Below are 288,358 nucleotides of genomic sequence, written 5' to 3'. Positions count from 1 at the left end.
ATTACAATATAATATCTATAATTCCTTTTGCTATAAAATACATGCTTGTTGCTTATGTATTTTATACTTAGTATTGTCTATCTCTTTATCCTACACTCTTAGCTTTCCCCTCCCTCTTTCCTTTCCCCTCTGGTAGCCACTTGTGTTTTCCATATCTATGACTTTTTCTCCTCTGCATATACATTCATTTGTAATTTTTTTTTTTTAGATTCCACATATAAGTCTCATCATACAGTATTTATGTTTCTCTGTCTGACTTATTTTACTACATAATATTCTCTAGGTGTATCCACATTGCTATAAAATCACAAACAGCTCATCATTCACAAACCCAACCAAAAAAAAAAAAAATTAACAACCCAATCAAAAACAGGGCAGAAAACCTAAATAGACATTTTCCCAAAGAAAACATACAGATTGCTAATAGGTACATGAAAAGATGCTCAACATCACTAATTATTAGGAAAATACAAATCAAAACTGAAATGAGATATTACCTCACACATGTCAGAATGGCTGTCATTAAAATTTCTACAAGTTACAGATATTGAAGAGGATGTGGAGAAAAGAAAACCTGTACACTGGCAGAAATGTAAAATGGTGCAGCTACTATGTAAAACAGTATGGAGTTTCCACAAAAAAACTAAAAGTAGAAATATCATGTGACATAGGAATTCCACTACTGGGTATGTATCTGAAAAAAAGAAACAGTAATTCATCAAGATACAAAGACCCCGAATAGCCAAAGTAGTCTTGAGAAAGAAGAATGGAGCTGGAGGAGTCAACCTTCCTGACTTCAGATTATAATACAAATCTGCAGTCATTAAGACAGTATAGTACTGGCATAAACACAGAAATATATATGGAATTTAGAAAGATGGTAACGATAACCCTGTATTCAAGACAGAAAAAGAGAGACAGATGTATATAACATCATATATACATTTGGACTCTGTGGGAGAGGGCGAGGGTGGGATGATTTGGGAGAATGGCATTGAAACATGTATATTATCATATGTGGAATGAATCGTCAGTCCAGGTTCGATGCATGATACAAGATGCTCGGGGCTGGTGCACTGGGATGACCCAGAGGAATGATATGGGGAGGGAGGAGGAAGGGGGGTTCAAGATGGGGAACACCTGTACACCCAGGACTGATTCATATGAATGTATGTCAAAACCAATACAATAATGTAATTAGCCTCCAATTAAAATAAATACATTTTAAAAAATAAAGTGGAAAATAAAAACAAACAAACAAAAAGCCCAGAAATAAACCCATGCACCTATGGGTACCTTATTTTTGAAAAAGGAGGCAAGAATACACAATGAGACAAAGACAGACTCTTCAATAAGTGGTGCTGGGAAAACTGGACAGCTACATGTAAATGAATGAAAATTAGAACACTTCCTAACACCATACACAAAGATAAACTCAAAATGGGTTAAAGACCTGAATGTAAGACCAGAAACTATAAAACTCTTAGAGGAAAACATAGGCAGGACACTTGATGACATAAGTCAAAGCAAGATCCTCTATGACCTACATTTTAGAGCAATGGAAATAAAAACAAAAGTAAACAAGTGGAACCTGATTAAACTTAAAAGCTTTTATACAGCAAAGGAAACTATATAAGCAAGGTGAAAAGACAACCCTCAGAATGGGAGAAAATAATAGCAAATGAAATAACTGACAAAGGATTAATTCCCAAAATATACAAGCAACTCATACAACTCAATACCAGAAAAACAAACAACCCAATCAAAAGGTGGGAAAAAGACCTAATCAGTCATTTCTCCAAAGAAGACATACAGATGGCTAACAAACACATGAAAAGATGTTCAATACCTTTCATTAATAGAGAAATGCAAATCAAAACTACAATGAGATATCACCTCACACTGGTGAGAATGGCCCTCATCAAAAGTTTACAAAAACTGAATGCTGGAGAAGGTGTGGAGAAAAAGGAACACTCTTATACTGTTGGTGGGAATGTTCATTGATATAGCCACTATGGAAGATGGTATGGAGATTCATTAAAATAACCAGTACTAAACCCACCATATGACCCAACAATCCCACTCCTAGGCACATACCCTGAGGAGACCAAATTTGAAAAGACACGTGTACAAAAGCACATGTACCCCAGTGTTCATTGCAACCCTATTTATAATATCTAGAACATGGAAGCAACCTAGATGTCCAATGACAGATAAATGGATAAATTGTGGTACATATACACAATGGAATATCACTCAGCCATAAAAAGGAACACATTTGAGTCAGTTCTAATGAGGTGGATGAACCTAGAGCCTATTATACAAAGTGAAGTAAGTCAGAAGTTCAGTTCAGTTCAGTCACTGAGTCGTGTCTGACTCTTTGTGACTGCAGCACACCAGGCCTCCCTGTCCATCAGCAACTCTCGGAACTTACTCAAACTCATGTCCATTGAGTCAGAGATGCCATCCAACCATCTCATCCTCTGTCGTCCCCTTCTCCTCCCGTCTTCAATCTTTCCCAGCATGAGGGTCTTTTCTAGTGAGACAGTTCTTTGCATCAGGTGGCCAAAGTATTGGAGTTTCAGCTTCAGTCCTTCTAATGAATATTCAGGTCGGATTTCATTTAGGATGTACTGGTTGGATCTCTTGCAGTCCAAGTGACTCTCAAGAGTCTTCTTCAACACCACAGTTCAAAAGCCTCGATTCTTCTGTAAAGATGCTCAGCTTTCTTAATAGTGCAACTTTCACATTCATACATGACTACTGGAAAAACCACGGCTGTGACTAGATGGACTTTTGTCGGCAAGTAATATCTCTGCTTTTTAATATGCTATCCAAGGAGCAAGTATCTTTTAATTTCATGGCAGAAAGAAAAAAGCAAGTATTGTATTCTAACATATATATATGGAATCTAGAAAGATGGTACCGAAGAATTTATTTGCAGGGCAGCAATGGAGAAACAGACATAGAGAACAGAATTATGGACACAGAGATAGGGGAGAAGATGGTGAGATATATATAGAGAGTAACATGGAAACTTCCGTTACCATATGTAAAATAGATAGCCAATAGGAATTTGCTGTATGTCTCAGGAAACTCAAACAAGGGCTCTGTATCAACCTAGAGGAGTGGTATAGGGAGTAACGTGGGAGGGAGGTTCAAGAGGGAGGGGATATATGTATACTTGTGGATGATTCATGTTGAGGTTTGACAGAAAACAACAAAATTCTGTAAAGCAATTATCCTTCAAGAAAAAGAAAAATAAATTCAAATTTTAAAAAAAGAAAGGAAAGATACACACACCCTAGTGTTCATAGTAACATTATTTACATTAGCCAACATATGGAGACAACCTAAGTGTTCATCAACCGATGAATGGATGAAGATATTCTGATATATTATCCATAAAAAAGAATGAAATTCTGTCATCATTCCAATTTGGATCAACACTATTTAATATGTGCATTTCTATCTGAGTAGATGGATTCCTTCAACATTGGTAGTGAATATATGCTTATGTAAGAAAAAATATGATTTAAGGCTAATCATTAATAAATAAGTTATTTTATAAACTAAAATTTTTCTTTTATAATTCAAGGAGATGTAGTTATACAAAACCTTTCTGTATGAAGAGCAATGTTGGACATAATGAGATGAACGAGATAAAGCTCCTGTCCACAAGTTTACAAGGTAGCTAAAAAGAAATAGTGAAAGTCACTCAGTCATGTCCAACTCTTTGTGACACCATGGACTGTACAGTCCAAGGAATTATATAGGCCAGAATACTGGAGTGGGTAGCCTTTTACTTCCCCAGGGGATCTTCCCATCCCAGGGATCAGACCCAGGTTTCCTGCATTGTAGGCATATTCTTTACCAGCTGAGCCACAAGGGAAGCCCACACAAACTGTCATAATACAAACAGAGGGTGGCAAGTGCTGTAGTTAAGAATGCAAAAGTGCTCTAATATTGCTTTCTTTCTTAGGACCCACAATAAAATGTTTAAATATAGCTCTGCAAAAATGCTTATGAGGAATTTAACTATGTTTGTATGGTTAAGTAGATTTCTTAGTATAAGTATACAGCTCATAAATCCTAAATGACAACTTCAAATATGCCCTTACACTATCTAAAATATCAAAAGCCTCAAATAAGATTTGGGAGAAACTATAATGTTATTCATTTCATTCTGTTGATGATTGAAAGGAGCTTCTTAAACTGCCAAACACACTGTCAGAGGCACAACATGCTGTGACAGCATAAACAGGAAAGAAACAAAGCATAAGACAGAGATTTTTGTGGTTAAGGGTTTGAGTAAGCCTTCAGAATGGATGTGGTGTTATTTAAATTTGTTGCATAGTGTGAATAAACTTGAATGTAAGATATGTTGGAGTTCATTGAAAAGAATAGACAGAGGAAATTAGAAGGTAGGTTAGGAAAAGATTTTGGAGGACTTTCAATGCTGCTTAAAGGAGTTTGGGCTTTATGATATTGGTAATAAAGAAACTTGAGTATCAGCATAATAAAAATGTAGTCATATTTTTAGATTATTTTATTTTTCTGCATGGAACGTGAACACTATATTGAAGTGGAAAGAAATTGTTTCTGTTGTTCAGTCACTCAGTCTGATTCTTTGCGACCCTGTGGACTGCAGCAGGCCAGGCTTCCCTGTCCTTCACCATCTTCCAGAGCTTGCTCAAACTCATGTCCACTGAGTTGGTGATGCCATCTAACCATCTGGTCCTCTGCTGTCCCCTTCTCCTCCTGCCTTAAATCTTTCCTAGCATCAGGGGGAAAGAAATTAATGGTGTGGAAAACATTTGTGGACATTGTAATAGTTCAGGTAAGAAATTGTGAAGGCTGAAACTATAATAATGTTAGCACACATGTAAGGAAAGAGATACTAGAAAGATTACAAAGGCAAAATCAAAAGTGCTTAATTATTTAGATGTGAGGAGGACAATGAAGAGTATACAGTGACCCTATGGAAGATCTAAATATACATTTCTCCAGAGAAGACACATAGGTGGCCAAAATGCATGTAAAAAGATGCTCACATTATAAATTATTAGATAAATACAAATCAAAACTGCAGTGAGGTATCACCTCCCACAAGTCAGAATGGCCATCAGAAAGTCTACAAGCTATAAATGCTGGAGAAGGTGTGGAAAAAAGGGAATCCTCCTACAGTGTTAATAGCGTATTACAAAGCATAGACATCACTTTTCTGACAAAGGTCCGTATACTCAAAGCTAAGGTTTTTCCAGTAGTCATGAATAATGTGAGAGTTGGATCATAAAGAAAGCTGAGGACCAAAGAACTGATGATTTTGAATTACGGTGCTGGAGAAGACTCCTGAGAGTCCGTTGAGCTGCAAGGAGATCAAACCAGTTAATCCTAAAGGAAATCAACCCTGAATATTCATTGGAAGGACTGGTGCTGAAGCTGAAGCTCCAACACCCTAGCCTCCTGATGCAAAGGGCCAACTCATTGGAAAAGACCCTGAATCATGGAAAGAGTGAGGGCAGGAGAAGGGGCAGAAAAGGATGAGATAGTTAGATAGCACCATTTGTGGGCTATAGTTCATAGGGTAGCCAAGAGTCAGACACGACTGAAGTGACTTAGCATGTATACATGCATGCATTGACTCAATGAACATGAATTTGAGAAAACTATGGGAGATAGTGGAAGACAGATGAGGTTGCAAAGAGTTGAAAGCAACTGAATAACAACAGCAAAACTGTCACTATGGAGGATAGTACGGAGGTTTGTTAAAAAACTAAAAATAGAGCTAACCTATGATCCAGCAATGTCACTTCTGGGCATATATCTGGAGGAAACCGTAATTTGAAAATATACATGCACCCAAATATTCATTGCAAAACTATTTACAATAGCCAGGACATGGGAGCAACCTAAATGTTCATCAACAGAGGAATGGATAAAGAAGTGGTCCATGTATGCAATGGAATATTACTCAGCCATAAGAATGAAATAATGTCATTTACAGCAACATGGATCGCCCTGGAGATCGTCATACTGAGTGAAATAAATCAGAAAGAGAAAGACAAATATGATATCATACAATATCACTTATATGTGGAATCTAAAATGGATACAAATGAACTTACCTACAAAAGAGAAATAGAGTTACAGATATAGAAAAAAAACACCTTATGGTTATCAAGGGTAAGTGATGGAGGGACAAATTGGGAGACTGGAATTGACCTATACACAATTATATACAAAGTAGATAACTAATAAGGACCTAATGTGTGGCACAGAGAATGCTATTAAATACTCTACAATGGCCTAAACAGGAAAAAAAATATCTTTTTTAAAAAGTGTGCATAGGTATATGTGTAACTGATTTACTTTGCTGTGAATAATAAACTATATTCCAATACATTTATTAAAAACAGTATATGGTGACCCTAGATTCTTGTGAAGATGGTGATGCCATTAACAGAGTTGAAGAAACAAGAAGATTAATAAATATAAATTCCATTTCAAAAATTATTTAAAACTTTATTGGTTTACAGTGCTGTGTTCAGTTCAGTTCAGTTGCTCAGTCATATCTGAATCACTGCGACCCCATGAACCATGGCATGCCAGGCCTCCCTGTCCATCACCAACTCTCGGAGTTCACTCAAACTCATGTCCATTGAGTCAGTGATGCCATCCAGCCAACTCATTCTCTGTCGTCCCCTTTTCCTCCTGCCCCCAAACCGTCCCAGGATCAGAGTCTTTTCCAGTGAGTCAACTCGTCGCATGAGGTGGCCAAAGTATTGGAGCTTCAGCTTTAGCATCAGTCCTTCCAATGAACCCAGGACCGATCTCCTTTAGAATGGATTGGTTGGATCTCCTTGCAGTCCAAGGGACTCAAGAGTCTGCTACAACACCACAGTTCAAAAACATCAATTCGGGAAATTCGGAGTCCCCCCCCTTTTTTTTTTTTTTTCGCTATTGAGTTGTAGAAGTTACTTATATATTTTAGACGTTAACCCTCTATCAGATATATAGTATATAAATGTTTTCTCCAACTCTACAGATTGCCATTTTATTCTGAAGATTATTTCCTTGACAGTGCAAAAGTTTTTTTTTTTTTAGTTTGAGTTAGTCCCACTTGTCTATTTTTGCTTTTGCTTCTAGTACTTTTAGTGTCATATCCAAGAAATAATTGCCTAGGAAAATATCATGAAGCGTTTCCCTTATGTTTTCTTTCTAGGAGTTTTACAATTTCACATCTTAGTTTAAATCTTTAATTGATTTTTAGATTGATTTTAAGTTTGGCAAAGAGGCTCCAAATTCATTCTTTTGTATACAGATATCCAGTTTTCCCAAAATATGGTCCAGCAATTTCAATTCTGAGTATACATCTAAAAGTATTTAAGTCAGAATCTCAAGAGATAATTGCACTCTCATGTTCACTGCAGCATTATTCACAATAACAAAGCTATGGAAACAACTTAAATGTCCATTGGAGGAAGAATTAATAAAAAAATGTGGTGTATGCATACAATGGAATATAATTTAAAGGAAAGAAATACTACCATATGTGACATTGATGAACATGTGGAACAATATACTAAATAAAATAAACCAATCCACAAGACAAATACTTCATGACTCTATTATATAAGAAATATTAGAAGACTCTTGAGAGTCTCTTGGACTGCAAGGAGATTCAACCAGTCCATTCTAAAGGAGATCAATCCTGGGTGTTCACTGGAAGGACTGATGCTAAAGCTGAAACTCCAATACTTTGGCCACCTCATGCGACGAGTTGACTCACTGGAAAAGACTCTGATGCTGGGAGGGATTGGGGGCAGGAGGAGAAGGGGGCGACAGAGAATGCGATGGCTGGATGGCATCACTGACTCGATGGGCATGAGTTTGAGTGAACTCCGGGAGTTGGTGATGGACAGGGAGGCCTGGCGTGCTGTGATTCATGGGGTTGCAAAAAGTCGGACACGACTGAGAGACTGAACTGACTATAAAATTGTTCAGCTCAGAAACAGACAGTAAAATGGTAGTTTCCAGGCATTGCGGAGAGGGGGAAATGGGAGTTCCATTACTATGGATTAAAGATTCAGCTATACAGAACGAATAAATTATAGAGATATGCTGTACAACATTGTGCCTGTAGTTAGTATTACAATATTGTGTACTTCCAAATATAAGTATGTTGAGTGTAGATCTCATGTTAAGTGTTCTTACCAGAATAAAAAATTAGTTGTCTACAGCATTTTTATTTGGCAGGTTACTAATTGTAATCAAAGGACCTTTCAGATCTTATTCCCAAGGCTTTATCTCTTATTGTTACAGTTGGGATCTGAGTGGTTTATAAATGAGTTTAGAAATTCAAAGACCAGGAGAACTTAGCCAGAAATTAACAGATTAAAAGATAATTTGGGGGACTAAAATATCTGAATTTGGATGTATTACTAGCAAGGGATTAAACTTTCAGGACCTTCAGAATTGGTGAGTTGGATGTATTGTCTATACATCCCAAGGATTTAGAGCTCTAAAGGCAGAGGTGTATTTCTTGATTTCTTTAAATGAAGTTCATGACAGATACCTCCCATCACGTATAACATATTGTTAATGGGCCAGATGCTGGTATGAAACTGTCACGGAATTTTTTTTTTTGAAATAAGAAATCCTGAGATTTATATATATTTTCTTAATGTTTTCTATTCTCTCATTCTCTTTCTTTTAGTTCAAGGATTATTGCTTTGCCATGTTCTGTTGATTTCCGCCATACATCAACATGAATCAGCCATAGGTATATATATGAATCTCCCTCCCCTCTCCCATCCCATCTCACCCCTCTAGGTTGTCACAAAGCACCGAGTTGAGCTCCCTGTGTCATACAGCAAATTCCCACTGGCTATCTATTTTACATGTGGTTATATATATATATTACAGTGCTACTTTCTCAGTTCGTCCCACCCTCTCCTTCCCTTACTGTGTCCACGAGTCTGTTCTTTATGTTTGCCTCCATATTGTTGCCCTGCAAATAGGTGTGTTGGTATCATTTTTCTAGATTCCTTATATATGCATTAATATATGATACTTGCTTTTCTCTTTTTTACTTACTTCACACTGTACAATAGGCTCTAAGTTCATCTACCTCACTAGAACTGACTCAAATTCATTCCTTTTAATGGCTAAGTAATATTCCACTGTGTATATGTACCATAACTTCTTTATTCATTTATCTGTCGATGGACATCTAGGTTGCTTCAATGTTCTTGCTATTGGAAATAATGCTGCAATGAATATTGGGGTACATGTGTCTTTTTCAATTATGGTTTCCTTGGGGTATATGCCCAGTAGTGGGATTGTTAGGTCATATGGTAGTTTTATTCCTAGTATTTTAAGGACTCTCTATAGCATCTTCCATAGTGGCTGTATCAACTTACATTCCCACCAACACTGCAAGAGGATTCCCTTTTCTCCACATCCTCTCCAGCACTTGTTTGTAAATTTTTTGACAATGGCCATTCTGACCGGTGTGAAGTGATTTCTCATTGTAGTTTCGGTTTGCATTTCTCTAATAATAAGTGATGTTGAGCATTTTTCATGTGTTAGCCATTTGTATATCTTCTTCGAAGAAATGTTTGTTTGGGTCTTCTGCCCATTTTTTATTGGGTTTGTTTTTCTGATATCGAGCTGCATGTATATTTTGTAGATTACTCCTTTGTCAATTGCCTCATTTGCAATTATTTTCTCCCATTCTTAAGGTTGTCCTTTCATCTTGTTTATGGTTTTCTTTTCTGTGCAAAATCTTTCCAGTTTAATTAAACCTCATTTGTTTATTTTTGTTTTTATTTTATTTACTCTGGGAGATGGCTCATAGAGGATCTTGCACTGATTTATGCCAAAGAGTGTTCTATGTACTCCTCTAAAAGTTTTATAGTCTCTACACTTACATTGAGGTCTTTACCACATTTTGAGTTTACTTTGTGTATAGTGTTAAAAAGTGGTAACATCTATTATACTTTCTGTCTCTATGAATTTGCCTACTTTAGTAACCACATATAAAAATCATATAATATTTGTGAAGCATAAAATCATCAAGATTCATCCATGTTTTAGCATATGTCAGAACTTCCTTTTTAAGGCTAAATAATATTCGCTAGTATGTGTTATACACAAAAATATATGCACATGCATATATATAAATATATATAATTAATATTACATTTTTAATCATTCACATACCATTGTGGTTATCCAGTTCATTAAGACTTCTTTTGTGTAGTATTTCTGTGTGTTCTTGCCACCTCTTCTTAATCTCTTCTGCTTCTCTTAGGTCCTTACCGTTTCTGTGCTTTATTGTGCCCATCCTTGCATGAAATGTTCTCTTGATATCTACAACTTTCTTTTCCCATTCTATTGTTTTACTCTATTTCTTTGCATTGTTCATTTTAGAAGGCCTTATGTCCCATTTTTATTTTCTGGAACTTTTCATTCAGTTGGGTGTATCTTTCTCTTTCTCCCTTGCCTTTTGCTTCTTTTCTTTTCTCAGCTATTTATAAAGTCTCCTCAGACAAACACTTTGCCTTCTTACATTTCTTTTTCTTTGGAATGCTTTTGGTCGCTACTTCCTGTACATTGTTAGAAACCTCCATCCATAGTTCTTTAGGCACTCTGTCTATCAGATCTAATCCCTAGAACCTATTTGTCACCTCCACTGTATATAAGGGACTTGACTTCGGGCTTCCCTGGTGGCTCAGAGGTTAAAGCGTCTGCCTCCAATGCGGGAGACCTGGGTTCGATCCATGGGTCGGGAAGATCCCCTGGAGAAGGAAACGGCAACCCAGTCCAGTATTCTTGCCTGGAGAATCCCATGGACGGAGAAGCCTGGTAGGCTACAGTCCACGGGGTCGCAAAGAATCAGACACGACTGAGTGACGGAATGGAACGGTACCTGAATAGACTAGTGGTTTTTCCTACTATCTTCAATTTAAGCCTGAATTTTGCAATAAGGAGCTCATGATCTGGGCCACAGTCAGCTCCAAGTCTTGTTTTTGTTGACTGTGTAGAGTTTCTCTGTCTTTCAATGCAAAGAACATAATCAATCTGATTTCAGTATTGACCATCTGGTGATTTCCATGTGTAGAATCATCTCTTATGTTGTTGGAAAAGGGTGTTCTCGATGACCAGTGTGTTCTCTTGACAAAACTCGGTTAGCTTTTGCCCTGCTTCATTATGTACTTTAAGGTCAAGAAAGTGAAAGAAAGTGAAATCTCTCAGTCATATCCAACTCTTTGCTCCTCTGTCCATGGAATTCTCCAGGCAAGGGTACTGGAGTATGTTGCCATTTCCTTCTCCAGGGGATCTTCCCAACCCAGGAATTGAACCTGGATCTCCCACATTGCAGGCAGATGCTTTACCCTCTGAGCCACCAGGGAAACCCAAGGTCAAAGTTTAAGGTCAAACTTGCCTGTTATTCCAAGTATCTCTTGACTTCCTACTTTTGCAATCCAATCCCCTATGATGGAAAGGACATATTTCTTTGGTACTAGTTCTAGAGGATCTTGTAGGTCTTCATAGAACAGGTCAACTTCAGTTGCTTCAGCATCAGTTGCTAGGGCATAGACTTGGATTACTGTATAGACTCGGGTGTTGAATGGTTTGCCTTGGAAAGGAACTGAGATCATTCTGTCATTTTTGAGATTGCAGCCAAGCACTGTATTTCAGACCCTTTGTTGACCATGAGGACTTCTCCTTTCCTTCTAAGGGACTCTTGCCCACAGTAGTAGATATAATTGTTAGCTGAATTGAATTCCCCCAGTCCTGTCCATTTCAGTTCACTGATTCCTAAGATATCAATGTTCAACCTTGCCATCTTTTGCTTGACCATGTCTAATTTACCTTGATTCAAGTATCTAACATTCTAGGTTATCCTATGCAATATTGTTATTTGCAGCATTGAATTTTATTTTCACCACTAGATACATCCACAGCAGATTGTCATTTCCATTTTGGCCCAGCCACTTCATTCTTACTGGAGCTATTAGTAATTGCCCTCTACTCTTCCTCAGAAGCATACTGAGCACCTTCCTACCTGGGGGCTCATCTTCCAATGTGATATCCTTTTGCATTTTTTTTTTTTTACTATTCATGGGGTTCTCCAGGCAAGAATACTGAAGAGGGTTGCCATTTTTCCCTCCAGCAGATCACTTCTTGTCAGACTTCTTTACTATGACCCGTCTGTCTTGGGTGGCCCAGTGCAGCATGGCTCATAGGTTCATTGAGTTATGCAAGCCCCCTTGATTCAACAAGGCTGTGATCCATGATGAGGATTAAAAGTCATACTCTTTTTTCAAATTTTTTCTACTGTATTGTTTACTTTTGTAAATTGCATCAGATCTGTTTTATCGAAACTGTGTGCCAATTTTTCCCCTTTAATCATTATATTTTTCTTAATATATATATTTTATTGAAATATAGTTGACTTACTTTGTTTCACGTGCACAGCAAGGTGATTCAGTTATACATATATATCATTTTTGAAATTATTTTCTATTACATGTTATTATAAGATATTGGCTATAGTTCCCTGTACTATATAGTAAACATTTTTTACTGATTAAATATCTATTTTTTAAAAACTAGAAATCTAGCATTCTATTCATACTAAGTCAAACAAGTGGAATCAAAACATAAATTTTTTAGTTAGGCAAAATTTATGTTTTCCAGAAAATATATTATACATATTATTTATATAAATGTATACAAAAGCTTATTTACTATGCTTGATAAAAGCTTGAGAAAGACCATCAAAAAAAGAAAATATGGAGAAATTGAAAGACGTAAACTAAATGTAGTGTTGTAAACTAAATGTTGTTCCACTACTACATGTAGTGGAAGAACTGAATGTGAAATAGAAAAAGTGAAAAAAACTAGGTAAAAGATGATCATATTTTGTTGTTGTTCAGTCTCAGTCATGTCTGATTCTTTGTGACCCCATGGACTGCAGCATGCCAGACTTCCCTGTCCTTGACCACCACCGAGGGCTTACTCAAACTCATGTTCATAGAGTCAATGATTCCATCCAACCATCTCATCCTCTGTCATCCCCTTCTCTTCAATCTTTTAAATCTTCAGGGTCTTTTCCAATGAGTTGGCTCTTTGCTTCAGGTGGCCAAAGTATTGGAGTTTTAGCTTCAACATCAGCCCTTCCAGTGACTATTCAGGGTCGATTACCTGTAGGATTGACTGATTTAATATCCTTGGAGTCCAAAGGACTCTCAAGAGTCTTCTCCAACACCACAGTTTGAAAGCATAAATTATTCAGCATTCAATCTTCTTTATGGTCCAACTCTCATATCTGTACATGACTATTGAAAAAAACATAGCTTTGACTCTATGGACCTCTGTCAGCAAAGTAATGTCTTTGTTTTTTAATACACTGTCTAGTTTTGTCATAGCTTTTATTCCAAGGAGCAGGGGTCTTTAAATTTCATGGCTGCAGTCACCATTTGTGGTGATTTTGGAGCCCAAGAAAATAAAGTCTGTCACTGTTTCATCATATAGCTCAGTTGCTTTTAAACATGGATGCTCATTAGAAACATACCTGGAACTATGGTGAAAAAAAGCAATATCTGGGCATTTTCACTTTTCAAAAAATTCCAAGATAGTTCTCATATGCATCTGTAATTTATAAAGTGATTACAAGCCTTTCTATTTAATGATAGTTTTGGTGATAAAGAGTCCTATTATGTTCCTGTTGAGCAATCATGATAAATTCTATTAAGTGAGTAATATTTACATAATCACAATAGTAAAAGATGTTTATCAGTTTTCACAGTCAATAGCCAGAGAAAAAAATAAAAGATCATTACAATTGTAAGCCATAATGGGAATTGATTAACCTAAGGATATAAAATAATTACACACAATTTGGGCGGGGGTGGGTCAAGCAAAATGATGTGGTAAGTGAAAGTGCATACATGTACATGTTTTCATCCGCCCATCCAGTCTATGTCTTTTGGTTAGTGCATTTAATCCATTTATAATTAAGGTAATTATTGATATGTATGATTCTAACACTTTTTTCTTAAATGTTTTAGGTTTGTTTTCTGTAGGTCTTTCCATTCCCTTGCATTTCCTGCCTAGAGAAATTCATTCAGCATTTGTTTTAAAGCTAATTTTGTGGTGCTGAATTCTCTTAATTTTTGCTGGTCTATAAAACTTATGATTACTCTGTCAAATCTGAGTGAAAGTCTTTCTGGGTAGAGTATTCTTGACTGCAGTTTCTTCCTTTTCATCACTTTAAATATATCATGCCATTCCCTCTGGCTTGTGAAGTTTCTGTTGAGAAATCGCTGATAGCCTGATGAGAGTTCCCATGCATGTTAGTTGTCATTTTTCCCTTGTTGCTTTTAATATTTTATCTTTGTATTTAATTTTGACATTTTGATTACCATGTGTCTCAATGTGTTCTTCCTTGGGTTTGTCCTGCCTAGGACTCTGTGCTTCCTGGACTTGGTTGAATATTTCTTTTCCTATATTTGGGAAGTTTAAGCTATTATCTCTTTAAATACTTTTCTCAGGTCCCTTCTCTCTCTCTTCCTTTACTGGGATGCCTATAATGGAAATGTTGGTGTGTTTAATGTTGTTCCAGAGGTCTCTAAGGTTGTCTTCGTTTCTTTACATTCTTTTCCTATATTATGTTCTGTGGCAGTGATTTCCACCATTCTGTCCTCCAGGTCACTTATCTGTTTTCCTACCTCAGTTAGTCTGCTATTAATTTCTTCTACTGTATTATTCATCTCTTTTGTTTGTCCTTTAGTTCTTGTAGGTCTTTGGTAAATATTTCTTACATCTCCTCCATTGTTTCCCCAAGATCCTGCATCATCTTCACTACCATTATTCTGAATTCTTTTTCTGGTATGTTGTTGAACTTCATTTAGTTGTTTCTCTGGGGTTTTATCTTGTCGCTTCATCTGGGACCTAACTTTATGCTTTTTCATTCCTATTAACTTTCTAAAATGTGGTTTTGTTTTGGCCATTGTGGGACTGTGGTTCTTCTCATTTTTTCTGTCTACCCTCTGATGAAGGAGGCCAAGAGGCTTGTGTAAGCTTCGTGATGGAAGAGACTGGCACTGAGAATAACTGGGTCTTGCTCTTGTGGGCAGGGCCTTGCTCAGTAAAGCTTTAATACAATTATTTGCTGAAGGGTGTGGTTACAATTCCTCCCTGGTAGTTTGGCCTGAGGTGACCCAGCCCTTGTGTTGTTGGAAGAGGGTGTTTGCTATGACCAGTGCATTCTCTTCACAAAACTCTATTAGCCTTTGCCCTGCTTCATTCCGTTACCAAGACCAAATTTGCCTGTTACTCCAGGTGTGTTTTGACTTCCTGCTTTTGCATTCCAGTCCCCTATAATGAAAAGGACATCTTTTTTGGGTGTTAGTTCTAAAAGGTCTTGTGGGTCTTCATAGAACCTTTCAACTTTGGCTTCTTCAGCATTACCGGTTGGGTCATAGGCCTGGATTACTGTAATATTGAATGCTTTGCCTTGGAAACGAACAGAAATCATTCTGTCGTTTTTAAGATTGCATCCAAGTACTGCATTTCGGACTCTTTTGTTGACCATGATGGCTACTCCATTTCTTCTAAGGGATTCCTGCCCACAGTAGTAGATATAATGGTCATCTGAATTAAATTCACCCTTTCCAGTCCATTTTAATTCACTGATTCCTAGAATGTCTATGTTCACTCTTGCCATCTCCTGTTTGACCACTTCCAATTTGCCTTGATTCATGGAACTAACATTCCAGATTCCTATGCAATATTTTTCTTTACAGCAATGTACCTTGCTTCTATCACCGGTCACATCCACAACTGGGTATTAGTATTGCTATGGCTCCATCCCTTCATTTTTTCTGGAGTTATTTCTCCACTGATCTCCAGTAGCATGCTGGGCACCTACCGACCTGGGGGACTCCTCATTCAGTATCCTATGATTTTGCCTTTTGATACTGTTCATGGGGTTCTCAAGGCAAGTACACTGAACACCGAAATCAGATTGATTATATTCTTTGCAGCCAAAGATGGAGAAGCAATATACAGATAGCAAAAACAAGACCAGGAGCTGACTGTGGCTCAGATCATGAACTCCTTATTGCCAAATTCAGACTTAAATTGAAGAAAGTAGGGAAAACCACTAGACCATTCAGATATGACCTAAATAAAATCCCTTATGATTATACAGTGGAAGTGAGAAGTAGATTTAAGGGACTAGATCTGATAGATAGAGTGCCTGATGAACTCTGGACGGAGGTTCGTGACATTGTACAGGAGACAGGGACCAAGATCATCCCAATGGAAAAGAAATGCAAAAAAGCAAAATGGCTGTCTGAGGAGGCCTTACAAATAGCTGGGAAATGAAGAGAAGTGAAAAGCAAAGGAGAAAAGGAAAGATATAAGCATCTGAATGCAGAGTTCCAAAGAATAGCAAGGAGAGATAAGAAAGCCTTCCTCAGTGATCAATGCAAAGAAATAGAGGAAAACAACAGAATAGAAAAAACAAGAGATCTCTTCAAGAAAATTAGAGATTCCAAGGGAACATTTCATGCAAAGATGGGCTCGATAAAGGACAGAAATTGTATGGACCTAACAGAAGCAGAAGATATTAAGAAGAGGTGGCAAGAATACACAGAAGAACTGTACAAAAAAGATCTTCACGACCAAGATCGTCTCAATAACGTGATCACTAACCTAGAGCCAGACATCTTGGAATGTGAAGTCAAGTGGGCCTTAGAAAGCATCACTACGAACAAAGCTAGTGGACGTGATGGAATTCCAGTTGAGCTATTTTAAAACTTGAAAGATGATGCTGTGAAAGTGCTGCACTCAATATGCCAGCAAATTTGGAAAACTCAGCAGTGGCCACAGGACTGGAAGAGGTCAGTCTTCATTCCAATCCCAAAGAAAGGCAATGCCAAAGAATGCTCAAAATACCGCACAATTGCACTCATCTCACACGCTAGTAAAGTCATGTTCAAAATTCTCCAAGCCAGGCTTCAGCAGTACATGAACTGTGAACTCCCAGATGTTCAAGCTTGTTTTCGAAAAGGCAGATGCACCAGAGATCAAATTGCCAACATCCGCTGGATCATGGAGAAAGCAAGAGAGTTCCAGAAAAATATCTATTTCTGCTTCATTGACTATGTCAAAGCCTTTGACTGAGTGGATCACAACAAACTGTGGAACATTCTGAAAGAGATGGGAATACCAGACCACCTGACCTGCCTCTTGAGAAACCTGTATGCAGGTCAGGAAGCAACATTCAGATCTGGACATGGAACAACAGACTGGTTCCAAATACGAGAAGGAGTACGTCAAGGCTGTATATTGTCACCTTGCTTATTTAACTTATATGCAGAGTACATCATGAGGAACGCTCGGCTGGAAGAAGCACAAGCTGGAATCAAGATTGCTGGGAGAAATATCAATAACCTCAGATATGCAGATGACACCACCCTTATGGCAAAAATTGAAAAGGAACTAAAAAGCCTCTTGATGAAAGTGAAAGAGGAGAGTGAAAAGGTTGCCTTGAAGCTCAACATTCAGAAAACAAAGATCATGGCATCTGGTCCCATCACTTCATGGGAAATAGATGGAAAAACAGTGGAAACAGTGTCAGACTTTATTCTTTGGGGCTCCAAAATCACTGCGGATGCTGATTGCAGCCATGAAATTAAAAGACCATTATTCCTTGGAAGGAAAGTTATGATCAACCTAGATAGTATATTAAAAAGCAGAGACATTACTTTGCCAACCAAGGTCCATCTAGTCAAGGCTATGGTTTTTGCCGTGATCATGTATGGATGTGAGATCTAGACTGTGAAGAAAGCTGATCGCCAAAGAATTGATGCTTTTGAACTGTGGTGTTGGAGAAGACTCTTGAGAGTCCCTTGTACTGCAAGGAGATCCAACCAGTCCATTCTAAAGGAGATCAATCCTGGGTGTTCATTGGAAGGACTGATGCTAAAGCTGAAACTGCAATACTTTGGCCACCTCATGGGACGAGTTGACTCACTGGAAAAGACTCTGATGCTGGGAAAGGTTGGGGGCGGGAGGAGAAGGGGACGACAGAGAATGGGATGGTTGGATGGCATCACCGACTCTGTAGACATGAGTTTGAGTGAACTCTGGGAGTTTGTGATAGACAGGGAGGCCTAGCGTGCTGTGATTCATGGGATCGCAGAGAGTCGGACACGACTGAGAGACTGAACTGAATTGAACTGAGCTGACCCAGCCCTGGACCAGGAGACTTCCCTGGTGGCTCAGATGGTAAAAGCGTCTCCCTACAATGCAGGAGACCTGGGTTCGATTCCTGGGTTTGGAAGATCCCCTGGGGAAGGAAATGGGAACCTACTCTAGCATTCTTGCCTGGAAAATTCCATGGACAGAAGAGTCTGGTAGTCTACAGTTCATGGGTTTGGAAAGAGTCAAACACGACTGAGCCACTTCACTTTTTTCTTTCAGACCCAGCCCTGAGGTCTATAGGCTTTATGGTAAGGTTAATGGCGACCTCCAAGAGAGACCTCCAAGGGAGACCTTCCAGGACTTCTGCCAGTGACCCTGTCCCCATGGTGAGGCCCTGTTGAACCATGCCTCCACAAGAGACCCTCCAACACTGGCAAGTAGCTTTGGTTCAGTCTCCGTGTGTTCACTGCTTCTTTCTTCTGGTCTCGGTGCATACAAGATTTTCCTTGTGCCCTCCAAATTGGAGTCTCTGTTTGCCCCATTCCTGTTGAAATCCTATAATCAAATTCCCCTGGCTTTCAAGGTTACATTCCTTGGGGATACCCAGTCCCTTTGCTGTAAGCCTGATGTGGCACTCAAAACCTTCATAACAGTGGGAGTACATCTTTGGTATTATCTTTCTCCAGTTTGTGGGTCACCCACACGGTGGGCATGGGGCTTGATTTTAGCAAGATTGCACCCCTCTTACCATCTTGCTATGGCTTCTTACTTGTCTTTGGACATGGGATTTTTTTTGATGAGTTTCAACATCTTTCTGCTAATTGTTGTTCAATAGCTAGGTGCACTATTGGTTTATTAAAAAGCAGAGATATTACTCTGCCAACAAATGTCTGTCTAGTCAAGGCTATGGTTTTTCCAGTGGTCATGTATGGATGTGAGAGTTGGACTGTGAAGACAGCTGAGTGCCGAAGAATAGATGCTTTTGAACTGTGGTGTTGCAGAAGACTCTTGAGAGTTCCTTGGACTGCAAGGAGGTCCAACAAGTCCATCCTAAAGGAGATCAGTCCTGGGTGTTCATTGGAAGGACTGATGCTAAAGCTGAAACTCCAATACTTTGGCTACCTCATACGAAGAGTTGACTCATTGGAAAAGACCCTGATGCTGGAGGGATTGGAGGCAGAAGGAGAAGGGGATGACAGAGGATGAGTTGGCTGGATGGAATCACCGACTTGATGGACTTGAGTTTGAATGAACTCTGGAAGTTGGTGATGGATAGGGGGGCCTGGTGTGCTGCGATTCATGGGGTCGCAAAGAGTTGGACACGACTGAATGACTGAACTGAACTGAACTGAAATATTGGTTATCTCACAGGAGGAGATGAGCACACGTCCTTCTACTCTGCCATCTTGGACCAGAAGATGCTGAACCACTTTTATATAGTTTCTTATTCCCTCCAAAATAGTTAATATTCTCTCTTTAATTCTTTAATCCTAGTAACCACTTGTTTTAAAGGTATTTCCTCAAATATTATTATTTGAAGGGGTTTTTTTGTGCTATTTTTTTCCACTAGTTTTTCTTTTGGTATCTGGGTTCTTAATATATTTGATTATCATAGTGTGTGGCTTAGTGTGCCTTGAATAGTTAACTGTGGAAATAACTTGAGATCTAGAATGAAAGTGACTTTATCTAGCAAGAATTTGCCTCTGCTTTGAATGCCTACTGATCCTACAATTCTTTTCCATTATGGAACTAAATTCACAACTTGAGGTGTTCTGTATGATACAGGTGATGTGTATTTGTTCAGCAAAATAGTATACTTATGTTATACTTTTACCTTGAGTACCATGAGGGTCTATATTTTGAGGACTCAGCTTCCAAATTTAAAATTTTTCTAGTTTGCTAAATGTTATCAGGGTCAAAATAGCTTGGGTAATGACCTCTCTGGATTCTCACTTTTCCTTCAAATTTTATCTGTAACTACCAAACTATATTTTCATTTCTTTGTTGTTTACAAAGAGATTTTTTTTTTAACAAAACAGATATTTTATCCAGTACAATAAGTCCCCTATGTATAAATTTTCAAGCTGTGAACTCTCAAAGATGTGAACGTGTGTTTCCTTGTCCAATCACATGTAGTTCATGTATATAGTGTACATTGTCATGGGCGTTCATCCTCTACAAGTGACTGTGTTTTTGTGTACTTTACTGTTCAGTACTATATAGAGTGGGGCTTCAAAGGTGGCTCAGAGGGTAAAGCGTCCGTCTGCAATGCAGGAGACCTGGGTTCGATCCCTGGGTCGGGAAGATCCCCTGGAGAAGAAAATGGCAACCCACTCCAGTATTCTTGCCTGGAGAACCCCACAGACGGAGGAGCCTGGCAGGCTACAGTCCACTGGGTCACAAAGAGTCAGAGACGACTGAGCGACTACACTCACTCACTCATTATATAGAGTACAGTAGCACAATATCTATATTTCAAGCCCAGGTTGTCTGGAAGCAAGTAGAAAAGCAGTTTGATGTAGCTGGTACTGCTGAGAAGTGTCAAGTGATAACAATGGAAGCAGAAGTAAAAATAATTGAAAGAGTGGAGTAAGGTGAAAAGATGGCAGACATCGCTCATTCCTATAACATGAATCATTCAACCATTGGCAATATTCTAAGCAAGCTGTGAAGTCTACTGTGCCAATGATGTCAACAATAATGTTGAAGAAGTGTGGCAAAGTGATGTAGGATATGGAGAAACTTCTCAGTATGTGGATGCAGGATAAACATCAGCATCAAGTCTCTCCCAGCTTAATGCTGATTTAAGAGAAAACCAAAAGTCTTTGTGAAGACTTGAAGAATAAACATGGCAAAGAATCAGAGGGCACATCATTTAATGCCAGCCATGGCTGGTTTCATTGGTTCAAGGCTAGAGACAACCTCGACAATGTAAAAGTAAGTGACGAGGCAGTGAGGACAGATACAGTAGGTGCCTGGGAATTTCCTTAAATGATTCAAGACATTATTGATGAGGGTGCATATTTATCAGAATACTTTTTATTGTGGATGAGGCAGGACTGCACTGGTAGAGGATGCCAGACCAACGTTGTATCAGTAAGGAGGAAAAGATGATGACAGACTATAAAGCAGCAAAAGATAACCTAACTCTGTTGTTTGGTGGCAATGTTTCTGGCAGTATGAAGCTGGAGCCTCTCTTAATTTATCATTCAGAGAACCCAAGAGCCCTTAAATGGTAGCCAAAGGCTCTCTTCCCGTTGTGTGGAAGAGTAACTATAAAGCCTGTGTTACACAGGCTATTTTCCAGGACAGGTTTTTCCACTACTTTATCCCAGAGGCATGGGAATATTGCTTGGAGAAGGACATTCCATTCAACATTATTTTCCTGCTTGACAACGCTCTGGGCCACCGTCCATTCATAGATGACTTTCATCCGAATGTCAAAGTAGTGCATCTGCCACTGAATATTATGTTACTCATCTAACTTATGTACCAGGGAGTTATAGCGACTTTCAAGAAACTATTTACCTCACAATTTTTGTCAGGCAGTGAAGGCAAGTGACAATCCTGTGAGAATTTTGGAAGGACTATAACATCTACAAGCCCTTAAAATCGTTGACTTTGCTTGGTGTGAGGTTATAGCCTTCACTGTGAATAGGGTGTGGAAGAAACCTTGCCTGCCATTTGTTCATGATTTTCATGGATTTAAAGAAGGTTGATGAGGAGTTCAAAGAAGTCTTCAGCAACTTAGTGATCCTCAGCAAGAAACTGGAGCTAAATATGCAAGAGGATGACTTCGCTGAACTCTTTGCTGGGCAACATGGGGAGTGAACTAATGAAGTCCTGATGGAATTGGAGGCTCAGAGAAAGGATGAACAGAAACAAGAGGAAGAAGTAACTGAAGAGCCAAAGTGATTTACAATGCAGGAAATGACAAGAGGGTTTCTCTATTTGAGGAGGCACTGTTAGTTTTTGAAGCATAGGATCCTAAAATACAATGGAACACGAAGGTTGCAGCAGCCATTCCGAATGCAATCCAGTGTTACTGTGTCAACTATGATGGGAAAAAAGAAACTATTACCTAGACATCAATGGATTGTTTTTTTCGAGAGGACAGGTAGAATTTAATCCAGTTAGGAGCCAGAACCTGTGCCATCAACGTAAGGCATGAGCGAAATTGCAGCTTGCCCTCCTTCTCCTATTGCTGATGATCCTTCAGCTCTGCCATCCCTCAACCCCTCCCTCCTCCAGTCAGTAACTCTTCTTGCATGCTCACTTGATGCCAGCACCTGTATGCCAGATGTTGTACTGTACCACTGTACTTTTCAAGGTACTGTACGATTAAAAAAATTTTTTTGTTGTTTTTTGTGTCTGCTTGTTTTTTCATGAATTATTTGTGTGAAAAGTATTATAAATCTATTACAGTGCAGTACTATATAGCTGATTGTGTTACTTAATTACCTAGGCTAACTTTGTTGGACTTACAAACAGAACTGGGTTTACAAATGTGCTCTCAGAATGGAACTTGTTCGTATGTGGGGGATTTATTAATACCTTAATTTGTTTTCTCAGGAGCGTTTGGTGAGAATAAATTCATTTTTCATTATTAAAATGTAAGTCATTCCTTTACTTTTTTGCAAGTTCACCTATGCATTTAAAAAAAGATGTTGTTATTTTCCCAGCATTCTAAGTGTACAATAGTAAGAGACTTTTCATGTTTCTGACCATAATGCTGGAAATAGAAGTTTCCAGGTTCATATTAAGAATATACACATTAAGATGTTACAGCAAGATGAGCCAAAATATGTTTGAGCCTCTAGGCCACTCTTGCTCCTTTAGGCCAATGCTCAGATTAAAGAAGTCTGAGGTACCTATTCTTTGCCTCCCTTTAACTAAATCTTCTTCTGGAAGCAGAATTTTCTAAGCTGCCCACATTAGCTTTTCCCTGTGATTTACCAGGTCCAGTGTTTCCCAGTCCTATCTTACCACATCAAACACTTGGAGAGGAAAAGAGATACTGTACTAGTCTAATGGGCTAGTACACTAGAGGTAAAGAAGTATAGAGGCAAAGTCTAAGGTCTAGAGGTAAAGAAGTCTAGTACACTAGAGGTACACTATAGGTAAAGAGGTTAAGAATCGGCCTGAAATGCAGGAGATATGGGTTTGATCCCTGGGTCAAGAAGATTCCTTAGAGAAGAAAATGGCAACCCAGTCCAATATTCTTGCCTGGGAAATCCCACTGACAGAGGAGCCTGGTGGGCTATAGTCCATATGGTCGCAAAGAGGTGGACACAACTTAGCAACTAACCAATAACAACAAATTAGTCTAGAATTATTTATATTCTCTTTACTTGATTTAATAAAAGCTCCTCCTCATGAAACTGTACACCTAATTTTATGTCTTTGAGGACTCTATTTTGTCTTAATCATTATCATTATTTCTATTACTTGGGAGTATAATACAGAGGGTGAGTGGATGATAGAAATAATGGTAGTGGAAACTTATGCATATAATTACTCTAAGGATTGTGTGTAACCGATATTAATCTTGTCCTGTAGCTTGGAAATTTTACATTAGTAAGCTTAACTACAGTTCATGTGGTTAAATTCATGGTCTTTGGGACATTTTCAGTATTTCAGAAATCTACATGTGATAGGAGTTTCTAGTCCCCCACCCTGTCCCAGTTGTTCTTCCCTATGTAAGAACATTTTTCTGGATCTAAGAGTCATCTTTTTAAAAAATAGTATGGTAGGGTGGGCAAGGCATAATGAGCATATTATTACTACAGATAAATTGTTCTTATTTCTAGAAATTCCTTGACGACATATATAAGGTGCCTATAATATTCTTGCCTTTCATCTTTTGTCAAGGTATTGTGTTGCTTTTTATAAAGTTGTGGTTTGTAAGGAAGTGTTACTATTTAACATATGATGCAATTTAGATTAAACATGTCTTCATTGATAAAACATGGGTTTTGAAACTGAATAATTTCCATTTTATCACCTCAGCACTCACTAAATTTGTATATTGATTACTTAAAAAGAAGTACATGTAATCTTATTTGCACATGATCTAATAGTTTCTTCACATTTATAGGGAATTTCACAAGTGTTTTGCTAGTATATTCACTCCATTCTGATAAAATGTGTAATATATTCTATTACCATTTTAGTTTTTCAAATGACAGGAAACTTTCTTAAGGTATTTATAAATTATTAAAAATTTGATTCTTCCTTAAAATTTGATAACTCAAAATACTCACACTCCAAATTGAGAAGTAAGCAAAATCTGTCTTTGCTTCCATCTTTTCTCTATCGTATTTGCCCCTTTTAGTTTCTATCCCTTTCATGGTCTTACTGCCTATTTGTTCTCTCCCTCTACCCCTAATCCAATAAAGGGGTTAACCTGCTATTATTAAAATATGCTCAGCATTAAAACTTTCCAGAGCATAGGGTAGCAGTGTAAGAAATAATTTCTTTTTCTTTTCTCCTTACTCTAAGGAAAGATGAACAAAGCTGAAGCAAAGCATCAGTCCCACCCCAAACCTAGGTAGCAAATATACATCAATGAATACTGAGTACGGATCTTTATCTACCTGAGGAGCAAGATACATGGGGCCCTCTTACCAACTTTTTCAGTGACATGAAGTACCTCTGGAGACTTCAGACACTCTGAGATTCTAAAGCCTTTAATGGTCTGATTGAATGTCCTTAGCTTGGTCCATGTACTCCTCTATCCAAGACTGATGATGATTAGATATCCTTATTGTCTTAATCTTTCCTTAGATTGGGAATTGGTACTGATTATTCAAGCCATCTACAGACCCTGGACACCTGAACACATTGTACCACCATCATCTGGCCATCACAGAAAAGCTACCTCTTCCTGAGCTCCCAACTTATTTATACTTGAGCATACACTAATGAGGGCAGCCCAGGTGGCGTTAGTGGTAAAGAAACCGCTTGCCAATAGAGGAGACATGAGACAGAGGTTTGATCCCTGGGTAGGGAAGATCCTGCAGAGAAGTGCATGGCATCCAACTCCAGTTTTTTTGCCATGGACAGAGGAACCTGGTGGGCTACAAACCATAGGGTCCCAAGGAGTAGGACATGATTGAAGCAACTTAGCATGCACATACAATAATGGATTTCATGTATTGTTCTCCTTGCCTAGTGGCAGAAATTCACGAATGATTGAAGCTAGCCCTTTATTCATTTTTCATTCATTCAGAAACTGTTTCTTGAGTGCCTACTACTATTCTTGGAATGTAAATGTGAACAGGTCAGACAAGATCCTGTCCTTCATGGAAATTAGAATATAGTGGGGAAAGAAAAACACATTAACGATTAGCATGTAGTATATAATATAATATTATATAGTGATAAGTTGTATGTGGTAAATTAAGTCTGTCTTGATGAAAGTGAAAGAGGAGAATGAAAAAGTTGGCTTAAAGCTCAACATTCAGAAAACAAAGATCATGGCATCTGGTCCCATCACTTCATGGGAAATAGATGGAAAAACAGTGGAAACAGTGTCAGACTTTAATTTTTTGGGTTCCAAAATCACTGTGGATGCGGATTGCAGCCATGAAATTAAAAGACGCTTACTCCTTGGAAGGAAAGTTATGACCAACCTACATAGCATATTAAAAAGCATATTACTTTGCTAACCAAGGTCCGTCTAGTCAAGGCAATGGTTTTTCCCGTGGTCATGTATGGATGTGAGTTGGACTGTGAAGAAAGCTGATCGCCGAAGAATGGATGCTTTGGAACTGTGGTGCTGGAGAAGATTCTTGAGAGTCCCTTGGACTGCAAGGAGATCCAACCAGTCCATTCTAAAGGAGATCAATCCTGGGTGTTCATTGGAAGGACTGATGCTCAAGCTGAAAATCCAATACTTTGGCCACCTCATGCGACGAGTTGACTCACTGGAAAAGAGTCTGATGCTGGGCGGGATTCGGGGTGGTAGGACAGAGAATGAGATGGCTGGATGGCATCCCCGACTCGATGGACATGAGTTTGAGTGAACTCCGGGAGTTGGTGATGGACAGGGAGACCTGGCGTGCTGTGATTCATGGGGTCGTAAAGAGTCGGGCACGACTGAGCGACTGAAATGAACTGAACTGAAGGTAACCTTATAACATGATTTTCATGCATTTTCATACAGCCTGTATAATGGAAGGCATTCTTATAAAATAGTATAAATGTTTTAAAAAGGGTCATGAAAAATTTATTTACCAAGTTATTTTTCTATGTGTCATTTAAAAATTTTACTCTAATTGGAACAATGATACTCTTTTTTTAATATATTTATTTTAATTGGAGGCTAATTACTTTACATTATTTTATTGGTTTTGCCATACATTAACATGAATCTGCCCCGGGTGTACAGGTGTTCCCCATGTTGAACTCCCCTCCCACCTCCCTCCCCATCCCATCCCTTGGTTCAACCCAGTACACCAGCCCTGAGCATCATGTATCATGCATTGAACCTGGACTGGCGATTCGTTTCACATATGATAATATACAAGTCTCAGTGCCATTTTCCCAAATCATCCCACCCTCGCCCTCTCCCACAGAGACCAAAAGACTATTCTGTACATCTGTGTCTCTTTTGCTGTCTCATATACAGGGTTATTGTTCTCTTCTTTCTAAATTCAATATATATGCTTTAGTATACTATATTGGTGTTTTTCTTTCTGGCTTACTTCACTCTGTATAATAGGCTCCAGTTTCATCCACATCATTAGAACTGATTCAAATGTATTCTTTTTAATTGCTGAGTAATACTCCAATGTGTATATGTACCACCGTTTTCTTCTCATTTAATTTTGAAAGAAAGATATTATTAATATAAATTCTTATAAGACATCCAAAACACTTCATATTTTCCTTTGGATGTAATTGTCAGATTATGACTGCCAGAAGCTACTAATTTTATGGCTGTGATTTCTTGATTTGCCTTAACTCCAACCACTCACTTTCTTGATTGTTTATTAAAGCAAATTGACCAGGTTGAGTTTATCTTGTTTATAGTCTCTGGGCTTGTTTATTTGTTTTTTTTTTTTTAGCCTGACTTTTAAAAAAATAATTTATCTTAATTGGAGGATAATTACTTTACAATATGGTAGTTGTTTTGGCCATACATTGACATGAATGGGCCATGGGTGTATTTGAATCTGCTCAACTTTAGCCTGCAAATTTAGATCTTAATACTGTTTCCCAATATTTTGCCTGCTTTCTGATACTTATCATCTTTAACTGAGTTCTTGATCGCTGTAAACAAGTCTGGAAACTATGGATCAAAAATTTTGCTGCTGACTTTTGCTACATGTCTGATATGTTTTCTCTAAATGGCTACAACTTAGGCCTCAATGTCTGGTTCTGACTATTGGACACTTTATGTGAACTTAATTTGTTTTACTCACACGGTTTCAAATCATTGCTTCTAGATTGACTTAGACCCAACCCTTAACTTCAGTTCAGTTCAGTTGTTCAGTCGTGTCGGACACTTCGCGACCCCATGAATCACAGCACGCCAGGCCTCGCTGTCCATCACCATCTCTTGGAGTTAACTCAAACTCATGTCCATCGAGCTGGTGATGCCATCCAGCCATCTCATTCTCCGTCGTCCCCTTCTGCTCCCGCCCCCAATCACTCCCAGCATCAGAGTCTTCTTCAGTGAGTCAACTTGTCGCATGAGGTGGCCAAAGTACTGGAGTTTCAGCTTTAGCATCAGGCCTTCCAATGAACACCCAGGATTGATCTCCTCTAGAATGGACTGGTTGGATCTCCTTGCAGTCCAAGGGACTCTCAAGAGTCTTCTCCAACACTACAGTTCAAAAGGATCAATTCTTCGGCAATCAGCTTTCTCCACAGTCCAACTCGCACATCCATACATGACCGCTGGAAAAACCTTAGCCTTGACTAGATGGACCTTTCTTGGCAACGTAATATCTCTGCTTTTTCATATGCTATCTAGATTGGCCATAACTTTCCTTCCAAGGAGTAAGCTTCTTTTAATCTCATGGCTGCAATCGCAATCTGCAGTGATTTTGGAGCCCAAAAAAATAAAGTCTCACACTGCTTCCACTGTTTCCCCATCTATTTCCCATAAAGTGATGGGACCAGATATCATGATCTTTGGTTTCTGAATGTTGAGCTTCAAGCCAACCTTTTCACTCTCCTCTTTCACTTTCATCAAGAGGTTTTTGAGTTCGTCTTCACTTTCTACCATAAGGGTGGTGTCATCTGCATATCTGAAGTTATTGATATTTCTCCCAACAATCTTGATTCCAGCCTGTGCTTCTTCCAGCCCAGCATTGCTCATGATGTACTCTGCATATAAGTTAAATAAGCAGGGTGACAATATACAACCTTGACCCACTCCTTTTCCTATTTGGAACCAGTCTGTTGGTCCATGTCCAATTCTAACTGTTGCTTCCTGACCTGCATACAGGTTTCTCAAGAGGCAGGTCAGGTGGTCTGGTATTCCCATCTCTTTCAGAATGTTCCACAGTTGATTGTGATCCACACAATCAAAAGCTTTGGCATAATCAATGAAGCAGAAATATATGTTTTTCTGGAACTCTCTTTCTTTTTCCATGATCCAGCGGATGTTGGCAATTTGATCTCTGGTGCCTCTGCCTTTTCTAAAACAAGCTTGAACATCTGGAAGTTCATGGTTCACATATTGCTGAAGCCTGACTTGGAGAATTTTGAGCATGAGTTTACTAGCATGTGAGATGAGTGTAATTTTGTGGTAGTTTGAGCATTCTTTGGCATTGCCTTTCTTTGGGATTGAAATGAAGACTGACCTCTTCCAGTCCTGTGGCCACTGCTGTGTTTTCCAAATTTCCTGGCATATTGTGTGAAGCACTATCACAGCATAATCTTTCAGGATTTGAAATAGCTCAACTGGAATTCCATCACCTCTACTAGCTTTGTTCATAGTGATGCTTCGTAAGGTCCACTTGACTTCACATTGCAAGATGTCTGGCTCTAGGTCAGTAATCACGCCTTCGTGATTATCTTGGTTGTGAAGATCTTTTTTGTACAGTTCTTCTGTGTATTCTTGCCACCTATTCTTAATATCTTCTGCTTCTATTAGGTCCATACCATTCCTGTCCTTTATCAAGCCTATCTTTGCATGAAATATTCCCTTGGAATCTCTAATTTTCCTGAAGAGATCTCTTGTTTTTCCTATTCTGTTCTTTTCCTCTATTTCTTTGCATTGATCACTGAGGAAGGCTTTCTTATCTCTCCTTGCTATTCTTTGGAACTCTGCATTCAGATGCTTATATCTTTCCTTTTCTCCTTTGCTTTTTGCTTCTCTTCTTTTCACAGCTATTTGTAAGGTCTCCTCAGACAGCCATTTTGCTTTCTTGCATTTATTTTCCATGGGGATGGTCTTGGTCCCTGTCTCCTGTACAATGTCACGAACCTCCGTCCAGAGTTCATCAGGCACTCTATCTATCAGATCTAGTCCCTTAAATCTATTTCTCACTTCCATTGTATAATCATAAGGGATTTGATTGAGGTCATATCTGAATGGTCTAATGGTTTTCCCTACTTTCTTCAATTTCAGTCTGAATTTGGCAATAAGGAGTTCATGATCCAAGCCACAGTCAAGTCCTGGTCTTGTTTTGCTATCTGTATAGAGCTTCTCCATCTTTGGCTGCAAAGAATATAATCACCTTGCCAACCCTTAGCTCTTCAAGTTTCATCTACTACCTAGGCCTGGAAATGGCATGATTTTTAATAGTCACTTTCAATATATCATCATCTCTATTTGATAAAAAGTATATCATTTAGTAAATTATGGATCCATTGATCCATTGACCACTTTGCATTATTTTCCTTATCCAGAAAAAGTGATGGCAAGATGATGTGAAAAATGAAATAGATTTTTTCCCTTATTTAGTCTACCTGAAAAATAGCCATCTTGATCCTTTATATGTTTAGTGCAGAGTCATTTTTCAAAAGGTTGTCAAACGACTATGGATTTTTAAGAACTCTTCCTTTCCTTCTCTGATTTTTCCTGTACTACAAATGCTGGATTGGACTATTTAGATTTTTTAAAAATCTTCTTTTATAAAACAGATATCAACGAGTGTATTTGGGTGCTTCTTCACAGACATTTTGCTTGCTTGGGCAAAGGTATTTACAAAGTATTTCCCTTATTTTGACCTGAGGACTACTGGTCCATTCAGCTCCTCAGATCTTTTAGTTCCACTAAAAGATAAATTATTTCAGATCAAATTATGGGTGTCTGGTTGGATTAAAGGGTGAGAACAAGTAAAGGATACTGATTTGAGGTATTCTTGGATGGCCCACACTTCATAGTGCTAAATAAATAACTAATCCCTTCCCAGGTAATTTATCCAGGGTACTACTAGCACTCATTACCAAATAAATCACTTTATGGATCATGTCAAAGCACATACCACGAAAGTTATTTCCTTGAGTATAACTATTCCAGCAAGTTCACAGATGATCTATAGTAAATCCATGGTCTCCTCCCACAGCAAATATCATGCAAATTTGTATGTGTGTATATTTTTGGGTAAAGTATCCAAGGCTGTGTCATATTAGCAAAAGCATAGTCGATAAGTATAATTATGTAGGTGTCCTAGATATTCGACAAGAGGCAATGCAGGAGACCTGGTTCAATCCCTGGGTCAGGAAAATCCCCTGGAGAAGGGAATGGCAACCCACTCCAGTATTCTTGCCTCGAGAATCCCATGGACAGAGTAACCTGATGAGTTATAGCCCATAGGGTAACAGAGAGTCAGACATGATTGAGTGACTAACACTTTCACTTTCTTATTACAAGTAAATTTCAGTATGAAATTAACGAAATAAATGAATCAATTTCATAGTACCATCTAAAGAGACATATTTATAAGTGGACATTTTATGGATGTATGCACATTGTTGATTTTTTTTTGTTTTTTTTTTTCAGCAGTTTGTGTTGCATAACTGTTAAATTAGATAACTGAAGCTCAGGTCTCTCACATTTTCTGGCATTAATAGTATGACTAAAAGGAAAAACATTCAGAGAAATATCAGGAATACAGTTGTTGACATATCAGAAATAGAATTCCACTCTGCAAAAGATGATCACTCATATTCATAGTTCTAGTGTTCTTAGATCCTCTCACATTCTATCTCTATGTATCACTATTTTGGATTTTCTCTTTAAATATGTGACTGCTATATGAGACTATGAATATTTTGTGGACAAAATTCATGTTTTAGTAAATTCTCTGTAGCTGACATGTAATAAGAGGTAAATAAATGTTTGTGGAATAAAATTGCCTCCATTATTCCCCTTTATACTTAGATCTTGATATATTGAATCTCAACCTTTTTCATAAATAAGAATTTCTTGTATGGCTGGCTAAATGCTGGTTGTTGGGCCCGACTCTCAGAGTTTCTGAATCTGTACAAAGGGCCCCCCAAATTGCCTTTCTAAAAGTTCCCAGGTGATGATACAGGGAAAATATACTCAGTTTAAGTAGAAACAAACAAGAATATTAGTAATATATCACGTCTCAAAAACCACAGTGTAACTCAGAAATCAGTTTCATTTTGAAAATACGCTAAGTGAACAAGTTTCATTAATACTTTTTCTATAATATGAAGTACTTTAATATGCAAAATATAAGAGACAGACAAGATGGCAGAGGAGTAGGACGGAGAGACCACTTTCTCCTCCACAAATTCATCAAAAGGACATTTAAACGCTGAGTAAATTCCACAAAACGACTTCTAAATGCCAGCAGAGGATATCAGGCACCCAGGAAAGCAGCTCATTGTTTTTGAAAGGAGGTAGGAAAAAACATTAAAGATAAATAATAAGACAAAAGAGGTAGGGATGGAGCTCAGTCCTGGGAAGGGGGGCTTAAAAAAAGAGAGAAGTTTCCAAACAAAAGAGAGAAGTGTGGAAACAACAAGTTTCCAAAGAGAGGAAACACTCTCACTGGCGAGTCTGTGGCGAGCCTTGGAACCTCAGAGGGCCACATAACCAGGAGAAAAAAGAAATAAATGATTAAAACCCACAGATTGCCAAACGGTAACACCCAGCGGAGAAGCAGCACAGACGCCCACATCCACCATTAGCAAGCGGGGACTGGGCAGGTAGGAGTTGGCTGAACTGCTCAGAGTGAGGACTGGGCCTGAATGCCTCGAGGGCAATCTGAGAGAGCCAACTGGAGATAGCAAAGCAGACTGTGGGATAGCTACCCTGTGAAAAGGTGAAAAACCCTAACCTAAGACTCACCCAGTCCTGCTCACAGAACAAAAGACTGAGCAGAGTTAACCGCCTGCAGATGGCCCATCCCCCACCGAGACAGGCAGGAGCGGTCAGCCAGAGCTGGAAGGGGGCAATCGTGGCCCCAGAGAGGCATCTGATACCAAACTGCAAATAGGATTCATTGCTAACCAGGGCTTCTTGGGTTTCTGGCCGGTCGATATCCGCCTGAGAAGGTGCGCCAGTTGTACACCCAAAAAACCAAGCGGACCAGACAAGAGAGGCGATAAGTCGCAGCAACCACGCTCGCCAAACACCTGGTCACCTGAGCTGCTCAGACTGGGGAAGGGCACAAAACGCAAGCCCAACCAAGTCTGTGCCTTTGTGCAGTACCCGAGTGCCTGAACCTGAGTGGCTTAGACCTTGGATGTGCATACAACACAGAGCCGGGCTCAGACAGTTTTTGGCAGAGCAACCTAAAGCCTGTGCAGTGTAGACTGGGACAACACTTGTGCCGTGAGTGGGGGCAAACCCAGTGTAGCTGAGACACTGCAAGCACTCTAAGCAGATGCCAGAGATACTTGTCTGAAGTGCTGCGCTCCTACCTCCTCACAGCATGACTGAACAAGTGAGCCATAAAAAGTGTCCACCACTGCCCCCCTAGTGTCAGTTGGGAATTAGACACTGAAGAGACCAGCAAACAGAAGCTAAAACAGAGGGAACCACCTTGGAAGTGACAGATGGAGAAGTCTTGAGGCTACTGCAAGAATAAGACTGAATACCAGAGGCAGAAGGCTTAAGTCCAAGTCCTGAGAACCAGAGAACTCCTGACTCCAGGGAACATTAATTGATAGGAGCTCATCAAACGCCTCCATACCTACACTGAAACCAGGCATCACCCACCCAAGAGTCAATAAGTTCCAGAGCAATACATACCATGCAAATTCTCCAGCAACACAGGAAAATAGTCCTGAGCTTCAATATACAGGCTGTTCAAAGTCACTCCAAACCCATTGACATCTCATAACTCATTATGGGACTCTTCATTGCACTCCAGAGAGAAGAAATCCAGCTCCACCCACCAGAACACCAACACAAACTTCCCTAACCAGGGAACCTTGAAAAGCCACACATCCAACCTCACCCACAGCCAGGAAAGCCCACAATAAAGAGAACTCCACAAACTGCCAGAAGACGGAAAGGCCACCCCAAACACAGCAATATAAGCAAGATGAAGAAATAGAGAAATACCCAGCAAATAAAGGAACAGGATAAATGCCCACTGACCCAAACAAAAGAGGAAGAGATAGGGAACCTACCTGATAAAGAATTCCAAATATTGATAGTGAAAATGATCCATAATCCTCAAAACAAATTGGAGTTACAGATAAATAACCTGGAGACAAGGATTGAGAAGATTCAAGAAAAGTTTAACAAGGATTTAGAAGAAATAAAAAGTCAATATACAATGAATAATGCAATAGATGAGATCAAAAACATTCTGGAGGGAGCCAACAGTGAAATAATGGAGGCACAACATAGAATAAGTGAGTTAGAATATAGAATGGTAGAAATAAATGAAACAGAGAGGAAAAAAGAAAAACAAACTAAAAGAAATGAGGACAATCTCAGAGACATCAGGGTCAAGGTTAAAAGCCCCAACATCCGAATCATAGGAGACCCAGAAGAAGAAGACAAAAAGAAAGACCATGAGAAAATACTTGAGGAGATAGTAGCTTAAAATTTCCCTAATATCTGTAAGGAAATAATCACCCAAGTCCACGAATCCCAGAGAGTGACAAACAGGATAAACCCAAGGCGAAATACGTCAAGACACATATTAATCAAATTAACAAAGATAAAACACAAAGAAGAAATATTAAAAGCATCAAGGGAAAACCAACAAATAACACACAAGGGGATTCCCATAAGGACAAGAGCTGATTTTTCAATAGAAACTTTTCAGGCCAGGAGGGAATGGCAGGGCATACTTAAAATGATGAAAGAAAATAACCTACAGCCCAGATGATGTACCCAGCAAGGATCCCATTCAAATATGAAGGAGAAATCAAAAGCTTTACAGACAAGCAAAGGCTGAGAGAATTCAGCATCACCAAACCAACTCTCCAACAAATGCTAAAGGATCTTCTCTAGACAGGAAACACAGAAAGAGTGTATGAACACTAACCCAAAACAATAAAGTAAATGGCAACGGGTTCATACTTATCAACAATAACCTTAAATGTAAATGGGTTGAATGCCCCAACAAAAAGTCAAAGACTGGCTGAATGGATACAGAAACAAAACCCCAATATTGTCTACAAGACACCCACCTCAAAACGAGGGACACATACAGATTGAAAGTGAAGGGCTGGAAAAAGATATTCCACTCAAATAGAGACCCAAAGAAAGCAGGAATAGCAATATTCATAATAGATAAAATAGACTTTAAAGTAAAGGCTGTGAAAAGAGACAAAGAAGGATACTACATAATGATCAAACGATCAATCCAAGAAGAAGATATAATGATTATAAATGTATATGCATCCAACATAGGAGCACCGCAATATGTAAGACAAATGCTAACAAGTATGAAAGGGGAAATTAACAATAACACAATAAGACTGGGAGACCTTAATACCCCACTCACACCTATGGCTAGATGAACTAAACAGAAAATTAATAAGGAAACACAAACGTTAAATGATACAATAGAGCAGTTAGAACTAATTGATATCTATAGGTCACTTCACCCCAAAACAATTAATTTCAACTTCTTCCCAAGTGCACACGGAACCTTCTCCAGGATAGATCACATCCTGGGCCATAAATCTAGCCTTGATAAATTCAAAACAATTGAAATCATTCCAAGCATCTTTTCTGACTACAATGCAGTAAGACTAGATCTCAATTACAGGAGAAAATATATTAAAAATTCCAACATACGGAGTCTTAACAACACAGTGCTGAATAACCAACAAATCACATAAGAAATAAAAAAAGAAATCAAAATATGCATAGAAACCAATGAAAATGAATACACAACAACCCAAAAAACTGTGGGACAATGTAAAAGCAGTGCGAAAAGGAAGGTTCATAACAATACAGGCACACCTCAAGATAGAAGAAAAAAGTCAACTAAATAACCTAACTCTATACCTAAAGCAACTAGAAAAGGAAGAAATGAAGAGCCCCAGGGTTAGTAGAGGGAAAGAAATCATAAAAATTAAGCCAGAAATAACTGCAAAAGAAACAAAAGAGACCAGAGCAAAAATTAACAAAGCCAAAAGCTGGTTCTTTGAGAAGGTAAATAAAATTGACAAGCCACTAGCCAGACTCATCAAGAAACAAAGGGAGAAAAACCAAATCAATAAAACTTGAAATCAAAATGGAGAGATCACAAAAGACAACGCAGAAATACAAAGGATCATAAGAGATTACTATCAGTAATTATATACGAATAAAATGGATAACTTGGAGGAAATGGACAAATCCTTAGACAAGTACAACTTTCCAAAACTGAACCAAGAAAAATAGAAAATCTTAACAGACCCATCACAAGCACGGGAAATGAAACTGTAATCAGAAATATTCCAGCAAACAAAAGTCCAGGTCCAGACGGCTTCACAGTTGAATTCTACCAAAAATTTAGAGAAGAGCTAACACCTATGCTACTCAAACTCTTCCAGAAAATTACAGAGGAATGTAAACATCTAAACTCATTCTAGAAGGCCACCATCACCCTAATACCAAAACCTCACAAAGATGCCAGAAAAAAAGAGAACTACAGGTCAATATTACTGATGAACATAGATGCAAAAATCCTTAACAAAATTCTAGCAATCAGAATCCAATAACACATTAAAAAGATCATACATCATGACCAAGTGAGATTGATCCCAGGGATGCAAGGATTCTTCAGTACTGCAAATCAATCAATGTAATACACCACATTAACAAAATGAAAATAAAAACCATATAATTATCTAAATAGATGCAGAAAAAGCCTTTGACAAAACTCAACATCAATTTATGATAAAAACCCTCCAGAAGGCAGGAATAGAAGGAACATTCCTCAACATAATAAAAGCTATAGATGACAAAGCCACAGCAAACATCATCGTCAATGGTGAAAAATTGAAAGCATTTCCCCTAAAGTCAGGAACAAGAAAAGGGTGCCCACTACACCACTACTATTCGACATATTTTTTGAAGTTTTGGCCACAGCAATCAGAGCAGAAAAAGACATAAAAGGAATCCAAATTAGAAAAGAAGAAGTAAAACTCACTGTTTGCAGATGACATGATCCTCTACACTGAAAACCCTAAAGACTCCACCAGAAAATTACTAGAGCTAATCAATGAATATAGTAAAGTTGCAGGATATAAAATCAACACACAGACATTCCTTGCATTCCTATATACAAATAATGAGAAAATAGAGAAATTAAGGAAACAATTCCATTCACCATTGCAACAAAAAGAATAAAATACTTAGGAATATATCTATCTAAACAAACAAAAGACCTATATATAGAAAACTATGAAACACTGGTGAAAGAAATCAGAGAGGACATTAACTGATGGAGAAATATACTGTGTTCATGGATTGGAAGAATAAATATTATGAAAGTGAATGTATTACCCAAAGTAATTTACAAGTTCAATACAATCACTATCAATCTACCAACAGTTTTTTCAGAGCTAGAACAAATAATTTCACAAGTTATACGGAAATACAAAAAACCTCGAATAGCCAAAGCAAATCAACCTGCCAGACTTCAGGCTCTACTACAAAGCCACAGTCATCAAGACAGTATGGTACTGGCATAAAGACAGAAATATAGATCAATGGAACAAAATAGAAAGCCTAGAGATAAATCCATGCACCTATGGACACCTTATCTTTGAAAAAGGAGCCAAGAATATTCAATGGAAAAAAGACAATCTCTTTAACAAGTGTTGCTGGGAAAAGTGGTCAACCAGTTGTAAAAGAATGAAACAAGAAAACTCCCTAACACCATATATATAAATAAACTCAAAATGGATTAAAGATCTCAATGTAAGACCAGAAACTATAAAACTCCTAGAAGAGAACATTGGCAATACACTCTCCGACATTAATCACAATAGAATCCTCCATGACCCACATCCTAGAATATTGGAAATAACAGCAAAAATAAACAAATGGGACCTAATTAAAAGTAAAAGCTTCTGCACAACAAGGAAACTATAAGCAAGGTGAAAGACAGCCTTCAGAATGGGAGAAAATAATAGCAAATGAAGCAACTGGCAAAGAATTAATCTCAAAAATATACAAGCAACTCCTGCAGGTTAATTCCAGAAAAAATAAACGACCCAGTCAAAAAATGGGCCAAAGAACTAAACAGACATGTCTCCAAAGAAGACATAAAGATGGCTAACAAACACATGAAAAGATGCTCAACATCCCTCATAATCAGAGAAAAGAAAATCAAAACCACAATGAGGTACCATTTCACAACAGTCAGAATGGTTGCTATCCAAAAGTCTGCATGCAATAAATGTTGGAGAGGGTGTGGAGAAAAAGGAACCCTCTTACACTGTTGGTGGGAATGCAAACTAGTACAGCCACTATGGAAAACAGTGTGGAGATTCCTCAAAAAACTGGAAATAGAACTGACATATGATCCAGCAACCGCACTCCTGGGCATACACACCGAGGAAACCAGAATTGAAAGAGACCCATGTACTCCAATGTTCATCTCAGCACTGTTTATAATAGCCAGGACATGGAAGCAACCTAGATGTCCATCTGCAGACGAATGGATAAGAAAGCTTTGGTACATATACACAATGGAGTATTACTCAGCCGTTAAAAAGAATACATTTGAATCAGTTCTAATGAGGTGGATGAAACTGGAGCCTATTATACAGAGTGAAGTAAGCGAGAAAGAAAAACACCAATACAGTATACTAACGCGTATATATCGAATTTAGAATGATGGTAAACTTAACCCTGTATATGAGACAGCAAAAGAGACACAGATGTATAGAACAGTCTTTGGGACTCTGTGGGAGAGGGTGAGGGTGGGATGATTTGGGAGAATGGCATTGAAACATATATATTATCATATGGGAAGCGAATCACCAGTCCAGGTTCAATGCATGATACAGGATGCTCAGGGCTGGTGCACGGGGATGACCCAGAGGAAGGGTAAGGGGAGGAGGGAGGTGGGAAGGGGGTTCAAGAAGGGGAATACATGTACTCCCAGGGCGGATTCATGTCAATGTATGGCAAAACTAACCAATATAATATTGTAAATTAATTAGGCTCCAATAAAAAAATAAAATATAAATCAGTTCAGTCAGTTCAGTTGCTCAGTCGTGTCTAACTCTCGGCGACCCCATGAATCACAGCACGCCAGGTCTCCCTGTCCATCACCAACTCCAGGAGTTCACTCAAACTCATGTCCATCGAGTTGGTGATGCCATCCAGCCATCTCATTCTCGGTCGTCCCCTTCTCCTCCCGCCCCCAACCATTCCCAGAATCAGACTCTTTCCCAGTGAGTCAACTCGTCGCATGAGGTGGCCAAAGTATTAAAGTTTCAGCTTTAGCATCAGTCCTTACAATGAACACCCAGGATTGATCTCCTTCAGAATGGACTGGTGGGATCTCCTTGCAGTCCAAGGGACTCTCAAGAGTCTTCTACAACACCACAGTTCAAAAGCATCAGTTCTTCAGCGATCAGCTTTCTTCATAGTCCAACTCTCACATCCATACATGACCACGGGAAAAACCATTGCCTTGACTAGACGGACCTTGGTTGGCAAAGTAATGTCTCTGCTTTTTAATATACTATCAAGTTGGGTCATAACTTTCCTTCCAAGGAGTAAGCGTCTTTTAATTTCATGGCTGCAATCAGCATCTGCAGTGATTTTGGAGCCCCAAAAAATAAAGTCTGACACTGTTTCCACTGTTTTTCCATCTATTTCCCATGAAGTGATGGGACCAGATGCCATGATCTTTGTTTTCTGAATGTTGAGCTTCAAGCCAACCTTTTCACTCTCCTCTTTCACTTTCATCAAGAGGCTTTTGAGTTCCTCTTCACTTTCTGCCATAAGGGTAGTGTCATCTGCTTATCTGAGGTTATTGATATTTCTCCCGGCAATCTTGATTCCAGCTTGTGCTTCTTCCAGCCCAGTGTTCCTCATGATATACTCTGCATATAAGTTAAATAAGCAAGATGACAATATACAGCCTTGACGTACTCCTTTTTCTATTTGGAACCAGCCTATTGTTCCATGTACAGTTCTGACTGTTGTTTCCTGACCTGCATACAGGTTTCTCAAGAGGCAGTTCAGGTGGTCTGGTATTCCCATCTCTTTCAGAAAATATAAATAAAGGAGATCAATCCTGGGTGCTTATTGGAAGAACTGATGCTAAAGCTGAAACTCCAATACTTTGGCCACCTCATATGACGAGTTGACTCACTGGAAAAGACTCTGATGCTGGGAGGGATTGGGGGTGGGAGGTGAAGTGAATGATAGAGAAGGAGATGGCTGGATGGCATCACCACCTCGATGGACATGAGTTTGAGTGAACTCCGGGAGTTGCTTATGACAGGGAGGCCTGGCGTGCTGTGATTCATGGGGTCGCAAAGAGTCAGACACGACTGAGCGACTGAACTGACTGACTGACTGAACGCATATACATGGAATTCAGAAAGATGATAACGATAACCCTGTATATGAGACAGAAAAAGAGACACAGAAGTATAGAAGAGTCTTTTGGTCTCTGTGGGAGAGGGTGAGGGTGGGATGATTTGGGAGAATGGCATTGAAACATGAATATTATCATATGTGGAATGAATCACCAGTCCAGTTTCGATGCATGTTACAGGATGCTCGGGGCTGGTGCACTGGGATGAACCAGAAAGATGGGATGGGGAGGGAGGTGGGAGGGGGGTTCAAGATGGGAAACACATGTACAGCTGGGACAGATTCATGTCAATGTATGGCAAACCAATACAATAATGTAAGGTAATTAGCCTCCAACTAAAATCAATAAATTTTAAAAATATGTAAAATATAAAGTAGAAATTTAGTATTCTGCATAAGTCATTTACAGAATCATTTCAGCACAGTATATGCTAATGATTCTCCACGGTTTTCCACTAAATGTTTGCACCAGAGTATTCTTTCCTCTGAAATGTACTTTGACCTGGCCCCACAGTAAGGTGAGAGAAGTTCCTTCAAAGGGTGTGTCTTTAATAAAAATACTAAGAACAAGACTCATGCATCATTGAAATCCATTGCGAACATATAAATTTAATATTTCACTTTCATTTTTAAGTTATTTCCTTCATGCTTTGAATTAAGAAAGTTTAAAAGGACAACTCTTAATATTAATGTTCTCATCAGTTTTTGGTGTACAACTTTGATTGGAGATGCCCATGAGCTACAAAATGCTTAAAAGTTGAACAGCAAAAAGTGAGACAAAGAGCTTAAGTAATCTAGAAACAAAGCATTCAGCTTCAGATTAATGATAATCAGTTCGACCAGAAAAATTAACCTGATTTTAAATAGCTTAGATATTAGTTATTCTAACCTAGCAAGTCATATTGTTTAGAGCTGTCTTCTGGGATTCAATAGGTAGGTTTCACATGTATCAATAAATGGTTGCTTTTGTTAAGACAAATTGGCAGGTGAATTTTTTACTAGTAAGAAATATTGAAACACGAAAAATGTAAGTTAAAAGCATTTTCTTTGGTGTGTGCAACCCTACACTGACCAAAATGGACCAAGAAAATATTGTTTTTAATTAATTTGTTCTTTATTGAAGGATAATTACTTTACAGAATTTTGCTGTTTTCTGTCAAAAGATGCTACCTGTTGAAGAATAGTAGATTATTTACCTTTTATTAATGGTATTCCAATCTAGAAATTTCTTCCCATTCGATTCCACTAAACCAAATCCTAAAGGACCAAATCTACCTTTAAGGTATTTTCTTAATTCCTATATGATATGATCGAAAAGTCGGTAAAATCTATGTTGGAATGAACTTTAGAAGCCACTCATTACAGATTACTCTTCATTCCTGACTGATATTCATTATGCAAGAATATTCACAATGATTGAGACCTTTGTCTTTACAAAGCAATCCCTAATATTTTTAAATGCTTGAATGTTAAGCTGAAAGTTGTCTCTCTGTAAGTTGTAGAGACCGGCTTGACAAGTGGTGTTTCTGAAAGTGCGATATGGCGAGAGAATGAGAAACAAGAAACAAGAATACAAAGAAAAGCGGGGGCCAACACCACTCCAAGGTGAAGGTGCCAAAACTGAATCCAAGCCAGCTCTATTATACTTTCAGCCATGAATGAAAGAATATGCGGGGAGTTAAACTATGACTCATGTGGCTTTCAGGGCCAAAGAAAAAAATGATCATTAAACATTGCGTAATTAAGAAACAGTAATCAACAACAAATCAGTAACTAAGACTAATATTCTTATCTATAGATTTTCCACCAGATATGTAAAACATGTGACAGTGAGATGCCAGTTGAGAAACAGTCTGGGGTCTATTTTCAGACCCCAGGATCATATCTTGTTTTCAAGATTATGAACTGTTCCCTCTGGACTTGTTCCAAGAGCCTCATGCCTTATAGCATTTAGTTTATCAAGAATTATAAATTTCTTTGTGGTTTTGATTTGCATTTCTCTGATTATGAATGATGTTGAGCATTTTTTTCATGTTTCTTAGCCATCTGTATTTCTTCTATGGAGAAATGTCTGTTTAGTTCTTTGGCCCATTTTTTATTGGGTCATTTATTTTTCTGGAATTGAGCTGCAGGAGGTGCTTGCATATTTTTGAGATTAATTATTTGTCAGATGCTTAATTTGTTATTGTTTTCTCCCATTCTGAAGGCTGTCTTTTCACCTTGCTTATATCATATGTGAAACGAATTGCCAGTCCAGGTTCAATGCATGATATAGGATGCTTGGGACTGGTGCACTGGGATGAACCAGAGGGATGATATGGGGAGGGAGGTGGGAGGGGGGTTCAAGATGGGGAACACCTGTACACTGAGGGCAGATTCATGTCAGTGTATGGCAAAACCAATACAATAATGTAAAGTAATTAGTCTCCAATTAAAATAAATAAATTTTTAAAAATTTTAAATAAATATTTAACAAAAAAAAAAAGAATTATAAATTTCTTTTGCTGCCCTTGCCAGGGTCTGATTTTCTTATATTCTTCCTGTCTCCTACAGTTAGTTATCATTTTGGTCCTGATTTTGCATTCTGGAGAACCACACAGTAAGTCACATGTGTTTTTTCCCCAGTGTAGTTCAATTAAGTTCAGTCACTTAATCGTATTTGACTTTTTGCAACCCCATAGACAGGGATTAAGACCATCCTCATGGAAAAGAAATGCAAAAAAACAAAATGGCTGTCTGAGGAGAACTTACAAATAGCTCTGAAAAGAAGAGAAGCAAAAAGTAAAGGAGAAAATGAAAGATATAAGCATCTGAATGCAGAGTTCCAAAGAACAGCAAGGAGAGATAAGAAAGCCTTCCTCAGTGATCAATGCAAAGAAATAGAGGAAAACAACAGAATAGGAAAAACAAGAGATCTCTTCAAGAAAATTAGAGATTCCAAGGGAACATTTCATGCAAAGATGGGCTCAATAAAGGACAGAAATGGTATGGACCTAACAGAAGCAGAAGATATTAAGAAGAGGTGGCAAGAATACACAGAAGTACTGTACAAAAAAGATCTTCACGACGAAGATAATCATGATAACGTGATCACTGACCTAGAGCCAGACATCTTGGAATGTGAAGTCAAGTGGGCCTTAGAAAGCATCACGATGAACAAAGCTAGTGGAGGTGATGGAATTCCAGCTGAGCTATTTCAAAACTTGAAAGATGATGCTGTGAAAGTGCTGCACTCAATATGCCAGCAAATTTGGAATACTCAGCAGTGGCCACAGGACTGGAAAAGGTCAGTCTTCATTCCAATCCGAAAGAAAGGCAAAGCCAAAGAATGCTCAAACTATCGCACAATTGCACCCATCTCACTCGCTAGTAAAGTCATGCTCAAAATTCTCCAAGCCAGGCTTCAGCAATATGTGAACGGTGAACTTCCAGATGTTCAAGCAAGTTTTAGAAAAGGCAGAGGCACCAGAAATCAAATTGTCAACATCCACTGCATCATGGAGAAAGCAAGAGAGTTCCAGAAAAACATCTATTTCTGCTTCATTGACTATGTCAAAGCCTTTGACTGTGTGGATCACTATAAACTGTGTAAAATTCTGAAACAGATGGGAATACCAGACCACCTGATCTGCCTCTTGAGAAACCTGTATCCAGGTCAGGAAGTAATAGTTAGAACTGTAAATGGAACAACAGACTGGTTCCAAATAGGAAAAGGAGTACGTCAAGGTTGTATATTGTCACCCTGCTTATTTAACTTATATGCAGAGTACATCATGAGGAACACTGGCCTGGAAGAAGCACAAGCTGGAATCAAGATTGCTGGGAGAAATATCAATAACCTCAGATATACACATGACACTACCCTTATGGCAGAAAGTGAAGACGAACTCAAAATCCTCTTGATGAAAGTGAAAGAGGAGAGTGAAAAGGTTGGCTTGAAGCTCAACAGTCAGAAAACCAAGATCATGGCATCTGGTCCCATCACTTCATGGGAAATAGATGGGGAAACAGTGGAAACAGTGTTAGACTTTAATTTTTTTTTTGGGGGGGGGCTCCAAAATCACTGCAGATGCTGATTGCAGCCAGGAAATTAAAAGACGCTTACTCCTTGGAAGGAAAGTTATGACCAGCCTAGACAGCATATTAAAAAGCAGAGATATTACTTTGCCAAAAAAGGTCCGTCTATTCAAGGCAATGGTTTTTCCCGTGGTCATGTATGGATGTGAGAGTTGGACTGTGAAGAGAGCTGATCTCCGAAGAATTGATGCTTTTGAACTGTGGTGTTGGAGAAGACTCTTGAGAGTCCCTTGTACTGCAAGTAGATCCAACCAGTCCATTCTAAAGGAGATCAGTCCTGGGTGTTCATTGGAAGGACTGATGTTGAAGCTGAAACTCCAATACTTTGGCCACCTCATGCGACGAGTTGACTCACTGGAAAAGACTCTGATGCTGGGTGGGATTGGTGGTGGGATGAGACGGGGACGACAGAGAATGAGATGGCTGGATGGCATCACCAACTCGATGGACATGAGTTTGAGTGAACTCCGGGAGTTGTTGATGGACAGGGAGGCCTGGCGTGCTGTGATTCATGGGGTCGCAAAGAGTCGGACAAGACTGAGCGACTGAACTGAACTGAACTGATGGACTGCAGTACGCCAGACTTCCCTCCCTGACTCTCACCAACTTCCAGAGCTCGCTCAAACTTATGTCCATCGAGTCAGTTATGCCATCCAAACATGCCACCCTCTGTCGTCCCCTTCTCCTCCCACCTTCAATCTTTCCAAGAATCAGGGTCTTTTCCAATGATTCTGTTCTTTGCATCAGGTGGCCAAAGTACTGGAGTTTCAGCTTCAGCAACAGTCCTTCTGATGAATATTCAGGACTCATTTCCTTTAGGGTTGACTGGATGGATCTCCTTTCAGTCCAAGGGACTCTCAAGAGTCTTCTCCAACACCACAGTTCAAAAGCATCAATTCTTCGGTGCTCAGCTTTCTTCATATTCCAACTCTCACATCCATACATGACTACTGGAAAAACAATAGCTTTGACTAGACAGATATTTGTTGGCAAAGTAATGGCTCTGCTTTTTAATATGCTGTCTAGGTTGGTCATAGCTTTTCTTCTAAGGAGCAAATATGTTTTAATTTCATGGTTGTAGTCACCGTCTGCAGTGATTTTTGGAGCCCAAGAAAGTAGTTTCCAATCTTTCCCCATCTATTTGACATGAAGTGATGGGACTAGATGCCATGATCTTAGTTTTCTGAATGTTGAGTTTTAAACCAACCTTTTCACTCTCCTCTTTCACTTTCATCAAGAGGCTTTTTATTCCTCTTCACTTTCTGCCATAAGGGTGTTGTCATCTGCGTATCTGAGGTTATTGATATTTTTACAGGCAGTCTTGTTTCCAGCTTGTGCTTCAGCCAGTCCAGCATTTTGCATGATGTACTCTGCATGTAAGTTAAATAAGCAGGCTGACAAAATATAGCCTTGACATTCTACTTTCTTGATTTGGAACCAGTCTGTTGTTCCATGTCCAGTTCGAACTGTTGCTTCTTGACCTGCATACAGATTTTTCAGGAGGCAGGTCAGGTGGTGTGGTATTCCCATTTCTTTAAGAATTTTCCACAGTTTCCTGTTATCCACCTGTAAGCCTGTTATAGTCAAAGGCTTTTGTGTAGTCTTTATAGCAGAAGTAGATGTCTTTCTGGAATTCTTTTGCTTTTCAATGATCCAACAGATATTGGCAATTTGATCTCTGGTTCCTGAGACTTTTCTAAATCCAACTTCAACATCTAGAAGTTCATAGTTCACCTACTGTTGAAGCCTAGCTTGGAGAAATTTGAGCATTACTTTGCTAGTGTGTGATATGAGTACAATTATGTGGTAGTTTAAACATTCTTTGGCATTGCCTTTCTTTGGTGTTGGAATGAAAGCTGACCATTTCCAGTCCTGTGGCTGAGTTTTCCAAACTTGCTGGCATAGTGAGTGCAACACTTTCACAGCATCATCTTTTAGGATTTGAAATAGCTTATCTGGAATTCCATCACCTCCACTAGCTTTGTTTATAATGATGCTTCCTAAGGACCGCTTGACTTCACATTCCAGGATGTCTGGCTCTAGGTGAGTGATCATACCATTGTGGTTATCTGGGTCATGCAGATCTTTTTTATATAATTCTTCTGTGTATTCTAGCCACTTCTTCTTAATATCTTCTGTTTCTTTTAGGCCCATGCCATTTCTATCCTTTATTGAGCCCATCTTTGCATGAAATGTTCCCTTGGTATCGCTACATTTCTTGAAGAGACCTCTAGTGTTTTGCATTCTATTGTTTTCCTTTATTTCTTTGCATTGATTGATGAAGAAGACTTTCTTATCTCTCCTTGCTATTCTTAGGATCTCTTCATTCAAATGTGTATATTTTTTCTTTTTTTCCTTTTCCTTTATCTTCTCTTCTTTTGTCAACTATTTGTAATGCCTCCTGAAACAACCATTTTGCTTTTTGCATTTCTTTTTCTTGGGAGTTGTCTTGATCTCTGCCTCCTGTACAATGTCATAAACCTCCATCAATAGTTCTTCATGTATTCTGTCTATCTTCAAATATTTGAAGATATGTTCTCTACAGATCTTGCTCTCTTTAAATTAAGCAACTTTAACTTCTTGAGCCTTGCCTCATATCATATTTTTTTAGGTACCTCATCATTCTTGATTTCTCTTATCTAGATATGGGCATTTGTGAATATTTCCTTTAAAATAAGAATCAGTCAACTGAACAGAGTAAATGTGGTCTGATCAAGGTACAGGATACCTCAGTACTTTTCTTGCTTGATATGTTTTTTCATAATTCAGTTTGTCTCAATTATCTTGCTTAAGATCTATGGTATACTAGAAAATATTAGATTTATAAACTTTTGAAATAAAGCATTTCCCACCTTAAGTGTTTATTGCCCATCATTTACTTCTGTAATTGATTTTCGCAAACATAAATGAAATACTAACTGTTGATCCCTGTCACACTTTATCTTGTTCCATTTGTTTGTTGAGTCTTTTGAGATCTTTGAAATCTTGGTTAATATACATGCTTTAAATATTCCTCCTAGATTGCTTTCACATACAAATTCAATAAACATTTAATTAACATATTTTGAACAGAGTAGGTACAGATGCATAAGTCATGATACTAGAAACATCTCTGATTTCTGAATGTTTATTACTTTAGCCTAGATTGCATCACACAATCTATACTTTCCTGTATCTACTCATTCAAAAAGGCTCATTGAATGCTTACTACATGCCAGGTGTAATTCTAGGTACTGGGGCTATAACAGTAAATAAAAAAGATAAAATCCCTACCCCCTTGTGGAAGAGCAGAATAAGCATGTAAGCAAATTACATGATTTCTTATAGTGATGTTAAAAAAGAAATAAAGCACAACAGGAGCATAGAGGAGAGAGACTGATTTGGGGATACTATTTTAAGTATATTGGTCCCTGAAGATACATCTGAGGAGGCAAATTTTAGCAGACAATCTGGGTGAAGAAATGTGCTATGTGGAGATCTGAGGAAAAAGTTTTCCAAGAAGGCACAGATATAACATATATAAAGACAGAACAGACTTCCCAGAAAGAGGTGTGATGGAGGCAAAGGCTTAGTTACAACATAGTGAACTAAGGCAGAAAAAAGTGGTGACAGTTAAGTAGTAACAATGATTTAGAACTTTATTTTTACTCTAATGGGAAACATTTGGAGGGTTTTAAACTGGCAAATGATATGATTTGATTCAATTTTGTAAAGAATGTTTTAACTGATGTTAAGTGAAAGTATTAAAGAAGGACAATAGAAGATTATAGGAAATCATGTAAGATGCTTTTGTATTGTATCTATTCAAGCTAGAAGTGATAGTGTATTTGGTATAGTAGGAAAAGAGGAAGTAAAAAAGTGCTCATATTTGGAGCATATTTTGAAGGTACAGCATACAGAATTTACTGATGTCTTGGATATGAAGTACGAGGGGAAAAGAAGAATGATCAACTAAAAAACATTACCTCTTTTTGTACTCTGGTTTATAAATTTTTCATGGGTAAGGAAGCTGCCACTTTTCTCTCAAGTCACTTCAGTTCAAGGTATGTGGTAGGTACTTAATGAATATGTTAACTCGTCATAGGCAGCTCATCTCTAATTTCTCCACTTCCACTCTTATTATTCCTTCTTTGAAATATCTCAACTTCAATTATTTCTCTTCATTTATGTTCTTAACATCCTGATCTAGACTCAAGTCATCCATAACCTGGATCACCACTACAACTCCCTAACTGATCTCTGTCACAACAGCCTACCACCAATCTGATTCAAACAGCAAATTGATGAGTGACAGATCACTTGAAAAATCTTCTTTCAGTCATTCTTTCAAAAATTGCTTACTGATTTGTCTACTTTGTGTCCAGGACTCTTCCAGATGCCAAGGATATAAAAATAAAACAGACAAAGAGGCTCACCCTTGTGAAGCCTATATTTTCAATAACTAAAATATATAGAGTATGTTAGCCATAAGTGCTATAAGGAAACATTTAAAAAGGAAGGGATATAGGTAGGTATAGGGAGTGTGGAAAATATAACAATTTGAAATATGGCTATATGTAACTTCTTCAAAATCTTAAGAGTTTACACATAATTAATGCATTTTAAAGAGGTTACATTTGAGCAGAGATGTGAATCAAGTAAGGGACTAAGTCCTAAAAAGATCAGAGGGAACAATAGTACAAGGGCCCTGATGAGGTCAGGAGCTTAATTTGCTTGAGAAATGGAGAAAAGGATGTGTGACTGGAAAGTGAGTTAATGGTAGAGTGGCAGGAAAGGAGGCCAGAGAGATGTGAAAAGCCAGATCATTTAAGAACTTGGGGTTAATTTGTATTTTGTAGCATATGTGAATGGAAGCCATTGGATAATCTGGAACCAGTCATGATCTGACTTTTGTTTTAAAAAACACTTAAACTGCTCTATAGATTGACTGTAAAAGTTTGAGGTACCTTGCCCTAAGGCCCTTGGTAGCTTTTAATAAGATCAAAGTTCTCTGCCTACATTCAAAGGCTTTAGTATCAATCTACCTTATCTCCCACTGTTCCCAAACTATGCCCTCTGTTTGTTAGGCTGATTTCATCATTGACCTTGATGGAAGACAATGTTTTCCATCCTTTCTTATCTGCCATTCAACAGTCAGCTCACTTTGCAATACAACACAGAATGCTTCCACAACTATCCTCACCTCACTGATGCTTTCAGTCATTAAATGATGTAACTCTTGTCTGTCCTTTATGACTGAACACATCGTCATGTACTTTATTGTATTGTTGTGAAAGCTTAATGTGTGCTAGTCATACTTTATCTATGAATGGTAAGTTCTATAATGGCAGAAGATCAATGAATTCTGTATCTCTAGTGGCAATATAGCTCAACATATTTTGGGAGTGTATCAAGTGAGTTAACAAAGGTAACATATAGCTTGAGGGGCTTTGTTTTTTTTTTTTTTTTTTCTGTTAATGGTGATTGCTCAAATTGCCAACAAAGCAGATATTAAGGTTAGGTGAACAGAAACGATAATTTTAATTTCTTCAGTTGCCAGAATCAACTGGAGACATTAACCAATACACTCACTCTTAAGCTTGTTTTAACAATACACAAACTCTAAAGGACACCTTGATTTCAGTAACATTTGTCTGAATGGTCAATACATTTGTCAATTAAACACTGACCACAAATATATATATATTATATATATATATATATATATAATATAAATATATATATATATTTCTGTATGTGATCACTTGATTTTGACAGCGTGCAACAATTCTGCTGCAAGCGAATCTCAACTTGGAAGACCAGGCAGGACCTGCTCAAATGGCTGGCATATAACTACTATAGTCACAGGGATGCTGGGCGTTCACTTCTACTCAGGAAGCGAGAGGTACTGAGAGACCTGGCTTAGGATGTAGCTGATATGTGAAGGGAGAGTCAGCCCCACTGCAGGCAGCTATCTCTCCTCCCTCCTACCCACTCTTGGGTTCTGGGCTGCGACCAGGGACTGTCCGGAGCTGATCTCGGGCTCCTATTGGCCGCTGTCTTTTGTGACGTCACGATCATGATGAGAATTGATGATCGGACCCGCTGATTTCATTGTCTGAGGAGGCAGTGAAGACCCAGGAAAAATCTCGCTGAATACGCCTGCCCCAGAACTGCCTTGATCTGGGATCTTCTTTCCTTCCTGTGACCGCACCACGCCCGAGGTAAGCACCCTGCATGTGTGAGTGTGAAAGGTGAAGGAGGGCGAACAAGGCGCCGAGCTACTGCTCTGCCCAGTGCCAGGCACGGAGGTTCAGCGGCCTAAAAAGGCTGCCAACACACTTGTGCGGCTTTTGGGGAACCAACTGCTTCTGCCCTCCAAGTGAAGCATGGAGGCAGCATGAGGTTAAAAACGAGCGGATGAAAGGGACACAGTAGACACTGGCAGAAAGCGAAGGATCTTGCTCCGACAGAGGGCGACGTTTGGGACGCGCTTCTGGCCCCAGAGTAAGAGAAAGTGGCGCCTCTGTCTCGGAAGAAAGAAAGGAAAGAGGAGAATTCTACCACTTCTAGATTTCACTGGACTGTAGATTTCGCACAGCCCTACTCAAACGCGCAGAATGTGCTGCGCCTGCGCAATAACAACCTTTGTGGGGCGGGAGCAGGGGTGTGGGTGGGTGAGGAGTTCCTGGCTAGGAGAATAGGCTTAGAATTTGCGCATGCGCTTTTTTCTTTATCTGGAGGGGGTGGGGCTGAGGTTTGTCTGAGCAGAATTTGGTAAGGGTTGGTAAATTGGCCTTGTAATGTTTCAAGCGCTAATTGGTGGAAAGAATCTACCAGTTACTTTGAAAGAGCATATCCAGCCCCAGTTGGGCCTGAGAATTTTAGGAAGGCAAATTCTTAATCTTCACTTATCGGATTTAGAATAATGGAAAGAACTCGGAGAGGAGTTTGGAATAGAAATTACTGAGATGAGAAACCATTTGGAGAAAACACTAATTATTCAAGTGAATCCAACTTTTAGTCTTCAAGGAACTCTGATTAGGTGTGCCACTCAGTGATGTTTGATACTTAAACTGTTTGGAGAGACTCAAAGTGAAAAAAAAAAAAATCCTTACCTGTCTCCTTTTTCCTTCTTGAAAATGTCTCTTATAAAGCTTTGTTCTCTGTTTCAGGCTTGGTGCTAAGTCCTTTTCCCTTCTTCCAATGTGACACTTTTTAGAATCAAGGTCAAATCTTATTTTGAGAGACCCCTGTCCAACTTCCCTTCATTGGGAGGGACTATATAACTCAACAAACATGAAGAACAATCCTGCTTATCTGCCCTTGTTCTGTCCTTGGTGGATAAATTGTATAGTAGTGTTAATACTTCTGCTCCACGTTCTGATCATGAACTAACCATTTTATTAAGAAATCTGGATTTTTCCCCATTTTTCATAGTTAAGGGGTTATCAAGTCCTGGTGAGTTTTCCTTTGAAAGCCTCTTCTACCATTTTCCCCTTATTTTGCAGTCTAAACTCTCATCACTATCCATCCAGTCATTCCAGGAGCCTCCCAGCCAGCCTTCTAATTCATTCTGACAGGCTAATGGCTTAAGCACTTCCTTCAACAAATTATTTTTCTTCACCAAAATATTATTGGCTCCTTATTTTCTGTTGTTCAAAGCCCAGATAGACTTGGATTGCAAAGAGCTTCCTAATTTGACTTAATTGTACCACAGGAATGTTATCTTTATTTCTCAGTGCACAACTCTCCCTAATGACCCTTAACAATCCTCCTATAGTACTTCGCTCCTTGTATCACTACCACTCCCTTCACCTATGATGCTCTCTCTTTGTCTAATCAAATCTTACCCACTTTGAAAGCTCAACTTAAGTTACACCTCTCATAAGTACCTCCTAAGTATAATCCAACTCTTATTAAGCTCATTTTTTCTAGAACTCCTGTCAGTTCTTACATTTGCCACTTTTCATATATCCTGCTTTAATATTGTGTGTGTGTGTGTGTTAGACCGGATTCCTCAACTGGATTTTAAATCTGTTCTTAAGAGGTGGTACTGTGCTATCTACCATGTATTAATTTATCAAAGCACCTGGATGACTATTTTAAATATCTATTGCTATATGGTCTTTGTTTTCCAGTTTCTTGGGAAATGAAGTAATATAAAGAACTGTGTATACGTGGGAACTTATTCATCATTAGTCAAGCAAGGGACCCTCCAGTGACTGAATAAACCTGAATATGAGTCAAAGAAAATGCAATACAGACATCTCTATATATTGGGTGGCCTGTGAATATATTTTGTCCTCATAAACAAGACCAAAGGAACATTGTCCCAGAAGTGGTTCTGTCTGTAATTTTCTCAGTTTGTAGAATACTAAGACATTTTCCTATTTGTGTTTTTCTCTTTGATAACATTGCTTTATGCATTTCTCTTAAATATACCAATTATTCACTCTTTCTATTGGAAGATGTCTTGCATTTCCTGCTTTACATTGACTGTCACTGATAGTTTTCATCTTGAATCAGAGCTAATCATTGTGATGGTTTCCATAATTGCTATTTTATAACATTTCAACTGTCACTTTCCTACTCCTTGGGCTTCAAATTGCATTGTTTCATGGACCTCGATTTTGTTTGAAAGAAAGTGATTGTGGTGGTTTAATACAGAGGTTTTCTATAGATTTTACTTTGCTGCTTCACTTTGAGGCACCATCCCAATATCATATCAAGGTTTGAGGTTGAGGAACATACATGAAAAGCAGTCCAAAGGGTATTATTATAACTTGTATACTTGAAAACTATTGTCAAGTAAACTACTAATATTAACAAAAAAATATTTAATTAATTCTGCTTTTTAAAAATTGTACTCCCAGAGGGAATTATGTTTTTTTTGTAGTAATGTATTTTTTATGTTTTTATGTATTCTTGTGATCCCCAACAGGATAAAAATATTTGAACTGTTGATTTTGATTTTACTATAGAGTCTGATAAACATGAAACTATTGGTGTCTGAATGCACTATATCTAGCATAGTGATTTGGAAATAAACTGTGAAATTCTATAGAGATATGTTCTGCATACAAAGGGAACTGGAGAGGTTAGTATATTCAGAAACTGTCACCGACACCTGGGACCTTTCTAGCCTGCATAAAATTTCAAGACAATAAACTGAAACCTGTCTATGTAAATGGAATTATTTTTCTGCCAACAAGTAGCTAAATTGCCTGGATTAACCAGAGATCCAGGTACATAGCAGCTGAACAATTAGCATTATACTGTATCAGTCAAATGCTATTTTGTGCCAATCAGATGCTATAATTTACATTTGACATCTGTAAAGAAATTTACAACAGCAGCTGTCTTACCTTCTTGATATCCTATCATTTTTCGTGAGATTTATCTCCAATTAGGTTGATCCTTAGAATCTTTAAATGTGTTATATTTTAGAGAGGAAAAAATTGAGGAAAATATTGTCTTAGCTTCTCTTCCCTTGGAATTGGGGGAAATTTACTTTAAGGTTCTTAAAACATCCATGGAAACATGTAACTTACATGCCCTGTGTAGGCACTTTTCTCAAGCAGACAAGTGTTTGTATATGGTGCTTGTCCAAAATCATACAAGTAGTAAGTGGCAGAGCCAGTATTTCAAAGCAAGTGTCATTGTAGAGGCTTCACTCTCAACTACTAGGTTCTAGATTGGAGAGCTAGAGTGAGGCCAATCTTCATTTATTGTTTTCAAAACATTGTGGGTGTGTACAATTTCTCCAGATTTATCTCTCTCTATGATTCTGTAATGCCTGTGACATATTTCTTTCTCTCTCAGTGGAAATAAAACTTTTTTAGCAGATAGGCCGAGTTTTGGGAGAAGGGATCTTTGTTTTGACTCCAGTGGCTTCAATGGCAGAAGGCATATAGACCCATACATTATTTTTCCTACTGTCAAGTATCAAGCAGTGGTGAAAGTATTTCTTCACTGAGTTTTGTGAAGGAACAGGTTGAGGTGTTTTCTCCTACAATAATACATTGCTTTATATATTATACTTTCTTATTATACTTTCCTATTGTGTCTTTTATGGATGAAATTTGTTGTTGTTTAGTCGTTAAGTCACGTCAGACTCTGCAATCCCATGGAGTGCAGCACACGAGACTTCCCTGTCCTTCACTATCTCCTGGAGTTTGCTTAAATTCATGTTCATTGAGTCAGTGATGCCATCTAACCATCTCATCCTCTGTCACCCACTTCTCCTCTTGCCCTCAGTCCTTCCCAGGAGCAGGGTATTTTTCAGTGAGTCAGCTCTTCACAACAGGTGGCCAAGATATTGGAGCTTCAGTTTCAGCACCATTCTTTCCAATGAATATTCAGGATTGATTTCCTTTAGGATTGATTGGTCTGAACTCCTTGTTGTCCAAGGGACTCTCAAGAGTCTTATACAGCACCACAGTTTGAAAGCATTAATTCTTTGGTGCTCAGCCTTCTTTGTAGTCTAACTCTCACATCCATACATGACTACTGGAAAAACCATAGTTTTGATATACAGACCTTTGTTGGCAAAGTGATGTCTCTGATTTTTGATAGCGTCTAGAATTGTCATAGTTATTTTTCCAAGGAGCAAGCGTCTTTTAATTCGGTGGTTGCAGTCACCAGTCGCATTGATTTTGGAGCCCAAGAAAATTAAATCTGACAGTGTTTCCACATTTTCCCCATCTATTTGCCATGAAGTGATGGGGCCAGGTGAGTTGAGTTTTAAGCCAGCTTTTTCACTCTTCTCTTTCACCTTCATCAAGAGGCTTTTTAGTTCTTTTTCACTTTATACCATTAAAGTGGTATCATCTGCATATCTGAGGTTGTTGATATTTCTCCCCACAATCTCAATCCCAGCTTGTTCTTTATCCAGCCTCGTGTTTCGCATGATGTATCCTGCACATCAGTTAAATAAGCAGGATGACAGTATACACCCTGGATGTACTCCTTTCCCAATTTTGAACCACTTCATTTTTTCATGCCCAGTTCTAACTGTTGCTTCCTGACCTGCATACTGGTTTCTCAAGGAGGCAGGTAATGTGGTTTCGTATTCTCATCTCATTAAGAATATTCTACAGTTTGTTGTGATCCACACAGTCAAAGGCTCTAGTGTAGTCAGTGAAGCAGAAGTAGATTTTTTTGTTGTTGTTGGAATTCCCTTGCTTTTTCTGTGATCCAGTGTATGTTAGCAATTTGATCTCTGATTCCTCTGCCTTTTCTAAATCCAGTTTGTACATCTGGAATTTCACAGTTCACGTACTGCTGAAACCTAGCTTGAAGGATTTTGACTATTACCATGCTAACATGTGAAATGAGTCCAATTATATGGTAATTTGAATACTCTTTGGCATTTGCCTTTCTTTGGGATTGGAATGAAAACTGAGCTTTTCCAGGCCTGTGGCCACTGAAAGCTTTCCAAATTTGCTGGCATAATGAGTGCAGCACTATAATAGCATCGTCTTTTATGATTTGAAATAGCTCAGCTGGAATTCCATCACCTCCACTGGCTGTGTTTGTAGTAAAGTTTCCCAAGTTCCCCTGACGTCACACTCCAGCATGTCTGGCTCTTGGTGAGTGATCACACCATTGTGGTTATCTGGGTTATGCAGATCTTTTTTGTACAGATCTTCTGTGTGTTCTTGCCACCTTTACTTAATCTCTTCTGTTTCTTTTAGGTCCTTGCATTTTTGTCCTTTATTGTGCCTATCTTTGCATGAAATATTTCCTTGGTATCTCCGGTTTTCTTAAAGAGATCTCTAGTCTTTCCTATTTTATTGTATTATTCTCTTTCTTGCATTGTTCACTTAAGAAGGCTGTCTAATCTCTCCTTGTTATTCTCTGGAACTCTGCATTCAGTTGGGAATATATTTCCCTTTCTCCACAGTATGAAATGGATGAAATAGCTATGCCAATTAAGAAAGTAATTATCTGAGACTCATTCTCTGAGTAATTTTTCCCATTCATAAACCAATTGTTTGTTGTGTTGAAATCCCCTCAACAGAGAAACAATTGGAAAAGATCTAAGTAATTTTAAAATGTGGTAGAAGAAATATATTCTACATTAACGGGCAGTATTACATTAGGTATAGAATGTTCAGCCCTGACTCATCCTCACTATTCTAAGACAACATGAATTTATTAAATTTTTAATATGCTTGTGTTATGAAAATAATCAGTTCAGTCGCTCAGTCGTGTCCGACTCTCCGTGACCCCATGAATCACAGCACGCCAGGCCCCCCTATCCATCACCAACTCCTGGAGTTCACTCAAACTCATGTCCACAGAGTTGGTGATGCCATCCAGCCATCTCACTCTCTTGAAAATAATCAGTCAAACATTTTAATTAGAACTTAGAGGCTCACTCTTATCACCAGTGAATTCTTAAGAGATGCTAAAGATCAGTTTGAGTTTTTTTTTTTCTTTTTTTTTCTTTTCCCAACTAGGAGTTCTTAATGTAGAGAGAATTCAATGTTCATTGTCATTTGGAACCAGTTTACATTTCTGGTAGGGTTTGGTGCTTCTGTGTCTATTAAATCCTTGCTATTCAAAGTGTGTTCCATGGAGTAGTAGCATGGGCATCACTTGGAAATTTCTTATAATATTGTTGAATCTCTGGCTCCACCCAAGACCTACCTGGGAATCACGCAGGTAAAACCTGCATTTTAATAAGATCCCTGAGTGATTCCCATGCATATCAAAGTCTAAAAAATACTGTTATAAGGTGAAATATGAATTCCTGTACAACCTAAACTTTTAAGATCTGATAATCATAGAAAAAAGTGAACTTCCTTTTGTCCATTTTCACATGTGTAAAATAATATATAATTAAAGTATTATCTGTTTAATATGCATCAGTTTTGCTCCATTCCATTGTCTCATTGAGAAGATAGCTACACCTACGTGATGGCTAAAATTGTTAAAAGTCTGATAGAATCCATTTACTTTGTTGATAGTAATGACTTTACTATTGAAATGTTATTTACCCTAATTACTTGACTTGTCAACAGTGTTACAGAAGAGTGTAGCTTTATTGGGGTCACTGTCACTATATCTTCAAGAGGAAGAGTATTAGTTTCCCATTTGCTCCTGTAATAAATTACCACAAACACAATGACTTTAAACTAGACATGTATTATCTTAATGGTCTGAAACAGGTCTCAGTGGGTGAAAATCATGATGTCAACAGGGTTTTCTTTTCTGGAAGTTCTAAAGAAGAATATATTTCCTTATATTTTCTAGTTTCTAGGAGCTATCCAGATTTCTTAGCATGTGACCCTCTTTCATCTTCAAAGTCAGCAATGACTGACCACATCTTTCACATTGCATCACTCTGACATTCTTCTGCCTCCATCTTTCAGATTTAAAGAAGATAACTGTGATTACACTAGACCCACTAAAATAATCTAGGATAATCTCTTCACTTTAAGGTCAACTGATTATCAGCCTTAATTCCTTCTGCAACTTTAATTCACTTTTCCCATGGAGCAAAAATTATTCACAGATTCCAGGAACTGGGATACAGAGGGGTAAGGGTCTGAACAAGAACTGATGGCCTTTTGGGCTGATAAAGGAAACCAGAGTCTAATCTTATTATTGGGAGAAGCAATTAGTCAATACTAAGGGAGAATGCCATGTAAACAGGAAGATGGCCATTTACAAGCCAAAGAGAGAGGCCTACAACCCATCATTCCCTCACTGTCCTCAAAAGCAACCAACACTACCAGCACCTTGATTTTAGATATCTAGACTCTAGAACTGGGAAAAAATAAATTTCTTTTTAAGCCACCCAGTTTTTGATACTTTGTTATAGCAGCCCTAGCAAACTGATATAGTCAAAATAGTCCTTTATTTGATATCTAAGCTGATATCATCCTCAAAATCACTTATTTAGTAATTTTATGTTTTATAACGTGCTAAGTATTGGATAAAGTGGATTAGACATCAAAGTGTTTATAATATACATTAGGCATTTTTTGTAAAACAAAGTAAAATATCACATGTCTGACCCTCAGTTTATTCAACTGTGAAATGAGGGCACAATCTTCATAATATCAAGCTTTAAAATCTATGATTCTATTTATTAATTAAAGTTTAATGTTATTAAATTAATATATTAATAAAAAGTATTTAGTTCAGTTCAGTTCAGGTGCTCAGTTGTGTCCGACTCTTTGCGACCCCATGAATCACAGCACGCCAGGCCTCCCTGTCCATCACCATCTGCCGGAGTTCACTTAAACTCATGTCCATTGAGTCCGTGATGCCATCCAGCCATCTCATTCTCTGTCATCCCCTTCTCCTCCCGCCCCCAATCCTTCCCAGCATCAGGCAGTTTCAGTTACGCCAAATGAATAAATTATAGAGATCTGTTTTAGAATATCATACCTATTGTTTACAATACAGTATTGTACACCATGAACATGAATTTGAGCAAACTTCAGAAGATAGTAGAGGATAGAGGAGCCTGATGTGCTACAGTCCATGGGGTTTCAAAGAGTCAGACATGACTTAGTGACTGAACAACAACAATGTTGTGCACTTAAAAATTTGTTAACAGGATAGGTCTCATGTTAAGTATTCTTGTTACAGAACAAATAAACAATGAAACACAAGGAAACTCTGGGGGGTGTTGGAAATGTTGACAACTTTGATTATGGTAATGGTATCACTGGTTAATGTTTAAGGCTAAGCTTATCAATTTGTAGACACTGAATATTTTGCAGCTTTTGTACATCAGATATACCACAGAAAGGCTGTTAAAAAATACAGCCTATCAAAATTTGTAGAATGCAGCCAAAGTAGTACTTATAAGTAAATTTATAGCGTTAATTGTTTATAATTAGAAAAAGAGAAAGGTCAAAGATCAATAATCTAAGTTCCCATCTTAAGAAACTAAAAAAAATAAATAAATAAGAAAATCAAATTAATTCCCAATAAAACAGAAAGAAAGTAATAGTAAGAGCAGAAATCAATGTAAATGAAGACAGAAAAACAATAGACAAAAGTCAGTGAAACGGAAAGCAAATTATTTCAGAAGATCAATAAAGGTGATAAACCTCTTGTCAAACTGACCAAGACAAAAGAAACAAATTTCCAATATCAAGACGAGTACATCACAATATACCCTACAAACACTAAATGGATCATAAAGAAATAGTCTATAAGAAACTTTGCACTTTTAAATTCAGCAACTTAGATAAAACGATCAATTTTTTGAAAGACACAAACTACCCAAACTCAATCAAGAAGAGCTAGAGAATCTGAATAATATAGAAATGTAATGCATAATTTAAAACTTTCCAACAAAGAAAGTTCCATGCTCAGATTGCTTCATTGGTAATATCTAACAAAGATTTAAATGCAAATAATTCTATGAAAACTCTTCTAGAACATGTAAGTAGAGAAAGAACTTTATTGCTTCTGCTAAGTCAATTCAGTCGTGTCTGACTCTGTGCGAACCCATAGACATCAGCCCACCAGGCACCCCCGTCCCTGTGATTTTCCAGGCAAGAACACTGGAGTGGGTTGCCATTTCCTTCTCCAATGCATGAAAATGAAAAGTGAAAGTGAAGTAGCTCAGTCGTGTCCGACCCTCAGAGACCCCGTGGACTGCAGCCTTCCAGGTTCCTCCATCCATGGGATTTTCCAGGCAAGAGTACTGGAGTGGGATGCCACTGCCTTCTCCGTCCTAACTTATTACTCTGTACCAAACCTAATACAATTGAAGAAAATCACAAACATCCCTCATGAATGTAAACTCTTTGAGTTTTAACAAAATATTTATAAATCAAATAAATATATAAAAGAAAATATCACCACCAAATGGGGTTTATTCCAGGAACAGAAGACTGGTTCAACATTTGAAATCAATTAGAATAACTTACCATATCAAGAATGTAAAGAATAGAACAATATCTATACAATTATCTCAATAGATGCAGGAAAAAGTATTTAACAAAATGCAACATCCATCGATTATAATGATGATAGTAACGTTGCTGTTGTTCAGTCACACAGTCGTGTCCGACACTTTGTGACCCCATGAACCACAGCACCCCAGGACTCCCTGTCCATCACCAAATCCTGGAGTTCAATCAAACCAATGTCCATTGAGTCGGTGATGCCATCCAACCATCTCATCCTCTGTTGTCGCTTTCTCCTCCTGCCTTCAATCTTTCCCAGCATCAGGGTCTTTTCCAATGAGTCAGTTCTTCGCATCAGGTGGCCAAAGTATTGGAGTTTCAGCTTCAGCACCAAATCTTCCAATGAATATTCAGGATTGATTTCCTTTGGGATGGACTCGTTAGATATCCTTGCAGTCCAAGGGGCTCTCAAGAGTCTTCTCCAACACCACACTTCAAAAGCATCAATTATTCAGCACTATGCTTTCTTTGATGTTCAAGCAGGTTTTAGAAAAGTCAGAGGCACCAGAGATCAAATTGCCAACATCCGCTGGATCATGGAGAAAGCAAGAGAGTTTCAGAAAAACATTTATTTCTGCTTCATTGACTATGCCAAAGCCTTTGACTGTGTCGATCACAATAAACTGTGGAACATTCTGAAAGAGATGGGAATCCCAGACCACCTGACCTGCCTCTTGAAAAACCTGTATGCAGGTCAGGAAGCAACTGTTAGAACTGGACATGGAACAACAGACTGGTTCCAAATAGGAAAAGGTGTACGTCAAGGTTGTATATTGTCACCTTGCTTATTTAACTTATATGCAGAGTACATCATGAGGAACGCTGGGCTGGAAGAAGCACAAGCTGGAATCAAGATTGCTGGGAGAAATATCAATAACCTCAGATATGCAGATGACACTACCCTTATGGCAGAAAGTGAAGAGGAACTCAAAATCCTCTTGATGAAAGTGAAAGAGGAGAGTGAAAAGGTTGGCTTGAAGCTCAACATTCAGAAAACAAAGATCATGGCATCTGGTCCCATCACTTCATGGGAAATAGATGGAAAAACAGTGGAAACAGTGTCAGACTTTGTTTTTTTGGGCTCCAAAATCACTGCAGATGCTGATTGCAGCCATGAAATTAAAAGACGCTTGATCCTTGGAAGGAAAGTTATGACCAACATTGATAGTATATTAAAAAGCAGAGACATTACTTTGCCAACCAAGGTCCGTCTAGTCAAGGCAATGGTTTTTCCCGTGGTCATGTATGGATGTGAGAGTTGGACTGTGAAGAAGGCTGATCGCCTAAGAATCGATGCTTTTGAACTGTGGTGTTGGAGAAGACTCTTGAGAGTCCCTTATACTGCAAGGAGATCCAACCAGTCCATTCTAAAGGAGATCAATCCTGGATGTTCATTGGAGGGACTGATGCTAAAGCTGAAACTTTAATACTTTGGCCACCTCATGCGACGAGTTGACTCACTGGAAAAGACTCTGATGCTGGGAAAGGTTGGGGGCGGGAGGAGAAGGGGACGACGGAGAATGAGATGGCTGGATGGCATCACCGACTCTGTGGACATGAGTTTGAGTGTACTCCGGGAGTTGGTGATGGACAGGGAGGCCTGGCGTGCTGTGATTCATGGGGTCGCGGAGAGTCGGACACGACTTAGCGACTGAACTGAACTGAACTGAACTGATGCTTTCTTTGTGGTCCAACTCTCATATCCATACATGACTACTGGAAGAATCATAGTTGGCAAAGTAATACCTCTGCTTTGTAATATGCTGTCTAGGTTGCTCATAGATTTTCTTCCAAAGAGCAAGCGTCTTTTAATTCCATTAATGCAATCTGCAGTGATTTGGAACCCAAGAAAATAAAGTCTCTCACTGTTTCCATTGTTTCCCTCTCTGTTTGCCAAGAAGTGATGGGACCGGATGCCCTGATCTTTTTTTTTTTTTTTTACATTATTTTATTCGTTTTGCCATACATTGACATGAATCTGCCCCTGGTGTACATGTGTTCCCCATCTTGAAACCCCTCCCACCTCCCTCCAAATCCAATCCCTCTGGTTCATCCCAGTACATCAGCCCCGGGCATCCTGTATCATGCATCGAACCTGGACTGGTGATTCGTTTTACGCATGATAATATACATGTTTCAATGCCATTCTCCCAATCATCCCACCCTCGCCCTCTCCCACAGAGTCCAAAAGACTGTTCTATACATCTGTGTCTCTTTTTCTGTCTCGTTTACAGGGTTATCATTATCATATTTCTAAATTCCATATATATGAGTTAGTATACTGTATTGTTGTTTTTCTTTCTGGCTTACTTTACTCTGTATAATAGGCTCCAGTTTCATCCACCTCATTAGAATATATTCAAATGTATTCTTTTTAATTGCTGAATAATACTCCATTGTGTATATGTACCAAAGCTTTCTTATCCATTCGTCTGCAGATGGACATCTAGGTTGCTTCCATGTCCTGGCGATTATAAACAGTGCTGCGATGAACATTGGAGTACATGAGTCTCTTTCAATTCTGGTTTCCTCGGTGTGTATGTCCAGGAGTGCAATTGCTGGGTCGTATGGCAGTTCTATTTGCAGTTTTTTGAGGAATCTCCACACTGTTCTCCATAGTGGTTGCACTAGCTTGCATTCCCACCAACAGTGTAAGAGGGTTCCCTTCTCTCCACACCCTCTCCAGCATTTATTGCTTGTAGACATTTGGATAGCAGCCATTCTGACTGGTGTGAAATGGTACCTAATTGTGGTTTTGATTTGCATTTCTCTGATTATGAGTGATGTTGAGCATCTTTTCACGTGTTTGTTAGCCATCTGAATGTCTACTTTGGAGAAATGTCTGTTTAGTACTTTGGCCCATTTTTTGATTGGGTCGTTTATTTTTCTGGAATTGAGCTGCAGGAGTTGCTGTTATATTTTGGAGATTAATCCTTTGTCAGTTGCTTCATTTGCTATTATTTTCTCCCATTCTGAAGGCTGTCTTTTCACCTTGCTTATAGTTTCCTTTGTTGTGCAGAAGCTTTTAATTTTAATTAGGTCCCATTTGTTTATTTTTTGCTTTTATTTGCAATATTCTTGGAGGTGGGTCATGGAGGGTCCTGCTGTGATTTATGTCGGAGAGTGTTTTGCCTATGTTTCCCTCTAGGAGTTTTATGGTTTCTGGTGTTACATTTAGATCTTTAATCCATTTTGAGTTTATTTTGCTGAATGGTGTTAGGGAGTGTTCTAGTTTCATTCTTTTACAAGTGGTTGACCAGTTTTCCTAGCACTACTTGTTAAAGAGATTTTCTTTTCTCCATTGAAAATTCTTGCCTCCCTTGTCAAAGATAGGGTGTCCATAGTTGCATGGATTTATCTCTGGGCTTTCTATTTTGTTCCATTGATCTATATTTCTGTCTTTATGCCAGTACCATACTGTCTTGATGACTGTGGCTTTGTAGTAGAGCCTGAAGTCTGTCAGGTCGATTCCCCCAGTTCCATTCTTCTTTCTCGCGATCGCTTTGGCTATTCGACATTTTTTGTATTTCCATACAAATTGTGAAATTATTTGTTCTAGCTCTGTGAAAAATACTGTTGGTAGCTTGATAGGGACTGCATTGAACTTATAAATTCCTTTGGGATATATATTCATTTTCACAATATTTATTCTTCCTATCCATGAACACGGTATATTTCTCCATCTATTAATGTCCTCTGTGATTTCTTTCACTAGTGTTTTATAGTTTTCTATATATAGGTCTTTTGTTTGTTTAGGTAGATATATTCCTAAGTATTTTATTCTTTTTGTTGCAGTGGTAGATGGAATAGTTTCCTTAATTTCTCTTTCTATTTTCTCATTATTAGTGTATAGGAATGCAAGGGATTTCTGTGTGTTGATTTTATATACCACAACCTTACTATATTAATTGATTAGCTCTAGTAATTTTCTGGTAGAGTCTTTAGGGTTTTCTGTGTAGAAGATCATGTCATTGGTGAGCAGTGAGAGTTTTACTTCTTCTTTTCCAATTTGGATTCCTTTTATGTCTTTTTCTGCTCTGATTGCTGTGGCCAACACTTCCAAAACTATGTTGAATAGTAGTAGTGAGAGTGGGCACCCTTGTCTTGTTCTGACTTTAGGCGAAACGCTTTTAATTTTTCACCATTGAGGATAATGTTTTCTGTGGGTTTGTCATATATGGATTTTATTATGTTGAGGAATGTTCCTTCTATTCCTCCCTTCCAAACTCATTCTATGAGGCCACTATCATCTAATACCAAAACCTGACAAAGATGCCACAGAAAAAGAGAACTACAGGCCAATATCACTGATGAACATAGATGCAAAAATCCTTAACAAAATTCTAGCAATCAGAATCCAACAACACATGAAAAAGATCATACATCATGACCTAGTGGACTTTATCCCAGGGATTCAGGGATTCTTCAATATCCACTAAGCAATCAATGTAACACACTACGTAAACAAATTGAAAAATAAAAACCATATCATTATCTCAATAGATGCAGAGAAAGTCTTTGACAAAATTCAACATCCATTCATGATCTTCGTTTTTTCAATGTTGAGTTTAAGCCAGCTTTTTCACTCTAATCTTTTATTTTCATCAAGAGGCTTTTTAGTTCCTCCTCACTTTCTGCCATAAGGATGGTGTCATCTGCATATCTTAGGTTATTGATATATCTCCAGGCAACCTTGATTCCAATTTGTGCTTCATCCAGCCTGGATTTCGCATAATGTACTGTGCATATTATTTAAATAAGCAGGTTGACAATATACAACCTTGACATACTCCTTTCCCAATTTGACATCAGTCTGCTCTTCCATGTCTGGTTCTAACTGTTGCTTCTTGACCTGCATGCAGATTTCTCAGGAGGCAGGTAAGGTGGTCTGGTATTGATATCTCTTTAAGAATTTTCCTGTTTGTTGGGATACACACAAAGGCTTTAACATAGTCAGTGAAGCTGAAATAGATGTTTGTTTGTTTTTTCTCCTGGAATTCTCATGCTTTTTCTATGACCAAATGGATGTTGGCAATTTGATGTTTGATTCCTCTGCCTTTTCTAAATCCAACTTGAACATCTGGAAGTTCACAGTTCACCTACTGTTGAATCCTAGCTTGGAGAATTTTGAGTATTACTTTGCCAGCTTGTGAGATGAGTGCAACTGTACAGTAGTTTGAGCATTTTTTAGCATTGCATTTATTTGGGGTTGAAATGAAAACTGATCTTTTCTAGTCCTGTGGACACTGCTGAGTTTTTCACATTTGCTGGTGTACTTGGTGCAACACTATAACAGCATCATCTTTTAGGACTTGAATAGCTCAACTGGAATTCAATCACCTCCACTAGCTTTGTTCGTAGTGATGCTTCCTAAGGCCCACTTTACTTCACACTGCAGGATGTCTGGTTCTTGGTGAGTGATCACACCATCATGGTTATCTGGGTCATTAAGATCTTTTTTGTATAGTTCTTCTGTGTATTCTTGCCACCTCTCTTAACATCTTCTGCTTCTGTTACATCGATAACATTTCTGTCCTTCATTGTGCCCATCTTTGCCTGAAATGTTCACTTGGTATCTCTAAGTTTCTTGTAGAGACCTTTATTTTTTCCCATTCTATTTTCCCCCTGTATTTCTTTGCATTGATCACTTAGGAAGGCTTTCTTATCTCTCCTTGTTCTTCGTTGGAGCTCTGCATTCAGATGGATATATCTTTCCTTTTCTCCTTTGGCATTTGCTTCTCTTCTTTTTTTATTTGCAAGGGCTGTTCATACAACCAGTTTTCCTTTTTGCATTTCTTTTTCTTGGGAATTGTTTGAAGCCTGTATTCAGGACAAAAACAGACAGTTAGAACCAAATATGGACCTGCCTGGTTCAACATTGTGAAAGGTGTATGACAAGGATATAAGTTGTCACCTTGCTTATTTAACTTATATGCAAAATGCTGAATCACAAGCTGGAATCAAGATTGCTGATAGAAATATAAAAAAATAGCAGATATGCATATGATACCTCTCCACTGACAGAAAGTGAAGAGGGAGTTAAGATCATCCTGATGAGAATGAAAAAGGAGTGTGAACGAGCTATCCTGAAACTCTACATTAAAAAACTTAAGACCATGGCATCTAGTCCCATCACTTCATGACAAATAAAAGGGGGAAAATTTGAAGCAGTGACAGATTTTAATTTCTTGGGCTCCAAAATCACTGAGGACTGTGACTGTAGCCATGAAATTAAAGATGGTTTCTCTTTGTAAGGAAAGCTATGACAAACCAAGACAGCATATTAATAAGTAGAAACATCACTTTGCTGACAAAGGTCTGTATAATCAGTGCTATCATTTTTCCAGTAGTCATGTATTAATGTGATTGCTGGACCACAAAGAAGGCTGAGTGTTGAAAAAATTATGCTTTGGAATTGTGCTACTAGAATAAAACTCTTGAGAGTCCTTTTGATAGCAGGAAATCAAACCAGTCAATCCTAAAGGAAATCAACCCTGAATATTCATTGGAAGGACTGTTGCTGAAGCTGAAGCTCCAATTCTTTGGCCACCTGATGCGTAGAGCTGACTCATTGGAAAATACTCTGTTGTTGGAAAAGATTGAGGGCAAGAGGAGAAGGGAGCAGCAGAGGATGAGACAGCATCACCAACTCAATAGATATAAATTTGAGCAAACTCCAGGAAATAGTAGTGGACACAGGAGCTTAGTGTGCCACAGTTCATGGGGTCTCAACGAGTTGGACACAACTTTGTGACTGAACAAGAAATTTCAAAGTGAATAATAATAGTGGATTAAAAGGACAATGTTAATAGATTTCTACTGGCCAAGATACAGATATTCAAGTTATTATATTAACCTAAAGCTCAATCCTTTGTAAAGAAATAAAGAAAAAATTAAAAAGTTTTGATGTTGGAAATAATGTCTTCTATTTGAGTTGTTGATGATTTTATGGATTCACTCCATTTTCAAAATTAGGTTTTTGAAGAATGAGCACTTGTGAATAAAAAAATTTTTTTTGTGTTTTTCAAATGGTTTAGCTCCTTAATATATTGTAAGTGCATGTTATTCACTCAGTTTTGTCCGACTCTGTGTAATATCCTGGACTGTAGCCTGCCAGTCTCCTCTGTTCACGAAATTCTCCAGACAAGAATACTGTAGTTGGTACCCATTCCTTTCTCCAGGGAACCTTCCTGACTCTGGGATTGAACTGGGGCCCCCTGCATTTCAGGTAGATTCTTTACAGTCTGAGTCACCAGGGAAGCCCACTTAATACAATTTTAAGGCATTATTAAAACTGGTTTTAAGTATGATATCTGAGACATAAAAACAGTGTTTCATAGGAATTTATCTGAAATATTCCAATGTGAAAATACAGCCTTAGCTATCTGGAACTCCTAAGGAGACAGTCATTCCTCAAAGTTGTATTTTTCAAGTACTTCCAAGGCAGTATATCTATACTATTTCACTCATTGCTCCGCTTGGTTGATTGAACATGCTGAACATAATTTAATCATTTCCCAGTGGCCCAGGGTCTTCATTAAAAAGCCAAAGTCTAAAGCAGAGAGCAACCTAAGAAATTCCATATGAATACGATAGATAAACTGAAAGGTCTCATTATCCTAAAAATATATAAATATGTTACAACTGTAACATGCTTTAGAATTTAAGAAAAATAGGAGTCCCCTCACAGTCCAGTGGTTAAGACTTCACACTTCCACTGCAGGGTGTTTGGGTTCAATCCCTGGTCAAGAAACTAAGATCCTGGAAGCTGCAGGTCACAGACCCCCCCAGAAAAAAATAACTAAGAAAAATGAGCTCACATATCTTAAATTATTTGTAACAGTCCAAACTGGTAAATAAAACAAGTCATATAATCCAGAATTTTACTGAGTAGGATATGGATGCTCATAGAAATTAAGTGATTTACCAAATAGTCTCCAGAGAAACTAAAAAATAAGGCACAGGGGCACAGGTTGTCTTATTACTTGTGGGCTGGCATATGTTCAGTTGTTGCTACAATGCAAAAAGTATTTATTAGACTCATGAGGTAAAGCTAAATGACTTGTTATTTTGATATTTAATCCCTTAATTCAGTTACTTTCCCTCACTCAACCCAGTGGGTCTCAATTTTCATGAATCCAATGGGTTGCCATTTTATCTTCCACATAAATAACAACCCAACTTTTAGAATGAAAAACTTTTCAACTTTTCCTGATGTTTGTACAGATAATTAAGAACTTAATGCATTCAATAATTTGCCTCTTCATAGGCCAAGATAATGAGGGCAGCTGGAGATAATAAGTTATCTTGATTATAAGGTATATCTAGTTGACCAGATAAAGATGAACTTATTGAGAAAAAATTCATAAAAAAATTCTAAAATATATATTATACACACTATGTGTGTGTGTGTGTATAAAAGCTTAGCTAAAAAATTATAACATTTTGATTTCATTTGTTGGCTAAGGTATGAATAGAAAACTAGATTTCTAATTTACATTCACTCAAAACTTTGATATAGTTCCATTTATTCTGGCATCTAGTATTACTGTTAAAACCTAGAAAGCTTATTATTTTAGTAATTTAAAACATATTTTAATGATGTTTGAAGCATCTAATCCAATTCTGAGAATATAAAGAAATACTATGTTTTTAAAAAAGTCAAAATTTACATGTAAAACAGTATTATTAACTAGAGATTTTGTTCAAATTTCACAAAATCTTATGCTGCTGCTGCTGCTGCTGCTAAGTCACTTCAGTCGTGTCTGACTCTGTGTGACCCCATAGACAGAAGCCCACCAGGCTCCCCCGTCCCTGGGATTCTCCAGGCAAGAACACTGGAGTGGGTTGCCGTTTCCTTCTCCAATGTGTGAAAGTGAAAAGTGAAAGTGAAGTCGCTCAGTCATGTCCGACCCTCAGCGACCCCATGGACTGCAGCCTACCAGGCTCCTCCATCCATGGGATTTTCTAGGCAATAGGACTGGAGTGGCTTGCCATTGCCTTCTCCGAAATCTTATGCTACTGCTGCTGCTAAGTCACTTCAGTCGTGTCCTACTCTGTGTGACCGCATAGATGGAAGCCCACTAGGCTCCCCCATCCCTGGGATTCTCCAGGCAAGAACACTGAAGTGGGTTGCCATTTCCTTCTCCAATGTGTGAAAGTATTCATTATTTGTTTTCACACCTTATTCAAGATTCCTCATTGCATTTAGTTTTACTGAACAGTTTCAGCTGTATGGAACAAATTTTGATAAATGTTTTCTTTCTGGAATTGAGCTGCAGAAGCTGCTTGTATATTTTTGAGATTAAATAAGTCAGAGAAAAAAAACACGAATACATATTAACACATATATATGGAATTTAGAAAGATGGTAACGATAACACTATATACGAGACAGCAAAAGAGACACAGATGTAAAGAACAGACTTCTGGACTCTGTGGGAGAAGGCGAGGGTGGGATGATTTGAGAGACTAGCATTGAAACATGTATATCATCATCTGTGAAATACATTGCCAGTCCAGGTTCAATGCAGGAGACAGGGTGCTCAGGGCCGGTGCACTGGGATGACCCTGAGGGGTGAGATGGGGAGGGAGGTGGGAGGGGGTTTCAGAATGGGGAGCACGTGTACATCTATGGCTGATTCACGTCAATGTATGGTGAAAACCACTACAATATTGTAAAGTAATTAGCCTTGAATTAAAATAAATACATTAATTTTAAAAAATAAATTAAAAAATTATTTTTCTTTCCATTTTTGCACAGTTATGGATATTTTCTAATTTTCTTTTTTTTTTAATTTATTTATTTCAATTGGAGGCTAATTACATTACATTACTGTATTGGTTTTGCCATACATTGACATGAATCTGCCCCGGGGGTACATGTGTTCCCCATCTTGAACCCCTCTCCCACCTCCTTCCCCATCCCATCCCTCTGGTTCATCCCAGTACACCAGCCTTGATCATCCTGTATCATGCATCGAACATGGACTGGTGACTCATTTCACATATGATAATATACATGTTTCAATGTCATTCTCCCAAATCATCCGACCCTCACCCTCTCCCACAGAGTCCAAAAGACTGTTCTATACATCTGTGTCTCTTTTGCTGTTTCGCATATAGGGTTATCGTAACCATCTATCTAAATTCCATATATATGCGTTAGTATAATGTATTGGCATCTTTCTTTCTGGCTTACTTCACTCTGTATAGTAGGCCACAGTTTCATCCACCTCATTAGAACTGATTCAAATGTATTCTGTTTAATTGCTGAGTAATACTCCATTGTGTATATGTACCACAGCTTTCTTATCCTTTCATCTGCTGATAGACATCTAAGTTGCTTCCATGTCCTTCCTAATATAAACGGTGCTGCAATGAACAATGGGGTACACTTGTCTCTTTCAATTCTGGTTTCCTTGGTGTGTGTGCCCAGGAGTGTGATTGCTGGGTCGTATGGCAGTTCTATTTTCAGTTTTTTAAGGACTCTCCACACTCTTCTCCATAGTGGCTGTACTAGTTTGCATTCCCACCAACAGTGTAAGAGGGTTCCCTTTTCTCCACACCCTCTCCAGTATTTATTGCATGTAGACTTTTGGATAGCAGCCATTCTGACTGGTGTGAAGTGGTACTTCATTGTGGTTTTGCTTTGCATTTCTCTGATAATGAGTGATGCTGAGCATCTTTTCATGTATTTGTTAGCCATCTGTATGTTTTCTTTGGAGAAATGTCTGTTTAGTACTTTGGCCCATTTTTTGACTGGGTCGTTTATTTTTCTGGAATTGAGCTGCAGGAGTTGCTTGTATATATTTGAGATTAATTATTTGTCAGTTCCTTCATTTATTATTATTTTCTCCCATTCTGAAGGCTGTCTTTTCACCTTGCTTATAGTTTCCTTTGTTGTGCAGAAGCTTTTAAGTTTAATTAGGTCCCATTCCTTTATTTTCGCTTTTATTTCCAATATTCTGGGAGGTGGGTCATAGAGGATCCTGCTGTGATTTATGCCGGAGAATGTTTTGCCTATGTTTTCCTCTAGGAGTTTTATAGTTTCTGGTTGTATGTTTAGATCTTTAATACATTTTGAGTTGATTTTTGTGTATGGTGTTAGGGAGTGTTCTAGTTTCATTCTTTTACAAGTGGTTGACCAGTTTTCCTAGCACCACTTGTTAAAGAGATTGTCTTTTCTCCATTGTATTTTCTTGCCTCCTTTGTCAAAGATAAGGTGTCCATAGTTGTGTGGATTTATCTCTGGGCTTTCTATTTTGTTCCATTGACCTATATTCCTGTCTTTGTGCCAGTACCATACTGTCTTGATGACTGTGGCTTTGTAGTAGAGTTTGATGTCAGGCAGGTTGATTCCTTCAGATCCAATCTTCTTTCTCAAGATTGCTTTGGCTATTCGATGTTTTTTGTATTTCCATACAAATTGTGAAATTATTTGTTCTAGCTCTGTGAAAAATGCTGCTGGTAGCTTGATAGGGATTGCATTGAATCTATAGATTGCTTGGGGTAGTATACTCATTTTCACTATATTGATTCTTCCAATCCATGAACATGGTATATTTTTCCATCTATTAGTGTTATTTCTATTTCTTTCACCAGTGTTTTATAGTTTTCTAAATATAGGTCTTTTGTTTCTTTAGGTAGATATATTCCTAAATATTTTATTCTTTTTGTTGCAATGGTGAATAGAATTGTTTCCTTAATTTTTCTATTTTCTCTATTAATGTATAGGAATGCAAGTGATTTCTGTGTGTTGATTTTATATCCTGCAACCTTACTATATTCATTAATTAGCCATAGTAATTTTCTGGTGGCATGTTTAGGGTTTTCTATGTAGAGGAACATGACATCTGCGAACAGTGAGAGTTTTAGTTCTTCTTTTCCTATTTGGATTCCTTTCTTTTCTTTCCTTCTCTGATTGTTGTGGCCCGAACTTCCAAAACTATGTTGAATAGTAGTGATGAGAGTGGGCACGCTTGTCTTGTTCCTCACTTTAGGACAAACGCTTTCAATTTTTCAGCATTGAGGGTAATGTTTGCTGTGGGTTTTTCATATATGGCCTTTATTATGTTGAGGTATGTTCCTTCTATTCCCGCCTTCTGGAGGGTTTTTTAATCATACATGGATGTTGAGTTTTGTTAAAGGCTTTCTCTTAATCTATTGAGATAATCATATGGCTTTTATTTTTCAATTTGTTAATACGGTATATTACATTGATTGATTTGCAGATATTGAAGAATTCTTGCATCCCTGGGATAAAGCCCAGTTGGTCATGATGTGTGATCTTTTTAATGTGTTGTTGGATTCTTATTGCTAGAATTTTGTTAAGGATTTTGAATCTATGTTTATCACTGATATTGGCCTGTAGTTTTCTTTTTGTGACTTCTTTTTCTGGTTTTGGTATTAGTGTGATGGTGGCAACATAGAGTGAGTCGGGAAGTTTACCTTCCTCTGCAATTTTCTGCAAAAGTTTGAGTAGGATAGGTATTACATTTTCTCTAAATTTTTGGTAGTATTCAGCTGTGAAGCCATCTGTACCTGGGCTTTTGTTTGCTGGAATATTTCTGATTACAGTTTCAATTTTCGTGCTTGTGATGGGTCTGTTAAGATTTTCCATTTCTTCCTGGTTCAGTTTTGGAAAGTTGTACTTTTCTAAGAATTTGTCCATTTCTTCCAAGTTGTCCATTTTATTGGTATATAATTATCGATAGTGGTCTCTTATGATCCTTTTTATTTCTGTACTGTCTTTTGTGATATCTCCATTTTCATTTCTAATTTTATTGATTTGGTTTTTCTCCACTTTTTTCTTGATGAGTCTTGCTAATGGTTTGTCAATTTTATTTATAGTCTCATAAAACCAGCTTTTGGCTTTGTTGATTTTTGCTGTGGTCTTTTTTCTATCTTTTGCATTTATTTCTGCCCTAATTTTTAATATTTCTTTCCTTCTACTAACATTGGAGTTCTTAATTTCTTCCTTTTCTAGTTGCTTTAGGTGTAGATTTAGGTTATTTATTTGACTTTTTTCTTGTTTCTGGAGGTATGCCTGTATTGCTATGAACCTTCCCCTTAGCACTGATTTTACAGTGTCCCATGGGTTTTGGGTTGCTGTGTTTTCATTTTCATTTGTTTCTATGCTTATTTTCTTTTTGATTTCTTCTGTGGTTTGATTTTTATTCAGAAACATGTTGTTCAGCCTCTATATGTTGGAATTTTTAATAGTTTTTCTCCTGTAATTACATCTAATCTCACTGTGTTGTGGTCAGAACAGATGCTTGGAATGATTGCAGGTTTTGAATTTACCAAGGGTAGATTTATGGCCCAGTATGTGATCTATCCTGGAGAAGGTTCCATGTGCACTTGAGAAATGAAACTCATTATTTTGGGGTGATTTGTCCTATGCTGCTGCTGCTAAGTCGCTTCAGTCGTGTCCGACCCTGTGTGACCCCATAGACGGCAGCTCACCAGGATCCCCCATCCCTGGAATATAGATATCAATTAGGTCTAACTGGTCTATTGTATCATTTAATGTTTGTGTTTCCTTTTTAATTTTCTGTTTAGTTGATCTATACATAGTTGTGAATGGGGTATTAAAGTCTCCCACTATAACTGTGTTATTGTTAATTTCCCCTTTCACGCTTGTTAGCATTTGTCTTACATATTGCGGTGCTCCTACATTGGGTGCATATATATTTATAATTGCTATATATTCTTCTGGGACTGATCCTTTGATCATTATATAGTGTCCTTTGTCTCTTTTCACAGCTTTTGTTTTAAAGTCTATTTTATCTGATATGAGTATTGCTACTCCTGCTTTCTTTGGGTCTCTATTTGTGTGGAATATCTTTTTCTAGTCCTTCACTTTCAGTCTGTATGTGTCCCTTGTTTCGTGGTGGGTCTCTTGTAAACAACATATATAGGGGTTTTGTTTTTGTATCCATTCAGCCAGTCTTTGTCTTTTCGTTGGGGCACTCAACCCATTTACATTTAAGTTAATTATTCATAAGGATGATCCCGTTGCCATTTACTTTATTGTTTTGGGTTAGAGTTTATACACGCTTTCTGTGTTTCCTGTCTAGAGAAGATCCTTTAGCATTTGTTGGAGAGCTGTTTGGTGGTGCTGAATTCTCTCAGCTTTTGCTTGTCTGTAAAGCTTTTGATGACTTCTTCATATTTGAATGAGATCCTTGCAGGGCACAGTCATCTGGGCTGTAGGTTATTTTCTTTCATCCCTTTAAGTATGTCCTGCCATTTCCTCCTTGCCTGAAGAGTTTCTATTGAAAGATCATCTGTTATCCTGATGGGAATCCCCTTGTATATTAATTTGTTGCTTTTCCCTTGCTGCTTTTAATATTAGTTCTTTGTGTTTGATCTTTGTTAATTTGATTAATATGTGTCTTTTGTGTTTTGCCTTGGGTTTATCTTGTTTGGGACTCTCTGGGTTTCTTGGACTTGGGTGATTATTTCCTTCCCCATTTTAGGGAAGTCTTCAACTATTATCTACTCAAGTATTTTCTCATGGTCTTTCTTTTTGTCTTCTTCTTCTGGGACTCCTATGATTCTAATGTTGGGGCGTTTGACATTTTCCCAGAGGTCTCTGAGATTATCCTCATTTCTTTTAATTCGTTTTTCTTTTTTTCTCTCTGTTTTATTTATTTCTACCATTCTATCTTCTATCTCACTTATCCTATCTTCTTCCTCCATTATTCTACTGTTGGTTCCCTCCAGAGTGTATTTTGATCTAATATATTGCATTATTCATTTTATATTGACTCTTCTTTATTTCTTCTATGTCCTTGTTAAACCTTTCTTTCATCTTCTCAATCCTTGGCTCCAGGCTATTTATCTGTAACTCCATTTTGTTTTCAAGTTTTGAATCATTTTCTCTATCATTACTCGGAATTCTTTATCAGGTAGATTCCCTATCTCTTCCTCTTTTCTTTGGTTTGGTGGGCATTTATCCTGTTCCTTTACCTGCTAGGTGTTTCTCTGCCTCTTCGTCTTGTTTATATTGCTGTGTTTGGGGTGGCCTTTCCGGATTCTGGAAGTTTGTAGAGTTCTCATTATTGTGGTGTTTCCTCACTGTGGGTGGGGTTGGACAGGTGGCTTGTCCAGGTTTCCTGGTTAGGGAAGCTTGTGTTGGTGTTCTGGTGGGTGGATCTGAATTTCTTCTCTCTGCTTTGCAATGAAGTGTTCAGTAATGACTTATGAGATGTCAGTGGGTTTGGAATGACTTTGGGCAGCCTGTATACTGAAGCTCAGGGCTATTTTCCTGTGTTGCTGGAGAATTTGGTTGGTATGTCTTGCCCTGGAAATTGTTGGCCCTTGGGTGGTGCTTGGTTTCAGTGTAGGTATGGAGGCATTTGATGAGCTCCTATTGATTAATGTTCCCTGGAGTCAGAAATTCTCTGGTGTTCTCAGGATTTGGACTTAAGCCTCCTGCCTCTGGTTTTCAATGTTATTATTACAGTAGCCTCAAGACATCTCCATCTATGCAGCACTGATGATAAAATATCTAGGTTAAAGATGAAAAGTTTCTCCACAGGGAGGGACACCCACAGTGGTTCAGAGAGATACATGGAGAAGAGAAGAGGGAGGAGGGTGATAGAGATGACCCGGAGAAGAGGGGGAATCAAAAATGAGAGAGCAAGCTAGCCAGTAATCACTTGCCTATGTGTTCTCCACAGTCTGGATCCCTCAGACATGTTCACGGATTTACACAGAAAAGAGAAGAGGGAAGGAGACAGAGTTGGCCAGGAGGAGAGAAGGGGGATTCACAAGGAGAGAGACTGATCCAGCCAGTATTCAGTTCCTTAAGTATTCTCCACAGCCCAGAACACACAAAGAGATTCACTGAGTTGGGTAGAGAAGAAAAGGGGGAGAGGGGCGATAGAGGTGACCTGGTGGAGAATTGGAGAAAGAGGAGAGTCTAAAGGGTGAGAGAGCAGTCGAGCCAGTAATCTCGCTCCCAAGGAAAAATGGATTCTGAAGATTGAGTTCTTAAAGGTACAAAATTAATAACAAATACGAAAAAACAAAGATTAAAAATCTAGGGTAGACAGTGGATTCTCAAAAATGCAATATTAAAGAAAAAAAAGCAAAGTCACAAAAATTATAAAATATATATATATATATATATGAAGTTTGCTTTAAAAAAATAGGATCTTTTTTTTGCAAAGTAATAGTAGCTTATAAAAATGAATATTAAAGGAGTAATAGAGGACTTAAAAGTTTTTTTTTTTATTTTTTAAATTTAAAGAATGATAATAGTAAAAATATATCTAGGACTTTCTCTGGTGGTGTTGTGGACAGTGTGCAGTCAGTTCATTTTCAGATAGTTCCTTGATCCGGCTTATATTTCTCAAGATCTATAGGCCCCTTCCTATGTAGTCGGTGCTAACTACAGGGTTTTAATCTATTGCACCTGTCACTTCCAGGGTGATTCCCTCTGTTGTAGCTTCTTCTGTTTACTGTTCTCTTCAGTGTCTAATTTCCGCCCTGACCCAAGGGTCGGTGGTGAACACTTTTTTAAGCTCACTTTTCAGTCTTGATGTGGGGAGGGAGGAAAGCTGCTAACAAATATCACTGGTTTCTGTGGGGAGTGCTCCCAGTGTCTCGGCCACACTGGGTTTGCCACTGCTCATGGCATGTGTGCTTTCCCAGTCTACATTGCTCAGCCTCTAGGTTGCTCTGCGGGGAACTGTCTGATGCAGGCCCTGGGTTGCGTGCCCTTCCCAGTTCCAACACGCTCAGGTGACATGCATCACTGCGACTTATCTCCTCCCCCGTCCCTGTCACTCGGTTTTCTGGGTATACAATCATCACACCTTCTCAGGCGGATGTCGACCGCCCTGAATCCCAAGAAATCTTTCAGTTTTTCACCATTGAGGATAATGTTTGCTGTGAGTTTGTCATATATAGCTTTTATTATGTTGAGATATGTCCCTTCTATTCCCACTTTCTGGAGGGTTTTTATCATAAATGGATGTTGAAGTTTCTCGAAGGCTTTCTCTGCATCTACTGAGATAATCATATGATTTTTATTTTTCCGTTTTTTAATGTGGTGTATTATGATGATTGGTTTGTGGATATTGAAGAATCCTTGCATTCCTGGGATAAAGCCCACTTGGTCATGATGTATGATCTTCTTAATGTGTTGTTGGATTCTGATTGCTAGAATTTTGTTAAGGATTTTTGCATCTATGTTCATCAGTGATATTGGCCTGTAGTTTTCTTTTTTTTGTGGGATCTTTACCAGGTTTTGGGATTAGGGTGCTGGTAACCTCATAGAATGAGTTTGGAAGTTTCCCTTCCTCAGCAATTTTCTGGAAGAGTTGAGTAGAATAGGTATTAGCTCTTCTCTAAATTTTTGGTAGAATTCAGCTGTGAAGCCGTCTGGACCTGGGCTTTTGTTTGCTGGAAGATTTCTGATTACAGCCTCTATTTCCGTGCTTGTGATGGGTCTATTCAGATTTTCTATTCTTCCTGGTTCAGTTTTGGAAAGTTGTATTTTCTAGGAATTGGTCCATTTCTTCCAGGTTATTCATTTTATTGACATATAATTGCTGATCAGTTCAGTTCAGTTCAGTCGCTCAGTCGTGTCTGACTCTCTGCAAACCCATGAATCACAGCACGCCAGGCCTCCCTGTCCATCAACAACTCCCGGAATTCACTCAAACTCATGTCCACAGAGTCGGTGATGCCATCCAGCCATCTCACTCTCGGTCGTCCCCTTCTCATCCCGCCCCCAACCTTTCCCAGCATCAGAGTCTTTTCCAGTGAGTCAACTCGTCGCATGAGGTGGCCAAAGTATTAAAGTTTCAGCTTTAGCATCAGTCCTTCCAATGAACACCCAGGATTGATCTCCTTTAGAAAGGACTAGTTGGATCTCCTGGCAGTACAAGGGACTCTCAAGAGTCTTCTCCAACACCACAGTTCAAAAGCATCAATTCTTCGGCGATCAGCTTTCTTCACAGTCCAACTCTCACATCCATACATGACCACAGGAAAAACCATAGCCTTGACTAGACGGACCTTTGTTGACAAAGTAATGTCTCTGCTTTTCAATATATTATCAAGGTTGGTCATAACTTTCCTTCCAAGGAGTAAGCGTCTTTTAATTTCATGGCTGCAATCAGCATCTGCAGTGATTTTGGAGCCCAAGAAAATAAAGTCTGACACGGTTTCCACTGTTTTTCCATCTATTTCCCATAAAGTGATGGGACCAGATGCCATGATCTTTGTTTTCTGAATGTTGAGCTTCAAGCCAACGTTTTCACTCTCCTCTTTCACTTTCAACAAGAGGCTTTTGAGTCCCTCTTCACTTTCTGCCATAAGGGTAGTGTCATTTGCATATCTGAGGTTATTGATATTTCTCCCAGCACTCTTGATTCCAGCTTGTGCTTCTTCCAGCCCAGCGTTCCTCATGATGTACTCTGCATATAAGTTAAATAAGCAAGGTGACAATATACAGCCTTGACTCACTCCTTTTCCTATTTGGAACCAGTCTGTTGTTCCATGTCCAGGTCTGAATGTTGCTTCCTGACCTGCATACAGGTTTCTCAAGAGGCAGGTCAGGTGGTCTGGGATGTCCATCTCTTTCAGAATGTTCCACAGTTTATTGTGATCCACACAGTCAAAGGCTTTGTCATAGTCAATTAAGCAGAAATAGATGTTTTTCTGGAATTCTCTTGCTTTCTCCATGATCCAGCGGATGTTGGCAATTTGATCTCTGGTTCCTCTGCCTTTTCTAAAACCTGCTTGAACATCTGGGAGTTCACTGTTCACATATTGCTGAAGCCTGGCTTGGAGAATTTTGAGCATGACTTTACTAGCGTGTGAGATGAGTGCAATTGTGCAGTAGTTTGAGCATTCTTTGGCATTGCCTTTTTTGGGAATGGAATGAAGACTGACCTTTTCCAGTCCTGTGTCCACTGCTGAGTTTTCCAAATTGGCTTCTTATTGTCAAATTCAGACTTAAATTGAAGAATGTAGGGAAAACCACTAGCCCATTCAGATATGACCTAAATAAAATCCCTTATGATTATACAGTGGAAGTGAGGAATATATTTAAGGGGCTAGATATGATAGATAGAGTGCCTGATGAACTCTGGACGGAGATTCGTGACATTGTAAAGGAGACAGGGACCAAGACCATCCCCATGGAACAGAAATGCACAAAAGCAAAATGGCTGTCTGAGGAGGCCATACAAATAGCTGTGAAAAGAAGAGAAGGGAAAAGCAAAGGAGAAAAATGAAAGATATAAGCATCTTAATGCAGAGTTCCAAAGAATAGCAAGGAGAGATAAGAAAGCCTTCCTCAGTGAACCATGGAAAGAAATAGAGGAAAACAACAGAATAGGAAAAACAAGAGATCTCTTCAAGAAAATTAGAGATTCCAAGGGAACATTTCATGCAAAGATGAGCTCAATAAAGGACAGAAATGGTATGGACCTAACAGAAGCAGAAGATATTAAGAAGAGGTGGCAAGAATACACAGAAGAACTGTACAAAAAAGATCTTCACGACCAAGATAGTCACGAAAACGTGATCATTGACCTAAAGCCAGACATCTTGGAATGTGAAGTCAAGTGGGCCTTAGAAAGTATCACTACGAACAAAGCTAGTGGAGGTGATGGAATTCCAGTTGAGCTGTTTCAAATCTTGAAAGATGATGCTGTGAAAGTGCTGCACTCAATATGCCAACAAATTTGAAAATAATTGCTGATAGTATTCTCTAATAATCCTTTGTATTTCTGTGGTGTCGTTTGTAATCTCTCCATTTTCATTTCTAATTTTATTGATTTGGTTCTTCTCCCTTTGTTTATTGGTGAGTCTGGCTAGTGGTTTTTCAATTTTATTTACCTTCACAAAGAACCAGCTTTTGGCTTTGTTGATTTTTGCTGTGGTCTCTTTTGTTTCTTTTGCATTTATCTCTGCCCTAATTTTTACGATTTCTTTCCTTCTACTGACCCCGGGGTTCTTCATTTCTTCCTTTTCCAGTTTCTTTAGATGTAGAGTTAGGTTATTTAGTTGACTTTTTTCTTGTTTCTTGAGGTGTGCCGGTATTGCTATGAACTTCCCCCTTAACACTGCTTTTACAGTGTCCCAGAGGTTTTGGGTTGTTGTGTTTTCATTTTCATTCATTTCTATGCATATTTCAATTTCTCTTTTGATTTCTTCTCTGATTTGTTCATTATTCATCAGCATGATGTTCAGCCTCCATAGGTAGGCATTTTTAATAGTTTTTCTCCCAAAGTTGAGATCTAATCTTACTACATAGTGGTCAGAAAAGATGCTTGGAATGATTTCATTTTTTTTTAATTTACCAATTCTAGATTTATGGCCCAGGATGTGATCTATCCTGGAAAACGTTCCGTGTGCACTCGAGGAAAAGGTGAAATTCATTGTTTTGGGGTGAAATGTCCTATAGATATCTATTAGGTCTAACTGGTCTATTTTATCATTTAAAGTTTGTATTTCCTTGTTAATTTTCTATTTAGTTGGTCTATCCATAGATTTAAGTGGCATATTAAAATCTCCCACTATTATTGTATTGTTGTTAATTTACCCTTTCATACTTGTTAGTAATTGTCTTACATATTGCGTTGCTCCTATGTTGCATGCATAAATATTTACAATTGTTATATCTTCTTCTTGGATTGATTCTTTGATCATTATGTAGTTTCCTTCTTTGTCTCTTTTCACAGCCTTTGTTTTAAAGTCTATTTTATCTGATATGAGTATTGCTACTCCTGCTTTTTTTGGTCTCTATTTGCATGGAATATCTTTTTCCAGCCCTTCACTTTCAGTCTGTATGTGTCTCTTCTTTTGAGGTGGGTCTCTTGTAGACAGCATATATGGGTTTTGTTTTTGTATCCATTCAGCCAGCCTTTGTCTTTTGGTTGGGGCATTCAACCCATTTACGTTTAAGGTAATTATTGATAAGTATGATCCCATTGCCATTTTCTTTATTGTTTTGGGTTCGAATTTACACACCTTTCTGTGTTTCCTGTCTAGAGGAGATCCTTTAGCATTTGTTGGAAAGCTGGTTTGGTGATGCTGAATTCTCTCAGCTTTTGCTTCTCTGTAAAGCTTTTGATTTCTCCTTCATATTTGAATGGCATCCTTGTTGGGTACAGTAATCTGGGCTGTAGGCTATTTTCTTTCATCACTTTAAGTATGTCTTGCCATTCCCTCCTGGCCTGAAGGGTTTATGTTGAAAGATCAGCTGTTATCTTTATGGGAATCCTCTTGTGTGTTATTTGTTGCTTTTCTCTTGCTTCGTTTAATATTTGTTCTTTGTGTTTGATCTTTGTAAATTTGATTAATATGTGTCTTGGAGTATTTCACCTTGGGTTTATCCTGTTGGGGACTCTCTGGGTTTCTTGGACTTGGGTGATTATTTCTTTCCCCATTTTAGGGAAGATTTCAACTATTATCTCCTCAAGTATTCTCTCATGGTCTTTCTTTTTGTCTTCTTCTTCTAGGACTCCTATGATTCGAATTTTGGAGCGTTTAACATTGTCCCAGAGGTCTCTAATATTGTCCTCATTTCTTTTAATTCGTTTTTCTTTTTTCCTCTCTGTTTCATTTATTTCTACAATTCTATCTTCTAGCTCGCTTATCCTGTCTTCTGCCTCTGTTATTCTACTGTTTGTTCCCTCCAGAGTGTTTCTGATCTCAATTATTGCATTATTCATTGTATATTGACTCTTTTTTATTTCCTTTAAATCCTTATTAAACCTTTCTTCCATCTTCTCAATCCTTTTCTTCAGGTTATTTATTTGTAACTACATTTAGCTTTCAAGATTTTGAATCATTTTCACCACCAAAATTCGAAATTCTTTATCGGGTAGATTCCCTATATCTTCCTCTTTTGTTTGTGTTGGTGGGCATTTCTCTTGTTCCTTTACTTGTTGAGTATTTCTCTGCCTCTTCATCTTGCTTATATTTCTTTGCTTGGGGTGGCCTTTCCCTCTTCTGGCAATTTGTGGAGTTCTCTTTATTATGTAGTTTCCTCACTGTGTTTGGGGTTGGACGGGTGACTTGTCAAGTTTCCCTGTTTAGGGAAGCTTGTGTCGGTGTTCTTGTAGGTGGAGCTGGATTTCTTCTCTCTGGAGTGCAATGAAGTGTCAAGTAATGAGTTATGAGATGTCAGTGTGTTTGGAGTGACTTTGGGCAACCTGTGTATTGAAGCTCAGGGCCATTTTCCTGTGTTGCTGGAGAATTTGCGTGGTATATCTTGCTCTGGAACTTGTTGACCCTTGGGTGGTGCTTGGTTTTAGTGTAGGTATGGAGTCGTTTTATGAGCTCCTATTGATTAATGTTCCCTGGAGTTAGGAGTTCTCTGGTATTCTCAGGATTCGGGCTTAAGCCTCTTGCCTCTGGTTTTTGGTCTTATTCTTGGAGTAGCCTCTAGGCTTCTCTATCTGTCATTTCCAAGTTGGTTCCCTCTGTTTTAGCTTCTGTTTGCTGGTCTCTTCAGTGTCTAATTTCCGCCATGATACTAGGGGGCGGGTGGACACTTTTTAAGGCTCAGTTGTTCAGTCCTGTTCTGGGAAGGGAGGAACACTGCAGACAAAAATCCCTGGCCTCTGTGGGGAGTGCTCGCAGCATCTCGGCCACACTGGGTTTGCCCCCACTCAAAGTGCATGTGCTGTCCCAGTCTACACTTCACAGGCTCTAGGTTGCTCTGCCAGGAACTGTCCGAGGCCGGCACTGGGTTGTATGCACTTCCCAGGTCTGAGCAGCTCAAGTTCAGGTTCTCGGGTACTCCACAAAGGCGCAGACTTGGTTGGGCCTGCGTTTTGTGACTTCCCCTGTCCCAGCAGCTCAGGTGACCAGGTGTTTGGCGAGCATGATCGCTGCGACTTATCACCTCCCCAGTCCCTGCCACTTGGTTTTCTGGGTGTACAACCGGAGCACCTTCTCAGGCGGATATCGACCAGCCTGAGCCCCAGAAGTCTTGATTAGCAACGGAGCCTGACTGCAGTTTGGTATCAGATGCCTTTCTGGGACCGCCTCCAGCACTGGCTGCCCTCCCTTGCCTCTATCAGTGGGGGATGGGGGATGGGCCGACCGCAGCCTGCTCTCTCTGCTCAGTCCTTTGTTCTGTGAGAGGGGCTGGCGGAGTCTTAGGTTAGAGCTTTCCTCTTTTTCATGGGGAAGCTGTCCCAGTCTGCTTTGCTATCTCCAGTCAGCTCCCCCAGACTGCCCTCGCAGCATTTAGGCCCAGTCCTCCCTCTAAGCAGTTCAACTGGCTCCTTCCTGCCCAGCCCCAGCTTGCTAATGGCGTATGCAGGCATCTGCGCTGCTTCTCCGCTGGGAGTTACCATTTGGTCGGTAATCTGTGTGTTTTAATTATTTCTTTCTTTTTCCTCCCAGTTATGTGGCCCTCTGAGGTTCCAAAGCTAGCCACAGACTAGCCAGTGAGAGTGTTTCCTGGTGTTTGGAAACTTCTCTCTTTTTAAAGCCTCCATTCCTGGGATGGAGCTCTGTCCTTACCTCTTTTGTCTCTCTCTTTTTATTTTTTATGTTTTTTCCTACCTCCTTTCGAAGACAATGGCCTGCTTTTCTGGGCGCCTGATGTCCCCTGCCAGCATTCAGAAGTTGTTTTGTGGACTTTACTCCGCGTTCAAATGTTCTTTTGATGAATTTGTAGGGGAGAGAGTGGTCTCGCCATCCTATTCCTCCGCCATCTTGTTCCTTCTCCCCATTTCTGGTTATTTTTAAGCTTTAAAGAGAGATTTTGACTTCTGTATAAAATGAACCCCTTTATCCCAGAAAAATAAATAAATAAATAAAAGCACCTTTTTGTTCCAGAGCACAGCTTCTATCTGTAAGACATATGCCAGATGTTTTGCTTGACAAAGAACAGTGAGTTTCCCTGTTGATAATTGACCATGTATGACTACCTATCTCTGGTTTTACTAGCCATAAATACTTGTTTTGGTGAAAGCACTTTTCTTTTTCCCTTATGCACTGACACTATCCAGATAAAGGCTTTTTTCTTTTTTGTCTTTAAAGTTTATAATTTTTTTCGGAACAAGTTCAATAAGTGTTCACATTATGCATAATTTTCAGTGAGAACCTGTCTCCCTTTGGCACACAAATTATTGCCCATTACTTAAAATATTTCACTTTAAAAAATTCTCACAGCTTGAAAGCACTGAAGTTATTTTAAAAAGAAAAACATGCAAATTCTACACATACCCATTTTTTATTCCAATTTTCAGAGTATCTTCTTTTATTTTTAGATGAATCTACGTTCTGTATTTACTGTAGAGCAACAAAGGATTTTACAACGTTATTATGAAAATGGAATGACAAATCAAAGTAAAAATTGCTTTCAGCTCATATTACAGTGTGCACAGGAGACTAAGCTGGACTTCAGTGTAGTCAGGGTAAGTATTCAGGTCTTAAACTCTTGAATTTAATACTTTTTATTGCAAGGAATAATTGCTTAATATGAGAAAAACTATCAGGATATGAAGTCTCTAACTTTATAAACAGCTTAATTTCCTTTGTATAAAAATATTATTTTTAATGAAGACAATTATTTAGTATGTATTTTTTCTACAAATAGCTAGAAAGCACTAAAATTTTTCATTTTAAATATATCTAAAAAAAAAAAATCCCAGTCCTTTGAACTAATAGGTACCTTTAGGATTAGTTGTTGATCTCATGCTTTGTTTATACCCAGAATTAATATAGATATAACCCTTCAAATTGATATCAGTAAAACATACATTTACCAAGGGACTTCACATATTTTCTTGATGCGTTTAAATTTTTTCATCTGGTACTTATATCTTTAGTGTTTAAGTCTTTTCAGGTAAACCTAGACTTTTATAAATGCCACATCGCCTTCTAAGTAAAATGTATACATTTTAATGGGTTACATGGTAAGGGACAGAAAATCCCTAGGGGAAAAAAATTTCCTTTTTTTACAATCATAGTTATTCAGCTATTAAAAATCAGAGCTGCTACACATTTGGAAAAGGCAGTTAGAATGTGACAGAGAGGAGGCAAGAGATAAATGTAACAGAACTAGTCACAGATTTTATAGTGAGAATATAGGTCCTTTTATGATTGTTTGAAAATGTTATAAATCCTGCTAGTTTGAAAATTTAGGGATTCAAGTATTAGCAAAGTCCCAATTTGGTAACAGAAAGGACTCTAAGTATATTTTTCTTTTGAAGGAACATTCAAAGACCCCCAAAGATAAAATATCTTGACAAGAATTATTTGGAAAATCTATTTTTTTTTTGACTGAAGGATATATTTACCTTCATATAGGGAATTATGTCACCAATTCTAGTTGGGGGGGGGGGTGGATATCCAGGTTATCTGTGCTGAGATCATACTCAGATTTGTGTAAGAACTAGAAATGTCTCCTACTGATAGCTCTAAATTATCTAAATTTGCAATCCCTTTGGTAAATTTGAGAAAAAAAAAAAAAAACTAATTGCCTTAGGAAAATTTTTAAATGTGTAATATTTCAAGTTGATGAGATTTCTATTTTATAAGTAAAAACTTGTTTTTTTTTTCTTTCTTCCTGCAGTAACTTCTTCTTTTCTTATCTCTTATTTTACCATTATTTGAAAGGGAAAAGTCTTCTTAAGCAGCTACTTTGTGGACTGTGACCTTTCATATGTCAAATTTTCTATTGCAACCTTCCCGCTAATGACTTATTTGACTGTACTTGAATACTGAGAGTGTTGAAATACAAAGGGTTATTTTTATGCTCCAAATGGTGTGAAATCTATGATAAATAATGAAAATGAAAGAAAGGAACTTTCTAGAATGCGAATTTGCAAGTAAAATATTACGTAAGTTATAGGGAATGGTGTAAAATGGATTCATTCTCTCAGTTCTAGGAGAGTGTAAATTCTCCAAAAATTCCGTCTTCCTAATCTAAATCTCAGCACAATTTTGGTGGCTTTTAGCCAGAGGAGAATTGAATTGTTTATAGACTCACTATTCCACAACCTCCCCTGCCTCTGATATTTTGCTAGGTCTTCATATTTTACTTGAAAGAGATCTTCCCTTATTATTTTAATATAGTACTTATTGTGCTTTTTCTCAAAAGAACTGAAATCTCACTGTACTAAGAACTTGATCCCAATGTGTAAAGAACTTAAAAGATTAAAACACCTAGGCTACAAATATATATATATACACATACATACATATGTATATATGCATATATATACATACATATATATATATGTATGTATATATATGTATATATATGCTTTCCTGGTAGCTCAGCTGGTGAATAATTCACCTGCAGTGCAGGAAACCCCAGTTCAATCCCTGGGTTGGGAAGATTCCCTGAAGAAGGGATATGCTACCCACTAAAGTATTCTTGGGCTTCTCTGGTAGCACAGATGGTAAAGAATCTGCCTGCAGTGTGGGAGACCTGGGTTTGATCCCTGAGTTGGGAAGATCCCTGGAGGAGGGCATGGCAATTCACTCCAGTATTCTTGCCTGGAGAATCCCATGAACAGAGAAGCCTGGTGGGCCTACAGTTCATGGGGATCACAAAGAGTCAGACATGACTGAGTGACTAAGCACAGCATAACTATATCTATATATAGATATATATTGTGGGGTAAAAGAACAGGAAAACAAAGAAGGAAGTATAGAAAAAGGAAAAGCTTGGAGACATTGAATTTCTAAAAAGTTGACTGAAAAATAATTTTACGGACACCAAGGATAGGTTACCCAAGGTCATTACCTTTATTTTTTTCTATGTAGTATCACTTTATTAGTTCCAAACCTCAAATGCTCATCATATCAGTTTTGATTGACCCATATTTTCCCCTCTCACCAATGAAACTTTTGGAATGAGAATCATTTATACTCTATATGCATTGGTCAATTTTGGATCCTGTTGTTGAATGACTTTTATTAAAATTTAATTCAGTTATTGGGAACCCTTAGGTAATTAAATCTCTTTATTTTCAACATTTTAATATAAAGTATTTCTTAACTATATACTTTCCTACTTTATTTGAATAGAGACTATTGAAAATAACTGAATGTTTACTTTTTGACTCAGGGTTTTACTGTGGAAATCAATTACTATACTGTTCTATAATCAATTACTGTTCTATAAAATAATAATGCTTATAAAATGGTAAGGTATACAAGGTGATTTTCTCCTTTACTAAAGAACCCCAGACATTTAATGATTTCTCACATCAGTTCTCTTATGATTTTCCTTTCTTCTTTTTTAGCGAGTAATATGTAATGAAAATTCTTAGGTTTAGTGCTATCAAGGTGCTTCCAACAACAATCACTATTACCAATGCCCCACTTGTTCTGTTATTTCTAATTTACTGTACATTAGGATACCAAGTTTGGTAAAAGATACATGTAAAATAAGATTAAGTGTTTTAAGATCAAGGATTTTTCTTTCAGTAAAGTACGTTTATCTTGTGACATCTATATTGGCTGCATTCTGAACAAGTGAGATTGTTAGATAGTTGAGTTTCATATTCATTTGATATTATATTACATTTTGCTTTTCATGGGTATATGATATAAATATTAGTAATTACATATGTGAACTATAAAACTATTAAAGTAAGCCATAAATTTACAATGTGATAATATCACTCTTAAAATTCTTGTGTTAAGATAGATACTATGATGGGAAAATGATAGGTTGTTTATTTTCTTAGAAATCTTGCCCAGAGCTGCCCTCCAGATGTAGTAGATCTTGAGTTCAAATTTTATCAATTCACTATGCTTTCCAATTTAAATTACAAGGCATCATGTTTCTGTGCATATTCTTCTTACTTGAAAAGTCATAAAACAGTGACTTATTTTGAGTATTTGTAATATTCACCTTTTTGAACCATAAATTGAAATTATACTTATTCACAAACATTTCTTTTTAAATATTACTCTTGAGTATATACTTTAAAATCTTGTAATTTTTCCCCTTACCTCCTTCTCTTGTGACATTTATATTCATTTGTCTCTCTGCTTGTAATCCTCACTTCTACTCTTTAGCAAACTACATAAGAGTTAGTTTTAAATTCCCACAGCCTCATCTGAAGCAGAATGGAGTGAGTACCTCTGTTTCTGGAACGTTTTATTAGATAAGTACTAATTATAAAATTAAAATGACCCATAGAAATGGCCAGCTCCATTTCAGGAATTTCTCACCATAGTAAAAGTATAATGTTCACTGAGGTCAAAATTAAATTGATTTTGATTCCTTGCTCTACCAGTAACTGGTCAGGAGATTCTTCTACAAGCTACTTAATATTTCTGAATCTCAGATTCTTCATTTATAAAGTTAGAAAAAGTATGCCTAACAAAGTAACTTATATATATATATATATATACACAAAATGGAATTCAGTGTTAGCTTTTATTTATAGTTTTACAACATCCGATGTTGTATACAATATAAATATACATTGAAAATTGGATGATTTGTGCAGTTTTCAAAAGTACATCCCATTAAATTAACCAAATATACCTAGCACCATGTTTGTGCAAGGCTAGGTTATTTAATGTTTTCACTTATTTATTTTTTGAAGTTCTTAAATAGATTAATGTATTTTAGTAGTTTATAAGATGATATGCATTTTAAAATAATTATAAATTTTACTGATTGTTTTATGTAGCATCATATTTATTGTACATTTTAAAAGGAATAATGATTCAGTGTAATAATACTAAGATTGTTATAATACTTACATAAAAGTACATATTTTGTAATCAAATCCTAAATGCCAACCACTGGTATTATTTTTATTGATTTTTTTGTTTATACCCATGGCTGATTCTTGTTGACGTTTGACAGAAAACGACAAAATTGTGTAAAGCAATTATCCTTCAATTAAAAAATAAATAAGGTGGCCAAAAAAAAAGAAAGAATAAAGAAAGGCTAAAAGAAACCAAAAGTAACATATATTCAGTGTATAAAATTCAGTAAATAGATAAAAGCATAAAGAAGAAAATAGCTACCAAAATTAATGACAAACTGGAAAAGTTTTTGCAACTTGTGACAAAATGCTGCCAACTCTGTATGGGCTAATAGATACTACAAAAGGATAATGCAAAGTATTGTTGAGGTGTGGGGAAACCAGTACTTTTACACCGGAGGGTGATTTGAAAATGTCAAAAAGTCAAGCAATATTCCTTCTAAGATGGCATTCTAATGGACCAATAGAACAACAATGCATGTACAATGGTGTATTTCAATATGTCTTACAATAGTGACTATTTCTAAAAATAATCTAAATTCCTAGAAATATTAAATTAACCAAGTTATGATATATTCACAGAACAGAAGTTCTTGCTACAGAGTAATTGGCTGGATTTTGAGAAGAAGAAGAAGAAGAATACTATTCTATCAAAGTTTCTGGGGCTTCCCTGATAACTCAGTTGGTAAAGAATCTGCCTGCAGTGCAGGAAACCCTGGTTCAAATCCTGGGTTGGAAAGACCCACTGGAGGAGGGATAGACTGCCCACTCCAGTATTCTTGGGCTTCCCTTGTGGCTCAGCTGGTGAAGAAGCCACTTGCAATGCAGGACACTTGGGCTCAATCCCTAGGTTGGGAAGATCCCCTGGAGAAGAGAAAGGCTACCCACTCCAGTATTCTGGCCTGGAGAATTCCATGGAATGTATAGTCCATGGGATCGCAAAGAGTTGGACACAACAGAGCAGCTTTCACAAACAAGTCACATCAAAATTTCTAGATATTTATTATGTGCTGGTTCCTGATGGTCTCTGACCTTATATTTTGCTTTTTTTTTTCTGTATATTTTTTTCTTTTAAATTTGTATAGGCTTTGATTTTATGACAAATGAGAATATAATCTATCACATAGAAATTTATTTTCTTGGTTTTTTACTAAGAACTTTTCCATAATATTTTCTTTTTATCCTTCCAGACGTGGGTTGGCAATAAGAGAAGAAAAATGAGTAGTAAGAATTGTGAATCAGGAGCAACAAAAACAGGAACTGTTTCTGGTACTTCTTTGGCAACTCCAGACGTTGCAGTCAGAAATGTGGTTAATATTGCTTCACCCTCAAGTCAACAGTCTTCTTGGACATCGCCCAATAATGATGTCATCATAACTGGTATATACAGTCCAGCCAGTTCATCAAGTAGACTAGAGACAACCAAGCATTCAAATACACAAATTACAGAAGCACATAAAATCCCTATTCAGAAAACAGCCAGTAAAAATGATACTGAGTTTCAGTTGCACATTCCTGTTCAAAGACAAGTAGCACACTGCAAAAATGCCTCTTTACTCTTAGGTGAAAAAACAATTATTTTGTCAAGACAGACAAGTGTGCTAAATGCTGGAAATTCTGTATACAATCACACAAAGAAAAACTATGGAAACTCTTCAATGCAAGCCTCTGAGATGACGGTACCTCAAAAGCCATCTGTGTGCCACAGACCTTGCAAAATTGAACCAGTTGGAATTCAAAGATCATATAAGCCTGAACACACAGGTCTATCATCACATAACTTATGTGGGCAAAAACCATCTGTTAGAGACCCTTACTGCAGAACACAAAATTTGGAAATCCGTGAAGTATTTTCACTGGCAGTTAGTGATTACCCACAGAGAATTCTGGGAGGAAATGCCCCACAGAAGCCTCCTAATTCAACAGAAGGAACTTGTTTGTCCATTGCAATGGAGACTGGAGATGCTGATGATGAGTATGCCAGAGAGGAAGAATTGGCACTGATGGGAGCACAGATACCAAGCTACTCAAGATTTTATGAAAGTGGCAGTTCCCTTCGAGCTGAGAACCAAAGTACAACTTTGCCTGGACAAGGAAGAAATATGCCAAATTCACAAATGGTGAATATTAGAGACTTGTCAGACAACGTACTATATCAAAACAGAGAATACCATTTGACACCACGGACCTCATTACATACAGCATCTACTGCAATGTACAGTAATACAAATCCATCACGAAGTAATTTTTCTTCACATTTCGCATCATCAAACCAATTGAGGTTATCACAAAACCAAAACAATTACCAGGTAATGTGTAAGCTTGTTTTAAAAGGTTTTATAAAATTTCTTGGTATAAAAATTGTGTTGGTAATCAATTAGACTTGAGACCTGGGTCATTTAACTCATATTTTGAAGTAATTTGAATATTTTTTCTTCTAAATGGCTGTTTGGGGTCAACTCTTTAAAGAATTTTATGCTTTCTTTGTAATGTCTAAAAATGGTGAGTCTTTTTTTTCACGGAAGTTAGTAATTGTTATAGCATAGCAACCTTCTCCTGACATTTAAAATTATTTGGTCCAGGCAATAATAGCCTTATGGGAAGCATGGCATTTCTCATCACTAAAATAGTACTAGATTGGCTAGATGCATCCTTTTGAACATAGATAATTCTTGCTATGATTTTTACTTGCGGTCTGGTAAGATGTCACTAGATGAGTGGTGCCTTCCCTGGGTACATAGCCAGGCAAGTCAATCATTGCTCTAGGTGACAATGGTTGAGAAGTCAGAGCCTGGAATAACTCAGCCAATTTTTTTTTTTTAGTTTTTTTTTTTTTTTTTTGAGTAAGTGCTTTACTAAAACATTAAGTGCAGCATTAATCAAACTGTCTTTTGTTAAACATTTACTTTTTATTGTTTTAAATTTATTTATTTTTAATTGGAGGATAATTACTTTACAATACTGTGTTGTTTTATAAGGAAGAGATAAGTTCAGAGTGAGAATTAAAACAATTTTAGACTTGTGCAAAAATAGGCATTATTTCTTTACTGTTTCACATATTCAGTTGTTTATATATTCTTCAAATAATCTCAATAGTGAGGTATAAACCTACCTCAGAATATCTCTTAAGGTCATAAATCTTCTGTTTGAAAAATCTGCTTCAGAGAATTTGAATAGCAGGACAGGAATGTTTGCTATTTTTTCTCGCTACTAGCTAGACCCTTTAGTTTTCAAACACAGTATTTTGTATCTGTACTTAAAATGCTTCCAGGTTATTCTCAACCAATATAAGAAACCAACTTCTCTTGACTCCTTTTATCTTATAGCTCCTTACTACAAAATGAAAAGCAATAAAAGAGTATAGGAAGTATCACTCTGGCACCTACCTCTAACAGAAGAGTACTCCACCATCATCATTAGTACACATTTCTTATTAAGGATCTTTTCATTTTTCTATGTTTGTTCTTTCCTAAGGCATGATTAAAGTAACATTGAACCTTACTTGTATGATCCTCCACAATGCCCTCTTTCATTCACCTAACTCTTTTGCACTTCTTTATCCCCTTAGTGTTGCTCCTAACAATCATAACATTTACAATTTGTTGAGGACCTTGCATGTACTAGGCACCATCAGTAAATTTATGTACTTCATCTCATTTAATCTTCATGGCAGTCTGATCATATAAGCATTTTATCCATATTTTAATAGCATGCCTAGAATCATACAGCCAATACATGACAGAACCAAGATTTCAACTCAGAAATGCATCATGTGGGATTTCTTTTTTTCTACTTTACCATACAGCCTAACAATATAGAATATTTGGAGGCTTGAGAGTGCAGAGTTTAAGTTTCAGTTTTTCTTAAGCTGATTGCTCCTATGGTTTTACATTTTTATAGTCTATATCTTTTTTCCTGACTGAAAGTTGAAAGAAATTAAGTTTATTTTATATGAAAGAAACTTTTAAATGGAATAAAACTTAGCTACATTTTTTTTTGAAAACTAGTCTCTTTAAAGAAAGACAATCTGACATAAATTAGGACATGGATTTAGAACCAGACAGACCTGGATTCAAATCTAGGCTCTGCTACTTTCTACTTGTGTGCCCTCAGACAAGTGTCATAAACTCTCTGTGTAACAGTTTCTTCATTTGTACAATGCATTTAATAATACCTGTTTCACAGGAATGCTGTACATGAAATGACAATCTGTGCAAGGCTCCTTGTACATTCCTGGCAAATAAACTTTCTTATACTTGTTACATCATGGTTGGAAAGTTAATGAACCTCTGCTAGTCCAGGTCTTCTTTACATTCCATTTCAAGTAGAATATTGCACAGCCCATAGTTATCACAAGGTGGTTGAGAAATAAATAACTGAAAGAAGACTGGAGATCAGCTCTCAGCTTCACCATAATCTATGTATCAAAAGCTCATATATTTCTATTATAACAGACCTCCTCCAACTTGACCTGAGGCAGTATGGTAGACAGTGTTTGCAAAATTGAAGTATAATCGACACATTAGTTTTATGTCCAGCCTTTATTTTAATTAGTGGAGATCTTAAGGAACCAAGGCAGCCTGGGGAAGTGTAGTCCATGAAGATTAATGGCAATCCATTTGTGTTCCTAGTACAAAAATATGATAGGTGACTTAAAACCCAACAAACATTTATATCTCATAGATCTGGAGTCTGGGAATCTCCAGATCAAGGTGCTGGCTGATTTAGTGTCTGGTGAGTGCCTGCTTCCTAATTCATGGGTGGCTATCTTTTCACTGACTTCTCATGTGTTAGAAGTGCCAAGGGAACTCTCTGGTTTCTCTTTTGTAAGGAAAAGAGTCCCATTCTTAAGGGATCCATTCTCATGACCTAATCATCTCCCAAATGCCCCACTTTGAAATGCCAGCACCTTGGGGATTAGATTTCAACATGTGAATTCAGCTGGGATACAAACATTCAGTTCAGTTCAGTCGCTCAGTCGTGTCTGACTCTCCGCGACCCCATGAATCACAGCACGCCCAGCCCATGGTAATTATCCTTCAAGATTTTGATGATGTTGTATTACCTACCTGTATTATTAGTAGATCAGGGCTTAGAAAGAAAAAACCTATGACCATCTTGCCAACTTTCTAGCTATGAAAATATAAGCAAGAAAGCAATTTTCTAAGTTTCTGACCTTGGGACTCTATCATAGAGATATCTGTCTCTTTTCTCTGTTGTGTCAAGTATCTTCAAGCTGAGGTTCTATTCCTGGAGTATAGTCTAGTTCCAGGCTGTATAGGTGGCTGAATACAAATTGAGGAATACATGAGGAAGCTAGGAAGTTGAAATCAGCTCTGCTTTAGAGTCACTGAGGAATACCATATTAAGGGTTGAAGTGATGATATGGAAACTGTCAGGAGGTAGCTATACCAGGATACTATAGCCCAGTTCTATTTCAGGCTTACCCCATTCCTTGGGGGCTAGATTGCAACCATATTGGGCTCCAAGCGGCCATTCATTTTCCATATTATGTTCATGCCAGTACACCTATTTTTCTTGAGTGCTATGTTTATAACAGATTAATAATTGATGATAACCTATGTGAAGATACTGGAAGACAAATGCTATAAATTCAGGTTTGTTGCAGTTATTATTGTTACTTCATAATTAACTGTCTTCTCAACTCTCATGGACATCATAGGAACTTAGAAATTAATAGAGTTAGAGCATTTTGAGCTTTCTTTAAAAGGTACTAAATAAGTACAGTGTATCCCTAACAGTAGAAGTACTTTGATAGTATCCTCCAAATTTATTCAATGTTTGTAAGTTTAAGTGCATTTTTAAAATAAGCATGGAAATTTAATGGCTGTAAAAACTTTAAACATCATTTCTAAACCAATACAAATGGTATTTTGAAGTGAGGAAAGGGAGTGTCAGTAAGACTGAATGACTTTGCTAAAATAACTCTCAGGCAATATTCAGCTTTTAAAAAGTAATAATAACCTGTGTTGAAAAGATATAGTTAGCATATTTAATTTCTAAGTTCTGTCTGACTCTTTTCAAACCTCATGGACTGTAGCCCACCAGGCTCCTCTGTCCAGGGGTTTTCCAAGCAAGAATACTGGAGTGGGTTGCCATCTCCTTCTTCTGGTGATCTTCCCGACCCAGGAATGGAATTCATGTCTCCTGCATTGCAGGCAGATTCTTTATTGACTGAGCCACTAAGGAAGCCCTTGTAGTTAGCATGGATAATTTTAAATGACTTTATTGAGATATAATTCACATAGTACAGTGGTCACACATCAAAAGTATACAATTAAATAGTTTTTAATATATTCACAGATGTGTTCAAGCAGTATCAATCTAATTTTAGAACATTTCATTACTTCAAAAATAAACTACATACTCATTAGCACACCAAATCTCCCATCCCAGCACTAGATAATCATCAATCTTTCTCTCTCTATGGATGTACCTATTCTAAATATTATTATAAATGGAATAATGCAATATGATGGATTTTTGTAACTGGCTTCTTTCAGGTAACATAATGCTTTCAAGTTCCATTTTATAGTATGTATCAATAATTCATTCTTTTACATTGCTCTATGATATTCCATTGTGTATATATAGCATTGATTGCTTATCCATTCATTAGTTGATGAACATTTGGGTTGTTTCCACATTGTCTGTTATGAATAGTGCTGCTATGAACATTTATATACAAACTTTTGTGTGGAAATATTTTTTCATATCTCTTGGCTATATATCCCGGAGTACATTTCTAGTTCATACTGTGATTCTATGCTCAAAGTTTTGAGGAAATATCTTTTTTTTTTTCCTGAAGTGGTTGTATCACTTTGCATTCCAACCATCAGTGTAAAAGTATTCCAATTTCTCCACATCCTGACAAACACTTGTCACATCAGTGATTTTGATTATAGCCACTGTAATGGAAGTCTTGATCTGCATTTCTCTAACAACTAACAATTTTAACTCTTTTTTTCATGTGCTTATTGGCCATACAAGTATCTTATTTGGAGAAATGCCTATTCAGAAAATTTAGCAATTTTGTAAATGTTTGTTTGTTCTTTGAGTTGTAAGTGTTCAGTTCATATTCTCTATACTAATCCTTATCAGATAAATGACTTACAAATATTTTCTCCCACTTCATACACTATCTTTTCACTTTCGTGGGGATATTGTTTAAACAAAGTGTTTTTAATTTTGATCAAGTCCAAAGTATCTTTTTTTTTTCTGTTGTTTCTTGTGCTTTTGGAATTGTATCTAAGAAGCTATTACCTAAGCTGAAGTAACAAACATTGACTCATATATTTTCTTCTAAGAATTTCATACTTGTATCCCTCACATATAGATGGTTCGTTTTGAGTTTGTTTTTGTGTATATTATGAGGTAGAAGTTTTCCTTGATTATATAGCATATGAATATCCAACTGTACCATCACCATTTATTTAAAAGATTATACTTTCCCCATTGAATAGTCTTGATATCCTTCTTGAAATCATTTGATTATATGGAAGGCTTTATTTCTGGACTCTCAGTTCTATTGTATTGAGATTATGTGTATATATATATTTCTTCTTATGCTGATACAACACTATTTGAATTGCTATACCTTTGTAGGAAGTTTTCAAATTGGCACATGTGAGTCCTCCAAATGTCTTCTACTTTATCTAAATTACTTTAGCTATTCTATGTCCCTTAAGTTTGCACATGAATTTTAAGATTAACTTGTCACTTTATGAAAAAACAGATGGAATTTTGATAGTCATCATGCTGACCCATGGATAAATTTAGGGAATATTCCTGTATTAATAATACTGTGTCTTCTGATTCGTGAACATGGTATGCCTTTATACTTGTTAGATCTTCTTTAATTTCTTTTAACAGTGTGTTGTACACTTCAGTCAAGTCTTGTGCTTATTGTTTTAAATTTATATATAAGCATATAACTTTTTATGTTATTTTAAATGGAATTTCTTAATTTAATTGTTGGATTTGAATGATTGAATTTTGTATTTTGATATTGTATCCTGAAAAAGTACTGAACTAAGCTATTAGTTAAATACTAGTGTATGTCTTTGACTGTGTGGATCACAATAAACTGTGGAACATTCTGAAAGAGATGGGAATTCCAGACTACATTACCTGCCTCTTGATAAACCTGTATGCATGTCAGGAAGGAACAGTTAGAACGGGTCATGGAACAACAGACTGGTTCCAAATAGGAAAAGGAGTACGTCAAGGTTGTATATTGTCACCCTGCTTATTTAACTTATATGCAGAGTACATCATGAGGAACGCTGGGCGGGAAGAAGCACCAGTTGAAATCAAGATTGCTGGGAGAAATATCAATAAACTCAGTTATGCAGATGACGCCACCCTTATGGCAGAAAGTGAAGAGGAACTCAAAAGCCTCTTGATGAAAGTGAAAGAGGAGAGTGAAAAGGTTGGCTTGCAGCTCAACATTCAGAAAACGAAGATCATGGCCTCTGGTCCCATCACTTCATGGGAAATAGATGGGGAAACAGTGATAACAGCGTCAGACTTTATTTTTTTGGGGTTCCCAAATCACTTACTCCTTGGAAGGAAAGTTATGACCAATCTAGATAGCATATTAAAAAACAGACACATTACTTTGCCAACCAAGGTCCGTCAAATCAAGGCTATGGTTTTTCCCGTGGTTATGTATGGATGTGAGAGTTGGACTGTGAAGAAAGCTGATCGCCGAAGAATTGATGCTTTTGAACTGTGGTGCTGGAGAAGACTCTTGAGAGTCCCTTGGACTGCAAGGAGATCCAACCCGTCCATTCTAAAGGAGATCAATCCTGGGTGTTCATTGGAAGGACTGATGCTAAAGCTGAAACTCCAGTGCTTTGGCCACCTCATGTGACAAGTTGACTCACTGGAAAAGAGTCTGATGCTAGGAGGGATTGGGGGTGGGAGGAGATGGGGACGACAGAGAATGAGATGGCTGGATGGCATCACTGACTCGATGGACATGAGTTTGAGTGAACTCCGGGAGTTGGTGATGGACATGGGGGCCTGGCGTGCTGTGATTCATGGGGTCGCAAAGAGTCGGACACGACTAAGCGACTGATCCAAATTGAGTGTATTTCTTACTATTTTTATTTACATGATATCATGCACGGATAGTTTTACTTGTGTAAAACCTTACTGCATTTTATTTCTTTTTATTAGCTAGTTGCTAGAACCTTCAATACAATGCTGAATAGAAGCAGTAAGACATATTTATCATCTTGATATTAAACGGAAGGCGATCAATGTCTAACAAATATGGTGTTATATGCGGGGATTTTGTAGATGGTCTTTATCAGGATGATAAAGAATAAATGACCCCTTTTATTTCTGGTTTGTTGAGTATTTTTATCATGAATATGGGTTGGACTTTTGTCAAATGCTATTTCTGTATCTAATGAGATATGTTCATGTGTGTTTTTCTGTTTATTTTGTTAGCATGGTATACTGCATTTTTTTCTTTTCATTTTATTTTTTGGTATTTATTTTGTATATCTTTTCTCATTTATACTAAGATATAAATAACATTCAGTACTGATGCTAAAGCTGAAACTGCAATACTTTGGCCACCTCATGCGATGAGTTGACTCACTGGAAAAGACTCTGATGCTGGGAAAGGTTGGGGGCGGGAGGAGAAGGGGACGACGGAGAACGAGATGGCTGGATGGCATCACCGACTCTGTGGACATGAGTTTGAGTGTACTCTGGGGGTTGGTGATGGACAGGGAGGCCTGGCGTGCTGTGATTCATGGGGTCGCGGAGTGTCGGACATGACTGAGCGACTGAACTGAACTGAACTGTGCAAATTTAAGGTGTTCAGCATAATGATTTTATTCACATGAAATGACTACTAAGCAATTCAGTATTTATTACTAAGCAATAAGCATAGTTAATATCCATTATCTAATGTGTATTTTTTTAAAAAAGAAAAAAGATCTTTCTTTACTTGTGACAAGGATACTTGGGAACTACTCTCTTAACAATTTTCAAATATTCAACGCAACAGCACTGTTAACTATAGTCATTATGTTGTACATTACATTCCTAGCACTTTTTTATCTTGTAAGTGGAAATTTATGCCTTTGATCACCTTCATCCAATTCCCACTCCTCAGTTCCGTGTCTCTCAGTTCAGTTCAGTCAGTTCAGTCGCTCAGTCGTGTCCGACTCTTTGCAACCCCCTGAATCACAGCACGCCAGGCCGCCCTGTCCATCACCAATTCCCGGAGTTCACTCAAACTCATGTCCATCGAGATGGTTATGCAATCCAGCCATCTCATTCTCTGTCGTCCCCGTCTCCTCCCAACCCCAATCCTTCCCAGCATCAGAGTCTTTTCCAGTGAGTCAACTTGTCGCATGAGGTGGCCAAAGCATTGGAGTTTCAGCTTTAGCATCAGTCCTTCCAATGAACACCCTGGATTGATCTGCTTTAGGATGGACTGGTTGGATCTCCTTGTAGTCCAAGGGACTCTCAAGAGTCTTCTCCAAAAACACAGTTCAAAAACATCAATTCTTCGGCACTCAGATTTCTTCAGTCCAACTCTCACATCCATACATGACCATGGGAAAAACCATTGCCTTGACTAGACAGACATTGGTTGGCAAAGTAATGTCTCTGCTTTTTAACATACTATCTAGGTCGGTCATAACCTTCCTTCCAAGGAGTAAGCATCTTTTAATTTCATGGCTGCAATCAGAATCTGCAGTGATTTTGGAACCCAAAAAAATAAAGTCTGACACTGTTTCCACTGTTACCCTATCTATTTCCCATGAAATGATGGGACCAGAGGCCATTATCTTTGTTTTCTGAATGTTGAGCTTCAAGTCAACTTTTTCACTCTCCTCTTTTACCAAGAGGTTTTTTAGTTCCTCTTCACTTTCTGCCATAAGGGTGATGTCATCTGCATATCTGAGGTTGTTGATATTTTTGCCAGCAACCTTGATTCCAGCTTGTGCTTCTTTCAGCCCAGCGTTCCTCATGATGTACTCTGCATATAAGTTAAAAAGCAGGGTGACAATATACAACCTTGGAGTACTCCTTTTCCTATTTGGAACCAGTCTGTTGTTCCATGTACACTTCTGACTGTTGCTTCCTGACCTGCATACAGGTTTCTCAAGAGGCAGGTCAGGTGGTCTGGGATTTCCATCTCTTTCAGAATGTTCCACAGTTTATTGTGATCCACACAGTCAAAGGCTTTGGCATAGTCAATGAAGCAGAAATAGATGTTTTTCTGGAACTCTCTTGCTTTCTCCATGATCCAGTGTATGTTGGCAATTTGATCTCTGGTGCCTCTGCCTTTTCTAAAACCTGCTTGAACATCTGGGAGTTCATGGTTCACATATTGGGGAAGCCTGCCTTGGATTATTTTGAGCACGACTTTACTAGCATGTGAGATGAGTGCAATTGTGCAGTAGTTTGAGCATTCTTTGGCATTGCCTTTCTTTGGGAATGGAATGAAGACTGATCTTTTCCAGTCCTGTGGCCACTGCTGAGTTTTCCAAATTTGCTGGCATATTGAGTGCAGCACTTTCACAGCATCACCTTTCAGGATTTGAAATAGCTCAACTGGAATTCCATCACCTCCACTAGCTTTGTTCATAGTGATGCTCTCTAACGCCCACTTGACTTCACATTCCAAGATGTCTGGCTCCAGGTGAGTGATCATGCCATCGTGATTATCTTCATCATGAAGATCTTTTTTGTACAGTTCTTCTGTGTATTCTTGCCACCTCTTCTTAATATCTTCTGCTTCTGTTAGGTCCATACAATTTCTGTCCTTTATCAAGCCCATTTTTGTATGAAAAGTTCCCTTGGAATCTCGAATTTTCTTGATGAAATCTCTTGTTTTTCCTATTCTGTTGTTTTCCTCTATTCCTTTGCACTGATCGCTGAAGAAGGCTTTCTTATCTCTCCTTGCTCTTCTTGGAACTCTGCCTTCAGATGCTTATGTCTTTCCTTTTCTCCTTTGCTTTTCGCTTCTCTTCTTATCACAGCTATTTGTAAGGCCTCCTCAGACAGCCATTTTGCTTTCTTGCATTTATTTTCCATGGGGATGGTCTTGGTCCCTGTCTCCTGTACAGTGTCACAAACCTCCGTCCAGAGTTCATCAGGCACTCTGTCTATCAGATCTAGCCCCTTAAATCTATTTCTCTCTTCCACTGTATAATCATAAGGGATTTGATTTAGGTCATATCTGAATGGTCTAGTGGTTTTCCCTACTTTCTTCAATTTCAGTCTGAATTTGACAATAAGGAGTTCATGATCTGAGCCACAGTCAGCTACCGGTCTTGTTTTTGCTAACTGTGTAGAGCTTCTCCATCTTTGGCTGCAAAGAATACAATAAATCTGATTTCGGTGTTGACCATCTGGTGATGTCCAGGTGTAGAGTCTTCTCTTGTGTTGTTGGAAGAGGGTGTTTGCTATGACTAGTGCGTTCTTTTGGCAAAACTCTCTTAGCCTTTGCCCTGCTTCATTCCGTGCTCCAAGGCCAAATTTGCCTGTTACTCCAGGTGTTTCTTGACTTCCTACTTTTGCATTCCAGTCCCCTATAATAAAAGGACATCTTTTTTGGGTGTTAGTTCTAAAAGGTCTTGTAGGTCTTAATAGAACCGTTCAACTTCAGCTTCTTCAGCATTACTGGTTGGGGCACAGGCTTGGATTACTGTAATATTGAATGGTTTGCCTTGGAAAAGCCTACCTCTGGTAAGCACAAATCAGATATCCTTTTCTATGAGGTTGTTTTTTTTTTTTTAATCTATTTGTTTTAGATTCCACATATAAGTGAAATCACTTATCAGTTGTCTCTCTTCGATTTATTTCATGTAGCATAATGCCCTTGAGGTCCACTCATGTTATTGTGAACGGCTGAATTTCATTCTGTTTGTGGCTGAATCATATTCCATTCTCTCTATATTTTACAGCCTCTTTATCCGTTAATCTGTTGATGGGTCACTTAGGTTGTTTCCATGTCTTGCCTATTTTAAATAATGTTGCTATGAATATCAGGGTGCATATCTCTTTTCTTTAAAAAAAAAATAACATCTTGGTGTTATTAATTTGCCCTTACATTCTGATTAGCAATATTGAGCACATTTCATATACCTGCTGGCTATTCATCTATCTTCTTTGAAAAATGTCTATTGAGGTTCTTTGCCCGTTTTTAACTGGATTATTGTTTTTTGCTATTAAGTTTATGAGTTTTTAAAGTCTATTTTGGATATTAACCCCTAACCAAGCACACGGTTTGAAAATATTTTTTCTAATTCCATAGGTTGTCCTTATATTTTGTCAGCCATTTCTTTTTTCTGTGCAGAAGCTTTTTAGTTAATGTAGTTCTGTTTGTTTATTTTTTATTTTGTGCTTTAGGTTCATATACAAAAACTCATTTCAAAGATCCATGTTGAGGAGATTTTTTTTCCTATTTTCTTCTAAGAGTTTTACAGTTGCTAGTCTTTAATTCATTCTGACTTAATTTTGTGAGTAATGTAAAATAGGGGTTTACTTTCATTCTTTTGCCTGTGAATATCCAATTTTCCCAACAACATTTATTAGAGAGGTTGTTTTTTCTTCATTGAGTAACCTTTGTCTTGTAGTTAAATATTGTTTGAACTTATATGGATTAATTCATTTCTGAGCTCTTGATTCTGCTCCATTGAGCTATGTGTCAGTATTTTATGCCACTGCCATACTGTTTTGATTAATGTGGCTTTTTTCCTTCCAGTTTTATATAGATATAATTGACATACAGATTTATTTAAGTTTTAAGGTTCACCACTTAAGTTTTGGCTTACATACATCATGAAATGATTACCATTATATTATATATACATAAGATTTTTGTAAAAGAATATTTTTCCTTGTGATGAGAATTTTTAGGATTTACTCTCTTAACGACTTTCATATATAGCATACAACAGTGTTAGTAATATTAATCATATTGTACAATATATCCCTAGTTCTTCCTTATCTTATAATTGAAAGTTTGCACATCTGACCACCTTTATCCATTTTTCCTTCTCCCTTCCTGCCTCTGGTAACCACAAATCTGATCTTTTAATGAGCTTGTTTGCTCATAATTGACCTATAACACAATGTGAGTTTCTGGTGTATAACATAGTGATTCTATATTTCTATATATTACAAAATGACTACCATGATAAGTCTAGCTAGCATGTCACCATGTAAAGATATCACATTATTATTGATTACATTTCTCCACTTTGAACATTTCTTCCCCATGACTCATTTGTTTTACAACTGAAAGTTGTGCCTCTTAATTTCTTTCACTTATTTCACTCATACACCCATTCCCACAGCAACCACCTGTTTGTTCTCTGTCTCTATGACTCTGTTTCTGTTTTGTTATGTTTGTTCATTTGTTTTGTGTTTTAGATTCCACATATAAGTGAAATCATATGATATTTGTTTTTCTCTGACTTATTTCATGTATCATAATATCTTCTAGGTCTATCCATGACACAAATGGCAAAATTTCATTTTTAATGACTGAGTAACTGTCTGCGTGTATCAGATTTTTCTTTATCCAGTCACCTATTTACGAACACTTTAGGTAGCTTCCATACCTTGGCTATTGCAAATATCACTGCAGTGAACATAAAGATGCATACATTTTTGAAAAAAAGCTTTGTTTTCCACAGTAAATTACCCAGAAGTAGAAGTAATGGATCATATGATAGTTCTATTTTTAATTTTTAAGGCTCCTCCATACTGTTTTCTGTAGTGATTACTATAGATTTTTAATATAGCTTGAATTCAGGGAATGTGATACCACCTACCCAGCTCTTTCTCAGAATTGTTTTGGATATCTGGAGTCTTTTGTGCTTCTACAAAAATTTTAGGATTATTTTCTACTTCTACCCCCCCCCAAAAAAAAAAAACACCATTGAAATCTTGCTAGGAATTGCATTGGATCTATAGATAGCTTTAGGTAGTACTGACTTTTTAACAACATTAATTTTTCCAATCCAGGAACACAAGATACCATTTTGCTTATTTGTGTCTTGTTATATTTTTTTCCATTAATATCCTATAGTTCAGAAAGTAGACACTTTTCACCTCCCAGTTTAATATATTCCTTCTTCTTCTGCTGCTGCTAAGTCGCTTCAGTTGTGTCCGACTCTGTACAACCCCATAGATGGCAGTCAACAGGCTCCGCCGTCCCTGGGATTCTCCAGGCAAGAACAGTGGAGTGGGTTGCCATTTCCTTCTCCAATCCATGAAAGTGAAAAGTGAAAGTGAAGTCACTCAGTCATGTCCGACTAGTCGCGACACCATGGACTGCAGCCTACCAGGTTCCTCCATCCATGAGATTTTCCAGGCAAGAGTACTGGAGTGGGTTGCCATTGCCTTCTCTGAATATATTCCTAAGTATTTTATTATTTTGATGCTATCATAAATGGGATTATTTTCTCTATTTCTTTTTTTTTGGATAATTCAGTGTTTAATATGCAGAAATGTTACTGATTTTTGTGTGTTAGTATCATGCTACTTTACTGAATTCTTGGATTAGCTCAAACAGTTTTTTGGTGGACTTTTTAGTATTCTATATATAAAATTTTGCCATATGAAAATAGAGCTAACTGTATTTCTTCCTTTCCAATTATTACGCCTTTTATTTCTTTTTCTTGCCTTAATGCTCTGGCTAGGACTTTCAGTACTAGCTTGAATAGGAATGATGAGAGTTGTCACATTTGTCTTATTCCTGATCTTAACATTGAAAGCTGTGAGCTTTTCATATATGTTTTTTTTTTTTTTTACGTTGAGGAATATTCCTTCTATATATGATTTGTTAAGAGTTTTTATCATGGGGATTCTGATGCCACTTATATGGCAACATGAAAGTGAAAGTTGCTCAGTTGTGTCTGACTCTTTGCGACCCCATGGACTATATAGTCTATGGAATTCTCCAGGCCAGAATGTTGGAGTGGGTAGCCTTTCCCTTCTCCAGGGGATCTTCCAAACCCAAGGATCGAACCCAGGTCTCCCACATTTCAGGCCAATTTTTTGCCAGCTAAGCCACCAGGGAAGTCCAAGAATATTGGAGTGAGTAGCCTATCCCTTCTCCAGTGGATCTTCCTAACCCAGAAATCGAACCGCGATCTCCTTCATTGCAGGCAAATTCTTTAACATCTGAGCTATGGGGGAAGCCCCTATAGGTTGTTCTTAATTTCATTTCCCCTCACAACAAAAATACTAACAAGTATTAACAACTAATAGCAATTAACAACTCAAGAATAAGACACTACTGAGAGAATAGTAGAACATGGGGATGAGACTGAAGCATCCTCTTGCACCACAGTGAATAAGATAGACTGCATTAGAAGGGTAAGAAAATTAGCTACATGTTGACTGCGTTGTCTCTCACCAAGGCCAGCACAGCACCATGTGTACAGGTCTCCACTGAGCCTTTGTTCCTCCAGTGGGAAGAGAGAACCAGGGGACAACTGAAGGACAACAAACCCACCCCCAGCATTTTGCAGCACTTTGCAGGAGCACCTAGTCTGCAATATGGACATTTTCATGATAATATGTGAGGCTTGACCACTGCAAATCTGATTGTGATGAAGAAAGGGGGAGAGGCTTGCAACAACCAGCACATGAATCTTGACAAACTGCATTCATATTTGCAAATGTGATAATGTATTTGCTGTATAGTAATCCCAACCAACAGCTTTGTTCATCTGTAGAACCAAGTTAAGGCTGCATTTTGACCATGATGGGGGTACAGATCTATCTTATTTCAATTCTCAGAGAGGAGCTTTGTTGACCAACCTACTGTGGAAAGTGTCTTCTGGCCCCATCTGACCAAAAGAACTGCTAACTACTCCTGGAAGTTCTGGGGGACCAACAGCACTTGAGCTAAGAGGTGGACAGGAGAGCCAATAGTTTTTAGAACATCAGTGGTCCTGTTCAGCAAGGGAACTTGGGGTGTGGGTTGGCTTGGGTTAAAACAACAAACAAAGAGTCTTTCTGACCTTGGAGATGGTTCTTTTGCTTAGTCTAGACAGGGAAAATAATTTGTAGTCCAACCCATTTCTGAGTATAACCTTCAGTCCGACTGAAGAGGGAACCTAATCAAAGCATATGAGAAGGTATATAACCCATCCAACAGCCATGCTTACATTGGAACTTAAAAAGAGAGCACAGCCATGACTTATTCCATCTGCAGAACAAAATCTGGAGCCCTGAATGGCCACAGAATTTAGAACATAGTCTTGCCTGATTTGGGTCCACAAACAAAGTGATATGAAAGTCATAGAGCCTTTTCTGCTGCCCTGACAAGGCAGGTAATCAAATTCATAGCCATGCCTACTCTTGAGTATAGTTCCCAGTCCTAAATACCTAGTTATCTTGAACAAAGAAAGCAAACAACTGCAGAGTACATTCTATAGCCTCACATAAGCAGGATACAAAGCCAGCAGTTCTATCCAACTATTCTGAGCCAGTGGCACACACCCTTATCCCTGTCTTTAGAGTTCTTGGACAGTGACCTTGCCCCAAAATAGACCCTGATAAAAGTCCCACTTGTCCGAGGACATTGCCAGCAGATATGCCCAGAAATCTAGCCTGAGTTTATGGTTGAAGAACTATCTCTACCAAAGAGAATTTTTAAAGTCTGAGAGAGGAGACCACTTACTAAAACGCATAGATGCCAACTTAAGGGATCAAGGATCACTAAAGATCAGGTGGATGTGACATCACCAAAGGAAAATAATTTAGCTCCAGTTCAGTTCAGTTCAGTTCAGTCACTCAGTTGTGTCTGACTCTTTGAGACCCCATGGGCTGCAGCATGCCAGGCTTCTGTGTCTATCACCATCTCCTGGAGCTTGCTCAAACTCTTGCCCATCGAGTTGGTGATGCCATCCACTCATCCATCCAACTGACCTTAAAGAAATAAAGACCTCTGAACTTTCAGAAAAAAATCAGTGGTAATGTTACGGACATTTTGTGAACTATGTGAAACTACAGAGAATAATTTAATGAAATAAAGGAAACCATGTATAAATAAAACAGTTCAAAGAGGAAATAACAACAATATTAAAAAAAAAAAAACAGAAATCTTAGAGTTGAAAAATACAATAACTGAAAAATTCAGTATATTTTAAAAAGATAGGTTTGAACATACATAAGAAGCATTCAATGACCTGAAAGACAGGACAATGAAAATTACACTGTCAGAGTGGCAAAAATAAAAAAGAGTGAAATCGAGTGAGGAAAGCAGATGGGAATTATGGGACATGATGAAAAGCAAACTATGCACATTATGAGAATTCCAGAAGGTAAGAGAAAGGAGAGAACGGATATTTAAAACAGTAATGGTAAAAGTTTTCCTGAACCAGAGGAGAGAAAAGGACATGCAGATACATGTGACCCAAGGAATAGTTTGAACCTGAATAGGGCCTCAGTGAAAGACACTATGATTCAATTCATGAAAGTAAAAAACAACGATCAAACTTTAGAGTGCAAAAGAGAGTAATTATATAGAAAAGAACACCTACACAACTATTGGTGGATCTTTTAACACAAAAATTTTCAGGCCTGGAGACAATAGAACGACTTATTCAAAATATTGAAAGAAAATATCAACCAAAAATTCTATACCCAGAAAAGCATCCCATCTGAAACAAAAGGGAGAGAAAAGCTAAATACAACAGAGTTCCTTATCATCACACCTCCTCACAAGAAATGCTAAATAGAGTTCTTTTTAAGTCAGAAAATACAGTTAAGAACATACAAACAGAATGGTAGCTAGTAATGTTAAATAGTCATAATTATAGTCTGCAATATGGTACTGGCAGTGCGTAATATATTTAAAACTAGCTTATAAGTTAAAAGGACTTCCCTGGTGGCTCAGACGGTAATGTGTCTGTCTACAATGAGGGAGACCTGGGTTCAATCCCTGGGTCGGGAAGATTCCCTGGAGAAGGAAATGGCAACCCACTCCAGTACTCTTGCCTAGAAAATCCCATGGACGAAGGAGTCTGGTGCAGGCTACTGTCCACGGGGTTGCAAAGAGTAGGACATGACTGAGCGACTTCACTCACTTATAAGTTAAAAAGTTAGCCAAAATAAACATAGTCACTGTGAATGGAAAAAGAATTAAAACTAAAATTAAGGAATCCTATTGAAGTTAAGTTGATCAATTTAAAATAAGGCATTATATATTTAAGATATTTTATGTAAGCTTCATGTTCAACACAAGGGAAAATCCTATAGCAGTTGCATAAATGAACATGATAAAGAATTCAAAGAATAATGATCTCAAAAGAGACAATAACACAAAAAGGACAGTAGGTTAAAAAAAAAAAGGAACAATGGATCTACAAAATACTCATAAAACAGCCTTGAAAATGACAATAGTAAGTACTTATTTATTAATAAACAGGATAAATCTTCAAATAAAAGACGTGTATGTAGTATGGTTGAATGAATGAAAGTGAATGAAAGAGCAAGATCCAATGATATGCTGCCTACAAGAGACTCACATTAGCCTTAAAGACCCACATAGATTGACAGCAAAGGAATGGAGAAAAGATATTTCAAGCAAATAGTAACCAAAAGAAAGAATGGGTAACGATATCAGAAAAAAAAAAAGGGGGGGGGACTTTAAAATGAAAATGGTAAAGGAGACAGAGAAGTTCATATAATGAAAAGGAGGGCAATTCATTAAGAAGATATAATAGTTGTAAATATGTATGAAGCCAATGTTAGAGCATGTAAATACATAAAGCAAAACTAACAGAGCTAACAAAGAGATAAACAGTAATAAAATAATAGGAACTTTGTAATCCACTCTCAGCAACGGAGATAGCATCCAGAGAAAGAAACAATAAGAAAACAGTGATCATAAACAATGCTATACCAAATAAACCTAACAGACATATATAGAACATTCTAATAACAGCAGAATACATACTTTTCTCAAGCACACATAATCCATTTTCTAGGATAGACTGTATGTTAGAAGACAAAACAAGTCTTAGCACATTCAAGAAGATTTAACTATATCAAGTATCTTCTCTGACCACAGTGGCATGAAAAAAGAAATAATGAGGAAAGCTGAAAAATTTAAGAGCAAAATGAAATTAACACTCTCCCAAATAACCAAAGAATCAGAGAAGTAATTAAAAGGGAAAAAGTTTCTCAAAACAAACTAAAATGGAAACACAATATACTATCATTTGTGGGAGTCAGCAAAAGCAATTCTAAGAGGGAATTTCATAGCAATAAATGTCTAAATATTAAGATACAAGAAAGATTGCAAGTTAAATAATCTAACTCTGTGCCTCAAAGAACTAGAAAAAAAAAAAACTGAGCCAAAAACTTTGGAAGGCAATAATGAAGATAAGATCAGAAATAAATGAAATAGAGAAAATGAAAGCATAGGAAAGAATAAAATAATTAAGAGGTTCTTTTTAGAAAATGCAAACAAATTTGTGAAAACTTTAGCTAGACTATACAAGGATGAAAGAGAGAGGATCCAAGTCAACAAAATTATAAATGAAAAAGGAAACATTACTACTGATACCACAGAAATACAAAGGATTGTCAGAGGCTACTATGAACAACTGTACACAAGCAAATTGGACAACCTAGAAGAAATAGAAAAATTCCTACTAACATGCAATTTGCCAAGATTGAATCAAGAAAAATTTGAAATGTGAAAGGACCAATTACTAATAAAATGATTGAATTAGTAATCACCAATTTATTAGTGAATAAAATCCCAGGAACATTTTGCTTCTCCAGTGAATTTTACCTAATATTAAAAGGAGCATTAACTCCAATATATGTCAAATTCTTCCAAAAAATCAGAGTAGAAATGTTTCCTAAAATTGTAAAATAAGAAGCCAGTGTTATCCTAAAACTAACACCAGAAAAGGATACTGTTAGGAAAGAAAACTGCAGGCCAATATCCCTGATGAATATAAATACAAGAATCATCAATTAAATTCTTGAACACTGAATTCAGCAGTATTTTTAAAGTATTATTGACTATGATTAAGTGGGAATTATCCCTGAGATGCAAGGATGCTTGAATATATCCTCATTTAACATTTTCAACAGATCCTATGTTTAACATATTCAACATATTTAACATCAACATATTGATGTCAATTGACATTTTAATATATTCCGTTCCGTTCCGTTCCGTCGCTCAGTCGTGTCCGACTCTATGCGACCCCGTGGACTGTAGCCTACCAGGCTTCTCCGTCCATGGGATTCTCCAGGCAAGAATACTGGAGTGGGTTACCGTTTCCTTCTCCATTTAATATATTACAGCACATTAATAAAATGGAAAAAGAATCATGTGACCATCTCAATAGACACAGAAAAAAGACTTTTAACAAAATTCAACACCCATTCATGATAAAAACTTTTTAAAATTTGAGATGAAGCAAGTTTAATTATTTAACTTTTTAATGGGCATTCATTACTGTATAAGGCTTATAGCATGAAGGTTTGATTAACATATATTGTGAAGTGATTATCATAATAGGTTCAGCTAGCATCCATATTCTCATATAGATACAATTTTTAAACTTTCCTTACGATGACAACTCTTAGGATTAATTTTTAAGAACTTACTTTTATATCATACATCAATGTTATCATCATGATATTGTACATTATATTCCTAATATGTATTTACCTTATAATGGGAAGTTTGTACAATTTTGACCACTTTCCTCCAATTCTCATGCCCTCTATATCCAACTTTGGTAACCACAAGTCTGATCTCTTTTTCTGTGATTTTTGTTATTTTTTAAGATTCCCCATATAAGTTAAACTGTTCAGTATTTTATTCTTTAGCTTATTTTACTTAGCAAAATGCTTTCAAAGTCCATCCATGGTGTCACAAATTGTATGACTTCCTTGTTTTTAATGACTGAATAATATTCCATTTAACATATATGCCACAACTGCTTTATCCATTCCTCCACCAATGGACAACTAGGTTATTTTCATACTGTAAATACTACTGCTATGGCATGGAGTACAGGTGTTTTTCACTTTAGTATTTTAATTTCCTTTGGATATATTCCTATAAGTGGAATCTCTGGATCATATGGTAGTTCTAATTTTAATATTTTGAGGAATCTCTACCATTTTCCATACAGGTTGTACCAATTTATAACCTCGCCAGAAACTCCAATAATTTGCCCACCTGATGTGAAGAGCTGGGTCATTGGAAAAGACCTTGATGCTGGGAAGACTGAGGGCATGAGAAGGGGGTGACATAGGATGATATGGCTGGATGGCATCATTGACTCAATGCACATGAGTTTGAATAAACTCCAGGAGACATTAAAGGACAGGGAAGACTGGGGTGCTGCAATCCATAGGGTCTCAAAGAGTCAGACAAGACTTAGTGATGAACGACAAAGCCCTGTACAAGGGTTCGCTTTTTCCCACGTCCACTTCAGCATTTGGTTGCTCCTACTGCTGCTGCTAAGTCGCTCCAGTCGTGTCTGACTCCATGCGACCCCACAGATGGAAGCCCACCAGGCTCCCTCATCCCTGGGATTCTCCAGGCAAGAACACCGAAGTGGGTTGCCATTTCCTTCTCCAATGTGTGAAAGTGAAGTCGCTCAGTCGTGTCCAACTCAGCAACTCCATGGACTGCAGCCTACCAGGCTCCTTCATCCATGGGATTTTCCAGGCAAGAGTACTGGAGTGGGGTGCCATTGCCTTCTCCGCAGCATTTGGTTAGCTCTTGTCTTTTTGATAATGGTCATTCTAATAGGCTTGTGGTGATCTCTCATTGTGTTTTTAATTTGCACTTCCCTAACTTTGGCCACCTCATGAAACGAGTTGACTCACTGGAAAAGTCTGATCCTGGGAGGGATTGGGGGTGGGAGGAGACGGGGACGACAGAGAATGAGATGGATGGATGACATCACCGACTCGATGGACATGAGTTTGAGTGAACTCTGGGAGTTGGTGATTGACAGGGAGGCCTGGCGTGCTGTGGTTCATGGGGTCGCAAAGAGTCGGACACTACTGAGCGACTGAACTGAATTTTGCCCACCTGACACGAAGAGCTGATTCATTTGAAAAGACCCTGGTGATGGGAAAGATTGAAGGAAATGGGAGAAGGGGACGACAGAGGATGAGATAGTTAGATGGCATCACTGACTCAGTGGACATCAGTTTGGGTAAACTCCAGGAGTTGGTGATGGACAGGGAGGCCTGGCGTGCTGGGGTTCATGCGGTCACAAAGAGTCGGACACGACTGAGCAACTGAACTCAACTGAACTGAGTGACTAGTGATGGTGAGCATATTTTTATGTATCTGTTGGCCTTTTGTATATCGTCTAGGAGAAAAGTCTATTCAGGTCCTTTTCTCACTTTGTGGGGGAGGCTTCTTCAATGGCTCAGCTTCCTTTTGTATATTTTCTTTGGAGAAATGTCTGTTCAGGCCCTTTGCCCATTTTGGTATGTGTGGGAGCTTCCTCGATGGCTCAGTGGGAAAGAATCAGACAGCAATGCAAGAGACACAGGAGATGCAGGTTCGATCCCTAGGTTGGGAAGATGTCCTGGAGGAGGACGATGGCAACCCACTCCAGTATTCTTGCCTGAAAAATCCCATGAACAGAGGAGTCTGGTGGGCTACAGTCCATGGGGTCACAAAGAATTAGACACTTTTTTAATTGAGTTATTTAGTTTTTGGCTATTAAGTTTCATGTGTTCTTTATATGTTTTGGATGAAAGCTCTTATCAGCTACATTGTTTGCAAATGTTTTTCCTATTCCATATTTTATCATTTTTGGATCATTCTTTTGCTATGCAGAAGTTTTTTAGTGATGTAGTCTCATTTATTTTTTATTCTGTTTCTTATGGTTTAGTTACCATATATAAAAAAATTACTGCCATGATATATGTCAGATTTTTTCCTATTTTCTTGAAGGGCTCTTATGGCTTCTGGTTTTACACTTAAGACCATTTTCAGTTAATTTTTGTCAGTGTTAGATTCATCACCTTTTTGCATATGAAATCCAATTTTCTCAGAACCATGTAATAAACTATCTTTTCTCCTTTGAGTAGTTTTGGCTCCCTTGTAAAATATTAGTTGACCATAAATGCTCTTTCTTATTTCTGTTGTCAAATAGAATATACTGCATATGTCTGTTACAGCCATTTTTTCTACAGTATCAGTTAAATGCTTTGTTTCTTTATTGATATTCTGCCAGAATGATCTATCCTTCTCTAAAAGTGGGGTATTAAAGTTCAACTATTCTTGTACTGTTGTTTATCTCTTCTTTCACTCATGTTAGTGTTTGCTTTATATATTTTATGCATTTCGGTATGCTTTATATATTTATATATATAGAGAGAGAGATTTAGGTATTCCAATGTTGGGTGCATACATATTTATCATCATTATTGCTTCTTGATGGACTCACACCTTTGTCATTATATAATGACTTTCATTGTCCCTTTTACCAATTTCATTTTGAAGACTATATTTTCTATTATAAGTATAGCTAACCATGCTTTTTTTAGGTTGCCAATTGCTTGAAATTTTTTTTTGTTCCATCCCTTCATTCTAAGTCTATGTGTATATTAGGCTAAAATGAGGCTCTCACAAGTTTTCAGTGGATCTTGTTCTTTCATCCTTTCAGCCATTCTGGTTCATTTGATTGGAAATTTAATCAGTTTGCATTTAATTTTGTTATTTATAAGTAAGGACTTACTATTCAGTTCAGTTTCTCAGTCGTGTCTGACTCTTTGCGACCTCATGGACTGCAGCATGCCTGGACTCCCTGCCCATCACCAACTCACAGAGATTTCTCAAACTCATGTCCATCGAGTTGATGATGCCATCCAACCATCTCATCCTATGTCGTCCCCTTCTCCTCCTGCCTTCAATCTTTCCTGGTATCAGGGTCTTTTCCAATGAGTCAGTTCTTCGCATCAGGTAGCCAAAGTATTGGAGTTTCAGCTTCAGGATCAGTCCTTCAAATGAATATTCAGGATTGATTTTCTTTAGGATTGACTGATTTGATCTCCTTGCAGTTCAAGGGACCCTCAATAGTCTTCTCCAACACCACACTTCAAAAGCCTCAGTTCTTCGACACTCAGCTTTCTTTATAGGCCAACTCTCACATCTATATATGACTACTGAAAAAACCATAGCTTTGACTAGATGGACCTTTGTCGGCAAAGTAATATCTCTGCTTTTTAGTATGCTGTCTAGGTTGGTCATAGCTTTTCTTCCAAGGAGCAAGTGACTTTTGATTTGATGGTTTCACTCGCCATCTGTATAAAATTCTATGAAGTTTCAGTAGACTGTAAACTAGGAGACACTGGAATATATCCAGGGACATAAAACAAGGATCAAAATTTTCATGGTCTAAATGTATAGAAATTATATAGAATCTATTTACTTATCACTGTGAAACTATGTTAGAAATCAATATCAAGATATATTTGTAAATAACCCACATATTTTCAAGTGCAGTGTGACATTTACTGAGAGAGATCTTTGACTTTGCCATTGAAAGCCTCAATAAAGTTAGACTGGAAAAAGCACAGAGGGTGATCACAGAGAAGAAAGCATTTAAATGAAAAAATTAGTATCAAAATGATAAATTAATATTAAAGATACATTAAACAAAATCCAATGTCTTTGGAAGTTAAATGTCCACATTAAATGATGAGAGTATCTAGGAAGTCATAACAAGGAAAATTAGAAAACTTTTGTAATAGAATAAGAATGAAAAGATAATTTGTCAGATTTTGTTGCATGCAGCTGAAGCTGCTCAATGTATTTAAATACAATTTGGAGTCTTCAATGAGGTATGAAAACATTAATGGACATTACCATAAAATTTTGTGAAATTTGAATAAATCTGTAGTTTTTAATACTGCAATATTGTTAATTCCCTTTTTTTATAACATAGTATATTTTTCTATTCTCTAGAAGTTTCCAGCTTCATTAAAACTTTTTTAAGTCACCAAGATAATACATTTTCTAGATTTTTAGTCGTAATACTAGATGCCGAAATACATTGAATTATATCAAAGTTTAGTGAATATAAATTAGAAATCTAGTATTTTATTCATACTAAGCTAAACAAGTGGAACCAAAATATAATTTTTTGACTAGGCAAAAATTCATAAATTAAATATATATATATATATATTATCATTGTTGTTGTTTAGTCACTCAGTCGTATCTTACTCTTGGACTGTAGCCACATGGACTGTAGCCCACCAGGATCCCCTCTCCATGGGATCTCCCAGGCAAGAACACTGGAGGCGTTGCCACTTCCTTCTCCAAGGGATCTTCCCCACCCAGGGATCAAACCCATTTCTGCTGTATTTGAAGACAGATCCTTAACAACTGAGCCACCATGGATTGCTTTTTTCCACAAAGCTCCAGATTTGTTTCTAATCCGCAGCCATGTTTTTAAAAAATGGATTATATGACCATCTTTTACTTTAAGCAAGGTCGGATGCTGTAAAGAGCAATATTGCATAGGAACCTGGAATGTTACGTCCATGAATCAAGGCAAATTGGAAGTGGTCAAACGGGAGATGGCAAGAGTGAACGTCAACATTCTAGGAATCAGTGAATTAAAATGGACTGGAATGGGTGAATTTAACTCAGATGACCATTATATCTACTACTGTGGGCAGGAATCCCTTAGAAGAAATGGAGTAACCATCATGGTCAACAAAAGAATCCGAAATGCAGTACTTGGATGCAATGTCAAAAACGACAGAATGATTTCTGTTCGTTTCCAAGGCAAACCACTCAATATTACAGCAATCAAAGTCTATGCCCCAACCCGTAACGCTGAAGAAGCCGAAGTTGAACGGTTCTATGAAGACCTACAAGACCTTTTAGAACTAACACCCAAAAAAGATGTCCTTTTCATTATAGGGGACTGGAATGCAAAAGTAGGAAGTCAAAACACACCTGGAGTAACAGGCAAAATTGGGCTTGGAGCACCGAATGAAGCAGGGAAAAGGCTAATATAGTTTTGCCAAGAAAACGCAATGGTCATAGCAAACACCCTCTTCCCACAACACGAGAGAATACTCTACACATGGGCATCACCAGATGGTCAACACCGAAATCAGATTGATTGTATTCTTTGCAGCCAAAGATGCAGAAGCTCTCTCTATACAGTTAGCAAAAAAAAGACCGGGAGCTGACTATGGCTCAGATCATGAACTCCTTATTGCCAAATTCAGACTGAAATTGAAGAAAGTAGGGAAAACCACTAGACCATTCAGATATGACCTCAATCAAATCCCTTATGATTATACAGTGGAAGTGAGAAATAGATTTAAGGGACTAGATCTGATAGATAGAGTGCCTGATGAACTCTGGACGGAGGTTCGTGACATTGTACAGGAGACAGGGACCAAGACCATCCCCATGGAAAAGAAATGCATAGAAGCAAAATGGCTGTCTGAGGAGGCCTTACAAATAGCTGTGAAAAGAAGAGAAACGAAAAGCAAAGGAGAAAAGGAAAGATATAAGCATCTGAATGCAGAGTTCCAAAGAATAGCAAGGAGAGATAAGAAAGCCTTCTTCAGCGATCAATGCAAAGAAATAGAGGAAAACAACAGAATAGGAAAAACAAGAGATCGCTTCAAGAAAATTCGAGATTCCAAGGGAAATTTTCATACAAAGATGGGCTCGATAAAGGACATAAATGCTATGGACCTAACAGTAGCAGAAGATATTAAGAAGAGGTGGCAAGAATACACAGAAGAACGATACAAAAAAGATCTTCACGAAGAAGATAATCACTATGGCCTGATCACTCACCTCGAGCCAGACATCTTGGAATGTGAAGTCAAGTGGGCCTTAGAGAGCATCACTATGAACAAAGCTAGTGGAGGTGATGGGATTCCAGTTGAGCTATTTCAAATCCTGAAAGGTGATGCTGTGAAAGTGCTTCACTCAATATGCCAGCAAATTTGGAAAACTCAGCAGTGGCCACAGGACTGGAAAATGTCAGTCTTCATTCCAATCCTAAAGAAAGGCAATGCCAAAGAATGCTCAAACTACTGCACAATTGCACTCATCTCACACGCTAGTAAAGTCATGCTCAAAATTCTCCAAGCCTGGCTTCTGCAATATGTGAACCGTGAACTTCCAGATGTTCAAGCAGGTTTTAGAAAAGGCAGAGGAACCAGAGATCAAATTGCCAACATCCGCTGGATCATGGAGAAAGCAAGAGAGTTCCAGAAGAGCATCTATTTCTGCTTCATTGACTATGCCAAAGCCTTTGACTGTGTGGATCACAGTAAACTGTGGAACATTCTGAAAATGATGGGAATACCAGACCACCTGACCTGCCTCTTGAGAAACCTGTATGCAGGTCAGGAAGCAACAGTCAGAACTGTACATGGATCAACAGACTGGTTCCAAATAGGAAAAGGAGTGTGTCAAGGTTGTATATTGTCACCCTGCTTATTTAACTTATATGCAGAGTACATCATGAGGAATGCTGGGCTGGAAGAAGCACAAGCTGGAATCAAGATTGCTGGGAGAAATACCAATAACTTGAGATTTGCAGATGACACCACCCTAATGGCAGAAAGTGAAGACGAACTCAAAAGCCTCTTGATGAAATTGAAAGAGGAGAGTGAAAAGGTTGGCTTGAAGCTCAACATTCAGAAAACGAAGATCATGGCCTCTGGTCCCATCACTTCATGGGAAATAGATGGGGAAACAGTGGAAACTGTGCCAGACTTTATTTTGGGGGGCTCCAAAATCACTGCAGATGCTGATTGCAGCCAGGAAATTAAAAGACGCTTATTCCTTGGAAGGAAAGTTATGACCAACCTAGATAGCATATTAAAAAGCAGAGACATTACTTTGCCAATCAAGATCCGTCTAGTCAAGGCTATGGTTTTTCCCGTGGTCACGTATGGATGTGAGAGTTGGACCGTGAAGAAAGCTTATCGCCGAAGAATTGATGCCAGTCCATCCTAAAGGAGCTCTATCCTAGATGTTCATTGGAAGGACTGATGCTAAAACTGAAACTCCAATACTTTGGCCACCTCATGCGACGAGTTGACTCACTGGAAAAGGGTCTAATGCTTGGAGGGATTGGGTGTGGGAGGAGAAGGGGACGACAGAGAATGATATGGCTTGATGGCATCACTGACTCAATGGACATGAGTTTGAGTGAACTCCGGGAGTTGGTGATGGACGGGGGGCCTGGCATGCTGTGATTCATGCGGTCACAAAGAGTCAGACATGAATGAGAGACTAAGCTGAACTGAACTGAAATATTCTGGTATGATCACATCTCAAGATCCTTAACATACATCTTCATATGCCCTTATTCCAAATAAAATCACTTTCACAGATTTCAGTTGTTTGGATATGGACATATCTCTTTGACAGCCATCAGTCAACACATTATAGTCAATCTACCTAAAATTTCTTTTTAATGTATTGCTCTCGAAAAAATTTTTTTTCATTGATTTTTCTATTGTTTTTCTTGCAGTCTCTTTTGTAATTTTTCTCCTTTAATACTTTTCATTCCCTTCATACTCCCTCTTTTCCTTTAGTTTGATCGTTCTTAGACATTTTTAATCAGATTGTTTTTGTATTGTTTAAGATTGTAAGAGCTCTTTATACATTGTAATATTAATTTTTTTATCAAATATATGACTTACAATTATTTTCTGTCATTATACAGGTTGCCTTTTTGTTTAATGATATTATCCTGTTGATGAACAAAATTTTTAATTTTAATCTAGTTAAACACATCTAGTTTTTGTTTTGTTCTTATATTTTTGGTGTCATATCTAAGAAATCATTGCCAAATTCATTATCATGAAGCTATTCTGCTATATTGTCTTCTAAAATGTTAATAATTTTAACTTTTATGTTTAGGCCTTTGCCCCATTTAAGCTTGTATTGTATATGGAGTAAGATAACGTTCCTTAGATCTATAGTGAATCTGTTGTAGATAGCTTATAGTTGTATCTTGCTTTTTGTCCATTATTTTAACCTGTCTTTTATTAATAATTTTGGAAGTCAATCCATTTACATGTAATTACTGAGAGTGAAAGACTTACTAGTGTCTCTTGTGTTACTTACTTTCTGAAAGCCTTATATATTTTTGTCCTTTATTTCATCAATTACTACCTTCTCTTCTGTTTAACTGTCTTTTTAATAGTAACTCTTTTTGCTTCCTTCCTGATTCCCTTAGATATATATTTATGTATTCTATACATATTTTCCTTGTGTTTACCATGGGGGTTACATATATAATGTCTGAAAATTATAGCAATCCATTTTAAATTACTAATAGTTTAACTTCAGTTGCATACAAATATTTTAATCCTTTACAGCTCTGTCATACCATTTTAATGACATCACAAATTACATTTTTATATATTGAGTACCAATTAATGTGGATTTATAGTCATTTTACTCCTTCATCTATAAATTCATTTAGAAAAATGAAAAGTCGAATTACAACCCAAACATTACAGCAATGCTGGTTTTTATATTTGTCCGTGTGTTTACCTTTACTGGAGAAAGTTATAATTTTATATGTCTTCAATTTAATGTCTAGTATTTTTTATCTTAACTTGAAGGACTTCCTTTAGCATTTCTTGCAGAGCAAATTTAGTGGTAATAAATTGACTCAGTTTATATTTATCTAGAAATGTTTTAATTTCTCCTTCATTATTGAAGGACAGTTTTCTAGATATATAATTGTCACTTGGTAGTTTTTTATTTTATTTTATCACTTTAAATATATTATCCAACTTCCTTCTTACCTACAAACTTTCTGCCATGAAATCCTCTGATAATTTTATTAAGAATCCCCTTTGTGTGATGAGTCACTTTCACTGTTTCCAATAATCTTTCCTTGTCCTTATCTTTTGACAGTTTGATTATAATGTGTTTCTGTGTGGAATTCTTTATATTATCCTACTTGGAGTTTTGTTTTGTTTTTTTAAGTTCTTGAATTTGTATAACAATGACATTTCTCACATTTGAAAAGTTTGATTCAAATCATTTCTCTGATTCTTTGTCTTTATCTTTTCCTTCCGAGACTTCTATAATGTATATATTATCTGCTTATTGATGTCCCATTAGTCTAGCAGGCCTTTTTCACCTTTTCAAGAATTCTTTTACCTTCTTTGTTCCTAAATCTTCATAACATCAAATGACTTCTTTTCAAGTTCAGTGATCTTCTCTTTTATCTTCTTTTGAAAACTTTCAATGAATTTTTCAGTTAATTTATTTTCAACTTCAAAATTTCTGTTTGGTTCCTTTTGTAATTTCTGTCTCTTTGTTGATATACTCATTTTGTACATATATTGTCACTCTGATTGTTTTCATCTCTTTGTATTTTTTTCTTTAGTTCATTGAATATATTTAAGATAATTCTTTTAAAGTATTTGCCTAGTAATTCCAATGTTCATGTTTCTTCAGGGACATTTTTCTGGACTTTTATTTTATTATTTTGAATGACTGATATATTCTTATTTCTTTGCATATTTTGTGACTTTTTAAATTGGGCACTTGAACAAATAATCACCTCCCCAAGTCTTTGCCGTCTGTCTTCACATTTGAAGACCTTCACTAATTAGACTGGTGTATAGGCTTAAGGTCTTTGTAGGCTTTTCTTGGGCATGTGTCGCCTCTGGTTCTGTGTGCATGCTTTGTGCTGATTTCCCTCTGTACATGGCTACATTTAAATAGTTTTATTTCCCAAAGAGTCTCGTTTTTGTTTCTCTTAGACCCTTGGAAGCTCTAGTGTATGCATCAGTAATCTCTTTCTTGCTAATTTCTTGAGTCTTGCCTGCTGCTTCCTGCCACTTTCCCTAGCCTGAGATATGAGCTATGCCACTCTTGGCTGTGTGAACTCCAGCTTAGGAGCTAAAGAGATGAATCTCTCAGGCAGCCCAAAGTCGAGATAGAATGTTGTAAATTCACTCTATTCTGCTCTCTTTGGTTCACATAAGGGGACTAGTGACCAAATCAACAGTTTCTGCAATCCATGTCATGCCACACAAGGAAGAGAGTATAACATTTTTTAAATGCCATGAAATGTCCTACATTTTTGTGTGCTCCTGCAGGTCATGTTTGACTCTTTGCAACACGATGGGCTGTAGCTCACCAGAGTCCTCTGTCCATGAGATTTTCCTGGCAAAAATACTGGAGTGAGTTGCCATTTCCTCCTCCAGGTGATCTTCCCAACCCAGGGACTGAACCCGTGTCTCTTGCATCTCCTGCATTGCAGGCGGATTCTTTATGTGGCTTTTTCTTGATTTTTTTCTTTGTTTGATTGCTGTAACATCTTGAACTAATTTCTAGAGCTACAGTGATGTTGTTCTTTTCCATTTCTATCTGTTAATTTAATGTTTCCGGGGTAAGGGAATGTGACTGTAAGTCTGCTTAATCCATCTTGTTGTTGTCTTTGCTGTTTGTCTTTTAAGTTACATAGTAAATGTATCAGTGCATAAACTACTATCAGCAATGAACTACCAGGGTGTTTGATGTCTTTTAAAGTGCTGATCATTTGGCTCAGCAAGGACCCATGTGCAAAGCAAAGACAGGAAACCATGATTCATGTTAAGAATACTAGTCCAAAGCAGAGAATATTGTAGTTTGATAAAAGCTATAAATGTTTTGCTGTTTTTTTTTTAAAGAAGTGTATCTCTGAATATGCATGTAATAAAACTTTTAATTTCAGTTGTGTGTGTGTTTATATATATATATATAAAACTTAAATATACATCTGACAATTTATTTTCTAAAGTTAGTAAAGAATGCTTATATTTTCTCAATATTTTTTTACACAAGAAACATTAAGACAAAATTTTAAAATATTTTAAAAGGCATAATTTCAAGGGATAGAGATATGTATTTCTATATTCCCCAGGTCCTTGGCATTAAAACACATATTAATGTATATTGTTTACTATATTCCTCCATTATTTTTAATAGGCAATATCTCTAAAATCAGTATGGTAAAACCAGATTTGTTATGTCATCTGTGAATACTTTTATAATTCCAGTGAAGTGTCTTGGAATTCAAGTTTCCCTGGAAATACCATTTTGGTTGTCAACTACAAGAATTTTTCAGGCTAGTAAACATCTCCAAACACTAATTTCGTATGACTTAATAGAGAAAAAATACATATGCTTAAAAAATGTGTTAGTTACCTGGCCAAAAGTTGTAATTAAAATTTCAAATGTAAAGATTATTTACTTCCTGATAGCTTTTCTACACTTGGTAGAGAGAAAAGAGGGAAATATTTTTTCTTTTCTTCTTCACTCCAGGACACATTATTCTCAACCAGAAACAACTTATTCCCTTCCTCTCAACTGCCTATTCTATATTTCCACTCTTGGCCTTTGTTGAATTTTGGCAAGTGAAGCTAGTGAACAATAAAGGAACAAGTTAATTTGACCCATCAATTAGTATATATTTATTGATTGCATAATTGAAAAAAGTCTAGGAAGCCTTGCTGATTATAGCAGAATGCTAGACAGGTTTTAATGCTCAACTGATACCAAAGCAATTGATGGAAAGCTACAGCATCAATTTGTGAATTGCTTACTGCTGAAGTTTACTGAGAGGTATGGCTATTATCTGAATGTTTCAGATAATCAAATTCTGTATAAACACATGTTAACTAATAATATACTTAATTTTCTGGCTTATCTAAAATATAGTATATTTCAGATAGGAGCTTTGTTACACCAATGAATTCTGGATTCTTTACCAGCTGAGCCGCCAGCAGAAGGATATGTAAGGTTTAAATGGTATATAATTAAATATAATGAGATTTCCTTTAAAAATTCCTTAAGTCACCCATAAAAGGAACTATGTGCATGCTTTCTTGTGAACATATAACTATGTATGTTAATGTATATATAATTTATAACTAATATTATGATATATGGTGTCTGTTTTAAGTATGAGAAAGGTTATTGTTGTTCCAGTTGCTAAGTGGTGTCTGACTCTTTGAAATCTCATGGTCTGCAGCACAACAGGCTTCCCTGCTTTCTCCCAAAGTTTGCTCAAACTTATGTCCATTGAGTTGGTGGTGATGCTGTCCAACCATCTCATCCTCTGTCATCCCCTCCTCCTCTTGCCCTCAATCTTTCTCAGCATCAGGGTCTTTTCCAATGAGTTGGCTCTTCAGATCAGATGGCCAAAGTACTAAAGCTTCAGCTTCAGCATCATTTCTTCCATTAAGATTGACTGGTTTGATCTCCTTTCTGTCCAAGGGACTTTCAAGGGTCTTCTCCAGCACCACAATTTGAAAGCATAATTTCTTTGTCACTCAGCTTTCTTTATGGTTATACTGCTGAAGCCTAGCTTAAGGGATTTTGAGCATAATCTTACTATCATGCAAAATGAGTGCAATCGTATGGTAGTTTGGACATTCTTTGGCATTACCTTTTTTTGAAATTGGAATGAAAACTGACTTTTTCCTCAGTCTTGTGGCCACTGCTAAGTTTTCCAAATCTGCTGACTCATTGAGGGCAGAACTTTAACAGCATCATCATTTAGGATTTAAATAGCTCAGAGAAAGATGAGTGTTTTATAGTTGAATTTATACATCTTAATTATCTGTATGATGTGACTCCATTTTACATCCAAATTAGTGTGTTATATATATACTTTAGTGTATCCACTCTTAGCCAAGAGAAGCAGCTTTCCAACATTAGGCACTTTCTTAATTCATATTCAAAGTTGTGACTTTCCAATTCTCCATTAGTTTGAGCAGGTAACCATTTGTGGAGAGAGTTTTATGATGACCATTAAAAGACTATTTCAGTAATCTCCAGATTGTTTAGTTTTCTTGTATCCCACGCACAAGACCTTTTTTAGAAATATGTTTTATATTTCTCTTCTCAATTCCCACCTCTTCTCACCTTGTTCCAAGCCTAGGTTATCTCTTGCCTAAATTATTGTAAAAGTTCCCATACTTAATTCAGTATACTTAACTATATACATTTAATCACATTAATCATCCTTATGTATAAAACTACAATTCTGAACATATAATTCATCTGCTTAAAAACTTTCAATGACTCCTTATTTTCTACAAAATTAGATATACATATACCTTGGCATTCATGCACTCAACCAAGTGACCCTAACTCCTTTTCTGGATCTATCTGAATTGATCATCCCCAAACTATCCCTATCTTTTTATAATGGCAGTGTTCATGCCATTCTTTACCCCATGGAATGCTTTTCTATTTCTATCAAAGTTTTGCTCATCTTTTAACATTTAGCTGAGATATAAATCCACAAGTGATGCAATTTTCCATGTCTTGAACTCCTGCTGCTAAGTCACTTCAGTCGTGTCCGACTCTGTGTGACCCCATAGACGGCAGCCCACCAGGCTCCCCTGTCCCTGGGATTCTCCAGGCAAGAACACTGGAGTGGGTTGCCATTTCCTTCTCCAATGTGTGAAAGTGAAAAGTGAAAGTGAAGTCGCTCAGTCGTGTCCGACCCTTAGTGACCCCACGGACTGTATCCTACCAGGCTCCTCCATCTATGGGATTTTCTAGGCAAGAGTACTGGAGTGGCTTGCCATTGCCTTCTCCTGCTGCACTTCATTTATTGTACCTCCCTTGTGTCATTTATCATAGTTTACTTTGTATTACAGTCATTCATGCACATGTCTTATCTTTTCCTCTAAGATCATAATTCTTCTCACCCAAGAAATTATGTTTTACCCATCTTTTTGTTTCTTGTAACACCTATAACAGCACCTAGTACAGAGATGTTTGATAAATATTTGAACAGAATTAAAATTAGTTACCTTGGAAAGTTTTATTTATTTACATCAATTTCAATAATGTCCAAATTGTGAAGAGTTTTTGAAGTTCTTTTACAATTGCTTTAAGTTCCTGTGGGGTTCTTTTCAGTGCTTTCAGTGGTGACAAACCTTCATCATTTGAGGGAAAACTTGATTTTGGAAAACAGAATTCATTCTGAACCATATTTATTGAATAATATGGATGTTCAAATTGAGCTGTTATATTTTTAGTTAAACAAAAGGAATATGATTAAGACAGAATATCTGGATGAGTCATGAACTAACAACTCCCCCCAAAAAGAAATCCCAAGTTGCTTTCAATAATGTGGCATCATTGTAATGACTTTATAACTTCCTAAATTTTTTACTTTGAAACACACAGTACTCATTTGGATATGTAAGTTTTAATATGTTTGTTAAATCAGTCTTGTCGTCTTGTGGATTCATTTTGCAATTTTCAAAGCCAAAGTGTTGAAAACTGTTTTTGGAACTTCAGTATCACTTGAGTGATATTACCCGACTCATTTGAAATACTGTATTTTATAGCTTCTTATGAGAGGGAAACCTTGTCATCACTAATGCACCAAAGAAAACTTTGCAAATTTGAGAGAAACATTTATATGGTACTATGATTATTAAAAAAGCTGCAAATTAGCTACTATGCTTGACCATTCCTGAGTTCTAGCATAAACATAAGGAACTGAAGAATTTATTTGAAATAAGAGTACAGGGTAGTTTAACACAGAATTTTAGTATCACATAATTGGTGTCACAGAGTTATAAAGCAAAAAATGATTTTTCCTGAATCACATGTAATATATAATATTTGAATGCTAAGGTGCATATTGGAGTTTTCCATTTTCTGGGTTACATTCAAGTGATTTAATCAAGAAACCACATTTTATATTCTTTTTTATTTAATTTTTAGTTTTCAAAGTTTTTATTTTGTATTGGTGTATAGCCAATTAGCAGTCTTATAATAGTTTCAGATGAATAGTGAAGGGATTCAGCATTACATACCTATATATACTTTCTCCCCCAAGCCCCCTTCTATCCAGGCTGCCACATAACATTGAGCAGAGTTCCATGAACTACGTAGTAGGTTCTTGTTGGTTATCCTTTTTAAATATAGCAGTGTGCATATATCCATCCCAAACTCCCTAACTATCCTTTCCCTCCATCTTTCTCCCAGCAACCATGAGCCTGTGACTCTCTTTCTGTTTTGTAAGTTCATTTGTATTACTTCTTTTTTTCTTTTTCTTTTTAAAATTTATTTATTTTAATTGGAAGCTAACTACTTTACATTATTGTATTGGTTTTGCCATACATTGACATGAATCTGCCCGGGGTGTACATGTACATGTGTTCCCCCTCCCTCCCACCTCCCTCCCCAACCCATCCCTCTTATCCATCCCAGTACACCAGCCCCAAGCATCCTGTAGCATGCATTGAACCTGGACTGGCGATTCATTTCACATATGATAATATATATGTTTCAATGCCATTCTCCCAAATCATCCCACCCTCGTCTTCTCCCACAGAGCCCAAAAGAATGTTCTGTACATCTGTGTCTCTTTTGCTGTCTCGTATACAGGGTTATCATTATCATCTTTATAAATTACATATATATGCATTAGTATACTGTATTGGTGTTTTTCTTTCTGACTTACATCACTCTGTATAATAGGCTCCAGTTTCATCCACCTCATTAGAACTGATTCAAATGTATTCTTTTTAATTGATGAGTAATACTCCATTGTGTATATGTATTACCGGTTCCTTATCCATTCGTCTGCAGATGGACATCTAGGTTGCTTCCATGTCCTGGCTATTGTAAACAGTGCTGTGATGAACACTGGGGTACATGTGTCTCTTTCAATTCTGGTTTCCTTGGTGTATATGCCTAGCAGTGGGATTGCTGGGTCGAATGGCAGTTCTATTTCCAGTTTTTTAAGGAATCTCCACACTATTCTCCATGGTGGCTGTACTAGTTTGCATTCCCATCAACAGTGTAAGAGGGTTCCCTTTTCTCCACACCCTCTGCAGCATTTATTGTTTGTAGACTTTTGGATAGCATCCATTCTGACTGGCATGAAATGGTACCTCATTGTGGTTTTGCTTTGTATTTCTCTGATAATGAGTGATGTTGAGCATCTTTTCATGTGCTTGTTAGCTATCTGAATGTCTTCTTTGGAGAAATGTCTGTGAGTTCTTTGGCTCATTTTTTGATTGGGTCGTTTATTTTTCTGGAATTGAACTGCAGGAGTTGCTTGTATATTTTTTAGATTAATTATTTGCTTCGTTTGCTATTACTTTCTCCCATTCTGAAGGCTGACTTTTCATCTTGCTTATAGCTTCCTTCGTTGTGTGAAAGCTTTTAAGTTTAATTAGGTCCGATTTGTTTATTTTTGCTTTTATTTCCATTACTCTGGGAGGTGAGTCATAGAGGATCCTGCTGTGATTTATGCCAGAGAGTGTTTTGCCTATGTTTTCCTCTTTGAGTTTTATAGTTTCTGGTGTTACGTTTAGATCTTTAATCCATTTTGAGTTGATTTTTGTGTATGGTATTAGAAAGTGTTCTAGCTTCATTCTTTTACAAGTGGTTGACCAGTTTTCCCAGCACCACTTGTTAAAGAGATTGTCTTTTCTCCATTGTATATTCTTGCCTCCTTTGTAAAACATAAGTTGTCCATAGGTTTGTAGATTTACCTCTGGGCTTTCTATTTTTTTCCATTGATCTGTATTTCTCTCTTTGTGCCAGTACCATACTGTCTTGGTGACTGTGGCTTTGTAGTACTGCCTGGAGTCAGGCAGGTTGATTCCTCCAGATCAATTCTTCTTGAATAGTTGCATTGACTATTCGAGGTTTTTGTATTTCCATACAAATTGTGAAATTCTTTCTTCTAGTTCTCTGAAAAATACCATTGATAGCTTGCTATGGATTGCATTGAATGTCTAGTTTGCTTTGGGTATTATACTCATTTTCACTATATTGATTCTTCTGATCCATGAACATGGTATATTTCTCCATCTATTTGTGTCCTCTTTGATTTCTTTCATCAGTGTTTTATAGTTTTCTGTATGTCGGTCTTTTGATTCTTTAGGTCAATTTATTCCTAAGTATTTTATTCTTTTCATTGCGATGGTGAATGGAATTATATCCTTAATTTCTCTTTGTTTTCTCGTTATTAGTGTATGTGAATGCAAGGGATTTCTGTGTGTTGATTTTATATCCTGAAAAGTTACCATAATCATTAGCTCCAGTAATTTTCTGGTGGAGTCTTTAGGATTTTCTATGTAGAGGATCATGTCATCTGCAAACAGTGAGCGTTTTACTTCTTTTCCAGTCTGGATTCCTTTTATTCCTTTTACTTCTCTGTTTGCTGTGGCTAAACCTTCCAAAACTACGTTGAATCATAGTGGTCAGAGTGGACACCCTTGTCTTTTTCCTGACTTTAGGGGAAGTACTTTCAATTTTTCACCATTGAGGACAATGTTTGCTGTGGGTTTGTCATATATAGCTTTCATTATATTGAGGTATGTTCCTTATGTTCCTGCTTTCTGGCGGGATTTTATCATACATGGATGTTGAATTTTGTCAAAGGCTTTCTCTGCATCTATTGAGATAATCATATGGTATTTATCTTCCCGTTAATTAATGTGGTTGATTGATTCACAGATATTAAAGAATCCTTGCATCACTGGGTAAAACCCACTTGGTCATGATGTACGATCTTTTTAATATTCTGTTGGATTCTGTTTGCTAGAATTTTGTTAAGGATTTTTGCATCTATGTTCATAAGTGATATTGGCCTATAGTTTTCTTTTTTTCTGGCATATTTGTCTGGATTTGGTATTAGGGTGACGGTGGCCTCATAGAATGAGTTTGGAAGTTTAGCTTCCTCAGCAATTTTCTAGAAGAGTTAGAATAGAATGAGTTCAGTTCAGTCGCTCAGTCGTGTCTGACTCTTTGCGACCCCATGAACGACAGCACGCCAGGCCTCCCTGTCCATCACCAACTCCTGGAGTTCACTGAAACTCACGTCCATCGAGTCGGTGATGCCATCCAGCCATCTCATTCTCTAGGTGTTAGCTTTTCTCTAAATTTTCGGTACAATTAAGCTTTGAAGCTGACTGGTCCTGGGCTTTTGTTTGCTGGTATATTTCTTATTATAGTTTTGATTTCTGTGCTTGTGATGGGTCTGTTAAAAATTTTTATTTCTTCTTGGTTCAGTTTTGGAAAGTTATGCTTTTCTAAGAATTTGTCCATTTTTTCCAAGTTGTCCATTTTATTGGCATATAGTTGCTGATAGTAGTCTCTTGTGATCCTTTGTATTTCTTTGTTGTCCGTTGTGATTTCTCTATTTTCGTTACTAATTAGGTTGATTTGATTCTTCTCCCTTTGTTTCTTGATGAATCTGGCTAATGGTTTGTCTATTTTATTCATCTTCTAAAAGAACCAGCTTTTAGCTTTGTTGATTTTTGCTATGGTTTCTTTTGTTTCTTTTGCATTTATTTCTGCCCTAATTTTTATGATTTTTTTTTTCCTTCTACTAACCTAAGGGTTCTTCATTTCTTCCTTTTGTAGTTCCTTTAGGTGTAGAGTTAGATTATTTATTTGACTTTTTTCTTATTTCTTGAGGTAAGCTTTTATTGCTATGAACCTTCCCCTTACCACTCTCATTAGTTTGGGGTTATTTTGTTTTCATTTTCATTCGTTTCTATGTGTATTTTAATTTCTTTTTTGATTTTTTGGTTATTCAGAATTGTGTTGCTTAGCCTCTATATGTTGGAATTTTTAATAGTTTTTTTTTTTTTTTTTTACTTTAGTTGGCATCTTATCCTACTGCATTGTGATCAGAAAAGATGCTTGGAATGATTTCAATTTTTTTGAATTTAGCAAGACTGTATTTATGGCCCAGGACGTGATCTATCTTGGAGAAGGTTCCGTGTGCACTTGAGGAAAAAGATGAAATTCATTGTTTTGGGGTGAAATGTCCTATAGATTTCAATTAGGTCTAACTGGTCCATTGTATCTTTTAAAGTTTGTGCTTCCTTGTTAATTTCCTGTTTCATTGATCCATCCATATGTGTGAGTGTGACGCTAAAGTCTCCCACTATTGTGGGATTTTACTAATAATTTTAATATTACTGTTAATTTCCCCTTTCATAATTTTTAGCATTTGCCTTACATATTGTGGTGCTCCTATGTTGGGTGCATATATATTTATAATTTTATAGCTTCTTGGATTGATTCTTTGATCATTATGAAGTGTCGTTCTTTGTCTCTTTTCACAGCCTTTGTTTTAAAATCTATTTTATCTGATTTGAGTATTGCTACTCCTGCTTTTTTTTGGTCTCCATTTGCGTGAAATATCTTTTTCCAGCCCTTCACTTTCAATCTGTATGTATCCCTTGTTTCAAAGTGGGTCTTTTGTAGACAGCATATATATGGCTCTTGTTTTTGTATCCATTCAGCCAGTCTTTGTCTTTTGGTTGGAACATTCAACCAATTTACATTTAAGGTAATTATTGATAAGGATGATCCTGTTGCCATTTACTTTTTAGGGGTTCGAGTTTATACACCTTTTCTGTTTTCCGGTCTAGGGAAGATCCTTTAGCATTTGTTGAAGAGCTGGTTTGGTGGTGCTAAATTTTCTCAGCTTTTTCTTGTCTGTAAAGCTTTTGATTTCTCCTTCATATTTGAATGAGATCCTTGCTGGATACAGTAATCTGGGTTGTAGGTTTTTCTCTGTCATCACTTTAAGTATGTCCTACCATTCCCTTCTGGCCTGGAGAGTTTCTATTGAAAGAACAGCGGTTATCCTTATGGGAATTCCCTTGTATTTTATTTGTTGTTTTTCCCTTGCTTCTTTTAATATTTGTTCTTTGTGTTTGATCTTCATGATTAATACGTTTCTTGCAGGGTTTCACCTTGGGTTTATTCTGTTTGGGACTCTCTTGGTTTCTTGGACTTGGGTGGCTATTTCCTTCCTCATTTTAGGGAAGTTTTCAACTATTATCTCCTCAAGTATTTTCTCATGGTCTTTTTGTCTTCTTCTGGGACTCCTATGATTTGAATGTTGGGGCGTTTGACATTGTTCCAGAGGTCTCAGAGACTGTCCTCATTTCTTTTTATTCTTTTTTCTCTTTTCCTCTCTGCTTCATTTATTTCCCCCGTTCTACCTTGCACCTCACTTAGCCTATTTTCTGCCTCATTTATTCTACTGTCGGTTCCCTCCAGAGTGTTTTTGATCTCATTTATTGCATTATTCATTATTGATTGACTCTTTTCTTTCTTCTAGTTCCTTGTTAAACATTTCTTGCATCTTCTCAATCCTTGTATCCAGGCTATTTATTTGTAACTCCATTTTGTTTTCAAGATTTTGGATCATTTTTCCTATCATTATATTGAATTATTTTTCAGGTAGACTCTCTATCTCCTCTTTTGTTTGGATTGGTGGGCATTTATCATGTTCCTTTACCTGCTGAATATTTCTCTGCCTTTTCTTCTTGTTTAGATTGCTGTGTTTGGGGTGGCCTTTCTGTATTCTGGCAGTTTGGTGCGAATTTGGGCAGCCTGTATATTAAAGTTCAGGGCTATATTCCTGTGTTGTTGGAGATTTTGTGTGGTATGTCTTGCTCTGGAACTTTCTGGCCCTTGGGTGGAGCTTGGTTTCAGTGTAGGTATGGAGGTTTTTGGATGAGCTTTTATCAATTAATGTTCCCTGGAGTCAGGAGTTTTCTGATGTTCTCAGGTTTTGTATTTAAGCCTCCTGCCTCTGGTTTTCAGTCTTAATCTTACAGTAGCCTCAAGATGTCTCCATCCCTACAGCACTGATGATAAAACATCTCCTTTCAAAGACAATGGGCTGTCTTTCTGGGTGTCTGGTGTCCTCTGCCAGCATTCAGAAGTTGTTTTGTGGAATTTGCTCAGCATTCAAATAATCTTTCGATGAATTTGTGGGGGAGAAAGTGGTCTCCCCATCCTATTCCTTCACCATTTAGGTCCGTCATCTTGTAGTTGTTTTTTTTTTTCTAATTTCATAACACTGTAGTGAGAATACATGCTTGATATGTTTTCAATTTTCTTTACTTTGCCAAAGTTTTCCTTGTGGTCCGGCATGTGCTCATTCCTGGAGAATGTTCTGAGAAGAATGCATAGTCTGCTGCTTTTGGGTGGAATGCTCTAAAATTATCAATTAAGTCCATCCAGTCTAAAGTGTCATTTAGGCCTGTGTTTCCTTATTAGTTTTCTGTGTGGATGATCAGTCCTTTGATAAAAGTGGGGAGTTGAAATCTCCCACTATTATTGTATTACTGTTGATTTCTCTCTTTATTCTTGTTTGTGTTTGCCTTATATTATGTGGTGCTCCTATGTTGGGTGTATATATATATATATATTTGTAATTTTTATTCTTGAGTTGAATACTTGATCATCATGTACTGTCCTTCTTTGTCTCTGTAAGTCTTTTTTTTTTTAAATCTATTTTGTCTGATATGAGTATTGCTACTCCAGCTTTCCTTTGATTTTCATTTGCATGGAATACCTTCTCCTATCCCCTTACTTTCAGTCTGTAAGTGTCCCTAGGTCTGAGGTGGGTCACTTGTAGACAGGATATACATGTGTCTTGTTTTTGCATCCACCCAACCAGTTTATGTCTTTTGGTTTGTTGGTGCATTTAATCCGTTTACATTTAAGGTAATTATTGACATGCATGACCTTATTACCATTTTCTTAAGTGTTTTGGGTTTATTTTTTGTAGGTTTTTGCCTTCTCTTGTGTTTCCTGCCTAAATAGGTTCCTTTGGTATTTGTTGTATATCTGACTTGCTGGTGCTGAATTCTCTTAACTTTTGCTTGTCTGGAAAGCTTTTGATTTCTCCATCAAATCTGAATGTGAGTCTTGCTGTCTAGAGTATTTTTGATTGTAGGCTTTCCCCTTTCATCATTTTAAATATATCATGTCATTCCCTTCTGGCTTGTAGAATTTCTGTTCAGAAATTCCCTGATAACCTTATAGCAGTTCCCTTGTATATTATTTGTTGTTTTTCCCTTGTTACTTTTAATATTTTATCTTTGTCTTTAATTTTTGTCAGTTTGATTATTATATGTCCTGATGTGTTCCTCCTTTGGTTTATCCTGTCTAGGACTCTGCATTTCCTGGACTTGGTTGATGTTTTTCTTTCCCATGTTGGGGAAATTTTCAGCTATTATTTCATCAAATATTTTCTCTGTCCTTTCTCTCTCTTTTCTCCTTCGGGGATCCTTGATATGCAAATGCTGATGTGTTTAATGTGGTTCTAGAGGTCTCTTAGTCTGTTTCCATTTCTTTCCATTATTTTCTTCTATATTCTATTTTGCAGCAGTGATTTCCACCATTCTGTCTTCCAAGTCACTTATCTGTTTTTCTGTCTTTAATTGATTCATTATAGTGTATTATTTTTTTCTGTGTGTTTGCTCTTTAGGTCTTCTAGGTCTAGGTAACCATTTCTTGCATCCTCTCTGTTATTTTTCCAAGATCCTGGATCATATTCACTATCATCATTCTGAACTATTTTTCTGGAAGTTTGCCAATTTCCAGTTCCTTTAGTTGTTTTTCTGGTGTTTTATCTTGTTCCTGCATCTGGGATATAATCTTCTGCCTTCTCATTCTGATTAACTTTGTGTGATTGTGATTTTCATTATGGAGGATGTGAGACTGTAGTTCTAACTTCTTTTGTCTGCCCTCTAGTGAATCTACATTTTATATTCTTAAATGTATAGGTCCATTTTTCCAGAAATCCAATTACCTTGTTTATTGTATACATCATTTGTTTCACATTAATTTTTGAGTTCAGCTCAGTTCAGTCGCTCAGTCATGTCCGACTCTTTGTGACTCCATGAACTGCAGCACACCAGGCCTCCCTGTCCATCACCAACTCCCGGAGTCCACCGAAACTCATGTACATTGTGTCGGTGATGCCATCTAACAATCTCATCCTCTGTCATCCACTTCTCCTCCTGCCTTCAATATTTCCCAACATCAGGATCTTTTCAAATGTATCAAATCTTCAGATCAGGTGGCCAAAGTATTGGAGTTTCAGCTTTGGCATCAGTCTTTCCCATGAACACCCAGGACTGATCTCCTTTAGAATGGGCTAGTTGGATCTCCTTGCAGGCCAAGGGACTCTCAAGAGTCTTCTCCAACACCACAGTTCAAAGGCATCAATTCTTCGGCACTCAGTTTTCTTTATAGTCCAACTCTCACCTCCATATATGACTACTGGAAAAACCATAGCCTTGATTAGACGGACCTTTGTTGGCAAAGTAACTTCTCTGCTTTTTAATATGCTGTCTAGGTTTGTCATAACTTTCCTTCCTTTTGAGTAGTTACTAGTTTATGGAGGTGTAACTCATTTGGTTTAACATATTTTCTCCAGCAACTTAACATAATGAGTTTTAAAATATCCTCAGTTATAGGTAAAATTCAGTTCAGTTCAGTTCAGTTCAATTCAGTTGCTTAGTCATGTCCGACTCTTTGCAACCCCATGAATCACAGGCCTCCCTGTCCATCACCAACTCCCGGAGTTCACTCAAACTCATGTCCATCGAGTCGGTGATGCCATCCAGCCATCTCATTCTCTGTCGTCCCCTTCTCCTCCCACCCCCAATTCCTCCTAGCATCAGACTCTTTTCCAGTGAGTCAACTCGTCGCATGAGGTGGCCAAAGTATTGGAGTTTCAGCTTTAACATCAGTCCTTCAATATACATATATCCAGTTGGATATCTCTGTTTTTTCAAGAGTATATTATATGACTATTTTAGCAGATTTACCTCCTTCATTGAGACTAACAATCAATTTAAATTGCAAACATTGTATCTTATACCAAGTATTAATGATAGGATAAGAAGATATAACTTTTGAAGTATTTTTCTGTAGAAATTTTTAATTCTCTATTCACCATTAAAAATCAATTATTCAAACCTTCTTATGTCCTCAAGCATTTGAGTTAATTGCTATTATACCTTAATATGGGATTTTAATTTGAGTAAAATATTCCTTACAAGTATTATTTGGAGTTTGTGTAATTTTTAACCGGTTCTTAGCATATTGATGTATTTAAATTAAAGTAAAATGGCAAGTCTGATAGTCAGGGACAGTAATTATTTACCTGGAATTTCAATAAAATATTACTTTACAACTTACCTTGACTTTTTGAGCATCACTTCTTATAAATAAGCATAATACAGATGCTGAATATAGTTTATCAAAACCAAAAAATGCTTTATTGAATCTTTTATTGAATACCACATTCCTTCACCACTACCACTGAGAAAAGCTGATTTGTCAGTCTCTTGAGAGCTATATGTTTAGTAGGGAAGGAGTGGACAAGTGGAGAGTTTTGAGTACTCTCCAATCTTTGCATGTCTTAGGAAAAGGTGTGGTAACATAGGCTAACCAAAATCATTGGTCCCAGAAACACTTTGGTCTCTGGAATCACTCCCTGGAACCCTATGAGAGTAGCGTCTATCTCCTTATGTGGCAATGCTGATGTAATATGATGTTACTATCTATTCAACCTTAGTAGTTTCTACTTAAAAAGTGCCTTGTAGTTATGTAAGATGAATAAAGGTAGATAGCCAATATACAGTACAATGACTGTAGGTAATCTTTTGATGATTGTACCTCATTTATTCCACAGAGCAATGAAGTTTTATTATAATAATATTTTATTTTCCATAGATTTCCAAATCATATTTCCAGGCCCATAAAACGTCCTCAAAATTTTCTTGAATTTTCAGAGGAACTACAGTACTTTTTGAATTTTGCAATGAAGGAAGGCCTTTTAAATCTCTTTCCTTCAATAAGGTAACAGCATTTGTCCACATAGGGGATATGCTCTGAATGCAGACCTATCTTGACATCTTGTGTGAATTCTTTGGTGTTGATCAGCATTCCAAATAGTATCAATGCATACCTTACTGAGATTCCATTTGTTGTTTCCACAGATTTCAGGAAACCTTACTGTGCCTTGGATTACAGGGTGTTCTAGAAAAAGAGCAGTAAGTAATCTTTCATTTAAAGCAGCAAATGGGTATCTCCCGTCTGAGAAAATTGTCATGATATTTGTAAAGTTGGCAATACTGAGCCTCAATAAGTTAATTAATCCTAATCTCAAAGGACATATTTTGAGATCATAATATTTATATAAACTAAAAAGGTAACCTTAAATAAAAGACAGTAATTAGCACATTACATAAAATTTGAGCAGTTTTTTCAGTTAAAAAAATAGATATTTCATAAAATATTGTAATTTTTATACACCTAATAAGCCCAGTTAATTTGATCATAGAATTGAATCATGATTGATGTAAACATCTAGATCAAAGTTAAATTACATTACTATATATTTGTGTATTTCAGTATTTAGAAGTGGTAAGTAACTATTTTAACAATATTGTTCTCTGGCTTTCTGCTAAAACTGTTATGATTCTTATTATATTAATCTAACACAATTTCATTAAAATTGTGTTTTCCTAAAGAATCTCATTCAATTAGTCTGTGTAGCACCTATAAATTTAGCATGCAGGAGATTTTGATGTAACTTTTCCTTAAAAGGGAAACTATTAAAGGATTTCAATAGTAAAAAAAAAAATGTGAGTAGACTTTTAGAAAAATATCTTAAGTTATTGCATGGTAAATAGTTTTGAAACAATGGAAAAGAATTGAGAGTGCAGAAATAGTTGTTATATTTATAGGGAACAGATTTTATAAAAAAATGTTAAAACAATTCATTGTGGAAGGGAAAGATGTCTGTTTAATAAATGGTACTTGGACAGTTGGGCATGCACACACAAAAAAATTGCTTCAAAATATTATAGACCTAAATGCGAGAGCTATTCCAATAACATTTTATGAAAAAAAAAATAAGAGAAAGTATTTGAGACTAAGAGTTAGGCAAAGATTTCTTAGATACTAAGTCAACAGTGCAATCCATAAAACTTAAAAATGAATAAATTGGGTCTCAACAAAATTCAAAACCTTAACACTTTGAAAGAGACCATGAAAAAAATGAAAAGACAAGCAGCAGCCTAAAAGGAAATAGTTGCAAATCATTTATCCATTAATGGACTTTTATCCAGCATATACAAAACATTTAAAAGACAAATGATTTGATCACAAAATGAACAAAAGATGTGAGCCTGATATTTCAACAAAACTCATACATGAACATTCAATATATATGTGAACAGCTGCTCAAAATCATACATCATTCAGGAAATGCATATTAAAACCAAAATGAGGTATTTCACACTCTGTAGAATAAGAATTATTGGCAAAGATATGGAGATAAAGGAACAATCATACATTGATGGTAGGACTGTAAAATAGTACAGCCACTTTGGAAAACACTTTGGCAGCTTTTTTAAACATACACCTGCCCTATTATCCAACTATTCTGATAAGTCTTTGCCCAAGAGGAGTGATAGCACTTATCCTTACAAAAATTTTACATGCATGTTTATAGCAGCCTAAAAGGAGAAACAAACTAAATGTTCATTAACAGGTGAATGGATAAAAAGTTTTTGTTCATATAGGGGAATAATAATCAACAATTAAAGAGTGAACTAATGATGCACACACCACATGATTGAATCTTAAAATAATCAGCTTGGGTGAAAGAAACCAGATTTAAAAAAAGAATACATGTTGTATTCTTCCATCTATATAAAATTATTGAAAATGCAAACTAATGACAGGAAGCAGGTCAGTGGTTGCATGGCCATGTAGGTGGACAAAAGGTGGGGCAAATTGATTGAAAGAGAGAATTAGGAAACATTTAAGGATGATGGGTATGTTCACCCAAGATTGTTTCTTGACATATACACAAGTGAGAACATCAAATTGTACAATTTAAATATGTGTAATTTAGTTTTCATTAGTTATGCCTCAATAAAGCTTTTAAAAAGCTAACAATTCAGCTACTAGAAAACTTGGGTATTTGAATCTACTTTTTCAACTGCAAACCTTGTGAAACTTATGTGTATGTCAAATTTATAAGATGAAAATTTAGCATTCAAACTGACATATGCTACAAATATAAAACAGGTGATTTCAAAGACTTTGTAAAAAGAATATATAAATGTCTAAATTTTTATGTTAATTGAAAGTTTAAATGATAAATTTTTGAATATACTGAGGTAAAGTATGTTATTAAAATTAATTTTACCAGGAGTTTTTCACTCTTTTAATGGAAGCATATGTATTTATCTCATATTCTATTTCTTTTGTACTCCATAAGTCTACAATATGCCAGACATTGTGCTTGATCTTAGGGATACAATGGTGAGAAAAGCCAGATATTTTCACTGCTCTTATGGAACTGAAGATCTAGATTTAATAGGAAGAGAAGTATTCATTAAATAATTACATAAATATAAAATGCCACTGTGGCAAACACCCATGTTGATCACTTTCTAGCTTCTCCTGGAAGCACATTTTATCCACACAATGAAATATAACCATCATCTGAAAATTCTTTGGCTTACTTCCAAGGAAAATTTAGCACTGTCAGTGTCCCTCAATCAAACCCGTAAGAATAAATCAGTAGTGAAATAAGCTGTGTTTATTACTTGTTGCACCAAATAAGAACACATAGCATAGAAAACCATGATATATCTTAGTAAAAGGATGCTAGAAATACCTAACTGGAGGATTTGGATTTTGGCTGGGTAAGTTAGGGGAGGGTATGATGAAGTGAGCATTTGCTCTAAATTGGATGTTTTGAGAGTGCTAAGTCGCTTCAGTAGTGTCTGATTCTTTGTGACCCTATGGATTATCACCTGCCAGCCTCCTCTCTCCATGGGGTTTTCCAGGCAACAACACTGGAGTGGGTTGCATTTTCTTCTCCAGGTGATCTTCTCAACCCAGGGATCGAGCCTGTGTCTCTTACATCTCCTACATTGGCAAGCAAGTTCTTTACCACTATTGCCACCTGGAAAGCCCCAGCAGGGGCAATTCAGTGATAGGGTATTTAGAATGTGGCATTGCAGCCTTGTTTTTGTCTGTTGAGATAAAATTATGAAGTGACCTTTTTTTATTTCATTTTATCATGCTCTCTGTTGACTGTGATGGCTACTCCATTTCTTCTAAGGGATTCTTGTCCACAGTAGTAAATATAATGGTCATCTGAGTTAAATTCACCCATTACATTCCATTTTAGTTCACTGATTCCTAAAATGTTAATGTTCACTCTTGCCATCTCCTGTTTGATCACTTCCAATTTGCCTTGATTCATGGACCTAACATTCCAGGTTCCTATGCAATATTGCTCTTTAGAACATCAGACTTTACTTCTATCACCAGTCACATCCACAATTTGGTGTTGTTTTTGCTTTGGCTCTGTCACTTCAAAAAGGACAGAAATGGTATGGACCTAACAGAAGGAGAAGGTATTAAGAAGAGGTGGAAAGAATACATAGAAGAACTATAGAGAAAAGATCTCCTTGACCCAGATAACCACGATGGTTTTATCACTCACCTAGAGCCAGACATCCTGGAATGCGAAGTCAAGTGGGCCTTAGGAAACATCACTACAAACAAAGCTAGTGAGGGTGATGAAATTCCAGTTGAGCTATTTCAAATCCTAAAAGATGATTCTGTGAAAGTGCTGCACTCAATATGCCAGCAAATTTGGAAAACTCAGCAGTGGCCACATGACTGGAAAAGGTCAATTTCCATTCCAATCCCAAGGAAAGACAATGCCAAAGAATGTTCAAACTACTGCACAATTGCACTCATTTCACACACTAGTAAAGCAATGCTCAAAATTCTCCAAGGGAGGCTTCAACAGTACATGAACTGTGAACTTCCAGATGCTCAAGCTGGATTTACAAAAGGTAGAGGAACCAGAGATCAAATTGCCAACATCCGTTGGATCTTCGAAAAAGGATGAGAGTTCCAGATAAACATCTACTTCTGCTTTATTGACTATGCCAAAGCCTGTGACTGTGTGGATCACCACAAACTGGAAAGTTCTGAAAGAGATGGGAATACCAGACAACCTGACCTGCCTCATGAGAAACCTGTATGCAGGTCAGGAAGCAACAGTTAGAACTGGACATGGAACAACAGACTGGTTAAAATAGGAAAAGGAGTACGTCAAAGGTGTATATTGTCACCCTGCTTATTTAACTTATATGCAGAGTGCATCACGAGAAATGCTGGGCTGGATGAAGCACAAGTTGGAATCAAGATTGCCAGGAGAAATATCAATAACATCAGATACTCAGATGACAACATCCTTATGGCAGAAAGTGAAGAGGAGCTAAAGAGCCTCTTGCTGAAAGTGAAAGAGGAGACTGAAAAAAATGGCTTCAAACTCAACATTCAGAAAACTAAGATCATGGCATCCAGTCCCATCACTTCATGGCAAATAGATGGGGAAACAGTGGAACCAGTGATGGACTTTATCTCTTTGGGTTCCAAAATAACTGCAGATAGTGACTGCAGCCATGAAATTAAAAGAGACTTTCTCCTTGGAAGAACAGTTCTGACCACACTAGACAGCATATTAAAAAGTAGAGACATTACTTTGCCAACAAAGGTCCGTCTAGTCAAAGCTATTATTTTTCCAGTAGTCATGTATGGATGTGATTGTTGGATTATAAAGAAAGCTGAGAGCCGAAAAATTTATTCTTTTGAACTGTGGTGTTGGAGAAGACTCTTGAGAGTGCCTTGGATTGCAAGGAGATCCAACCAGTCCATACTAAAGGAAATCAGTCCTGAATATTCATTGGAAGGACTGATGCTGAAGCTGAAGCTCTAATACTTTGGACTTCTGATGTGAAGAACTGATTCACTCAAAATACCCTGATGCTTGGAAAGATTGAAGGCAGGAGGAGAAGGGGATGACAGAAGATGAGATGGTTGGATGGCATCACTGACTCAAAGGACATAAGTAAACTCCAGGAGTTCGTGATGGATATGGAGGCCTGGTGTGCTGCAGTCCATGGGATTGCAAAGATTCAGACGTGACTGAGCAACTAAACTGACCGTGGTCTCTGAGTAATCCTGGTTTAGTTTGTAGTCTGTGAAATTAAACAGTGTGTTCAACAAGAGAACAAAATGGCCCAACCCTGAGTGTCAGGCCAGCATATGTTGTAGTCTAGCTAAACATCAGTTCAGTTTTGAATGACACGGTTTTCTCTATCTTACTAGTATATATCTTGACATTTATGCACACTGTGCTTGACGTTCTATTCATATTACAGTTACTGTCCATGCACACAGTCTTAAAAAGTCATCTTAGTGAACCTGACTGTTAAATGGATGATTTGTATCAATAAGTGTCCAAGAAGGTAAACAGAAAGCTTACCAAAATAATTTAATTTTATAAGCTGTTTAAACAGGTTTTAGTGTATTTAAAAAAGCAAAAATGAAACTTTGAAGCAACAAGAGTGTTAATTCAGGAGGTAAGTATCACCCCTTGTGCTAGGAAAACAAAGAGCAGTTTATATTTTCATAAACTAGAAAATTACAGAAAAGGTTTGCTGAGATGGGACTGATTTCTAATTTTGGTACACTGCCAGCTAGTGCTGGTACCTTTTGTGGTACAATGAGGTTGGTTCTGATAGTGTAAAAAAGAGGAACCAACTGCTACTATTACTAACAACCAATGCCGAGATGGAGAGTTGTTCTTTGGGTGATACTGATAGGAACAGAAAACAGAAACAAAACAGAAAGGACCATCTTCCTTCTTCAGTTATCTAGCCTCCCTGTACTGTTCTCTATTGGCAGAATCTCATTCAAAGACATTTTGTTGTTGTTCAGTCACTGTCATGTCCGACTCTGTGACCCAACGACTGCAGTACACGAGGCTTCCCTGTCCTTCACTATCTCCTGAAGTTTGCTGAAATTCATAGCCATTGAGTCAGTCAATTTCATCTGTTCAAAGACATTTAGTAAAGCAGAAATGTGGTTTGCAGAGATTCATCAAAAATGCTCAACATCACTCATAATCAGAGAAATGCAAATCAAAACAACAATGAGTTACCATTTCACGCCAGTCAGAATGGCTGCTTTCCAAAAGTCTACAAGCAATAAGTTCTGGAGAGGGTGTGGAGAAAAAGGAACCATCTTACACTGTTGGTGGGAATGCAAACTAGTACAGCCACTATGGAGAACAGTGTGGAGATTCCTTAAAAAACTGGAAATAAAACTGCCATATGACCCAGCAATCCCACTCCTGGGCATACACATCGAGGAAAACAGAATTGAAAGAGACACCTGTACTCCAATGTTAATCACAGTACTGTTTGTAATAGCCAGGACATGGAAGCAACTGAGATGTCCATCTGCAGACGAATGGATAAGAAAGCTTTGGTACATATACACAATGGAGTGTTACTCAGCCATTAAAAAGAATACACTTGAGTCAGTTCTAATGAGGTGGATTAAACTGAAGTCTATTATACAGAGTGAAGTCAGTCAGAAAGAAAAACACCAATACAGTATGATAAAGCATATATATGGAACTTAGAAAGATGACAACGATAACCCTGTATGCGAGACAGCAAAAGAGACACAGATATATAGAACAGTCTTTTGGACTCTGTGGGAGAGGGTGAGGGTGAGATGATTTGGGAGAATGGCATTGAAGCATGTATATTTTCATATGTGAAACAAATCACCAGTTCAGGTTTGATGCATGATACAGGATTCTCGGGGCTGGTGCACTGGGATGACCCAGAGGGATGATATGAGGAGGGAGATGGGAGGGGGGTTTCAAGATGGGGAACCACATGTAAACCCAGGGCGAATTCATGTCAATGTATGGCAAAACCAATACAATATTGTAAAGTAATTAGCCTCCAATTAAAATAAATGCAAAAAAAATAAAATAAAATAAAGGGAAACGAAACTGTCATGAAAAAAAAAAAAACATTGTATAGAAGAGTGTGTTTGGAACTGAGAAAATGTTGCTTAATTACAAATACAGAAGAAACTAGGAATTTTTGGTTGCTTTAGTTTTTTGTAAAACCAAACTGTATGAGTATATGCTGCTACATGTGGAATGAAAGTTGTTCTATATAAATTATGGAGTTGTTAGTGATTTTTTGAAATCTCAATACTGTCTCTTTGACTTTTGAGAACTACAAATTTTGCTGGTTGTTCTTATTGTAACAAACTATGTATGTTCTGTTCAGTCACTCATTCCTGTCCAACACTTTGCGACCCCATGAATCACAGCACGCCAGGCCTCCCTGTCCATCACCAACTCCCGGAGTCACTCAAACTCCTGCCCATTGAGTTGGTGATGCCATCCAGCCATCTCATTCTCTGTCGTCCCCTTCTCTTCCTGCCCTCAATCCCTACCAGCATCAGAGTCTTTTCCAATGAGTCAACACTTTACATGAGGTGGCCAAAATATTGGATTTTCAGTTTCAGCATCAGTCTTTCCAATGAACACCCAGGACTGATCTCCTTTAGGATAGACTGGTTGGATCTCCTTGCAGTCCAAGGGACTCTCAAGAGTCTTCTCCAACACCACAGTTAAAAAGCATCAATTCTTCGGCGATCAGCTTTCTTCATAGTCCAACTCTCACATCCATACATGACCACTGGAAAAACTATAGCCTTGACTAGATGGACCTTTGTTGGCAAAGTAATATCTCTGCTTTTCAATATGCTATCTAGGTTGGTCATAACTTTCCTTCCAATGAGTAAGCGTTTTTAACTTCATGGCTGCAATCACCATCTGCAGTGATTTTGGAGCCCCCCAAAAATAAAGTCAGCCACTGTTTCCCCATCTATTTCCCATGAAGTGATGGGACTAGATGCCATAATCTTAGTTTTCTGAATGTTGAGTTTTAAGCCAACTTTTTCATTCTTCTCTTTCACTTTCATCAAGAGGCTCTTTAGTTCCTCTTCACTTTCTGCCATAAGGGTGGTGTCATCTGCATATCTGAGGTTATTGATATTTCTCCCACTATATGAGTATACTAGGTTGTGGCTCTTCAATAGTAAAAATAATGCTATCACATGTATAGTATAGGGCTTCCTTGATCGCTCAGATGGTAAATAATCTGCCTGCAATGCAGAAGACCCAGGTTCAATCCCTGGGTTGGGAAGATTCTCCTGGAGGAGGAAATAGCAAACCACTCCAGTATTCTTGCCTGGAAAATTCCATAGACAGATTAGCCTGGTGGGATATAGTCCAAGGGATCACAAAGAGCCAGAATCGACTGAGTGAGTAACACACACATGTATCTTATTTTATTGTTTTAAGGAGAGGGTCTCCATCCCCTGGGCCACAGACCACTGGTTCATGTCCTCTTAGAAACCAGACTGCACAGCAGGAGGTGAGCAGCAGACAAAACTGAAACCATTCCCCCTCATCCCCAAACTGTGGGAAAGTTGTCTTCTATGACACAGGTCCCTGGTGCCTAAAAGATTGGGGATTGTTGGTTTAAAGGCATTTTACTTTGATTATCTCATTCTAATCCTCCCCAAAATGCAGAGGCAGATAGGACAGGCATTTCTATTTAGACTTTATAGATGAAAATTAATTCAGGATGGTTAAGTTACTTGACTGCTGTCTCTGTGGCGCAATGTGTTAGCGCGTATGGCTGTTAACCAAAAGGTTTGGTTCGAGCCCACCCGGGGGCTCTTTTCAAGTTGCTTGAAAAGACTACTTATATATCTAGAAGAAGTTTGAATTTGGATTAGAATTCAAGTCTTTTTTGACTTGTAGTCCCACTATGTTTAGTATTTTGCCTCATAGTAGCATCAGGAAAGGGGGAAAGCTATTGCTTATTTTAAGCAGAAGCCCTTAGCTTTTTGTTTCTTGTTTTGTTTTTTAGTAAGAACACTTTTTTAGTTTTCTTTCTTTGTAGTCTCAGTATGCCTGGAACAAAACAAGGTCTGAGTTAAAAGGAAAGTGGAAGGATGAATGTCGTTAATTATCTGTTTCAGTCAATTTTGGAAATATATGGAAATATAACCTTTTAAGTAAGTTGTTGCAAATGGGTTCTAAGGCATATCTATTCTCTTCAGCCCCTGCAATGAAGGGCAAACCAGGAGAAAGCAGTCAGTAATGTGAAGACCCATCCAGTCAATATGTGTTTCTCAGCCTTGACTGACCATAAGAATCATTGGAACTCGTATGTTGGGGGTAATGGCTTGTTGAAAATAAATGTCTAGATAGTACCCAGTATATTCTGAATCAGAAACTCTAGAGGAAGACCTGGAAGTAGTATTAATAAATGGACCAGTTATTCTTATGATGAGTCAATTTTGTTAAACAATGTCCTGATTCTAGTGGTTGGGGTACACTGATCAGACTCCATTGTGGGTGAGGGTGGCATGATTTGGGAGAATGGCATTGAAACATGTCTATTATCACATGTGAAATGAATCACCAGTCCAGGTTCGATTCATGATACAGGATGATCGGGGCTGGTTCACTGGGATGAACCAGAGGGATGGGATGGGGAGGGAGGTGGGAGGGGGGTTCAAGATGGCGAACACATGTACACCCGGGGCAAATTCATGTCAATGTATGGCAAAACCAATACAATAATGTAAAGTAATTAGCCTCCAATTAAAATAAATAAATTTTAAAAAATAAAAAAAAATTGAAACATATTATGAAAATTAATTCCATGAAACTTATTTTTAAATTTTATACATAAAATTTATTTTTTAAAGCATCATAAATTTATGATACTAATTAAAATTCAGGACTAGAGGGGTTTTTTACTTCTTGCATATTACATCCTTATATATACACTTTCTTCTACAAAGCAAATATTGATTTTCTAGGACACAGGGACTGTAAGAACATCCCATTTACTTTATCATACTTTAAGCACACAGTAGCATCAGAATAATGATATTATCATAAATAATGGTGTCAATAACTGTCAATGCCAATATAATTAATGAAAAAGTTATTTTTTTTCACATGCCCTTCTCATTTCCCCTATATTTTCTATATATTTATTTTTACTTGATTAATGATTGCTTTACAATATTGGTTTGATTTCTGTAACAATATATCAATGCAAATTAACCATAGGTGAATCTCCCTTCCATGTCCTGCCCTTTCTCACCCCTCTAGGTTATTACAAAGCCCCAGTTTGAGTTCCCTGAGTCATACAGCAAATTTCCATTGGCTATCTATTTACATATATTAGTGTTTATGCTTCCATGCTACACTCTCCATTCATCTCACCATCTACCTCTTCTCCCATACCCTTGTCCATAGTCTGTTCTGTATGTCTGTGTATCCATTGCTGCTCTGTGAATAGGTTCCTCAGTATCATCTTTCTAGATTCCACATACATGGATTAATATTTGATATTTGCTTTTCCCTCTTTGACTGACTTTGCTCTGTATAATAGGCTCTAGGTTCATCCACCTCATTAGAACTGACTCAAATGCATTTCTTTTTATGACTGAGCAATGTTCCATTGTAAATATGTACCACAGCTTCTTTATCCATTCATCTGTTGATGGACGTTTAGGTTGCTTCCATGTACTAGATATTGTAAACAGTGCTGCAGTGAACATTGGGGTACATGTGTTTTTTCAGTTTTTGTTTCCTCAGGGTATATGCTGGGTTATATGGTGGTTTTATCCCTAGATTTTAATGGAATCTCCATACTGTCTTCCATAGTGGCTGTATCAACTTACATCCCACCAGCAGTGCAGGAGGGTTCTCATTTTTGCACACACTCTCCAGCACTTGTTGTTTGTGGATTTTTAAAATGATGGCCATTCTGACCAGCATGAGATGATATCTCATTGTAATTTTGATTTTCATTCTCTAATAATGAGAGATGTTGAGCATCTCTTCATGTGTGTCTTAGCCATTTGCATGTTTTCTCTGGAGAAATGTCTGCTTGGGTCTTTTGCCCATTTTTTTTATTGAATTGTTTGTTTTTCAGGTATTGAGTTGTTTGAACTGTTTGTATATTTTTGAGATTAATTCTTTGTCAGTTGATTCATTTGCTATTATTTTCTCCCATTTTGAGGGTTGTTTTTTTACCTTGCTTATAGTTTCATTTGCTGTGCAAAGACTTTTAAGTTTAATTAGATCTCACTTCTTGTTTTTATTTGTTTTTATTTCCATTATTCTAGGAGATGGGTCATAATGGATCTTGCTATGATTTTTGCCATATAGTGTTCTGCGTACCTTTTCTTCTAAGAGTTTTATAGTTTTTGGTCTTATATCTAGGTCTTTAATCCATTTTGAATTTATCTTTGTGTATGATATTAAGAAGTGCTCTAATATCATTCTTTTACCGATAGTTCTTCCAGCATCACTTATTGAAGAGACTATCTTCTTCCCATTGTATATTCTTGCCTCCTTTGTAAAATACAAGGTACCCATACATGTGTGGGGTTATCTCTGGCTTTCTTTCTGTTCCATTGGTCTATACTTCTGTCTTTGTGTCAGTACTATACTTTCTTGATGACTGTAGCTTTGTAGTTTTGTCTGAAATCTGGTAAGTTGATTTCTCCAGCTCCATTCTTCTTTCTCAAGATTGCTTTGATTTGGGGTCTTTCGTGTTTCCATATGGATTGTGAAATTTTTTTGTTCTAGTTCCATGAAAAAAAATGCCATTGGAAACTTGATAGGGATTACCTTGAACCTGTAAATTGTGTTCAGTAGTACAGTCATTTTCACAATATTGATTATTTCAACCCAGGAACATGGAATTTCCTTGCCACTGTTTATGTCATCTTTGATTTCTTTCATCAGTGTCTTATAGTTTTCTGTATAGAACTCTTTTGTCTCCTTAGTTAAGTTTATTCCTAGGTATTTTATTCTTTTTGCTGCAGTGGTAAATGGGATTGATTACTTAAATTCTCTTTCTGATTTTTCATTGTTATTATTTTCATTAGAATGCAAGTGATTTCTGTGGATTGATGTTTTTTATCCTGTGACATTACTAAATTCATTGATTAGTTCTGGTAACTTTCTGATAGTATCTTCAGAATTTTCATTCTTTTTTCTTTTTTACGGATATTTTCTGTTTTATTCAATCATGTACCCAAGAAACTAGGAGTTAAAAAATATCAGTTCAGTTCAGTCGCTCAGTCGTGTCTGACTATTTGCGACCCCATGAATCACAGCACGCCAGGCCTCCCTGTCCACCACCAACTCCCGGAGTTAACTCAAACTCATGTCCACAGACTCGGTGATGCCATCCAGCCATCTCATTCTCTGTCGTCCCTTTCTCCTCCTGCCCCCAATCCCTCCCAGCATCAGAGTCTTTTCCAGTGAGTCAACTCGTCGCATGAGGTGGCCAAAGTATTGGAGTTTCAGCTTCAGCATCAGTCCTTCAAATGAACACCCAGGACTGATCTCATTTAGGATGGACTGGATGGATCTCCTTGCAGTCCAAGGGACTAAAAAACATATAGTTGCTCATAAATATTTTTGAGTGAATGACTATATTACTAACACTTTATTATGCAAATAACTAATTCTAAAAAAATTAGGAAAACATACAAAGCATAATAAAAACATAAAATAATCATAATCTCACCAATGATAAATATTAACATTATTATTATACCTTTATGCATTAATATATATTTTTTATTTTGTAAATTTATTAAAAAACTGAAATTTACAATGTGTTTATATCACTCACTGAGTACATGGCATTTAAAAACAACATCATTACAGAAAGGTACAAAGTCTTAGTACCTATGGGATATGGAAAAAATCCACTGAGGCCTTAAATATAATAAACTTTACATAAAAAGGAAAAGCAATGAGTATACAGGTATACGGAGAAGGCAATGGCAAGCCACTCCAGTACTCTTGCCTAGAAAATCCCATGGATGGAGGAGCCTGGTAGGCTGCAGTCCGTGGGGTCGCTAGGGGTCGGACACGACTGAGCGACTTTACTTTCACTTTTCCCTTTCACACATTGGAGAAGGAAATGACAACCCACTCCAGTGTTCTTGCCTGGAGAATCCCAGGGACGGGGGAGCCTGGTGGGCTTCCGTCTATGGGGTCACACAGAGTCGAACACGACTGAAGTGACTCAGCAGCAGCAGCAGCAGCATACAGGTATATAGCCAGTATAAGAAGTTAGCAAGATAAACAGAATAATCGTAAAGAAAAGAAAGCACTTAATACTTACCAGGTATTAATGCAATAAAAAGAAAATAAAATTGAGAGGGTCAGCAGAGTCAAAGCTGCCTTAAAAAGCTTCTCTAAAAAGGGAAACATCAGGTAACAATAATCAACAAGAAAAATCTTGCAAATAAACAATATTCAAAATGGGAATTACAGAAGCATTAAGAATATAAATGATAGAAACAATTTTGTGCCTATACATTCGAAGATTAGTTGTCTCATATACAGAGTTATCGTTACCGTCTTTCTAAATTCCATATATATGCATTAGTATACTGTACTGGAGTTTTTCTTTCTGGCTTATTTCCCTCTGTATAATGGGCTACAGTTTCACTCACCTCATTAGCACTGATTCAAATGTATTCTTTTTAATTGCTAAGTAACACTCCATTGTGTATATGTACCAAAGCTTTCTTATCCATTGGTCTGCAGATGGACATCTAGGTTGCTTCCATGTCCTGGCTATTATAAACAGTGATGCGATGAACATTAGAGTACATGTGTCTCTTTCAATTCTGGTTTCCAGGGGTGTATGCCAAGGAGTGCGATTGCTGGGTCATATGGCAATTCTATTTCCATTTTTTAAGGAATCTCCACACTGTTCTCCATAGTAGCTGTACTAGTTTGCATTCCCACCAACAATGTAAGAGGGTTTCCTTTTCTCCACACCCTCTCCAGCATTTATTGCTTGTAGACGTTTGGATAGCAGCCATTCTGGCTGGTGTGAAATGGTACCTCATTGTGGTTTTGATTTGCATTTCTCTGATTATGAGTGATGTTGAGTATCCTTTCATGTGTTTGTTAGCAATCTGTATGTCTTCTTTGAAGACATGTCTGTTTAGTTCTTTGGCCCATTTTTTGATTGGATCGTTTATTTTTCTGGAATTGAGCTGCAGGAGCTGCTGGTATATTTTTGAGATTAATCCTTTGTCAGTTACTTCATTTGCTATTATTTTCTCGCATTCTGAAGGCTGTCTTTTCACCTTGCTTATAGTTTCCTTTGCTGTGCAGAAGCTTTTAATTTTAATTAGGTCCCATTTGTTTATTTTCGCTTTTATTTCCAATATTCTGGGAGGTGGATCATGGAGTATCCTGCTGTGATTTATGTCGGAGAGTGTTTTGCCTATGTTCTCCTCTAGGAGGTTTATAGTTTCTGGTCTTACATTTAGATCTTTAATCCATTTTGAGTTTACTTTTGTGTTTGGTGTTAAGGATTATTCTAATTTCATTCTTTTACCAGTTTTCCCAGCACCACTTGTTAAAGAGATTGTCTTTTCTCCATTGAATATTCTTGCCTCCTTTGTCAAAGATAAGGTGTCCATAGGTGCATGGATTTATTTCTGGGCTTTCTACTTTGTTCCATTGATCTATATTTCTGTCTTTATGCCAGTACCATACTGTCTTGATGGCGGTTTGTAGTAGAGCCTGAAGTCCAGCAGGTTAATTCCCCCAGTTCCATTCTTCTTTCTCAAGATTGCTTTGGCTTTTCGAGGGTTTTTTTTTTTTTTTATTTCCTTAGAAATTGTGAAATTATTTGTTCTTACTCTGTGAAAAATACTATTGGTAGATTGATAGGGATTGCATTGAATCTAAGTACAGTATTATGTCATCTGCAAATTGTGAGAGTTTTACTTCTTCCTTTCCAATCTGGATTCCTTTTATATCTTTCTCTTTGATTGTCATAGCTAAGCCTTCCACAATTATGTTGAATGATAGTGGTGAGAGCGGGCACTCTTTTCTTATTCTGGAGAGGAAATGCTTTCAGTTTCTCACCATTGAAAATAATGTTTACTGTGGGTTTGTTGTATATGTTCTTTACTATGTTAAGGTAAGTTCCTTCTCTGCCCATTTTTTAAAGAGTTTTTATGATAAATGTGTGCTAATTTTGTTGCAACTTTTTTCTGCACCTATTGAAATTATACGGCTTTTATCTTTTAATTTGTTAATATGTTGTATCACATTAGTTGATACATATATATTGAAGAATCCATGCATCCCTGGGAAAAAGATGACTTGATCATGCTTTATGATCTTTTTAATGTGTTGTTGAATTTTGTTTGCTACAATTTTGTTGAGGATTTTTGCATCTATGTTCATCTATATTGGCCTGTAGTTTTCTTTTTCTGTGATATCTTTTTTGGTTTTGGTATCAGGGTGATTGTGGCCTTGTAGAACTAGCTTGGAAGTATTCTCTTCTCTGCAATTTTTTGAAAGAGTTTCAGGAGGATAGACGTTCAGTTCAGTTCAATTCAGTTCAGTCGCTCAGTCATGTTCGACTCTTTGCAACCCCATGAACCGCAGCACGCCAGGCCTCCCTGTCCTTCACTAACTCCCGGAGTTTACCCAAACTCATGTCCATCGAATAGGTGATGCCATCCAGCCATCTCATCCTCTGTCGTCCCCTTCTCCTCCTGCCTCCAATCCCTTCCAGCATTAGGGCCTTTTCCAATGAGTCAACTCTTCGCATGAGGTGGCCAAAGTATTGGAGTTTCAGCTTCAGCATCAGTTCTTCCACCCAGGACTGATCTCCTTTAGGATGGACTGGTTGGATCTCCTTGCAGTTCAAGGGACTCTCAAGAGTCTTCTCCAACACCACAGTTCAAAAGCATCAATTCTTCGGCGATCAGCTTTCTTCACAGTCCAACTCTCACATCCATACATGACCACTGGAAAAGCCATAGCTTTGACTAGACAGACCTTTGTTGGCAAAGTAATGTCTCTGCTTTTTAATACGCTATCTAGGTTGGTCATAACTTTCCTTCCTGAGGAGTAAGTGTCTTTTAATTTTATGGCTGCAATCACCATCTGCAGTGATTTTGGAGCCCAAAAGAATAAAGTCTGGCCTGTCTTCTCTAAATGTTTGATAGAATTCACCTGTGAAGCCATGCCATTTGGCCCTGGGCTTTTTTTTTTTTTTTCAGATTTATTTTTGTTTATCAAAATTTCTATTTCAGTATTTGTAATAGACTTGTTCATAATTTCTATTTCTTCATGGTTCAGTCTGGAAGGCTCAACTCTTCTAAGAATCTAAATTTCCTCTATGTTGTCCATTTTATGAACATATAGTTGCTTGTACTAGTCTGTTATGATCCTTTGTATTTCTGCATTGTCTGTTATAACCTCTCCTTTTTAATTCCTAATTTTGTTGATTGATTTGATTTTTCTCTCTTTTTTTCTTGATGAATCAGGCTAATGGTTTGTCAATTTTGTCTATCTTCTCAAAGGGCCAGCTTTTAGTTTTATTAATATTTACTCTTATTTCTTTCATTCTTTCTGCTCTGATCTTTATGATTTCTATCCTTCTATTAAGGTTGGTTTTGTTGTCGTTGTTCTTTTTCCAGCTAATATTAAGTGTCGAATTAGGTTGTCTGTTTGATTTTTTTTTTTTCCCTTGAGGTAGGATTGTATTGCTATATACTTCCCTCGTAGAACCGCTTTTGCTGAATCCCATAAGTTTTGGGTCGTCAGGTTTTCATTGTCATTTTTTTTTTTTAGGCATCTTTTGATTTCCTTTTTTATTTCTTCAGTAACTTCTTTGTTACTTAGAAATTTATTGTTTAATGTCCATGTGCTTTTTTTTTTCTTTAATTGATATCTAGTCTCATATCATTGTGGTCAGAGAAAATGTTTAATATGATTTCAATTTTTAAATTTGCTGAGGCGATTTGTGATCCAAGAAGTGGTCTATCCTGGAGAATGGCCCATGTGCATATGAGGAAAAAGTTTATTCTTTTGCATTTTAGTGGAAAGTCCTGAAGATATCAACTAGGTCCATTTGGTCTAATGTTTCATTTAAGGTTTGTGTTTCCTTCTTGATTTTGTGTTTTGATGATCTGTAAATTGGTGCAAGTTGAGTGTTTAAGCCCCCTACTATTATTTTGTTACTGTCATTTACTCTTTTTTTATGTCTGTTAGTGTTTGTCTTATGTATTGAGGTGATCCTATGTTGGATGCATAGATATTTACAATTGTTATGTCTTTTTCTTGGATTTATACTCTGATCACTACATAGTGTCCTTTATCTCTTAAACTTTAAAGTTTTTTTTTTTTGTCTAAAATGACAATTGCCACTCCAGATTTCTTTTGATTTCCATTTGCATGGAATATGTTAGTCCATCCTTTTACTTTCAGTCTGTATGTATCTCTAGTTCCAAAGTGTTTATCTTGTAGACAGCATATATATGGGTCTTGTTTTTGTATCCATTCAGCCAGTCTGTGTCCTTTGGTTGGAGGGTTTAACAAATTTACATTTAAAATAATTATTGAAATATATGTTCCTATTGGCATTTTCTTAATTGTTTTGGCTTTATTTTTGTAGGCCTTTCCTTTCACTTGTGTTTACTCTCCATATATACCCGTTTAATATTTGTTGTAAGCTGGTTTATTGGTGCTAAATTTTCTTAAGTTTGGCTTGTCTGTAAAGTTTTTGATTTCTCCATCAATATGAATGTGATCCTTGTTGGATAGAGTAATCTTGGTTGTAGCTTTTTTCATTTAGTACTTTAAATATATCCTGCCATTCCCTTCTGGCCTGCAGAGTTTCTGCTGAAAGATCAGCTCTTAATCTTATGGGTTTTCCCTTAAACGTTACTTGTTGCTTTTCCCTTGATGCTTTTAATATTGTTTCTTTTCCTTTACTTCTGTTAACTTGATTAGTATGTGTGTCTTGACATGTTTCTCCTTTGGTTTATCCTGTATTGTCCTCTCTGCCCTTCTTGGACTTGATTGGTTATTTCTGTTCCCATGTTAGGCAAGTTTTCAACTATAATATCTTCAATAACTTTCTCAGTGTTTTTCTTTTTCTCTTCTTCTTCTGGGATTCCTATAACTTAAATATTGGTGTGTTTAATATTGTCCCAGAGGTCTCTGGGTCTATTCTCAGTTCTTTTTGTTCTTTTTCTTTTATTCTGCTCTTGAGCAGTTATTTCAACCATTCTGTCTTCCAACTCACTTATCTGTTCTTCTGCCTCAGTTATTCTACTGTTGGTTCCTTCTAGAGTATTTTTAATATCTGTAATTGGGTTATTCATTTCTATATGTTTATTCTTTGTTTTCTCTATGTCTTTTTTGATTGTATTAATTGTGCTAATTGCTTCTTCCATTTTGTCCATTCTATTTTAAAGGCTCTGGAACATCTTTACTGTCATTATTCTGAATGCTTTTTTAGGTAGTTTACCTATTCCTTCTTTGTTTACATGTCCTTATGTGTTTCTACCTTGATTCTTCATTTGTGCTGTATTTCTCTGTCTTTTCATTTCCCCCCCCAACTTATTCTGTTTGAGGTCTCCTTTACCCAGGCTTCAGGGTTGTATTTCTTTTTCCTTTTGGTTTTTAACCTCTGTGGGAAAGGTTGGTTCAGTGGTTTGTGCTGACTTCTTATTAAGGGTGCCTTGTACCTGTGGTCTAGTGGGAGGACGTGAGATTTTTTTTCTTTTTCCTCTGATGGGTAGGGCTGTGTGAGGTGGTATATTTTGCAGTGTCTATGGAATCCTGTCTGCTGATGATTGTTTATGTGTTTTGGTCTTACTTACTGTTTTGTTGAGGTGCACTGCAGTGGATGCTGTCGGCAGCTGTGGGATACCAGGATTCGTGTACAGGTGTAGGCCAACATCTTTTGGATCATAGAAAAAACAAGAGAATTCCAGAAAAACATCCACTTCTGCTTCATTGACTATGCTAGAGCTTTTAACTGTGTGGATCACAACAAACTATGGAAAATTCTTGAAAAGATGGAAATACCAGACCACCTTATATGTAGTCACCCTGCTTATTTAACTTCACACACCTCATCTTTCAAATTCTCACTCAAATAAAAATAATCATGAAACTTGAAAGATAATGGCAGTTAAATATAAAAATATTTGCATAATACCCCTTGTTTTTCCTTTTCACCTATTTTAAATAATTTCATAACTTGTTTCTTTAAATAGATAATATAATAGATTATAATTTATTTTAATGTAATTCCTATGTTCATGCATGCTTTCAATTATTCATTTATCAAATATTTTAATTTGAAGTTCTCACTATGTTCCAGGCATTGATGTAAGCATTTGGCATATGTTAGGAACCACACAGTAAAAGATCCCTTCCTTTGTGGAGCTCACTTTGTAGTCAAGAGACATATATAATGAACAAATAAAATAAGCAAATAAATTATATGTCAGAAGATTTTAAGTACTATGGAGAAAAAAATAACTGTTTAGGGATGAAAGGGGCAGCATGTAGTAGTATATAGGCCTAACTTCAGTGAAAGAATATTTACTGAAGTTTGCATGTTGATACTTGGCTGTTCCACTACTCAAAAGGTTATTTGCTTTTGCAAGTTCAGGAACACTACTGTGGAATTTCTCTAGAGTTATGAAATCTAAGGATTTAAAAAAATACAGTGCATTACATATATATGAATTATTTGTCCATTGTTTGATAATTATATCTCAGTCTTTGATTTGGAATTCATAGTTATGTTCCTGTCTCTTGTGATATATGAAATAAAAGTTTCCCCAGTTTGATTTCTGTAATTCTGTTTAGCATTTATATAGTTTCTTTCATATCCATCTTCTGTTGATGCAGCCACTGTGCCTCCTCATTGCCTGTGGAATCTAATAAAACTTATTCTAGCATTCAGTTCAGTTCACTCGCTCAGTCGTGTCCAACTCTTTGCGACCCCATGAATCACAGCATGCCAGGCCTCCCTGTCCATCACCAACTCCAGGAGTTCACTCAGACTCATGTCCATCGAGTCGGTGATGCCATCCAGCCATCTCATTCTCCATCGTCCCCATCTCCTCCTGCCTGAAATCCCTCCCAGCATCAGAGTCTTTTCCAGTGAGTCAACTCGTCGCATGAGGTGGCCAAAATACTGGAGCTTCAGCTTTAGCATCAGTCCTTCCAATGAACACCCAGGATTGATCTCCTTTAGAATGGACTGTTTGGATCTCCTTGCAGTCCAAGGGACTCCCAAGAGTCTGCTTCAGCACCACAGTGCAAAAGCATCAATTCTTCAGCTATCTGCCTTCTTCACAGTCCAACTCTCACATCCATACATTACCACGGGAAAAACCATAGAGTTCGCTATTTTCTGGTTCCACCCTGACTGTTTAAGTGTATTTTTCAGTGGAGGTTGTTGCCTCCATTTTCCATTTGGAAAATCTATTATATTCTCTGGTATCCTTACCTGCACTTCCACTATTTCCACTTCCTCTCATCTTTCCCAATAAAATCTTACTCGTGCCTCAAGCCTCAACTCACAGTCCTCCCCAGTGACCACCTACATAGCTCTCTTTCATCTGAAATTTCATAATATTTACTTTTTGCATCACATTTCAGTCTTTAATTCTATTTAGCCTTCAATTTATGTTTGTTTATCCAATCTTCTCAGCAAACCTCTCTTTCATCACCTATAATATTTAACAAAGTTCTGAGCCTTTACTTGTAAGTATATTGAAATGAATTGATAATGTATTATATTACAGTATTCTCCATCTGAGGACCTTAGATCTGCTGTTTTGACTTAAAATTGATCAGTCAATTACTGGACAATAATCAATTTGATGATTTTTCAGAAACTCTGCTGATTGTTTCTAAATTTGTTGAGTCATACCACTGCTTAAATATACTACAGATGTGACACACTTGTGGTATTTGTAAAATAGCAAAAACTGTATGTAATAAGAATTAAATGAGATATGCATACTTTAATGATACAAAGGTGTGTAATACCAGAAAAACAAATAAACCAGTCAAAAAGTGGGAGGAAGACCGAAACAGACATTTCTCAAAAAAACAAAACAAAACAATACAAAAAAACACAGTACAGATGGCCAGCAAATACACGGAAAGAAATGCAAACCAAAATTACTATGAGGTAACAGTTCACACTGGTCATAATGGCCACTACAAAACATAAATGCTAGAGAGGGTGTGAAGAAAAGAGAACTCTCTTGCACTGCTGTGAATGTATATTGCTACAGCCACTAGGGAGAACATATGGAAATTCCTTACAAAACTAGAAATAAAGCTATGACCCAGCAATCCCACTACTGGGTATATACCTTGAGAAAATCATTATTGAAAAAGACACACGCACCCCAATGTTCATAGTGCACTATTTACAATAGCGAAGACATGGAAACAACCTAGATGTCCATCAATAGATGAATGGATAAAGAAGATGTGGTATCTATATGCAATGGAATATTTCTCAGTCATAAAAACTAACACATTTGAGTCAGTAGTAGTGAGGTGGATGAATCTAGAACCAGTTACACAGAGTGAAGTAACTCAGAGAGAGAAAAGCAAATTTTGTAAATTAATGCATATATATGGAATCTAGAAAAATGGTATTGATAATCCAATTTGTAGGGTAGACAGAGAACAGACTTTGGACACAGCGGGAGGAAGGAGAGGGAGGGACAAATTGAGAGTATATCATTGAAATATATATTACCATGTGTAAAATGGATAGCTAGTGACAAGTTGCTGTATAACACAGGGAGCTCAACTCAGTGCCTGTGACAACCTGGAAGGTTGAGATGGGGTGGGAGTTGGGGGGAGGTTCAGGAGGGAGAGGATTTATGTATACTTGTTGCTGATTCATGTTATTTTCTGGCAGAAGTCAGCACAATATTGTAAAGCAATTATCTTCCAAATAAAAATAAATTTAAGAAATATTTCAAACACACACACACACACAATATAGGTATCTCCTTTGAGTAACAAAGATGGACCTAGAGTTTGTCATACTGAGTGAAGTAAATCAGAGAGAGAAAGAGAAATATCATATGACATCTCTTAAATACAAAATCTAAACATAAATGATACAAATGAACAGAAACAAACTCACAGACTTAGAAAATGAATGCAGGGAGCAGGAGTGTGAGGAAAGGATATTTAGGGAGTTTGGGATGGACATGTGCACTTTACTATATTTAAAATGAATAACCAATAAGCTCGTACTGTATAGCACCAGGAACTTGGCTCAATGTTATGTGGCAGCCTGGATGGGAGGAGAGTCTGGAGGAGAATGAATACATTTCAATAATTTCAGATAAACAGATGACACCACCTTTATGGCAGCAAGTGAAGAGGAACTAAACAGCCTCTTGATGAAAGTGAAAGAGGAGAGTGAAAAAGTTGGCTTAAAGCTCAGTATTCAACAAATTAGTATAGCCACTATGGAGAACAGTGTGGAGATTCCTTAAAAAATGGAAATAGAACAGCCATATGACCCACCAATCCCACTCCTGGGCATACACACAGAGAAAACCAGAATTGAAAGAAGGACATGTACCCCAATGTTCATCGCAGCACCATTTATAATAGCCAGGACATGGGAGCAACCTAGATGTCCATCAGCAGACGAATGGATAAGAAAGCTGTGGTACATATACACAATGGAGTATTACTCAGCCATTAAAAAGAATGCATTTGAATCAGTTCTAATGAGGTGGATGAAACTGGAGCCTATTATACAGAGTGAAATAAGCCAGAAAGAAAAACACCAATACAGTATACTAACGCATATATATGGAATTTAGAAAGATGCAAATGATAACCCTGTATACGAGACAGCAAAAGAGACACAGATGTATAGAACAGTCTTTGGGACTCTGTGGGAGAGAGTGAGGGTGGGATGATTTGGGAGAATGGCATTGAAACACGTATGTTGTCATATGTGAAACGAATCACTAGTTCAGGGTCGATACATGTTATAGGATGCTCGGGGCTGGCATGCGGGGATGACCCAGAGGGAGGATAAAGGGAGGAGGGTGGTGGGAGGGGGGTTCAGGAGGGGGAACGTATGTAAACCTGGGGCGAATTCATGTCAATGTATGGCAAAACCAACCAATATAATATTGTAAAATAATTTGCCTCCAATAAAAAATAAATTAATTACCAAGAAAACAAATAAAATAAAAATAAAAAAATTAAAAAAAAATTTAACTCCTATGTGAAAAAACCACCAATGGAACCTAATAACAAACTGGCAAAAATATCTGTACTTCATATGAAAATATATATGTAAATATTAATTAACAAACAGATTGTACAAATCAACAACAATAAAAAGACAAACAATCCCATAGAAAAATGGCAAATAAAAATGAACAGGCATTTCAGAGAAAAGTGAAAGTGAAAGTCACTCAGTCGTGTCTGACTCCAGGCCACAATACTGAAGTGGTTAGCCTTTCCCTTCTCCAGGGAAAAAAAAAAGAAAAACACTAATACGGTATACTAATGCATATATATGGAATTTAGAAAGATGGTAATGATGACCCTATATGCTAGACACCAAAAGGGACACAGATGTATAGAACAGTCCTTTGGACTCTGTAAAAGAAGACGAGGGTGGAATGATTTGAGAGAATAGCACTGAAACATGTATATTATCATATGTGAAACAGGATGGCCAGTCCAAGTTCGATGCATGAGACAGGATGCTCAGGGCTTGTGCACTGTGATGATCTTGAGGGATGGGATGGGGAGGGAGGTGGGAGGAGGGTTCAGGATGAGGAACAGATGTACACCCATGGCTGATTCATGTCAATGTATGGCAAAAACCAAAACAATATTGCAACGCAATTAGCTTCCAATTAAAATAAATTTAAAAATACCTAAGCATTCAAAAAAATAATATCTTGGCATCCAGCCCCATCACTCCATGTTTGCAAATAGATGGAGAAATACTCGAAACAGTGATAAGCTTTATTTTCTTAGGCTCCAAAATCACTGCAGATGGTGACTGCGGCCATAAAATTAAAAGACACTTGCTCCTTGGAAGAAAAGCTATGACCAACCTAGACAGCATATTACAAAGCAGAGACATTACTTTGCTGACAAAGGTCTGTCTAGTCAAAGCTATGGTTTTTCCATTAGTCATATATGCATGTGAGAGTTGGACTATAAAGAATGCTGAGTGCCAAAGAATTGATGCTTTTGAACTGTGGTGTTGGAGAAGACTCTTGAACGTTACTTGGACTGCAAGGAGATCAAAACAGTCAATCTTAAAGGAAATCAGTCCTGAACATTGACTGGAAGGACTGATGCTGAATTTGAAGTTCCAATACTTTGGCCACCTGATGCGAAGAACTGACTCATTGGAAAAGACCTGATGCTGGGGAAGATTGAAGGCAGGAGGAGAATGGGAGGACAGAGGATGAGATTGTTGGATGGCATCACCGACTTGATGGACATAAGTTTGAGCAAACTCTGGGAGTTGGTGACAGACAGGGAAGCCTGACATGCTGCAGTCCATGGGGTTGTAAAGAGTCAGAAAAGACTGTGTGACTGAACTGAACTGAACTGAAATCATGTCTATATGGCTGAGTCCCTTCTCTGTTCACCTGAAACTATCACAACATTGCTAGTTGGCTATACTGCAATATAAAAAAAAAAAAAAAAAAAAACCAAATTTAACGTTTCTCTGCTCCCAAAATCCTCCTGTAAAAATCTATACTATTGCCACAGTTCACTACAGATCTGTTAATCAATTACTCATAGGATTTCATCCACCATGGAATGTGTATACACCAGTTGGCCTATGCAATGCCATGTAATTAAAATCAATGCTCTAAATCTAAAAAGGTATAAAATGAAAGCATCTGCTTTTAAAAATAGGTAAATAAAAATATTTTTATAATTCAGATACTTTTTATAAAAATTTTAATTGGAGGTGCAGCCATGAAATTAAAAGACGCTTGCTCCTTGGAAGGAAAGTTATGACCAACATTGATAGTATATTAAAAAGCAGAGACATTACTTTGCCAACCAAGGTCCGTCTAGTCAAGGCTATGGTTTTTCCCGTGGTCATATACGGATGTGAGAGTTGGACTGTGAAGAAGGCTGATCGCCGAAGAATCGATGCTTTTGAACTGTGGTGCTGGAGAAGACTCTTGAGAGTCCCTTATACTGCAAGGAGATCCAACCAGTCCATTCTAAAGGAGATCAATCCTGGATGTTCATTGGAGGGACTGATGCTAAAGCTGAAACTGCAATATTTTGGCCACCTCATGCAACGAGTTGACTCACTGGAAAAGACTCTGATGCTGGGAAAGGTTGGGAGCGGGAGGAGAAGGGGACAACGGAGAATGAGATGGCTGGCATCACTGACTCTGTGGACATGAGTTTGAGTGTACTCCGGAAGTTGGTGATGGACAGGGAGGCCTGGCGTGCTGTGATTCATGGGGTCGCGGAGAGTCGGACACGACTGAGTAACTGAACTGAACTGAACTGAATTATTTTACATTATTGTATTGGTTTTGTCATACATTGACATGAATCTGCCCCGGGTGTACACGTGTTCCCCATCTTGAACTTCCCTCCCCATCCCATCCCTCTGGTGTTCATCCCAGTACACTAGCCCCGAGCATCCTGTACCATGCATCGAACCTAGACTAACGTTTCTTTTGACATATGATAATATACATGTTTCAGTTTCATTCTCTCAAATCATCCCACCCTTGCCCTTTCCCACAGAGTCCAAAAGACTGTTCTATAAATCTGTCTCTTTTGCTGTCTCGTATACAGGGCTATTGTTATCATCTTTATAAATTCCATATATATGCGTTAGTATATTGTATTGGTGTTTTTCTTTCTGGCTTACTTCACTCTGTAAAATAGGCTCTGGTTTCATCTACCTCATTAGAGCTGATTCAAATGTATTATTTTTAATTGCTAAGTAACACTCCATTGTGTATATGTACCACAGCTTTCTTATCCATGCGTCTGCAGATGGACATCTAGCTTGCTTCCATGTCCTGGCTATTATAAACAGTGCCGCGATGAACATTGGGGTACACGTGTCTCTTTCAATTCTGTTTTCCTCGGTGTGTATGCCCAGGAGTGTGATTGCTGGGTTGTATGGCAGTTCTATTTCCAGTTTCTTAAGGAATCTCCACACTGTTCTCCATAGTGGTTGTACTAGTTTGCATTCCCACCAACAATGTAAGAGGGTTTCCTTTTCTCCACACCCTCTCCAGCATTTATTGCTTGTAGAAGTTTGGATAGCAGCTATTCTGGCTGGCGTGAAATGGTACCTCATTGTGGTTTTGATTTGTATTTATCTGATTATGAGTGATGTTGAGCATCTGTTCATGTGTTTGGTAGCCATCTGTATATCTACTTTGAATATATATCTGTTTAGTTCTTTGGCCCATTTTTTGACTGGGTCATTTATTTTTCTGGAATTGAGCTGCAGGAGATGCTTGTATATTTTTGAGATTAATCCTTTTTCAGTTGCTTCATTTGCTATTATTTTCTCCCATTCTGAAGGCTGTCTTTTCACCTTGCTTATAGTTTCCTTTGCTGTGCAGAAGCTTTTAATTTCAATTAGGCCCCATTTGTTTATTTTCGCTTTTATTTCCAATATCCTGGGGGGTGGGTCATGGAGGATCCTGCTGTGATTTATGTCGGAGTGTGTTTTGCCTATATTCTCCTCTAGGAGTTTTATAGTTTCTCGTCTTATATTTAGATCTTTAATCCTTTTAGAGCTTATTTTTGTGTGTGGTGTTAGGGGGTGTTCTTGTTTCATTCTTTTACAAATGGTTGACCAGTTTTCCTAACACCACTTGTTAAAGAGATTGTCTTTTCTCCATTGAATATTCTTGCCTCCCTTATCAAAAATAAGGTGTCCATAGGTTCATGGATTTATCTCTGGGCTTTCTATTTTGTAGCAATACTCATATTAGATAAAATAGACTTTAAGACAAAGGCTGTTACAAAAGACAAAGAAGGACACTACATAATGATTAAAGGATCATTCCAAGAAGAAGATATAACAATTATAAATTTATATGCACCCAACATAGGAGCACCACAATATGTAAGACAAATGCTAACAAGTATGAAAGGGGAAAATAACAATAACACAATAATAGTGGGAGAATTTAATACCCCAAACACACCTATGGATAGATCAACTAAACAGAAAATTAACAAGAAAACACAAATGGTAAATGATACAATAGACCAGTTAGACCTAATTGATATCTATAGGACATTTCACCCTAAAAACAATGAATTTCACCTTCTTCTCAAGGGCACACGGAACCTTCTCCAGGATAGATCACATCCTGGGCCATAAATCTAGCCTTGGTAAATTCAAAAAACTTGAAATCATTCCAAACATCTTTTCTGACCACAATGTAGTAAGATTAGATCTCAATTACAGGAGAAAAAGTATTAAAAATTCCAACATATGGAGGCTGAACAACACGCTGCTGAATAGCCAACAAATTATAGAAATTTAAAAAGAAATCAAAATACACATAGAAATGAATGAAAATGAAAACACAGCAACCCAAAACCTGTGGGACACTGTAAAAGCAGTGCTAAGCGGAAGGTTCATAGCAATACAAGCATACCTCAAGAATCAAGAAAAAAGTGAACTAAATAACCTAACTCTAAACATTAACAAGTAGAAAAAGAAGAAATGAAGAACTCCAGGGTTAGTAGAAGGAAAGAAATCTTAAAAATTAGGGCAGAAATAAATGCAAAAGAAACAAAAGAGACCATAGCAAAAATCAACAAAGCCAAAAGCTGGTTCTTTGAGACGGTAAATAAAATTGACAAACCACTAGCCAGACATATCAAGAAACAAAGGGAGAAAAACCAAATCAATAAAATTAGAAATGAAAGTGGAGAGATCACAACAGGAAACAGAGAAATACAAAGGATCATAAGAGACTACTATCAGCAATTATATGCTAAAAAAATGGACAACTTGGAAGAAATGGACAAATTTTTAGAAAAGTACAGTTTTCCAAAACTGAACCAGGAAGAAATAGAAAATCTTAATAAATCCATCACAAGCACGGAAATAGATCTTAATAGATCCATCACAAGCTGTAATCAGAAATCTTCCAGCAAACAAGAGCCCAGGTCCAGACGGCTTAACAACTGAATTCTACCAAAAATTTAGAGAAGATCTAACCCCTATCCTACTCAAACTCTTCCAGAAAATTGCAGAGGAAGGTAAACTTCCAAACTCATTCTATGAGTCCAGCATCACCCTAATACAAAAACTTGACAAAGATGCCACAAAAAAAGAGAACTACAGGCCAATATCACTGATGAACACAGATGAAAAAATCCTTAACAACATTCTAGCAATCAGAATCCAACAACACATTAAAAAGATCATACATCATGACCAAGTGGGCTTTATCCCAGGGATGCAAGGATTCTTCAATATCAGGAAATCAATCAATGTAATACACCACATTAAAAAAATGAAATGTAAAAACCATGTGATTATCTCAATAGATTCAGAGACAGCCTGTGACAAAATTCAACATCCATTTATGATAAAAACCCTCCAGCAGAAGGGAATAGAAGGAACATTCTTCAACATAATAAAAGCTATATATGACAAACCCACAGCAAAAATTATCCTCAGTGGTGAAAAATTGAAAGTGTTTCCCTTAAAGTCAGGAACAAGACAAAGGTGCCCACTCTCACCACTACTATTCAACATAGTTTTGCAAGTTTTGGCCACAGCAATCAGAGGAGAAACAGACATGGATTCCAAATTGGAAAAGAAGTAAAACTCTCACTGTTTTCAGATGACATGAACCTCTATACACAAAATCCTAAATACTCTACCAGAAAATTACTTCACCCTGCTTATTTAACTTCTATGCAGAGTACATCATGAGGAACCCTGGACTGGAAGAAGCACAAGCTGGAATCAAGATTGCTGGGAGAAATATCAATAAGGTCAGATATGCAGATGACACCACCCTTATGGCAGAAAGTGAAGAGGAACTCAAAAGCCTCTTGAAGAAAGTGAAAGAGGAGAGTGAAAAGTTTGGCTTGAAGCTCAACATTCAGAAAACAAAGATCATGGCATCTGGTCCCATCACTTCATTGGAAATAGATGGGGAAACTGTGGAAACAGTGTCAGACTTTATTTGTTTTGTGGCTCCAAAATCACTGTGGATGCTGATTTCAGCCAGAAATTAAAAGACACTTACTCCTTGGAAGGAAAGTTATGACCAACCTAGATAGCATATTTAGAAGCAGAGACATTACTTTGCCAACAAAAGTCCGTCTAGTCAAGGCTATGGTTTTTCCTGTGGTCATGTATGGATGTGAGAGTTGGACTGTGAAGAAAGCTGATCACCGAAGAATTTATGCTTTTGAACTGTGGTGCTGGAGAAGACTCTTGAGAGTCCCTTGGACTGCAAAAAGATCCAACCAGTCCGTTCTAAAGGAGATCAATCCTGGGTGTTCATGGGAAGGACTGATGCTAAAGCTGAAACTGCAATACTTTGGCCACCTCATGCGACGAGTTGACTCACTGGAAAAGAGTCTGATGCTAGGAAGAATTGGGGGTGGGAGGAGACGGGGACCACAGAGAATGAGATGGCTGGATGGCATCACCGACTCGATGGACATGAGTTTGAGTGAACTCCGGGAGTTGGTGACGGACAGGGAGGCCTGGCGTGCTGTGATTCATGGCGTCGCAAAGAGTCGGACACGACTGAGCGACTGAACTGAACTGAACTGAACTGAATCAATGAATATAGTAAATTTCCAGGATATAAAATCAACACACAGAAATCCATTGCTTTCCTATACACTAATAATGAAAAATAGAAAGAGAAATTAAGGAAACAATTCTATTCACTGTTGCAATGAAAAGAATAAAATACTTAGGAATATATCTACCTAAATAAATAAAAGACCTATATATATATATATAACTTTAAAACGCTAGTGAAATAAATCAGAGAGGACACTAATTAATGGAGAAATATACCGTGTTCGTGGATTGGAAGAGAGTTGTTTCCGACTCTTTGTGTCCCCATGGACTGTAGCCTACCAGGCCCCTCTGTCCTTGGGATTTTCCAGGCAAGAGTACTGGAGTGGCTTGCCATTTTGTTCTCCAGGAGATCTTCCCAACCCAAGGATCGAACCTGGGTCTACCACATTGGAGGCAGATGCTTTACCATCTGGGCCACCAGGGAAGCTCGAATATATTACCCAAAGTAATTTATAAGTTCAATGTAATCCGTATCAAGCTACCAATGGTGTTTTTCACAGAGCTAGAATAATTAATTTCACAATTTGTATGGAAATACAAAAAACCTCGAATAACCAAAGCAATCTTAAGAAAGAAGAATGGAACTGGGGGAATCAACCTGCCGGACTTCAGGCTTTACTACCAAGCCACAGTCATCAAGACAGTATAGTACTGGCATAAAGACAGAAATATAGATCAATGGAACAAAATAATTCAGATACTTTTTATGGTCTGAGAAACTAACTAGATTATTCTTTTTGTTCAGGAGTTAGATGATTAAAACAGTTACATGTCAATTAATATAGACTTTCTTTGTAAAGGGTTAACCAAAAAATAAGAGTTAGGAATTGTTTAAAATGAGATTTCCAGTTCAGTTTTTTCAGAAACATTCTAAAAATCCACAGTGTCTTTTCCTTTTTGTCTTTCCTCTATCCTAAATCAATGTACTCTCTCTTATTTTTTCCTGATTTAATATTAGGTGTGTAAGTATTAGTATTGGGCTTTCCTTTTGGCTCGGCTGTTAAAGAATCTACCTGCAATGCAGGAGACCTGGGTTCAATCTCTGGGTTGGGAAGATCTCCTGGAGAAGGGAAAAGCTACCAACTTTAGTATTCTGGCCTGGAGAATTCCATGGACTGTATAGTCCATGGTGTCACAAAGAGTTGGACACGACTTTCAGTTCACTTCACTTCATTAAGTGTGTACCTGGTAAAACACATCCATTACCTTTATAAAGTATACAGTTTGGTTTGACTTACACATATTGTTAAAACGATTACGAGAATAATTTTAGTCAACATCCATCATCTTATACAAATAGAAAAAGAAAAGAAAAATTTTGTTCTTGTTTTGAAAACTCTTAAGATCTACTCTCCTAACAATTTTCAAATATATTGTATGGTGGTGTTAACCATAGTCATCATGTTGTACATTACTTTTCAATGCTTATTTATCTTACATCTGGAAGTTTGTACCTTTTGACCAGACCACCTTCATCCAAGTACCCTTACTATTTTTTAATGTTTCATAAAGCATAAAGAACATTCTATTTAACGCTTATTTTTTCTAATGGTGCTTGTAAATTTATTCATTTATATTACAATTGCTTGATGTTTCAAAGCTACTGGAAAGTTTAACCAGAGTCTTATTTTCTGTATGCAGGTAACAAATACTTTATTCTAAGGTGATTGATAGATTTAAGTAGTTGCTGTGATGTTCCCTAAAGTCATACTGGAACAAATAATTTCAAACTTTTTAGAATATTTTCTAAACAAGCATAAATTTTAGCATAAGCACAAGTTTAAGCTCAAATATAAAATTATAGTTTTAAAAATTATTTTGGGAAAAATTCACACAAAGATGACTTTGCAAAGTACCATTGTCTTTAGTATGAAAATGACATGTGATTTTAAAGAATTTTTTTATTTATTTATTATTTTAGAGTTAATTTATTTATTTTTAATTAGAGGATAATTGCTTTACATTATTGTGATGATTTTTCCATACATCAGCATGAATCAGCCATGTATACCCATGTGATTTTTTGATTGTATATATTCTAGGTCAAAACGTTATAGACCCACTAAAATGGCTAAATCCAAAATGCTAACATAGCATTTTCTGATGAGGAGCAACAGGAAATCTCATTTATTGGTGATGGGTATATAAAATAGTACAACCAGTTTGGAATACATTCTGTCTGTTTCTTTCAAATCTAAACATAGTCTTACCACATGATCCAGCAGTCACACTCTTAATCATATTCCTAACTGATTTGAAATTTTATTTCTACCCAAATCCTGCATGAAAATGTTGATATAAGCTTTATTCATAATCATCAAAAACTGGAAGCTACAAAGATGTCCTTCATTAAGCAAATGAATCAGCAAATTGGCATAATGAATACAAATAGAATGCTATTCAATGATAATAAGGAATGAGCTATGAAGATATTGATTAATCTTAAACATATATTGCTAAGATAAACAGCCAGTTTGAAAAGGCTTTATACTGTAGGATTCCATTTTCCATTCCTCCGAACGCTGTAGAGATACACAAAATGCCTGAAATGCATTGCACAATATTTTACCCTTTCAAGTTAAATTGATTGAAGAGTAGTTCTCAATTTCTACATTAACCTGCTTTCATCAGTAGCACATCCACATTATAGATTTTAGTCTTGTTATGAGACAAGTCTTCATTTGAATACTTTATTGTTAAACATGCTAAAGTTATCTGAAATTTATAACTCTCTAAGCTATTTTCCCATGCAAGAGAATTTTTGTATGAAAAGTAATTAAGCCAGTTCTTTTACTTTTAATTTAATTACAGTGGGTTGCAAACGTTTTCACAATTTAAAACCTTCTGGTTACTTGAATAGATGCTCCTTCCTTTTTTTATATACTCTGGATAACCATACATGAGTACTTACACATATTTGTCTTGGATAATTTTGAAATTGTCCAGCCTGGACTGGGAAATTGTTAGTGATCTACTTTCTCTGTGGTTCTATTAGTCACATGACCCCCCCAAAAAATATGCCCTTAAATCTATGCTAAGTGTTATTCAAAGAAAAATTCTTTCAGTCTCTACCTTCTAGTAGCTTCTAGTTAAAAGCTAAGCAAATTTTTGGAATATGATAAAAAATATTTATACCATAACAAGTGCAGGAAAGCAAAGGTTACTTAACTACAACATTGGAAATAGGAATTAACGTTTTTCTTTCTGGCTATGTTGGGTCTTTGTTGCTGCATGCAGGCTTTCTCTAGCTGCAGCTGCTGCTGCTGCTGCTATGTCACTTCAGTCGTGTCCAACTCGGTGCCACCCCATAGACGGCAGCCCACCAGGCTCCCCGGTCCCTGGGATTCTTCAGGCAAGAACACTGGAGTGGGTTGCCATTTCCTTCTCCAATGCATGAAAGTGAAAAGTGAAAGTGAAGTCGCTTCCAACTCTGTGCAACCCCGTGGACTGCACCCTACCAGGCTCCTCCACCCATGGGATTTTCCAGGCAAGAGTACTGGAGTGGGGTGCCATCGCCTTCTTTGCCAGCTGCAGCAAGTAAGGGCTAACCTCTAGTTATGGTTCATGGGCCTCTCAGCACAATTTCAGTAGTTGCAGCACATGGACTTTGTTGCACTGTGGCATGTGGATCTTCCTGTACCAGGAGTTGAACACATGTCCCCTGAATTGGCAGGAAGACTCTTAACCAGTGGATCACTAGGCAAGTCCAAGAATTAACATTTTTAAATTTTTCTATAAAAGATTATTTAACATAGGACAGAGTAAAACTGGATATTATTGCCTTGATGGCATTTATCCTCTATTTTATTCTTTTTAGCTTTTGCTGTTGTTCAGTCGATCAGTTGTGTCCGACTCTTTGCAACCCCATGAACTGCAGGACACCATGCTTCCCTGTCCTTGACCATCTCCTGAAGCTTGCTAAAATTCATGTCCATTGAGTCAGTGATGTCATCCAACCATCTCATCCTCTGTCGTCCCCTTCTCCTCCTGCCTTCAATCTTTCCAGCATCAGGGGCTTTTCTAATGAGTCGGGCCTTCGCATTTGCTGGGCAAAATATTGGAGCTTCAGCTTCAGCATCAATCTTTCTAATGAATATACATGACTGATTTCCTTTAGGTTTGACAGCTTGATCTCCTTGCAGTCCAAGGGACTCTTGAAAGTCTTCTCCAACACCACAGTTCAAAATCATCAATTCTTCGGTGCTCAGCCTTCTTTATGGTCCAACTCTCACATCTATATATGACTACCAGAAAAGCCATAGTTTTGACTATAAGGACGATTTTCAGCAAAATAATGTCTCTGCTTTTTAATATGATGTCCAGATTTGTCATAGTGTTTGTTTCAAGGAGCAAGCGTCTTTTGATTTCATGGCTGCAATCACCATCTTCAGTGATTTTGGAGCCCAAGAATGTAAAATTTGAAACTTTCAATTGTGTCCCCATCTATATGCCATGAAATGATGGGACCAGGTGCCATGGTGTTTGTTTTCTGAATGTTGAATTTTAAACCAGCTTTTTCACTCTCTTTCACTTTCATCAATAGGCTCTTTAGTTCCTTTTCACTTTCTGCCATAAGGGTCGTTTCTTCTTCATATCTGAGGTTACTGATATTTATCCCAGCAATCTTTGTTTACAGCTTGGAATTCATGAAGGCCAGGGTTTCACATGAGGTATTCTACATATAAGTTAAATAAGCAGGGTGACAATATGCAGCCTTGACGTACTCCTTTCCCAATTTGGAATGAGTCCATTGTTCAATGTCCTGTTCTAAATGTTTTTTCTTGATCTGTTTACAGATATCTCAGGAGGCATGTAAGATGGTCTGGTATTTCCATCTCTTTAAGAATTTTCCATAGTTTGTTGTGATCCACACAGTCAAAGATTTTAGCATAGCAATGAAGCAGAAATAAATATTTTCACTGGAATTCTCTTGCTTTTTCTAGGATCCAGTGGATGTTGGCAATTTGATCTCTCATTCCTCTGCCTTTCCTAAATCCAGCATGAATATATGGAAGTTCTCGGTTCACATAATGTTGAATCCTGGCTTGGAGAATTTTGAGCATTATTTGATAGCATGTGAAATGAGTGCAGATGTGTGGTAGTTTGCAAATTCTTTGGCATTGCCTTTCTTTGGGGCTGGAATGAAAACTGACCTTTTCCAGTCCTGTAGCCACTGCTGGGTTTTCCATATTTGCTGGCATATTTAATGCAACATTATAACAGTGTCATCTTTTAGGATTTGAAATAGCTCAGCTAGAATTCCATCACCTCCTCTAGCTTTGTTCGTAGTGATGCTTCCTAAGGCCCACTTGACTTCATACTCTAGGATGTCTGGCTCTAGGTGAGTGATCACATTGTCATGGTTATCTGGGTCATTAAGAACTTTTTCTTACAGTTCTTCTGTGTATTGTTGCCACCTCTTCTTAACATTTTCTGCTTCTGTTAAGTCCATACCATTTCTGTCCTTTAGTGCACCCATCTTTGCATGAAATGTTCCCTTGATATCTCTAATTTTCTTGAAGAGATCTCTAGCCTTTCCCATTCCATTGTTTTTCTCCATCTCTTTGCACTGTTCACTTAGGAAGGCTTTCTTATATCTCCTTACATTTTTTGGAACGTTGCCTTCAGATGGGTCTACCTTTTCTTTTCTCATTTGGGTTTCATTTCTCTTCTTTTTTCTCAACTATTTGTAAGGCCTTTTCAGACAGCCATTTTGCCCTTTTGCATTTCTTTTTCTTGTGGATGGTTTAGATCACTGCCTCCTGTACAATGTCACAAACTTCCATCCATAGCTTTTCAGGCACTCTATCAGATCTAATCCCTTGAATCTATTTGTTACTTCTACTGTATGATCATAAGGGATTTGATTTAGGTCATACCTTGATGGCCTAGTGGTTTTCCCTACTTTCTTCAATTTAAGTCTGAATTTTGCAATAAGGAGTTCATGATGTGAGCCACAGTCAGCTCCCAGGCCTTTTTTTCTTGTGTTTGTGTCTGTGCTGTCCCTATAGAGCTTCTCCATATTTGACTGCAGAGAATATCATCAATCTGAATTTGGTATTGACCATCTGGTGATGTCCATGAGTAGAGTCATCTCTTCTGTTGTTGAAAGAGGGTGTTTGTTATGACTAGTGCATTTTATTCACAAAACTCTGTTAAGTTTTGGCCCTCTTCATTTTTTACTCCAAGGCCAGACTTTCCTGTTGCTCCAGGTATCTCTTGACTTCTTACTTTTGCATTCCAGCCCCCTATGATGAAAAGCACATGTTTTTTGGCATTAGTCTTGTATGTCTTCATAGAACCATTCAACTTCAGCTTCTTCAGCATTACTTGTTTTGGCATAGACTTGGATTACTGTGACATTGAATGGTTTTCCCTGGAAACAAGTAGAGACCATCTTGTCATTTTTGAGACTTTACCCAAGTACTACATTTCAGGCTTTTGTTGATTATGAGGGCTATTCCATTTCTTCTAAGGGATTCTTGCTCACAGTAGTAGATATAATGGTCATCTGAATTAAAATCACCCATTGCAGTCCATTTTAGTTCACTGATCCCTAAAATGTTGATGCTCACTCTTGCCAACTCCTGCTTGAAATGAAGTCGCTCAGTCGTGTCCGACTCTTTGCGACCCAGTAGTCTATAGCCCACCAGGTTCCTCCGTCTATGGGATTCTCCAGGCAAGTATACTGGAGTGGGTTTCCATTTCCTTCTCCAGGGGATCTTCCCCACACAGGGATCAAACCCGGGTCTCCTGCATTGCAGGCAGACACTTTAACTTCTGAGCCATCAGGGAAGCCCTAACTCCTGCTTACTCATGTCCAATTTACCTTGATTCATGGACCTAATATTCCAGGTTTTTATGCAATACTGTTCTTTACAGCATTGGACTTTACTTTCACCACAAGTCACATTCACAACTGGTCGTTGTTTCTGCTTTGGCTCAGCATCCGCATTCCTTCTGGAACTATTTTTTCGTTCTTCTCCAGAAACATATTTGGCACCTACGAACCAGGGGAGTTCATCTTTCAGTGTCATATCTTTTTGCTTTTGCATACTGTTCATAGACTTCTAAAGGCAAGAATGCTGAAGTGGTTTCCTTTTTCGTTCTCCAGTGGACAGTGTTTTGTCAGAACTCTCCACCATGATCCATCCATCTTGGGTGGCCATGCATGACAAGGCTAATGGTTTTCAGCTTCATGGAGACAGAAGTGACATATAACATTGCATTTATCCAAACATAATATGTACATAATTGACAGCATATATACAACATAATGATTTGATATATACATAGCATGAAATTATATCAACAATAAGTTTAATTAACATAAATCACAGGTTAACAGTTTAGTAGAAAAATGAAATTTGTTATTACACTTATCAAAGTCTATAGGACTGTATGTTTTCGAACTAGACGCATGTGTGAATAGACATTGAGATTGTTGTTGCTTCTAGCTATGCAATGCAAAATTAAGAAAATATCAACAGTAACAGGTAAATGTAGTCAGACTTATGGTCTTGATGACTTTCAACATTTTTAGTACTTATTACTGAAGTTAACAGTGAAAACTGCATGTGATACACATAGTAGACTTGGATCTTCCCATGTGGCTCAGTGGTAAAGAATCCACCTGCCAATTCAGGAGACGCAGGAAATGCATTTTCAATCTCTATATCGGAGAAGACAATGGCAAGCCACTCCAGTACTCTTGCCTGGAAAATCTCATTGGGATACAGTCCATGGGGTCGCTACTAGTCGGACACGATTGAGTGACTTCACTTTCACTTTTCACTTTCACTCATTGGAGAAGGAAATGGCAACCCACTCCGGTGTTCTTGCCTGGAGAATCCCAGGAATGGTGGAGCCTGGTGGGCTGCCGTCTGTGAGGTCGCACAGAGTCGGACACGACTGAAGGGATTTAGCATATCAGGAAAATCCCCTGGCGTAGGAAATGGCAACCTACTGTAGTATGCTTTCCAGGAAAATTCCACGGGCAGAGGGGCCTGGTGGGTACAGTCCATAGGGTTGCAAAAAATCAGACACGACTAAGTGACTGAGCATGCATACATGCATAGTAGACTTGAAAAGAGTTGGGTTTTTTTTTTCCAGTTTTATGTGCAGAATCTAATAAACTAATGTACATTCTTTGGGAAGCTGTTTTTAGATTTGGATTGGGTGCAGATTTCTCTGTGGTTTGCTATCAGGTATGAAATCATATTTCAAAATTCATGTGTGATATTATAAACTTAACTAAGAACAGTCTCTTCTCCTTTTGGTTAACTCAATTTCAGTTATCTGTATACACTCAGGCTAATTCTAAACATTTATTAGTGTAAATCTCTGTTCCCAAAAGATATTATTCCTGTATTGACGATGGCATCATTCTACAGATAGTGTAGGAAAGGCCAGAATTGAGAAATAAGCTTTCTATTTTATACATACCACTTAAAAATGCATATAATTGTTCATATTTTCAGAATGGTCACAATTATCAAAACTATTTTAAGAATTACTTTTTGCTTTTTTATGATAATCTTTCTAAGTGATTCAAATGCACTTTGTAATTTGGATTTTTAATATACATGTTATTTAGGTATCACATACAAATTTGAAGATTCAGAAAGTAAATCTTTTTGTTTATTTGCATTTCCTACTAGATTCTGGTGTTTCTAAACATGGATTGAAGCCCATATAAAAGCAAGGTTTTCCAAACACATAGTTACAAAAGGGGATATTGGGGAGTGGGGGAGGACACAGGGAGAGAAATAAATTAGGAGTTTAGGATTAACACATACACACTACTATATATAAAAGAGACAACTAACAAGGATCTACTGTATAGCACAGGGAATGCTACTTGATTGTCTGTAATAACATAAATATTGGTTTAGTTTCTCAGTCATGTCTAACTCTTTGCAACCCCATGGATTGCAGCATGCCAGGCTTCCCTGTCCATCACCAACTCCTGGAGTTTACTCAAACTCATGTTTATAGAATTGGTGATGTCATCCAACCATCTCATCCTCTCTCGCCCCCTTCTCCTCCTGCTTTCAATCTTTCCCAGCATCAGAATCTTTTCCAGTGAGTCAGTTCTTTGCATCAGGTGGCCAAAGTATTGGAGTTTCAGTTTCAGTATCAGTCCTTCCAATGAATATTCAGGACTGATTTCCTTTAGAATGGACTGGTTGGACCTTCTTGCTGTCCAAGGCACTCTCAAGAGAATTGAATCACTTGACTGTATACTTGAAACTAACACACCACTGTAAATGAACTATACTCCAATATAAAATAAAAGTTAAAAATAATAAAAGATAGTAAAAATAGATAAATAGCAGTGACTTACTGTATAACACAGGGAACTATAGTAACCTTTAATGGAAAAGAATCTGAAAAAAATGCATATATGTATGTATAACCAAATTGCTTGGTTGTACACCTGAAACATAACATTGCACATTAACCATACTTCAGTTTTTTAAATGGTTAAATTATATATATATATATATATATATATATATAATTAAACATGATATTAGTTGATTTCAACTCCGTGTAAAAAGTAAATAAATAAATTTTAAAAAACAATGTTTTCAGGAAAGGTACTTTGATTTTTAATCTATTGGGCTACTCTTCAAAAAAGCTCTATTCTTCATTCCTTCACACTTGGGTATGTGACGGGCATCCTGGATGGTAAGGAATGGTTTTCCCCTAAACTGGTTCTTATTCTTTAGAAAATGTTAATGGATTTCTTTGGTTTGGTTTGGTGTTAATCTGTTTCAAAACACCAGCCTTTATGAATAAGTTATTTTTGTATGGCATATTTTAATGCAAGGGTAGTAGGCCTAAGTTATTACAACTTAATGATATTAACTATATTCAGTTCAGTTCAGTTCAGTTCAGTCGCTCAGTCGTGTCCGACTCTCCCCGACCCCATGAATCACAGCACACCAGGCCTCCCTGTCCATCACCAACTCCCGGAATTCACTCAAAATCATGTCCACAGAGTCGGTGATGCCATCATCAAGCCATCTCATTCTCTTTTGCCCCCTTCTCCTCCCGTCCCCAACCTTTCCCAGAATCAGAGATTTTTCCATGGAGTCAATTCGTCGCATGAGGTGGCCAAAGTATTGCAGTTTCAGCTTTAGCATCAGTCTTTCCAATGAACACCCAGGATTGATCTCCTTCAGAATAGACTGGTTGGATCTCCTTGCAGTCCAAGGGACTCTCAAGAGTCTTCTCCAGCACCAAAGTTCAAAAGCATCAATTCTTAGGCGATCAGCTTTCTTCACAGTCCAACTCTCACATCCATACATGACCACGGGAAAAACCATAGCCTTGACTAGACGGACTTTTGTTGGCAAAGTAATGTCTCTGCTTTTTAATATACTATCAAGGTTGCTCATAACCTCCCTTCCAAGGAGTAAGTGTCTTTTAATTTCATGGCTGCAATCAGCATCAGCAGTGATTTTGAAGCCCAAGAAAATAAAATCTGACACTGTTTTCACTGTTTTTCTATCTATTTCCCATGAAGTGATGGGACCAGATGCCATGATCTTTGTTTTCTGAATTTTGAGCTTCAAGCCAATCTTTTCACTCTACTCTTTCACTTTCATCAAGAGGCTTTTGAATTCCTCTTCACTTTCTGCCATAAGGGTAGTGTCATCTGCATATCTGAGGTTATTGATATTTCTCCCGGCAATCTTGATTCCATCTTGTGCTTCTTCCAGCCTAGCGTTCCTCATGATGTGCTCTGTATATAAGTTAAATAAGCAAGGTGACAATATACAGCCTTGACGTACTCCTTTTCCTATTTGGAACCAGTCTGTTGTTCCATGTACACTTCTGACTGTTGCTTCCTGACCTGCATACAGGTTTCTCAAGAGGCAGGTCAGGTGGTCTGGTATTCCAATCACTTTCAGAATGTTCCACGCTTATTGTGATCCACACAGTCAAAGGCTTTGGCATTGTCAATGAAGCAGAAATTGATGTTTTTCTGGAACTCTCTTGCTTTCTCCATGATCCAGCGGATGTTGGCAATTTGATCTCTGGTGCCTCTGCCTTTTCTAAAACCTGCTTGAACATCTGGGAGTTCACGGTTCACATATTGCTGAAGCCTGGCTTGGAGAATTTTGAGCATGATTTTACTAATGTGTGAGATGAGTGCAATTGTGCGGTTGTTTGAGCATTCTTTGGCATTGCCTTTCTTTAGTATTGGAATGAAGACTGACTTTTTCCAGTCCTGTGGGCACTGCTGAGTTTTCCAAATTTGCTGGCATATTGAGTGCAGCACTTTCACACATCATCTTTCAGAATTTGAAATAGCTCAACTGGAATTCCATCACCTCCACTAGCTCTGTTCGCAGTGATGCTTTCTAAGGTCCACTTGACTTCACATTCCAAGATGTCTGCCTTTAGGTCAGTGATCACTTTATCGTGACTATCTTGGTTGTGAAGATCTCTTTTCTACAGTTCTTCTGTGTATTCTTGCCATCTCTTCTTAATATCTTCTGCTTATGTTAGGTCCATACCATTTCTGTCCTTTATTGAGCCCATCTTTGCATGAAATGTTCCCTTGGAATCCTCTATTTCTTTGCATTGATCACTGAGGAAGGCTTTCTTAGCTCTCGTTGCTCTTCTTTGGAACTCTGCATTCAGATGCTTATATCTTTCCTTTTCTCCTTTACTTTTTGCTTCTCTTCTTTTCACAGCTATTTGTAAGGCCTCCTCAGACAGCCATTTTGCTTTTTTCCATTTTTTTTCAATGGGGATGGTCTTGGTCCCTGTCTCCTCTACAATGTCACGAACCTCCATCCAGAGTTCATCAGGCATTCTATCAGATCGAGTCCCTTAAATCTATTTCTCACTTCCACTGTATAATCCTAAGGGATTTGATTTAGGTCATATCTGAATGGTCTAGTGGTTTTCCCTACTTTCTTCAATTTCAGTCTGAATTTGGCAATAAGGAGTTCATGATCTGAGCCACAGTCAGCTCCTGGTCTTGTTTTTGCTGACTGTGTAGAGCGTCTCCATCTTTGGCTGCAAAGAATATAATCAATCTGATTTCGGTGTTGACCTTCTGCTGATGTCCATGTGTAGAGTCTTCTCTTGTGTTGTTAAAAGAAGAGGGTGTTTGCTATGACCAGTGCGTTCTCTTGACAAATCTCTATTAGCCTTTTCCCTGCTTCATTCCGTGCTCCAAGGCCAAATTTGCCTGTTACTCCAGGTGTTTCTTGACTTCCTACTTTTGCATTCCAGTCCCCTATAATGAAAAGGACATCTTTTTTGAGTGTTAGTTTTAAAGTTCTTGTAGGTCTTCATAGAACCTTTCCACTTGGGCTTCTTCAACATTACTGGTTGGGGCATAGGCCTGGATTACTGTAATATTGAATAGTTTGCCTTGGAAATGAACAGAAATCATTCTGTCATTTTTAAGATTGTATCCAAGTACTGCATTTCGGACTCTGTTGTTGACCATGATGGCTACTTCACTTCTTCTAAGGGATTCCTGCCCACAGTAGTAGATATAATGGTCATCTGAGTTAAATTCACCCATTCCAGTCCATTTTAATTCACTGATTCCTAGAATGTCTATGTTCACTCTTGCCATCTCCTGTTTGACCACTTCCAATTTGCCTTGATTCATGGACCTAACATTCCAGGTTCCTATGTAATATTGCTCTTTACAGCACCAGACCTTGCTTCTATCACCGGTCACATCCACAGCTGGGTATTGGTTTTGCTTTTGCTCCATCCCTTTATTCCTTCTAGAGTTATTTCTCCACTGATCTCCAGTAGCATACTGGGCAACTACCGACCTGGGGAATTTCTCATTCAGTATCTTATCATTTTGCCCTTTGATACTGTTCATGGGGTTCTCAAGGCAAGTATACTGAAGTGGTTTGCCATTCCCTTCTCCAGTGGGCCATATTCAGCTGTGGTCCATGTGATCAGATCAACTAGTTTCCTGTGATTATGATTTCAGTGTGTCTGCCCTCTGATGCCCCCTCGCAATACCTACCGTGTTATTTGGGTTTCTCTTACCTTGGGCATGGGATATCTCTTCACAGCTGCTCCAAGAAAGCGCAGCCGCTGCACCTTACCTTGGAAGAGTGTTATCTCCTCAAGGCCGCCCCTCCTGACCTTGAACGTGGAGTAGCTCCTCTCAGCCCTCCTGCGCCCGTGCAGTCCCTGGCTATTGGACGTGGGGCAGCTTCTCTCGGCTGGGCTTCTTTGAGTAGTTGTTTGTGCCGTGGCCTGCGTCTCTCACGTATGTGCCTCCGGGGCCAGCCTCTCTCGCTTCTGCGCCACAGTGGCTGGCGTCTCTCTCGTCTGCGCTGCCGGGGCCGGTTAATGTCATCATTTAAGGGAATAAGTATTTTAAATACAGTTGTAAAAATGATTATGGACTTTTCTTTTATTTGAGGGTTTTAGAATAGTAGTATGAGTGACAGGATAATTTCCTGATCTATAGACATTTTATTAAACTAAGCCATCTTAAATCTCACATGCTGCAAATCACATGTCTAATTTTATGATTGTATTTGTTTTATACTCATTGCAAAATCTTTCCCATTCTCAGGTAAGAACACTGACTTCAAAGTCATACCTTCTGATAAACCTTTTGGAGCCTAGTTTCATTTTACAAGAATAAGTCTCATTTTTAGGTCTATGTTATATATTATTAGTTCGGTAAGATAAGGATTTTTAAAAAAGAGAATGTAATATTAAGGGAATGTATATATGGAATTTAGAAAAATGCAAATGATAACCCTGTATATATTCTTTTGTTTTAAGCCACTCAGTTTGTGGTGCTTTGCTACAGAAGCCCAAGAAACCAATAAAGAGATTTTAAATCAAGGATCAGCAATTTAACTGATAACCAATAGACTATTCTGCAAGAGGGAGTGATGAGATACAAGCATTGCTTAAAGTAGCTGGTTTCTGCTGTGAGAAAGACAGAGTAGAGATGCTGCTAGAGATGAAGTCATGGCAGGTTCAGTTAAAAACAAAAGAGAGAGAGAGAGAATGTAAAAACAAAAAAAGAACCTGTACAATGCATTGAAATTAAAGAAAAGAAGATTTGAAATCACAAAAGCCTGCTTTATATTAAAGAGTCCACAACCGCACGTGGGCTTCCCTGGTGGCGCAGAGAGTAAAGCATCTGCCTGCAATGAAAGAGACCTGGGTTCTATTCCTGGGTTGGGAAGATCCTCTGGAGAAGGAAATGGCAACCCATTCCAGTATTCTTGTCTGGAAAATTCCATGGATGGAGGATCCTGGTAGGCTACAGTCCATGGGATCACAAAAAGTCACACATGACTGAGCAACTTCACTTCTTCTCAATCACACATGAGTTTTAGTGACAACAAATGTAAACTTATAAAAAGTATAGCTGTATACTTATGTATCACCCAGTAGACAGCCAATGTTATTGACTGACAATATTTCCCATCTAGTGGAAGGTTTACCACTGCTTTTTCTTCTCACTTAAGGTTATACAAAATTACTTTCACTAGGTATGTCTTAATTTGCATATTAAGTATGGGTGTGCATAACTTAGGAGTAGGCAATGGCACCCCACTCCAGTACCCTTGCCTGGAAAATCCCATGGACGGAGGAGCCTGGTGGGCTGCAGTCCATGGGGTCGCTTGGAGTCAGACACGACTGAGCAACTTCACTTTCACTTTCATGCATTGGAGAAGGAAATGGCAAGCCACTCCAGTGTTCTTGCCTGGAGAATCCCAGGGACGGGGGAGACTGGTGGGCTGCTGTCTATGTGGTCGCACAGAGTCGGACACAACTGAAGCGACTTAGCAGCAGCAGCAGCAGCAGTGCATAACTTGGTATCTATATTTGGTGCCAGGAATGTACTTAACATGGAAAAATATAATAGCACTTTCTATTATTGGATTAAAATTATGAAAAATACATAAAGAAAATTTATGTAAGTTTTTCTCACTGCTGAACTACCTGATTTGCTACTATGCTTACCTACTTTGTGTCTAATTCTGTGATCCTGTATTTTCTTTGATGCTTTATTGGATCTGAACATTCTGAGATGTCTACAGGCTTATTCTATTGTATCAATGAGGGTAGCATGGACATGTCAGGTCCATGTTTATTTCTCTTCCACAGTTCTTGTCTCATTGCAACAAAGATTTGGAGCAATGGACCAAAAGGTGTAGAACTACAGACAAATTACAGCTCAGTTCAGTTCAAGCAGACAGGACTTTTATTAGTCTGACACTCCCAAAGGAGTCCTCCTCAAGTCCTCTTGGCTTCCTGCTTTTATATTTTCAGTTTCCTCCTTTTGGTTATACCTGGTTCAAAGTAGGGCTTGTACCCACCACCAGTCAATGAAAGTGAATACAAATGGGCATATGCTCAAGGTTGATTGACAATTTTAGGTTATATAACAGCAGGCTGCGTTGTTTATGTTTTTCCAGATGTCTTCCCATAATTCCATCTGTTATAATTAGGTGTAGAATATTCATGAGCCCTTAATGGGCTCGTAACTGCCTAAGGTTACTTGGATAAACCCCTGTGGTCATTTTGTATCCACTGTGTGCCTAGGGTACATGTGCAGGAGTTGAAAAGTCTTTGTAGTTATGTTGTAGCATATCTGTGAGCTCTCCTGAGTGTGTCTGGGATGGAGCTTAGAGATTGACTTGCATCTTTTGAGTCAGGTCTCCCTTCTTTGTCTAACTCCAGGTCATGTCTAACTTGTCTAAATTTAAACCTAATAGAAATATATACATTATTTAATGTAAAATAGATAGCCAGTGGGAATTTGATATATGACTCAGAGAGCTCAAACTGGTACGGTCTGACAATCTAGAGGGATGGGATGCAGTGGGATGTGGGAAGGAGGTTAAAGAGGGAGAGGATCTTTGGCTAATTCATGCTGATTTATGGCAGAAATCAACACAACACTGTAAAGCAATTATCCTCCAATTAAAACTGAACTTACAAAAAATAAGAGAATCCTCTCAAATTACATTCTTTCATTTCAGTCACTCAGGCATGTCCCACTCTTGGTGACACAATGGACTGCACAGCACACCAGGCCTCCTTGTCCATCACCAACTCCCGGAGTTCACTCACACTCATGTCCATTGAGTCGGTGATGCCATCCAACCATCTCATCCTCTGTCATCCCCTTCTCCTCCTGCCATAAATCTTTCCCAGCATCAGGGTCTCTTCAAATGAGTCACTTCGTTGCATCAGGTGGCCAAAGTATTAAAGTTTCAGCTTCAACATCAGTCTTTCCAATGAATATCAGGACTGAGTTCGTTTAGGATGGACTGGTTGGATCTTGTTGAAGTCCAAAGGACCCTCAAGAGTCTTCTCCAACACCACCGTTCAAAAGCATCAATTATTCGGCCCTCAGTTTTCTTTATAGTCCAACTCGCACATCCATACATGACTAAAGGAAAAACCATAGCCTTGACTAGACAGAACTTTGCTGACAAAGTAATGTCTCTGCTTTTTAATATGCTGTCTTGATTGGTCATAACTTTTCTTCCAAGGAGTAAGCATCCTTTAATTGCATGGTTGTAGTCACCATTGGCAGTTATTTTGGAGCTCCCAAAAATAAAGTCTGACACTGTTTCCCCGTCTATTTACCATAAAGTGATGTGACCAGATGCCATGATCTTAGTTTTCTGAGTATTGAGCTTTAAGCCAACTTTTTCACTCTCCTCTTTCACTTCCATCAAGAGGCTCTTTAGTTCTTCTTTGCTTTCTGCCGTAAGGGTGGTGTCATCTGCATATCTGAGGTTATTGATATTTCTCCCAGCAATCTTGATTCCAACTTGTGCTTCTTCCAGCCCAGCGTTTCTCATGATGTACTCTGCATATAAGTTAAATGAGCAAGGTGAAAATATACAGCCTTAACATACTCCTTTCCCTTCTTGGAACCAGTCTGTTGTTGCATGTACAGTTCTAACTGTTGCTTCTTGATTTGCATACAGATTTTTCAAGAGTCAGGTCAGGTGGTCTGGTATTCCCATCTTTTTCAGAATTTTCCACAGTTTGTGGTGATGCACACAGTCAAAGTCTTTGGCATAGTCAATAAAGCAGAAATAGATGCTTTTCTGGAACTCTCTTGCTTTTTAGATGATCCAACGGATGTTGGCAATTTGATCTCTGGTTCCTCTGCCTTTCCTAAAACCAGCTTGAACATCTGGAAGTCCACGGTTCACATATTGTTGAACCCTGGCTTGGAGAATTTTGAGCATTACTTTACTAGCATGTGAAATGAGTGCAATTGTGTAGTAGTTTCAACATTCTTTGGCATTGCCTTTCTTTGGAATTGGAATGAAAACTGACCTTTTCCAGTCCTGTGGTCACTGCTGAGTTTTCCAAACTTGCTGGCATAGTGAGTGAAGCACTTTAACAGCAGCATCTTTTAGGATTTGAAGTAGCTCAACTGGAATTCCATCACATCCACTAGCTTTGTTGGTAGTAATGCTTCCTAAGGTCCACTTGACTTCACATTCCAGGATGTCTGGCTCTAGGTGAGTGTGAGTGATCACACCATCGTGATTATCTGGGTCATGAAATTTTTTTGTATAGTTCTTCTGTGTATTCTTGCCACCTCTGCTTGCTATTTTTTGCTTCTGTTAGGTCCATACCATTTCTGTCCTTTATTGAGCCCATCTTTGCATGAAATGTTCCCTTGGTACTCTAATTTTCTTGAAGAGATCTCTAGTCTTTCCCATTTTTGATTTCCTCTATTTCTTTGCATTGATCGCTGAGGAAAGCTTTCTTATCTCTCCTTGCTATTCTTTGGAACTCTGCATTCAAATGAGTATATCTTTCCTTTTCTCCTTTACTTTTCACTTCTCTTCTTTGCACAGCTATTTTTAAGGCCTCCTCAGACAGCCATTTTGCTTTTTTGCATATATTTTTTTGGGGATGGTCTTGATCACTGTATTCTGTACAGTGTCATGAACTTCCATCCATAGTTCATCACTCTGTCTATCAGATCTCGTCCCTTGACGTATAGATGATTTCCAATGTGTTAGTTTCAGGTGTACAACAAAGTGAATTAATTTATATATTTATATGTATATATAGTCATTCATTTTTAGATTCTATTTCATATAGGCCTTTACAGATCAGTGAGTAGAATTTCTTGTGCTATACAGTAGGTATTTATTAGTTATATTTCATATATAGTTGTGTTGTTGTTTAGTCACTAAGTTGTATCCAACTTTTTTGCAAACACATGGAGAAGCCAGGCTCCTCTTATCATGGTATTCTCCAAGCAAGAATACTGGAGGGGGTTGCCATTTCCTTCTCTAGTGGTTCTTCCTGACTCAGGGATCAAACCTGCATCTCCTGCGCTGACAGGCTGATTCTTTAACACTGAAGCTCATAGCAGTGTGTATATGACAATCTCAATGTTCCATTTTCTCCCTCCTCTTCCTTACCCTTAGATAACCATAAATTTGTTTTCTACATCAGTAACTCTATTTCTGTTTTATAGATACGTTCATTTTTACTCTTTGACTTGGACTTCCTACTTTTGTTTTTTTAAACTAACTTTTCCCTAATTTTATTAATTGCTAAATTAATAATGGAGAAATATAGCAAATTATAATAATTATGGAGCTTCCCTGGTAACTCAGATGGTAAAGAATCTGCCTGCAATTCAGGAGATGTAGGTTCAGTCCCTGGATCAGGAAGATCCCCAGTAAAAGGAAATGGCAACCCACTCCATTATTTTTGCCTGGAGAATCCCATGAACAGAGGAGCTTGGAGAGCTACAGTCCATAGTGTCGCAAAGAGTCACAGCAGGTGACTGATGTGATTTCTTCACACAATGTATTACTAATCATAGAAACTATATTCCATATGATTAAAAATACCCTTCTTTACAAAAAAAAGATATCTACCATATGTTTAGCACAGTTCTTGTCACTAAGAGTATAAAAATTTAAAAAAAAAATAAGAAAAATAAAGCATCATACTTTAAATAAGCATTTTTCAGAAAAATAAATTCATAAGGTCAATAAGCATACAAAAACCCTTGGTCTTATTTAAAGAAATACGTATCAAAACAGCAAGATACAATCTTTCACTAAACTAGTAATAATTATAAAGTTGGATAATCCCTAGAATTGATAAAGATATAGGAAAATAAGGACTGTCATATATTTCAGCCCTTATCCAAGGGCAATTTGTCTATATTTGCAAAAAATTTTAAGTGCACATACTCTTTGGGCAACCAATTCCATTTTGTGCTGTAAAACCTAAAATTAAGTTACCACATTATTTGTGTATTGACATCTGGGAAAAGCCAAGAGAGTCTTGAATTATGGCCCAACCACAAGTTCCCCTTCCCATCCTGTTCCCGCAGATGAAATACCGTATTCAAACAACTCTCCTTAGCACAGGGAGAAGACACAATGCCTATTTATCCTTGAATGGCAAGCTTCAGTTCCCTGCTAGCCCACAAAATGATTGAAACAAGTCGATCACATTCTCCTATGGGAAAGAGAGGTTTCATCATGATTCAGGGTTACACCACAGCCCTTGCTTGTTCATTCTGTTTTCAATATTCTCATGTGTTCTTTTTCTTACAGGCTGTGAGTATATGTGACTCTCATATATATGGTGGTTTAACCGGTTGGGTGTTGGGAGTCTTTTCCTTGTCAACTTGAACTGAAAACACATGGCTTGGAATTTCCCGTTATACATAATTGCAAATATAAAGCAAGATATGTACCAGAATATCCATTTCAGCATTGATTTTAATAACAACAGCCTGAAAACCACCTGATGTCTATCATTCAGTTCAGTTCAGTCTCTCGGTCGTGTCCGACTCTTTGCGACCCCATGAATCACAGCATGCCAGGCCTCCCTGTCCATCACCAACTCCCAGAGTTCACTCAAACTCATGTCCATGGAGTTGGTGATGCCACCCAGCCATCTCATTCTCTGTCGTCCCCTTCTCCTCCCACCCCCAATCCCTCCCAGCATCAAAGTATTTTCCAGTGAGTCAACTCTTTGCATGAGCTGGCCAATGTATCGGAGTTTCAGCTTTAGTATCAGTCCTTCCAATGATAGCTAAATTAGATAATATAATTCAGTTCAGTTCTGCTCAGTCACTCAGCTGTATCTGACTCTTTGGACCCCATCAACTGCAGCACGCCAGGCTTTCCTGTCCCTCACCAACACCCAGAGCTAGCTCAAACTCACGTCCATCGAGTTGGTGATGTCATCCAACCATCCCATCCTCTGTTGTCTCCTTCTCCTCCTGTCTTCATTCTTTCCCAGCATCAGGTCTTTTCCAGTGAGTCAGTTCTTCGCATCAAGTGGCCAAAGTATTGGAGCTTCAGCTTCAGTCATCAATGAATATTTGGGACTGATTTCCTTTAGGATTGATTGATGTGATCTCCTTGCAGTCCAAGGACTCTCAAGAGTCTTCTCCAACACCATGGTTCAAAACCATCAATTCTTTGGTGCTCAGCTTTCTTTATAGTCGAAACCTCACATCCATAAATGACAACTGGAAAAACCATAATTTTGATTAGATGGACCTTTGTGGGCAAAATAATGTCTCTGCTTTTTAATATGCTATCTAGTTTGGTCATAGCTTTTCTTCCAAGGAACAAGTGTCTTTTAATTTCATGGCTACAGTCACCATCTGCAGTGATTTTGGAGTCCAAGAAAATAAAATCTGTCACTGTTTCCATTTTTTCTCCATCTATTTGCCATGAAAAGATGGGACCGAATGCCATGATCTTAGTTTTTGAATGCTGAGTTTTAAGCCATCTTTTTCACTCGCCTCTTTCACTTTCAGCAAGAGGCTCTTTAGTTCCTCTTCACTTTCTGCCATGAGGGTGGTGTCATCTGAGTATCTGAAGTTATTGACATTTCTTCCGGCAATCTTGATTCCAGCTTGTGTTTCATCCAGCCTGGCATTTTGCTTGATGTACTCTGCATATAAGTTAAATATGAAGGGTGACAATATAGAGCCTTGATGTACTCCTTTCCCAATTTGGAACAAGTCCGTTGTTTAAAGTCTGGTTCTACCTGCTGTTTCTTGACCTGCATGCAGATTTCTCAGGAGACAGGAAAGGTGGTCTGGTGTTCCTATTTCTTCAGGAATTTTCCACAGTTTGCTGTGATCCACACAGCCAAAGACTTTGGCACCATCCATGAAGCAGAAGTAGATGTTTTTCTGGAACTCTCTTGCTTTTTCTATGATCCAACCGATGTTGGCAATTTGATCTTGGTTCCCCTGCCTTTTCTAAATCCAACTTGAGCATCCAAAAGTTCACAGTTCATGCACTGTTAAAGTCTGCCTTGGATAATTTTGAGCATTACTTTGCTAGCATGTGAGATGAGTATAATTATGCTGTAGTTTGAACACTCTGCAGCATTGCTTTCTTTGTACTGGAACGAAAAGTGACCTTTTGCAGTCCTGTCTCCTCGTCTGCATTTTTCAAGTTTGCTGGCATTTTGAGTGCAGCACTTTAACGGCATCATCTTTTAAGATATGAAGTAGCCCATATAACTAGATAATATTAAATAACAATTGCATAAGTCGATTATATAGTGTCCATATGATGGAATACATTGTAGCAGTTAAAATGATTGAAGTATATCGATGGTATCCTGATGATATACATATGATATAATGATGATATGGAAAGATCTTCTAAATATAATAAGTGAAGGAGGTTAAGTTTATAGTATCATTGGTTTGTTTTTTCTAAGTGTATATACATTTTTACCCTGGAAACTTACTCAGGAAGCTACTGACAGTGGTTGCCTTTGGTGTCAGGATTGGGAGTTTGTACCTAAGAAAGGAAGAGAGATTGTAGCTCATTTTATATCCTTCTGTTTGCATTTGTTAAACAAGTACATAATTACCTTCATTTTACAATGAGAATAAAAACAAAAAGGCATGATACCTGCTATTAAGTAGTCAATTAGCACTATCTAGAGGGAAAATGAACAAGCTTTCACAAAGCTAGTTTGAAATCTCAACAGCATACATTACTCTCTGGACTGACGGTTGGGATATGACAGAATAATGCACAGCATATGGAAAACTGAGGGAGTAACGAGCTGTTGAGTTTAACATCTTTAATACTTCTCATTTTAAAAGTATTGCTTCTGAGTACAAATATATAATTCATTTATACATTTAACTCTAATAAGACACATACTTAAAACAAGAAACTGTGCTCCCCAATATCAGAGTTTTGTCACTCAGTTTTATTTAAAAAGAAAAAATCAAAGAAGTAAATTCCTTGAAATGTTCTTAAAATTGGTGAAGAGGCCAGAAGATTTTTTTCTATTGTGGTACAATATAGTCCAAGTGAAATCAAAATAATTACCTGGTTACATAGGCCAAACCTCAGCTTTAACCTTGATTTCCACGGTTACTGGAATGTTACTCCTCACAAAAATCAGCAAGATAATTCACTAATATGTCTCCATCACTTAAATCAGCAGTTGAGGCTGAGGGATGTCTTGTACAGTGAAAGTGGTTTAAGTCCAATGGAGAGACAAAGGGACTTCTCTGGTGGCTCAGACAGTAAAGAACACACCTGCAATTCAGTTTCAATCCCTGGGTCAGGCAGATTCCCTGGAGAAGAGAATGGCAACATACTCCAGGGCCTCAGAGTTGGACACGACTGAGTGACTAAGCAAGGCTCACAGCTCTTCAGAAAGAAAAGACTGATTTCATCTTCAGGTTTCCTCAGGGAAGTATTCACCTTAAGTATACACGTTTTTTTCTTCTCTAAATGAGTATTCAGTTTTAATGCTAGGTGATTTTTATTACCTTACTTATTATCTTAATTAGAATATGCTCTTAAGAGCTTTAAAAATAATTTCCCTTTCCCCCATAAGCTTCTACTTAATGGGCGTTGTCATAATAGATCACCTTCAGCATTGCTGGTACTAAGATCCTAGCACATTTTTAACAAATCAAATCAGGTTTTATTTAGTTCAATTTAAGGAAAGAATCAGCTTTGGATGTCCTTTAAATGAATTACAAATTAACTTGCTGAGTGTGTTCAGTGTTCTGTTCATTATTCTTTCCATTTCAAAAATAATGTAAGCTAACTTGCAGTGGAGAATTTGGTGCAATGGAAAAATATGGGAATCTTTATGCTGGCTATAATGATGAATCATTTGAATCTACCTAGAACCATGCTCCCACTAATTTTGCTCTCTGGTTTTGAAAATTTCAACCCCCGCAACTATTGTACAAAAAATAAAGGAGTTGTTCAGTTGCTTAGTCTCATCTGACTCTTTGTGACCTGCACAGAAAGCAGCACACCAGGCTTCCCTGTCCTTTCCTATCTCCCTGAGTTTGCTAAAATTCATGTCCATTGAGTCGATTATGCCATCCAATCATCTCATTTTCTGTTGCCCTCTTCTCCTCCTGCCCTCAATCTTTCTCAGCATCAGAGTCTTTTCCAATGAGTCAGCACTTTGCATCAGGTGGCGAAAGCACTGGGCCTTTAGCCTCAACATCAGTCCTTCCAATAAACATTCAGAACTCATTTCCTTTAGGATTGACTGGTTGGATCTCCTTGCAGTCCAAGGGACTCTCAAGAGTCTTCTCCAGTACCACAGTTCAAAAGCATGAATTCTTCAGCACTCATCCTTCTTTATGGTCTAACCCTCACATCTGTACATGACTATTGGAAAAGAAAAAAAAAAAAAAAAACATAGCTTTGACTATATGGACCTTTGTCGGAAAAGTAATGTTTTTGCTTTTTAATATGCTATCTAGATTGGTCATAGCTATTCTTCCAAGGAGAAAGCACCTTTTAATTTCATGGCTGCAGTCACCATCTTCAGTGATTTGAGAACCCAAGAAAATGAAGTCTGTCACTGTTTCTGTTGTTTCCCCATTTATTGCCATGAAATGATGGGACCAGATGCCATGATCATAGTTTTTTTGAATGTTGAGTTTTAAGCCATCTTATTCACTCTCTTTTTTCACCTTCACCAAGAGGCTCCTTAGTTCCTCTTCATTTTCTACCATTAGGGTGGTGTCACCTTATATCTGACTTTATTGATATTTCTCTCAGCAATCTTGATTCCAGGTTGTGCTTCATCCAGCCCAGCATTTCACATGATGTACTCTGCATAGAAGTTAAATAAGCATGGTGACAATGTAGAGCCTTGATGTACTCCTTTCCCAATTTGGAACCAGTCTGTTGTTCCAGGTCCAGTTCTAACATTTGCTTCTTGACCTGCATAGAGCTTTCTCAGGAGGAAGGTAAGGTGGTCTGGTATTCCCGTCGACAGTTTGTTGTGATCCACACAGTCAAAGGCTTTCACACTGTCAATGAAGCAGATGTTTTTCTGTAATTCCCTTGAAACTTTCCCTCCCATTTTCTATGATCCAATGGATGTTGGCAATTTGATATCTGATTCCTCTGTTTTTTGTGCCCTCCAGGAGTCTCTATTTCCCCCAGTCCTGTGGAAGTTCTGTAATCGAATCCCGCTGACCTCCAAAGTCAGATTCCCTGAGGATTCTCAGTCGATTTGCCAGATTCCCTGGTTCAGCAGTCTCTTGTGGAGCTTAGAACTTTTGCAACAGTGCAAGAACTTCTTTGGTATTATTGTTCTCCAGCTTGTGAATCACCCACCCAGAGGCTCTGTTGTGGGGCTAATGGTCACCTCCTTCAAGAGAACTTATAGCTCACACTATGCCTCCCAGGACTGCTGCTGCCAGTGCCTTTGTCCCCGCAGTAGGCCACTGCTGACCCATGCCTCCACAGGAGGATTTCAAACACTCACAAACAGATCTGACTCTCTCTTGTTAGGGGGGTTACTGCTCCTTTCCCTGGGTCCTAGTGCCCACAGGGTTTTGTTTATGCCCTCCAAGAGTCTCTGGCAGGTATGAAGCTTGATTTTAAACATGATTGTTCCCCTCCAAGTGTGTTGTGGCTGCTTCTTCTTTGTCCTTGGATGTGGGGTATCTTTATTTGGTGGGTTACAACAGCATCCTGTCTATGGTTGTTCAGCAGTTAGTTGTGATTTTGGTGTTCTTGCAGGAGAAGATGAGCACCGTCCTTCTACTCTGCCATCTTGCCAAACTCCGATATAGGAAAGACACATAAAATTTTTATGTTATAAATAACTTGATCATTATTTTACTTGATTAAAAAAAAACTTGGATGACATGCTTTGATTCTTTTATTGTAAACATGTAATTTAGTACTAGTACATGTAATAGTTGCTATTAATCAGGGTTTGCTTGTTTGTTTTTAACTATAGCAGGGAGATGAGATCTAGCTGGTATTGAAATTCATTGACACACAAAGAAAAGCTGTATTATATGTCTTACTGAGTAATATATGTTAACTGTACAGTCTAACTTCATTTTCTTGGTAGTAAACAGAATTCACATATTGCTTTTTCATCCTGATAGCTAAAAGTTGTTTTCAAAAGTTGTAGCTTTAAAACAAATTTGCACCTGTTATTTATTATATCGGTATTAGCTATGATAACTCTTTTAAGTATTGTTTACATGTTTTATACATTATCTTTCATTGTTACCTGAATTGAATTTAGAAGAGAGTTCCATTTTAAATTTCAGTTAGGGAGGAAGCGTTCAAAACTATTTATGTCTAGGAAGGCTTTGAAGTCTAACCTCTGTGTGGGACCAGATCATTTATTCTTAGGCAGAAGGCAGCAACAGAACCTCACACCCATGCCATGATTTGCCACTTTTATTCTCTATTCGTTCACTGTCACAGGCTTTCTCCGACTCTCCTTCTCATCACTCTCACTCTTTCATCACAAACACGCATATACTCATATAAGATTTTACAGGATATATATTTTTAATTAAAGCTATTTTTTAGATATTTTAACCACCCCTTGAAATAACTGGAAACATCATAGGGCTAAAACTACTAGAAAAAAAATCAGATATATGTCTATTTCTAACTGCCATGATATTTCTCTGCCCTGTTGAATAAGCCCTTTGACCTTTCTTTTCGTGTCTTCTTACTCATAAACAAAGGTCTTTATTCTATCATGCTTCTAACTTATTTATTAGGGATGCCTCTAGGATTCATTGAATTAACACAATATATAAAGTCCATAGTTATTTGGTTTAAAATAAAGCTAAGAATTAAAAAGACAGGCTTATTCTGAAACTTTCTGAAGACAAATGTGATTGTTCTCTTAAAAGAACATTATCTTCTTGCATTTCTCTTATTTAACATTTTAATTAATTATAACATTAATTGTAACTTATCGATAGTTGCTACTGCTGCTGCTGCTAAGTCACTTCAGTCGTGTCCAACTCCGTGCGACCCCATAGACGGAAGCCCACCAGGCTCCCCCGTCCCTGGATTCTCCAGGCAAGAACAGTGGAGTGGGTTGCCATTTCCTTCTCCAATGTGTGAAAGTGAAAAGTGAAAGTGAAGTCGCTCAGTCGTGTCCGACCCTTAGCGACCCCAATGACTGCAGCCTACCAGGCTCCTCCATCCATGGGATTTTCTAGGCAATAGTACTGGAGTGGCTTGCCATTGCCTTCTCCGTATCTATAGTAAATCTAGGTTAATTTATCAAAAGACAACACTGTGACATTATCTCAACTCTGGTAATTTTTAATATATGCAGTGTGAGTGTAAATATATACATTACAGAGAAAAGTTTGAGAGAATAAATTATAATTAACAAATGCAATTTTCAGTGTAGTTAGTGATTTTAATTATCTTCTTTTAAAACTGCATTTGGATCTTCTACAATTACCTGTATTTTTTGTGTGATTACAGCCATTTTAAATCAGCATTGCTTAATTACTATCAGCTAACTTTTTTTTTACCCATTTCAGTCTAGCACATTTCATAGAAATAAATACCATGAAAATATCCATTTCAGAATTGGGAAACAGAGTAAGAATTATGAAATCAATTTATGCATAGAAAGTAATCTAGCACATCTTGCTCTGATGATGCCCTTTAATATTTGATTATTGATTATTCTAATTTTTAAAAATGTTCTTTACAGCTACAAGATCGCACTCAGTTCAGTGACCAAGACTTAGCCACTCTTAAGAAGTACTGGGACAATGGCATGACCAGCCTTGGCTCTGTTTGTCGAGAAAAAATTGAAGCAGTTGCAACTGAATTAAATGTTGACTGTGAAATAGTTCGGGTAAGGGATTTTCAATAATTTTCACATTGTAGTTGATGAGTGTCATAAATGAAAGCCTTAAAAATTTCATCATTTGTGTTTATCTAATAACTAGTGATGTTGAACATCTTTGTACGTGCTCTTTTGGCTACCTATATGTCTTCATTGGACAAATAGCTACTTAGAACATCTGTCCATTCTTTGATTTGGTCTTTTTTTATATATATATATTGAGGTGCATGAGAGGTTTGTCCATTTGGGAGATGAATCCATTGTCAGGTGCATTGTTTAAAAATATTTTCTACCATTCTGAGGATTGTCTTTTCGTGTTATTTATAGTTTCCTTTGCTGTGCAAAAGCATTTAAGTTTAGTTAGGTGCCATTTGTTTATTTTGGTTTTTATTTTCATTACTGTAGGAAGTAGATTGAAGAAGAGCTTGCTGTGATTTAATTCAGGGTGTTCTGCTTATGTTTTCTTCCAAGAGTTTTAAAGTATCTCTCCTTAAATTTAGGTCCTTAATCCATTGAATTTATTTTTGTGTGTGATTTCTGACTCTTTGCAGCCCCATACAGCCCAAGGAATTCTCCAGGCCAGAATACTTGAGTGGGTAGCCTTTCCCTTCTCCAGGAGATCTTCCCAATCCAGGGATCAAACCTAAGTCTCCCACAAAGCAGGCAGATTCTTTACCAGCTGAGTCACTATGGAAGCCCGTGTGGTATCAGTTCAGTTCAGTTCAGTTACGTTACGTTACTTGGTCGTGTCCGACTCTTTGCAACCCCATGTACTGCAGCACGTCAGGCCTTCCTGTCCATCGCCAACTCCCGGAGTTTACTCAAACTCATGTCCATTGAGTCAGTGATGCCATCCAACCATATCATCTTCTTTCATCCCCTTCTCCTCCTGCCTTCAATCTTTCCCAGCATGAGGGTCTTTTCCAGTGAGTCAGTTCTTCACATCAGGTGACCAAAGTATTGGAGGTTCAGCATCAGACCTTCCAATGAATATTCAGGATTGATTTCCTTTAGGATGGTTTGATCTCCTTGCAGTCCAAGGGACTCTTAAGCGTCTTCTCCAACACCACAGTTCAAAAACTTCAATTCTTTGGTGCTCAGCTTTCTTTATAGTCCAAGTCTTACATCAGCGTTCTAATTTCATTCCTTAACATGCAGCTGCCCAGTTTTCCCAGCACCACTTATTGAAAAGTCTGTTTTCCCCACTGTATATTCTTGCTTCCTTCCTCATAGATTAGGTGACCATAGGTGTGTGAGTTCATCTCTGAACATTTTATCCTGTTCCATTGATTTATATATCTGTTTTTGTGCCAGTACCATACTGATTTGTTATTGTAGCTTTGTAGTCTAGTTTGAAGTCAGACAGCCTGATTCGTTCAGCTCCGTTTTTTCTTTTTCAAGATTACTTTGACTATTTGGGTTACTTTGTGTTTCTATACAAATTCTAAAAATTTTTGTTCTAGTTCTTTGAAAAATGCCTCACACCAATTAAAATGGCCATCATCAAAAAATCTACATACAGTAAAGCTGCAAAGGTTATGGAGAAACGGGATCCCTCCTACACTGTTGGTAGAAATACTAATTAGTACCACGATTATGGAGAAGAGTATGGAGGTTCCTTAAAAACTAAATATAGAACTACCATATGATCCAGCAATCCTGCTCCTGGATATATATGTGGGGAGGACCATAATTCAAAAGGATACATGCACTCCAATGTTCTTTGCATCACTGTTTACAATAACCAAGACATGGAAGCAAACCTAAGTGTCCATTGGCAGAGAAATGGATAAAGAAGATGTAGTACATACATACAATGAAATATCATTCAGTCATAAAAAGGGAATGAAATAATATTATTTGCAGCAACATGGACCTAGAGATTATCATACCAAGTGAAGTGAATAAAAGATAAATATTATATGATATCACTTATATGTAGAATCTAATAAAAATAATACAAATGAACTTATATACAAAATAGCAACAGACTCACAGATTTTGAAATCAAATTTTTGATTGCCAAGGGAAAATGGAGGGGAAGTTATAAATTAGGAAATTTGAACTAACATGTACACACTGCTATATATAAAATAGATAACTAACAAGGACCTACTGTATAGCACAGGAAATTTTACTCAATATTCTGTAATAACATATATGGGAAAATAATCTGAAAAAGAATTGATATACATATAATTTATTCACTTTACTGTACACTTGAAACTATTAGAACATTATAAATCAACTATACTCCAATAAAAATTAATTACAAATTGTATGAGGTGCTTTAACCAATGCTACCAATAAAGTGAAAAACCCCACAGAATGGGAGGAAATATGTGTAGTTCATATATCTGATAAGGGATCATGTCTATGTAAAGAACTCTTACATCTCAACAATAAAAAGGCAAATAATGTAATTAAAATGGGCAATAGATTAGAATAGACATTAATCCAAAGATTTACAAATGACCAATAAATACATAAAAATATGCTTAACATCATTTGTCATTATGAAAATAAAAACCACAATGAGATAGATACCTCTTAACACCCACTATGATGGCTATAATAATAATAAAAAAACAGCTAATAACAAGTGTATGCCAGGATGTGGAGAAATTTGAACCATTTTACACTTCTGGTTAAAATGTAAAATGTTTTAGCCACTTTGGGAAACAGTCTTCAAAACTTTTTACATAGAGATATATGACAGAAATTCCACTCTTAGGTAATACTCAGAAGAAATGAAAATTATGTCCACTCAAAAACTTTTACATGGAGATGAAGAATCTCTGGCTATGGAGGGCCAACTATGGGACTTGACTATCCATGGATTTTCATATCCTTGATGGTCCTGGAATGAATCCCCCTATGGTTACTACCCAACTGTAGATTTACATAACTAAGTTGTTCCAGACATACTTAAAATGCTTCCAATAAGTACATCAAGTAAAAAATTTAAAAGGTATTTCTTTTAGTATTTGATCTACATTGATAGCATCGAATAATCTGTTTCAAGAAAAAATGATTTAAATTTGAAGCAAAAGTAGTTTATCAGTTTCAGTATTACATCTGTTCAAGTTAAATAAACTACTTATTCTTATGTCAATTCATAAGTTTTAAGTTGTGTTCTTTTTGGAGCCGCATGATAGAGCTTGTGCTGTCCTGCTCCATCCCACCTAGGTTGTGAATCATCCCTTTCTCTGGTGTATTCATGCTGTATATGCTACCCACACATTAGTCACTTAGTAGTCCTCTTGGTTATCAGATTAAATGTCATGGTATCACAGTGCTTGTGTTCAAGTAGCTTATTTTACTTAATAATTGCTCCAAAGCTTAAGGGTAATGGTGCTGGCAATTCAGATTTTCTCCTACTGCACCTAATTTATAAATTAAACCTTATCACAGGTGTGTGTATAGAAAAAGCATGGTATATAAAGGGTTAAATACTATCCCTTGTTTCACACACACTCAGATAGCGGGACACTACTGTGCATCTCACATACTATATAATGAATGATAGATTGAAAATTATAGTGATCAGTCATGGAAACTGTAGCTTACATTCCATTTGAAAGATATTAAAATTTGTGTAAGATTTAGGTAATGACAGTAGTCTGCTGGTAAGTATTTAACAACAGTTTTTTTTTGTTTGTTTGTTTTTTTTAAGAAAAAGAACTCTGATTTGTATGATTTGTTGATTTCTATGATATAAAGATTCCTGCCATGGCTGATTCCATGGCTCATTTAATGCAGATTTCAGAAGAGATACTAACAGCTGGCTCTTGTAAGCAAGTAAACATAGTCTTCAGCTCACACTGAAGGATCATTCCAGAAAATCAAGAAGTAACTACTATTAAAGAATAATAAAACAAATTACAGAACTCTTCCAGAGGAGGAAATATTTTCTCATACATATATACATGAATAAAGAGGGAGAAATATGGGTGAAAATCAGAGCATATTTCTAAAAATAAATAATTTTCTCAAAATAAATACTATCATGCGCAGACCTTTGCTTTTTATTTTTTTTAGGATTCAGATGAGAAGTAAAATGGAATCTTGTATTTACTGAGCATGCTGCTGCTGTTTAATCATTAAGTTGTGTCCAACTCTTTGAGATTTCATGGACATAGCATGCTATGTGTTATACATATGAACTGGGAAATAGAAATACATTCAGTTCAGTTCAGCTCAGTTCAGTCTCTCAGTCGTGTCCGACTCTCTGCGACCCCATGAATCACAGCACGCCAGGCCTCCCTGCCCATCACCAACTCCTGGAGTTCACTCAAACTCATGCCCACAGAGTTGGTGATGCCATCCAGCCATCTCATTCTCTGTCGTCCCCTTCTCCTCCCACCCCCAACCTTTCCCAGCATCAGAGTCTTTTCCAGTGAGTCAACTCGTCGCATGAGGTGGCCAAAATATTGGAGTTTCAGCTTTAGCATCAGTCCTTCCAATGAACACCCAGGATTGATCTCCTTTAGAATGGACTGGTTGGATCTCCTTGCAGTACAAGGGACTCTTACATTAGACACATCCTATTTCTAAGGAGCCTGAAGTCTAGCAAAAGAGATAACAAAAGAATATAGGTGACTGAAGAGGAATTGGAGTGGGACCATGGTATGTGGAGCCTAAGCGAATGCCACTATTATGGAAATACAGAGAATGTGTTTTTGTTGTCGTTTTTAATCAAAATTATGTACACACATAGCTTAAGGAGTTAAGTTCTGTAGGACTTGCTACAAAACCAACATTCTTTACTTCTCCCCTCCTACCATTTTGTGGCAGCCAGAATCAATTATTTCCACCCTTTAGATGATTCCTTTGGTATTTACCTCTATCTGAATAATTCTATATTAATTAGAATGAAGTTTTGCTGTGAATAACAAAGACTCAAAAAATAGGCATTTATTTTAAAATATTATTAAAATAATATTTGAAACAAGATATTTCAAGTCCATGTACAAATCTAGAACTGTCATGGCAGTTCTGCCCTATGAAATCCTCCAAGTTTCTGATGACTTCCGTCTTCCATTCTGCCATCCCTATGACGTAGCTCTTGTCTTCAAGGTCCAAAATCATGACATTTATGGTCCAGGTAGCATGACAGAGATGAGGAGATAGAAGGTACAAAAGTGTGTACCAGCTTTCTTTTATAAGGGATTCCCAGAAACTGCTACAAGACACGTTCTCTTAAATCCCATTGGCTAAAGATGAGTCACATGGTAATATCTAACTGCAAGGAAAACAGCAAATGTAGTTATATTATGGAGATCCATGTGCCCAGCTAAACTTTCTATTATATTGGATGAGGGATAAATCTATTGGAGAACACCTAGCAGTTTCTTCTGTTTATATCACTGCTTCTTGATTTTTTCAGTGTTAGGCATTGCTGATTTTTATTTAACTATGAAATGCAAGGTATTCTAACCTTTTCAAGATTTCTTCATTGATCCTTTTTACCAAAATGCATATTTCTTCTCTTCTTACTCTCACAGTATAATTATTTCATAATTTTGGTTAGTTTGATATTCAGTGTTAACATTATTATGACTATGTAAATGCTTTACCATTTGTCTTATGTAGTATACTATTATTTTCTGTCCCTTTCTGCATAGTATTATTTTGTTTCCTTGAAGTCTATTATTTACTTATTTTTTGGTTTTTGTATATTTTCTTGCTTAATTTTCTTGGTACTGACTACTAATTTATCCTGATACTCTTTCCCACTTGTACGTATCTCCTTTCAGTATATTCATACACATTTGGTAGTGCAACAATTTTATCATCTTAAAGAAATTTTTCCTGGAATCTTCTGATATGTTCCAACTTGAATTTATTACTCTGCACCTGGAACACAGCTGTTACCCTGAGATTTCCATTTTCAATCTGTTCGTTCTTTTGTTATACTTTCAATAGTATATCTTCAAATTTATCTTCCAAATTTTCCACTTAGTTTTTTTATTTTTGTTCTTATTCAATCTGTCACTGATACTAATAAACTCCTTGTACCATGACAGCAGCTTTCAGACTCTTTGGATTGTCATACTGGTTCACACTGGTTCCTTGAGACCCCATACTCCAGAAGAGGAGACACAGAGACAGAATATTACTGAAAACGTACTCTCCTGAAATGAAAGATAACCACAGGATTCCTAACTAGGATTTTATTTGATATAAAAGAGTTTTAGGCACAATTGATGTTAAAAATGGCCAAAGCCATTGACTGTGCAGAAACCTTTATCCCTATAGAAAACACTAACAAAGAGAAAAAGGAAGAAGTATTACTATTTTCCTCTTGTCTGTGGCTAGTTAAAAATTATATCAAGAGAGGGGACATATGTACACTTACGGCTGATTCATGTTGATGTTTGACAGTAAATGACAAAATTCTGTAAAGCAATTTATCCTTCAATTAAAAAAATAAATTAATTAAAAAAAACTTCTATTAGGCGAAAGAACAGTGAACTGCTTACTAACTTTTTGTTTTTAGGGATTTTTCAAGACGCAGAATGCTAATTGAAGAAAGAAACTTTGAAAAGATGATGTGTTTTAAGAGACCTCTTTTTTATTATTAGGTAGATAAACTGAAGATAAGAATATGTTTGCCAGATAAATATATACCTGAGATATTGGGAGAAACTATGTAGATGCTTTTAAGTCTAATAGGCCTTCTAATTATTGATCACCAAAATGAACTTTCCCTCAGGATGTCTAGTTACCTATTACTTGTGGAATAATGTGGAAAGTTTGGATTCATGTTTTCTTGTAATAGCTTATACTTCTAAAAATTCTTGGAAGCAAATGGCGTGTTTTGCTTTTAACTTCATTGAATGTTACTATGTGCATATATTTCTTTAATTTGGAATGTTTCCCATGATAGTGTTGATTATTTATTGACTTACTCACTCACCAAAGGTAAACTGCTTATTATATGCCTGAACTCTTCTAGATGCCATGGGAAAAACACAGCTCTCCTTAGTAATTTGCAAATTAGCATGATCAAATTTTTAATGTCTCTGTGTTTCAGTTCACAGTAAATAGACATAATATAATAAAGGGTTATTTTGAGATAGTAATAATATATGTGGATAATAAGTGTAAAGCACCATATGTCTTTCATAAATTTAGTTCCCTGCCCTATCTCTCTGAAATTCAGTTTAATGCCTTGCTTTTCCATCTATGTTTGGGTTATAGTGGACAGATATCAAAATGAACTCTTGTGTGTCAAATATTTGTATAAACAATATACTTCAATGTTTTAAGTGCATTTTGAAAGATAAGAAAATTTCATGGAAAAAAAAGATGTATGTTTTTAAATTTTAGATTATATTTATCTTCCAAATATCATGACTAGATTTGATGTCTTTAAATAGAAGACTGCTCTTCACTTATACTGTTTTCACCTTTCTTTTTTTTTTTTTCATTAAATATATGACCCTCTGCCACTAATGTATATATAAAACAAATTGCCCATGATTGGCTATATACTATATATAGTATACCACATATAATGGGCATTGAATTAAAGCCGGTGGGCATCTTGAGATTGAGTTTCATGCTCTTACTTTATATAAGAAAAGTGTGGTTAGATAGGCGTATGGCTTGTTGAAGGACACACAGCCAGTTGGTTTATTAGATGCCAGATTTCCTTATTACCAGTCCAAAATTATTTCCATTTCACCAGCGTATATTTTACCATAAGAATTACTTTGCATACTTAAAAATATTGATCACCCCATCCCAGATCTACAAAATCATTCTTGAAGGGAAGGGTCCTAGGATCTAATGTTTCCTTTCCCCTAATAATTCTTACGACGTATGACTTTGGAAAGGATTTCACTTTACTACACTCTGTTTGTGGCAAAATGTTCTAGTTGATTCTTTCCTTCCATAATACTTGGTCAATTTTTGTGACTTGTGGGTCCCATCACTTCATGGGAAATAGATGGAAAAACAGTGGAAACAGTGTCAGACTTTATTTTCTTGGGCTCCAAAATCACTCCAGATGCTGATTGCAGCCATGAAATTAAAAGACGCTTACTCCTTGGAAGGAAAGTTATGACCAACCTTGATAATATATTAAAAAGCAGAGACATTACTTTGCCAACAAAGGTCCGTTTAGTCAAGGCTATGGTTTTTCCCGTGGTCATGTATGGATGTGAGAGTTGGACTGTGAAGAAAGCTGATAGCCGAAGAATTGATGCTTTTGAACTGTGGTGTTGGAGAAGGCTCTTGAGAGTCCCTTGGACTGCAAGGAGATCCAACCAGTCCATCCTGAAGGAGATCAGTCCTGGGTGTTCATTGGAAGGACTGATGCTAAAGCTGAAACTGCAATACTTTGGCCACCTCATGTGACGAGTTGACTCACTGGAAAAGACTCTGATGCTGGGAAAAGTTGGGGGTGGGAGGAGAAGGGGACGACCGAGAATGAGATGGCTGGATGGCATCACCGAGTCTGTGGACATGAGTTTGAGTGAACTCCGGGAGTTGGTGATGGACAGGGAGGCCTGGCGTGCTGTGATTCTTGGAATCGCGGAGAGTCGGACACGACTGAGCGACTGAACTGAACTGATTTTCCTTGTCTATTTGTTTCTTGTCTATACATCTACCAAATTGTAAATCCAAGTTCCACAAAGGGCATATATGAGGCTTACTTGTTTACTACTGTATCCTTGGCTCTAACACAGTACTTACACATCCTTGATGTTCAATAATGTTTGTGGAACGAAAGATTGAATTTTTTATACAAATTTAAGGGTTATACTTCATTGACAGTTATTACAAAACATTGGCTATATTCCCCATGTACAATACATCCTTACAGTCTATTTTACACCCAATAATTTGTACTTCCCACTGCCCCATCTCTATATTGCCCTTACCCTCCCCTCCACTGGTACTCACTAGTTTGTTGTTTGTATCTGTGAGTCTGCTTCTTTTATGTTATATTTGTTAATTTGTTGTATTCTTAGGCTCCACTTATAAGTGATATCATACATATTTGTCTTTCTTGGTCTGACTTACTCCACTTAACGTTTAGCCCTTCAAGTCCATGTTGCTACAAGTCGAAAGATCTTTGTTCTTTTTATATGGCCGAGTAATATTCCACTGTGTGTGTGTTTATGTGTACATGCCACTACTTTTTTATCCATTCATCTGTTGATGGAAACAAGTTGCTTCCATATCTTGACAATTGTAAATAATGTTGCTATGAACATTGGAGTGCCAGTATCTTTTTGAATTAATGTCTATATTTTTATTTTTTTGGATATGTATCCAGAGGTGAATTGTTGGGTCAAATGGTAGTTCTATTTTTAGTCTTTTGAGAAACCTCCATACTGTTTTCCATACTGGCTGCACAAATTTACATAACAACCAACAGTGTAGGAGGGTTTCCTTTGAAAGTATGCATATTTAACAGAAAGGTATGCCCTCTCTGCATAGTACACAGAAAACAAGTATATAATGATATACATTTAAACTAACAGAAGTTTGGAATATTATTTTTCTGTTTTTAATAGAAATGTACTTAGAAGCTTATAGGGCCTGAGTGTTCTCATGTTTAATAGTCATTATATTTGTCCTGTTAACACAGGGGAAGTTCTGTTTGAAAATATATAGTTATTATATAAATTTATGAGCAACTGTGGAGGGGTAAATACTATCCAGGAGACTATAAATTTGGAAACCAGTTGTATCAATTTATAGATTATTCAGATAAGGAATCTGAGGCCTAGATTGATAAAATAACTTAACCTTGGGTCACATAAAATGGTTGAAAAACTACATTTCAAAAACCTATGAAACAGAGAAATAAATACTCAAATTCCTCAATGGTCTAGTGGTTGCTGCTGCTACTACTGCTAAGTCACTTCAGTCGTGTCCGACTCTGTGTGACCCCATAGACGGCAGCCCACCAGACTCACCCATCCCTGGGATTCTCCAGGCAAGAACACTGGAGTTCGTTGCCATTTCCTTCTCCAATGCATGAAAGTGAAAGTGAAAATGAAGTCGCTCAGTCGTGTCAGACACTGTGCGACCACATGGACTGCAGGCTACCAGGCTCCTCCGTCCATGGGATTTTCTAGGCAAGAGTACTGGAGTGGCTTTCCAGTGCCTTCTCCGGGTCTAGTGGTTAGGATTCGGTAATTTCATTGATATGGCCCAGGTTCAATACCTGCTTGGGGAACTGAGATCCTACAAGCCACATGGCATGCCCTCCCCAAAAGGAATAAATCCTCTTTACATAACTGATAGTTGGAATGCAGAAAGGCTATTTGGGATAAGGTGGAACCAGAGTGAAAAAAATGGAACCAAGGCTTAGATTAATAAGACAATAAATATTGACTCAGTCTAAGGAAGAACATTTTGCAAATAAAAATAAAAATGGACTGGGAAAATCTTGCAAAGTAGTATGCTTCATATTCCTGAAATTTTCATGCAAAGACTGACTAGCCATTCACCTACAATGCTGAAGAAAGAACTTTTACATTAAATAAAAGTTAGACTAGTTGGCTTTTAAGATTACTTCTATCTTCTATGATTCATTGAAAATGTATTAAAACAACTAACATTATATTTGTACACCAAATTATTTTCTCAGTACCTTCCAGTTTTAGGAAATATCCAGAAAGGAACTATTTCTGTCCTCAGTTCTGCTCAGTTCAGCCGCTCAGTCGTGTCCGACTCTTTCCGACCCCATGAATTACAGCACGCCAGGCCTCCCTATCCATCACCAACTCCCGGAGTACACTCAAACTCATGTCCATCGAGTCAGTGATGCCATCCAGCCATCTCATTCTCTGTCGTCCCCTTCTCCTTCCGCCCCCAAACCTTCCCAGCATCAGAGTCTTTTCCAGTGAGTCAACTCGTCGCATGAGGTGGCCAAAGTATTGGAGTTTCAGCTTCAGCATCAGTCCTTCCAATGAACACCCAGGATTGATCTCCTTTAGAATGGACTGGTTGGATCTCCTTGCAGTCCAAGGGACTCTCAAGAGTCTTCTCCAGCACCACAGTTCAAAAGCATCAATTCTTTGGTGATCAGCCTTCTTCACAGTCCAACTCTCACATCCATACATGACCACTGGAAAAACCATAGCCTTGACTAGACGGACCTTTAGTTCTCATATAATCCTGGTATTCACATGAAATATTATTTTACCTTTATCACTATACATTCCATAATTACTTATTTCTCCCAAGATGGGTGAAAAAAGAAGTTGAAAATAAGTCAAAACTGGTTTCTTTTTTCTTTTTCTCCTCTTTTCCCAAACCTTCATGACCTAAAGGAAACAAAAAATGTCCTAAGAAAATTGTATTGGTCTTCTGCCCACATCATCATTTTTCCAAGAATCTATGGCTAACATTATTGAGAATAAGAAGTTTCTGCATTTAAAATTTGATAAGCATCAGTATTCAAAAATAGAAAATAGAGAAAATACATACAGTTTATTGGAGCTTTAGTAAGAAGTTGAAATTCTTTACTTTTTCTGAAGTCTAATAGCTTAGTCTCATTGAGACCATGTGAAAGAAAATTGATACCGAACTATACTCTTTAAAATAGTACTTTTTCCATGGGAGAAGTTACCAAATCTAGCAAAGTTAACATTCATGAATATTTTTCTTTTCTACCAGGTAGTTTTCACTTGGTAGCATACAAAACAATCTATGTGTTTTATGTTTCACATTTAAAATGGAATGCTAAATATATCAAAAACTGCAATACTTTGGCCACCTCATGCGACAAGTTGACTCACTGGAAAAGACTCTGATGCTGGGAAAGGTTGGGGGCGGGAGGAGAAGGGGACGACAGAGAATGAGATGGCTGGATGGCATCACCGACTCTGTGGACATGAGTTTGAGTGTACTCCGGGAGTTGCTGATGGATAGGGAGGCCTGGCGTGCTGTGATTCATGGGGTCGCGGAGAGTCGGACACGACTGAGCGACTGAACTGAACTGAACTGAACTACATTCCTTAGAATATGAAGAGAAAATGCACACCCAAATATATATAGAATTAATCTTCTTGGATTAACTGAATAGTTCTTCTGTTTTGCCTTGCATTTTATTTTACAAAATCTTACCAAGTAAAAGTTAACTTTATTTATAACTTTATTTACATTTGATAAAAAATGTAGAGCCTTACATCTAAGGCTATTTTGTATATATGTGAACCTTGTGATATAGAAGAAATTCTGCTTGCTATATAAAGAAAGGGTACCAAAATCAAATTTAGACCAGAAATTATGAAATGCTATTGAGTGACTTTCTACACTCAAAGAAAATACACAGGTTTTAAGAATTCTTTTACTTTGTAACTTGGCATGGCAATTATTCTTTATAGGTATCATAACAAAACAGTAAAGGCTATGACCTTTTTGAAAATTACATAAGAAACTTGAATATAAAATTGATTTTTTTTAATTGGAGGCAAATTACTTTACATTAATATATTGGTTGGTTTTGTCATACATTGACACGAATCTGCCCCAGGTGTACATGTGTTCCCCCTCTTGAACCCCACTCCCACCTCCTTCTTCCCCATATCCTCCCTCCAGGTCATCCCCGTGCACCAACCCCGACCATCCTGTATCATGCGTTGAAACTGGACTGGTGATTCATTTCACATATGATAATATACATGATAAAATGCCATTCTCTCAAATCATCCCACATTCACCCTCTCCCAAAGAGTCCCAAAGACTGTTCTATATACCTATGTCTCTTTTGCTGTCTCGTATACAGGGTTAAGGTTAACATCTTTCTAAATACCATATATATGAGTTAGTATGCTGTATTGAAGCTTTTCTTTCAGGCTGACTTCACTCTGTATAATAGGCTCCAATTTCATCCACCTCATTAGAACTGACTCAAATGCATCCTTTAGATGGCTGAAAAATACCCCATTGTGTATATGTACCAAAGCTTTCTTATCCATTCATCTGCAGATGGACATCTAGGTTGCTTCCATGTCCTGGCTATATAAACAGTGCTGCAATGAACATTGGAGTACATGTGTTTCTTTCAATTCTGTTTTCCTCGGTGTGTATGCCCAGGAGTGCAATTGCTGGGTCATATGGCAGTTCTATTTACAGTTTTTTGAGGAATCTCCACACTGTTCTCCATAGTGGCTGTACTAGTTTGCATTCCTACCAACAATGTAAGAGGGTTCCCTTTTCTTCACACCGTCTCCAGCATTTATTGCATGTGGACTTTTGGATAGCAGCCATTCTGATTGGTGTGAAATGGTATCTCATTGTGGTTTTGATTTGTATTTCTCTGATTATGAGGGATGTTGAGCATCTTTTCATGTGTTTGTTAGCCATCTTTATGTCTTCTTTGGAGAAATGTCTGTTTAGTTCTTTGGCCCATTTTTTGATTGGGTCATTTATTTTTCTGGAATTGAGCTGCAGGAGCTGCTTGTATATTTTGGAGATTAATTCTTTGTCAGTTGTTTCCTTTGCTATTAATTTCTCCCATTCTGAAGGCTGTCTTTTCACCTTTCTTACAGTTTCCTTTGCTGTGCAGAAGCTTTTGATTTTAATTAGGTCCCATTTGTTTATTTTTGCTTTTATTTCCAATATTCTGGGAGGTGGGTCATGGAGGATCCTGCTGTGATTTATGTCGGAGAGTGTTTTGCCTATGTTCTCCTCTAGGAGTTTTATAGTTTCTGGTCTTACATTTAGATCTTTAATCCATTTTGAGTTTATTTTGGTGTATGGTGTTATGAAGTGATCTAGTTTCATTCTTTTACAAGTGACTGGCAAGTTTTCCCAGCACCACTTTTTAAAGAGACTGTCTTTTCTCCATTTTATATTCTTGCCTCCTTTGTCAAAGATAAGGTGTCCATAGGTGCGTGGATTTATCTCTGCACTTTCTATTTTGTTTCATTGATCTATATTTCTGTCTTTATGCCAGTACCACACTGTCTTGATGACTGTGGATTTGTAGTAGAGCCTGAAGTCCGGCAGTTTAATGCCCCCAGTTCCATTCTTCTTCCTCAAGATTGCTTTGGCTATTCGAGGTTTTTTGTATTTCCATGTAAATTGTGAGATTATTTGTTCTAGTTCTGTGAAAAATATGGTTGGTAGCTTCATAGGGATTGCATTGAATGTATAAATTACTTTCGGTAGTATACTCATTTTCACAATATTTATTCTTCCAATCCGTGAACACGGTATATTTCTCCATCTATTAGTGTCCTCTTTGATTACTTTCATAAGTTTTTTATAGTTTTCTATGTGCAAGTTTTTGTTTCCTTAGTTAGCTATATTCCTAAGTTTTTAATTCTTTTCGTTGCAACAGTGAATGTAATAGTTTCCTTAATTTCTCTTTCTATTTTCTCATTATTACTGTATAGGAATGCAGGGATTTCTGTGTGTTGACTTTATATCCTGCAACTTTACTGTATTCATTGATTAGCTCTAGTAGTTTTCTGGTAGAGTCTTTAGGGTTTTCTGTGTAGAGGATCATGTCATCAGTGAACAGTGAAAGTTTTACTTCTTCTTTTCCAATTTTTATTCCTTTTATGTCTTTTTCTGCTCTGATTGCTGTAGCAAAAACTTCCAGAACTATGTTGAATAGTACTGGTGAGAGTGGGCACCCTTGTCTTGTTCTTGACTTTAGGGGAAATGCTTTCAGTTTTTCACCATTGAGGATAATGTTTGCTGTGGGTTTGTCGTATATCGCTTTTATTATGTTGAGTTATGTCCCTTCTATTCCCACTTTCTGGAAGGTTTTTATCATAAATGGATGTTGAATTTTGTCGAAGACTTTCTCTGCATCTATTGAGATAATCATATGATTTTTACTTTTCAGTTTGTTAATGTGGTGTATTATGTTCATTGATTTGCAGATCCTTGCATTCCTGGGATAAAGCCCACTTGGTCATGATGTATGATCTTCTTAATGTGTTGTTGGATTCTGATTGCTAGAATTTTGTTAAAGATTTTTGCATCCATGTTCATCAGTGATAATGGCCTGGAGTTTTCTTTTTTTTGTGCGGTCTTTACCAGATTTTGGGATTAGGGTGACGGTGGCCTCATAGAATGAGTTTGGGAGTTTCCCTTCCTCAGCAATTTTCTGGAAGAGTTGAGTAGTATAGGTGTTAGCTCTTCCCTAAATTTTTGGTAGAATTCAACTGTGAAGACGTCTGGACCTGGACTTTTGTTCGCTTGAAGATTTCTGATTACAGCCTGTATTTCCGTGCTTGCGATGGGTCTGTTAAGATTTTCTATTTCTTCCTGGTTCAGTTTTGGAAAGCTGTACTTTTCTAGGAATTTGTCCATTTCTTCCAAGTTATTCATTTTATTGCCATATAATTGCTGATAGTATTCTCTAATAATCCTTTGTATTTCTGTGTTGTTGGTTGTGATCTCTCCATTTTCATTTCTAATTTTATTGATTTGGTTCTTCTCCCTTTGTTTCTTGATGAGACTGGCTAGTGGTTTGTCAATTTTATTTACCTTCTCAAAGAACCAGCTTTTGGCTTTGTTGATTTTTGCTATGGTCTCTTTTGTTTCCTTTGCATTTATTTCTGCCCTGCTGCTGCTGCTGCTGCTGCTAAGTCACTTCAGTCGTGTCCGACTCTGTGTGACCCCATAGATGGAAGCCCACCAGGCTCCCCCGTCTCTGGGATTCTCCAGGCAAGAACACTGGAGTGGGTTGCCATTTCCTTCTCCAATGTGTCAAAGTGAAAAGTGAAAGTGAAGTCGCTCAGTCATGTCAGACTCGTAGCGACCCCATGGACTGCAGCCCACCAGGCTCCTCCGTCCATGGGATTTTCTAGGCAAGAGTACTGGAGTGGCTTGCCATTGCCTTCTCCGTATTTCTGCCCTAATTTTTACAATTTCTTTCCTTCTACCAACCCTGTGGCTCTTCATTTCTTCCTTTTCTAGTTTCTATAGATGTAGAGTTAGGCTGTTTAGTTGACTTTTTTCTTCTTTCTTGAGGTGTGCCTGTATTGCTATGAACTTCCCCCTCAGCACTGCTTTTACAGTGTCCCAGAGGCTTTGGGTTGTTGTGTTTTCATTTTCATTCATTTCTATGCATATTTTGATTTCTCCTTTGATTTCTTCTATGATTTGTTCATTATTCAGAAGCGTGTTGTTCAGCCTCCACATGTTGACATTTTTAATTGTTTTTCTCCTGTAATTGAGATCTAATCTTACTGCATTGTGGTCAGAAAAGATGCTTGGAATGATTTCAATTTTTTTTTTGAATTTACTAAGGCTAGATTTATGGCCCAGGATGTGATCTACCCTGCAAAAGGTTCCGTGTGCACATGAGAAAAAGGTGAAATTTATTGTTTAGGGGTGAAATATCCTATAGAGATCTATTAGGTCTAACTGGTCTATTGTATCATTTAAAGTTTGTGTTTCCTTGTTAATTTTCTGTTTAGTTGATCTATCCACAGGTCTGAGTCGGGTATTAAAGTCTCCCACTATTATTGTGTTTTTAATTTCCCCTTTCATACCTGTTAGTAATTGTCTTACATATTGTGGTGCTTCTATGTTGGGTGCATAAATATTTATAATTGTTATATTTTCATCTTGGATCGATCCTTTGATCATTATGTAGTTTCCTTCTTTGTCTCTTTTCACAGCCTTTGTTTTAAAATCTATTTTATCTGATATGAGTATTGCTACTCCTGCTCTCTTTTGGTCTCTATTTGCATGGAATGTCTTTTTCCAGCCCTTCACTTTCAGTCTGTACGTGTCCCTCGTTTTGAGATGGGTCTCTTGCAGTCAACATACATGAGGGTCTTGTATTTGTATCCATTCAGCCAGCCTTTGTCTTTTGGTTGGGGCATTCAACCCATTTACGTTTAATGTGATTATTGATAAGTATGATCCCGTTTCCATTTTCTTTATTGTTTTGGGTTCGAGTTTATATACCCTTTCTGTGTTTCCTGTCTAGAGAAGATCCTTTAGTCTTTGTTGGAGAGCTGGTTTGGTGATGCTGAATTCTCTCAGCTTTTGCTTGTCTGTAAAGCTTTTGATTTCTCCTTCATATTTGAATGAGATCCTTGTTCGTTATAGTAATCTGGGCTGTAGGTTACTTTCTTTAATCACTTTAAGTATGTCTTGCCATTCCATCCTGGCCTGAAGAGTTTCTGTTGAAATATCAGCTGTTATCTTTATGGGGATCCCCTTATGTGTCATTTGTTTTTTTTTTTTCCCTTGCTGCTTTTAATATTTATTCTTTGTGTTTGATCTTTGTTAATTTGATTAATATGTGCCTTGGGGTATTTCGCCTTGGGTTTATCCTGGCGACTCTCTGGGTTTCTTGGACTTGGGTGATTCTTTCCTTCCCCATTTTAGGGAAGTTTTCAACTATTATCTCCTCAAGTATTCTCTCATGGTCTTTCTTTTTGTCTTCTTCTTCTGGGACTCCTATGATTCGAATGTTGGGGCGTTTAATATTGTCCCATATTTCTCTAATGTTGTCCTAATTTCTTTTAATTCTTTTTTCTTTTTCCGTCTCTGTTTCATTTATTTCTACAATTCTATCTTCTAGCTCTGTTATCCTGTCTTCTGCCTCCGTTATTCTACTGTTTGTTCCCTCGAGAGTGTTTCTGATCTCATCTATTGCATTATTCATTGTATATTGACTGTTTTATTTCCTCTAATTCCTTATTAAACATTTCTTTCATCTTCTCAATCCTTTTCTCCAGTTTATTTATCTGTAACTCCATTTTGCTTTCCAGATTTTGAATCATTTTCACAATTAAAATTTGAAATTCTTTATCACGTAAGTTCCCTATGTCTTCCTCTTTTGTTTGTGTTGGTGGGCATTTATCCTGTTCCTTTACTTGCTGGGTATTTCTCTGCCTCTTCATCTTGCTTATATTGCTGTGCTTGGAGTGGACTTTCATTCCTCCGGCCGTTTGTGAAGTTCTCTTTATTATGTAGTTACCTCGTTGTGTGTGGAGTTTGATGGGTGACTTGTCATGGTTCCCTGGTTTGGGAAGCTTGTGTCGGTGTTCTTGTGGGTGGAGCTCGTTTTCTTCTCTCTGGAGTGCAATGAAGTGTCCAGTAATGAGTTTGAGATGTCAATCGTTTGGGTTGGCTTTGGTCAGCCTGTATGTTGAAGTTCAGGGCTATTCTCCTGTGTTGCTGGAGAATTTGCGTGGTATGTCTTTCACTGAAACTTGTTGACCCTTGTGTGATGCCTGATTTCATTGTATGTATGGAGGCATTTGATGAGCACCTATCAATTAATGTTCCCTGGAACAGGAGGTCTCTGGTGTTCTCAGGATTTGGCCTTAAGTCTCTGCCTCTGGTTTTCAGTCTTATTCTTGCAGTAGGCTCAAGACTTCTCCCTATGTTACTTCCAAGGCAGTTCCTTCTATTGTAAAAGCTCTTCTCTTTGCTGGTCTCTTCAGTGTCTAATTCACATCCTGACACCAGGTGGCGGTGGTGGACACTGGCACACCTGTTCCGTCTGCTGTGGGGAGGGAGGAACACTGTTAACAAATATCACTGGCGTCTGTGGGGAGTGCTCGCAGTGTCTCGACTACACTGAGAATGCTCCCGCTCGCGGCGTGTGTGCTTCCACTGTTTATGCTGCTCAGACTCTGGGTTGCTCTGCCGGGAGCTGTCCGCGGTTGGCGCTGGGTTGCATGCACTTCCCAGGTCTGGTCTGAGAAGCTCAGGTTCAGGTCCTTGGGTACTCCCCAAAGGCGCAGACTTGGCTGGGACTGCGTTTTGTGCTTTCCCCAGTCCAAGCAGCTCAGGTAACCAGGCTTTTGGTGAGCGTGGTTGCTGCGACTTGTCAACTCCCCGGTCCCTGCCACTCAGTTTTCTGGGTGTACAACTGGCACACTTTCTCAGGCGGATATAGACCAGCCCATACCCGAGAAGTCTTTGTTAGCAAGGAAGCCTGCCTGCAACTTGGTATGGGAAGCCTCTCTGGGGCCGCAGCTGCCCCTTCCGGTGCTGGCCGCCCTCCCTGCCTGTCCTGGCATAGGCTGGGGGATGGGCCACCTACAGCCGGCTCACTCTGCTCAGTCTTTTGCTCTGTGAGCGGGGCTAGCGGAGTCTTCAGTTCAGTTCAGTTTAGTCCCTCAGTAGTGTCTGACTATTTGCGACCCCATGAATCACAGCACGCCAGAACTCCCTCTCCATCCATCACCAACTCCCGAAGTTCACTCAAACTCATGTCCATGAAGTCGGTGATGCCACCCAGCCATCTCATCCTCTGTCGTCCCCTTCTCCTCCTGCCCCCAATGCCTCCCAGCATCAGGGTCTTTTCCAATGAGTCAACATTTCTCATGACGTGGCCAAACTATTGGAGTTTCAGCTTTAGCATCAGTCCTTCCAATGAACACCCAGGACTGATCTCCTTCAGGATGGACTGGTTGGATCTCCTTTCAGTCCAGGGGACTCTCAAGAGTCTTCTCCAACACCACAGTTCAAAAGCATCAATTCCTCAGCGATCAGCTTTCTTCACAGTCCAACTCTCACATCCATACATGACCACGGGAAAAACCATAGCCTTCACTAGACGGACCTTGGTTGGCAAAGTAATGTCTCTGCTTTTTAATATGCTAACTAGGTTGCTATGCCCATGTCTTTATAGAGAAACAAATCTCAAGGAAGAAAATGGTAGGCCAAGCATGCCCTGTTCCTTGATTCAAACTCATCCATGAGGGCAGTCCACTATCTTCTTTTAAGGAGAAGCAAGGCGCAGAGAGGGGAAGGATGTCTATACATTTGGCAAAAGACATCGAGAGTTTATCCCTACCACTACTCAACTTTTCTGTCATCTTTACCTTTTAGGCTTAAACGAGCTTATGCATAAGCTGGAGTAGGAACATACCCATCCCGGGAGGGGACCAACAGTCTACTGAAGTCATCTACTCTCACTTATTAAGACAATTTGCCCTTTTGCTCATCCTTTTTGGGCCATATTTGAACAGTAAAATTTTGCTCCCAAAAGACAGTGAAATATGCTATAACTACATATTAAGTAAATCAACCCCAGAGCTACTTAGGAATTAATGTAGACAATTCACTCTCTATTTTTTAAGCAAAAGTATTTCTGGTCTTGCCCAACATCAACTGTTTGGCAATAAAATCAAAAGTTGTCACAGAGTTATAAAGATATAAATGCCTTTCTGAAGGAAGTTAGAATCCAACAATTAAAGTTCAAAAGAAGTAGAAACTCCAAATTCTTATGTTAGTGTCCAACAAACAATTATGAATTAATATCCAAAGAAATAAAAGTTTTACCCAAATTCTTACTCTGTTCAAATTCTTCTCAGTCAGGAAAGTTCTTGATGACTGGGTAGAATCAGAAATTATTCTAATAGTGGACACTTGGTTTTGTCCCCCTGGTGTGAATGTTCTTTCAGTGCTGTCATTATTCAAATATGTCTGACTTTTTGAGGAGTCCAATGAGTTAAAACACAAAAGTTTACCAGCAACTGAAAAACAGCCACTAACTTAAAGAAAAAGCCAGTCCCTAGTACTTAATAAGTCATCCCGGGCACAATTACATTCTAGGTATCTGGTTACTCTCTTAAGCCAAGGGCTGTAGTAGAAACTTCATGGCTTCCGATAAAAGGAAGGTAGATGGAGATCTTAGTTTCAGCTTCATGAGGACACAACTAAGTATGTCAATGATCCTGAGTTCACAACCTGTGAACTTCAATTCAATCGAGAAAAATCATCCAGAAAAATAAATCTGGAAAAAAAATTCACTGATGCATAATTGTTTTCTTATTTGGAACAAGGCAGTTGAGAGACTTTGCCTTCCTGTATAATTTAGAAATTAGCAGTCAAGGCTGCCCCAATCATCAGATCTTACTTATGATGCCTTTTTTATTTAACAGATTTATTTAAAAACTAGTAAGTTGTCGTGAAGACAAGTTTAGTTTTATGTCTTAAATGTTAGTGTAAAATTTGTTCAGTGGGGCTAGTTTTTACTCTGTTCTTGAATAAAACTCAGACAGATCCCATAAGCACTTTTTGGTTCTAGAAAGCATTGGGATTACTTTAAGTGGCAAGTTTTCAATTTGAAATCTGAAATGTCCAATCCAGTGGAATACGTCTTCTAGTTTCATTCAAGACGAAATCTCTCCTCCTCCAGATGGAGTCTTTGGCAGAGAGGAAGCAGGAGATTAAAGGTCTCCAGTTCAGTCGCTCACTCGTGTCTGACTCTTTGCGACCCCATGAATGACAACACGCCAGGCCTCCCTGTCTAGCACCAACTCCCGGAGTTCACTCAATCCCAACCCAGGGCTCAAACCCGGGTCTCCCGCATTGTAGACAGATGCTTTACCGTCTGAGCCACCAGGGAAGTCCGTAGTGGGTTACCATTTCCTTCTCTAGGGGAGCTTTCTGATCCAGGGATTGAACCTGCATCTCCTGCATTGGCAGGCAGGTTCTTTACCACCGAGCCATCATGTAAGCCCTATTCAGTTATTGATTGTTAAACATTTTTAATTGAATTATCATTTATTTACCATGTTGTGTTAGTTTCAGATGTACAGCAAACTGATGCGTTTTTATATATGAATGTATATATAATAAGTGTGTGTGTGTGCATGTTAGTTGCTCAGACGTGTCCAACTCTTTGCGACCATGGACTGTAGCCCACCAGGTTCCTCTTTCTGTAGGATTCACTAGGTAAGAATGCTGGATGGATTGTCACAACCTTCTCCAGGGGATCTTCCCGACCCAGGGATCAAACTCAGGTTTCCCACAAGGCATGAGGATTCTTGACCATCTGCACCACGAGGGAAGCCATATATACACACATATATACATATACATATATATGAATATATATATATATACACATATTCTTTTTCAGATTATTTTCCACTATACATTACTGCAAGATACTTACTATAATTCCCTGTGCTATATAGTAGGTCTTGTTGTTGTTTATTCTATATAGAGCAGTGTGTGCATGTTAATCCTAACTCATTAATGTATCTCTCCCCCCATCCCACTATTCTCTTTGGTAATAAGTTTGTTTTCTCTGTCTATGAGTCTACTTCTATCTTGTGAATAAGTTCATCTGTATATTTTTTTTTAGAATCCACATTTAATTGATATAATATGATATTTGTCTTTGTCTAGTTTACTTCACTCAGTATGCTAATCTCCAGATCCAGGCATCATTTCATTTTATTTTTATTGCTGAGTAATATTACATTGTATATATGTATATATAACACATTTCTTTATCCATTCATCTATTGATGGATATTTAGGTTTCCCTATTACTATTAAGACTTAAATTGAAGAAAATAGGGAAAACCACTAGACAATTCAGATGTGACCTAAATAAAATCCCTTATGATTACACAGTGGAAGTGAGAAATAGATTTAAGGGACTAGATCTGATAGAGTGCCTGATGAACTCTGGACAGAGGTTCGTGACATTGTACAGGAGACAGAAACCAAGACCATCCCCATGGAAAAGAAATGCAAAAAAAAAAAAAAAAATGGCTGTCTGAGGAGGCCTTACAAATAGCTGTGAAAGAAGAGAAGCGAAAAGCAAAAGAGAAAAGAAAAGATATAAGCATCTGAATGCAGAGTTCCAAAGAATAGAAAGGAGAGATAAGAAAGCCTTCCTCAGCGATCAATGCAAAGAAATAGAGGAAAACAACAGAGTAGGAAAGACAAAAGTTCTCTTCAAGAAAATTAGAGATACCAAGGGAACAGTACATGCAAAGATGGGCTCGATAAAGGACAGAAATTGTATGGACCTAACAGAAGAAGAAGACACTAAAAAGCGGTGGCAAGAATACACAGAAGAACTGTACAAAAAAGATCTTCAAGACCAAGATAATCACGATGGTGTGATCACTCACCTAGAGCCAGACCTCTTGGAATGTGAAGTCAAGTGGGCCTTAGAAAGAATCACTACGAACAAAGCTAGTGGAGGTGATGGAATTCCACTTGAGCTATTTCAAATTCTGAAAGATGACGCTGTGAAAGTGCTGCACTCAATATGCCAACAAATTTGGAAAACTCATCAGTGGCCACAAGACAGGAAAAGATCAGTTTTAATTCTTATCCCAAATAAAGGCAATGCCAGAGAATACTCAAACTACTGCACAATTGCACTTATCTCACAGGATAGTAAAGTCATGCTCAAAATTCTCCAAGCCAGGATTCAGCAATATGTGAACGTTGAACTTCCAGATGTTCAAGTTGGTTTTAGAAAAGGCAGAGGAACAAGAATCAAATTGCCAACATCTGCTGGATCATGGAATAAGCAAGAGAGTTCCAGAAAAACATCTATTACTGCTTTATTGACTATGCCATAGCCTTTGACTGTGTGGATCCACATGGGGAACACATGTACAACCGGGGCAGATTCATGTCAATGTATGGCAAAACCAATACAATAATGTAAAGTTATTAGCCTCCAATTAAAATAAATAAATTTAAAAATAAATAAATAAACTTTGGAAAATTCTGAAAGAAATGGTAACACCAGACCACCTGACCTGCCTCTTGAGAAACCTGTATGCAGGTGAGGAGGCAACAGGTACATGGTGGACATGGAACAACATACTGATTCCAAATAGGAAAAGGAGTACGTAAGGTTGTATATTGTCACCCTGCTTATTTAATTTATATGCAGAGTACATCATGAGGAATGCTGGGCTTGATGAAGCACAAGATGGAATGAAGATTTCCAGGAGAAATATCAATAACCTCAGATATGTAGATGACACCACCTTTATGGCAGAAAGTGAAGAGGAGCTAAAAAGCCTCTTGATGAAAGTGAAAGAGGAAAGTTTAAAAGTTGGTTTGAAGCTCAACATTCAGAAAACTAAGGTCATGGCATTTGGTCCCATCACTTCATGGGACATAGATGGAGAAACAGTGGAAACAGTGTCAGCCTTTATTTTTGGGGGCTCCAAAATCACTGCGGATGCTGATTGCAGCCATGAAATTAAAATATGCTTACTCCTTGGATGGAAAGTTATGCCCAACCTTAATAGTATATTAAAAAGCAGAGATATTACTTTGCCAACAAAGGTCCGCCTAGCCAAGGCTATGGTTTTTCCAGTGGTCATGTATGGATGTGAGAGTTGGACTGTGAAGAAAGCAGATCGCCGAAGAATTAATGCTTTTGAACTGTGGTGTTGGAGAAGACTCTTGAGAGTCCCTTGGACTGCAAGGAGATCCAACCAGTCCATTCTAAAGGAGATTAATCCTGGGTGTTCATTGGAAGGACTGATGCTGAAGCTGAAACTCCAATACTTTGGCCACCTCATGCAAAGAGTTGACTCACTGGAAAAGACTCTCATGCTGGGAGGCATTGGGGGCAGGAGGAGAAGGGGATGACAGAGAATGAGATGGCTGGATGGCATCACCGACTTGATGGTCATGTGTCTGAGTGAACTCTGAGAGTTGGTGACATGGGGTCGAAAATCATCGGACACGATTGAGCGACTAAACTGAAGTGATTACTATTAAGAAAATTGAATTAATCATTAAAAAATCTCCCCCTAAAATAAATCTATAGGCACTCAAAACCTACCGCTAACATTATATTTTAATTGTGAAAAATAGAAGCTTTCCCCGGAGGCCCGAAAAAAGATGTCCACTCTGGCCACCTTTATTATAGTAGTGGAAGTTCTAACCAGTACAATTAATTTCAAGAAAAGCAAATAAAAATACGTGATCATCTGCTTAGAAAGTCCTAAAAAATAAAACACTCCTACAACTAATAAGTGAATTCCCCTAAGTTGCTGGATACAAGATCATCATATAAAAACCAATTGCATGTCTGTATAGTTAAAAATGAACACAAACTGAAATTTAAGATACATTCTTTGCAATCACTCAAAAAATCAAATACATGAAACTCCTACAAAACATGTACAGGACTTAAATGTTGAAAACTACAAAACACTGATGAAAGGAATAAAAGTAATTCTAAGTAAATGTAGAGACATTCTGTGTGCACATACTGGAAGACCCAATATAGTAAAAACATCTGTTCTGTTCTGTTCAGTCGCTCAGTCGTGTCCGACTCTTAGCGACCCCATGAAGCACAGCACGCCAGGCCTCCCTGTCCATCACCAACTCCCAGAGTTCACTCAAACTCATGTCCATCAAGTCGGTGATGCCATCCAGCCATCTCATTCTCTGTCGTCCCCGTCTCCTCCTACCCTCAATCGCTCCCAGCATTAGAGTCTTTTCCAGTGAGTCAACTCTTTGCATGAGGTGGCCAAAGTATTGGAGTTTCAGCTTTAGCATCAGTCCTTCCAATGAACACCCAGGATTGATCTCCTTTATAATGGACTGGTTGGATCTCCTTGCAGTCCAAGGCACTCTCAAGAGTCTTCTCCAACACCACAGTTCAAAAGCATCAATTCTTCAGTGATCCACTTTCTTCACAGTCCAACTCTCACATCCAAACATCAAGTCCTCTCAAATTGTTATTCAGTTTTAGCATAATTCCTATAAAATTCCAGGAAGAGTTTTTGTTGATGTAGACAAGATATCTCTAAAATTCATATGGAAAGGAAATATGCTAGTATAGCCAAAACAGTTCTGGAAAAAAATAAGTGGAAGAAATTCATTTACCTAAGTTCAAGACTTATATAAGTACAGTAATCAAGACTGTATTAGCAGGGTGATAGATGTTGGAACTGAATAGAGAGTCCAGAAATTTTCCTGTACAACCATGGCCAGCTTAGCTAATTTTAACAAAGATGATGCAAAAACAATTCAGTGGAGGAAGTCTTTTCAAGAAATGATCTGGAACAACTGTATTTCTATTTAAAATGTAAATTACCTTAGACCTAAACCTCACACGTTAGACAAAAATGAATTCATAATGGATCAGGAAATTAAGTGTGAAAAATAAAACTATAAAAAATTAGATATTAATACAGCTCGGTGAAGAATTATTAGGAATGGTACTAAAAGCACAATCCACAAAATAATAAAAGCATTAGTTTCAACTTTATAAAAATTAAAAAAAAAAACTTTTGTGCTACAAAAAACCAGGAAGATGAAAATACAAGCTACAGACAAGGAGAAAATATTTGCCAGCTCCATATTTGGCAAAGAACTCATATCTGCTACAAAATGGAAGAAAATTTTGCAAAATCACAAATCTGACAAAAATTCATATCTAGAATATATAAACTACTCTAAAAACTCAGTACTAAAAGACCAACTTTATCACAAAATGGGCAAAAGACATGAAGAGACAGTTCACTGATAGGTGGATGGCAAAAAGTATGTGAAAATATTATCAATACTACTAGCCATTGGGAAAACCAAATTAAGAACTTGATGATCATTACTATATGCACAATTGAAAACAGCTAAATATATATGTATATATATTTATATTTATAATACCAAGTCCTAGCGAGAACACCAAGAAATTGCATCTCTCAATCATTGGTGGTAAGAATGTAAAATGGTACAACTTTTATGGAAACAGTTTGGCAGTTTCTTTTAAAATTAAACATATAATTACCATTTGACCCAGAAATTTTATCATTTGGCTTTTATAATAGAGAAATGAAAACTTACATCAGCACAAAAACCTGTTCAAAACTGTTCATAGGGGCTTTATAGCTGTTCTGTTAAGTTCAGTTCAGTTGCTCAGTCGTGTCTGACTCTTTGCGACCCCATGAATCACAGCACACCAGGCCTGCCTGTCTGTCACCAACTCCCAGGGTTCACTCAAACTTATGTACATCGAGTCGGTGATGCGATCCAGCCATCTCATTCTCTGTCGGCCCCTTCTCCTCCTGCCGCCAATCCCTCCCAGCATCAATCTTTTCCAGTGAGTCAACTCTTCACATGAGGTGGCCAAAGTATTGGAGTTTCAGCTTTAGCATCAGTCCTTCCAATGAACACCCAGGATTGATCTCCTTTAGAATGGACTGCTTAGATCTCCTTGCAGTCCCAGGCACTCTCAAGAGTCTTCTCCAACACCACAGTTCAAAAGCATCAATTCTTCGGTGATCCACTTTCTTCACAGTCCAACTCTCACATCCATACATTACCACTGGAAAAACCATAGCCTTGACTAGATGTCTCTTCTTTTTAATATGCTATCTATGTTGGTCTTAACTTTCCTTCCAAGGAGTAAGCGTCTTTTAATTTCCTGGCTGCAATCAGCATCTGCAGTGATTTTGGAGCCCCCCAAAAATAAAGTGTGACACTGTTTCCACTGTTTCTCCATCTATGTCCCATGAAGTGATGGGACCAGATGCCACGATCTTTGTTTTCTGAATGTTGAGTTCCAAGCCAACATTTTCACTCTCCTCTTTCACTTTCATCAAGAGGCTTTTTAGTTCTCCACTTTCTACAATAAGGGTGGTGTAATAGCTAAAAATTGGAATCAAGTGTCCTCCAACAAGTGAAGGGTTAAACAATCACTGCAAAGAAAAGGAAAGAAGCTGAATCATGGAAGACTTCTTAGCAATAAAAGGAATGGACTATTAGTACATGTAACTTGAATAAATCCCCAGGAAATAATGTTGAATGAGAAAAACCAATTTTTTGAATTTTTTTGTAGTCATATAAATGACACATTTATAGATGTGGAAAATACATTGATGGGTGTCAGGAGTTGAAGACAGCAGACAGGAGAAGAATGGTATGATAAAGGAACATAAAATTGTCAACACATATTGTACAATATCAATTTCCATTTTCTGTTATGGCTCTATAATTATAGAAAGTAAATTGAAGAAAATTGAACGAAGACAAATTTTTGTAATTTCCTGTAACTCCAAACTTATTTTAATATAACAAGTTTTAGAAATTGGTTTTAAATTTAATAAAATGGAATATTAGAATACTTAAAATACACAAGTAATCATCGTGGAGCCAAACAAAGTTACTAGAAAGTACATTTTCACCTAGGAAGATCAAGATTGGAATTAGGATATGAAATACATTTAGAGCTGCATGCCTGGTCCCTTTTGGGAAAGAATCATTTATGTTTCTTTTGAAATATTTGGTGGGTTATTTTCTCCAGAAAGAAAACAAAAGAAAAAGTTTTCTGCAACGGACTGCATGTTGCTTGAAAGTCTGATTATTAAGATAATAAAAAATTTAAAAATAGAAACATTTGTATTTTAGCTTATTGAGTAATAATAAAACTGCATTTTTCTCTGTACCTATTTATTCTTTACAATCATATTTTACGCAGCATCCATTCATTATTTTAATGGTAGAACTGCTAAGGTTTTTATTTTTACAAAACTTCCTCTTGTATTTCTCTTATAAAGACATGGATTGGGAATCGAAGAAGAAAATATCGTTTAATGGGGATTGAAGTTCCACCTCCAAGAGGAGGCCCTGCTGATTTTTCTGAGCAGCCCGAATATGGTTCTTTGTCTTCACTCACACCAGGAGAGGAAGCTGGTCCTGAAGTAGGAGAGGATAATGACAGAAATGATGAAGTATCCATCTGTTTGTCTGAAGCAAGTTCTCAAGGTATTTTATATTCTGCACCCCCTAATGATATATTTTGTGTATTTGATGCATTTTTGCTTGCTTTTCAGTTTACTGCACTTCAAATCTAAAGTCATCAAAATATTTGGTTAAATAGACATATTTTATTTATTTTCATTATATTTTAAAATAATATTCATATATATTTAAAGTGTATAAGTTTAGATATAAATATACATAATGAAATGATTACTATGGTCAAGCTAATTAACATATTCATCTCTTCACATAGTTACCTTTTTGTCTGTGTATGTAATGAGAGCACCTGAAATCTACTCCCAAAGCAAATTTCCAGCATACAATATAGGACATACAGTTGATCCTTGAGCAACATGGATTTGAACCGCATTGGTTCACTTTCAATAATACATTGGAAAAATTTTTGGAGATTTGCAACAATTTGGAAAAACCTGCAGACAATCCATGTGGCCTAGAAATATCAAAAAAGAAAAAGGTCTGTCATGAATACATAAAATATATGTAATATATGCAAAACATACAAAATATGTGTTAATCAATTGTTTATGCTATTGGTAAGTCAATAGTAGGTTATTAATAGTTTACTTTTGGAAAAGTCAAAAGTTATACTTGGATTTTTAACTGTGATGGGGCTTCCATGACCCTAACCCTCATGTTGTTATAAGGTCAACTATATTGTTAATTATTGTCATCATGCTCTATAATAGTTACCTAGACTTATCACATGTAATTGAAAGTTTCCACCCTTTTACCAAAATTTCCCTATTTTCCCCATGTCCCCACCTGGTACCTACCATTCTACTCTGCTTCTATATATTTGAGTTTTTTGATTCCACATATAAGTGAAATCATGCAGTATTTTTCTTCCTGTATTTGGCTTATTACAGTTAGCATAATGCCCTTTAGTTTCATCCAAGCACTTACAAATGGCAAGATTTTTAAAAGACTGAATAATATTCCATTGTATGTATATGCCACAGTTTCTTTAGCCATTCATCTGTCTATGGACACTTGCTTGCTTCCCTACCTTGGCTACTGTGACTAATACTGCAATGAACATGGAAGTGCAGATACCTCTTTGAGGTACTAATTTCATTTCCTTTGGATATATACGCAGAAGAGGGATTGTTGGATTTAAATTTAAAAATTAAATAGAAAAAATCATTATTAATTTGCTTAAGGAGCTTTCATACTGTTTTTCTTTTTTTTTCGTACTGTTTTTCATAATGGCTTTAACCCTTTTTTCACCAACATTTTTATTTTATCTTTTGGATTTTTAATGCTTCCACCTAAGCAGTCTCCCACATCATCATCACAAAAAGTAAAACTGATCTACCACAATAATGATCTCCCATGCTTAGAAAATATTTGCTATTACAACAATCCATAGATTATAGTACATGATTATTTTATTTTTTTGAATTTTAGTCAGTTTAAGTTAGAGTATTGTAACGAAAAACAGTATGGCATAATGTGATAAACAACAGGCTAGTAGCTGGGCAACCTGGGTGCGAGTCCTAGATCTTCTACTAACTGACTATGTGACTTCAGGCAAACTCTTTAATTCATCAGGCTTTAGTTTTCTTATGCACAAAATAAGGGAGTTAGGCTAGATCATCTTTATAATACTTCTTCAGTTCAGTTCAGTTCAGTCACTCAGTCGTGTCCGATTCTTGGCGACCCCATGAATCACAGCATGCCAGGCCTCCCTGTCCATCACCAACTACTGGAGTTCACTCAAACTCATGTCCATCGAGTCAGTGATGCCATCCAGCCATCTCATTCTCGGTCGTCCCCTTCTCCTCCCGCCCCCAACCTTTCCCAGCATCAGAGTCTTTTCCAGTGAATCAACTTGTCGCATGAGGTGAGTTTCCTTAAATAAGAATTCAAATAATAATATGTAATTATACCATTTGTCTATAAGAATAATTTTTCATTTGATTTCAAATACAGAAACAGTCCTCTTCTTACATCTTTATGAACACTTTTATTAAAGTTTAATTTACATAAAATAAAATTCATCCATTGCAAAGTAGACCATCCATTCAGTGGTTTGATTTAGTCACTCAGTCATGTCCAACTCTTTGTGACTCCATGGACTGTAGCCCGCCAGTCTCCTCTGTCCATGGGATTTTCCAGGCAAGAATGCTGGAGTGGGTTGCCATTTCCTTCTCCACGATTTTTAGTAAATTATATACAGTTGTACAGTCATCGCCATTTCTAAAATTGAATTTTAGAATAATCACTAAAATCCAATTGTAGAATATTTTTACCACTTCAAAAAACTAAAATCCAATTATAGAATGTTTTCATCACTTCAAAACATTTCCTTGAGACTGTTTTCAGTCAATATCCACTTCCACCTCAAAACCTAAGCAAAAAGAGATCTGATTTCTGAGTATGAAAATTTGTCTTTTCTGGGCATATCATAAAAGTGAAATTATATAATATATAGTGGGTTTTCTTTTTGCATCTATGATAGAGAAAATTTTGCATTGGCTTTTTTTAAATTATATTGATCAGGAGAGTAACACTATATTTTCTAATTTATTTTTACCTTTTAAGTTTGTTTATGGAGTTTTGAACAGTCACAACTTTTACTTGTAATTTTTCTGTTGTCAGATATAGCAGCTTTTTTCCTATATGGTTTGTGACTTCGGTATCATGATTAAAAAATTCTTCCTTGTACTACAATTATGTAAACATACCCCATATATGCTTCTTATTTCCTCATGGATTCATTTTTACAACTTGATATTTATCCCACCTAGAAATTGTTTTGCTTTAAGATGTGTGAAGACAATATCTAATTTTATTTTCCAAATGATTACCCAAATGCCCGTACAATATTTGTTGAATAGTCCAGCATGCTTCCAGTGAGTCTGTGTAGCTTTTAAAATGAAAGATGATAGATAGGAAAACGGCTCGACATTTATCTTGTCAAAAGGAAGCAGATGTTGATGTGTGCAGACTGACGCATTTACCTGTGTGCTGGATAGGTGTGCTATCTCTTTCCTACCATTTGAAGGAAATTCCAAAGTTGAATAATCAAGTGACTAGCAAAAGAGTTCCAGAAAAAGAAGAATTTCTCTTCTAACTGGTACAGTGCTTCTCAAATGGCCATGTCTCCAAGACCCATATCTCCAAATTGAGCAGGTGTTACACTTCCTCACAGCCTGACTGTCTGATAGCAATCGTTGGAGTATTGCAGAGAAGAACTTTAATGTACAATTTTAACAAGGAAATATGAAGATTGGAGAGAGGATGGGACTATGAGAACTGAAAAGCAGAGATCCTGAGACCTGGCTCAGACACAGATTTTCTAAAGTATCCTTCTGTCAGCACCCGGTCCTACCTTATTGAAGACAGTCTTTCTGACCATTGTTGGACTATATCCTGCTATCTGTTCCCTCAGGAAACAGGAATCTTCACAGAAGAAAGAGAAATTAACAACGAAGAGAAAGAGATCACAGGTGAAAGGAATATCATTTAATAAAGAGATTAAGCCCTGAGCCTTTGGAGTGGAAGCACTGACTCCAAGACTCTAGACTACAGAAGGACTAACCATAGGGAGTATCAAATAGTGAGAAATCACACAAAGGAAACCACTTGAATAAAAAACCCAGCATCATCCAACCACCAGTAGCACCCTGTGAAGGACACCTCATCTAAACAACAAACAAAACAACAATACAAACCCAGTCATCAGCAGACAAGATTGCCACCTCACTCGGCCTTGCCCATCAGAGGAAAAACAAACAAACAAATGAAAACTCAGCAAAAACCTCACCCTATAAGAATCATACACAGACCACTGGACCAACCTTAGGAGGGCAGAAACCAAAAGGAAGAAAGAATTCAACCTTGCAGCCTAGGAAAGTAGTAGTAGTAAAGTCTCTCAGTCGTGTCCGACTCTTTGCAACCCAGTGGATGGTAGCCTACCAACCTTCTCCATCCATGGGATTCTCCAGGCAAGAATACTGGAGTGGGTTACCATTTCCTTCTCCAGAGGATCTTCCTGACCCAGGGATCGAACCCGGGTCTCCTGCATTGGAGGCAGATACTTTAACCTCTGAGCCACAAGGGAAGCTCAAACACAATAAGGTTTAAAAAAAAAAGAAAAGTCAGAGAAATGCTACACAAATGAAGGAACAAGCTAGAAACACAGAAGTCCAAATAAATGAAGAAAGAAAGTGAAAGTGATGTCTCTCAGTTGTATCTGACTGTTTGTGACCCCATGGACTGTAGTCTACTAGACTCCTTTGTCTGTGGGATTCTCCAGGTGAGAATAATGGAGTGGGTTGCCACGTCCTTCTCCAGGAGATCTTCCCAACCCAGGGATCTAATCTGGTCTCCCACATTGCAGGCAGACGCTTTACCATCTGAGCCACCAGGGAAGCTCTAATAATAAATGAAGAGGAAATAGGAAAACTGCCTGAAAAAGAATTCCGAATAATGATAGTAAAGATGATCAAAAACCTTGAAAACAAAATGAAGAAAATGCAAAAATCAATTAACATAGAACTAGAAGAATTAAACAATAAACATACCGAGACAAACAACACAATTATCGAAATTAAAAATACTCTAAAAGGATTCAATAGCAGAATATCTGAAGCAGAACAAATCAATGAGGTGGAATATAAAATGGTGGAAATAACTACTGAAGAGCAGAATAAGTAAAATAATGAAAAAAACTTAGGATAGTCTCAGAGACCTCTGGGACAATAGCAAACAACCAACATTCAAATTATAGGGGTCACAGAAGAAGAAGAAAAAAAAAAGGTATGAGAAAATTTTTAAAAAGATTAGAGTTGAAAATTTCCCCAATCAAGTCCAAGAGGCACAAAGAGTCCCATACAGATAAACCCAAGGAGAAACATGCCAAAGCACATATTCAGTTCAGTTCAGTTGCTCAGTCGTGTCTGACTCTTTGCGACCCCATGAATCACAGCACGCCAGGCCTCTCTGTCCATCACCAACTCCCGGAGTTCACTCAAATTCATGTCCATTGAGTCGGTGATGCCATCCAGCCATCTAATTCTCTGTCGTCCCTGTCTCCGCCCACTCCCAATCCTCCCTAACATCAAAGTCTTTTCCAGTGAGTCAACTCGTCGCATGAGGTGGCCAAAGTATTGCAGTTTCAGCTTTAGCATCAGTCCTTCCAATGAACAACCAGGATTGATCTTTAGAATGGACTGGTTGCATCTCCTTGCAGTCCAAGGGACACTCAAGAGTCTTCTCCAGCACCACAGTTCAAAAGCATCAATTCTTCGGCAATCAGCTTTCTTCATAGTCCAACTCTCACATCCATACATGACCACGGGAAAAACCATAGCCATGACTAAACGGACCTTGGTTGGCAAAGTAATGTCTCTGCTTTTTAATACGCTATCTGGGTTGGTCATAACTTTCCTTCCAAGGAGTAAGCGTCTTTTAATTTCATGGCTGAAATCAGCATCTGCAGTGATTTTGGAGCCCCCAAAAATAAAGTCTGACACATGAGTTTGAGTGAACTCTGGGAGTTGGTGATGGACAGGGAGGCCTGGCGTGCTGTGATTCATGGGGTCGCAAAGAGTCAGACACGACTGAGCGACTGAACTGAACTGAACTGAACTGTTTCCACTGTTTCCCCATCTATTTCCCATGAAGTGATGGGACCAGATGCCACCAAACCAGCTTTACAACAAATGTTAACGGGATTTAGGTAGTCAAGAAATAGAAGAAAAGAAAAAAGATCTATGAAATCACCCCAAACAATTAGGAAAATGGCAATAGGAACATATATATCAATAATTACTTTAAATCCAAATGGTTTAAATGCTCCTACCAAAAGACACAGACTGGCTGAAGGTATATAAAAACAAGACCCATATATATGCTGTCTACAAGGAAACCCACTTCAGACCTAAAGACACATATAGACAGAAAAGTGAGAGGATGGAAAAATATATTCTATGCAAATGGGAAGCAAAAGAAAACTGCAGTAGCAATTCTCATGTAAAACAAAATAGACCTTAAAATAAAGAATATTACAAGAGATGAGGAAGGACACTACATAATGATCCAGGGGTCAATCCAAGAGGAATACATAACAGTTGTAAATATCTATGCACCCAACATAGGAGCACTTCAATATATAAGACAAACACTAACAGAAATTAAAGGAAAATTTGACAGTAACACAATAATATTAGGAGACTTTAACACCCATTCACACCAATGGACAGATCATCAAAACAGAACATTAATAAGGAAACACAAGTCTTAAATTGTAGATGAGATGATATGGATCTCACTGATATCTTCAGGACATTCCATCCAAATGCAGAAGAATACACTTTCTTCTCAAGTGCACATGGAACAATCTCCAGGATAGACCACATCTTGGATCACAAATCAAACCTCAGTGAATTTAAGAAAATTGAAATCACATTAAGCATCTTTTCTGACCACAAGGCTATGAGACTAGATGTCATTTACAAGAAACAAACAGTAAGAAACACAAACACACGGAGATTAAACAGTACATTTCTAAATAACCAACAGGTTACTGAAGAAATTAAAAGGAACATAAAAATAAGTTCTAGAAACAAACGATAATGAAAACATGACAACTCAAAACCTATGGTATACAGGAAAAGCAGTTCTAATGGGGAAGTTAATAGAAGTACAATCCTACGTCAAGTAACAAGAAAAACATTAAATAGACAGCGTAACTTTACACTTAAAACCACTGGAAAAAGAACAAAAATCTCCAAAATTATTAGAAGGAAAGAAATCATAAAGATCCGAGCAGAAATAAATGAAAAAGAAATGAGAAACAATAGTAAAGATTAATAAAACTAAAAGGCGGCTTTTTGAGGAGATGAACAAAAGTGGCAAACCCTTAGCCAGACTAATCAAGATAAAAAAGAAGAATCAAATCAGGGGAGCATGGAAAGATGGCAGAGGAATAGGATGGGTCGACCACTTTCTCCCCCACAAAATCAGCAAAAGAACATTTGAACGCTGAGTAAATCCCACAAAACAACTTCTGAATACCGGCAGAGGACATCAGGCACTCAGAAAAGCAGCCCATAGTCATGGAAAGGAGGTAGGAAATAGTATAAAAAATAAAAAGTGAGACAAAAGAGGGAGGGACGGAGCTCCATCCAGGGAAGGGAGGCTTAAAAAAAAAGAGAAGTTTCCAAACACCTGGAAACACGGGTGAATGGAACTTCAGAGGGCCGCATAACTGGGAGACAAAAATAATTAAAACTCACAGACTAAGTGCCCAGAGGAAACTCTCAGTGGAGAAGTGGTGAAGACGCCCGCGCCCCCCACTCTCAAGCGGGGGCTGGGCAGGGAGGCTTAGAGAGAGAACAGGCTGCAGAGCTTAGAGGAAGAACCAGGCTTCAATGCCCCAGGGCAAACTTAAAACAGCAAAGCAGACACTGCTGCTAAAAGGTGAAAAGGCTACGAAAAGCCTGCAAAAAGCCCCAACCCAGGACTCCGCCAGCCCCGCCCACAAAACAGGGCCCTGAGCAGAGCGAGCCAGCAGCGGGTGGCCCATCCCCCAGCCCCCGCCGACACGGGAGGGGAAGGCAGCCAGCACTGGAGCGGGGGCAGCCACAGCCCCAGAGAGGCTTCCAGTGCCAAGCTGTAGGCAGGCTCCCTTGCTGGCCAGGACTTCTTGAGTTCGGGCCGGTCAATATCTGCCTGAGGAAGTGAGCCGGTTGTATACCCAGAAAACCGAGCGGCAGGGACCAGGAAGGCGATAAGTCTCAGCGACTGTGCTCACCAAATGCCTGGTCACCTGAGCTGCTTGGACCGGGGAAGACACAAAACTCAGGCCCAGCCAAGTCTGCGCCTTTGTGGAGTACCCAAGGACCTGAACCTGAGCCGCTCAGACCTGGGAAGTGCATGTAACCCAGCGCCAGCCATGGACAGCTCCCAGCAGATCAACCTAGAGCCTAAGCAGCATAAACAGGGAAAGCACACACGCCTCTAGCAGGAGCATTCCCAGTGTAGCCGAGACATTGTGAGCACTCCCCACAGATGCGAGGGATATTTGTTAGCTGCGTACCTCCCTCCCCACAGAAGGACTGAACAGGTGAGCCGGGAAAAAAAAAGTGTCCAACACCGCATCCTGGTGTCAGGACGGGAATTAGACACTGAGGAGACCAGAAAACAGAAGAGCTTTTTCAACAGAAGGAACTGCCTTGGAAGTAGCAGAGGGAGAAGCCTTGAGCCTACTGCAAGAATAAGATTGAAAAACAGAGGCAGAGGCTTAAGGCCAAATCCTGAGAACACCAGAGGTCTCCTGTTCCAGAGAACATTAGTTGATAGGTATTCATCAAATGCCTCCATACATACACTGAAACCAGGCACCATCCAAGGATCAACAAGTTTCAGTGAAAGGCATACTACACAAACTATCCAGCAACACAGGAGAATAGCACTGAGCTTCAATATACAGGCTGCCCAAAGCCACTCCAAACCCACGGACATCTCAAACTCATTACTGGACACTTCATTGCACTCCAGAAAGAAGAAATCCAGCTCCACCCACCAGAACATCGATACAACTTTCCATAACCAGGGAACCTTGAAAAGTCACCCATCCAACCACACACACAATGAGGTAACTTCATAATAAAGAGAACTCCACAAACTGCCAGAAGACGGAAAAGACACCCCGAACACAGCAATATAAGCAAGATGAAGAGGCAGAGAAATACCCAGCAAGTAAAGGAACAGGATAAATGCCCAACAACACAAAAAAAAGAGGAAGATATTGGGAACCTACCCGATAAAAAATTTCGAATTATAATTGTGAAAATGATTCAAAATCTGGAAAGCAAAATGAAGTTACAGATAAATAAACTGGAGAAAAGGGTTGAGAAGATGCAAGAAATGTTTAATAAGGAATAAGACGAAATAAAAAAGAGTCAATATACAATGAATAACCCAGACGACCTGATCTGCCTCTTGAGAAACCTGGATGCAGGTCAGGAAGCAACAGTTAGAATTGGACATGGAACAACAGACTTGGTTCCAAATAGGAAAAGGAATACGTCAAGGCGGTATATTGTCATCTTGCTTATTTAACTTATATGCAGAGTACATCATGAGGAACACTGGGCTGGAAGAAGCACAAGCTGGAATCAAGATTGCTGGGAGAAATATCAATAACCTCAGATATGCAGATGACACTACCCTTATGGCAGAAAGTGAAGACGAACTCAAAAGCCTCTTGATGAAATTGAAAGAGGAGAGTGAAAAGTTGGATTGAAGCTCAACATTCAGAAAACAAAGATCATGGCATCTGGTCCCATCACTTCATGGGAAACAGAAAGAAAACAGTGGAAACAGTGTCAGACTTTATTTTTGAGGGCTCCAAAATCACTGCAGATGCTGATTGCAGCCATGAAATTAAAAGACGCTTACTCCTTGGAAGGAAAGTTATGATCAATCTAGATAGTATATTAAAAAGCAGAGACATTACTTTGCCAACCAAGGTCCGTCTAGTGAAGGCTATGGTTTTTCCCGTGGTCATGTATGGATGTGAGAGTTGGACTGTGAAGAAAGCTGATCGCCTAAGAATTGATGCTTTTGAACTGTGGTGTTTGAGAAGACTCTTGAGATTCCCTTGTACTGCAAGGAGATCCAACCAGTCCATTCTAGAGGAGATCAATCCTGGGTGTTCATTGGAAGGACTGATGCTGAAGCTGAAACTGAAATACTTTGTCCACCTCATGCCACGAGTTGACTCACTGGAAAAGACTCTGATGCTGGGAAAGGTTGGAGGCGGGAGGAGAAGGGGACGACAGAGAATGAGATGGCTGGATGGCATCACCGACTCTGTGAACATGAGTTTGAGTGAATTCCGGGAGTTTGTGATACACAGGGAGGCCTGGCGTGCTGTGATTCATGGGGTCGCAGAGAGTCGAACATGACTGAGCGACTGAAATGAACTGAAATGAACTGAATTGAATGCAATAGATGAGATCAGAAACACTCTTGAGGGAACAAACAGTAGAATAACGGAGGCAGAAGACAGGATAAGCGAGCTAGAAGATAGAATTTTAGACATAAATGAAACAAAGATGGAAAAAGAAAAAAGAATTAAAAGAAATTAGGACGATATTAGAGACATATGGGACAATATTAAACGCCCCAGCATTCGAATCATAGGAGTCCCAGAAGAAGAAGACAAAAAGAAAGACCATGAGAGAATACTTGAGGAGATAATAGTTGAAAATTTCCCTAAAATGGGGAAGGAAATAATCACCCAAGTCCAAGAAACCCAGAGAGTCCCCAACAGGATAAACCCAAGGGGAAATACCCCAAGGCACATATTAATCAAATTAACAAAGAACAAATATTAAAAGCAGCAAAGGAAAAACAACAAATGACACGCAAAGGAATCCAAATAAGGATAACAGCTGATCTTTCAGCAGAAACTCTTCATGCCAGGAGGGATTGGCAAGACATACTTAAAGTGATGAAAGAAAGTAACCTACGGCCCAGATTACTATATCCAGCAGGGATCTCATTAAAATATGAAGGAGAAATCAAAAGCTTTACAGACAAGCAAAAGCTGAGAGAATTCAGCATTACCAAACCAGCTCTCCAACAAATACTAAAGGATCTTCTCTAGACAGGAAACACAGAAAGGGTGTATAAACTCGAACCCAAAACAATAAAGAAAATGCCAAAGGGATCATACTTATCAATAATCACCTTAAACATAAATGGGTTGAATGCCCCAACCAAAAGACAAAGGCTGGCTGAATGGATACAAAAACAAGACCCCCATATATATTGTCTACAAAAGCCCCACCTCAAAACTAGGGACACGTACAGACTAAAAGTGAAGGGCTGGAAAAAGACATTCCATGCAAATAGAGACCAAAAGAAAGCAGAAGTAGTAATACTCATATCAGATAAAATAGATTTTAAAACAAAGGCTGTGAAAAGAGACAAAGAAGGAAACTACATAATGATCAAAGGATCAATCCAAGAAGAAGATATAACAATTATAAGTATTTATGCAGCTAACATAGGAGCACCACAATATGTAAGAAAATTACTAACAAGTATGAAAGGGGAGATTAACAATAATACGATAATAGTGGGAGACTTTAATACCCGACTCAGACCTATGGATAGATCAACTAAACAGAAAATTGGCAAGGAAACACAATCTTTAAATGATACAATAGACCAGTTAGACTTAATAGATCTCTATATGACATTTCACCCCAAAACAATGAAATTCAACTTTTTCTCAAGTGCACACGGAACCTTTTCCAGGATAGATCACACCCTGGGCCATAAATCTAGCCTTGGTATATTCAAAAAAACTGAAATCATTCCAAGCATCTTTTCTGACCACAATGTAGTAAGATTAGATCTCAATTACAGGAGAAAAACAATTAAAAATGCCAACATATGGAGGCTGAACAACACGCTGCTGAATAATGAACAAATCATAGAAGAAATTAAAAGAGAAACAAAAATATCCATAGAAATGAATGAAAATGAAAACACAACAACCCAAAACCTCTGGGACACTGTTGAAGCAGTGCTAAGGGGGAAGTTCATAGCAATACAGGCACACCTCAAGAAACAAGAAAAAAGTCAACTAAACAGCCTAACTCTACATCTAAAGAAACTAGAAAAGGAAGAAATGAAGAACCCCAGGGTTAGTAGAAGGAAAGAAATCTTAAAAATTAAGGCAGAGATAAATGCAAAAGAAACAAAAGAGACCATAGCAAAAATCAACAAAGCCAAAAGCTGGTTCTTTGAGAAGGTAAATAAAATTGACAAACCACCAGCCAGACTCATCAAGAAACAAAGGGAGAAGAACCAAATCAATAAAATTAGAAATGAAAATGGAGAGATCACAACTGACAACACAGAAATACAAAGGATTATTAGAGAATACTATCAGCAATTATATGGCAATAAAATGAATAACTTGGAAGGAATGGACAAATTCCTAGAAAAGTACAGCTTTCCAAAACTGAACCAGGAAGAAATAGAAAATCTGAACAGACCCATCATAAGCGCAGAACTAGAGGAGGTAATCAGAAATGGCTGAGTAATAATCCATTGTGTATATTTACCCAAGCTTTCTTATCCATTCATCTGCAGATGGACATCTAGGTTGCTTCCATGTCCTGGCTATTACAGACAGTGCTACAATGAACATTGCAGTACATGTGTCTCTTTCAATTCTGGTTGTCTCGGTGTGTATGCCCAGGAGTGTGATTGCTGGGTCATATGGCAGTTCTATTTCCAGATTTTTAAGGAATCTCCACACTGTTCTCCATAGTGGCTGTACTAGTTTGCATTCCCACCAACAGTGTAAGAGGGTTTCCTCTTTTCCACACCCTCTCCAGCATTTCTTGCTTGTAGACTTTTGGATAGCAGCCATTCTGACTGGCGTGAAATGGTACCTCATTGCAGTTTGGATTTGCATTTCTCTGATTATGAGTGATGTTGAGCATCTTTTCATGTGTTTGGTAGCCATCTGTATGTCTTCTTTGGAGAAATGTCTTTTTAATTCTTTAGCCCATTTTTTTCATTGGGTCGTTTATTTTTCTGGAATTGAGCTGCAGGAGTTGCTTGTATATTTTTGAGATTAATTCTTTGTCAGTTCCATCATTTGCTACTATTTTCTCCCATTCTGAAGGCTGTATTTTCACCTTGCTTATAGTTTCCTTTGCTGTGCAGAACCTTTTAATTTTAATTAGTCCCATTTGTTTATTTTTGCTTTTATTTCCAATATTCTTGTAGGTGTGTCATAGAGGGTCCTGCTGTGATTTATGTCAGAGAGTGTTTTCCCTATATTCTCCTCTAGGAGTTTTATGATCTTTAATCCATTTTGAGTTTATTTTTGTGTATGGTGTTAAGGAGTGTTCTAGTTTCATTCTTTTACAAGTGGTTAACCAGTCTTCCCAGCACAAATTGTTAAAAAGGTTGTCTTTTCTCCATTGAATATTCTTGCCTCCTTTGTCAAAGTTAAGGTGTCCATACGTTAGTGGATTTATCTCTGAGCATTCTAATTTGTTCCGTTGATCTATATTTTTGTCTTTGTGTCTGTACTGTACTCTCTTGATGACAGTGGCTTTGTCGTAGAGCCTGAAGTCAGGAAGGTTGATTCCTCCAGTTCCATTCTTCTTTCTGAAGATTGTTTTGGCTATTCGAGCTTTATTGTATTTCCATACAAGTTGTGAAATCATTTGTTCTAGTTCTGTGAAAAACACCATTGGTACCTTGATAGGGAGTCCATTTAATCTATAGATTGCTTTGGGTTGAATACTCATTTTCACTATATTGCTTCTTCTGATCCATGAACACAGTATATTTCTCCATCTATCTTTGATTTCTTTCACAAGTATTTTATAGTTTTTTATATATAGGTCTTTTGTTTCTTTAGATAGATATATTCTATTTTATTCTTTTTGTTGCAGTGGTGAATGGAATTGTTTCCTTAATTTCTCTTTCTATTTTCTCCTTATTAGAGTATAGGAATGCAAGGGATTTCTGTGTGTTGACTTTATATCCTGCAATTTTACTGTATTCATAGATTAGCTGTAGTAATTTTCTGGTAGAGTCTTTAGGGTTTTCTGTGTAGAGTATCATGTCATCTGCAAACAGTGAGAGTTTTACTTCTTCTTTTCTAATTTGGATTCCTTTTGTGTCTTTTTCTGCTCTGATTGCTATGGTCAAAACTTCCAAAACTATGTTGAATAGTAGTGGTGAGAGTGGGCACCCTTGCCTTGTTCCTGACTTTAGGGGAAATGCTTTCAATCTTTCAACTTTGATGATAATGTGTGCTGTGCGTTTGTCATATATAGCTTTTATTATGTTGAGGTATGTTCTTTCTATTCCTGCTTTCTGGAGGTTTTTATCATAAATGGATGTTCAATTTTGTAAGTCTTTCTCTAAATCTGTTGAGATAATCATATGACTTTTATTTTTCAATTTGTTAGTGTGGTGTATTACATTGATTAATTGTGGATATTGAAGAATCCTTGCAGCCCTGGGATAAAGCCCACTTGGTCATGATGTGTGATCTTTTTAATGTGTTGTTGCATTCTGTTTGCTAGAATTTTGTTAAGAATTTTTGCATCTATGTTCATCAGTGATATTAGCCTGTAGTTTTCTTTTTCTGTGGCATCTTTGTCAGATTTTGGTATTAGAGTGACGGTGGCCTTATAGAATGAGTTTGGAATTTTCTGGAAGAGATTGAGTAGGATAGGTGTTAGCTCTTCTCTAAATTTTTGGTCGAATTCAACTGTGAAGCCGCCTGGACCTGGGCTTTGTTTGCTGGAAAATTTCTAATTGCAGTTTCAATTTCTGTGCTTCTGATGAGTCTGTTTAGATTTTCCACTTCTTCCTGGTTCAGTTTTGGAAAGTTGTACTTTTCTAAGAATTTGTCCATTTCTTCCTATTCTTCCATTTTATTGGCATATAATTGCTGACAGCAGTCTCTTATGATCTTTTGTATTTCTGTATTGTCTGTTGTGATCTCTCCATTTTCATTTCTAATTTTGTTGAAATGGTTTTTCTCCATTTGTTTCTTGATGAGTCTGGCCAATGGTTTGTCAATTTTATATATCCTCTCAAAGAACCAGCTTTTGGCTTTGTTGATTTTTGCTATGGTCTCTATTGTTTCTTTTGTATTTATTTCTGCCCTAATTTTTAAGATTTCTTTCCTGGTGTTCTTCACTTCTTTTTCCAGTTACTTTAGGTGTAGATTTAGGTTATTTAGTTGACTTTTTTCTTGTTTCTTGAGGTATGTTTTTATTGCTATGAACCTTCCCCTTAGCACTGATTTTACAGTGTCCCAGGGGTTTTGGGTTGTAGTGTTTTCATTTTCATTCATTTATATGCATATTTTGATTTCTTTTTTGATTTCTTCTGTGATCTGTTGTTTGTTCACCACCGTGTAGTTCAGCCTCCATATGTTGGAATTTTTAATAGTTTTTCTCCTGTAACTGAGATCTAATCTTACTGCATTGTGGTCAGAAAAGTTGCTTGAAATGATTTCAATTTTTTTGAATTTACCAAGGCTACATTTATGGCCCAGCATGTGATCTATCCTGAAGAAAGTTCCGTGTGTGCATGAAAAGAAGGTGAAATTCATTGTTTTGGGTTGAAATGTCCTATAGATATCGATTAGGTATAACTGGTCTATTGTATCATTTAATGTTTGTGTTTCCTTGTTAATTTTCTGTTTAGTTGATCCATACATAGGTGTGAGTGGCGTATTAAAATCTCCCACTATTATTGTGTTATTGCTATTTTCCCCTTTCATACTTGTTAGCATTTGTCTTACATATTGCAGTGCTCCTATGTTGGGTGCATGTATATTTAAAATTGTTATATCTTCTTCTGGGATTGATCCTTTGATCATTATGTAGTGTCCTTCTTTGTCTCTTTTCACAGCCTTTGTTTTCAAGTCTATCTTACCTGATATGAGTATTGCTACTCCTGATTTCTTTTGGTCTCTATTTTCATGGAATAACTTTTTCCAGCCCTTCACTTTCAGTCTGTATGTTTCCCTTGTTTCGAGGTGAGACTCTTGTAGACACCATATGTAAGGGTCTTGTTTTTGTACCCATTCAGCCAGTCTTTGTCTTTTGGTTGGGGCATTCAACCGATTTACATTTAAGGCAATTATTGATGAGGATGATCCCATTGCCATTTACTTTATCATTTGGGGTTCGAGTTTATACACCTTTTCTGTGTTTCCTGTCTAGAGAAGATCCTTTAGCATTTGTTGGAGAGCTGGTTTGGTGGTGCTGAATTCTCTCAGCCTTTGCTTCTCTGTAAAGCTATTGATTTCTCCTTCATATTTGAATGAGATTCTTGCTGGGTACAGTAATCTGGGCTGTAGGTTATTTTCTTTCATCACTTTAATTATGTCCTGCCATTCCCTCCTGGCCCTCCTGGCCTGAAGAGTTTCTATTGAAAGATCAGCTGTTATCCTTATGGGAATCCCCTTGTGTGTTATTTGCCTTTTTTCCCTTGCTGCTTTTAATATTAGTTCTTTCTGTTGATCTTTGTTAATTTGATTAACATTTGTCTTGGGGTGTTTTGCCTTGGGTTTATCCTGTTTGGGACTTTATAGGTTTCTTGAACTTGAGTGATTATTTCCTTCCCCATTTTAGGGAAGTTTTCAACTATTATCTCCTCGAGTATTTTCTCATTGTCTTTCTTTTTTTCTTTTTCTTCTGGGACTCCCATGATTCGAATGTTGGGGCGTTTAACATTTTCCCAGCGGTCTCTGAGTTTGTCCTCATTTCCTTTAATTCGTTTTTCGTTTTTCCTATCTGTTTCATTTATTTATACCATTCTATCTTCTAGCTCACTTATCCTATCTTCTGCCTCCGTTATTCTACTCTTGGTTCCTTCCAGAGTGTTTTTGATCTCATTTATTGCATTATTCATTATTGATTGACTCTTTTACTTCTTCTTGGTCTTTGTTAAACCTTTCTTGCATCTTCTCAATCCTTATCTCCGGGCTATTTATCTGTATCTCAATTTTGTTTTCAAGATTTTGGATAATTTTCACTATCATTATCCGGAATTCTTTATCCGGTAGATTCCCTATGTTTTCCTGTTTTGTTTTGATTGGTGGGCATTTATCTTGTTACTTTACCTTATGGGTATTCCTCTGTCTCTTCATCTTGTTTATGTTGCTGTGTTTGGGTTGGCCTTTCCGTATTCTGGAAGTTTGTGGAGTTCTCTTTACTGTGGGGTTTCCTCGCCCTGGGTTGGTTCTGACTGGTGGCTTGTCAAGGTTTCCTAGTTAGGGAAGCTTATGCCAGTGTTCTGGTGGGTGGAGATGGATTTCTTCTCTCTGGAGTGCAATGAAGTGTCCAGTAATGAGTTATGAGATGTCTGTGGGTGGAGTGTCTTTGGGAAGCCTGCATATTGAAGCTCAGGACTATGTTCCTGTGTTGCTGGAGAATTTGCCTGGTATGTCTTACTCTGGAGTTTGTTGGCCCTTGAGTGGTGCTTGGTTTCAGTGTAGGTATGGAGGATTTTGATGAGCTCCTATCGATTAATGTTCCCTGGAATCAGGAGCTCTCTTGTTTTCTCAGGAGTTGGACTTAAGTCTCCTGCCTCTGGTTTTCAGTCTTTTTTTATAGTAGCTTCAAGACTTCTACATCTGTACAGCACCGTTGATTATACATCTTTCCAAGACAATGGGCTGATTTTCTGTGTGTCTGATGTCCTTTGCTGGCATTCAGAAATTGTTTTCTGGAATTAACTGAGCGTTCAAATGTTCTTTTGATGAATTTGTGGGGGAGAAAATGGTCTTCCTGTCCTATTCCTCTACCATCTTAGGACCGCCTCCTCGAAAAGCTTTTTATGCTGTAAATGGGCTAGTACAGATGGCGAGGTTGCTGCATTTGCTCCAGATGTGGAACAACATGGAATGGCCCAACGACCATCCCAGAAAACTTTGCGATACTGCCATTCTGTCGTTTTTGAGATTGTACCCAGGTACTGCATTTCAGACTCTTTTTTTTTACCATGAGGGCTACTCCATTTCTTCTAAAGGATTCCTGCCCACGGTAGTAGATGTAATGGTCATCTGAATTAAATTCTCCCATTCCAGTCTATTTTAGTTCACTGATGCCTGAAATGTCAATGTTCACTGTTGCCATCTCCAGTTTGAGTACCGCCAGTTTTCCTTAATTCATTGACCTAACATTCCAGGTTCCTATGCAATATTGTTCTTAACAGCATCAGACTCTACTTCCATCACTAGTCACATCCACAACTGGGCACTGTTTTTGCTTTGACTCTCTCTTCCTTCTTTCCTGGGTAATTTCTCCACTCTTCTCCAGTAACATATTGGGGACTTACCGACCTGGGGAGTTCATCTTTCTGTGTCCTATCTTTTTGCCTTTTCATACTGTTCATGGGGTTCTCAAGGCAAGAATACTGAAGTGGTTTGTCATTTCCTGCTCCAGTGGACCATGTTTTGTCAGAACTCTCCACCGTTCCCTGTCCATCTTGGGTGGCCCTACACAGTGTGGCTCATAGTTTCATTGAGTTAGACAAGGTTGTGGTCAATGTGATTAGTTTGATTAATTTTCCATGATTCTGGTTTTCATTCTGCCTTCCCTCTCTCTGATGGAGAAAAATAAGAAGCTTATGGAAGCTTCCTAATGGGAGAGACTGACTGGGGGAACCTGGGTCTTGCTCTGATAGGTGGGGCCATGCTCAGTAAATCTTTAATCTAATTTTCTGTTGATGGGCTGAGCTGTATTCCCTCCTTGTTGTTTGACCCGAGACCAAACTATGGTGGAGGTAATGGATATAATGGCAACCTACTTCAAATGGTCCTGTGCATGCATTTTTGCACTCAGTGTCCCCATCCCTGCAGCAGGCCACCACAGATCCACACCTCTGACAGAGAATCTTGGACACTCAAAGGCAATTCTGGGTCAGTCTCTTGTGGGGTCACTGTTCCCTTCTCTCAGGTCCTGGTGAAAACCAGGTTTTGCTTGTGCCCTCCAGGAGTTTGTTTCCCCAGTCCTGTGTAAGTTCCTTAATAGAATCCCACTGGCCTCCAAAGTCAGAGTGTCTTGGAGTTCTCAGTCCAATTGCCATATCCCCAGGTTGGGAAATCTGTTGTTGTTCCTAGAACTTTCTTAACGATCCAAGAGTTTCTTTGGTATAATTGTTCTGCAGTTTGTGGGTTGTCTGCTCGGTGGCTCTATGGTGGAGTTAGTGGAGACTTCCTCCAAGAGGGCTTATGTCACAGGATGTGTGACCCAGGTCTGCTGCATGTAGAGCCCCTGCCCCTGCAGCAGGCTACTTTTGACCTGTACCTCTGCAGGAGACATTCAAACACTCAAAGGCAGGTCTGGTTCAATCTCTGTGGGGTCTCTGGGTCCTGGTGCACACAGGGTTTTGTTTGAGCCCTCCAAGTGTCTCTGGCGGGTATGGGATTTGATTTTAAATTCGATTTTGTGATTAAGGCTTGGTAATATGTATAATTCAAAGCATGGGCAGTATGCAAAACAAGGGCACTAACTTGTGCCTCAATAACCTTAACTACTCCTTGGAGCAAAAACAGGGCCCCAAAACAGTACCACCAGAGGGTCTTTTTAACTTTGTACCATGCATGGACTGTGTCCCAAATGGCAGGTCAGTGTGGGAGAAAGTGGGGAGGGCCCCAAGTACACTGTCAGGTCCAATTCCCATGTAAGTATGGCCACCTGTATGATCCACATATCCATAAGGTGCCATGAGGGACAGGGGTTACACCGTTAGCCTCTCTATAGCCCTGATCAATGCACAAAGAGATGGGGGTATCCATCCTGCCAGCTCAGTACCATCCCATTTTTCCCACACAAAGCGGCTCAATATCCCATAATTCAGCACTCACAGCCAGCAACCAAGAAAACCCATCCTGTAATACATGTTCTCCTTGGGGGCAAAGAATGCTCCATCATTTCTGCACATCTTGTATGATCACATGCTTTGTCTCATTCTACTCAGCCATCTTCTGTTCTCACCAGAAACTGCTGCGTTTCCAGGTTCAATTAGCCATAGTTATAGGCTGAATGCTTAAAGGGAGTCCCATGGAGCTCCAACAGTGAGCTCAGTGCAGGCCCAACATGCTGACATATTTTGTACCGTCTTGCAGGAGTGTGCCCAATCTACAATCATATTGGTCATGACACACTTGCTGGTGGAAAGACAAAGAGGTCAAATGCACCAGCATAGGCAATGCCTTTCCATCTAATAGAACGCATGCAAGCTTTGTGTCTTGCCACAGTTCCTGGTACCTGAGATTTACCTGGCTTTGTATGCCACACATTGTTTACCTGATTGCTCACATCCAGTGGTTCTATATGAAGCATAACAGAAGAACTCATAGTGAAAAGTTGTTGCTGAACCACGAAAGACACCAGGATTCTTGGCCTCTGGAGGAGAAGAATTCAAACTGGAGCCAGAGACAAGGCTTGATCGCTCAGAGCTTTTGTGTAATAAAGTTTTATTAAAGTGTAAAAGAGATAGAGAAAGCTTAGGACATAGACATCAGAAGGGGGCAGAAAGATCACACCCTGCTTGTCTTCAGCTGGATGTTATATAGCTACTCAGTTCAGTCACTCAGTTGTGTCCGATGCTTTGGACACCATGAATCACAGCAAGCTAGGCCTCCCTGTCCATCACCAACTCCCGGAGTTCACTAAAACTCAAATCCATCGAGTCAGTGATGTCATCCAGCCATCTCATTCTCTGACGTCCCCATCTCTTCCTGCCCCCAATTCCTCCCAGGAACAGAGTCTTTTCCAGTGAGTCAACACTTCGCATGAAGTGGCCAAATTATTGGAGTTTCAGCTTTAGCATCAGTCCTTCCAATGAACACCCAGGACTGATCTCCTTTAGAATGGACTGATTGGATCTCCATGCAATCCAAGGGACTCTCAAGAGTCTTCTCCAGCACCACAGTTCAAAAGCATCAATTCTTCGGCAATCAGCTTTCTTCACAGTCCAACTCTCACATCCATAAATGATCACTGGAAAACCATAGCCTTGACTAGACGGACCTTGGTTGGCAAAATAATGTCTCTGCTTTTTAATATGCAAACTAGGTTGGTCATAACTTTCCTTCCAAAGAGTAAGTGTCTTTTAATTTCATGGCTATAATCAGCATCCGCAGTGATTTTGGAGCCCCGAAAAATAAAGTCTGCCACTGTTTCCACTGTTTCTCCATCTATTACCCATGAACTGACGGGACCAGATGTCATGATCTGTTTTCCGAATGTTGAGCTTCAAGCCAACTTTTTCACTCTCCTCTTTCACTTTCATCAAGAGGCTTTTTAGTTCCTCTTCACTTTCTGCCATAAGGGTAGTGTCATTTGCATATTGGAGGTTATTGATATTTCTCCCGGCAATCTTGATTCCAGCTTGTGCTTCTTCCAGCCCAGGGTTCCTCATGATGTACTCTGCATATAAGCTAAATAAGCAGGGTGACAATACACAACCTTGACGTACTCCTTTTCCTATTTGGAACCAGTCTGTTGTTCCATGTCCAGTTCTAAAGGTTGCTTCCTGACCAGAATACAGATTTCTCAAGCTGCAGGGCAGGTGTCTGGGATTCCCATCTCTTTCAGAATTTTCCAGTTTATTGTGATCCACACAATTAAAGGCTTTGGCATGGTGAAAAAAGCAGAAATAGATGATTTTCTGGAACTCTCTGCCTTCTCCGATGATCCAATGGATGTTGGCAATTTGATCTCTGGTGCCTCTGCCTTTTCTAAATACGGCTTGAACACTTAGAAGTTCACTGTTCATGTATTGCTGAAGCCTGGCTTGGAGAATTTTAACCATGATTTTACTAGCGTGTGAGATGAGTGCAATTGTGCGGTAGTTTGAGCATTCTTTGGCATTACCTTTCTTTGGGATTGGGATGAAGACTGACCTTTTCCAGTCCTGTGGCCACTGCTGAGTTTTCCAAATTTGCTGGCATTTTGAGTGCAGCACTTTCATAGCATCCGCTTTCAGGATTTGAAATAGCTCAACTGGAATTCCATCACCTCCACTAGCTTTGTTCGTCATGATGCTTGCTAAGGCCCACTTGACTTCACATTCCAAGTTGTCTGGCTCTAGGTGAGTGATCACAACATCGTGATTATCTTGTTCGTGAAGATCATTTTTGTACATTTCTTCTGTGTATTCTTGCCACATCTTCTTAGTATCTTCTGTTTCTGTTAGATCCATACCATTTCTACCCTTTATCGACACCATTTTTGAATGAAATCTTCCCTTGGTATCTCTCATTTTCTTGAAGAGATCTCTTGTCTTTCTTATTCTGTTGTTTTCCTCTGTTTCTTTGCATTGATCTCTGAGGAAGGCTTTCTTTTCTCTCCTAGCTATTATTTGGTACTCTGCACCCAGATGCTTATATCTTTCCTTTTCTCCTTTGCTTTTCTCTTATCTTCTTTTCACAGCTATTTGTAAGGCCTCCTCAGACAGCCATTTTGCTTTTTGGCATTTCTTTTCCATGGGGATGGTCTTGATCCCTGTCTGCTGTACAATGTCACGAACCTCCGTCCATAGTTTATCAGACATTCTATCTATCAGATCTAGTCCGTTAAATCTATGTCTCACTTCCACTGTATAATCCTAAGGGATTTGATTTACGTCATATCTGAGTGGTCTAGTGGTTTTCCCTACTTTCTTCAATTTAAGTCTGAATTTGGCAATAAGGAGTCCATCATCTGAGCCACAGTCAGCTCCCGGTCTTGTTTTTGCTAACTGTATAGAGTTTCTCCATCATTGGCTGCAAAGTACATAATCAATCTGATTTCGGTGTTGACCATCTGGTGATGTCCATGTGTAGAGTCTTCTCTTGTGTTGTTGGAAGAGGGTGTTTGCTATGACCAGTGTGTTCTCTTGGAAAAACTCTACTAGCAGTCTGCTTATTAAATAACGGAAATGTCTCAAAACTCATAGAGTTGCACCAGGCCCCTCACCCACAAGATACACTGAGGTAACCTTGGCACCAGTTGAGTCATCCTGTACCTTAAGTTAATTGACATGAATCTTGAACAAAGGCAGATTTCCATACAATTATATAGGTTCATTAACATAGATTAGGAGAACAATGTATGAGTATTACATAACGTTTTGTCAAGTTGATTCTGAGCCTTTAGGCAGAATCAACTTGAAGATAGAGTCTGGGGTAAATTCATAGCACATTAACATAGCCTAAGACAAACATTTCCATAAGTAAAATGCATTGGTTAGCTCAAGGTTTGAGAAAAGTTCAGGTGGAACCAGGTGTCATTATGGTAACACAGAATTTTAAGAGAAACCTCTTTTTAAATTTGTATAGAGAAGGGGAGAAAAGTATAAAGCTAGTTTCTTTCCTCCTGCAGTTTAAGAGAGAGATAAAAAATGTCTGACGCTTGCAGCCTATTTCCTCCGTTTGGAGACCCCTGGCCTTCCTGACTGTTACCCTCTCAATAGGATGCCACAGGGAGCATACAAATGCACCTTTCAGCACCGAGGTGGCTCCCTGCAGTCCCAGCCAGATAACTCACACACGAGGGAAACAGGTGCTTGTAATGCCGGGTACAACCTGATTGCAATCTTTACCCTCATGGCTACCCATTGCATGTGGTGTGTCTTTGTCTTCCATGACCAAATTCAGTCCACCATCTGTCCTTGTGAAATCTTGGTTAGAGCTGGCAACAGGATACTACCTTGGATTCTGTATCCATCCTTTGACAGAACATCTGTTATTGTCACTTGCAGTTGTATAGGTGCAACAGTGCAATGCAGAAGAGCCTCCACAGGGGCAACATCAACCCTTCGAGGTTTCTCATTAAGGACTTGAAAAACTTCCTATAAGCCTCAGGCCCACTCCTTCAAGGAGGGCATCTTTGCAGCACTCACAGCCCACCCACATGATTCCAAATGCTTTTATATTGTACTACATTTGCAAGAGAATCAGAGGTTAGTAGCACATCATAGGACACAGCCTTTACCGTATAACTCCACATAGGAAGCCATCCAATTTCCAAAGGTAAGGACACAGCTTCTGGCTTGCAATAAACAAGGTTGCATTCAGCACCAGTGCCAACCAGTGCCTCTGTACATTAGCTGGTGACCAGTGAATTGCAAGTTCTACATGGTGCCTCCAGTTCCTACTTGGGCTCTTCAGGAGGGCACCTTGATCTGAGCCCTATTCAAAGCAGAAAAGAGCATCATCTAAAGGAACATCCTTGGGTGCCGTGTAATCTTTTCACTGAACCACCAGTATCTTTTGCTATGGGTGCTTCCCAAACTTGATAAACTGATGCTCCCATCTCAGTTACCTCCATATCTCTAGGAGCAGAGCATTAGGCTATCTATACATTTTATATCTGTCAACTCCCACTGGCAGCAAAACTGCCCACATTTGCATTCTCATCACCCAGGTGGGGCTTTTACCAGCTCTGGCCCCCTTCAAGGTCTTCACACTTATAATTCCATTTGCCTGTCACTGTCCCTCTAGTTCTCCCAATCTAGGCACATTGAGGTCACCTCATAGATGGGGAACCCCACATAGGGTGCAAGAATAGCAGTCAGGGATCCAAAAGTGGTGGACAAGGTATTGTTCAAAATGTCATCTCAAATGCCACCAGTAAGATGCTCATCTGGGTCTCGGGTATTTGAGTTAAATAACGACTGCTTCATGCCCAGGTATCTCACCACTTTGGTCAACTCAGTGTAGGTATGCCATCTACTCACAATATCCAGGAGCTCTCCCTCACTTGACCACATGGTGCGGACGGCAGTGTTAATCCATTCCATGAGGGTGTGCCTTTGGTTTGGTACCCCTTGCATGAGTCACCTAGGGTTCTACAACCTTTGTCTTAATGAGGGGTGAGTGGTTATAGATGCCATCCATTCTATTTCATACCCAACACGTATGATACTGTCCGCCCTTGTGTCCCAAAGTGGCAAGAGCCATGATGCCAAGGGCTCCCCTTGCTTTTGCTGAAGTTGAGTACCCGTAAACCAACTCCACCTGAGTATATGGTCAATATGTTGTGGACTCAGTTACATTGGGGTGCCCCTTGAGGATGCCCCCCCTGGGCTCTAGGCTGCTCATGCTTCACTTTCTGCTGCACTTGAGTCCACATGAGAGAATCGTGGCCACATGGTACCACATGTTATATGGTGACCACTGACTTCCTCCATCCAGTGGAGCCTCAGGCTCTTCTACCTGCTGGGTATCCAGCCGACTATGCCAATTGTCTTGCTGATCCTGTTTGTAATACCAGTTGTCTTGCTGGCCCACACTGTTTACTGGATTCAGAGTAGGCAGGGCTTGAGCTAAGAGATTGGAAGAAGATGTGAGGAGCTATAGGAACTGCAGGCACTTTTATTCTCCCTGGCTGGCATGGTGGCCATAATACAGTCTCTCTCCTGGCTGATGCAGCAGCCATAACATAATCATGACATAACCTTACATCACTTAACCATGATGCTGTCCCATTGTAGCCTCAATGCAGCAGTAGCCAATGCTTTTCAGGTGAAGCTCATATATACTTACAGATCAAAAATAGCCTGTGGCCAAGTGGGTACCTCGTGATATACATGTGCAGTGCTTTAAGTGATTTCAACTGTTACATAACCATGCATAGTCATTGTTTATAGAACATGGGGTGAGATGGCATGACAGTGTGGGGCAAGAAAGCCTGACTAGCACCATCTTGTCAATTTCCCCACACTCTCTTTTCCTCACCTTTTTCTGCTTGGCACTATTGTCCAGGCTGGTGAGTCCAGCCACCCCAAGGGGGTCACACAGTGCTCCTCTCAGATAAAACATCTAAAATAGTCAAAGGTATATAAGTGAACAGTAGAACTGTGGTAAGAAGAAATGGAGGGAGAGATATATGAGGAGTTTTTGTTCAATGGATATAAAGTTGCAGTTACACAAGAAGAGTAAGTTCCAGAGAACTGCTGAACAACTCAGTGCCTTTAGTTAGTATTATAATTATAGAGTAAGTGATGGTGTACTTAAAACTTTAAGAGGGTAAATCATGTTAACTGTAACACAAAAAAGGGACGCAAAGAAATTTTTGGAGGTGATAGATATGTTTATTACCTGGATTTTGGTGATGATAACAAAAAAATGTATATTCAAACTCATCAAACTGTATACATTAATTACATGCAACTTTTGTGTACACATTATACCTCAATAAAGTGGAAAAAATAAAATTAAAAACGAAGAATGAGAAGCCATTGAATTTGCTGTTCAAGGGTCTTAGAAAAAGCAGTTACATCCTGAGGGCAGGCAAGCAGATTCAGTAAGTTGAGTAATGAAAGGGATATAAAAGCTGTTAATGTTGAGGGGATCATGTATTTTAATATCAAGTGTTTGGAAAGTTTTGTGAATTTTCAGGTTCATTCTGTTTCTCTCTCTCTCAACATTTTAAATTGATGAAGATATTAACACAGAATTTAGTGTATAGCTAAACTGTGATGCAAGGAAAATAAAGAAGAAACTACTGTATCATTTATAAACCCCTTAATTCTAATTCAGTTGGTTCGTGAAGCCAGTTTTATCTTCTTTTAGTCTTTACAAATTGCATGTGCCTGAGAATACTTGAATGTTTTCAGTGATTCTAAATAGATCCTTAGAGAATAATGTCTGGCAGCTATTTGAGGGATAGAGGAGTAGAGATTTGTGTGTTTCTCTGTGTGGGTGGGAATGCTATGTGGAAATATTCTGATGAAAGAAAGCTACAAAAGCCCCTAAGGGGGGTTTCATTTCCCAACTCTAACTTACCCATCTAAAAGAGAATTAAAAAATAATAATAATTAGTTAATTGGAAAGAAAAGTGAGTTAATTTTAAGGTTGCTAATAGACCACTGCTATTACATGGGCATCCTTTGTCATTTAAAAGCATGCTCTCAAGAGCATGGCATAGTAAGCAAGACCTAATGAGAAAATGGAGACATAATTTAATGCATGAATCGCAAAACACTTGATGGGAAGTGAAATTGCCTAGAATTCCTCTCAGTGGCTTATTTTTCACTGCTTCATGATAATGTTTTCATTCTCATCAGAAATTCCTAAATAAAAGCATGAAAGAATTTTCAAATACTGAAAAGGGGCTTTTTCTGTAAGATTTCCTACTGGTTATTTCCTGTTATTGTCTTCATTTTGCTGATGAAGAATACTAATGTGTTTGATTTAACTGTGTGCTTCTTTTGTGACAATTAAGTAAATTGTATTATCCAGCCTAGACAAATATAATAACTTTTAAATATGCTAACCATATTTGCTTCCAGTTATGAAAATGTAGTCAAATATATGCTTGATTTGAGTCTTCATTAATTATGTCTTAGAGATATAGAGACAGGATAAGGACAGTAACTTGACATACTATACTATTTCAGAAAACAAACAACTTGAAACTCAGTCCTTTATAACACAGGTTTTGATTCAATAGACTTAGTGTCTTCTAAATGTCCTAGAAGGAAAAAAAAAACTCTAAATCAGGCCTCACATTTTTTATTTAAAAAAAAATCAAAATCACTTTAAAATACTCTAGGAAAAAACTCTGCAAGCAAAAATAAGGATTGTTTTTTAGAACGCAGTAAAAAGCAGGGTTAGCCAAAGTAATGAAACAGTGCTGGTGACCTTTTAGGAGTTTCACGTTCATCATTGCTTCTAGGAAAGTAGGTACTTCCTTGATACAGAGCTTCTGACTTACCTGTAATTTCCACCTTCTACTTCCCACCTTTGCTTCTCCCATTTGCTTTCTCCTTCAATGTGGAGAGATAAAGTGAAAGGAGATGTGGGTAAGATTGATAAAGAAAAAGTTAACAAGATTCACCTACCCCTATGTGTGTGCTCTGTTGCTCAGTCATGTCAGACTCTTTGCGACCTCATGGACTGTAGCTAACCAGGATCTTCAGTTCAGTTCAGTTCAGTCGCTCAGTCGTGTCAGACTCTTTGCGACCCCATGAATCACAGCACACCAGGCCTCCCTGTCCATCACCAACTCCCAGAGTTCACTCAAACTCATGACCATGGATGCGGTGATGCCATTCAGCCATCTCATTCTCTGTCGTCCCCTTCTCCTCCTGCCCTCAATCCCTCCCAGGATCAGAGTCTTCTCCATTGAGTCAACACGTCTCATGAGGTGGTCAAAGTATTGGAGCTTCAGCTTTAGCATCAGTCCTTCCAAAGAACACCCAGGACTGATCTCCCCTAGAATGGACTGGTTGGATCTCCTTGCAGCCTAAGTCACTCTCAAGAGTCTTCTCCAACACCACAGTTCAAAAGTATCAATTCTTCGGAGATCCACTTTCTTCACAGTCCAACTCTCACATGCATACATGACCACGGGAAAAACGATAGCCTTGACAAGACGGACCTTGGTTGGCAAAGTAATGTCTCTGCTTTTTAATATGCTAACTAGGTTGGTCATAACTTTCCTTCCAAGGAGTAAGCGTCTTTTAATTTCCTGGTTGCAATCAGCATCTGCAGTGATTTTGGAGCCCCAAAAAATAAAGTCTGACAATGTTTCCACTGTTTCTCCATCTATTTCCCATGAAGTGATGGGACCAGAGGCCATGATCTTCGTTTTCTCAATGTTGAGCTTCAAGCCAACTTTTTCACTCTCCTCTTTCACTTTCATCAAGAGGCTTTTGAGTTCCTCTTCACTTTCTGCCATAAGGGTGGTGTCACCTGCATATTTGAGGTTATTGATATTTCTTGATTCCAGCTTGTGCGTCTTCCAGTCCAGTGTTCCTCATGATGTACTCTGCATATAAGTTAAATAACCAGGGTGACAATATGCAGCCTTGACGTACTCCTTTTCCTATTTGGAACCAGTCTGTTGTTCCATGTCCAATTCTAACTGTTGTTTCCTGACAAGCATACAGATTTCTCAAGAGGCAGGTGAGGTAGTCTGGTATTCCCACCACTTTCAGAATTTTCCACAGTGTGCTGTGATCCACATAGTTAAAAGCTTTGGCATAGTCAATGAAGCAGAAATAGATGTTTTTCGGGAACTCTCTTGCTTTCCCTATGATCCAGCAGATATTATCAATTTGATCTCTGGTACCTCTGCCTTTTCTAAAACCTGCTTGTACATCTGGAAGCTCACAGTTCACGTATTGCTGAAGCCTGGCTTGGAGAATTTTGAGCATGACTTTACTAGCCTGTGAGATGAGTGCAACTGTGTGGTATTTTGAGCATTCTTTGGCATTGCCTTTCTTTGGGATTGGGATGAAGACTGACCTTTTCCAGTCCTGTGGCCACTGCTGAGTTTTCCAAATTTGCTGGCATTTTGAGTGCAGCACTTTCATAGCATCCGCTTTCAGGATTTGAAATAGCTCAACTGGAATTCCATCACCTCCACTAGCTTTGTTCATCATGATGCTTTCTAAGGCCCTCTTGACTTCACATTCCAAGTTGTCTGGCTCTAGGTGAGTGATTACACCATCGTGATTTTCTTGGTCGTGAAGATCTTTTTTGTACAGTTCTTCTCTGTATTCTTGCCACCTCTTTTTAGTGTCTTCTGTTTCTGTTAGGTCCATACCATTTCTACCCTTTATCGAGCCCATCTTTGCATAAATTCTTCCCTTGGAATCTCTAATTTTCTTGAAGAGATTTCTTGTTTTCCTATTCTGTTGTTTTCCTCTGTTTCTTTGCATTGATCACTGAGGAAGTCTTTCTTATCTCTCCTTGCTATTCTTTGGAACTCTACATTCAGATGCTTGTATGTTTCCTTTCCTCCTTTGCTTTTTTCTTATCTTCTTTTCACAGCTATTTTTAAGTCCTCCTCAGACAGCCATTTTTATTTTTTCCATTTCTTTTCCATGGGGATGGTCTTGGTCCCTGTCTCCTCTACAATGTCATGAACCTCCGTCCATAGTTCATCAGGAAGTCTTTCTATCAGATCTAGTCCCTTAAATCTATTTCTCACTTCCACTGTATAATCCTAAGGGATTTGATTTAGGTCATATCTGAATTGTCTAGTGGTTTTCCCTACTTTCTTCAATTTAAGTCTGACAGAATGCTGTCCACTGGAGAAGGGAATGGAAAACCACTTCAGTATACTTGCCCTGAGAACCCCATGAAAATTATGAAAAAGCAAAATAATAGGATACTGAATAAGAAACTCCCAAGGTCGCTAGGTGTGCAATATGCTACCGGAGATCAATGGAGAAATAACTCCAGAAAGAATGAAGGGTTAGAGCCAAACCAAAAACAATACCCAGTTGTGGATGTGACCAGTGATAGAAGCAAGGTCAGGTGTTGTAAAGAGCAATATTGCATAGGAACCTGGAATGTTAGTTCCATGAATCAAGGCAAATTGGAAGTGGTCAAACAGAAGATGGCAAGAGTGAACGTTGACATTCTAGGAATCAGTCTACTAAAATGGACTGGGATGGGTGAATTTAACTCAGATGACCATTATATCTACTACTGTGGGCAGGAATCCCTTATAAGAAATGGAGTAGCCATCATGGTCAACAGAATAGTCCAAAATGCTCTACTTTGATGAAATCTCAAAAACGACAGAATGATCTCTGGTCATTTCCTAGGCAAACTATTCAGTATTTCAGTAATCCAAGCCTACGCCCCAACCAGTAATGCTGAAGAAGCCGAAGTTGAACGGTTCTATGAAGACCTACAAGACCTTTTAGAATTAATACCCAAAAAAGATGTCCTTTTCATTAGAAGGGACTGGAATGCAAAAGTAGGAAGTCAAGAATCACCTGGAGTAACAGGCAAATTTGGCCTTGGAGCACAGAATGAAGCAGGGCAAGGGTTAATAGAGTTTTGCCAAGAGAACGCAGACACCCTCTTTCAACAACACAAGGGAAGACATGGACATCACCAGATGGTCAACACCAAAATCAGATTGATTATATTCTTTGCAGCCAAAGATGGAGAAGCTCTATACAGTTAGCAAAAACAAGACGAGGAGCTGACTGTGGCTCAGATCTTGCACCAGGATCCTCTGTCCATGGATTTTTCCAGACAAGATTAAGGAGCGGGTTGCTATTTCCTACTCCAGGGGATCTTCCGAACACAGGGATTGAATCCGCATTTCTTGCAATATCTCCTGCATTGGCAGGCAGATATTTTACCATTGTGCCACCTTTGAAGGCCTTCACCCCTGCGCACCCACCCAACTGCAAATTTTAGCAAAAGTAATAGATAACTCAGTTTCTTAATTTCAAGTTTTATGTCTACCAAATATATTTTATGGTTGAGGAAGTCTAAAAGGTTTATAATATCCTGAGAGGCAAGCTGTCTAAAGTATAGGAACAATTAACATCTATAACATTAACTTTTATAAATGGCCTCTTTCAGCTGTATCTATTATGTATGTGGGTGTGCACATGAAAGATAATTCTACATACAACTACTTAGTGTGAGCATGTGGCTACCACATAGAGTGCCCTCTAGAGTTTTCACTTATTAGTAATTCTACTTATTTATTTTCCAATTAAGAAAGCTGATTTTTTGGAGAAATAACCAGACACATTAACAGTGTTTAGCTTTCAAATTTTCACTAATACGAAAGCTATCAGTAAGCAAAAGAAATCGTGCCTTATTCAGCTATATAATTCCTTTCCTTTTTTTCTAGAAATCCTAAAAACAGTATTACATATATCTTATAGAAGAATAAAATAAGGAGTGAATATGTTACTTGTAAAGCAGAACCGTGTACCAAGTTATGAGCAAGTGAGTACAGAAATGTAAGGCAAATCTCTAAGGAATGATACCACTAATAATTAGCTGATAAGTTCCTATTCTGAGGGCACAAGCACTAATACCAGCTCTGCAGCTAAATCTGATGATAATTTTCCCTTCCTTTATTTAATTTAGTTACTAATTACACAGGACTTGAAGTGCAGTGATTTGAAATGTCAAAATAATGAATAAGGTTTCCTTTATCTAGGAACCACTCTCTTTGTGTGTGAAATTTGAACAAAATCTGTACTTTAGTTAATAATAAAACTGTATCACATATGAATTCCCTGTTTTTTTTACAATATAGTATTTCTTTATATACTCAGACTTGCATTAGAAGGATTTTTTTTTAAATTTACTAAGATGATAAATTTTCTAGACTTTTAGCAACAATACTAGATGGCATATATTTTTCATGGAATTAATTGTATCAAAGTTTTGAGTGAATATAAATTAGAAATCTAGCATCTTATTCATACTAAGTCAAACAAGTGTCAAGCAAAATGTCATAAATTCTTTAGCTACGAAAGAATTCAAAAATTTTTCTAATATATATCATATTAACATATCATTTATTTACAGATGTATACAAAACCTTTTATACTACACATGATAAAGATGAGAAAGAACACAACAAAAAGAGAGATAGAGAAGTTGGAAACATAAACTAAATGAAATGGGAACACTGAATATGCAATAGAAAATGTGAAACAAGCTAGATAAAAGTAAAAGATCATCATATATATAGTCCAGTTGTTTTAAAACATGGCTGATCATTAGAAATACATCTGAAGCTTGGAAAAATACCTGGGCATTTGTATTTCTCAAAAAATTCCAAGGTATTTCTGATATGCATCTGTATTTTAAAAAGTGATTTAGTTCTTTCTATAAAATGGTAGTTTTAGTGACTTAGAATTCCATTATTTTCTGTTGACCAATCATGACACAAGGTATTAAACAAATAATAATTGCATAATCACAATAGGAAAAGATGTTCATCAGTTTTCACAATCAATAGCCAGACAAAAAATAAAAGATATTTATAATTGCAAGCCATAATGGAAACATGATTAACCTAACAATATAAAATAATTGCATATCGTTTGGGGGGTTAAGTAGAGTGATGTGGTACGTGGAAGTGCATACATGCACATGTTTTCATCTGCCCAGCCAATCTGTCTTGTGCATTTAATTTGTTTACATTTAAGGTAATTATTGATATGTATGATCTTATTAACATTTTCTTGATTGTTTGGGTTTATTTTGTTTAGGTCTTTTCTTTCTCTTGTGTTTTCTGCCTAGAGAATTTCCTTTAGCATTTGTCAAAACTTGCTTGTTTTTGCTGAATTTCCTTAACTTGTGCTTATCTGGAAAGCTTTTGATTTTTCCATCAAATCTGAATGAGAGTCTTGCCGGGTAAAGTATTATTGGTTGTAGGTTGTCCTTTTCATCACTTTATATTGCACCATTCCCTTCTGGCTTGTAGAGTTTCTGAGAAATCAGCTGATAACCTTATGGGAGCTCACTTGTATGTTATCTGTCATTTTTCCCTTGGTGCTTTCAATATTTTATGTTTAATTTTTGTCATTTTGATTACTATGTGTCTTGGTGTATTCCTTCTTCGGTTTATTCTGACTGGGATAAACTCTGTGCTCCCTGGACTTGATTGACTATTTCTTCCCCCATGTTAAGGAAGTTTTCAACTATTTTATTATCTCTTCAAATATTTTGGGTCCTTTCTCTCTCTCTTCTCCTTCTGGGACACCCTGTAATGCAAATGTTGGTGTGTTAAAAGTTCTTCCACAGTTCTCTTAGGCTGCCGTCATTTGTTTTTTCATTGTTTTTTCTATATTTTGTTCTGCAGCAGTGATTTCCACCTTTCTGTCCTCCAGGTCATTTATCCATTCTTCTTTCTGAGTGATTCTGCTATTGATTCCTTCTAGTGTATTGTTCATCTCTGTTTGTTTTTTCTTTAGTTCTTGCATCTTCTCCATTCTGTTTCCAAGAACCTGGATCATCTTCACTATCTTTATTTTGAATTCTTTTTCTAGAAAGTTGCCCATCTCCACTTCATTTAGTTGTTTTTCTGGGATTTTACCTTGACCCTTCAACTGGGACATAACTCTATACTTTCTCATTCTCGTTAGCTTTCTGTAACGTGACAGTCATTCTAGCCACTGTGGTTCTTCTTGTTTCTGTCGGCCCTCTGGTGGATAAGACTAAAAGACTGGTGTAAGCTTCTTGATGGGAGGGACTGGGAAAACTGGGTCTTGTTATGGTGGAATAAGACTCTGGTGGAACAAAATTTTAATCTAATTACCTGCTGATGAGTGGTGTTGTTATACCTCCTTGTTTGTTGATTGGCCTGAATCAATAACCAAAGGGTCTATGGGCTCTATGGTAGGGTTAATGGCAACCTCCAAGAGAACTTACAACAAGAGGCACCTTCCAGGACTATTGCTGCCAGTGCCTCTGTCCCTGCAACTAGCCACTGCCTACCCACACTCCGGAGGAGATCCTCCAAAACTAGCAGGTAAGTCTGGTTCAGTCTCCTGTGGAGTCATTGCTCCTTTCCCCTGGTTTTGGTGAGCACAAGATTTTGTTTATGCCCTCCAAGAGTGGAGTCTTGGCTTTAGTCAGTCCTGTGGAAGGTCTGTAATCAAACACTGATGGCCTTCAAAGTCATATTACCTGGGAATCCCTAATCTCTTTGCTGTATCTCCAGGCTGGGAAGCCTGACGTGAGGCTCAGAATCTTTACAACATTGAGAGACATTCTTTGGTATTATTGTTTTCCAGTTTGTGAGTCACCCACCCAGTGGGTATGGAATTTGGTTTTACTGTGACTGTGCCCCTCCTACTGTCTTGTTGTGGCTTTTTCTTTGTCTTTGGACTTGGGGTATCTTTTTTTTTGGGGGGTGGGTTCCAGTGTCCTCCTGTAGATGACTGTTTAACAACTAGTTGCATTTTTTATGCTCTTGCACTCTTGCAGGAAAGAGATGAGCACATGTCCTTCTACTCTGCCATCTTGAGCTGGAAGCCTAGAAACCACACTTTTCTAGAAAAAAAATGAGTTTATAGTGGACTTTGTATTAAAACTCTGGTAAATTTTCCTTGAATATCTTTAGTTCTCAATGTACTCTTATGTGAGTTCCTGGATGAGCAGTGACTACCTTCTAGTCATCCTCCATGTTCGTACACGGACTCATGTATCTTTCCATGAGAAGAGATAGACTCAAAAAATCTTAGAAGAAATGATAACTATTTGTTCTGCTTTCTATTTCTGTGAAATAAATTGTTCATTACCAAGGAGTTGAGAACTTCCACTAATTTATCCAAATAATGTTCATGATATGGTGTTCAGAAATAAAAGAGAGAAACATCACTCGTCTGTTTTTCTAAGGGGTAGAGGTGGAGGAAATCTAAGACAAAGGATTATTTTGTAGTACACTATGCTGTGAATTAGCCACTTCTCCTAGATCAACATGAAACTTTTTAGTAGACTGATTTTTCTGAATTGATTTTATTTTTTTTTTATTTTTTCATTTTTAAACTATTGAGTTTTTAAAAAACTTTATTGCTGTCTTATTGTTAACTAATGTGACAGCCAGGCATTGACTACTCATTCAAGGTTACAGTTTGCTAACTTTTTTTTCCAGTTTTATTGAGATATAATTGACATACAACACAGTGTAAGTTTAAGGTGTACAACATAATGGTTTGAATTGCGTACATCATCAAATGATTACCACAAAAGTTTTTGTAAAAGCCCCTCACCTCAAATAGGACAAAATGTTAAAGAAATAGAAAACAAATTTTCCTTGCAATGAGAGCTTTTAGGATTCACTCTCCTAACAATTTTCATTTATAACACAAAGACATGTTACATTACTTTGCTGACAAAGGTTCCTATAGTCAAAGCTATGATTTTTCCAGTAGTCATGTACAGATGTGAGAGTTGGACCATGAAGAAACCTGGGTACTGAAGAATTGATGCCTTTGAATTGTGGTGCTGGAGAAGACTCTTGAGAGTCCCTTGGACTGCACAGAGATCAAACCAGTCAGTCCTAAAGGAAATCAACCCTGAATATCTATTGGAAGGACTGATGCTGAAGCTGAAGTTCCAATACTTTGGCCAACTGATTCAAAGAACTGACTCATTAAAAAAGACCCCAATGCTAGAAAAGATTGAAGGCAGGAAGAGAAGGGAATGATAGAGGATGAGATGGTTGGATGGCATCACTGACTCAATGGACATGAGTTTGAGCAAGCTTTATGAGATGGTGAAGGACAGGAAGGCCTGGCATGCTGCAGTCCAAAGAAATTGGACATGATTGTGCAACCAAGCAATAGCAACAAGGTTACATGGTAGTTTTATTTTTAATTTTTGAGGAGTCTTCATGCTGCTATCCACAGTTTTTGCCAGGACCAAGTGTACATTCCCACCAACAGTGCAGGAGGGTGCCCTTTTCTCCACATCCTGGCCAATAGTTGTTATTGCTTGTCTTTTTGATAACAGACATTCTGACAGATGTGAAGTGATATCTCACTGTTGTTATAATTTGCATTTCCCTGATGATTAGTGATATTGACCATATTTTCCTGTTGATCATCCATATGTTTTCTTTGGAAAAATGTCTACTCACTGAAAAACATTGGGTTGTTTGTATTTTTTATATTGAGTTCTGAGATCTTTGTATATTTTGGATCTTAATTCCTTATCAGATACATTCTTTGCAAATAATTTGTCCCATTTCAGTAGGTGACCTTTTCATTTTATTGAGTTTCCTTCACTGTGTGAAAACTTTTATTTTGATGTAGTCTCATTTGTTTATTTTTCCTTTTGGTTTCCCTGATTGAGGATATATATTCAAAAATATTGCTGAAACTGATGTCAAAGAGCAAATTACCTATGTTTTCTGGTAGAAGTTTTATGATTTCAGATATTACAGGTACATCTTTAATTTGTTTTGAGTTTTTTTTATATGTTGTGAGAAAATAGTCTATTTTGATTCTTTTAGAAGTAGCAGTCCAGTTTTTTCAATAGTATTTATTGGAGAAGCTGTACTTTCTCCATTGTATATTCTTGCCTCCCTTGTCATAATTGAATTGTCCATATAAGTGTGGGTTCATTTCTGGGTTCTCTATTTGGTTTTGTTGATCTATGTATCTGTGATTGTGATAGAAACTTACTGTTGAATACTGTAGCTTTGTGGTATAGTATGAAATAGAGGAGCATGATATCTCTTTTTTTTGTTGTTGTTCTATTAAGATTGTTTCACCTATTCAGTGGTGTTTGTGTTTCCATTCTAATTTTAGAAATATTTCTAGTTCTTTAAAAAATGCCATTGGTATTTTTTTAGGGAACATGTTGAACCTGTAGATTACCTTGCAGAGTATAGTTCTTTTAACAATACTAATTCTTCCAACCCATGAACACAGAATCTCTTTACATCTGTTTTGTCATCTTCAATTTCTTTCTTCAGTATCTTATAATTTTAGAGCATAGATCTTTTACCTCCTTAGTTGGATGTATTCCCTGGTAATTTATGCTTCTTGATATGATTGTGAATGGGATTGTTTTCATAAGTCCTCTTTCTGCTAATCCACTGTTAGTGTATAGAAATACAACAGATCTCTGCATATTAATTTTCTGTCCTACAACTTTACCAAATTCATTGATAAGTTCTAGTACTTTCTGATGGTGTCTTTAGGTGGCTCAGATGGTAAAGCATCTGTCTGCAATGCAGGAGACCCGGATTTAATCTCTGCATTGGGAAGCTCCCCTGGAGAAGGAAAGGACAGCCCACTCCAGTACTCTTGCCTGGAAAATCCCATGGACAGAGGAGCCTGGTAGGCTACAGTCCACGGGGTCACAAAGAGTCAGACATGACTTCACTTTCACTTTAGTATTTTCTATGTACAGTGTCATAACATCTTTAAATAGTAGCAATTTTCCTTGTTCTTTTCAAATTACATCTTGTGCCCTGGATCTTGGAGGGTGAGATTTTGGGTGCTGTTTATGAATGGAGTCTTTTCCCCAAAGCCCTCTGACTCTCTTGAATGTAAGCCCTGCTGCCCTTCAAAATCAAACGTTCTGAGGGCTCATCTTCCCAGTGCAAGACTCCTAGACTGGAGATACTGGTGTGGGGCGCAGATCCCTCTCTCCTTGGGAGAGAATTTCTGAAATTATAGTTGTCCTCCTGTTTGTGGGTCATCTTCCCCAAGGGTCTGGGTCTTCACTATACTGTGTCTTCACCCCTCTGACCCCTCTTCTTGTAGTCCCTTCATTATATTTCCAGCAGTTGATTTTTTTGCTTGTCCTCATATTGTTCTCAAGAGTAGTTGCTCTGTAAATAGTTGCAATTTTGGTGTATCCATGAGAGGAGGTTAGCTTATCTTGGCCACTCCCCCTACAGTATGGGAGTACTAAATTTTGATCATAAAAGGAATACACGTTCATTATAGAAAATTTGGAGCATACAATGAAAAAATTAGAAAAAAAATCATACCCCTCAGTGATATCCATTCTTGAAATGGGGGTGAGAAAATATTTATGCCAGTGGTTTCTCTTTGCATATATACAGGATTATATATATATATGTGTGTTTGTGTACACTCGTATACACATTTAACAAACTTGAAAATGTACTATATTTATAATTTTATAACATATATTTGAACATTATTTTTATCACTTTTTTCTTATTAAAATGAGCACTAGATGTTTATTGTAGAAAATATTTAAATATAAATAAGCAAATGGAAGAAAATAAGAATTATCAAAGCAAGTAAATTAGACAAAACGAAGAGTAATAAAAGTTGTCTGTAATTCCATTCAGAAATAATAATGGCAATGCCTTGGTGTAAATAGTGCCAGTCTTTTTTTTCCTCCATGAAAATATATTTTTTCTCTTAAACAAAATTAAGATCACAGTGTACCTACATAGTAGATTTTGTCACCTTCAGTTTTTCTCTTTCCAATAGATAGGAATATTTTCTTTATTATCAACTATTCTTCTACTTCATTTTTAGTTCTTTTATAGAATTTATTATAAGGTTAAGCCCCACATAATTTATCCACGCCTCTATTGTTAACCATATAAACACTTCACATTTTTCAATTATAAACATCACAGTGATTACCATCCTTAAATTTGAACCCATCCACACTTATTTTCGTAGAATACACTGTTAGAAGTAGAATTGACATTTGTGTCTTTTTACAATAGAGAAATTATTAAAGTTATTCTGAAAAAAATGTTTGCAATAAAGATTTAAGGAATGAAAAATGAAATCATGGCCTTCGTTTTTTCTATAGAGGAGTCAAATGAAGTTGTTCCAAATGAGGCAAGGGCTCATAAGGAAGAGAACCATCATGCAGTATCTGCAGATAATGTGGTACGTACACTTTGAGATTCTTTCCTCATTACATGATGGATTGCAAGGATTTATTTCCCATTGGTGATAATATCAGCATTGTCAGAAAAAAAAGCCTTGCTCCACAAATCAAAACAGATCTGTTACCAATGCAATAATTTATCTTATAGGGTTTAATAAAAGAAATTTAAAGTGATATCATTTGTACCTTTTTTATGTAAGAGCTTTGCAAATATGAAAACCTAATGCCTACTATATATATGACATTTCAAACATAACAAGTTATTTTGCTTCAACATATTCAGAAAATAGCCAATTTATTCTCATTTGACAGAATTTTTAAAGTTTAGCATGAGACCATGAACGAAGTCATTCTTAGTTCTGGAACTTGTATCCATGGATTCCTGATTCTTGTGTTCTCTGTTCAGACCATATCTGTGTCCACTGTGTTTGGAAACTTTTCTTCTTTTTAGTTAAATTGGACTCAGCTAGTCATCTTAAAAATTGTAGTAATAGAGGAAAGGTAGTACTAAAAAACTGAATAGCAAGCAGACATAGCCTACGTGTGGATTAAACTAGGTTTTGTAAAAATGTAAACATTATTGGTATATAGAGATGTTCTCGAAGCAGCTGTTTTAGCAGTATCTGTTTATATTCTGACTCAATCAAGTAATTCAGAAATCAAGATGGTATTAACCCAAAGTCAGACATAAAGGGAAATGTCATTGTGCTGTTGTTTTTGTTTTCAAATCAGTGTTTTTTGCTTCATTGTAATCTTTACAATTGGTCCATATAATGGATTTTTCTATTGCAAAATGGTTGTAACTTCAAGATTTATGCTGGCTTCCACTACGAACATTATTTATCTAGCATTATAATTCTGTCACATCACTTTAATAAAACTTGAGCACATAACATACAGTTTTGTTATTTTTTGCTATATATAAACAATATATATCAGTGTTTTCCACATACAGAATGTGGTTTAGGATTGTACTTTACTGATTTCAGTCCTGATTTAAGTTGATAGTCGACCTAAATAAATTGAATGGGCATAAAGGAAAATAAGCTTTTATTTTGAGGCAAAGTTGTATTTTCATTAGGTAGCTAGTAATAATTGTTTTCCACAATTATTAATTGTGCCAATATTCTTAATGCCACTTTTTAATAATCTCCTTTGCTCTAGATTTGAGTAATACTATTACAAATTATATGCAGTTATTTACAAATTGGAAACTTTGTTCCCCTAAATGCATGCTCATTTTCAGTCTGAATCTCCCTTGTGGCAGACATTTGAAAGTAATGAATATAGTCCTGGCATGGGATGACTCACAGTCACTTAGGCACCTAATTTATCAAGAAAAAATGATTTTCAGAGACAAAACTCCAAATTTTCAAAGGTTTATTTCCTTTGCCTATAACTTTTGAGTGTCCCCAATTATTCATGGATGGCAAATCACAAAGACATACAAGACCTGTTTATATGCACAAATCTATACAGTGGCCCCTCAAGCCTTCTCCCTTGATTACTTAGCTCTTTTTTACCAGAACCTATCCAAATAGAAAAACCTAAACAACAACATCAAAAAAATATCAAATCAGTGTTCTGGTGAGCGCCAACATGAGTAAGCCCCAAGTTTATAGTTATTATAATAGAAAACAAAACATTAAATTCATCTCCAGGCAGCAGTACAAAGCAATTCCTTTGCAGTTGTCTTTCTGACTCAGAAGCCTGCTGGTAACAAACCCTGTTATGGTATCATATCCCCAAAGGCAATATATCAAATATAATCATTCCAAGTTCTTTTGTGATTTTTAATCAATTGCTGGCCAGAAAATATGATTTCAAATACTGCCTGTGACATGTTGTTATTAATGTGATTGTTCTTAAAAGACTGCCTAGTGACTAACTCTAGCTTAGCTTTTCTCTTTTTAAATTTTCTTTTGGGTTGGCAAGGTTTAAATGTTTAAAGTGGTTTTTTTAACTGCATTATTCATATGCAAAAGAAAAATTTGAGGCAGATTTTATCTTTCGGTTTTGGTTTTCTTTAAAAAGAATTCTATGATTGGAAATTCTATGGTTGGAGCTTATCAGCCATTCTTTCCATTGATGTTAAGCCGTTATGTTCATTCTTTTGACAAATATTTAATTAGTATCTACTGTGTGCAAGATAATATACAAACTATGCTGTACATCAATTCTAAAGCTAAGGGCAGTTTATTTTTCTTGGGGATGGATTTGATCACTGCCTCCTGTGCAATGTCAGGAAATTCCATCCATAGTTCAATGTCCACTATGAACAGAGGTTCATGAAAGTGTACAGGACACAGGGATCAAGTCAATCCCCAAGAAAATGAAATGTAAAAAAGGCAAAATGTTTGTCTAGGAGGACTTATAAATAGCTGAGAAAATAAGAGGTGGTAAAGACAAAAGAGGAAAGGAACGATATATCCATGTGAATGCAGAGTTTCAAGGAATAACAAGGAGAGAGACAAGAAAATCTTCCTCAGTGATCAATGCAAAGAAATAGAGGAAAACAATAGAATGGGAAAGACTAGAGATTTTTTCAAGAAAATTACAGATAGCCAAGGGAACATTTCATGCAAAGATGGGCACAATAAAGGACAGAAATTATATGAATCTAATGGCAACCCACTCCAGTACTCTTGCCTGGAAAATCTCATGGACAGGGAACCTGGTAGGCTACAGTCCATGAGGTCCAAAGAGTAGGACACGACTGAGCAACTTTACTTCTTCACTTCTTCTTCAACAGAAGAAGAAGATATTAAGAAGAGGTGGCAAGAATACACAGAAGAACTATAGAAAAAAAAAAAAAATCTTCATGACCCAGATAACCACAATGGTGTGATCACTCACCTAAGAGCCAGACATCCTGGAATGCAAAGTCGAGTGGGCCTTAGGAAGCATTACTATGAACAAAGCTAGTGGCGGTGATGAAATTCCAGTTGAGCTATTTCAAATCCTAGAAGATGATGCTGTTAAAGTGCTGGACTCAATATGCCAGCAAATTTGGAATACTTAGCAGTTGCCACAGGGCTGGAAAAGGTCAGTTTTCATTCTAATCCTAAAGAAAGACAATGCCAAAGAATGTTCAAACTACCACACAATTGCACTCATCTCACATGCTAGCAAAGTAATACTCAAAATTCTCCAAGCCCGGCTTCAATAGTACATGAACCATGAAATTCCAGAATTCTAGGTGGTTTTGGAAAAGGCAGAGGAACCGGAGATCAAATTACAAACATCCATTGGATCATAAAAAAAGCAAGAGAGTTCCAGAAAAATACCTGCTTCATTGACTATGCCAAAACCTTTGACTGCGTGGATCACAATAAACTGTGGAAAATTCTGAAAGAGATGGGAATGCCAGGCAACCTGACCACCTCCTGAGGAATCGGTATGCAGATCAAGAAGCAACAGTTAGAACGGGAGATGGAACAACAGACTGGTTCCAATTTGGGAAAGGAGTACATCAAGGCTGTATATTGTCACCCTGCTTATTTAGCTTATATGCAGAGTACATCATATGAAATGCTGGGCTGGATGAAGCACAAGGCACCCTATGGCAGAAAGTGAAGAAGAACTATAAAGCTTCTTGATGAAAGTGAAAGAGAAGAGTTAAAAAGTTGTCTTAAAGCTCAAAAAATTCGTATCATGGCTTCTGGTCCCATCACTTCATGGCAAATAGATGGGGAAATAATGGAAACAGTGAGAGTATTTATTTTCTTGGGCTCCAAATCACTACACATGGTCACTGTAGCCATGAATTAAAAGACACTTCTTGGAAGAAAAGCTATGACCAAACTAGACAGCATATTAAAAATTAGAGACATTACTTTACCGACAAAGCTAGTCAGAGCCATGGTTTTTCCAGTAGTCATGTATGCATGTGAGAGTTGGACTATAAAGAAAGCTGAATGCCAAAGAATCGATGCCTTTGAACTGTGATGTTGGAGAAGACTCTTGAGAGTCCCTTAGACTGCAAGGGTGTCTTACTAGTCAGTTCTGAAAGAGATCACTCCATCCTGAATATTCTTTGGAAGGGCTGATGCTAAAGCTGATTCTCCAATACTTTGGCCACCTGATGAAAAGAACTCACTCATTGGAAAAGACCCTGATGCTTGGAAAGATTGAAAGCAGGAGGAGAAGGGGACGACAGAGGAGGAGACGTTTGGATGGCATCACTTACTTGATGGACATGAGTTTGAGAAAGCTCCAGGAGTTGGTGATGGACAGGGAAGCCTAGTGTGCTGCAGTCCACAAGGTTGAAAATAGCTGGACATGGCTGAACAACTGAAATGAAGGGCAGTTTAGTGTTTCTCTTGTTCTTGCTCTCTCTCTTCTCACTTACTGTCCAGTTAAGGAAATAAATCACCATACTCTTATCACCATTGCATTATAAATGTCTACTTTCAATTATCTCGCTAATGGAGTGCTGTGAATAAGTGGATTTTTTGAAAAAAAAAAAAAACTATATTTGACATTGCAATGTATGTCATATGTTGATATTTTGCATTACAAGTTGCAAAGAGAAATATGAAAGTATAAAGAAGAAAGTTCTGCCAGCCAATTAAATTGTTAGACTACCTTTACAGAAGACAAATTCCCTGTTACTGAAGGGCACTATTTAAGCAGAGTTTGATTGCTTATTTTTTCAAGGATATTATTAAAGTGTTTTTTCTATTTTGAATTGTATTGCAATAATTTTCTATTACTAAAGGAGGTGGCTCAGACACATACTAGGTATAAAGCTGAAGAGCCAGTCAGTTAGAATTTACTCTTGATAACCTAGACTAGAAAACCCCATCGTTAAAACTGAACATTGAATGATATGTTCTATACATTATTGAGTGTGATTGTGATGATAAGATACATATTTATGAAAACTTCTCTACTTGTGTTACAGAAAATAGAAATTATTGATGATGAAGAAAGTGTCATGATAAGTAATTCTGAAGTAGAGCAAGTGAATTCGTTCTTGGATTATAAGGTAAAAGTAATTTCAAATCCTTAATTTTTTAAGAGAAGGTATTAAAGGAGGTTGGTGATGGACAGGAAGCCTGGCATGCTGCAGTCCATGGGGTTGCAAAGATTCAGACATGACTGAGCGACTGAACTGAAGTGACTAATTAAAGGAGGTAGACTTTTACAGTACCTATGTACCAGTTTTTTTTCACTTCCATTTTCCATTTGATAAATTAAGCATCCTGGGGCTCTGCATTGACATTCTCAGGCACCTGGATATCAGTCATGGTGCTGGGCATTTTAATGAATGCTGCTCAGTTTAGTAGTTGTGGTTTTAAGAACAGTTTGCTGAGCAGCAGTAAGTACTGTTGCTACATTGCAAAATGAGGCATAGTGGTGGTTAATGTGAAATTTATGACAATACTTTTTTAAAGCCCATGTTCATTTTTAAATGATGGTAAAGGGGATTTTTTTTTCTAGTGTTCCTTGCTAATTTTATTTTGAATTTCAATTTCTGAAGATTTTTTAAAAAAATATAATACTATACCTGTTTTAGAAGAAGTTTAAAAATAATCCCCATGGCAAATACTGAGTGAATATGAATACAGATGACCTTTTCTTAATGTCACTTTTTACTAAAATGAAAGACTTACTTTGACAGCATGCCATACATAATTTTGTTTTTATAAAATTTTTGACACAAGCTATCAGTCTAGATGTCAATATGTTTTTCATAGATATTTAATTGTCCCTTTGTTAATCCATGTCCTATCTTACTAGGCAACTTTGGGATCTTCTGAAATTTTGACCACAAAGTCATTTTTTACATAGAGAATAGTAATTTTAAAATGTTAGCAAAAGGTAACATTTAATCAGAAAGACAGCAGCTGTCATTAACCTTTTCAGTTTTACTATAATTGAAAGCTATGTAATTCAACAGATTGTTTTTCAACTGTTCATGACATGTCAGATTTTAAAATATTAAACATTGTAAACACAGAAGGAAATTATTTTTTGAAATTTATTTTCTAAGCGGTCAAAAAGTAGAATATAATCCTGTATTTAAACTATATTTTAACAAATATAATTATAAGGTTGTTGGTTTTGAAGTACAAGAGATCATTCTAATCTCTCCTTCATGGTCATATAACATTTATAAATGTCCAGTTCAGGGTTTAAATGGCTTTGCAAATCATCACTTGGCACAGGCTATGGAAACTACAGATGAGAGGACTGGGTTGCACAGCTATTAAGTGTATTCCACTCAGTAGTTTCAAACAGGTCAGATAAGACTGGTCCCAGAACTCAGAGGACTCTTTCCAGGACCTTTTTCCGCTGGGGTACCAGCTCACTTGAAAGGTTTGAAGCTAAAGATATCAGCAAGCCAGAGTATCCAGTTCAGAAATGTCAGTTATCATTTTCATTGAATTCTAAAGGACATTTAAAGATTCAGTGTTTTCCATTTTGGTTAATGCTGTGGAAACAATGGGGTTTTTGCTCCCTTATTAAGATATCTTTTATAACATATCATCATTCTATACAAACTTTTATTTAACTCTCAAAAATTAACACCTATATAGAAAATATGTCTCTCTACAATCTTTATTCAAGATATTTCAGTTCACTTAATCAATGAATTTTGTTACTTTAATTCTGAGATAATGATAAGTGAAACCTCATATACCAGTTCTCATTGCTGATTTCAGTAGGTTGATTTAAAATACCCTTACCAGTTTGGAAATTTGATCTTCCTTCAAAGAACGTCATTTTATTCTCTTGATTTACACATGCTAGTCTCCTTTGTTTAGTGTTCAGAATCACTTTGTTGGTTTCTTGAATATATTCACCATAAGCTTCTTGAAGTCAGATACATATCTTATCCATGTATATGTTACCTGATCTAGTGCCTAAATCAAGGCATCCAGTAACGAGTTCCTAGAATAAATTAGTTTTCTTTGGAAATATATTTAACATTATTATGCAAGTGTTCATTTAATATGCAAGTGTTTTCTATTTGTATTTGGGAAATTACTACTATACAACCATCAATGTTCAGTGTTGGCATAGTGGAGTTTTTGATTGAGATATTTGCCAGGAATCCATATTACTAGGAGTTCTAACTAATCTGAAATCCTTGTGAGACAAGTGAATGAGCTCAGTTTCTCAGGCATATTAGCTATGTCATAACACCTCAGGTTTAGCTGCCATTTAAAAAATATTAATATATTTATTTTAATTGGAGGCTAATCACTTTACAATATTGTGGTGTTTATTTGCCATACATTGACATGAATCAGTCATGGGTGTACATGTGTTCTACCATCCTGAACCCTCCTCCCACCCCACACAAGCCCTCTGGGTTGTCCCAGATCACCAGCTTTTAGTGTCCTGCTTCATGGATCAAACTTGCACTAGTCATCTGTTTTGCATTCGGTAATACACGTGTTTCAACGCATTTCTCTCATACTGTCTCACCTTCACCATCTCCCACAGAGTCCAAAAGTTGTTTTTCACATCTTTGTCTCTTTTGCTGTCTTACATATAGGATCGTCAATACCATCTTTCAAAATTCCATACATATGCATTAATATACTGTATTGGTGTTTCTCTTTCAGGCTTACTTCACTCTGTATAATAGGCTCCAGTTTCATCCACCTCATCAGAACTTACTCAAACACATTCTTTTTAATAGCTGAGTAATATTCCGGTGTGTATACGTACCATAGCTTTGTTATCCATTCATCTGCCAATAGACATCTAGGTTGCTTCCATGTCCTAGTTATTGTAAACAGTGCTGCAATGAATATTGGGGTACATGTGTCTCTTCCATTTCTGGTTTCCTTGGTGTATATGCCCAGCAGTGGGATTGCTGGGTCATATGGCAGTTCTATTTCCAGTTTTTTTAAAAGACTCTCCACACTGTTCTCCATAGTGGCTGTACTAGTTCGCATTCCCATCAACAGTGTAACAGGGTTCCCTTTTCTCCTTACTCTCCAGCATCTATTGATTGTAGGCTTTGTGATGATAGTCATTCTGACTAGCATGAGATGGTACCTCATTGTGTTTTTCTTTTTCTGTTTTTTTTTTCTTTTTATTTATTTATATATTTTAAAATTTATTTTAATTGGAGGTTAATTACTTTACAATATTGTGGTGGTTTTTGCCATAAATTCACATGAATTAGCCATGGATGTACATGTGTCCCCCATCCTGAACAACCCTTCCACCTCCCTCCCCATCCCTTCCCTCAGGGTCATCCGAGTGCACCAGCCCTGAGCACCCTGTCTCATGCATTGAAACCTGAACTGGTGATCTATTTCACATATGATAATATACATTTTTTCAACACTATTCTCTCAAATCATCCCACTCTCATCTTCTCCCACAGAGTCCAAAAGTCTGTTCTTTACTTCTGTGTCTCTTTTGCTGTCTTGCATATGGGGTCATCATTACTATCTTTCTAAATTCCATATATATGTGTTATATACTGTATTGGTGTTTTTCTTTCTGACATACTTCACTCTGTATAATAGGCTCCAGCTTCATCCACCTCATTAGAACTGATTCAAAAGCACTATTTTTAATAGCTGAGTAATATTACATTGTATATATGTACCACAGCTTTCTTATCCATTCATCTACGATGGACATCTATCTAGTTTGCTTACATGTCCTGGCTATTGTAAACAGTGTTGTGATGAACATTGGGATACATGTGTTTCTTTCAATTCTTGTTTCCTCGGTGTCTATGTCCAGCAGTGGGATTACTGGGTCGTATGGCACTACTTTTTCCAGTTTTTAAGGAATCACCACAATGTTCTCCATAGTGGCTGTAATAGTTTGCATTCCCATCAACAGTGTAAGAGCGTTCCTTTTTCTCTGCACACTCTCCAGCAATTATTATTTGTAGAATTTTTATATCAGTCATTCTGCCTGGGATGAGATAGTACCTCATTGTGGTTTTTATTTGCATTTCTCTGATAATGAGCGATGTTGAACATCTTTTCTTGTGTTTGTTAGCCATCTGTATGTCTTTGGAGAGATGTCTGTGTAGTTCTTTGGGTCTACTGTGTAGTTGTTTTGGGTCTAATTTTTTGATTGGGTCTCTTATTTTTCTGGAATTGAGGTGCAGGAGCTGCTTGTATATTTTTGAGATTAATTCTTTGTCAGTTGCTTCATTTTCTAATATTTTCTCCCTTTCTGAAGGCTGTATTTTCACCTTGGTTATAGTTTTCTTCGTTGAGCAAAAACGTTTAAGTTTAATTAGGTCCCATTTGTTTATTTTTGCTTTTATTTCCATTATACTGGGAGGTGGATCAAAGAGGATCCTGCTATGATTTATATAAGAGAGCGTTTTGACTACATTTACCTCTAGGAGTTTTGTAGTTTATTCTGGTCTTACATTTAGATCTTTAATCCATTTTGAGTTTATCTTTGTGTATGGTGTTAAAAGTGTTCTAGTTTCATTTTTTACAAGCGGTTGACCAGTTTCCCAGCACCACTTGTTAAAGAGATCGTCTTTTCTCCATTGTATATTCTTGCCTCCTTTGTCAGAGATAAGGTGTCCATAGGTGTGTGGATTTATCTCTGGGCTTTCTATTTTGTTCCATTGATCTATATTTCTCTCTTTGTGCCAGTACCATACTGTCTTGATGATGGTAGCTTTTCAGTACAGCCTGAAGTCAGGCAGGTTGATTCCTCCAGTTTCATTCTTCTTTCTAAAGATTCTCTCACTATTCAATGTTTTTTGTATTTCCATACAAATTGTGAAATTCTTTGTTCTAGTTCTGTGAAAATTACCGTTGGTAATTTGATAGGGATTGCATTGAATCTGGAGATTGCTTTGAGTAGTATACTCATTTTCAATATATTGATTCTTCTAATCCAAGAACACGGTATATTACTCTATTTGGGTCAGCTTTGATTTCTTTCATCAGTGGTTTATAGTTTTCTATATATAGATATTTTTTATTGATTTAGTAGATTTATTCCTAAGTATTTTATTCTTTTCGTTGCAATGGAATTGTTTCCTTAATTTCTCTTTCTGTTTTCTCATTGTTAGTGTATAGGAATGCAATGGATTTCTGTGTGCTAATTTTATATCCTGCAATTTTACTATATTCACTGATTAGCTCTAGTAATTTTCTCCTGGAGTCTTTAGGGTTTTCTATGTAGAGGATCATGTCATCTTCAAACAGTGAGAGTTTTACTTTTTTCCCAATCTGGATTCTTTTATTTATTTTCTCACCACTACTATTCAACATAGTTCTGGAAGTTTTGGCTATAGCAATCACAGCAGAAAAAACATAAAAGGAATACAAATTGGAAAAGAAGAAGTAAAACTTTCACTGTTCGCTGATGACATGATCCTCTACACAGAAAATCCTAAAGACTCTACCAGAAAACTACTAGAGCTGATCAATGATTACAGTAAAGTTGCAGGATATAAAATCAACACACAGAAAACCCTTGCATTCCTATACACTGATAATGAGAATGAGAAAATATAAAGAGAAATTAAGGAAACTATTCCATTCACTGTTGCAATGAAAAGAATTAAATACTTAGGAATATATCTACCTAAGGAAACAAAAGACTTGTACATAGAAAACTATAAAACACTACTGAAAGTAATCAAAGAGGACACTAATAGATGGAGAAATATACCTTGTTCGTGGATTGGAAGAATAAATATTGTAAAATTGAGTATACTACCCAAAGTAATTTATACATTCAATGCAATCCCTATCAAGCTACCAACGATATTTTTCACTGAACTAGAACAAATAATCTCACAATTTGTATGGAAATACAAAAAACCTTGAAAAGCCAAAGCAATCTTGAGGAAGAAGAGTGGAACTGCGGAAATTAACCTGCCGGGCTTCAGGCTCTACTACAAAGCCACAGTCATCTATGCATATTTTGATTTCTTTTTTATTTCTTCTGTGATTTGTTGGTTATTCAGAAGTTTTTTTTAAGCCTCCATATGTTTGTATTATTAATAGCTTTTTTCCTGTAGTTGACATCTAATCTCACTGCTCTGTGATCAGAAAAGATGTTTGGGATGACTTCAATTTTTTGAATTTACCAAGGTTAGATTTATGACCCAGGATGTGATCTTACCTGGAAAAGATTCCGTGTAGACTTGAGAAAAAGGTGAAATTCATTGTTTTGGGGTGAAATGTCCTATTGATATCAATTAGGTCTATCTGGTCCATTGTATCATATGAAGTTTGTGTTTCTTTGTCAATTTTCTGTTAGTTCATCTATCCATAGGTGTGAGTGTGGTATTAAACTCTCCCACTATTATTGTGTTACTTTTAATTTTTCCTTTCATACTTGTTAGCATTTGCCTTACATATTGCGGTGCTCCTATTTTGGGTGAATATATATTTGTAATTGTTTTATCTTCTTCTTGGATTGATCCTTTGATCATTATGTAGTGTCCTTCTTTGTCTCTTTTCACAGCCTTTATTTCAAAGTCTATTTTATCTGATATAAGTATTGCTACTCCTGCTTTCTTTTGGTCTCCATTTGTGTGAAATATCTTTTTCCAGCCCTTCATTTTCAGTCTGTATGTGTCCCTTGTTTTGAGGTGTGTCTCTTGTAGACAACATATATAAGGGTCTTGTTTTTGTACCCATTCAGCCAGTCATTGTCTTTTGGTTAGGGCATTCAACCCATTTACATCTAAGGTAATTATTGATAAGTATGAACCCATTGTCATTTACTTTGTTGTTTTGACTTCGGGTTTATACACCCTTTCTGTGTTTCCTGTCTAGAGACGATCCTTTAGCATTTGTTGAAGAGTTTAGTGGTGCTGAATTCTCTCAGCATTTTCTTATCTGTAAAGCTTTTGATTTCTCCTTCATATTTGAATGAAATCCTTGCTTAGCACAGTAATCTGGCTTGTAGGTTTTTCTCTTTCAACACTTTAAGTATGCCCTGCCATTTCTTTCTGGCTTGAAGAGTTTCTATTGAAAGATCAACTGTTATCCTTATGGGAATCCCTGTGCATTATTTGTTGTTTTTCCCTTGCTACATTTATTATTTGTTCTTTGTGTTTGATCTTCGTTCATTTGATTAATATGTGTCTTGGGGTGATTTTCCTTGGACTTATCCTTTTTGGGACTCTCTGGGTTTCTTGGAATTGGATGGGTATTTCCTTCCCCATTTTAGGGAAGTTTGCAACTATTATCTCCGCAAGTATTTTCTCATGGCCTTTCTTTTTGTCTTCTTCTTCTTCTGGGACTCCTATGATTCGAATGTTGGGGCATTTAACATTGTTCCAGAGGTCTCTGAGGTTGTCCTCATTTCTTTTATTTCTTGTTTTTTCCTCTCTGCTTCATTTATTTCCACCATTCTATCTTCCACCTCACTTATCCTATCTTCTCCCTCTGTTATTCTACTGTTGGTTCCCTCCAGAGTGCTTTTGATCTCAGTTTTTGTATTATTCACTATTGGTTGACTCTTTTTTGTTTCTTCTAGGTTCATGTTAAATTTTTCTTTCATCTTCTCGATCTTTGTCTCCAGATTATTTATCTGTAACTCCATTTTGTTTTCAAGATTTTGGATCATTTTTACTATCATTATTCTGAAATTTTTTTTTTCAGGTAGACTCCCTATCTCCTCCTCTTTTGTTTGGATTGGTAGGCATTTATCAAGTTCCTTTACCTGCTGATTATTTCTCTGCCTTTTCATTTTGTTTAGACTGCTGTGTTTGGTGTCCCCTTTCTGTAGCCTGGAAGTTTGTGGTTCCTCTTTATTGTGGAGGTTTTTCCCCATCTGTGAGTTTGGATGAGTGGCTTTCAAAGTTTCCTGGGTAGGGAAGCTTGTGTCAGTGTTCCGATGGGTGGAGCTAAATCTCTTCTCTCTGTAGTTCAATGAAGTGTCCAGTAGTGAGTTTTGAGGTGTCTATGGGTTTGGTGTGACTTTTGGCAGCCTATATTTTAAGGCTCAGGGTTATGTTCTTGAGTTGTTGAAGAATTAACTTGGTATATTTTGCTCTGAAACTTGTTTGCTTTTGGGTGGAGCTTGGTTGCAGTGTAGGTATGGAGACTTTTGGATGAGCTCTTGTTGATTAATGTTCCATGGAGTCAGGCATTTTCTGATGTTCTCAAGTTTTGGATTTAATCCTCCTGCCTCTGGCTTTCAGTCTTATTCTTACAGTAGCCTCAAGACTTCTCCATCCATACAGCACCAGTGGTAGAACATGTAGGTTAATGGTGGTACGTTTCTCCACAGTGAGGTACATCTAGAGAGGTTCACAGAGTTACATGGAGAAGAGAATTGGGAGGAGCGAGATAGAGGTGACCAGAAGAAGAGGGGGAATCAAAAGGGGCGTGAACAATCTAGCCAGTAATCAATTCCCTTTTTGCTCTCCAGAGTCTGGAACACTCTGAGAGGTTCACAGAGTTCCATAAAGAAGAGGAGAGGGAAGAAGAAGACAGGGGTGACCAGAAGGAGAGGAGAGGGAGTCAAAAGGAGATAGACCAATCTAGCCAGTGAGCAGTTACCTAAGTGTTCTCCACAGCCCAGAACACCCAAAGAGATTCAGAGAATTAAGTAGAGAAGAGAAGGGAGAGGGAGGAGATAGAGGTGACCTGGGGGAGATAAAGGAGAGTCAAAAGGGGAGAGAGAAATCAAGCCAGTAATCACACTCCTACGTAAAAATGAGTACTGAAGAATGGATTCTTAAGCGTACAAAATTGATAACAAATACCAAAAAGCAAAGGTTAAAAATCTTGTGTAGGGTTTAAACTCTCAAAAATACAATACTGAAAAAAAAATTCGCAAAAATTATTTAAAAATATACATATGAAATTTGCTTTAAAAATAAGGTCTTTTTTGCAAGGTAATAGTAGATTATAAAAACGAAAATTAAAGGAGTAATAAAGAACTTAAAAATTAAAAAAATTAAAAATGATATTGTAAAATATATCTAGGAATTTCTCTGGAGCTGTTGAGGGCAGTGTGGGGTCAGTTCAGTTACACATAGTTCCTTATTTCAGCTTATACTTCTTCTCAAGATCTATAGGCCCCTTCCAATGTAGTCAGTGCTAACTACAGGGTTTTAGTCTGTTGCACCTGTCACTTCCAAAGGGGTTCCTTTTTCATTGTTTATTTTGGCTTCCTCTGTTTGCACATCTCTTCAGCGTCTAATTTCCTCCCTGACACAAGGAGGCGAAGGTGGTCATTTATTTAGGCTCACTTGTTCAATTGTGCTGTGGGGAGATAGGAACACTGCAAACAAATTTCACTGACGTGTGTAGGGAGTGCTTGCAGTGTCTGGGCCACACTGGGTTTGCCCCTGCTCATGACCTGTGTGCTTTCCCAGTCTATACTGCTCAGGCTTCAGGTTGCTCTGCAGGGGAACTGCCTAAAGTGGGTCCTGGGTTGCGTGCACTTCCTAGGTCTAAGCCACCCAGGTTCAGGTTCTCGGTACTCCACAAAGGCACAGACTCAGTTGGGCCTGCGTTTTGTGCCCTTCCCAGGTCTGAGCAGCTCAGGCGACCAGGTGCTTGGCAAGCACACACTCCCCAGGTAAGCAGTGCATCTTATCACCTCCCCCATACCAGTCTCTCAGTTTCCTGGGTGCGCTGCAGGAGCATTGTCTCAGGTGTGCCTTGTGTCTCCTCTGGGGAGCTTATCTCTGGCTGTGACCTTCCTGGTGGATGTCAACCATCCAGGATCCCAGGAAGACTTGGTTAGCAACTGGGAGCCTGCTCGCAGTTTGGTAGAGGTTGCTATCTCTGGGACCGAGTTTGCCCCTCGCCTTCCGGCTCTGGACTTGCCCGCCTGCCTCTCTGCCTCTGGCGGGGTATGAGCTGGTCCGCTGCTGGCTAGCTCTCCTCTGGTATTCACTCAATCCTTTGTTCTGCGAGTGTGCCCAGCAATGCCTTAAGTGAGAGCATTTGACGGGAAAGTTCTCTCTCTCTCTTTTTTTCCCTCTATCTATGGCTATCCCACATTTTGGGTTGCTAGCTCATGTTAGCTCCCTCAGATTTTCCTCAGGGCATTCAGGCCTGGTCCTTACCCTAAGCAATGCAGCCTACACCTCCCTGTTCAGCCCCCACTTGCTGGTAGGGGATGTGAGTGTCTGGTCTACTTCTCCACTGGGAGTTGCAGTTAGGCACATAATCTGTGGGTTTTATTTATTTATTTTTTCCTCCCAGTTATGTTGCCCTCTGAGATTCTGAAACTCCCCACAGACTCGCCCATGAGAGGGTTTCCTGGTGTTTGGAAACTTCTCCTCTTTTAAGACTCCCTCCCTGAGTCAGGTCTCCGTCCCTAACTCTTTTGTCTCTCTTTTTATCTTTTATATTTTGTCCTACCTCCTTTTGAAGACAATGGGCTGTCTTTCTGGGTGCCTGGTGTCCTCCACCAGTGTTCAGAAGTTGTTTTTTTGAATTTGTTGTGTTCAAATGATCTTTTGATGATTTTTGGGGGGAGAAAGTGGTCTCCCCATCCTATTCCTCCTCCATATTTGCACTCCTCTCATTGTGGTTTTGATTTGCATTTCTCTGATAATTAGTGATGTTGAGCATCTTTTCATGTGTTTCTTAGCCATCTGTATGTCTTCTTGGAGAAATGTCTGTTTAGTTCTTTGGCCCATATTTTGATTGGGTCTTTTTTTATTTTTGTATAAGAAAGTTTATTGAAAACAACAAAGCATAATTGGAAATGTGCATCATAAACAAATCTGTTTCATTATCACCACTCATATGTAATTCTCCAGGTTAGGTTCTTGAGAAGTAGATTTGGAGATGGAGTATAGCACGTGAGATATTTATTAGGAGTGTTCTTGGAATCAGTGTCTGCAGAAGAGAGCAAGAGGAGCAGCCCTGAGTCTTTTTTTTTTTCCCCTGGTATTGAGCTGCTTGTATATTTTTGAGATTAATTCTTTGTCAGTTGTTTCATTTGCTGTATTTTCTTCCATTATGAAGGCTGCCTTTTCACCTTACATATAGTTTCCTTAGTGGTGCAAAAGCTTTTAAGTTTATTTAGGCCCCATTTTTTTATTTTTCTTTTATTTACTTTATTCTGGGAGGTGGATCATAGAGGATCTTGCTGTGATTTATGTCAGAGTGTTCTGCCTATGTTTTCCTCTAAGAGTTTTATAGTTTCTAGTCTTATATTTATATTTTTAATCCATTCTGTGTTTATTTTTGTGTATGGTGTTCGAAAGTGTTCTAGTTTCATTCTTTTACAGGTGGTTGTCCAGTTTTCCCAGCACCACTTTTTAAAGAGATTGTCTTTTCGCCATTGTATATTCTTGCCTCCTTTGTCAAAGAAAGATCAAAGAGCTGGTCCATATGAAACCCTGAGTTCTTCCTACAGTCATCTTGGAGAATAATTGGCAAAACTTAGTGGAAATGCAGGAAAGATTTTAATAAGAAAAATTAGCTAGATCTTGTTTTGTCAAATTCAGTGACTGATGTTTATCTTACTACTTCCTCTCAAACCATTAACTTAGGAAAATCTTAAAAGGCCACACAAATCGCTGCCTGTAATCTAGGAAGTGTTTAATAGGCTTGCAAATCTCAGCTCCAAGAATAAAATGTTTGTAATATTAGATTATGTTAAAGCTATTTATGTTTTAAGACATTGCATAAATACTAAAGAAGAGGAATAGTTGCAGGAGAAATTAGAGGTCTGCATAATAAAAAATGCTTCCTGACTTTTGCAAATGTGAATAGTTTGTGAAGTGTTTCTAATTAACAGTGAGTGTAGCTCAGATAGACTTGTGCCTTTAAAGGAGACACTGTGATAATGAAGATAGATATCTTCTGTATTCAAAAAATTTTCTGACAAGTACTTTACTAACCAATACTATTGTTCTGAAAATAAGTACTAAGAAAATAAAATGTTTAGAAATTTTCAAATATATTATGGCAGGAACAAGTGAAATTTATTATAATGTTTACTTATAACTTAGATTAGAATGCCTTTAAATAAAGAATTTAGCTTGAATCATTTGCAGATCATTCACTTGATATTAAATGATCTGAAAAGGAAGACATTTTATTAGGGCAAATAAGTTCTAAATTGAGTTGATATAACTGATGCAGTAAACATGTAAATAGATTGAATGTGGTTAATACAACTGTATCCTCTCAATTATAAAAGGAATGCCCATGGAATTAACTAATTAGTCATGCTCAAAATTCTCCAAGCCAGGCTTCAACAATAAGTGAACTATAAAATTCCAGATGTTCAAGCAGGTTTTAGAATAGGTAGAGGCACCAGAGAAAAAATTGTCAACATCCGCTGATCATGGAGAAAGCAAGACAGTTCCAGAAAAACATCTATTTCTGCTTCATTGACTATGCCAAAGCTTTTGACTGTGTGGATCATAATAAACTGTGGAACATTCTGAAAGAGATGGAAATCCCAGACCACCTGACCTGCCTGTTGAGAAACCTGTATGCAGGTCAGGAAGCAACAGTTAGAACTGGACATGGAATAACAGACTGGTTCCAAATAGGAAAAGGAGTACGTCAAGGTTGTATATTGTCACCCTGCTTATTTAACTTCTATGCAGAGTACATCATAAGGAACCCTGGGCTGGAAAAAGCACAAGCTGGAATCGGGATTGCCGGGGGAAATATCAATAACCTCAGATATGCAGATGACACCACCCTTACGGCAGAAAGTGAAGAGTAACTCAAAGGCCTCTTGATGAAAGTGAAAGAGGCGAGTGAAAAGGTTGGCTTGAAGCTCAACATTCAGAAAATGAAGATCATGGCATCTGGTCCCATCACTTCAGTGGAAACAGTGTCAGACTTTATTTTTTTGGGCTCCAAAATCACTGTGGATGCTGATTGCAGCCATGAAATTAAAAGACGCTTACTCTTTGGAAGGAAAGTTATGACCAACCTAGATAGCATATTACAAAGCAGAGTCATTACTTTGCCCACCAAGGTCCGTCTAGTCAAGGCTATGGTTTTTCCCATGGTCATGTATGGATGTGAGAGTTGGACTGTGAAGAAAGCTGATCACTGAAGAATTGATGCTTTTGAACTGTGGTGCTGGAGAAGACTCTTGAGAGTCCCTTGGACTGCAAGGACATCCAACCAGTCCATTCTAGGGGAGATCAGTCCTGGGTGTTCATTGGAAGGACTGATGCTAAAGCTGAAACTCCAACGCTTTGGCCACCTCATGTGACGAGTTGACTCACTGGAAAAGACTCTGATGCTGGGAGGTGCTGGGGACAAGAGGAGAAGTGGACGACAGAGAATGAGATGGCTGGATGGTATCACCGACTTGATGGACATGAGTTTGAGTGCACTCCGGGAGTTTGTGTTGGACATGGAGGTATGGCATGCTGTGATTCATGGGGTCACAAAGAGTCGGACACGACTGAGGGACTGAACTGAACTGAACTGAATATATTTCATGCAGCTTTTTGAGCAAATGATGGTAAAGTTCCTGCTATTCTTTTTGAGACAGGTTCTCCAGTTGCAGAGGATGCTCGTAGCTTATTTTCAAGCTTTTGGCAAGAGAGCTGTCTAATACTTTTTTAATAATGTTTTTTATATAATAATTTACATATAATAAAATTCACCTTTTCATCCATTTAGTTTTGACATTGGACACAATTGTGTAAGCATGACCACAATTTGTTATTCATCTGGTTATGAGCGTTTGTGTTACATCTAGTTTGGGGCTATTATGAATAATGCTGCTATGAATATTCATGTATGTCTCTTTGTAGACATGCATTTCCATGTCCCTTGCATAAATACTTAAGAGTACAATTTCTGAGTTAAATGGTAAGAAAGACTATGTTTAATTTTATTAGAAACTGCAAGACATTTCCCAAAGCGGCTGTATGGCTTTACACTCCCACCAACAAAATATGAGACTTTTAATTGCTCCACATTCTTTTCATCAGCACTTGCTATTGTCAGTATCTTTATCATAATCTGTTATAGTATGTTGGTGGGAATACCAGACCACTTTATCTGCCTCCTGAGAAACCTGTATGCAGGTATGGAAGCAATAGTTTATATAACAGAACATGGAACAATGGACTGGTTCAAAATTAGGAAAGGAGTATGTCAAGGATGCAATTACCACTCTGTTTATTTAATTTATATGCAGACTATATCATGCAAAATACAGGGCTGGATGAAGTTCAACTGAAGTCAAGATTGTCAGGAGAAATAGTAATACCCTCACATGTGCAGATGGCACCACCCTAATGGCAGAAAGCAAAGAGGAACTAAAGAGTCTCTTGATGAAAGTGAAAGAGGAGAGTGAAAAAGTTGGCTTAAAACTCAACATTCAAAAAACTAAAATTATGGCACCTGGTGCCATCACTTCATGGTAAATAGATGGGGAAACAAGGGAAACAGTGACAGACTTTATTTTCTTGGGCTCGAAAATCACTTAAGATGGTGACTAAAGCTGTGAAAATAAAAGATGCTTGCTCCTTAGAAGAAAAGCTATAACAATCCCACACAGGGTATTAAAAAGCAGAGGCATCACTTTGCTAATGAAGGTCCATTTAATCAAAGCTATAGTTTTTTCAGTAGTCATGGATGGATGTGAGAGTTGTACCATAAAGAAGAATGCCAAAGAATCCATGCTTTTGAACTGTGATGCTGGAGAAGACTCTTGAGAGTCCCTTGGAGAGCAAGGATATCAAACCAGTCAATCCTAAAGGAAATCAATCCTGAATATTCATTGGAAGGACTTGATACTGAAGCTGAAGCTCCGGTACTTTGGTCTGATGCTGGGAGATCATGATGCTGGGAAAGATTGAAGGCAGGAGGAAAAGGGGATGTCAGAGGATGAGATAGTTGGATAGCATCCCTGACTCAAAGGATATGATTTTGAGCAAACTCCAGGAGATGATGAAGGGCAAGGAAGCCTGGCATGCTGCAGTCCATGAGATCACAATTAGTCAGACAAGACTGAGTGACTGAACATCAACAACAACAGTATGTTGGTGGTAGCATCTCTTTGTGGTTTTAATTTGCATTTCCTTTATGACAAACAATATCAAGTATTTTTCAAGTGTGTATTGGTCGCTCTCATATCTTCTTTGATAAATTGTATGTTCAAATATTTCACCTGCTTTTTATTCTATTGGTGGTCCTATATTTGTGCTATAAGAGCTCTTTATGCATCCTTAATGCAAGTCCTTTATTGTATATGTGATTTACAAATTTTTACTCCTAATATATAGCTTGTATTTTCATTTTCTTAACAGTGTCTTTTGAAAAGCAGTGATGTGGGATTTCTCTTTTTTTAATGAATTCTTTAAGTTTCATGTTTTTTGTGTCTTATTGAAAAATTTTTGCCTAACCCAAGGATATAGAGAGTTTTTCCGCAGTTTTCCTCTACAAGTTTTGTAGTTTGGGGTTTTACATTTAGGTCTGTGATCCATTTCTCATTAAATTTTGTATATTATGTGAGTTAAGGTTTGATAATCTTTTTCAAAGGGGATATGGGTTAGCGGAGAGTCGGACACGACTGAGCGACTGAACTGAACTGAACTGAACTGAACTGATGGATTTATAAGTTTTCAACCACTATTTTTTGAAATGTTGCAAGATTATTCTTTGTGCATTGAATTACCTCAGCATCTTCATCAAAAGTCAACCAAATGTGTATGTGTGTGTACATATATATACATATATAATGCAATATATAATATATATTTCTGAACTCTCTATTATGTCCATTGATCTATATGTCCACACTTTCACCAATATCACACTTTCTTAACTTCTGTAGCTTAAATAGTAAATCTATATAGAGCAATTTCATGGCCATTATCTTATTTGACCCTTATAACCCTCAAGCTAGAATTTCCAAAGATTACTAATATTATATACCTTTTAATGATGAGTATATACAATCACAGGTTAATTGTCCTGTCCAAGTTTGCACAATTATCAGTAGATCTGGCACTAAAATCCTCGCAAACCTAGTTTATTGTTCTTTTCTTACACAACTAGGAAAAATAGTGGAGAGAGACCAAGTTTCAAATCACTGTAAATTTGGAGATATTTTCTGAATAACAGACTCTTACATAAGGGTGGGGGACTCAGCAAACTATTTGATAGTCTTATGAAAGTTTTCAGACCCTCTTTGTTACAAAATAATACTCTTTTTTGTTCTCAGTGTTTGACGTTGTGAATTATACGTTCAGCATTACTGCATCTGTTATTGCTCTTTACTTGGAGTAAATTGGGCTCTGTCTATTCTTAATCATAATCTGAATATTAATTAGGTTTACTGTAGGGTGAATCTTCCCAAGAAGGGAACTGTTTCTTGATTTTTGTCCTACCAGAATTTATTTAATTGGATTTTGGAACTTGCAGATTATTTTCTGTTGGTGATTTGCTTAAAAGGCAGCCTTTGAGTAATAGGAGAATTTACTTCTGTGCTTTAGAATCCTTTATGCTAAAATTTTATTTTTTTATTATCCCTTTAATTTGATTGCTTTTTAAAAGTTTTATTGTGCATCAAACATGTGTAGTCCTAGGTTTGTACAGAGTAATTTATTATTTCATGCTTTCTCCTTCAGAATGAAGAAGTCAGATTCATTGAAAATGAGTTAGAGATACAGAAGCAAAAAAATTTTAAACTTCAGACATTTGTAAGAAGCTTGATACTAGCTATAAAAGCTGACAATAAGGAACAACAACAGGTAAGCGACAGAAAAGAATAGTAAATTATAACATATAATGTTGAAAAGTAGCAAGTCTCACTTGGGTTCTTCATATTCTTTTCATTTTTATACCTCATTCCTGCTTGTCATCAAGGAAGGATTTGTTACCTCCTGACTTGTTAGTATAGCTTTCTTGGGAATAAATACTCAGATTTTGTGTGCTGCTTTAGTGGAAAATCAAAATGATTAACATACTTTGTTAATTCCAGGCCAGTATTAAGTAGGAAAAACATTTTAAATTTTAAAAATATAATTATTGACTCTATTCTGTATCTTGTACATATTATTTTATTTAATTAATTTTAAAGAAATTCTAAAAACAGTTGTAAAAATGGGGTTACACTAACTGGAGAGGCACATATTTTGGGACCTCCTATGAATGAAAGAAGTGAGGCATTTGCCTTTCTTCTGGATTTCAGTTACCTTCCAGCCCCTACTAAAGTTCACAGGTGTTTGAATACCTTCTATTTCATGATATGTTGCACATCACTAAAAAAATTGAAATTGCTTTGTGAAATCTTTGTAACCACAGTGCAGGATTTACTTTTCCCAATTTAACTATAGTGTTTGATTCCACTACCCCAAAGATAAAATAAAATGTCTTCTGTTTGTCACTGTAGATTTTTTTTTTCCAAATTCTTCCCAAATTACATTTTCTGCCTTACTTTTTCTGTTAAAATTTGTGTAATAATGTATTAATCTCGCTAAAAAAGAATATGTTAGTGTCACTCATTCGTGTCTGACTCTTTGCAACCCCGTGAACTATAGCTTGCCAGACTCCTCTCTCCTTGGGATTTCCAGGGCAAGAATATTGGAATGGGGTGCCATTTCCTACTCCAGGAGATTTTCCCAACCCGGGGATCAAACCCGGGTCTTCTGCGTTGCAGGCAGATTCTTTACCATCTGAGCCACCAGGGTAGCCTAAAAAAAAAAAAAAAAAAAAGAATATAGACATGTTAAATGTTATATTTAATACTAAATATGCTATATTTAATACTAAATGATACCAAATATGCCTCTGAGTTCTGCACTACCATGTTGATTCCTGATTATCAGAGAAATTCAATATAAGTAGTATATTACACAGGTAAGCTTTGATTAGGAAGCAGTCTCCGTGGTTTCTATTCAGCTAGAGTACAAGCATTTATTCCTTGTATCCAAGCAAGAGATATGTAGCCTATTCCAGTCATCTCCAAGGAAAAAGATTAGTCTTAGCATCCCACAATTATCCTGCTTTTAATAACGAAAAAGTCTTTATATATTTCATCAAAGTACTGAACCACAAAATTTAAGGTATAATTTACTCATGAGGCTTAATCCAGAATGTACATTATGTGTCCAGTTTCATGAATTGTGCTCCCCCCATGCTGTACACACACAGACATCCCAAGATGGTAGTTACCAGTCATTTTTGCCAGTTTTATTTAAGCATTTTGGTTTATTATGTGAGCTAAGCATATTCCATGGTATATTTAAAATGTATTTGTTTTTTCAGTTCAGTTCAGTTCAGTCGCTCAGTCGTGTCCGACTCTCCGCGACCCCATGAATCACAGCACGCCAGGCCTCCCTGTCCATCACCAACTCCCGGAGTTCACTCAAACTCATGTCCACAGAGTCGGTGATGTCATCCAGCCATCTCATTCTCCGTCGTCCCCTTCTCCTCCCGCCCCCAACCTTTCCCAGCATCAGAGTCTTTTCCAGTGAGTCAACTCGTCGCATGAGGTGGCCAAAGTATTGCAGTTTCAGCTTTAGCATCAGTCCTTCCAATGAACATCCAGGATTGATCTCCTTTGTTTTTTAGGAACCTAAAATACAGATTTTAAGTGAATAAGATGATAGTCTTGAACATGGTCCCCAAAGAACCGTAATTTTTATTTACATTAATATTAAAAAAAGGAAAAGTAGAAATACGTTCAATATGGGAGTAATTTGGAGTGTGGTCCTAGTTCCAAAAGTCATGCATGGTTTGTATTTCAGAGTTATGTGGTCAGCTTATTTGCAATCGTCTATGACTTTTGATATCTAGGAATAGCACACAAGCTGCATTTTATTTTCTAACTGAACTGAACTGAACTGAACCTGGCTTTATCCTTCCCCCAAAACCACTAAGAAAATGAGAGAAGTACCTACTGTGCATTTTACTTTTGCCCTTTTCTTCTACTTTTCCTCTGATAAAAGGCTGATGAACTTAGATATGGACAAAACATTGGCGGGGGGTGGGGGGGCAGGGAAGAGATAGTTATACAAAAATTGTACTGAAAATCATAGCCTATATAATCAGCATCCAAGTAGAAAATACTGATTTTTTTAGTTGAGATTGAATATAATGGAAATCCAAATATCGTCTAAAAATATAGAAGATACCAACACAAAAGTTACCCAAGTCATCTCTTAAATTACTTATCTTTACTCTATGAAATGCTTAAAGGTTTATTTCTGGAAGGACTTGATTTTTATTCTGCCTAATAAAAGAGAATTATTGTGTCATTGGTTTCTCATTTCAAAATCCTGTTTTTCTATTAATCTTGATTTGGGTAAGTTGAGTGAGATGAGTGGTCCACAGAATATTTTGCCCCCATGAAGCAATTCAGGATTTGAAAATATATGATAATGTCTGACTGAATATTAGATTATCCAAACCAATAGGCATTTTAAAATAAAATAATGTTTTAAGCATTGTACTAAGTTATTAGTTATGATCTTTCTTTCCTTGATAATTCACTATGTGATTCTATTCTATTTGGAAATGCTATAATCTCTTGGGAAGAATGGCAGTAGGTCACACTCTGACTGGTAGAGAACCTGGAGTGAAGCAAGTTTATTGTGTTCATTTGAGTATATGAAAAAGACAGTTCTAACAACTGACAAAATCTGAAGATTTGTTCAGGGTGCCAGTGTTGCAATCCAGAAAGATATTGAAAAGGAATATTTTTAAACGGACCTCATGCATTATTGGAGAAGGCAATGGCAAGCCACTCCAGTACTCTTGCCTAGAAAATCCCATGGACGGAGGAGCCTGGTAGGCTGCAGTCAATGGGGTCGCTACAAGTCAGACATAACTGAGCGACTTCACTTTCACTTTTCACTTTCACACATTGGAGAAGGAAATGGCAACCCACTCCAGTGTTCTTGCCTGGAGAATCCCAGGGATGGGGGAGCCTGGTGGCCTGCCGTCTATGGGGTCGCACAGAGTCAGACACGACTGAAGTGACTTAGCAGCAGCAGCAGCATGCATTAGTAGTGCTTCGTTCTGCCTCAGATATTAAAGTTTTCCTATTTCATACTGTACTGATTTTAGTCAGGCAACTACATTAAATGCAATGACAAAGCAATACATAGTAGTGCTTCTCTGATTTGAAGGTCTCCCCATCGAATTTAAATATCGTTAAGTCTGCTCACCTACATGACTATCCAGTACGCTAAGCTTTGTTCATTGGAACACTTTGCCTTCTTTAATATTGATTCTTTGCACTTGCAAAGTAAAACAAATCCAGTGATGTATTTCTCATAAACTATGATCAACCATTGTCAGCAAAGGCTTTGTTATACTATACTGGGTTGCTGCTGCTGCTGCTGCTAAGTCACTTCAGTCGTGTCCGACTCTGTGTGACCCCATAGATGGAAGCCCACCAGGCTCCCCCTTCCCTGGGATTCTCCAGGCAAGAACACTGGAGTGGGTTGCCATTTCCTTCTCCAATGTGTGAAAGTGGAAAGTGAAAAGTGAAAGTGAAGTCACTGGGTTAGTGGTAAACAATTGACCTAGAAGAAAATGGTTCTGTGCCCTATTACTGCAACCTAGAAGCATTAGAAAGCATGTAGTACCTTTGGGTGACTGCTTTGTAAACAGTACTCTCGGTTTCACCAAGAAGTTCATGAACCATTTAATAGCAGAAAATAAATAAATTTTTGTACAGACAGGAGTTAGCCTTTCCTTTTGCAGCCTGACAGAAAGTTCTAATCTTTCCTTTTTGCTCTAAAACAAACAAAACTATAGGATTTATAACTGTCACTTCTTTTAATAAAGAGAATAGGAGAGTACTGTCTTATTTCAACAGTGGATTTCATGTGTTCTCTAATATGCCCTGTCTTTCTGTTCATTATTTGGGTAGAGGCCAACCTGCACTTGATCTTCTTTTTACTATTGTACCCAAAGCTAACACTACAACTAATGTTGTCTAAAAATTGTCGAGATATGTTTCATTATTTTTAGTATTGGGGGCAGCAAATCATTAATTTAGTTTTCCATTTCTGATGGTCAAATGGGCATCAGCACTACTAGCCAGATAAAACTTGATTAATTATTTATTTCTCTAGTATGAATGCATGTTCGGCAACTCCAGATGGAACAATTACACCATGGCAAAACTTAGTTCATGGCTCTTGCCTTATCCTAATTACTCCAGAAGAGAGATGAGCAGTCCTCTAGAAACATCATTACACAGTCAAATTCACTGGTTCAACAGAGCCTTTGTGAACGTTTGGCCATCTTTAGATATGACCACAGCCTAAGGAAAAAAAAAAAAAATCACTTGGACTTTTAAAATGCTAAAATTTTGTCTAAAATAGAATAGCTGAACGTTTCCCCTAATTGCTTAATTATTTCTCCCACTGAAGTACAAAATTGTTTTGTGAACTTTATTTTAATGTGACGGACAGCATAATCGTGCAGGGGTATTTTAATAAGGAATACAATTTTAAAATCCTTTAGCAGTGATCACTGAACACTCAAAACTAGTATGAAAATCACTTATTTCAGACACTTCAGAGCATTTGGTTGAGTAGTTGCTCATTTCTCTCCTTATTCTCTGTTTGTAGGTTGCACTCTACATAATCCACACTCTCAAGATCTAGTATTTTATTACTTCCTTAATAGTATATGAAGAGTTTTTCTCTTAGAAAAGATGTTGTATAAGGTTCTGAGAGAGAAATGCTCCTTTCATTAAATATGTAAGAATAAATCAATGTGAAAGGACAACAACTATAAAGTTGGAAAAATATGTCCAAATACTAATTCAAAACAATTGATTTTTCTGACTCAGGCATTGCTGTCAGATTTACCTCCTGAATTAGAAGAGCTGGATTTCAATCATGCCTCGCCGGAGCCTGATGATACCTCATTCAGTGTGTCTTCTTTATCAGAGAAGAATGCCTCAGACAGTTTGTGATTGGGGTGGGGGAGGGATATATGACACAGCCTTTTGGCTAAACAACAGGTATGCATTTCAAGATAGTTGCATTGTGCTGCCCCGAAATTCTTCAGTTGGAAAAATATATTGTTGAAGCAATGTATTCTGTGAAGGATGAACGAGATATAATGGCTGTGGTGCAAAATGGTACAGATGGTACAAAAAAAAAGTATGTAAAATTTAAAAGCATTGTTTGAGAGTTTTTTTTTCCCCAAACTGATGGAACTCTGGAGGAAAATGCATATAATTTTGAGCAGTTTAGTTATGAAATGCATAATGCCTAATTTCTGAAAGGTCTTTTTTTGTTTGTTTGTTTTACAGATGAATCTTAGTTTTCGTAATAGCTTTGACCAGAGACAGAAAAAGATATTTCAACATAGTTTCTCAAGTAACTGAAGCTTGACTAGTCTTGTTTTTGTAACCATTACATCTTTCTTCCTCTCTCCTTTTCCTGTCATCCACATACACTTTTACTCGGGAAAGTAGACTGAAAATTGAAAACAAAACATTAAAAATATTCTAACCTAGATAAATCTTGGGGTTCATTTATAAACTTCTGTGAGAATTTGACTTAAGTTAATGATTGAAAATTGAAGTGATTACTAGTATATAATTGCAAAATATTGATATTCTTCCGTTTTTAACCCAAATATTTGGGGGGAGGAGGAAGAGCATTATGGGAAAATAATTTAACCAACATGAAGTCAAATAAATTGTTAAGCTTATAGAAACAAAATGTTGTAAAAGTTTCATCTTAATAGGAACTCTTTATTGTTGCAAATGACAAATATTGATAAGATTCACGTTATACTGCTAAAGTTGTATAACTAAGTTAGATGAAATGTTGCACAAGTATTATAAGTTCATCACCATCATCATAATATTTTTTCAGTTCTTAGATTTTATGAAACAAGAAGTCAAGGTAAGCCACTGAGTTTTCCTTTATTTTAATCTAGTTACTGAGCTTTGCCACCAAATTTACCTCATTTCCATATGAGGCTTGTACAGAGTTATCAGCCAAGGATAATACCCAAAAGAATTATACCACTTTTGTTGTAAATCACAGTTCTCTGAATTTCCTGAATACTATTCTATGAGTACACCCCTAAAACGGGCATGCTATCCAGTTGTTCTATTAGTAGGTACCAGATGGCACCACACAATTTTTTGCAAACCTTCCCTTCCAGGGTACCAGAAGGCATTACCAAGACCCATAGAAGGGAAAATGCCAGTTTCTTCCTGTGCACACACTATCACATATTTGTGAGTTGGCAGTGTGGAACTGTATCATATGGTTAAATTGCCATCTATACTTAAAAGATTAATGAAGTAACTAGATGGTGCTTCTGGCCATCAAGTTTCTATGTCAGATATTTTTGTAATTTTTAAGTAAAGCCAATTTTGATCTTGGAATTCACAGATGCCAACTTATTAATACAGAAAGGCAGTCATGGATGTCTTTGACCTTGAAATGACCCTCCCCCACACACAAATAATTAAGATTCATTGATAATCTTTCACTTTGTCAGCTATTCGTTTGATTTAGTATTGCTACCATTCTACTATTATGGATCTTTGTTAGGAGAAATATTTCAGTTGTTAGGTATGCTCCCTTTTAGCTGAGAGTCATATAGTTCTTTTTAAACAATGTTTAGTACACCTTGTTGACAAGTCAAATTCCATTCAGAGAAAAGAGGGCTGAGTAACAGAACCTGGGATACTAAGTTTAAGTTTATCAGTCACACTGAACTCCCCCTTTTCAGGAGATCTTCCAAACCCAGGGATTGAACCTGGGTCT

At 37.6% G+C, this 288,358-nt stretch overlaps 1 protein-coding gene across 1 annotated transcript; it reads left to right on the top strand.

Annotated features, from left to right (window-relative positions):
- The first annotated feature begins 50,329 nt into the window (after positions 1 to 50,329).
- On the top strand, positions 50,330 to 287,331 carry HDX (highly divergent homeobox). The gene is made up of 10 exons (XM_055438372.2): positions 50,330 to 50,463; positions 84,444 to 84,590; positions 90,107 to 91,225; positions 135,759 to 135,812; positions 192,471 to 192,617; positions 220,862 to 221,069; positions 259,642 to 259,721; positions 264,629 to 264,712; positions 281,231 to 281,353; positions 286,414 to 287,331. The coding sequence occupies exons 2-10, from the start codon at positions 84,444 to 84,446 to the stop codon at positions 286,537 to 286,539; spliced, it is 2,088 nt and encodes a 695-aa protein (XP_055294347.1). The 5' UTR covers positions 50,330 to 50,463; the 3' UTR covers positions 286,540 to 287,331.
- The last annotated feature ends 1,027 nt before the right edge of the window (positions 287,332 to 288,358 follow it).

The sequence above is a fragment of the Moschus berezovskii genome, chromosome X (assembly GCF_049115385.1).
Source record: "Moschus berezovskii isolate FMDL1 chromosome X, NW_MosBer_1.0, whole genome shotgun sequence".
Taxonomy (NCBI): Eukaryota; Metazoa; Chordata; class Mammalia; order Artiodactyla; family Moschidae; genus Moschus; species Moschus berezovskii.
This window is presented reverse-complemented; position numbering and strand designations above follow the sequence as displayed.

What these genes read in the sequence shown, in the direction of transcription:
- HDX (XM_055438372.2), top strand. Translation starts at nt 84,444, where the DNA reads ATGAATCTACGTTCTGTATTTACTGTAGAGCAACAAAGGATTTTACAA. An exon ending in GGTGTTCTAGAAAAAGAGCA is followed by an intron (nt 135,813 to 192,470) that starts GTAAGTAATCTT and finishes TGTTCTTTACAG; the next exon opens with CTACAAGATCGCACTCAGTT. An exon ending in CAGTATCTGCAGATAATGTG is followed by an intron (nt 259,722 to 264,628) that starts GTACGTACACTT and finishes CTTGTGTTACAG; the next exon opens with AAAATAGAAATTATTGATGA.